This window comes from Malaclemys terrapin, chromosome 14 (assembly GCF_027887155.1).
Source record: "Malaclemys terrapin pileata isolate rMalTer1 chromosome 14, rMalTer1.hap1, whole genome shotgun sequence".
In the NCBI taxonomy this organism is placed as follows: Eukaryota; Metazoa; Chordata; order Testudines; family Emydidae; genus Malaclemys; species Malaclemys terrapin.
The window spans coordinates 17761218-17976020 of NC_071518.1; the positions used below are offsets into that span (position 1 = coordinate 17761218).

At 42.3% G+C, this 214803-nt stretch overlaps 6 protein-coding genes and 1 non-coding gene across 10 annotated transcripts; 3 read left to right on the forward strand and 4 right to left on the reverse strand.

Annotated features, from left to right (window-relative positions):
• The first annotated feature begins 4223 nt into the window (after positions 1-4223).
• On the forward strand, positions 4224-13379 carry LOC128848891 (uncharacterized). Its single transcript, XM_054049149.1, has 2 exons — positions 4224-4648; positions 9580-13379. Exons 1-2 carry the CDS (start codon positions 4316-4318, stop codon positions 11089-11091), a joined length of 1845 nt encoding a protein of 614 aa, XP_053905124.1. The 5' UTR covers positions 4224-4315; the 3' UTR covers positions 11092-13379.
• A 7505-nt stretch (positions 13380-20884) lies between these two features.
• On the reverse strand, positions 20885-49364 carry TK2 (thymidine kinase 2). Its single transcript, XM_054049152.1, has 10 exons — positions 49092-49364; positions 47298-47335; positions 46038-46112; positions 43896-43949; positions 41790-41879; positions 38778-38851; positions 26803-26891; positions 26286-26365; positions 24241-24321; positions 20885-23784 (listed from the first exon to the last, which is right to left on the reverse strand). Exons 1-10 carry the CDS (start codon positions 49261-49263, stop codon positions 23686-23688), a joined length of 852 nt encoding a protein of 283 aa, XP_053905127.1. The 5' UTR covers positions 49264-49364; the 3' UTR covers positions 20885-23685.
• A 1694-nt stretch (positions 49365-51058) lies between these two features.
• On the forward strand, positions 51059-56454 carry CKLF (chemokine like factor). Its single transcript, XM_054049156.1, has 4 exons — positions 51059-51317; positions 51636-51794; positions 52444-52539; positions 56006-56454. The coding sequence occupies exons 1-4, from the start codon at positions 51255-51257 to the stop codon at positions 56108-56110; spliced, it is 423 nt and encodes a 140-aa protein (XP_053905131.1). The 5' UTR covers positions 51059-51254; the 3' UTR covers positions 56111-56454.
• Positions 56455-58198: 1744 nt separating this feature from the next.
• On the forward strand, positions 58199-78549 carry CMTM3 (CKLF like MARVEL transmembrane domain containing 3). The gene is made up of 5 exons (XM_054049155.1): positions 58199-58579; positions 71641-71796; positions 74174-74269; positions 75582-75702; positions 76604-78549. The coding sequence occupies exons 1-5, from the start codon at positions 58460-58462 to the stop codon at positions 76630-76632; spliced, it is 522 nt and encodes a 173-aa protein (XP_053905130.1). The 5' UTR covers positions 58199-58459; the 3' UTR covers positions 76633-78549.
• On the reverse strand, positions 73022-149256 carry CMTM4 (CKLF like MARVEL transmembrane domain containing 4). 4 transcript variants are annotated; one of them, XR_008447123.1, is made up of 6 exons: positions 148588-149256; positions 107769-107945; positions 93845-93943; positions 91650-92597; positions 76303-76462; positions 73022-74539 (listed from the first exon to the last, which is right to left on the reverse strand). XR_008447123.1 is itself a non-coding variant. In XM_054049153.1 (4 exons), the coding sequence occupies exons 1-4, from the start codon at positions 148771-148773 to the stop codon at positions 92424-92426; spliced, it is 636 nt and encodes a 211-aa protein (XP_053905128.1). In that variant the 5' UTR covers positions 148774-149256; the 3' UTR covers positions 80905-92423. The 4 variants fall into 4 exon arrangements, 1 of the variants encoding a protein (XP_053905128.1); XR_008447125.1 differs by having other exon boundaries at positions 73026-73416; XR_008447124.1 differs by lacking the exons at positions 73022-74539; positions 76303-76462 and adding an exon at positions 80905-90991.
• Positions 149257-165363: 16107 nt separating this feature from the next.
• DYNC1LI2 (dynein cytoplasmic 1 light intermediate chain 2) lies at positions 165364-202704 on the reverse strand. Its single transcript, XM_054049150.1, has 13 exons — positions 202514-202704; positions 201484-201557; positions 200547-200663; positions 194158-194388; positions 183635-183804; positions 181244-181337; positions 180497-180632; positions 179460-179571; positions 177217-177276; positions 176016-176057; positions 175129-175246; positions 172446-172562; positions 165364-168382 (listed from the first exon to the last, which is right to left on the reverse strand). The coding sequence occupies exons 1-13, from the start codon at positions 202600-202602 to the stop codon at positions 168279-168281; spliced, it is 1464 nt and encodes a 487-aa protein (XP_053905125.1). The 5' UTR covers positions 202603-202704; the 3' UTR covers positions 165364-168278.
• Positions 183361-183524, reverse strand: LOC128849094 (U1 spliceosomal RNA). The gene has a single exon (XR_008447172.1). It is a non-coding gene; the product is annotated as a U1 spliceosomal RNA (small nuclear RNA).
• Positions 202705-214803: the final 12099 nt, after the last annotated feature.

The window sequence follows — 214803 nt, forward strand, 5'->3', positions numbered from 1 at the left end:
ATCCTGGAGGTGTTCTCGGAGCACACAGACAGGATCAGGTCCCATACAAAAGATAGCCTATGCAAGCAGGTTGAGAATTGTGTGCCTAGCTGTCCCTGGAATAGCCAATAGCCCAGCATTCAGAGCACTCACCAGGGATGTAGGAAACCCAATTTCAAATCCCTAAGTACCTTTGTGAATCTAAACCTTAGTCACCAGGTTCAGTTCAGCTCTGGTATAGGTGGGCACAATACCGCTTGGATTCCATGGGAATTGTGCTTGCTTATGCAAGAGCTGAATTTGGTCCTCAGTTTCCTCAGAATCATCATTCTTTCTCTCTTGGAACTGCTAACCAGGTTTTTGCTTAGTTGCAGTCTTTGGAACATAAATATTACACTAATCATCCCAGCAGTGACAAGCACTTGTTTACCGCTATATATCTGGTGAGCTCTCTCTACTCTTTTGCTCTGAATGAATCCAATAAATTCAAGGTGGAGAGGCACTTTTTGCCAAGTTAGATGCCAACAAAGATGAAGCAATGAAAGATCCCTGTAAAAACAAGATCATTGTGTCACAGCTTTGCTCCCAACAAGATATTTTATGTTGGTGTGAGGTTAAAGCCAGATTTATTTCTGTGTCACAAACGGTAAAAGAAATGGAGGAAAGAGCAAAGCACGGACTGAGCAACAAACTCTTTCATGTGCTTTTGATTAAAAAAAAAAAAAAAAGGATGCATCTAATGGGAGTCTGTTTGGCTTAAGGAATTGTAAATGGACTATTGCACCTTGCACAGCTAAGTCACCGGCACAAACCCAGGCCATGTTGGGAGTGAGAGCTGGCATCAACCAAGTACCATCTTGTGTTTTGCGGTGGTGATCTCAGAAATGTTTTTGGAGGCCAGATTTCTAAGCCTTTGGAACAATCTGTGGAGACCTTTAAAGAGACAACAGTAGAAAATATAGTTCAGGGAACAGCTCTCAACCAATGCAAGACTGGACTAGGTGACTGTCAGCATGTTGTGTACATGCAAACACCCACACCCACACCCAGCATTACTGCAAAGTAAATCTGGCCGCTTGGCGCAACAACAAAGCAAGAGTCTACCTCCTGCCCTGCTAGAGTACTTCAATCCTGACCAAAAAGCACCACCTCTGTCTAGGAGAATGTAATACAGGAGTTAGAATAAGGGACCTGCTTTTTATCTTCCAGCTCTAGCTCTGATCCCCATAACTGGACGTCAGCCTCTCTCTCTGCCACACTCATTCATACTCCATCACATCAACTCTCAGTCCTGGCTGCTTCCCCTCTCCTCCCTCCCACCAGCCTTTAACGCTCTGTCACAATCCAGAGCGCACCTCAGCATAATGGTGGGGGAATGAGCAGCAACATGGACACTGGACCCCAGTTTGGGTCAATAGCTGTCTGCATATGGCGATGGTGCAGCAGAGCTATCTGTAGGCTCCAGCGGTGCCATGTCTCTGACTCCAGGGGTTGGGAAAAGGGGTATTGAAACAGTGCAGCAGATGGCCAGCTGGCCTCATTCTGACATGTCTTTATTCCTAGCTACATCAGCAATTTCTATATAGCAATTATCCATGCATGATTTCAACATAAGAAATTCTCAATGACATTTCACTTGGAATGATTATCAAGGCACATGTTTCTAGGAAGCCTGAGAAGTCAGATTCAAAACTGGTTCGATTGCAATAGAGCACAGCTGTCTTGTGCATGAGAAGATAGAGCAGAAAATGACTGTGGTCATGTGAATCTGGGATTTGGCACAAAATTAATCAAGGGGAACCATTTATTCAAAGGGATTAACAAGAAAATGGTGTTTAAAAATGAATAGCTATCTTGTAACTGGGATAATCGATTATGAGTGACGTCATTAAGAATTTATGGCGCCAAATTCAGACCTGGAATCAGCAGGTGCAGTTCCAAGGCCATCAGTGCAGTAAGGCTGAATTATACTCTCTCTGATTTGTTCTTAATATAAATGGCAGTCCTAGAAGACCACTAAAAGAATAAGGAGCGCAGACATTAGCATTTGGGAGAAGACTGGCACAAACACTGTGCTGGCCAAAGAGAAGGCAGCCCAAATCCAGATTCCAAATGCAAACACCACTGACTTTGGGAAGTGTTTGGATCCAGATCTGAATCAGTCTTCTAGGTCAGGGATCTCAAAGTCCCGGCCCGCAGGCCATCTGTGGCCCAAGAACCTCCCCACTGCGGCAGGCCCGGCTCCAGCTTTTTGCCACCCCAAGCGGCAAAGCAAAAAAAAAAAAAAAAGCTGTGATCGGCAGCACTTCGGCGGCAGCTCAAGGAGGAAGAGAGGGACTGAGGGACCTGCCGCTGAATTGCCGCCGAAGACCTGGACATGCCGCCCCTTTCTACTGGCCGCCCCATGCACCTGCTTCCTTCGCTGGTGCCTGGAGCCAGCTCTGCACTGCAGCCCGCGGAGGAGAGACGCATGCAGCCACACTGCTGGCAATGTCTGCTGCAGGCACCGCCCCCCACAGCTCCCATTGGCTGGGGGAAAGGGACAGAGATACCATCACTAGTCGCCAGGCAGAGTCAGCCATGGAGGCAGCATCATTAGTTGCCGGGCAGAGTCAGCCATGGAAGCAGCATCACTTTTTTCCACATTGAATATAAATAAGTCAAAATACCAAACACAACTACCTGACGCACACCTGGCTGCAATCCTGAAGGTTTCAACTGCTCAGTCACTGAGCCAAACATCAGCAGCCTGACAGAACGGAAGCGCTGCCAGGTGTCTGGCAAACACTAAAAACTCTCTGGCAGGCGAAGAACTGTATAAAGTCATATGATAGTTTTATTATTTCTAAGAAATTCGAAATAAAAAATACAACATAAACGTTTTCTTTTCTGAACACCTTCTTCGATGACATTATTGGCCTGAGGGGAGGATTTGAGGACTGGCACTGGCCCTAAGGTAAATTGAGTTTGAGACCCCTGTTGTAGGAGTTGCATCCACAATCCAGATTACAAAACTACCCCACCAAAGAAGGTGAGAGGGAGAAGGGACTCCTAAATCGAGACACTGCTCACATTTGAATCCTGGCAATGTAGAGGCAGAGTAAAATAAACTGAATGTAATGTCAAAGTAAATAGCACAAGGAATAGGCTGCATTATTCACTATTTCATTCAGACCCTCCAGTCTTTAACGTACCTAAAGCTGCTGGAGAGTTTCTGGTCTGCTGCTGAAACCCAGGGCATCCTGTAGAATGAAGGTCTAGCTTGGCATGGAACTCATGTGACCTTGCTCAGACATATCCACTGAGCTGGGGACAGGCCCAGTAGCTTCTTGCTATGGAATTTTGGACCTGGATATTTAGTTTGACCTATCAGGAGTGATGACACCGCTTCCCAATTGGTGTGATTAAAACAGCAACAGGTTCCTCTTCCAGTTGGGAATAAAAGTAAACAGTGAAGGCAGGTTTCTAATGCAACAGCTGCTTTTGTGATATAAAGGATGAAAAATAAAATGAATAAATAAAGGCAACAGAGAACTTTACCCTTCCTGCTGCAAACTACTCAATATTTTGTGAGCTGCGCTAATGACATTGTCCAGTCCACTTGCATCCCGCCCCAGCCATCCCATCCTGCACCAAATAAAGTCAACAGGAGTTTTGCCTGCGGCACTGGCTCAAAATGCTGCAGTCGCTGCTGCAAACTGTATTCCTCTGGACTATCTGCGCTATTGTAGAATACTGCAGTGTTCAGAAGGGGAAAAGTGCAACAACTTTAGTGTTGCCAATTTTGGTTAGACATATTCCTGGAGGTTTCGTCACGTGTCAATCAGTCTTTAATAAAAAGAGTAATCTTTAATTCCTGGAGACTCCAGGACAATCCTGGAGGGTTGGCAACTGTAGCTTCAGGTATGTTATTGATTGGAGGTCTGAATGAACTATTATGAATAACGCAGCCTATTCCTTGCGCTGTTTATTGTATCATTACATTCGGTTTGTTTTACCGGGCCCCTACATTTCCAGGAGTATCCCATTATTGTGAGTAATCACAGTGAGGAAGCTGTAGGCACAAATGGTGAACAGCCGGAAAGCAAGTTTCACTTTTGCTTTGGACTTGTGTTTTTACTTCCTGATTCCCCAAGAGCTGTCCTTGTAATTTGAGCCTTGACTGACACACAATGTGACCACTTAATTGTTAGCAGTGCCATCGAGAAGCCAATACCGGATTAGACAGAAGAGACTCAGCAAAGGTAAAGCAGGATAGCAACTTCCTCATTTACAATTCCATAACGTGCTTGAAATTTAAAGAGCAACATTTGCTAGTGTGGGACTCCTGCAAACTATGAAGGAGCTTAAAGCAGCAGCACCAGCCAAACAAGACATTTTAAGAGACTATGTTGCATTCTATGGCACGAAGTGGTCGGAAGGAAAACTTCTGATCTGCAACGAGACAACGATAAAAGCAAAAGCTAAACACTTCCTGGAGTCTGGTGCCTGCCCGGCTGAGAGATTTAGCAGGTTTAGCTTCTACAGCATTGCAGAGAATTGTTTAAAGATGAAAAAGCAACAAGGAGGCAATGTTTTCAAAAACCTCATCCAAGCTTTCGAGTTCCTGGAGCTGCTCTGCATCAACCTGTTCCTCTCTCCTTGGAGAAAAGAAATAAAGTCGCTGAAGGTAGGATATGAGATGAAAACAGTGGCATAGCAACAGGATCAGAAAGCTATAAATCAAATCCTCAGGGTAGTGCTTTATTCCCAGTGTGCTGCACCTTTAATGAAATTAATGATTTACAGCTTGATCCCAAGTCCCCTGAAGTCAAGGGGAAAATTTCTATTGATTTCAGTGGGCTTTCAATCAGGTCCATTATGTGCAAGTGATAAAATTTTAAAAAGTGCCTAAGGATATGTCTACATTGCAATAAAACATCAGTGGCTGGCCGATGTCAGCTGACTTGGACATGTGGGCTTGGGCTGTGCGGGGCCATAAAATTACAATTAGACCTTCAGGCTTGGGCTGGAGCCCAAGATCTGGGACCCTCCCTCCTTGGGGATGTCCCAGAGCCCGGATGTCTATGCTATAATTTTATAGCCCCATAGCCTGAGCCCCATGTGCCCAAGTCAGATGACATGGGCCAGCTGCTGGTGTTTTATTGCATGTAGACCTAGGTGACTTAGGGCCAGATTTTCAAAGGTAGTTAGTTGCCTAAAGATGCAGCTAGGTGCCTAGTCAGATTTTAAAAAGGACCTGAGCAGGTTAGCCTTTTGGGAACCAGGTGCCTAACCGACACAGGTCCTTTTTAAAATTCACGTGGGTGCATAGTTGCATCTTTAGGTGACTAAATATCTTTGAAAATATGGTCCTTAGGAGCCCAAGACTTTCAATGAGACTTCAACAAAGTGCCTAAGTCACTTTTGAAAACAAGTTTTAGGTGCGTTTGAAAAACGTTGCTTACGTAGCCTGCCTTGCTGAGGGGAGCAGCATGCTTTGCACTATACTGGTGAGCAAAAGCGATGTGCAGTCTGTTTATTCTCTTTTTTGTGAATGGACTGTGTGACGGGTTGGATCACAGAAACCCCCTTGGGAGCTGCCACCAGATGTGCAAAGACTACCCCTGCTCCTGTTTTCCCTGCCCGCTCAGGACTCCAGCACCCTGTCTTGCTGAGCCAGACACTCCCGTCTGGCTCCAACACAGATCCATGGTCTGAATCACTTGTCCCAAAGCTGCAAGTTTCCTGAAAACAGCTTACAGAAGTGCGCTTGTCTTTAGCACTCAGATGCTCAATTCCCAATAGGGTCTAAACCCAAATAAATCCGTTTTACCCTGCATAAAGCTTATGCAGGGCAAACTCATAAATTGTTCGCCCTCTATAACACTGATAGAGAGATATGCACAGTTGTTTGCTCCCCCAGGTATTAATACGTACTCTGAGTGAATTACTAAATAGAAAGTGATTTTATTAAATACAGTAGGATTTAAGTGGTTCAAAGTAGTAACAGACAGAACAAAGTAAGTCACCAAGCAAAATAAAATAAAATGCGCAAACCTATGCCTAATCAAACTGAATACAGATAATTTCCTCACCAGTTCCAGAGTGCTCCCTTTTACAGGCTAATCTCCTTTTAGCCTGGGTCCAGCAATCACTCACACCCCCTGTAGTTACTGTCCTTTGTTTCAGTCTCCTTCAAGTATCCTGGGGGGCGTGGAGAGGCTCCTTCTTTAGCCAGCTGAAGACAAACTTGAGGGGTCTCCCACAGGTTTAAATAGACTCTCTCTTGTGGGTGGAGACCCCCCTCCTCCCTCCTATGCAAAGTCCATCTCCAAGATGGAGTTTTGGAGTCACCTGGGCAAGTCACATGCCCCTGCATGACTCAGTCTTTGCAGGCCGACGCCATTGTCCACATGGCATCTTGCATGTCTCCAGGAAGACTTCTCATGTGGATTGGAGCATTCCAAGATGCATTGTTCCCCAAGTGTCTCCTGATCAGGTACTTAACCTGGCACATTCCTTCCTAAAGAAGCTGACCAAATGCCTCACAAAGCTTACTTAGAAATCAGGCAAGCATACAGCCCATATTCTTAACCTCGAGTAGAAGATGATATATATGTACAAATAGGATGAATAGATATAGTAGACCATAACCTTTACGGAGATATGTTACATGGCACAGGCAGCACAAAACATATTCCAGTTATGTCATCCATACATTTATAAGCACACACCCCCATAAAGCCTTATGGGGTACACTGTCACAGACTGTTTGTCCTTTGTACGTCAGCCACATTGCAGTAATGTTCTAACGTAGAAAGCATAAACATTAAAACAAGCTACATGAACATTACAGCTCTTCCTTGGCTACTTTTAATGCAAATTGGGTTCTCTACAGATCAGACAGAATGAAGCAATTTTACATAATGTCATCATTCTAAAAGTGTGGGTCCCAGAGCATGAGCTGTGAAATGCCATTTAAACCCTGCATGGCTGCCAGTTTGGATTCATTCTAATGCTCAAATAAATATCACACAAGACAAATCAGTGCACAGACTCAGAGGGACGTGGCATGGTGGGTGAGCCAGCCCCACTCCAGAGCTAGGAGGGGGCTGGAGGAAGGATGTGGAGGGGCATCAGCTCTGTGCAGGGCTTGAGCCACAGTTTTCAGCAGTTCTGTGCCCTATACAGATCTTGCTTACTCTGTTCCCTGCTCATTCCACCATACGGTGCAGACACTGGCCTGATCCATGGAAGGTGATGATATGGGCAGAGTCAAACAGTTCCCGAAGAAGTGGGAACTATCAACCACGGAATCCACAGAGATGGGTTGGCCTGACTTTGTTAAGCACGAAGCCTTTTAGCACATGTTGTTTTCGACTGTCACACCCTTGATTGTGGATTAACCCAGCCTATGGACTATGCCCCTCCCCCACAACCTGTTGCTCATCTGTCCATATTGTTCTCCAGGCAAATATAGAACATAAACTATCAAAAGGCAGGGGATAAGGAAAAGCTAAACAAACGAAGAGGAAAATAAATGCCACCCTGAGGGAATGGAAACTTTTGATGAGGGAAAGAGAGTCTGAGGAATATGGAGCCTGGAACAGACTGACATAAAATGAATACAGAGAGTATCCTCTGCAAGACAGTTGCACAGGAGTTTGCTTGACCAGAGCGACTACTCCAGCTACATAATGCTATGATCTTTGAACAACCTTTCTAAATATTTGTCACAATTTTGAGTCACCACCTCAGCTCATTGGAGCTCTTTGTTATATCTTTAGACTAGGTTCAGGGGAAATGAGGGAAATGTAGTGTTCTAACACCAAGGAACCTCCAGAAACAGACGCACATATATTTATACGACTCATTTAAATGAACCCAACAATGGCATTATGATTTGTATCAACATAGCCCCTCACAGCCCCAGTCATGGACCAGGAGTCCATTGTGCCAGGCAGCATGCAAAGGCAGAACAAAAAAAACCAGCCCCTTCCCCAAGCAGTTTACAATGGGAGTATAAGGCAGGAGACAGGCAGATACAGGTAATGGAAGGGATTATCAATAATGTTTACATGTAAGGCTTTAAACCGAGATTTTCAAAAGTAACTACTGATTTTGGGCCCCACTTGGCACACTTAAAAGAGGCCTGATTTCCAGAAAGGGTTGAGCACCCGGTGATGCTTTCTCAGGGGACCCAGAACTGTAAGCCACTGGGATATCCCTCTGCCTCAGCAAGGGAGTTTTGCTGGAGTTTAACTGTGTCTCAGCTCCCTGCCACACCCGCCTGTCCACCTCACCAGTAAACACCTCAAGACTATGCCAGTCTTAACCTTGCCTTGCAGGTAACATTCAGTAACCCCCCTACAAGCTCCTCTGCAGTACCCTGTCCCTATCACTGCAGAGTCTCCAAAATTACCAAAGTTTGCTGCCTCCAAAGAGACAGTGCACACACCAGCTTGTTTGTTTTGCTGAGGACTCATGCTTTACTGTAACACACAGCACTGAGATGACTTTATGGTAAAACCAAAAATAAGTTTATTACTAAAGAACAGATTTAAGTGATAGTAAGCAGAGACAATAGAAACTGAAAATGGGTACAGATAAACCATAAATAAAATAAATTTTAGACACCAGAAAGTGTAACAGATTACAAGCCTGGTATGGGGCAATTTCTCACTCACAGTCAGTTCTCAGTGTCCTTAATCCACATGGCTGTAAAATACACCTTTCACAGATTCCAGAAGTGCTGGCCCTTTTGTCCCTTAAGTGATGTCTTTTTCCTCTTCCTTATAACTCAGAAAATCTTTGAAACGTATTTTTTTTTTAAAGTAACCCCATACAAAGTTCTTCCCTACTGCTTGTTCCGCAGGGTGCAGAGCATGTCCCTTTTTTGTCCTCTTGTTAATTAACTCTTTCTGGTGGGTTGATTACTTTGTTTACCTTAGATGCAAATATACTCATTGTCTCTAGCTTACAAAGTTAGACTCAGGCAGATGGGCAAATCCATATTCCTTTGTATAAGACAAGCCTGTTTTTCCACTCTACTCAGATGGTTTGGTCTGAACATATTTTAGGCCAGATCTACACTACAGACCTAAATCGGTATAAATGCGTCACTCAAGGTTGTGAAAAATCCACACCCCTGAGCAACACAGTTATATTAATCAACCACCCACACACCCCCATGTAGACAGCACTGTGTCGATGGGAGAGTTTCAGTGTTCAAGGGGTTTCTATTTTTTAAGTTGAAAAAGACTTTGCTCTTGAATGGAACATAAGAAAAGGTGTTTGATAGTTTTATACTATCCTAGTCTGGCCACGAAGATCTTCTGCTGCTGTCACTGTCCTTTTCAATTAGTGAGGTAACAGGCCATATCCTCAGCTGGAGAAATTGGCGTAGCTCCACTGAAGTTATTGCACTTGAGCAAAGCAATCATTTTCAGGAGGCTGCCAATAATGCTGGTATAAAACCTCAAAATTCAAAACTCAGTGACACCAGTTTGGGGAAATAGTTGTTAAAAATTAAATAGTTATGAACTTGTTTAAAAAGCCCCTTCCCCTGCATGATTTCCCTCAATGCCCATCTTAATGTTTCTTTTTTTTTTTTCACAGACGTTTACAGGTAATTTTGTCTACTGTGTTCAATCAGTGCTCCCAGAAAACATAGTAAAAACAATACTGGAGAAAATAGGTTACATTGCAACAACAGCAACAGAGTATTCACTTGTCAGAAAGATAAATGAGGAGGAAACAAAAGAGACTGCATTTGAAATATTTCTTGCAAGAATTGAGTGTGAAACCATCCTTGAAATGATAAACGAAGTACACCACAGTGATTTGGGAGATATCCTACAGAAGAGAGCACAAAAGCATTGGTATCATGAAGAAAACAAGGAGAGAGAGAGTCAACCCTTCCAGAGAGAGGGCCCTGAAAATCTGGAAAACAAAGAAAATAATGAGATTTCTTCATGCCTTGGTGCTCAACAGAAGTCCTCAACAAAGAGTGAGAAATCCTTTGAAACTGCTGGAAATAGTAAGATCAAAGATGAATCCCATTTTAAACCTCCTGCTGATGTGCCTCAGATAGCATCTACTCAATCCACTAGCAGGCTTCAAGTACACCAGAGGCAAGTGAGTGAGTCAGCACACTCTCCTGGCAAATGCTCAGATAGCGAAGACTTCTTGAACAAATACAGTGACATCGTCATAGGACAAAAGCCTATCTTCAGTGAGAATTCTTCTCAGAAAGTGTTTGAAGGGAAGCTAAGAGGCGATCAGAGTGAAGAATGTGTTTTGGTGATCTCAACACCGTTGACAGCAAACGAAGCTGGCCCCAAACCACTCTCACCAGGTGCAAGCGGCCCACAAGCCTTTGCAATATTTACTGACGCTATTCCTGAAAGCAGAAATGCCCTTGATAAATACAGAGCCCAAGAGGTCCCTGAAGAAACCATCGAAGCAAAAATCAGTGATGCCATGAATTGCATAGGCACCTCCACAAATCCTGCAGATCAACCCCAGGAGCTGAAGCCCCTGTCTCATGGCAATACAGTTGTTACAGAATGTAATTTAACCAGAGAAGACAAAGTTTGTGAAATGTCTTTATCTTTTAGCAAACTAAAAATCCAGGAAGCCAGTGATGAAGAGCTTATGTATCCAGTAGAGGAAACTGTACAACCTGAGTGTATAACGAATGTAAATACAAGTGATAAAGACATCAGAGAATGGAATCACTCCAAGATGAAATATATATATCCAGCTAGGATTCAGACAACAAATAAAGCACCTTTCAGTGTTGGTCAGTCTTCCTCAAACCTACTTGGTAATGCCACTGGGGGCCCCGAGTGTCCTACCACTGGCTCGGATAACAAGAGACTATTAACAGATACTCCTGGTACACATGCAACTTCAGAGGGTTTCAGACACATCAGAGAGCCACCTAATCTCACTTACATCCCTCCCAGAAGTATTTATGTTCCACCTTCAGGCCATAGCGCCACCACCGTGAATTGTAGGAAGAGCCACTTACAGCCTGAAGGAGGCTCGCTTGAGTCCTCTTCATCTACAGAAGTGAATGAAATTAACCAAGAGGACTATGTAATTATCAGCAAGGATGGTGAATAAGGAATGCCAGGCCCATATGAGTCTGAAAATGCCCTTCAGCATTGGTCTACAACATACATGTATTTCCAGGCTGGTCTTGGTCCTCTCTTGAGCAAAGATTCGTCATACCAAAGCACGTGCTGCTTTTGGGTAGTGAAGAAAGGGTCCATTAGTCTGCTCTATTTGTCTTCAGTGATCACACTGATACTCAGGTGCTCAGACCTGAATGGTCACCTGTCTTTAATTTGTATGTATTAAAAATGAGGATAAATTCACAAATGTATTTGATGTATAAGTTAGACACCAGGGCCTGCTGTATTTGGCTTCTGACAGGTTTTTCAAATACATACACTGCCACTTTTTCTCTCTCTCTCTCTCTCTCTCTCTAACCAGTTATTCTTGCAGCAAGGCAGCAAATTTACCTCAAAGAATGAAATAAAGTCTAAAATGTTATGCAATGGGAAAAATAGATAAATGATTCCAAATGAAGGCTCACTGTTTATAGCCTCTCCCATGCCTCATTAAAGTTAAATTTGAAGCTCATCTCCAGTTGCGCATAACATTTCAGTGAAGTTAACTTTTGAGCTAATATTCCTTTTGCTTGTACTCAATCCTAAGATTGATTTAGAAAGTTTGGTAAAATTCTGTTTGGACGTTCGGAAAAAAAAAAACGGAGGTAAAACACACTCTGCCAAGACATTTTCAGATGTATTTTTGCGTTAGAATAATCCTGTGGGTCTTCTAAATATACTTGATTCTGTACAATTATAGGTTTTGATACTTCCCTCTGTTTGCTACCACCAAATAATACCAAAAGAAAAAAATGTTTTGTCTTAAGCCCCAGTTCTGAAATTTGACTCTCTCAAACAAACCCTTATGTCTGTACAAAATCCTGTTGAACTCAATGGTGCTTAGTGCAGGAAAAGGGATGGCTGGCTTGGGGCCTTAATGAGGACTAGTGCCTTTAACCAATATGACAAAAATTGTTTATTAAATGAAGTTATAACCTTTTGAAAACGACATGCTTTTCTTGCACTATATATTGTTTTCTACTAACTTTTTAGCAATATAATGAAGTTCCATACTCCAGATATACTCTCATGTACATATACACCAAGATTTTCAAAAATGCTAAAGTTAAAACCAAAGGTAAGCTCCTAAATAAGTAGCCTGAGTGCTGACCAGCAACTGACTTCAATGGGAGTTGGTTTTGGTCACTTATTCGGGAGCCCTCTGTTGTCAAACTTAAGCATTTAAAAATCATGATTCAGGCCCAAACGAATAATGGAATTTTTGTGTGTATATATTTCAGTTTCTTGCCTTGTCTTCTGGGTTTTGATTCTTTAGGGTTCACATTTTCATTTTTTTCTCCATGAGGGCTAGAAACACACTTTAACCCCCCACCCCCAAAGGACAAGACAGAAAGTTGAGATTCTTACTTAACCACATGACTTCAGGGGCTGCGGATTTAAGAAAAACACCAACTATTGGGAATATTGCAACAAAATAACAAGAATTGGCAACTCTGTGAGACTAACTTTAAGTTCCTTATATGGAAAATCTTGGCTATTAAGTGTAAATACAAACATGTGCCTGAAGCAGTATGCAAATATTACATTTATTTGTATTGTTGTTCATTTAGATAACATGCAATATCAGATAAGAGCATGTGTAACAGTACATTTGACTGCTGAAAGTATCTTTTTTCCAAAATAGTGCTTAGTATAAAGCAGAATAAAAAAAGTGTATTCTAATGCTAATCTCAATATATTTTTCAGAAATCTTAAGCAATCTCCTTAGTAAAAGGTATTATAACTTAGATATTTCCAATACCAATTCTTTCCTAGAGTTGCTTATTTGTATATAGAGAAATATTTGCTGATCATTTCTTCAAGTTCTTTATAATGTCACCATCTGGATTGTAAAATGGTGGTTCTGTGCCAAAAGAAAAACAGGATTCTTACGGGGTGAAAGAAAGAGTGGGGCTATCAGGAAAGCTGAAGAACTCACACAGGGAAAGCTCTGTACTTTGAAAAAGTCACTGGAGAATCCCTGCAATGAAGCTCTTAGAAGTCTTAACAGTAGCGGGTGTAAAACCCTGACTCCATTGAAGTCAATGGCAGGATTGCACCTAAGGTTTGAGGGAAGTTTACGTTACACACACGAGCAGATATTCCTGTGTGCATATATGTCTTCCAAGTCCACATTCATGTTCTTGCTAAACTTTGTTTCGTTTATTGTGTTTTTATAAGATGCAATTCCCCCCGCACCCCCCATTGGGGATTATTAAAGTTCCTCTTCTGTTTTAAGCTTTGTGTCTAGCAAAAGTTATTAGGGGAGCTCTGACTGGGAAGTTGCAAAAGCCGTCCCCACCACACATGAGAATATGTACTGTAGACACATATGGTACATCTCTACGGCAGCTGGGAGTAGGCTTCAGCCTGGATAGACAGACTCATGCTAGCAGGGCTTGAGTGGCCATGTGGACATTGTGGCATGGCCTGGAGCTTGGGCTCTTAAACCTTCGGGGGTTGCAACATCCACAAAGATTTTTTTAAGCATGCTACTTTGGGCCCTGCTAGCAGAAGTCTGTCTACCTGAGTTGGGAGGCTGGGTCTTGGCTGCGGTGTAGAGATACCTAGAGAGGTGTAGAGATAATGCTGCTGGGAGAGAGTGGGCCAGGTTGGCTGAGGGAGATGACTGTGATAAAGACAATAGAAAAAGTTACCTGTTCCGTAACTGGCGTTCTTCGAGATGTGTTGCTCAGGTGTATTCCACTATAGGTGTGCATGCTCGCCACATGCACTGGTGCTGGAAGTTTTTCCCTTAGCAGTATCCGTAGAGGGGGAGCACCGCTGCGACCCCTGGAGTGGTGCCGACATATCGTGCCATAAAGGGGGCTGCCTGCTCCCCCCACCCTCAGTTCCTTCTTGCCAGACAACTCCGACGGAGGGGAAGGAGGGCGGGACGTGGAATACACCTGAACAACACATCTCAAAGAACACCAGTTACGGAACAGGTAACTGTCCTTTCTTCTTCGAGTGATTGCTCATGTGTATTTCACTATAGGTGACTCCAAGCTATCCCTGATGGAGGCGGGTAGGAGTTTAAAGAAAAAGATTTATGGGTTACCCGGGCGGAGCACCGCCCTACCAAACCCGGCGTCATCCCTTGTTTGGGAGATGATCGCATAGTGTGATGAAAAAGTGTGGACAGAGGACCACGTAGCAGCCCTACAGATGTACTGGATAGGGGCATGAGCCACATAGGCCGCAGACGAGGCCTGGGCTCTTGTCGAATGCGCCTTCACTATAAGAGGCGGGGGAACCCCTGCCAGGTTGTAACAGGTGCTAATGCACGAGGTGATCCATCAGGAGATCTGTTGGGTGGACACCGGGCGTCCCCTCATGCACTCGGCCGAGCAATAAAAAGCTGGGGGGACTTCCTAAATGACCTGATTCTGTCCAGGTAAAAGGCCAGCGCTCTGCGCATGTCTAACATTGGAGGAATGGGGCTTAGGACAGAGGACCGGAAGGAAAATATCCTGATCCATGTGGAAAGCCAAGACTACCTTCGGCAAAAAGGAGGGGTGAGGGCGGAGCTGAACCTTGTCCTTATGAAAGACCATATACGGCGGTTCAGAGGTCAGGGCCCTGAGCTCGAAGACCCGGTGGGCTGAGGTGATTGCCACTAAGAATGCCACCTTCCACGACAGGTGGGACTACAAACAAGTGGCTAAGGGCTCGAAAGGTGGCCCTGTGAGGCGGGAAAGTACTAGGTTCAGGTCCCAGAGCGGGACCGGGGGTCTGGCGTAAGAAGATGCCTGATCTAACCCTTTCAGAAACCGAGCCGTCATGTGATGCGAGAATATAGACAGGCCCTGCACCGGGGGATGGAAAGCCGAAATGGCCGCCAGGTGCACTCTGATGGAGGCAGGCGCCAGCCCTTGGGTCCGAAGGGACAGGAGGTAATCAAGGACAAGCTGGATAGACGCGGAGGAGGGAGAGAAACCTCTATCCCTCGCCCACATAGAGAACCTATACCACTTAGCCAGGTAGGTTTGACGAGTGGAGGGTTTCCTACTCTCCAGCAGGACCCTTCTCACATCCTCAGAACACCTCCCCTCCTCCTCATTTAACCACGAAGCAGCCACGCTGTCAGGTGGAGTGCGGCTAGGTTGGGATGGAGGAGATGACCTTCCTCCTGGGAGAGGAGGTCTGGGCGTAGTGACATTAGATGTAGTGAGGGAGGGGGCTCTCGGAAAGGAATACCCTGAAGCATATTGCTCGGGAGGGACCACCATTGGAGGTCTGCCACCACCTTGGGCGGCACCATGACCACCTTGTCCAGGCCATCCCTGGCCTGGGAATACCGGGAGGCCAGCCAGAGCTGAAGGGGCCTCATCCGAAGCCTGGCGTGTCGCACCACATAGGTGCACGCTGCCATGTGGCCTAGAATTTGAAGGCACACCCGTGCCGTGGTTAACGGAAAGGCCGTGACCGAGGCGATGAGAGCTTTGAGCGTCTCGAATCTGTCCCATGGGAGGGAGGCCATGGCCACCCGGGAATCTAACAGCGCCCCTATAAAGCTTATGCACTGAACCAGAATTAACGTAGATTTCTCCTCGTTTACCAGTAGGCCTAGAGCCGCGCAGGTGTCTAGCAGGAAGCTCGTCTGCTGCTGCACCAGAGAGCGATACTGGCCCTTGAGCAGCCAGTCATCGAGGTAGGAGAAGATCTGCAGTCCATTCCTCCTGAGGTGGGCTGCCACCACCGCCATACACTTTGTAAATACCCTGGGGGCAGTAGAAAGGCCAAAGGGGAGGACTGTAAACTGGAAGTGGTCCTGACCCACTAGGAAACAGAGGAGGCGCCTGTGACCCTCGAAAATATGGATGTGAATGTACGCATCCTGGAAACCAATCCCCTTGGTCTAGGAATGGAATAATAGAGGCCAGGGACACCATGCGGAATTTGCAACGCACCAGGAACTGGTTGATATTCCGCAGGTCGAGGATGGGCTGAAGCCTGCCCTTCGCCTTGGGGATGAGGAAATACCTGGAGTAAAAATCCCTGCCCTGGTATTCCCAAGGTACCCTTCCCACCGCTCCCAAAGAGAAGAGGTGCTCTACCTCCTGGCAAAGGAGGGCATGCTCCAGGACCCCGGACGGCTGCCCGGATGGGGGACAGTTGGGAGGGGTTGAAACAAACTGCAGCCTGTACCCTTGGGAGATGGTGCTGAGGACCCATTGGTCTGACGTTATGCGGGATCACTGCAGTTGGAAGTCCTTTAAACGGTTTATAAAAGGCAACTTTATTAACTGGGTGGGGGGTACACTGGCAACAGGCCCGGTGACCCCCCCTCAATGAGTCAAAAACGCCGTTTTCCCAGCTGTTTGGCCTTTGAGGCCCCAGGCCGTGGGGCCGAGCGGGATTGGCATTGGAACCGACGCCTTTGTTCCCTCTGCCACTTACGTGGGGGTTCATATCTGCCCCTAGCTTGCGGAGCAGAGGGTTGAGGCCTGGGCTTGTCCTTGGTAGGCGGGACGTACAGGCCTAGCATCTGCAGGGTGGTGTGGGAGTCCTTCATCCCATGCAGACAGGTGTCTATCTGGTCCGCAAAAAGGGCCTTGCCATCAAACAGCAGGTCCTGCATTATGGACTGGGGTTCTGAAGACAGTCCCAAAAGCGAGAGCCACGACGCCCGTCGCATGGAAACCGCGGAAGCCATCGAACGAGCCACTGTGTCCGCCGCATCCGAAGCCGCCTGGAGAGCAGCTTTGGTGGCAGCCGCACCCTCCTCAATCAGCACCCAGAACTCCTTCGCATCCTTGTCAGGAATGAGGGGCTCAAACTTGGGGAGGGATCCCCAGAGATTAAACTCATAACGGCTCAGAAGCGCCTGATGGTTGGCCACTCTGAGCTGGAAACTCACTGACAAATAAACCTTTTTTCCAAAGGTATCAAGTCTACGAGCGTCCTTGTCCTTTGGCGTGGGCTGGCCATTCCGCTCACGGTGGTGAACCGACTCTACCACCAGGGAGTTTGGAGCTGGGTGGGTGTAAAGTTACTCGAGACCCCTCACGGGGATGAAGTACTTCCTCTCGGCCTTCTTGGAAATAGGCACAAGAGAGGCCGGGGTCTGCCAAAGGCCAGTGGTGATATTGGCGACTCCCTGATGGAAAGGGAGCACCACACGCCCCGGTACCGAGGAGGCGAGGACATTGAAGAGAGTATCGGAGGGCTCCTCCATCTCCTCGGCCCGGAGCTCGAGGTTGGCTGCCACCCTCCGAAGCAGCTCTTGATGTGCTTTAAAGTCCTCTTGGGAAGAGGGAGGTGGTACCGCAACCGAATCGCCCTGTGCCGAAGAGGTGGAAGGTGCGGTGCCTTCGGTGGCCAACAGCATTGTGGGCTCCGGGTTCGGTGTCGGTGCCGGGGGTTCGGCGCCCACGGCCTGATCCCGGTGCTGGGGAGGTGACGCAGGGTGGCCCCAAGAGGCTCCCGCCACGGAGCGAGGTCCTGGCTGCGCAGATGCCTGAGGCCACGATGCCCACTGGCACCATTGTCCCTGCCAGGGCACAGTCTGGAACGGAGGCGCATCAGGTGGCAGGACTGGTTGCTCTTGCGGCACGGTGCTGCCCAGGGACAGACGGCTGCATATCAAAGCCCAAGTCCTGGAAGAGTGCACAGTGCCATAGGAACGACTGGAGCGGTCTCTATTGTGATGGCTCCTGCCCCGAGACTTCGACCGGGACGATGTTGACAGGTAGATGTCCAAGGAACTGTCTCTGGATTCCCTGCGGTGCCTGTGGCCACGGGGCCGCAGTGCCGGGGACTCTCAGGACACGCGATGGACATGGCCTCTGCGATGGCGGACGCTTGAGTACGAGCGCCGGTGCTGACGGCGTCGAGACCTGTTCCTCTCGGAGCAGCTGGAAGAGGAACAGCACTGTCTCTTGTCACCTCCGCGACAGTGTCTGAGAGCAGAGGAGTGGGATTGGCTCATCGAAGAGTCCGGACGCGGAGTCGACGTACGTCTCGACCTCTGACACCTATGGGGAGGGCTGATGGGCGTCCAAAGGCGGCTTCCCACGAGACCGGGGGCCCGACTGAGGCAGCACTCCCGGCACAGGAAGCGCTAAGATGTCACGCGCTGCCTGAGCTGCCTCTGGCGTCGAAGGCATGCGTACCTCCGGAGAGGCTTGTGCAGACGGGACTGGACTACTCCGCTCAGCCCGAGTCGGAGGTCTCTGTTCCGATGGGGATCGCGAGCTGCCCAACTCAGGTCTGGCCTCACCCGTCCTTCTCTCGGCACCGCTGAGAATTCCCTGGCTTCTTAGCTGGGGAGCGGTGCCAGGACGTCGACAGCGCCTCGCTGCGCACCGAGGACGCGGTACCGGGTGCTGCTTCGGAACGGCGCATCGGACGCGCTTTGCCACACACCGAAGACGCGGAGCCCGGCGCGGTGTCGGCTCGACGCGCCGGTGCCGGGGCCAACGACGACTCCATTAACAGAGCTCGGAGTCGGATCTCACGCTCCTTCTTTATCCGTGGCTTGAAGGAGCGGCAGATCTTGCACTTGTCACTAATGTGAGACTCGCCCAGACAGCAAAGACACTGATTGTGTGGATCGCTTCTGGGCATGGAGTTGCGACAGGAGTTGCAAAACTTGAAGCCTGGGCCACGGGGCATGCCCTGAGCCAGGCACTCTCGAAAGAAAGTTCAGCAAGGAAGAGATCAGTGAAACTGGATACCACTAAGGCTAGAAATGCTGCAGCTAAGCTAAGCTGGAGCAAGTTCCGACTACCTTCACTGGCGGCAAGAAGGAACTGAGGGTGGGGGAAGCACGCAGGCCCCTTTATGGCGTGGTATGTCGGCGCCACTCCAGGGGTTGCAGCGGTGCTCCCCCTCTACGGATACTGCTAAGGGAAAAACTTCCGGCACCGGTGCACGTGGTAAGCATGCACACTTATAGTGGAATACACCTGAGCAATCACTCGAAGAACTTAAATTATTATTTGGAAAAAGAGGCAAGGCTTAAAGGAGTCCAAACAGAAAGCATAAAAAAAGGGTTGTCTCAGCTCAGCGACAGCAGCCACAGAACACTACATCGGGTCCCCAAATCGTATCACTGAATTTGCTTCAATAATAAAACTAAAGTTAAACTCATTTTGAACACATACCTCAATTACACATAACCCAGCAGATCTAAAGTGGCCATATTTTGAGATTTGAACATTTGATGACATTTGTGCGATTTGGGGCACAGCTTTAAACCACATAAGCCACATTTTTATATGGGCCTTGAACTGTGTTCCATTTGTGTGCGTGCAACTTCATGTGTATTCTCACTGCACCTGTGGAATTGCTGAGATGGCCAAGTAGCAGCTACACAGACCGGACAGAGGCCGTCTGTAATTCTATTTTATAAATGGACAGAAAGAGAGGCAATGCCTGGGGCAGGGGGAGCATGGGGTCGTGTGCCCCCAACCCCCTGATTTCTACCAGGGTTTATATGCCCTGCCCTGAACCCCGCTGCATACCACCAGAACGTTTAAATCAAAGATTTTCCAACTGTGGGGCATGCTCCCTATGGGGGCACAGAAGAACATTCAGGGGGCAAGCAGTGGCTCCGGCTTCAGCCCCACATGGCAGGGCTCAGGGAGCACCAGCTCTACCCCCTGTTTCACCTATTTTTGTCTGGGTTGGGGTGGGTGGGACACAACCAAAAATTGTTACTTGGTGGGGAAGGGGAGGGCTCAGCTCAAAAAGTTTGAAAACCTCTGCTTTAAATTGTGCCGCCTACTATCAACAGTTATGCATCATCTCTGGACAGAAACTGAGGACAGACTGCAAGGGAGGTTTCTAAAGGGCCAAGCAATTTATGATCCCATCGGCCAATGTGCTCCTGCATACAAGTTCTAATGAATGCTGCACCTCTCTTTGCTTAGTTAAATTACATCACAGTCAGCACCTGAACTTAGCTGACAATACCAGGGCTGCATATGTCTCTTGCTAAAGGGGGGTCTATTTGTTTTGGTAAAATGTGTGCATATCTTCTTGCGAGCGGCTGACTTTAATTGTGCTACAGCTGGTACTGATTGTCTGTGGATTAAATGGGGATTTACTTACTGACTGGATATCTTTCTGTCACAAATTTGAGTCCCAGCCTATTCCCAAAGCGACATGCTACACAGAGCTAGCCCCTTTGAATGGCTCCACTCCCTTGCCCTGGATTACCAACATTCTCTTTTGATTCCTACAGAAGCGGCTCTTAGGCTGTGGAATCTGGTAGTTGGCGATACTACTCACTCACTCACTCACGCTCTCCCTCTGGGTGTCTTGAGCTAGTCATTTTTCCCCACTTAACATTCATATCACACCCATGACCCTGCGCTGTTTAGAATTAAGGGTGCTGAAGAAGCATAGGTTAACTTTAGAACAAATGTTCTTGAAAAGGTAAGAATCAAGAAAATTAAATTTCAGTGCAAGGAAGATTAAAACACATTAACCAAAGACAATAGGGGAACACGAAATTAGAATTTGTTTAGGGATATTAAGCATAGGTTTAGAAAGCAGGAGATTATGAAACAAAATGTTTGAGGGAGAAACAAAAAAGAATTGACAGGGATTTAGGAGAGCTTGTGATCCTGTCTGATAGAGAGATTTAGGCTTCCAGTGCCCAACCAAGTCAGTTTTTAATAACACTCCAAAAAGTAGTTCCTAAAACACACTACTCTGATTGCCAATGTTCAGAGAAAAAAATATGACAGAGTAACCACCAATAATTTGAGCAAATAACCGAAACAATGCCATTCTGCTGCAATATTTTAATTTACACAGTGAATTTGGAATCAAGACTGAAAGGAGTAAAAACTTCCCTGCTCACGAAAGGGTTTCTATTAAGGAAATATATATATATATATATATATATAATTGAACATTTCAAACATATGGGACAATCTCCAAGGAGTTGGCTGTTTTTGGTCTCTCTTAGGGTATGCCCAGCTTGTGTGTTTTCAAGAAACATTCAAATACTTTTCCTTTACATTTAAAATCTTTAATTAATATACTTAAGCAGTTAGAAATGTTGGATCTTATTGTTCAGCTAGAGTACTAAAGCTTTAGAACAGAACCACTGAACCTAGGCACTGCATTCACATAATTTAGAAAATGAATTTAGTGTTGCACTCAGAAACTCTTTCTGCATGACTACCAGCATTGGTTCTCTGTATAAACAGAGAACAAAAATCTTGTTTGATGTTAAAAAAAAAAACTAGAAGAAATTACTAGGGTGTGATGGGTGTTCTCCTCACCCTTAACTGACAGGGTTAAGGTAGTTGGGAAGGAGTTAATTAACCCTGACAGCTACACCTGGGAGAGAATTAGGCTGGAGAGGCAAGCCCTAATTAAAGCATGGCGCCCAGCTGGAAAGGAACAGAGGGGGCTAATGTAAAGCCAGGAAATTGGCAACAGAAAAAGACTGTAGTGAGGGAGCCTCTAGTCACTTTCTGGATGTTAGAGAGGGAGGGAAGGAAGGAAATTCAGGGAGAAAGTAGAAACCCCAGGGGATCAAGGCCCAGAAGGAAGGAAGGGTTTATCCAGAAGGGTGGTGGCTCAGAGAAACAGCAGCAAGATTTAAGATGGTACAGACCTTAGCATCTAAGTAGAGGCGCTCTGAGCTAGAACCTGGAGTAGAGGGTGGGCCCGGGTTCCTCTACCAGCCACTGGAAAGTGGCACAATCTGGGTAGTGATGGAGAAGGCTGCTGGAGAGTTTGCTATGGAATGACTTTGATACCCCAGAAATGGGAAAACACAGTGACCTGACTGGAGGAACAAGCCATAAAGGGAGAGTATCTGGAGTCAGAGGGAGAGAGACACAGCAGGGGATGCAAACAAGCATATGTTGGACCTGGAAAGAGCTAATCCCCATAGCAGCCAGGAGGAGGCGCCCTAGTAGTGAGTTGACCCCATGACACAGGGCCTCCTCTCTTAGCAGCAGTCCAATTCAAGTAGAAACTGAATAAATAAAAGACTACAATGAAACTATAAATTAACTACACATAATTACAATGAAAATTAAAGATACACCTTTGTGTAGTATCTGATTGTTGTTATTCTTAACCAAAATGACGTACACAACAGAATTCTGTATTTGAAAGTTACTATCCTCTGTGTTTCTAACACGTTATAGACATTGATCACTGCATATTTAAATTTATGAAAACATCTTAGCTGAGCTAAACACTGAGCTAGTTTTAAGACTATACAGTTATGACACATGCCAGTGAAGTAAATGCTTTTTTTGCTATGTTGTTTTAAGCAGAGGTGTTCCTGGAAGAATTTTTAATTTTGCTGGCACCAGTTCAAACAACCCAAACTTTTATAGAATAAACAAAGAATCAGCCCTTCCAATTTAAAGAGAAAATAAAGTGCAAGTTGTCCTAAGACTGCGCTGTTAAAAGTGCCAACATGAGGACAGCACTCGAGAGGGTAAATAATAAGTGATCTATAAAAACACCACAGAGAAGTTTAAGAATTAAAGTGAGAATTTAACTTTCACTAGATGGTCTCTGCTCTCTTCTTGATGTCTGCAGCCAGGAGAAGCTGTGATCAAGATGACCCTATGTACCGCCCCCTCACATGTTCTTAAAAAACTTACACATGAGGCAAACATCTATTAGAACATAATAAAAAGTTCAAGATATCAAATAATCAGTATCAGAATTATTACCCAATTTCAATGCATACTAAGAAAAATTCTGGCACATGATAGAAAAAGTTTTAGGGACAGATTTTCAAAAGAGATTTTAATTTGGAGTCAGAATTTCATTGAGAGCGGCTAGATGCTGAACTCTTCTGAAAATCTGGGCCAGAGAGCCTTAGACCCCAAATTCTTATAAAGCCTGGGTAACTTTATGTACCTGAGTTGTTCCATTTAATTCAATAGGACTATTCAGATGCATAAGTATTTGCAGAATTGGGGTTTGATTCTGATCTCATTTAAATCAGAAATGACTTCAGTAAAGCCAATGAAGTTACATTGGTGCAAGTGAGATTAGAATCAGGTCCATAATTAAGAAATGAACTGTTTAGTTTTCCTATTTTAAGTGCAATTAAAGATATTTTGTGAAAATGGTGGTTGAGAACAGTAGCATAATTAGTTATTTCATTGCTTTTCCATTGAAAATTGTTACAAAATTGGATTGAATTTGCTCACTTACTGACTACATAAGCTTGACTTATTCACAGCCTTCGAATTACATGAGAGGACATATATGGGGCTATTTGGAGTGAATGAAAGCACATTATCATGAGAAAATGCAATATCAGAAAGGTATTTATACAATGCAGAAGTGAAGTAGGGAAATGAGATACAGCAGCTTCCTGTCAGAGGTAGTCTGAGATCAGTAAAGCTGCACTGAAATTTAAAAATGCAAGAAGCTGAAGGTAAACAGGATATGGCCTGTTTGTGGCCTTTTCCTAGCTAAAGTCATTGATACTTTACAAGACAAAATCTCAACCAAGAGACCACATCATAAAAAGAGTTGGGAATGTTGACCAGAATTCCCCTGATGGACATGTTTTTTAAAGCATGACCATAAAACTGGATTTCTACAGATAGTGTTGTATATTGTACGGGGTTAATATTCGGTCCCGATTTTCTTCATACTTTTCTATCATTTTCTCCATGTCTTTGTCAGCTGGAATCACCTAGAAAACAAGAAAATGAAAATTAGAACAAGAGACCCTATAAAAATCTGTATATTCTTTCCAAAAATCATTAATTTTGCTAGCATTTGAAAAGCAAGAAATACTACCACTAATCCCAAAATGAACTACTCCTAGGCACTTGGTCAATTTGTTTTCAGTGCAGGGTTTGGGATGGGTTTTTACAAGCAATGGGTCAGATTCTGCAAACACTTACAGACAAGCATAATGCTTACTACTGTAAATAGCCCCTTGGGTGATGAAGTAAGAGTTATTTGCAAGATCAAACTCTAAAGCTGTATCCTATTGAGAGTCATGAACACTTCTTGAAATTTTTCTTCTCCAAATCATATTAGAAAAATAGATTTTGCCTTTACAACTAAAGTGACATTTGAGAATTGAAATTTTCTCTGTGTGCGCGCGCACTTACCTAGTTACAATTGATAAATATATACTTACAAGCACTGGAGAAGGAACTTTAAACAGTGTTTGTTTAATAAGCCACTCCTCATAGAGCTGATGGATAGCTTCTAAATATTCCTATAAAAAGCCATTCAAAACAAATGTTTACGGAGGTGAAACACATACTGCGGTTTCTGTACTTATATTTTTTAAAGTAAACCAAATCAGCTAAGAGGTCAATGACTTCAACCAACTGTGTATAAATAAGAAAGCTACCATCAAACACTTGATACTAAAATCCAGGTTTCAGCCATGGTTTGACAAATAAGGCAGGTCCTTATTATGCATTGCATTGTGACTACAGAATACAGTACATCAGAAACTTTCACCCAACATTTCATTTGACTGAAGTCAGATACTTTAAGGCCAAAAGGGATCATTGTGATCATCTAGTCTGACATCCTGTATAGCACAGGCCAGAGAGCTTCCCTAAAATAATTCCTGTGAAGCATTTCTTTTATTCCCCTAGCTCCAGTCTACCATCCAAGCTCCACTAGCACCATCATTCCCATGGGATGCCATCAGGGCCGGCGCAACCCATTAGGCGACCTAGGCAGTCGCCTAGGGCGCTGTGATTTGGGGGGCGGTGACCGCGGCGGTATTTCGGCAGCGGGACCTTCCGCTGCCTCTGTGGGGAGCAGCATTTTGGGACAGGACCTTCTGCCGCCTAGGGAAAAGCTGGCGGCGCTCCTGGATGCCATTGCCGCTTCATGGCGAATCCACACAGACTGGGCAAGTGGAATCTTTGAATTTCTTCCTACTGACAATGGCCACAATTTATCACTGGTGTTAGGATTTAACCTATGCTGGATCTAATCCACTGAGTCAATGGGACTAGAGAGCTCTCAGCACCTTGCAGGATCAAGATCTTTGTTTTAATTCCCATGGGAGGAGTCTGACTTAAGCCTTACACAGAGATGAATAGACAGAAGAGGAAAGAACAAACGGGAAAACTGAAATGAACACTGACTTCAGAGATGCTTTTTATGTGGATACGTTTTTTCTACATTCCCAGTTGATTTTCTTCAACTTCCACTCACGTCCTTTAAAAGCATTTTTGCTTGTCAGCAGCTATTAGATTTTCATGAAGAGGACTTAACCTTTTTCATTCACTATAGGTTTTTTCCTCAGTAACAGAGAAAGACACTGCAAAGTGCAACACATGATGTCTCTTCAAAGCCAGTGTAGTAAAATAATAGCTAGGGCTTATTCACCTAGGGGACATTTCACATGGCTCAGGATTTAGCTCTTGGCTTTTATCTCACCATATATGTTCAACCTACCCAACTGCTCTTACTAAATCACCTTACAATAGAGGCACTTTAATAATAGGCAGCACATTCCTTCTATTACCCCATTTATTTCTGGCTTAGGGATTTATTTAAAAAGACCTGTTTGAGGCAGGGCCTTCACATAAACTATTGTTTAGGAGATGTAGTAATCTAATTGTACAACTTATTTTTATTAGGTTCCTGTATCACTGCGTGCTTGATTTTTCAAACAGTGCCTTCTTTTGGGGCACAGGCAAACACCTGCAAGGGCATTTTTCAAGCCCAAACACCTCTGCATACAGCTGATGAAGTTTGCACATGTAAATTCTATTGCCCGCATGCATAGGGGCTCATACTCAAGAAGTGCATGCGGAAAAGGAGAGCAGGCAGACACCCTTTGAAAATTTTGGTGGTGAATTTCTTTTTCTTCCCGATGTTCACTGAATTGTATTGTACTGACCTACCAGAACTGCAAACATGTAGAACTTGGGGTAGTCACTGTCCAAAATTATTTTGATTTTTAAATAAATAAGGATTAACTTGTCTCTACTAGACTATAAAGCTACAATGAACCTTACACACTCTTCCTAATACTAAGTTGAACCCATCAGTGGAAACAGGTGGATTACATTGTGGCAAGACCCTGACTTTTATTAACTGACTACAGTACAAAATTTTTATTTAGAGGGAGAGGAGCTACAGATTAAAAGCTATGAAGATACAAGCACGTGATGCCCTGAAAGGCTCTACTATGGTGAAAGATTTCCTTACCATAGCAATGATCTTTTCCTCTTCTCTGCATCTGTTCTTTAATCTCTCATAACAAGTTTCAGGAGAAGTCTGTAGATAAACTGCCATTAACAAAACATTGGAATAGTTATTTTCAGGGGTCAGGTTAGAAAGCAATGTAGAGCAGAAATCTCCTCCACAACCAACAGAAAAGCAATCTGTGGTAGACAGATGGATGGATGTCATGGATCTGACATGGATATCAGCCACAAACATCCACAGTGGCTCCACTGCTGGTCAATCTATCGGAGGAAGGTAGCCACCTCCAAACGTCACGGATATATATAGATGAAGTATGGCAATGTAACAACAGCACCAAATGTTCCAAAGGCATGACTACTGTTTAACGTGTACACTAGAAGGTATTTCTTATGTCACAGAAATTTAGGACACAGGAAATAGAAATAAGAAAACATTTTTTTTCTCCTTTTTCATAATACAATACATAAAAAATACTCAATTTAAAAAGGGACCAGTGTCAAAGAAGAACATGTTTTACCTATCAAATCAACTGAAACATCAGTGTTCTTCGTGATCCATTCAAACCATTCAGTTAGCACTACGTAATCCACTTCTGGCATTCTCCCACTGCAACGATCAATAAGAAAATGATTTTTTATTACCTCTGTTACTAAAAAATCATACAGTGTACAAGAGGGCCTGATTCTGATCTCTCAAATGATTTGCACCAGTATACCTTTGACCTCACTAGAATTACTCCCGATTTACACCAGCATAAGTGAACTCTCAAGACCCATAATGCCTCTAATCATACAGAAATATTGTTCAAGGGTCAGACATATGAAAAACGTTTTAAAATGAAATACTGGCTAATATAACCCTCAGTTTTAACAGTTTTTGTAACACAAATTAGTATTTTATGCTATTTCACAAAAACACAGTTACTTGGTGAACTAAGTAGGAAAATGTTACAACATCAATATCTATACTGTAGATACAGTAAATTAGCATCAATTATATTTCTAACATTTTTCACAGTGGGACTGTTACGAATGTCTTTAAACTGTTGCACGCCATGCTGCCATGAACATTTGATTGACTAAGCAACATCGACAATTTGTTACGGTTGCCAAAAGAAAGAGCAAGAATAATAATGGCATAATGTAAATTACACTTTACTTTCCATGTGAGAAGTATTTATTAGGATAGAGGATTGTTGAAATATTCAGGAAGGTTAATTTGAGCTCTGCATTCCATCATATAGAATAAGCAATATTATAGACAACTATCCCAAAATGATCCCCTGTGGGTCCGGGGACAGAATAGGCCCACTGCTCCTCCTGCATGCCATAAGAGGCAACTAAAAGGGGGCTGCCTGGAGGGATGGGCTCTGCCAGGTTAGAAATTTGCCCAAGACACACCATATGATGAGCAATTCAACCATGTTCATACCGCATTGGTCGCAACCCGGGTTAATAATGACCGCGCCATCCATCTCCCACCAGGGCGGACGTGACAAATATACTACTGGTGTAACCCCAACAAAGAGGATCCATGGAAGAGATGATATCACTATAGCCACATGGAATGTAAGGACACTGAGACAAACAGGGAGGTTGAAAAAACTCAGTACGAAATGGAACAATACACCTGGCACCTCCTAGAAATCTCTGATGTCAGATGGAAGAACTTTGGAGAGGCACTAACGGAAGAAAGCCATGTACTTTATTACAGTGGACAGGACAAACATGTCAACGATGTAGGATTTCTAGTGCATAAAGATATCAAGAATTCAGTATTAGAATGCTGCCCAATATCCAGCAGGCTTATTTCCATCCATCTAAAGGCAGTCCTGTTTAATGTCACAGTGGTACAAGCCTACGCCTCTACAACAGACTATGAGCAATGAGCAAATTGAAGATTTTTACAATCAGCTCCAAGACATCGTTGATAAGGTACACAAGAAAGATATCCTGGTTGAACAGGGAGATTGGAATGCTAAAGTGAGTACTGACGCACAGGCAGATTGGCAAATTTATTGTGGCCCTTTCTGTAATGCGGTAGCCAATGAGAGAGGATTGAGACTTTTGGAGTTTTCCAGCTATAAACTATCTGGTTCTTGCAAACACATTAGGAGCACATAAAGCATCCAGACAATCAATGTGACATGCACCTGATGGTCTACATCACAGCCAGATTTACTACATCGTGGTGCAAAACTGATTTTGTTCTGGGATTAACAGAGCTAAAACAAGGAGCTTCACCGGTACTGATGTTGAAAGTGATCACGACCTTTAATGCTAAACTTTTGACTGCGGCTAAGGAAAATCGTCAGGCCAAAGTTCACCAGAACCAAGTTTGACTTAGAAAGACTCAGAGACTCAAACATTGCAGTCATTTCAAGCAATGATTGACGGAAAATTTGCCCCACTGTTTGCGCTAGAGAAAGACGTAGAAACAATGACGAACAATTTCATGAGGCAGCAATAGACACCCTTGGGAAACACTGTAAGAAGACAAAACTCTGGGTCGCAAATGAAATACTACAAATGTGTGGCATTAGAAGAAAACTCAAGAGAGACAAGAACAGCACTAAGGGAGCTGATAAATACAGAGCGATTGGCAGAAAGACCAAGAAAGGAATGAAGGTGGCCAAGGAGATATGGATTGAAAAACAATCCTCTAAAATTGAAGAGTGTATCAATAATAAAACTAGCAAACAAGCCTTCCAGGTTGTAAAAGATCTGATGAAGGAAAGATGGACCAAAGCTAATGCAATTCAAGACAAAGAAGGGAATAGTCTTACAGAAGAAAGGGACATCATCAATAGGTGGACAAACTACTGCTCTGATCTATACAACCACCAGACAAATGGAGATCTTAGTGTTATAGACAGACCAGATTCAACAGAGGAGGATGACTTTCCAATAATGCATGAAGAAGTGGAGACAGCTGTGAAATCACTCAAGAACGGAAAGGCTACAGGTATTGACAACATCCCAGTCGAACTGATGAAATTTGGAGGAGAAATAGTAATAGATGCACTCAACAAGATCTGCAACAAGATCTGGCAAACCAGTGAGTGGCCCTTCACATGGACACAGTCACTAATCATCACTCTGCCAAAGAAAGGCAACCTGCAATTGTGTCAAAATTACCAGACCATAAGCTTAATTAGCCATCCCAGCAAAGTGATGTTGAAAGTCATATTGAACACATTGAAGCCACAAGCGGAGAATATCATCGCTGAAGAACAGGTTGGCTTTCGTGCTGGAAGAAGTACCACAGAACAGATTTTCAACCTTCGTGTTCTATGTGAGACGTACTTACAACACCAGCAGGACATCTACCACGTCTTCGTTGACTTCAAGAAGGTGTTTGACAGAGTGTGGCACAAAGCTCTCTGTGCAACCATAACGAAGTAAAATGTTGGTCGTAAGCTTATTCTTACCATTAAACAACTGTATGCCAAGGCCAGCAGTGCAGTTCTCATCAATGGCACAATAGGAGAGTGGTTTTGCACCACTGTTGGGAGTCCGGCAAGGCTGCCTTCTTTCGCTCACACTGTTCAACATCTACTTGGAGCGCATAATGACTGATGCCCTAGAAGATCACATATGCACAGTCAGCACTGGGGAGTGAACAATCTCAAATTTTCAGTTCACTGATGATACTGACGGCCTGGCAGGCAGCGAAGATGAACCTGCCAACCTTGTGAAATGATTGGATGAAACCTTCATAAAATACGGCATGGAAATCAGTGCAGAGAAAACCAAGCAGATGACAAATAAACATGACGGAATTAGCTCACATATCACTGTCAGTGGACAAGAACTGGAGACAGTGAAACAGCACAAGTATTTGGGGGCAATCATTACTGATGAAGGATCAAAGGCAGAAATTCTGGCAAGAACTGCGCAAACAACTGCAGCAGTGGAAAAGCTATAGCCAATCTGGAGGAATAAGAACATCTTCCTGGAATCCAAACTGAAACTGCTGCACACATTGGTCATCTCCATTTTTCTGTATGTGTGAGAGACATGGACCATTACGGCAAAACTTGAACGGAAAATACAGGTAGTAGAGATGAGATACTTCCGTAAAATCCTGGGCATCTCCTACTTTGACCACGTCACTAATGAAGAGATCCGCAACATCATCACCCAATGCGCTGGGTCATATGAAGACCGTGAAGAAGTGCAAGCTGAAGTGGTACGGCTATATAACATGATCATCTGACCTATCCAAGATCATCCTCCAAGGGACAGTACAGGGGAAGAGAAGAAGAGGTAGGGAGAAGAAGAGATGGACTGAAAACATAAAAGAGTGGACAGGAATGGACTTCGCAGAGACTCAAGCACTGACACACAATCGTCAGGGGTGGAGACAATTGGCTGATTGCTCATCAATGATAGTGCCCCAACAACCAGTGGGGTTATGGGAGTGATGATGGTGATGATCCCAAAATGATCATCTTGATAAGAACAAACAGTAAAATATTAAACATGTAAATGAGTACAAGAAGTACTGATGTGTAGAACTCCTAGTAGACCTATGACCATTTGCAGCTTTCAGATGAGTTTAAAAGAGACAGACTTCTCTGCCATTCTTTTGGCAACATGTTTGGGTCATCACCAGGGTGGAGACAGCAGCATATAAAGATATTTGCAATATCTATATTGGAGTTAAGAAAGAAAAAGAGCAAAAGCTTGCAGAAATTATACTACCCCCATTCCTTGTCTGCCATCCAAATTAACAGCTTGCCTCCACAATTTGGAGAAAGACAAAGGGAAGGGTAACAATTCATTGTGAACAAACAACTGTTGTTTTTCAAATACCCGTAATTAGCAAATGTTTTTCCGTGTCACCATCCATAATGATTTTATATTTTAACTGCACAAGCCAAGGGAAAAACAAACAAACCAAGGTTGATTCTGCCACTTTTCCCCCAAGACATATGAGAAAAGGAGGAGTGGCAAGGTTGGATAGAAATGGAAGTACAAAACAAAAACAACAACAAAACCCAGAATTAAATATATACTGCAATTGAGAGCCAATCCTGAAAACCTCTCATGTGCAGGCAGTCTGTGCTTATGTGAGCAGGGCCATTGAAATCAATGGGAATACTTTACATGAGCATCTGGAACAGGCTCATGGAAAATAAAGGTCATGTGTAAGAATCAAAGCAGAAGTCCCTCTATCTCAGCTGAAATCTTGCTGACGAGGACATGACTCTTCCGAAGTAAAAGTTCTCATTGCCAAGGTTATATAGGAATGGGAGCAACTTCCTAACCCAACTACTAATCTGATTTCAAAAGGAAAAATTAACTTAATTATGGTTTAGTCATAAAAATCATACACATTCAAATGCATATGTCTAAAATTGCTAAAAACCAAACACATGCTTCTATTTCAATGCTAAATATAGAGTTGTAATAATGATAAGAATGCAGAATCATTTGCATTTCTGTGGCGACTTTCATCATAGAATCTCATGGCAAATGCAAATGAATGGAGCCTTGCAACATCCCTGTAAATATTCTTCAGTTTTTTGCTGACAGGAGTGCTGAAGCACCGAGAGTTAAAGTGACTTTGAAAGCCCACACCTGGAGTCAATGGCACCACTGGGAACAGCACCCAGAATTTTTTATCTCCCAGTCCCTTGCTCTAACAAAGAGAAAAGGAAGAAAGTATGTTTAGATTAGAGATATGGACCTCCGCTTGCTCCATGGCTTTGAGTCAGGAACTCATACTATACCCTGTTTCTATAAGCAAAGTCTAACCTCTGTTCTTATACAGAATGCCTATCCACCTCTGAGCAGCCTGGGTCTTTATTTCAAAACATTCAAGGTCCCCTTTTTTAAACACAGTTTTTAACAAAAATGCCCGTTTCTTGTAATTGATAGCAAACCCCTTAAATAAATATCCCCTTGCACTGATATTAAACTAAGACTCCTCTTCTGCCATCCAGTTTTTATACTAGGTAAACAATCTTTGCTGGAAAGGTTAGTTGAATAGCTTGGATCTGGACCTCTCAGTAAAATTCCAGCAGCCTGAACCTGAAGATGTCACTCCAGTTGGTCTGGTTTTTTGGAAGCTCATCATTCTGTTGATATACCCTTGGCAACTACTGTTGGATTCCCTTTATGGCCCTTGGTCGGTTTACTTACGACAGCTGATTTATGATTTGCCTAGGGATAAGGATCTTTAAGCCTATCTGACCTGAATATGAGAATCCCCCAGGGAGTAGCTAAAGGCAGAAGAAATTGTTCCTTTGGCTCCCACTTGGAAAATGAGGTATACTTCTTTATGAAGACTATTAGTTAAGTAAATGGTTACACTCCAGACCAGTTAAGATGGAGCTTTACAAATTCCAAAAGTTCAATGATTTTCTTTAATCTCACTAACTCTCATACAGAGGTTGAAAGGACCCCCATAAACTGAAACTACAGCATAACTCATCAATGCAGCTAAAGAACAAGGGCCGACTTCCAATCACGTACCCCACACTGCATTATTGAAAAGCAATTTGTTTTATACCTTCAGGCAACCAATGAAAGTAGCCATACTGCTAACAACACACAGCTCAAGCTCTCCATTAAACGATCTAGAATTGTGCTAAAAGCTTCCACAGCAAGGACTTCATTCTAGCTAATACAATAATGTATATATCTCAGTGCAACACGCAGGTCATGACTCTCAGAGCTAATCAATACAGAACAACCCTCAGAACTCTCTCTTCCAGGATATCTAGTGCAGGGGTCGACAACCTTTCAGAAGTGGTGTGCCGAGTCTTCATTTATTCACTCTAATTTAAGGTTTTGCGTGCCAGTAATACATTTTAATGTTTTTAGAAGGTCTCTTTCTATGTCTATAATATATAACTAAACTATTGTTGTATGTAAAGTAAATAAGGTTTTTAAAATGTTTAAGAAGCTTCATTTAAAATTAAATTAAAATGCAGAGCCGCCTGGACCAGTGGCCAGGACCCGGGCAGTGTGAGTGCCACTGAAAATCAGCTCACGTGCCGCCTTTGGCACACGTGCCATAGGTTGCCTACCCCTGGTCTAGTGTATCGCTTATCGTTTATCTACTGAACATGAGTCGGAATTCTTCACATCTCTGGCTAATGCCACTGCACCAAAAAATGAGTTCACGTGTCACACAAAATGGGGCAAGGAGAATGGACAAACCACTGGTCTTAAAAGCATTAAAATAAACGAAAGTCTTAGAACAAAACAAACAAAAATCTTCTCTGCATTGTTGTGCAGTGTGCTATGCAGCAGTTAGCTACCACCCTCCACTAGAAGTGGCTGCATTTCCAGATTGCGGTGAGCTATACAGTAACAGAGGATCTTTCTGGATGAAAAGGTGCTATCTAATAAACGTAAGATATTGTCATTATATCTTTGTAGAATGGGTCTTCAAGAAGTAATTTAGTTACTCCCTGGGAAGGAATTAACAGAGAACAAGGTTCCACGAAGAAATAAAGACAGAATATACAGTACAGACCCATTTACGCACAAATCCACTTAACACGCGGTAGCGCCATGCCTCCCAGTGCTACCTATTTAACATGCAAGACTCGTTAGCATGCAGTACAGGAACTTGCTATGTAGGGCTACAGATTTGCTCACTAACTCACTGACATAGAAATCGACAGGAAGTGCAGAGCGGAAACGTGTTGTACATCTTTACCGCTGACAGGGGTGGGAGGGTGGGGCAGCAATGTAAAGCGCTGCCGCGGCAAAAGACCCTGTAGCGTATTAAGGTCCCTGCCCCTTTTGCCCCCCCTCAGCCGCCAACAGGCGGGGGGGGCGGAGCAGCAAAGGGAGCAGCTGCCCCAGGGCCAGCGATTTAAAAGGGCCCGGGGCTCCGGACACCGCTACCGCAGCAGCGGTATCCAGAGCCCCGGGCCCTTTAAATTGCCACAGGAACCCCGGGCAGCACAGACCAAGCAGTCCGGAAGGGGAATGCTGACCCCCTAGCCCCACCCATTCCGCCTGAGCCCCCGCCCCTTCCAGAGACCAGAGCGGCCCCCATCCCGTACTGGTAAGTGTCCTGAGTTACTTTCACCCCTGTGTAGTAATAATAATGGTTTTATTAGATTATACATTTGAATTCCTATTCTTGTAAAGCACAGTTAACAGATAGGCCTGCAGTATTTGGGACGCTGTGAATAGGTATGTAATCCTAGATGATTAAACATGTATATATAGATATTTTAAGGTATTTCAGCATGGCCCTCTTAACCCGCGGTCCTTTAACACGCGGTTGTGATGGCTTGACTCCCGACATCCGCGCATGAACGGGTCTGTACTGTACTTCAATATCACACCAGTACACCAGGTTCACCAGTGCAAGAACAGTCTCTCTTCACACGCATGCTCACATGCCACTAAACTCTCAGCATTATGAAGTGACAGTCCTCGGGCTACCCAAGCCTGCGAGCCACCTTGTTACCCCTGCCTCCAGTGAGAGGGAGTCTTCCTTGTGGTAGCTGGGTGGCAGCTCACAGACACCATCAGCCCTTCAGCCACTCAAGCACTGCTCTCTGGGCTTATGCCAGCCCTAACTTCCCCTTGCAAGTTAACAACAGCTCCACCGCAATCCCGAGTCCCTTTGAATTGTTCTCCCGTGACATCCAGTCCCCGACACTGGCTATTCGCACAATTTCCAGATCCTCTGCACACAAAGGTGCAGTCGACCCTATTTTACTGGTTCTTCCTTAAACCACCACCCCTATTACCCACACAGCACTTATAATAAAACAAAAGGATGTTTACTTAAGGAAGAATAAAGATTTAACTAGAACCACGAGTATGGAAACAGGTGATTACAATACAAAATAAAATCATGGACCGTGAACCTGGGCCTATACTTATCAATAGTTACTTTTCCTATCTAATAAAGTAGATTTCCCACCCCCCAAGTTCAGTCTATTGCAGAGCTGGCTGGTTTCTCAATAATCAGGATCCAAATCGTTCATGAAAGCACCCACCTCCGCCGGGGTTCTCCTCGTTCAATGCATCCAGAATGTCTTTTCTACACTCCGTGATTCTGAAAACAGTGTTTTGTTTCATACACAGCCAGGGTGAAACTCTGGTGTAAAGTTCCTTTTTCACCTCTGAGAGGTTTGGAGTGTTTGACTGCCTAGGGAGGATGTGGAATCGCCATCATTGGAGAATTTTAAGAGCAGGTTAGACAAACACCTGACAGGAATGGCCTAGATCGGGAGGGCAAACTTTTTGGCCCAAGGGCCACATCTGGGTGGGGATATTGTATGCAGGGCCATGAATGTAAGGCTGGGGCAAGGGGTTGGGGTGCAGGAGGGGGCTCAGGGCAGGGGGTTGGGGTGCAGAGTACAGGAGGGGGCTCAGAGCAGGGGGTTGGGGTGCAGGAGGGGTGCGGCAGGGGGGTGGGGTGTGGGCTCCAGCCCAGCGCCACTTACCTCAAGCAACTCCAAGGTGGCAGCAGCGCGCAGTGGGGCTAAGGCAGGCTCCCTGCCTGCCCTGGCACCGCACTGCTCCCGGAAGTGGCCAGCATGTCCGGCAGTGGCTCCTGGGGGTGGGGTGGAGTGGGGCAGGCTAGACTGCTCCGCCACGCACTGCCCTCACCTGCAGGTACCACCCCCAAAGCTCCCATTGGCCACAGTTCCCCATTCCCGGCCAATGGGAGTTGCGGGGGCGGTGCCTGCAGGCAAGGGCAGTGCACAGAGCCCTCTGGCCCGCTCCCTTCTCCCAGGGGCTGCAAGGACATGGTACCAGCCGCTTCCAGGAGTGGCGTGGGGCCAGGGCAGGCAGGGAGCCTGCCTTAGCCCCACTGCGCCATGGGGTTGGCAATCCTGCGGGCCGGATTGAAGCCCTGATGGGCCAGATCCAGCCCGTAGTTTGCCCTCCCCTGGTCTAGATAACACTTAGTCCTGCCATAAGTGCAGGGGACTGGACTAGATGACCTCTCGAGGTCCCTTCCAGTCCTATGATTCTATGGTGCCGCTGATGGTTTTGCATGGACAGTTTTGGGAGGGAGCAAGGCTGATCAATTGAGATTTTCATCACCTTGCCAGCTGATTAGGGATTGCTTGAACGAGCCATTCCTGAGGCCCATCATCTCTTGGTGTTTAATTTCTACTCCAGGTCCATAAAGCATACTTTTGGTATAAACACACTGGTTTTTAAATATTACCTGTGCATACATCTCGCAATGATAATGAGTCTTGACAAGTTATGAGCTTTTTGCAGACACCTCACATGATATCCCTTTTAGATAAATACCTTGCAAAATATGTGTTCGGTGTAAGGAGTTTGTCAGGTCTGAGGTGAGAGCAGTTTATTAAGACAGAGACCTCTTGGCAAAGAGTCCCCTGTTGTCACACATGTAAATAGAGAATGCCTATAGAATTAATATTCCCCATGTCTCAGAACCATAACAGTAGCAATACCTATTTAGTGTGGGGAAGATTTTCAAGGTAATGATGGCAGTTATGTGTCTAACTCCCACTGATGCCTCTGAAAATCTCCTCTTATCAAGACCCAGAATAAGCAATATGATTGCCATGCAAACTTGGTAAGTAACATACCTATGTCAGGTCAAAGCATAGCTTTATTTTCTTGATATTTGTAGGGAAGAAACCATTTTGTGGTAGCAATTTCAGTGCAACTACTGCACATCTCAGATGGTTTAAAATCATCAGGGCTTTGGTTTCATGCCTCAGGCTTATCCCCCTCTGAAGTGTTTTATAATCTTGCCTCAGTGAGGGGGGAGGGACTAAATGACCTCTTAAGGCCAGCCCTATAATTCTAGGATTCTACAAGAAAACAGAAATACACATCTTGGTGCATCTTAGAGTTGCAGACTAGTTACACGGGCTATGTAATACAAAAATTTCCTTAGTCATAATCACATAAGCACTAAGTAATAAGATTGCCTGTGGTTACAACATGTCCCATTTTAGGGAGATCCAAAGTAGGTCCTAAACTACATATAACGTCATCTATTAACTGTCAAACCACATCTATTGATTATAAAAGACCAACCACTTTTTGTCCCTCTACCTCACTTGTCATGTCTCCTTTTCCATATTCTGAGTTCATTTCCCAAACACCTAAATATCCATTCAAAGACTCTGACTCGTTTGTTTAATTTGCAACCAATTTTGCAGTTTGTTGTAATGAGGCACAAAGTAAATACCTGATCCCCAACACTAAAAAAGATACAAAAACAGAAATGCCAAGAGCCATAGCTGCCTGTAGAAAATATGTTACAAAGTCAAGAAATAAAAGTCATTGCACGTTATACTTAGCCTTTTAGCAGTAGGCAAGATTTTCAATCCTTATGACACAAGCCTTTGGTCCAATAAGAAAAGAACTAAGTATAGTCTTCCGAATACAGACTATGATAAACAGTGACTCTTACTATTTTCCACTGTTTTTACATGCCTTACGTCTTAGCTTATCACTTATGTAAACATTCAAAGTAACTCAGTAACAAACACAATTGAAGAGTTTGTGTAGCATGGATGCCATCTTGTGGATCTACTGGCAAGCAGCTGTTTTCCCCACAGATTTGGGCAAGAAACATTTTTCCTATAACCAGTCTGAGGTTTCACAAATTATAACCCATTACAGATTGTTTCAAATATATTAAAAAGCCAGCATAGAATCATAGAATTGGAAGGGACCTCAAGAGGTCATAGTCCCCTGCACTCAAGGAAGGACTAAGTATTATCTAGACCGGGGTGGGCAAACTTATTGGCCTGAGGGCCACATCGGCGTTGCAAAACTGTATGGAGGGCCGGGTAGGGAAGGCTGTGCCTCCCCAAACAGCCTGGCCCCTGCCCCCATCTGCCCCCTCCCACTTCCCGCCCCCAACTGCCCCTCTCAGAATCCCCAACCCATCCAACCCCCCCCCGCTCCTTGTCCCCTAACCACCACCCTGGGACCCCATCCTCTCTTTAACCTCCCCTGCTCTCTGTCCCCTGACTGCCCCGACCCCTATCCACACCCTCGCCCCGACAGGCCCCCCCCGGGACTCCCACGCCTATCCAACCCCCTCATTCCCCGTCCCCTGACTGCCCCCCACCCCCAGAACCTCCGCCCCATCCAATTGCCCCCTGCTCCCTGTCCCCTAACTCTCCCCCTCTCCAGACCCTGGCCAAATCTAGTTTGTGTAATTAACGTACATTGTATCAACTTAATTTCCCTGTTCCAATTGCCTATAGTTTTATTCTGTGTGTCCTGTCCTAAATTGTAGTGTATCTTTCTGAATACTACTAAACAGCTATTTTGTTTCAGCCAAGAGAAGATTGGATTGAATGTGTTTGTGTGTGTGTGTGTGTGTGTGTGTGTATACGGCAGCATTGACTGAGTAAGGAACCACTAGCTCTCTAATACACTTCGACAGGTTTCATGGATTACTGAAATGCAAATTATCATAGAAAACTAAGATGATCAGTTTATTTAAAAAACTCTACAGTTAAAACAAGACGCTAAAGTAGTAAACCATGTACTGTACCTTCGATACAAGTTTTCTACAAAAATGTGTTTTGCACTGTGAATTGACCTCTCCATCATTCTTAGCGGGGAAACCTACAAGATAAAAACAACAGCCATTCACTAGTTTTACATTTTCCAATGTTCTTAGTTTCTTTCACCCCCTAACGCTGCATAGCATGTCCTTTTACCTCCATTTTTTATTAATCTTCTTCATGGTCACTACATTATTAAATTCCTACTAAACTATGCTGATTGTAACACAGACTAATTGTTTGGGCAGAGAGAAAAAATTACTCTTACTCAGGAAACATTTCTGACAGGTTTCAGAATGGTAGCAGCGTTAGTCTGCATCAGCAAAAAGAACAAGGAATACTTGTGGCACCTGAGAGACTAACAAATTTATTTGGGCATAAGCTTTCATGGGCTAAAACCCACATTATGTATAGAAACCTGGGATTCCAGAACCAGGAGTTTCCTGACACACTAGACTTATGGAAGATGTCTGAAAGCTAACTGCAGGAGCACCAAACCCACCAATACCAAGAAGTTAATCACTAGATACTTGACTAGAAATAAACTGCAGTCCATTAGAATGTGCAGAGCAATGGGAACTGTCACTGCCTGAAGTGGTGCCTCCTCAGATATGTTACTGAGCTTATTACATAGAGCACTGATCAGAGACACTATAGAAAGAAAACAGGATTATAGAATTGTCTCAAGTGTGCTACCCCTCCTTCACGGGGGCCAAAGCAGTCACTGTAATTGGCAAAGTATCTCAGCTTCATCTGATCTACCACCCAAATGGGCTTCAATTTTGGTGAGTGAGGATTTCCTGCCATTGTTTAAGCTTTTCTTCCTGGTCTCTAAAGAATCAGGTGGTGCTTGAGGAGTTCTTTTCAATCAGCTATTCTGCACAGAGTTAATGGTCACACAGTCACAATTGCTACTGCAAGGTTGACACAGGAACTGGCAGCAGAGTACAGATTAGAATGCAGGGGAATTCTTGGGAGCTTTTAATGAGCTCTTAAGAGACACTGGGACTTTTAACATTTTGCAAATCAAACAAAAGAACTCTCTGCACTTTCAAACACATCCAAACCTTTTGGGTATTTTCCACAGCTGTGCTAGGAAATACAAAGAAACGGAAAAGGCCTTCTGGGTACTGAGCACCCCCAGTTGTCTGCTACTCAATGTGCTCCTTTGCATGGCAGCTCTTTCATCTCACAACTTTCACAGAAGTGATGGTGCATGGAGCACTTTTCAAGGTGCTTTGCAAGACAGAGCTCTGGAAGGCTTCCTGCCTCTTTAGCCTCCTCTATATCTACAGGGAAGATTGAGAGAGAGAGAAAAGTTCCATCCACCCTGCAGCTGGACAACACATGGGACTCTTCTGTGGCTGTGAGAGCCAGAGCAGTGCTACAGGGCATGGGGCACAGAGGGGTAGAAGTGAAAGGCATTTTGCCCATGGAACACAGAAACAGACTGAAGAAACACCTGAGGATGGGGAGGGAACATGCTCAGAAGTGGAAATGATGACACTCTCTAAATGGGTGAAGCATGCACTCTCCCAGTGCTCACTGTTAACAGGTGCAGAGGAGAATGGGATGTGGATTTCACCCCACTCAGCCATGCTCCCTGTGGAGTGCCTCTGGCCACACTAACCCACCTCCCTCATACTCACTTAGCACAAGACCAATGTGCTAGCTGCCTCCTTCATTAATGCACAAGATGGAGAAAGGTCTCCCTGTGACCTCTCTTCCCTGTGTATCTGTGCAAAAGCAGCCACAATCTGGTATGTTCTGTTACTGCTTTAATCCAGACTAGGGACATGGCCATTATAAAAGGCTACTGTCTGCTCATTTTAAGAGACTAGTGTCTCAGCATCTTTTTATTGAAGCTATCAATCATATCCTGTTTCCCTCTTTACATGCCAGCCAGGATACAGGTATAATTTTTATGTGTGTTTTCATCCAAGAAGAACCCAGCATTATGGTGCAATAGTCTCATAACACACACTGAATAGAAAGTTAACAGGATCTGTCCAAATCTTCAAGAGTGCAGAGAAACGAGAACTGGGCATACTTCAAAACTGAAACTTGTAAAATGTCACTTTTCTGAGAAGGGAAGGAAAAACTATTTCCAGAAAGCCCCAAGCCACAGCCTTATATAACTATTTTGTCAAATTACTATTAATCATTTTCATTGGACCATAACCTTACATGGGACTTTACAAAGAAAGACCCCTACCCCAAAGCAAAGGCAGACAATATGATACAATAACAAACAGTTCAGGTATAGGAGTAACTGGAGATGCTATCAAGTGGGAAGGAAACAATAAATGAAAGACTCCGAGGCAACAACAAAGGAGTTTCAAGGGGAGATGAGAAAGGGAAAAGGGAGGATCCAGCCCAAAGAGTGCACATAGGAGAGGACTGGGAAGAATGTGAAAAGGGAGCAGAAGGAAAACGGATGAGGAGAAAGAAGTGTAGACAATCCTAAAGGAAGAGGTAGATAATCTTTGCAGAAGTATTTTTGATGGGTTAGAGTGGGAAGAGGTGAGAAGCAGGAAGCTGCATTTGTGTTTAGATCACATGAATCAGCAGGAGGTATTCTGAGTGACACCGGCCAATGTGTGATTTTGAATAGTCACCTTTAAGATTACCATATGTGAACCCAGAGTTTGAGGTTCCAACAATTCACATACCCCAAAAAATAAATAAAAAGGCAAAGATAACAATCAAGCTGAGAGATGACCAATGCCTGGGCCAACATTTAACAGTAAGCAATACTTGATATGGGAATGAAACACATGTAAATATAGGAGGTAAATGCCCCAGCCCCCACTGAGCATTGACTTGAATATATCAGTATTGTCTTTTCACATGGAAATTCCTACTAGCTTAGGAACACAGAATGAAAGTCAACCTAGGGTCTTATCTTCTGGATGCAGGGTTAGCAAATTATTTTGATCGATAAATGCACCTTAATATCTCTGCTTCAGATTAAAAGAAAAAAAATATCTTTAAATTACCATTGGCCTGGTATGCTGATCCAACATGGTAAGCTGTATGTATGTCTGCAACGTTATCCCCCACCGTGATGAATCTTGATACATTAAGCCCTGGTGATGGGGATGGGGGCAGAAGAGTGAGAGAGAAATAAAACCACTTTGACTATACCAATTAGTAACAAATAAAGCTAAGCTATATATTTTATACCTGCTCAGAGTTACCGAAATAATGGCATTAAGGTAGCAGACACCAGCATTATTACTCCTGGGGGCATTCTGCGTCAAAACATTGAAAATTCTGCACCAAAACATTAAAATTTCTGTGCACAATATTTTAAAATTCTGCAAATTTTATTTGTCAAAATAACACTACATAATCACACTAGTTTCAATTATTTTGGAAATTTATTTCAAAACACCTGTCAGCAAGTATGTCTGTCAGCAAGTATGTATGCCAGGGGACCAGATACCAACCCCCCTCCCCCGCAGAGCATAGGCGCCAACTTCTCCTGGTGCCGGTGGGTGCTTACCCCCCCCACGGCCCTGCCCCTGCCCCGACTCCACTCCTGCCCCACTCCCCCCTGCCCCGTCCTATCCCCATTCCAATCCCTTCCCCAAAGTCCCCACCCCAACTCCGCCCCCTCCCTGCCCCTATTGGACTCCTTTCCCAAATCCCTTACCCGTCTCCCTCCCACAGCTTGTTACGCCGCAAAACAGCTGTTTTGCAGCAGCAAGCACTGGGAGGAGAAGCGGGGATGCGGCGCACTCAGGGGAGGAGGCGAATGGAAGGGGAGGGGAGTGGAGGGGCGGGAAGCTTGGCTGTCGGTGGGTGCAGAGCACCACCAATTTTTCCCTGTGGAAAAATGGAGTCGGCGCCTATGCCGCAGAGCCCAGCTGTGGCCCGCCCTGCAAAGCATTTCTCTAATCTCCAGGACTCTCACCCCGCTTCAATTCTTTACACCAGTAAATATCAGCCTGTACCATAAAGCCAAAGAATAACACTTTATAGTAAAAAGAGAGTTTTTAGGATCAAGTGTTGGTTTGCAAAACGGCTTAATAGCAAACATCACGGTTTAAAGTGATCTGAATTGCCTGCGGACACAGACTTGGCCTCTCCCCCCACCTCAAAGAGAGCTGTGAGGCAGATGGTCTACTGCTGAAGATGTTGGTGACACAACAAGGCTTGAAGCGGGGCATCCCCCTGCTACACTGCCAATGGAAAAACAGAAAGCGGAGCATCAGTAACCTCCACCCAAGGGAATTTGCTTTCCTCAGGACACACTGCTACTAGTAATGGAGCCAAAATGCATATTGTGAGTACAAAAGTGCAGGTACTTTGAACAGGTTGTTTGTGCAATTTAGGCTGGAAGTGAAATTTATTCATTTACTTTTATTTCTGACACACACACACCCCGCTCTGGGTAATAATGCTATTTATCAGAGGGGGGAGTCTCTGACATGCTGCATCACTGCATTAAAAGTGTCTGATTCTGTGAGGTGAGGATGACCCTCAACTCTCCCCATAGTCAATGAAGGCACTCAACATCTTGGAGGACATTGTCTCAGCAGTCACATAGCACTCCCTGACTGCCAAATCCAACTCCTTTCACCTTACTACACACTCTACCTGTATTGTATTGCTTAGTATTAAAAAACACTTTCCTGCCTGCTTTGAGCATTTAAAAGAGCTGTCCTAGCTTTAGTTTGTTTATGAACTAAAGAACTCACTGCCAGGTAGTAACAGACCCATTGTGCCTCTGAGATCACTTTAAGATTCCAATCCTGCAACCTGCTCCATCCAGACAGACCTTTATGCCTGCACAGAGCTCACGGATTTCAAAATGTGGCTCACTGTGGGTGCAGTGGCCATCAGCATGGAGCTGCTTGCAAGATCGGAGCCCAAGTCCTTCTCAGGACTACATTTTGCACACAATAGGTTTAATGCTCATTCCTCAATAAGAGAAAAAAAAAATCACCATCATGATATTCAGGTTCAGTTACATAAGATTGTGACCATATCCTTGCTAGGGACTTCAATGCATCTAAACCTTCACACAGGACTTTGAGAACATCAGGGTCCATATTTTTAACAGAACATAAATCACAGGATTAGTTCCTGCCACTTACCAGAAGATTGTGACCACGTACATTCCTCCACTTAGGCACAGGTTCCGTCAAAACCTTAATTAAAAAATGACATTCATTCCATGTGACACAAGCAATTTCAATTTTTTTATTTTATTTACCTGAATCTATCAACATATTCATTTATTAAAATGGTCTTGAATAATAAAGTGTCTGTACTGGAGGATCTCTCCCTTTTTTTTTTTTTTTTTAAAAAGGACTGATTTAATGAAATACACAATTTAATATTTAAGAGCTATTATAAAAATGAAAAAGATGCATTTAATTACAAAATGTGATGGTTGGTAGTTTTATTATTATCATTATTATTATTTTTATCAGCCCACCAAAACAAAGCAATGGCTGACTAATCCCACGTAGAAGGCTGTCATTTATCAGTAACAGTGTAAAGAGAGAAGAACTGACAGCTGAATGTAGAGGGTATTTCATGCGAAAGATCTGCTCACAAATTAAATTCCCATAGGACAAAACAGAATGGCAAAGGAATAAAAGCTGAAGATCAATATGCCATTATACATAACTCTCATTTTATTTCTGTGGATCAAAAATAAATGCAGTTAGAACTTTAATAATAATCAAAATTAGACAGAAAAAGAAGTTCTATTCTACCCTACGTAGCTAAAACCACAAGAGTCTCTGGGGGGGTCTCCATGTGGGCCTGAGGATCCACCAAACTACATGATCAGGGCATAAAGGACTTTTAAGATCTTAGTGTGAGTTTGAGATTAGCTAGCTAAACTACATGCATTTACTTTTTAAATTTTTGCACTGTATACATATTTAAAAAAACATTTTGGGCTACTGGCCAGTTATTCAACTCCATTCATTCCTTTTAAATTACCAAGGACCCTCTTAATACTAAGTATCCCTATGAAGAATCCTAGATTTTTGTATTAATATTCTTCTTAGCAGATCTATCAACACCTTTAAGATTTTATGTACACATAAATAAATGCTTCCTGAAGTTTATTCTGAATTTGTTTTGGTTAAAGCAATTACAGTATTAACAATAGGTTTGTGTTTTCCTCATCCAAAAGCATTTTGCCTATGGAATATGGGATCAAATCTCATGTTTGTTTGACAAACTTCCAAAAAGGAATTATACAAATGTATTTTTCCCAACTAAACAGCATGTCTTTACCTGAATTATTTTAGTTATATGGGACTAATACCTTTTAGCTTCATTACATGAATTGTCTCTGACTTTGCTTATTATGAGATCCATTTAAGATTTTTTAAAACGCAGTGAATAAAAATGGTAGTTCTATTGATTATTGTTAGTTTATTGAGGGACAACATTTGATCTACAGAATATACTATCAGAGGGGTAGCCGTGTTATAGTCTGAATGTGTAAAAAGCAACAGAGGGTCCTGTGGCACCTTTAAGACTAACAGAAGCATTGGAGCATAAGCTTTCGTGGGTAAATGCTCACTTCTTCAGCGTCTGATGAAGCGGGCATTTACCCACGAAAGCTTATGCTCCAATGCTTCTGTTAGTCTTAAAGGTGCCACAGGACCCTCTGTTGCTTTTTACAGAATATACTATGTTCCACTGTTGAATATTTTTGAATTGTATATATTTTATATCTGCCACTCAACAACTAAGAATTTTCCTAAAATATATACTGCTTCTTCCACTGATTGTAGCAGCAGTTTACAATATTCCAAGAAACTAATACTAACTTAGACCTCGATTATGGAAACACTCACAAATATATATTTAATCAAGTAGGCAGACCCAGTGCAGTCAATAGCCTATTTTACATGAGCAAAGCTATGCATGTGTGTGATTGTAGGATTGAGGCAACAATTAACCTGAGCACAAATGTAGTAAAAAATACAATACATCATACTGGCTTCCATTCCATTAACTAAAAAGCATGGAAAATTATTGGTTGCCAAATGAAAAAGGGCAACATCAAGAAAGAAAAGTATTGTTTTTAAACTTCTGACACTATTGCTAAGAATTTAAAAACTAGAAAATGTTTGACAGTGTGCCTTTAAATGTATCTTACTCACATTTAATCTTGGGAAATACTGCAGTAGACTCAAATACTGTCAATGTTATAAATAGAAAAACTCTTGCTGACTTGATTGAACATTAAGACGTTTCAAGCCCCATACCTCAATGCTGGTAGTTTTGGCAAAATAATCCAGGCATGTTGTTTTTCCACTTGCAATATTCCCCTCAATGCAGATCTGGGGAAAGAGGACACCAACCTTTCAATACTAAATGAATGCTACTGCAAAGAAATAACTGACAGCAAATGTAGAAACACATACTTATAGTCTAAAAATAATCCATTAGCATTATAAATACATTAGAGCAAATTCTAGTGTCAATATAGTTAAGGCATTTCCAAGAAAACTTCAAGAGTTAGGGTCTTGATTCACTATTGCATTGTACAAGCTTTACAATGGAGTGACATGTTGAAAGGAATGGAGTTTTGTGCTGGAATAAATATGGAACACCACAGTTGGGAATCAGACCTTTAATATCTAAAGATATAAGTTGCCAGTACAGTTTTGGGCCTTTCTTGTGCAAACTGATACATGTTGGCTTCAACTGGCCAGATTTTCAAAACCATGTTTGCAAATGCACATCTGCACTCAGTCCCATATGCCCTGTTACAGTTAGTGTGGCTATTAAAATAATAAGAGTTTGATTCAATGCCTGCAGGCTTTGGGCTACTGGATCTGCATCATCCAATCCTAACTCCCCATCACAACATCCTTTTCAGAAGTGCAGAACCCCTTTCCATGGCACGCAGGGTTGCAGAGGTTTCCCTGCAGTGCTGCTGCACCTTTTACAGCACCCATTACACAGCCAGCCACACTGTGTTAAATTTCACCCCAAAAGGCTTTAAGCTTACTTTGAATACAATTTACTGTACATTAAATGTTATCACGTCTACACCCATAAATAGATTTTTCTCAGGCAAATTACAATTTCTTTTAGCCATCTAGGTTTCTAAAATGAGTGAAAAGTATTTTGTCCAACCATCTACTAATAGTTCGTAAAATAATTAGATTTAAAACACCATGAATTGAGTACAGTACGTAGAATTTACAGCCAAAATACATGTTATGTAAATGAAGGAGGCTACATTCAGAATGCTGACTATTACTTCTGTGGCCCTGATCAAGCGACATGTGTTCCACACGAGCAGCCCCTGCATGAAACCCTCCTGATTTTCATTTAAGTTACCTCAATGATTTCAGCAAGGGTCTGCCTGCCTGGAACAAAATGCAGGATAAGACGCTAGATTTGTGCACCAGCTCACACCAAGACCCAGTCATTAGCCTGTGGACATTTCCATAATATAATTATATTGCAATAATAATATACTAAATACATTTTTCTGAGCAAAATATTATACTTACAACTGTCTTTTTCTCTCCTTCATTAATGAGGTGTTTATCTAGAACAGGAAGAAACACTGTTAGAAGAACTAGGAAACTGCTCTTAGATTGTATATCCAAGCCACTATCAGGATGCTTATAAGAATGAATATATTAATGAGTTTTAGATTTAGGAGTTATAGGGTACCGTAAACATGTTACATTAAACTCCCATGGCTATAATTCATATGCTTTACTTTATATTATTATACACTACAAGTAGTCAAATGGCTGGTTCCTACCTTCATTGAGTAGGATTATTTATTATGTATGGTTGTTTCTTTGTTAGCTCTTATTTTCACGGTAAGAAAATAGGCCCCAAATCTGCAATGAATTATTGGCAGATCCCTGTGCCTGAACAAAGCACCATTGACTTCACAGTCAGCAGAGCTCTCTGTAGGATCAGGAACTTGGATACTAAGGAGTCAGTTTCAATTTAAAAGTCACTCGTCCATCTAAAAATTTGTACCTACTATTGTTACAAATAACATCTAAGATAAACTATCACTGAAAAGAGTAGAGAAAAACAGATACTATGCACTTTTGACAGAACTTTGTGTGCAGAATGACAAATCACAGTTCCACAATTCAAACTGGTAGTGCAGACTCCAGAGCCTGTGCAAAGTCCGGTTCTCTCTGTTTGTTTGGCCTCTCTCACAGTGGAGGGAAACCATATTAAAAACAGGGAATTTTGTGATTGTAAAAAAAAAAAAAATTAAACTGACAGGAGACTCAGAACAGGTATAATTAAAACTACACCTCTACCCCGATACAACACTGTCCTCGGGAGCCAAAAAAAATCTTACCGTGTTATAGATGAAACCGTGTTATATTGAACTTGCTTTGATCTGCCGGAGCACGCCGCCCCCCCTCACCCTCCACACTCCCCCGGAGCGCTGCTTTACCGCGTTATATCCGAATTTGTGTTATATCGCGTCGCGTTATATCGGGGTAGAGGTGTACTTTTAAGTCATTTTCTGAAATTGACTGGATTGCAATTTGATAATGTCCCTTTACAATGTTCACTGCACCTTTGTTCACTGTGTATAGCTGAGCAAGGACTCAGGGCATTTAATTACAGTATATTGTTCATGTGTGCATTTTAATAAAGAAGTAGAGATGGGTACTTGTTTTACAAGTACTGACTAGTGCCATAAAAGGGTTTTGAAAGTTCCTGATTGCTCAACCTTTCAAAAACTGCCTCTTCCTTTCTACTAGGGGGAAAAAAAAAAAACACATAGTTCATCCTGTTTTCTAAAACTGAAGAGTGGGGGATATATTTGCAAGGCGTGACACTTTTTCAATATATTGCATTTCATTTTTTTTAAACTTCCCCATTTGGCAGATGGGTTCCTTCTTCGTAATAACATGAGTAATTTGCGGGAGGGCAAACACTGAATAGAGGCTGCCTATTGCGATCAGCAGATTTAATGTACATACAGCTACATACTTCAGAAAAGATAAATCAAGGACCACAGCAACAATGTTTAATAAACTACCACCACCATAGCCACTAGATCAAATGCATTTTCTCAAATACCTTCAAATAAGCATCAGCTACTTCTTTGTGAAAAGCAATAACAATCAACCTATTTCGGGGAATGAAGTGGTGTTTGCTTTTTCTCTCTCTCCACAGTACTTTCATCTCGAATAACAAACCTATTGAGAGACAGCGCGAGAGATTCCTGATGCTACAAATACCAGGGCGCAAGGGTGGCATCAATAATCTTTTTAAACACAACTGAACGGTTCATGCTGCAGAAGTACCAGACGTACATGAGGCGTCCTGGGAGCAGCCTGCCATGCAGAGGCTGCGATTAGCCATTAGTGGATGTAGCAATTGCTTCCGCTGGCGCTTCCAGGTACAAAACCCGAGGCCAGATTGAGCGCCCCTGGTACACTGAAGGCCTAGGAGAGGCAGGATCCATAACGATTTCAATAACCACATGGCCCATCTCCGGTAGCTCCGAGCTCTAAGATTTAGGTATAAGACTCGAGCCGCATTGAGCTTCCTGGATCCCAACACGTCGCATTTCCGCTGCTGTAATGTTTTGCTTCCTGTATGATCCCACTTCCGCTACTGTATTAAGCACTGAGCAATGCATTGAGCAACCGAGCTTGGCAAAGTACTGCCCCAGAAGCCTTCCAGCGTGGCCCTTAAAGACACAGTGCACTCTAATAATGCTCCTGTTTTACAAGTTTATTTCTTATGTTTTGGCAGCTGCTCATTCATTCAAGAAGGTGGTTGCATAAAAAATTCTGCTTACGTTAAAACACCAACAGAGGCTATTCAAACTAAGAGCTGACATGCTGTTCACCCTGCCTGGAGCGTCTTTACTTTTTTGCAACTTAGGCTGGACAATGAAAATAAATTAATCAGTTTCATTTTTGTTGCTAGTCAATTACACGTTCTAGTTTTCTTACAGGCGCAACAGTGCGATTGCAGGGCCTGCAGGGGAACCTTTCTGCGTTTGTTTCCAAGTCACTTGTTAAGTTGTTCCCCATCTGCTAATGGAACCTATATACAGTACCTGATAAATGGTGAACGCAGTGCAGTTGCAGGAAGTTGGCGCTAGGCGGGAGGGGGTTGTTTATACAGGAGGTGGAGTTGGATCTATGGGAGGGGCTGAAGGGGGGTAGCTATACAGAGGTGGGGGTCTGGAGAGTTGGGGGTTAGCTATACAGGAGGTGGAGGGTTGTGGGAAGCTGGCTCTGTGGGACAGGAAGGCTAGAGAGTGGAAGGGGTTAGCTATACAGGGGTGGGGGTCTGGAGGCGAGGTGGTATGAAGTTGGCTCTATGGGGATGGAGAGTGGGGGTTTATACAGAAGGTGGAGGGTTGTGGGAAGCTGGCTGTGCCGGGGGAGAGCTGGAGAGGGGGTGAGCTATACAGGGATTGAGGTCTGGATAGGGTGACCAGACAGCTAGTGTGAAAAATCAGGACAGGGTGTGGTAATAGGCACCTCGAAATCCCATGAAGCCTTTATAGCACTTGCAATCATGGAATTTGTCATCACTTTGTTATTCTTTGTGCTATTCTTGCTAAAACTAGATAAAAAGATGAAATTCTTATTTTGGCCTTTAGTTGTAAGTATTGATTTGTATCTTTTACAATAGGTAATAGGCACCTATATAAGAAAAAGACCCAAAAATCAGTACTGTCCCTATAAAATCGGGACATCTGGTCACCCTAGGTCTGGAGGCGGGGTTGTATGAAGTTGGCTCTATGGGGATGGGGGGGCTGGAGAGTGGGAGGGGGTTAGCTATACAGGGGTGGGGGTCTGGAGGCGGGGTTGCATGAAGTTGGCTCTATGGGGATGGGGGGGCTGGAGAGTGGGAGGGGGTTAGCTGTACAGGAGGTGGAGGGTTGTGGGAAGCTGGCTCTGCGGGGGGGGCTGGAGAGTGGGAGGGGATTAGCTATACAGGAGGTGGAGGGTTGTGGGAAGCTGGCTCTGCAGGGGGGGGCTGGAGAGTGGGAGGGGATTAGCGATACAGGGGTGGGGCTGGAGGCGGGGTTGTATGAAGTTGGCTCTATGGGAATGGGAGGGATTAGCGATACAGGGGTGGGGCTGGAGAGTGGGAGGGGGTAGCTATACAGGGGTGGGGCTGGAGGCGGGGTTGTATGAAGACTAGTTGGCTCTATGGGGATGGAGAGTGGGAGGGGTTAGCTATACAGGGGTGGGGCTGGAGAGTGGGGGGGCTCTATGAAGTTGGCATACAGAGGTGGGGGCTGGCTGTGCCTCAGGGCTGGGTTTAGGGGGCACTGGATGCACAAGGAGTGGGGCGGGCACAGGACGCGCTCCACGAGCGACCCTGGCCTCCCCTGCCCAGCCCCTTCTGTGCGCGCGGGCCGCTAGACGCGCGCGTGCCCAACGGCCGCTTCAGTTAGTTCCGGCACCGCCCCGCCGCGGAGGCTGCACAGCGGTACTGTCCCGCGCGCCATGGTGGAGGTGAACACCGGCTACCCCCGCTCCCTGCCGGGAGCGCTGAAAATCGCCCGCCTGGTACGAGGACAGGCTGGCTGGGCCGAGGCCCCGGGCGAGCCCCTGGGGCGCGGGCGGGGCGGGCTGAGGGACCGCAGCGCCCCACTGGTCGGAGCGCCGTCCGCTAAAACCCATCGAAGTAAATCAAGTGCCCTAGTGGCTTTAATGGGCTTTGGGTCAGTCCTTGAATGAGCAGAGACGGGGCCGATGCGTGGGGGCAGGGAGCGGGGAGTTTTGCAGAAGTACATTTCGGCACGGAGCACAATACAGAGCAACATGTTGACCACCTGCTAACATGACAATGGAGGACATTAGTAAATACTGTCGTTATTCTTTCAGGTTGTTGCATTTGTAACATTCATCTGTTTTGCTGCCTCGAAATCCCATGAAGCCTTTATAGCACTTGCAATCATGGAATTTGTCATCACTTTGTTGTTCTTTGTGCTATACTTGCTAAAACTAGATAAAAAGATGAAATTCTTATTTTGGCCTTTAGCTGTAAGTATTGATTTGTATCTTTTAAAATGCAAGTGTATGTATGTATTCTGTGATTTATGCATAAAAACAAGTGTTGTGCTAGTGCCTACTTAATTAACAGTTGTGGACAGGCTCCATGTTATTTCAAAACAATGTAAGCACAGGTTCTGCAAAGGTAAGATGCAGCTACAATTCTGCCTATGGAAAAAAGATCATAATTGCTCTTGTATTAATTCTTTTGTTTTAAATTGAGCTAGTCTTTTAAATAATGAATACATTTGAATTACAAAAACTCTCACTACTAACAATATCAAATGAATAAAACACCTAGACGTAAATTCATAGTGTAGACCAGGGCTCAGACAAAGGGGATTATTTCAAGGAATGCAATTTTTAGCATCATGCCACTTGGTGTCACTCTAGATCAGATTTGGACATTACCTTAATCCCATTTCAGTGGCAAAAAGATTTTGTTTCTTGGCAGGTAATAATAATGTTGGGAATATTTGCAATCATTTAATGTTTTTCAACTTGACAAATATATTTTGTTTTCACTGACTTCCTTCAAGGAGTAAAATAAGACTGCTATATGCTACAAGTATTCACATTTCAGTATTTGTTAGCCATGTACTTTAACGAAAGTTAATTATGTTTTATAATACATTTTCAGGATATTTTCAACTCATTGATTGCAGTTTTGTTCTTTATCATTGTGTGCCTGTGTGCAATAATAATCAAGACCACGACTGGGACTCTGGTTGGAGGAGTAAGTAGGGGAATTTATAGTATTAATAATAAATTAGACCATTAAAATTGAGATGGCTTAAATGTTTAAATATTTAGTTATCATTCTCATGTAACAAATATTACTGTTCTTTTTTCCTCAAAATAAATCTGTCCTAATTTTTGACACTTTAAAATATGTCAAACAATAAAAACCGGAACTCACACTATGACTTCTTCATACATACAGCTATGAGCCATAGTGTGCAAAGCTGTCATTTTGTTCCAGTGCTGACAACTGAAGCAAATTAAAAGAGCTTTTACAAATATTCCAAAATAAGTGACTGACTGTGCTGGATTAAACATTGTCTCCTGTGTGAGCAATTTCTAGAATTTAAAGTTGAGTTAAAAGCTATAGCAGGAGAAAACACTGCACATATTCAGGATAAAAAGATTGAGGACTTATTATTGGCTGCCACAATGCAGGCGATTTAAAGCCAAGCCTAATAAAACTGATATTTGGGCAAAATGAATAAGGATATTAAGATTGCCAGGAGGAAGAGAAGCAGATTCTCTCTCCCCACCCCTTACACACTTGAGAAATTGGTTTTACAAATCTGGATTTAGTCATGGCTGAAGACCCAGTTCATCCTATAATGAGCAGGTCATTTACTAAAACAACTAACTCCCATTCGAAAATAAATGAAATCTTCACTACTACACTAAAGACAAGTAATGCGTTTTAGCAGCAACCGTGTCACAGAAAGGTGGTGCACTTAAGAAAACACACCAGATTCTTTTCAGAACTGAGTCCAGGCACTCAAGCCAAGTGATATACACTGGAAATAGTAAAGGATAGTTTCCTCCTGGGTGACAGGTAAGACGCAGTCATTCTTTTTCTATCTAACAGAGAATGACCATGTCAAAGAAATCTTGGGGGAGTGAACATTCTGAAGAAAAACTGAAAAAGGCCCAAATTGCATAATATAAATAATGGTTGTGCACGACTTGCTAAGAGTGAACTATTAGAGCAATTGAAAAAGGTTCTTGGATTGTTTTGTCTTTGAGAACATGAGAACCTATAATTTTTAGTCAGAAGTGTTTAACTTGTTTCTCTGGCATTTGCTTTCCAAATGTCTCTCATGATTAAATATAAAGGGCCAGATTCTTAGCTGATGTTAATTAGCATAGCTAGTTACCAATTTTAACCATCTGAAGTTCTTGTCTACATTCAAGAAAGAGGAATGAGGTAAATTATTGTCTCCTTCAGATAATGTTCACCAATGATTTATTATTACTAAATTACTATTATTTTGAAACTGTTCATATTGTGTAGCAAATAGCATTGAGTTGAAAAGTTAGAATTCTAGATGACAAATATGTTTTAGAATGCATCTCGTTTAAACTGCATTTGCTAAATTACCTTCACTAACATAAATATTAGACATCCCGTGTGTTATCATTTGATAAAGGAACATATGAGTAAAGAGTCAGTACTTCTCCCCTCCTTCCAAGTACAAATGGAGGACTGTCCCAAAGAAATGAGTAATAAGCAAATAAAGTGTAAAAGCAGAGCAAATCTTAATATATAGCTTTACAGATTATCACATTTAGCTAATTTATTTGCAAAAGAATACTTATCTTTAGCAAAAACAAAAAAACTGATGACAAAACAGTTTTTAAAGCATGCTTGTGATCATGGTCCATTCCAGTGTTTATAACTAAAATTAGAGAAAATACTGCCACTCAAAGAACAGATTATCTAGAAATGATTTATGTAACTTTGTAGTTTAGCACACAAAGCATCTAACAGGACTTCAAGTGATACTGAGAATACATGTGCCCCTAGCTGGAGAAGTAATTTCCAGCTCGAGTAGATGTACGTGCATTAGCTGTGAGACCACTGTTGTAGCCACAGTGGTACAAGCTGTGGCATAGGCTAGCTGCCCAAGTACCTAGGATCTGGCGGGATCGTTCTTGGGATGGCTAGCCCATCACACTGTCCACACCGGTGCAGCTACACTATTGTTAGCATGCTAGCACACGTATGCTACACCTCTAGCTCAAGTATAGACGTGGTCTTAAATTGCTAATATACAGTAACAAACAGGTGCTAAGTGCTGCTAGTTGGGTTGGTGATTGAAGGGTACCTGTTCACTGCAGTTAACTTGAGTGATTGCTGCCTAGATATGAGCAGCCATACTGCAAACCCCGACTCAAGTTACTGCATATTTCTACCCAGCAGCTGGGAGGTGTGATTCTCAGCATGGGTAAATGCACGCATTCTAACTCAGCTCCAATTAACACCTAAAATTAGCAGAGTGGTTGCGGTGGCACAGGCAGTGCCTCAGGCTAGCCACCCGAGTATGTACCCATGGAGATTGTACTTGCTTAGTTAGCCTGAGCTGCTACCTGTGCTGCTGTGGGTACACTACTAGTTGTAGTGCACTAGTTCAGAGCTAATATGTATATCTACCCTCACTGGTACCCCACTCATCCACATGTGTTGCTAGACCTCTGTGGAGTATATCCCAAGGTTGCTGTGATAAGCAGAGCTGCTCCATGATTCTTCCCCAGTGAATTGTGGGAGAACTTGTCTTGCCTTCTGGGCACATGGAAATTGTGGGAAGGCACTGAAAGAGCTATCATCACTTGAGGGATTTGGCTTGCTTCTTCACTGAAACTTGGGTGGGTTACCAGCCCAAGTTAAAGTGGCACCCGAGGTCTAGCCTGTATGCCCAGCCAGACCACCTAGCACAGGTTTAAAGCATCACCAAACTTTGGTGCTTTATGTATGGACAGGCAGGGGCTTAGGGCAACACCCACATAAGAACCCAAGTTAACTCTGCAGCAAAGACATTGCTAAACAGGACTCTTAGGTGACACTTATTTTGCTTCCTTGTGACTGAAATTTTATAATGAGTTAGCCCCACATTTTAATAACAAGTATTCACATTTTAAACATTAAATAAGGTAACTTCCTGTCAATTCAGTGTTTTTCATTTCAAAACTTCTGAAAGAGAAAAAAATCTTTTTCTTCTAGCCTTGCATCTGCAAACACTGAGTTTACTGCAGTCCAAAACCATTAAGTAGATCATCCCTTACACAGACATAAGAGATTTGGTTCTGGAGGAAAGCATAATCTCACATAAAGAAGCATGTCTGTAGTCTGGTTTCCATGGAGACTGAGTCACTTCCTATTCTGAGATGACAGATGAAGGGCAAGCAAGGTCAGGGTGAAGATGATTGCCAGAGCATAAGGGGAAAGTTATTTTATGAGAGATTGCAGCATATCTGACCTAAAGTATGGAGAACACTGAATTTCTCAATCATCACAAATCAAATATTCATCCATAAACATTTAGAAGGGCAGGACCAATTTAGTGATCTGTAGCAACTGCATCTGCTCAGAATTGGTAATGAATGAGTTATTACAATGAAAGGTAAAGACGATAAACAACTAACTGTGATGTGCATAGGAGGAAACAGAGTTTTCTTTTTATTTGCAGGTCTTTGGTCTTCTGTTGGTTGTTCTTTGTATTGCAGATTCTGTCCTTCTTTTCAAGAAGATTACATTTAATAAGCCAAGAGGAAGGAATGTTATTACCAGATAAGAATGACCAATTTACCAAAAGACTGATTTATTCTCCACTTTAAATGCCTATTGATTAATAGGATACTTGTTTCATTCTTAGCCTATGTATTTTTCTTAAAGGGTTTAACATGTTCATCTTAGAATTACAATATTTTCCTGTGTGTTTTTTTTTAAATTAGTTTACTTTTTCCACACATTAACATTCTTTAAATTCCTATGTATTTTTCTAGACCACACATTTTTACCAGTGTTGACTTTAAATATTGTCCTATGTGTTTTAATAAACTTGATACATTTTCACTTGTTAAAAAATCTAATTTTCTACAGAAGTGCTTATATAATAAAATTGAAAATACAAATGGATCTAAATGTATTATTTCAGTAGGTAAGTAGTAACTGTACTTCAAGCAAGAATTATTTGAATTAACACGAGTCTTTTCCTGCCAAATATATTTAGGGACTGATTTTGACAACCATAGTCATGCTGAATAGCATCTTACTCTACAGGTGGGCCAGTTAATGGGATCACTGTGAAGTAAAGTATTATTTGTTGTGAGTAAAGGTATCAGAATCTGACCCTTAGAATTTGTCTTATTTCTCATTGGACGAGTACAGCTCCAGTTTGATGCTATGTAACCCAAAACAGACTTTGAAATACCATTCCTTTTCTTAAGTAAAGATTTAATGATTGTGTTCTTTACAATTTCTGTAAACTCAGGAGTTTTGTTCACTGAGACTGGATGTTTTTCCATCTGGATAAGTGCAACAAGTATGTTCATTTCTTGCCTCTGTGCATGGTTGCAATATAGTTTAATTTTTTTTCAGCATTCTCAATAGTTTTGCCTTCCTTCTCTAGCAATGATGAGCTATGCTTTCAGAAGTACTTGTATGTTCGAGCCACTGTTTCCACAACCTACATTAATATCTTGTTCCATTCTCTTATTCTTACAAATATAAAGTTATCTTCTGGTATTCCCATACTTGACTCCTAGTCAATCGGCACTTAGTCGGCCAGTTTTTACTACTTCTAGTGAGGGTTCTGTTGCTATTCCATCCACTAAAATAATAATACCCTGATTATTATTTTTGACCAAAATAACAAATAAATACATAAAGACTGAAATGTGAATTTCACAACTTAAATGGTGGTCAGTAATGGAACATCTCAGGTAAGAGCAGGGGTCGGCAACCTACGGCACACATGCCAAAGGCAGCACATGGGCTGATTTTTAGTGGCATGCTGCTGCCAGCCAGGGACCCAGCTGCCAGCCCCGCTCAGCCCACTGCCGGCCTGGATGGACAGAAGCAGCGGGCTGAGCGAGGCTGGCAGCCGGGACGCCGGCTGGCAGGGGCCAGTGGACGGAACCCCAGACTGGCAGCGGGATGATTGGCTCAGCCCGCTGCCGGTCTGGGGTTCCGGCTGCTGCCCCCGCTGCCGGTCTGGCACGCGAAACCTTAAATTAATGAAGACTTGGCACACCACGTCTCAAAGGTTGCTGACCCCTGGGTAGAGAATAGTTTCCAGCACTTTAGCTGTATGTACTTTGAACTAATTAAGTTTACTGCTGTGTCAATGGTATGGTTAGTGTTGCATGTAATGGAAGGAACTTGAAATATGCATTGCCATCTTGTTGATGGTGTTTTGCAGCAATGTTGTACCATGATGTACTGGAATTGGGATTATTCTGGGGGCACAAGAGAAGTTGCATAGGTACTAAATTTAGATGGTAAAGACTGGGAGGCTATGCAGCCAAAATTAGCGAGTTTGAGGAACTAGCTCTGGGGTTTTGTAATGCTGTGGCACCAGGATACATTGGCGTCCAACTCTGTGCGGAGGAACAACTACATTTGTTTTCTATTTATTTTAGACATTGGGATTTGTGGAGTTGGGCCAAAAATTAGCTGGGTCCAGATGTTTCCAGCACTGTCATGCCACGGAGCATCAAAGTCTGGGTTTAATGTCATAGGAGCCGCTACACTTTTCTATTTGGCGTTACCTGCTTGGGAGGAGGGGGAGAATAGCCGGATCCAGGTGTTGGCGCGAGGTTTTTGCAGCGGGATGTATCAGGAAGTGGAAGTTTGGGGGCGCAGAGACAGGACAGAGGGGTGGAGCTGGGGTACAAACCTTGGCTGCCTGCCAGCCCAGCGCCCAGAAGGCGGCTCCGTGCAGCAGGCCGGGCAGGGGCAGGGGGCGGAGGCGCCCGGGCCGGGCACTCCCTAGATTTGCAGATGTTACAAGTTTTTTTTTCACATTTCCGCAGTGTCACGATTTCCGTTTCCCTCCTTAAAAAAAAAAAAAAAAATCCAAGTCCCCGGGCGCTCAGCAGCAGCCCGAGCCGCCCAGGCGAGCCCCGCTCCGCTCCCGGCCATGGACCTGCCCGCTTCGGAAGATCCCGATGCCCAAGCGCCTCCGCCTGGCCTCCGCACGCTCCTGCCCTCCAGGGAGTTCCTCTGCTCCCGCAAAGGGCAGCTCCTGCTGGCCGAGTCGGTAAGGGCTCCTCCGCAGCGTGGTAGGCACGGCCCGGGGGGAGGGACCACAGCGGTTCTGCGGTGGCTCCGCGCGGGCCTGGAACGGCTTCCCCCCGCTGCTCATTTAAACAATGGGAACTCACCCATCCATCCACCGGCGGCTCCGGGCTCTGCCCCAACTCTCCCCCGCCCCGCCAGCTTCCATACTCCGGCCAGGGGGGCCGCAAGCTGCGCTCCCTCCCGCCGCAACCCTGCAAAGTAGCTTAGTGCCTTGGCTCCAGCCCCCTAGCTCGCCCGAAAGAGCTCAGCAGATCGCGAGCCCCGAGGCTGGCAACACACTCACTCAAGGAAATGGGAACCAGCTGACAGGCCCATTTGGATGGGTATAGTGGGGGGAGGAAGAGGCTCTGCTTGCAAACAGAGGACATGCCCGCTTCCATTCTCAGCTCAGTGCAGCTCCCCCTCACTCCAGTGAGTGACTCCAATGGATTTACTCCAGTGTAAACGAGAGCAGGATTTGACTCTGTATTTGGCTGTTTGTAAGTTAAGTAGGAGAAATTTCTCCCAGTAAAATGCACGTCCTTTTGCTAGCAAAATGCACACTAGGGATGACGGGCAGACGCGCACACACTGAAGTGAAAACATAGCACACAATGCCAAAGCTAGGTACAATGGGGAACCTCAGGATTAGAAGTCTGAGGCACTGTGCCTGGGCACGATGGTGTTTCCACCTTCCCAATGTATTTCCTTTTGTAATTTTTCATTAACGTCTTGTGACTGTTTCATAAGCTTCCACTGTTTACATGTTTTTGTGTGTGCACATTTATTTGGGAGTGATCCCTTTTTCAGTTTAAAAATCATCATTGATTTCTAGCTCATAGCATAACTTGTGGTGAAGTTCCATTTATTGCTAATAAATAAAGAAGTTTGCAGAGACAAGGCCAGATACCCATTTTATGCTAAGGGAAGGATGTATTTGATCTCCTTTACAGAGACACTATTTAGTCTGCTGCCAAATCAGCATGGGCATGTAGTGACTAAGAATGAGGTTATGGTATCCATTGAAAATACAAAGGTGTTTGTTCATTTTCCCAAAATTATACTGTAGTCTTTCTCTAGCTCAAGATTTGAGAGCTGTGTTGGGTCTGAATCTAGAAATTGAGGTTTTGGTACTGTCTATCTGACACTATAGTTACTTATTTTTAAGTTTGACAGATGGAACAGCACCACATTGGTTAAGCAGGAAAAAAGCATTAAGATTGTTAATCATATACTCTCTTGCAATGAAAGAAATTAACATATTTGAATCTCTATTTTCAATCAGTTACTCTGGAAATAGCCAGAAATTTAAGCACCAAGCTCTTTCTGACTTTTTTCCTATTGAGTTTAGGTAAAAGCATCACACTTGAAAAATAATTTTTTCTTCTTGCAGGGAAAAATACTGCTTTTTAATTTTTAGATAGAATAGGCCAAGAATGGGAACCTGTCTACCATCTTTCATGTCATCAGGAAAAAGGTGTTTATAAAAGAAACCCTCATTCTATACTGACAGAGCACATCAGAAATGTGATGCTGGAATGAGTTATAATCCCCTTTTTTCCCCACACACTCACAACTCACAAAAAATTCACCTTTGGACCTGAAATATTCCATGCTTGGATCCCAATCCTGCACCCAGATGTGCAAGCAAAGAGCCCTGTGCTCACATGGAGTTCCATTGGCTTTAGGGAGACCCTTTGCATATGCAGGGGTCCACGTTAGCAGATCTCAAGGCAGGATGAGTTCCGTAGTTTTTGCCCAAAAGTAAATTGTTTTGAAAAGTGAGGAAAATTCTTTCAGCAGTTTTTGCATTGCAAGAGGATTAAACACTACACTTCTCCAGTTGTAAAAATGTTCTTCATTTTTTCTTCAAAACAGATGATCCTTTATATTTAAAATATTAATGTTAACTGGAGTTGTGAGAACTCAGCAGCAGGTGCTCAACCACTGAGGCACCCAAAATCAGTCGGCATTAAATATATAGATCATCGATGCATGTGAACTCACCCACTAGATCAGCTTAGGGGAAGGAAACTCATACAAGGAAAAGGAAGTTGGTTTGTAGAGCAGCAACATGCAGCAGGACACCACACTCTGGCTGTATTGTTTCCAGAAATCTCACACTGTGAATGAAAAGGGTCTCTCTTTCCTGTGGGTTTATGGTCTCTGCCGCTGGGGTTAGCGTGCTGTCTGGTATAGGGAAAACAGAGGCAGAGAGAGGCAAGAGATTTGGTTGGATAGGTGGAAAATGTCATTAGGAAATAGGGTTTGGTTTTGTAGCGTGTACCAGCTCCATTGATAATTCTCATCCCTTTACCTTCTTTAAAAATTCCAGGCAAAAACCTAACCTTAAGGCAACATTTCAGGATGAGCGATCTCAAGCATTTAAATTTGCTCCCTTGAGCATATGACTTAAAATATTCTCTCTCTATCATTATAAATTGTTACATAACACAATGTAAACTGGACTTTTCTATACCTCCCTACATGTAATGAATTGCAGTCTTGAGACAACATGGCTTTTATGTCTGCAAAAGACATGTGTAAGGCATATTGTTTCAGTCATGGGGCCAGATTCACTCTTCTTTGGGGGTTAGTTGGGTGAAGACAGCTTTAAATCAGTGAAGGCTGCAGCCTGAATTTACTAGCCACGCTCCTTCCCTAGCCAACCCACATTTTGGGCTGCATTGGCCCATGGGAGAGGGCAGGTTGCAGTAGCTATCCCTCCATTCCGGTTGGTCTTTGCCACCAAGGCTCTGTTCTTTGATCTATTCTGGCAGAAGCCAACAGAAGCCCCAAATGAATCTGTTCTGTGAATGATTATAGTTTTTATATGGCCAAGTTTAAGATGGTCCCATGCTTTCACATTTCAGATGAGGCCAGTGTGAAAATAGTTGAGAGATTGAGACCATCTGTCATGCAAGCCAGCACAGAAACTATGTTGCTACATTTAAAACAATCCTAACTTTGAGGTACCTGACACTATGTTGCTCCAGTTGTAAAATGATCTAAAAAAAAGGATGAAAATGTTTCAGCTTGCTAGCTTTGGGTGTTCCAAGCTTCAAAATAATTGAATTGAATTCAGACATCTCAGACTTAAAAATCAAGCTGTCTCCAGAGAGTATGTGCTGCAATTTACTGGATACAAGGAGATAATAAAATCCCATCCCACATTACATTCTATATAGTATTAATTCACAAGTAATGTCAAATAGCACAAGGCCATAATTTATGGTGTACACACAAATGGGCAAAGTTAAGACTGAGCTTTCAGCCATAACTGCATTTCCTGTCCAGAGTGCTTGATCTCTCCGCCTCAGTATTCCATTCATATTAAGAGGGATTTCTGCATGGAATATGTAAATAAATTAACAAAGGTGGGATGTTTCAGAATAGGAGTTTGAATAAAATGAGACTCTCAGTGCTATAACTGAATAGTAGTGTCACGTTATTCAGTGGCTTGGTAAATTGCAGAAATCTATTCAGTTTGTGAGGATTCAAAGCCATGTAGTTACTAGCATGTCTCAGCGTAGACTAGAATTTCTCTGTTTAGTTATAGTGAGTGTATCTCACGGCTCTTTCAAACACTCAAAACCTAAACTGAAAAGTTGAAAGTGATCAGCACCATAGAAAACGAATGTTAACAACAGACCTTGAAGAAGTTGGATGTGCCTGAGTTACACAAAGGGGGCCAAAGCTGGCCACAATTGTCAGTTTGCAATTCCATCCAGTGCAGCTCCTATCTCAACCATTGCCCACATCTCAGTATAGGAGGGCTGGAACACAGCCTCATTGCACCAATCTGCAGCTGGCATATGGTCAATAAGTTAGAATAGCCCCTCAGTAACTCTTAACTTATATCAGGGCTGGGGCCATATGAAAATCATAGAATCTCAGGGTTGGAAGGGACCTCAGGAGGTTCTAGTCCAACCCCCCGCTCAATGCAGGACCAATCCCAAGACAGATTTTTGCCCCATCCCTAAATGGCCCCCTCAAGGATTGAACTCACAACCCTGGGTTTAGCAGGCCAATGCTCAAACCACTGAGCTATCCCTCCCCCCTGGGGAGCCATAACTGCTTCCCCACCCTCCTTTGCTAGCATTGCTCAGGTCTCAGCACAGGAGAGAATCTGGCCTTTAAGGTGACTAAAAGGCACTCAGTCTTTAGTCTAGTACAGCATAATGGGCACACAAGTCTGCAGTTGCCATACATCCTGCTGTGTGTTACAAAGTGAATCACATCACTAGCAGTTTAGAGAGGACCATTGTGAGCTCTGCTCTGCTAGCGAGCTGCATGCTATTCATATTGAATGAAACAAATGCTCATCATGGCTATTTACATTCATTTTTTAATAAACAGGTTTCATTTCCACTCTTTGGCTGTAATTTCTCTGTCAGAGGCAGCAAAGTGGAACATACTTTGAGAGTTCCCAGCTTTGGGGAAATCCATTACTCCATTTAGCAGAAGTTAGGCTAGTGCTGAAGCTAATTACTGCCAGAAGATAATTACTATCCTAAATTTTATTCACATAATGAGTTTCCCCCCCCCCCCCCTTCGGTCTTATCTTCTTATTTTGATTCCACCTGGAATAACTGCATAGCCACTAAGAAGCAATAATGAGGTACATGAATTCAGATACATGAGTTTTGCCTTCTCCCCCGATCCTGCTCACTCTTACTGCCTCTCCTCTCACCCTTCAATCAATCCCTTATTCTCTGTTTAATTATTTTAATAATCCTCCCCTTTTAATTGCTCCTTTTCCCCTGTTCCTGTTTGCTTTCCTTTTTCTCTATCCGTTATATTTTCCAGTATTTTAAAATCTTTCCCTTCTTTATCCGTTCAGTTTTTCTGCAAACCATTGTCCCTTCCCTATCGAAGATTTTGGAATCTTTTCTAAGCTCTGTTTTGCCCGCCTCTATCCCCCATACACACACCCAAAAAAGACATGCCAGGAAATCATGTAACAGACAGCGCTGCTGCTGACTTCCCTACCATTGACCCAGGCAAGATTCCTTTTCATCCATTCTGCTCCCCACTCCAAATATTTACGTCAAACCTTCATGGCTGTCTTGGTCACTGCTTCTCTATTAAAATTAAGTGGTACATCCCAACTCCTGTATGCCTGATGCCCCCCTCAGGGAGGCACTATAGATTTTTGTAGGAACACCGGACAAATACTGTGAATTGCCCCTTCACAAGTATGGTGGATGTTGCAACACAAAGGATGCAGAAAAGGTGATGTTTGTTTTTCTTGTCTGCTGTCTTTCTTCTCTCTTTTCAGTCTTCTTCTCTGAAGTGAGCCCTATAACTGAAACTTCCAGCTGAAAAGGTTGTGTAATCAGTGCCTCTTCTGGAGAAGACCCGTTCGACTTTCTGTGACTCAGTAAATAGAAGATGACCTCTGCAGCTAAATCTCTGGGGACAGAACTTCATTTGTGTGTCAAATGTGGTGGAGAATTAGTAACTGAGTACCATCAAGTCCACTCTGTGTATTTGTTTCTCCTTTGCATGAAGTGTGTAAACAAGATGAAATAGGGAAAATTAGAGCCACCGGTGTTTACCCGCTGACTAAAGGAGATCTTCCTTGACCATACTCAACAAGCAATGTGAATATGCAAGGCAGCTCTTTCCCATGAAAAGGGAAGATAACATGTGTTTGAACATTCAGGCTGGTGGATGGTGGCCAGTGAGCCTCTGTATCACTGTGCAAAGCTCTAAACTATTGCCTGGCCCTCAGTATGATCCCTGATTAACTGCAGTGGAGGGTGTACTCAGTACAGAGAGGCTAGAAATGTCCTCACTCTGCTCGAGACCTTCATTAATAGCAGCATAATCCACTAACCTTTTAAATTACATTTTATACCTGTAACTGAATGACATAACTCTAAGAGGTAGGAATTATTACTAATAACAATTTAGGAGCCTCAGGCACATAAGATTAAGAAAGTTTCACATAGAAGAAAAATACCTTTCGGAATGCAATAATAAAAAATAAAATTAGGCTCCTTAATGAAGAGACTGCTATTTAATATTAGCTGTTTAGCCTGTTCCCTGATGGTGGGACTCTTTTTACAACAGGATATTGTTGTTGTTGCGGTCCTGTCTATGGACTGTTATGCTAGAATTGTCAGCACACAAGTACTCCCACACAGTGGAAGGGGCAGCAACCTGGCTAAACTCTCAACAGCAATTTTAGGCGCAATAAGCGTTCTAAGTGATCTCAGTGCTAATAAGGAGTGATCCCAGAAGTCAATCTTGTATTTTGGGGGTTATCATGACTCCCGCTATGCAGAATAAGTCTTCTCTATGAAAATGTTCTACCTTTGCTTGCTCTGATTAAGGACAATTTGAATAACTTTCAGGAGCAGTTGAGCTTTCAACGGTTGAATGTCTTAGAACAGGGACTTGTGAACTCTTCTCTGGTTAGAACAAACACCCTCTCTATTTTTAGCATAGAAATAGAAAACAGAAATTTTTAGAAAAATTGACCAGTTACGACTCCTTGGCCCCACTCCCAAAGCAATGGTTAAAGATGGGACTTCAGAGAAGGGATGAGTATTACATAAGGTGTCTAACTATGAAACATTCAGGTTGTGGCCAGGATAAAAGTCAGTCCCTGAATTTTATTGTCCTTTTGGATAGGTAAGACAAGCCAAGTAAGAGTGAAGCAGATAGAAAACCCCCATTTGCATTTGAAACTGTGTCAGCAAATAAAAAAATGGTTAGATTACAATGGTTTCCATTTCCTTTCTGCTTTCTTCTGAACTTCTCTCTGTCTCTTTCTCATTAAAGTCCCCAGCTATGTGCATTGGAAGTTAATGAGTCTTTCCATTGACTTCAATGGCCGTTGAATCAGGCCCATATCCATTATCAGGCCCATATCCACTTCCTTAATATGACAGTAGAGCACAGCACAGTGGGAGCCTGTTTACCATGAAAGAACTAGCATCTCTCCCCAGTTGGGGGAGGCATTAGCGTTGCTCAAAGAACTATTACATAATCCTATAATTTGTGCCAAATTTTGCTTCTTACAGCTAATTAAATGGGTCACTTTAACCCAGATGAATACATTTTCTATAGTCATAAACTATTAGAGAATTACCCTCAGGCATGTTAGCACAAATATAGGACCATTTTTTCTGCCAAAGCACACACACTGCTCTCTTTTCCCCTCCGTGAGTTTGGATTATGGATCATTGTAAGGCGTCTACTATGACGTTATTTGTTAGGACTGTCCTGGTTGGAATCTAAAGAACAAAGCTTTCTGTTAAAAGTTGGAAGCCAAGAGTTTGTTCCTATATTATAAGCAATTGTACTGGCTGATGTTAAAACTAAAACCATCACCTACCTTAGTGGAAAAAATTATTTATAGTATCTACTGGGAGTGTGCTGGTGATGGTGCTAATATTACCAAATGTAATAACTTGACAGGGCTGCAGAGTTCATAGAATTCAAATCTCTGTCAGACCCAACATTTACATCACTAAAAACAAGAGACAAGTAGCATTTCACATTCCATTAGTAATACCGACAAAATTCTTCAAGTTATAAAACACTGAATAACTCAGAGTCCACCCAGCAGTTACTTTTTTTAAAAGCCCGTTCTTTCCTGCTTTGCTTGACACTTTTGCTGGAGTCCCGAGATGCTGGGAAAACCCCATCTGATGATCTTTTTCTGTTTTGAAGTTCTCACATCAAAAGAATATAATTAGCATCAACAGAAATCTGAAGATAGAATGAGGCCAACATAGGAAAAATCCATCTATATGGTTATTGCAAAACAAAATTCCTAGTGGATTTTGCCAGCATAAGGCAGACAATGTTGGTGATTTCATATATGCCTCTACCCCGATATAACACGAATTTGGATATAACATGGTAAAGCAGCGCATGGGGGTGGGGAGCTGCGCACTCTGGCGGATCAAAGCAAGTTCGATATAATGTGGTTTCACCTATAATGCGGTAAGATTTTTTGGCTCCCGAGGACAGCGTTATATCGGGGTAGAGGTGTATTAATAGAATTTAAAGCTAGGAGGGATCATTAGATAATCTAATCCAACTTCCTGTATATCACGGGCCATTACATTTCACCCAGTTACCCTTGTATTGAGCCCAATAACTTATGTTTGACTTGGATTTCAATCCAAGCACATACTGTCACTGTGTCACACACACACACTAGTTTTGTGCCTGAAGGTTCAGAATCTCTGCCGATATTTGCAAAGGTCTCACTGAAAACAAGCTCTCTCTCCGTATATTCCTCATTTTATTCCTATGACTTCGTATCCTTGACTTTGTGGATTTTAAAGTACACTCCACTTCATCTGCCTCAAAGTGGGTTGCTATTTGCCTTAACTGTTGCCAAAAGGTTGATCTTAAGAGAATGCAAAGGCTACTCTATATGTCGAATCCACCTGAATTAGCTCATGCCTTTGACGGAGAAACTCTGCTCTGCTGGCGGGAATGACAAATGTGCACAATAAAATCTGGTGTCAATATGCTAAATGAATAGAGTCTGGTATAGAAGCTCTCTGTTATTTTCCTCCATTTTTATGGACCACTCACCTCTGAATTAGGACTTTTTGCTTTTTCTTCTACGTTCGTTATAGTGTAATTCAGTTCTTAAATTGTGCTTAATACTTTTTGATAAGCCTAAACTATGAAGTACAGTTTGGGTCTAACTCTTCCATTATTTGGATTCGGAGGGCCCATCTTTTCTGCACCTATTTATTCTTGATTTGTTTGTCCTCATGCCCATACCTGCACCTTTCCCCATCCCCTCTGCCCTGCCTTCAGCCAGAAAAAGGACAGGAGATTTTAAAGAAGAGCAGTGAGAAATAATACTTCTCAGATTCTCAATATTATGGACCTTCCAACCAACTCCAAGCGAAACAGTGGGTCCAGCAAATGCAAGTGCAGCAGATATGCTTATAACACAAAGTTATGGGATTTTCTATTTCCTAGCCAGAGATCAGTGGCCAGACTTATCTTGGAGGAGAAGGGGGATAGGGGAACGAAATCAGCACTTTTCAATTTGTACTTTTACGGGGTATGTCATTTCTCATATTCCTCTGCACCCTCCCATAATCCGCAACACAAAGACTTTGTCCTTCACTATCAAATGTGCACCCCTAACTTGAGTCACAGGAATCATCCACCACCTACGAACAGTATCAGTTTCTTATAACAGGTTCCTAAGATGAAACAAGAACAAAGTCATATACATATTTACCTACATCTTCCTGGGAATTTCATACCACCCCTCCAAGTCTACCACCACAATTCTAACACACCAAGACAAGATATGTTCCATCAGAAACTGCCATCTTCCAGGCCCCAGAAACTATTATTCCTTCCATAAAAATCTCAGCACTCACTTGTCTATACTCATTAGGATCAGAGTAAGGTTGCACATTTGTGACAAAAGAAGCCTACAAGTAGAGAGGGTGGTGGATGGGAGTAGGAGAGTATCAGAAATGACATATTCCGGGAGAGAAGGAACATAACTGGGGATATCCCAGGGATTATTTTAGGGATTGCATAGTTAGTCATTGAATTTAGCAACCTTAATTCTAAATTAACCTTTGTGTAAAGCCTCCAAATCTTCCTCTATGACAACCTCAGTGCTAGTTGGAGTTAGAATCTCTACTTGTGTCCCCCGCCCAACTTGGTTCTGTGTTCCTCATTAATCTTTACTATAGCACCCACCTCAATCTTTCATATTCACTGCTTAAAGTGGGCATGTGGAGGGAAGGGGCAGTTACAAGTGGTCACACACCTGGCCAAAAAAAAAAAAAAAAAAAAAAAATCAAGCTAGGTCATTGAGGGGTGTACCTTAAGCACTGTGTTACGTGAGGTATTGTGCCCAGATGATGACAGATCCCTCACTTTTTTCAGACCACTTTAAGCACCGATTGTATCTCATTATAAATAACAAACATGCCAAAAAAGCCAGCAGCTGAAACAGGGAATGAGATTACTAACAGTGTCTTCCATGGTATTCTGGAGGATGAGCTGAGTCCGTTAGATACATGAGAATCAAATGGAATATTATACACAGAGCATGAGGTTGAGCCATCACACAGCAGAACTGGATACAGGAGTAAGCCATAAGTATTACACACCAAATCATCCTTTCCTTTATAAATCTGAACAAACCCATCTGATATTAAATGCATGGGATGATTTATTGCTCTCAATTATTACGTTCCCTCTACATCTGCTCACAGATGGAACAATCTAATAAGGCACTTAGCGATCAGTATGAAGGTTTGTTAGTTTAATAAATTAGTAAATAATCTCAACAAGATTAAGCTGCTGAGCACTCTCTCAACCTAATGTGCTTTTCAGGTATATGTATTTGAGGGCACTGAATGACTTCTCACAGGAGCAATTAGTGACTTATATGGCAAATGTAACACTTCTTAATTGATGTACAACTGGGTGCAGGGAATATGTTGTAGCTGCAGACAGCCAAACCAATAGATCTGAAATTCAATGAGGCAAATGCATTGACCCAGGGCCGGCTTCAGGTTTTTTGCTGCCCCAAGCAAAAAAAAAAAAAAAAGGGTGCCGGAGTGCCGCCGCTCAAATTAAAAAAAAAAGGCCCTTTGAAAAGTGCTGCCCACAAAGGGCCGGAATGCTGCCCCCTTGAAAAGGGCCACCCCAAGCACATGCTTGGAACGCAGGTGCCTAGAGCTGCCCCTGCATTGACCCCTCCAATCTAAACACTTTGTTTTCAAGAAGCAGTGTCTCCTTTTCAGAAAGGGCCATCTTAAACAAACATGTACGCTCCTCACTTCTCTGACACTAGAGATGGGCTTGAAAACCTCCACATTTAGGAGGGGGAATTTGAACTCATATTCTGATTTGACTTTTGTGGCTTGCCTATCGCTGTAATGATCTAGAAACATCACTGACGTATGCTGGGTTCAATATTTGGCTCTGTAAAGAAAGTCTGGACCCATCTGTATCAGACACCTGCAAATGCAGAAATTCTAAGCATAATTGGATAGAATCATGTTCCAAGGCTGTTCCATAGCATAATCACACTTCTGAGATTAAATGAACATTTCAAGAGTGCATTCCAATTAGATTTCCATTCAAAAAGCAGCCCCCTGTGCCCATACATTTTTATGTTTGACTAATAAATAATAAACTGCCATTTAATTAAAACAAGACAGCTGTGGAGTAGTTTCTTCAGGCAGAGACCACACTCAAACACAGCACAGACCTGTAACCCAGGACCAGAACCTAGCACACAGCATTTGTGAACTTTACTGATATCCTATTTTCCAGCTAGTGAATAAAATAATAATGAAGAAGGAGCACATTTGCTTCATTCTGTTTGAAAAGGAAGCTAGTGAAATACCAGTGATAATACCACCTATGACTATCTGAGAAGCAAATCTAAAATTTTGCATTTGGGAATGGTTCACAAGAGGTGTGGCTTGCTGGGCAACTCAGTATGTAAATGTTGTGGCTTGGCATGCAAATAATATATTTTTTTAATGACTATGCTAGAGATTTTTGTTATTAGATTTTGAAACCCACAAGTTAATTTGACCCAGAGAGAAGCCAGCAGTGCCACTCACCGCTAAATGGTGCCATCTTGGAATTCTGGGAGTGGAGTCTGGGTGTGCTGCTGCTTTATTGGCTTCCCATCAGTGCAGAAATGTTGTATTGCAGCTTCCCATTGAGTTGCATTCAACAATTGCCAAATATTGCTTTATACTTGGTTTGATTGTTATGGCAGGTATGTCCTCTTCTCGTGGTTGGCCAGAACAGGCTGAGAGAGAGAGAGAGAGAGAGAGAGAATGAATGTTGGTTTGGGGGTGAGGGGGGATTGTTTTAATGGTTTTAATTAACACACATCCTATGGGGGAAAATTAAAGGCGGAGAGGCTGACTGGCTACAGCTAAAGACAGACAGCCAGAGGCCCATAAAGTTGGTCTCCAACCCTTAGACAAGTATGTCAGGCTAGAACTTCTCAAAACAAACTAGGGGGTTGGGCTGGGAGTTATTTCTCAAAATGGGTGATTTAATTCATTTTTCACATGTAAAGGTAAATAAAATTTAAGTTTTAAAAGTATATACTAGACTCCATCTGTCCTTCCTCCCCTCACTGAAGTAAGAGTGTACAACCCATCTGTAAAACTAAAATGACAGACACTTTACTTACCCTCACAGGTGTGTCGTATTCGCGGCAGTCCAGTCCAACATTCTTTATATCTATTTTGGGGCTGCGATTCAGGTTGTGCTGTATTTTTTTTTTAGTCACATCTCCATTGTAGAGTTTTCCTTTTTGAGCCATACTATAGCAATGCCTTTCCTTGCAGCTAGAGCATTGCTGAGAAAGTATCCATTTCTGTTGTTTTGGGGGTTTAAGGCAGAGTGGGATAAATACCCTTATACAACACACATAGTAGGGTCATTTTAGGTGAACCACCACCATCTCCTTCCTGAGAAAAATCTTATTCAAGTCTGTTTTTACCAAAGCAAAGCAGTCAGTACTGGAAGAAAAACAAGAACCTTTGACTCACGGGAACCTTTGAACATTAGCAACTGTCAAAGGTTGTGGGTGGTGTTGTTTTTTTATCATCATCAACAGAAGAAATTATATATTTTTTTCTTTTAATTTTACTGACAAGACTAGTACCTCTGGGCTATATGAGCAATGACTTGGATTTCAAATGGGAACTGCTTTGCCATGATTGAAATCTTAGAATTTATAAATTCATTTTCCAACTTGATCACTTAATTATGTTCCCAGAATCGTTTACAAATCAGGGCCAAATGATAGGTGTAAATCTGGAGTGGCTCCCCAGAAGCCAACTTCAGATCCATTGGAATGGATGGAGTTATTTTAAGTTTACACAATTCTAAGCAAGAGGAGCATGTAGAAAGTAGCATTTGCCATCAGTCACTGGATTGACTGAAATATGCACAAGAAATCTCTCTTCAAAGCCTCTCAGAACTGCCCTGGACTCTGTCTCTGCTGTACCATGTGAATAATAAGCTATGTTTTCCCTTGTACTCTAGGTGCTGTCATTTATCACCTTTATCTGTTACATTGCATCTTCAGCTGCATCTTTCATGATGGCACCACTCATAGAATTTCTGCTGGCACTGTTTCTTTTCTTTGCATACTCCTCTAAGCTTAATGAGAAGTTTAAAGGAATCTACTGGCCTTTGTCGGTAAGTGGGATGTGAAATTCACACACAACTTCAATTGTACAGTATGAAAGTAGATGATAAAAGGGATAGAGCTGCATTTTACACTAACTGCTAACAACTTGACCTTTATTATTAATAAATTCTTTCTAGTGCCTTTCATCCCACAGGACCCAAAGTCACGTTACAAACGTGATAAGAGATTATACACTATAACTTTGTAGCTACCATTTTTTATGGGAGGTAACATTGTAGTTGGAGCCCAGGCCTAGGGCCTATTGACGCTGCAGTTGACTTGCTGTGTAATTTTAAGGTTGTATTCTCAAAAGCACCCAGCCTCAGCCTAACTGAGCTTTGGGCCAGCACGAGGCACTTTTGAAAAATTCAACCCTTAATCTCTGTGCCTTAGTTTCCCCATTTTGTGATGTGAGGGTAAAAATATCACCTTGCTAATGTACTCTGAGATTCTCAGTTGGAATGTGCTATATAAGTGCAGTCAGAGTAGCAGTTGCCCCGACAACACAGGACTAATGTATTTGTTGTGTGATGGCGGGAGGAGCTCTCTGACCCTTCTGGCAGTTGATACCCAATTTGTATGAAGAAAATCACCTTTAAACTGAAAAGCAGTGTATGTGATCTATAGGAAGTCTGCAGAAAGAGTTGCAGGTTATTACTCACACTGACCACTGGATGGCTCTGTTGCTCCAAACACTCTTACTACAGGGAACATTTATCTAGCAGGACAATTTATTTTTGCTTAGGAAAAAATCCCAACCTAGTTCAGTTTGGATTCCTTATTAGTGCAACGTAGGGATAGTTGGTCTTAATGAGTTTTGAGTTAAATATCGGTAGAGTCTTTGGTGGATAAAACTGTAGCAGTAACTTCATCCTCTCAGGGACAGTGTACATGCTTTTAGAGCTTGTGCTCTCAGTTCCAATCTCAAGAGCCCTCTCTCCCCGCCCCCCCCACCCCTTTTCAAATAAATGCTTGTCTTTTACTGTTTTATAGCACCCTTTACAAAACCATCTAAAAAAAATCAATTGCATATTTATTGTGTCCATTACGGTAATGTGTACCAACCTCAGAATTCAGATTGCTGACCACTATTTGACCTCAAAGGAATTCAATTTCCTTGAGGATTTGTGTCTTATGACAACATCTGAGTTGTCCATCTGTTTAGAAAAGACAAAAGATGTGAATAGAGGTCAAGATATCAGTCCCGGCATCTCAGAACATTTACAAGTGTATTAGCAAATCATTGTTTTTATTTGATGTACTATTTAGAGATGCCATTTCCACTGCACATTACAAACACGGATATGACATGTTCCCTGCCCCCAAAGAGCCTACAATGTCAACCATATACACAGCACATTTTACCTAGAAGAATGAAAGATTTTATCTCCCTCCATCAATTCCTTGGTAGCTTGGATACTCTACATTTCATAGACTGAACAATTCTCTCGCAACCTTTCATCCTTTACTTGTCAGTACACATTTAGTATAAACTATAGCTTAAGCGCTAGGCAGACATTTCTGATCAGGTATTGAAGATAATGTTTTCATTTAACAGTGGGAAATATTTAAGTACATTGTTGTGCGCTTGCTGTGCCACTCAGTCTCCTGGCTGGTACAACTGTTGCCTGGGGAGAAAATAATCACATTGATTTGGACACAGTTTCTTGTAATGTAATTAGATTCTCAGCTGTATAATTTATTCTTATTACCATCTAAGGAAATCACTGCATACAAGATAGAACCAGCGGAATGGAGGCACTAGAAATATTTACAAGTAGAATAGGTAATCCAGTGCATGGCCCAGCCTATACGCTATGTGCTCTTGTCCTTTGGCCATCTAGTTGGTGTCTCAAGTGGCAGGGCTTTCATAATTTCCATTATTAGGCTATCGGCAGTCTAAATTGATTCCAGTTGGAAAGCTTCTGTTAATCATTTCTAGCTGTCAAACAATCATGTTCCATGCACAATCATTGACGACAAAGCACCAACTTCTGATCTCAGGAACAGTAGCATAAATCCAAAGTAATGCCTCTGTTCCTAAGTGAACTCAGTGGAAAGATATCCTTCTCTATCCAATGTAAGGTTTGCATTGATTTCCGTGGGCTAGCTTTGGATTTGTAACTGAGATCAGATTCTAGCTACTGGAGTCAGGATCCCAGGCACATTAAAAAAAAAATAATTTTTTTTTTATTTTGAATTCTCAGATATATCAAGAAAATAGCAGGTCTACATGCAGATACTAAAATAGTTATAACTATACAATCTTGAAATTCTGATGACAAAAATATTTTTAAAGTCCTCATTTTAAAAGCAATGGTAATAGGACTTTAATGTGTTACAATAATTTGACTATTTAAATCAGCACTGCATTGTGTTATACAGGATTTCTTGCGCTGTGTCACTGCCGCCATTATATATTTTGCCATCTCAATCGCTGCAGTCTCAAAATATTCTGATGGAGCATCCAAAGCAGCTGGAGTAAGTACTAAAAGGAGAAAAGCGATTTCCACTTCTGCATCTTGGTGAACTGTACTTCAATATATTTGAGAAATAGCCTCATCTTGATCTCATTGAAATCCATGGGCGTTTTGCCATTGAATTAATTTAGGCCAGGATTCGGCCCAAAGAGAGGAAAAGCGATTTATTGTTTAGAACAAGGAACTGGGAATCAGGGGATCTGGGATCTGTTCTTGATGTTGCCACTCACTCATTGGGTGACCTCGCTTACTCTTGCCTCTGTTTCCCCATCTGTAAAATGAAGATAGTAATACCCATTTCTGTAAAAAGCACTGAGATCCTTGGATGAAAAGCCCTATATAGTGACCAAGGGTTGTAATTCTATTTAATAAAATATGATCCATGATGCAAATAGTTTCAGACTTGTGTCTTTGCTGCCTGTTTTTGCACCGAGCAGCTAAGACAAAAGCAATGGCATTTTCCCCTTTAAACACCATGTCACCAGCACATGGACTGTGAAGTGCTTTTCCCAGGGAGATCAGTGTCAGCATTTTGTGCTCAGAACCAAGACACACCCTCTTTCCATTTGTAACTTGAAGCCAAAAAGATATAAATATTTTATGCAACATAAATAATATAAATCAAAATTGCATAATATTTTAAAAGCTATCTTGGATTCTTTCTTCCCTGTCAGCCAGACACCTTAACCAAATAATTGGAAAGTAAATACAATTTCATAATAAGGATTTGATTTTCAATCTACCTTTGTCACTATTTTTATGCATGGGAGGTATCATATATGCTAGATTCTTAGCTTGCTTAGCTACAAAGGCCTCCTTATCCTGTTAATCTAAACAGGCAGCTCCAGAGACACTGCACCCAGCACAGCTCATTCAACAGCAGATGAGTAGCCTGGCAGAAGGCCTTGCAAAATGGCAAAAACTATGGAGACTGGAAAGGATCATGATCTCCCAGATGGGAATTCCTTCAATACAAAGGGGTTTCCAGAGTCATGCTGGGTCCCGTGGGACACCTTTTGTATCTCCAGACATAGGGGCATGCCAGGTGCTCAATGGTGCATGTGGCTAGCGCATTCTGGCTGTTCTGAACTATGGAATGACCCAGAAGTGACTGGGGGAAGCTTCCTTTTAGATCTTCCTCACAAGTTGTTAGGCCCTCAAATATGCTCCTAAGCCACCTTTGCCTCACCACCACCCTCCAGTTGCCCCATGTTTCCGCAACAATTTGCCTATTGTTAGTTAAGATTAGCCCATTTTTGTCCTTGATGGTTGACATGAACTGCTGATGAAGAGACTATCCTTCTGTTGTATAGGTATTTGGCTTTATAGCCACAATAGTGTTTGCTGTTGATTTCTACATTACCTTTAATGACCTGGTCACGTTTCTCAAACAAGGCGGTTCCGAAAATGCCACTGAAGCACAAAAGTCAGAAGGTAGGTAAATGCCTCCCTTATGTTTTACAAGTGATCATGCAAAACCTCTAGCTCTTATTTGACAGATATGTGAGAGTTCCCAGCATTAACTAGTCTACACAGACTCTGCTCATGATGACCCAGAACTCGTGTGTGTTAACTATTCTATGGTACGAAGCCATTGCAGTCAATAACATAGTAACTAAGGCTTATTGATTAGAGAAAGTTAAGTCTCCACCCTGTTTTAAGAAAAAATGCATTCCCCTGTGTTTTGTCTAGTCAAATTTTCAATGTGTCTACTGATGATGCTTTCTCTGGGAGACTATTCCATAGACTAATAGATCTGACTGCCACGGAGTTTCTTCCTTGCACCCAAAGGACTGTTTTAATAGCTAATACCCGTTAGCCTTAAAGATTTTCATGCCATGCATTCCCATGGGCTTTCTAATTCTTTGCCTTCAAATAAACTCATGTACTGTATTGACAATATGAATAGGAGCCGAGCCATCTAGGAAGACAAGGGACTACCATAAAAGCAAGAAATGGGTACTCTCGTTGGCAAAATACAAGGCCTATAAAAGACAGCGCAAAATTTTATAGAAGGTCTTTAATCAAACTCACGTCTTTTGTGAAGGCTTCCTTTTCGCAGTGACCTTGCCAATGATATCTCCACAACTTCTTTCGCTTGAACTGTTGTCCTTTGTATTGTATTTGTCTGAGACTAACTCCTGGGCAGGACTTTGAAGCACCACAGTCATTTGCAATGGTATGGAAATAAAAGCTGTAATGAAAGAAATCCTCATAAGACCCTATTTTCTTTGAAGCAGCCCCCTAAAATAGAGCAACAAGTCTATTTGAACAGGAGTGAAAGGTGACACTGCAGCTTCAATTTACTCACTGCCCCCCCCCCCTTTTTTTTTAGATGAGGCCTCTGATTCGGATTCGGACTGAAGAACAGCGCACCTACGGATTGTGAAGTCAAAGGGAAGAGATGACCTAGTTCTTTCCTATTTGCTAAATGCACTGCCAGTTGAAATGTTTCCCTTTCTTGTTTTGGTCTCAGTCACCAGTACGTTCTCTCTCTTTTTCCATCACTGTTTACAGAGTTACAAAACCAGTGACACAGTGATGTGGGGGAAAGAATATTTCAGTGTCACCGAACATTTCTTTGGAAACTGGCCATTTTGTAGGTGTGCAATCTTGTACCTAGATATTATCTTTTAATACGCGTTATTTCAAACTTTACACTAGATTTCTGAGTCTGAGCTTTCTTACTACTTTTTCCCTCCCCAGATTAAGACTCCAATAGTATTCCTTTAGATAAAGTCTCACTACCTCTATCTCAAGCATTTGAAGGCACAAGTTATATTGGACGTGTAGGTTTCAGAAGGCATTTAACTATATGTCTGCTGTCTGTGTGTGACCATGAAAATGGCAGCCGGACATCTGCAACATGAGCAAATCTGAAAATGCCTCAGGTTAGCTGGTTTAGTGGACATTCAATTTTCTGTCATTTTGTAAGATTTTCTGAGGAGAAATCACCCTCTTTCTAATCTGCTTCTGTGGGGGCACATCACGCCCTTCAAATTTTATGGCGAAAACAAGTCTGAGCACGAGACATTGTTTTAACCTTCCCTTCCTACCACCAGGGCAGAAGCCTCTACGTGCAGTCTGCACATTTAGCTCCAGTTTCAGGGGGCATGGCCAGATGGGCCTGGCTCAGAGCCATCCACATGACATCTCCTACCACATCAAGCCTGTAAGGATTTCTGCACGAGAGACCACTGCACCATTTCTTGCTCTATGCTTTTAACATCAGTCCTCCAGTCAATAGTGTTTACCCCAGGTAGGAAACCACAGGGCTTACAGCTCCTGATAAAGCCAGGCTGCCACAGAGAATGGAGGAAACAACCTTATCTATGCTTTTGTGGTACAGAAGGGCCATACCACTGTGGAGATGCAAACCCAGCCTCCTGACAGAAATCTCAGTGCAGCAAGTTGCACTTTCCCAGCCCTCTCTGGTTTTTCTGAGAAGGCAGATTTGTCCCTTCGTGTGGAGTTTCTAGGAAAAACTCCTGCATTTCAAAGGGTTCTCTTTAGAGAGAGGGTAACATAACCTGTCTGCAGTAGTCGCACCTTCTGACAATGTCTATATACATCCCAAACAATAACTTAGTTAAAAGAATGGCAAACTCCATGTATGGCATTTGATATGCTTGTTTCAAAGAAACTCATATGTTAACAAGTATTTCATATAGTCACAGGACTGGTGGCTTTTCTTCTTTTCTCTCTCTCTCTTTTTTTTTTTTTTTTTTTTTTTTTAAAAGACCTCATGACATAGCAGATGGTACCAATAGAGTAAATGAAAACAGAGCTAAAACAATAAAAGCAGTTTTCGCTGGGAATAAACATATCCCACTGGTATTTCAATGACCTGCTAGCAGCTGGCTGTTAGCCGTCCAGAAGCAAGGTACCGATTAGCAGCGTAGAGGTGTTTCAGACAGAATGGTCTGGCTTAATAAGAGGATATCTGAAAGACAACCTTCCCATTCTCCACAATCCCCATTTCCAGACCACTGAAGGAGTAACAACAATGAATGTGAGAAGTAATCAGCACTTATCTCAGGAAAGAGCCCTTTGGACTTTTTCCAGTGTGGAATTCTGCATTTCCGTCATGCTTCTCTTTTACTGTAATACGTTTACTGGCGTTTACTGTGATGTTAGGTGACCTGTGGTAATTTTTACACTTTTTGTAATTTTAAATTCTTTGTTACAATTTTTTTAAAAATGTACTGCATGTGAAACCCTGGAAACTAGCCCAAGATTAACATTTATAAATGACCCTGGATTATACCCTCTTTAACAGAAGCTGAGTTTTGTGTTTTCCTTTACATGTTTTTTATTTTACAATCTCATTTTATAACCTTTCACTCTTTAAACCAGATACAATAATACGGTTTGGATTAATCATGCACAGAGCATTGTAAGAGGCAGTGAGAAACGTGCTGCCTCAGCACTCGGAGATTGCAGGCTCACTGCTATATCTTTAAAAGCAGCAAGTTAGGCACCTTATAGACTAACAGACGTATTGGAGCATGAGCTTTCGTGGGTGAATACCCACTTCATCGGGTGCTGTATCTTTGTAGAGTATAGCACACTCCTCTAACCCATGCATAAAAGGGATGTCACCATAAATATTATGATCTCTTCAGCAGTTTTTGGAAGTAAATAAGCTGCTGTGTGTTTTGGGATCTGATACTGTCATTCTTGTACACAAATCTGCCCTTTAGATTTGCAATTTATTCACACACTATTTCTGGAATTCAGGAATTATTCCTCAAATAAAATGAAAATAGTGGTTTTTATGCTGATGTTCTCAAAATCAAGAGATGCATACAAAAATACTAAGAGATTTCAGTATCACTTCAATAATATATTGTGTTGCTTGCTGTCACGATTTTATATTTATTGTTGAGATATTTGGTGTTTTTCTTTAGCCTCAGCTCATGGAGTCACATGATTATGTGAGACTGTCAGCTGTCATTTACAAAATTTCTAGCTCCTATAGTGGCTGGAAAAAAACAACCACCACCAACTGAAAAAAATCTAACTCTGAAAACCCAGGAGTCAGATAAAGGGAACCCAAATTTTATTATTTTTGAAGTCAAGTGATTTTAAAGCCAATCATGATTTTTTGGGGCCTGCCCTCAAGAATTTTGAATGCTTGGGACTAGCCATGCTGCACTAAAGTCCTGAGTTTTTGACACGTTCAAGTCAATGAGACCTCTGGTTGCTCAGGACCCCTGAAAAAAAAAAATCAGACCTTGAGGGAATCAGCTGTTATTCTGAGTGCAGTTTTCTTCTACTGAAATTGTCAGTGCAACAGCTTGTTATGATCAGGGTCGGCTCCAGCTTTTCTGCCATCCCAAGCGGAAAAGAAAAGGGGAAAAAAAGAAAAAAAAAGCGGCAGCACTTCGGCGGCAGCTCAATCGCGCTGCTTCTTCTGCGACAGTTTGGCAGTGGGTCCTCCCTCTCTTCAGCAGCAATTCGGCGGCAGCTCAAAGAGGAAGAGAGGGAATGAGGGACCCGCCACCGAATTCCCGCCGAAACCCCGGACGTGCCACCTCGATACCGGACGGACTGCCACCCCTTTGAATTGGCTGCCCCAAGCACCTGCTTCCTACGCTGGTGCTTGGAACCAGCCCTGGTTATGATCATACTGCTGTTTTCTGCATTTTTAACCCCCATACATTTTAGTTCGATAACAATAATTAAGGTCAAAGCATTTACAAGCTGATATAGGTATCACTTCACCTACAACTGAAATGTAGCTATCTAGTGTGAATTTCCAGAATTCTGGAGCAGCACTTAGCAATAATACACAACAAATGAGGCTAGGAAGAGAAGCAAGCTTCCAATAGCAAGTGCAGAGTGAACTTATATGTAAATTTAAAACACCACTCACAGGATTATCAAAGTTATAGGTAAGGAGAAAAAGAAAGTCTCCTTTTATACCACATTTGGATGAATTCACAAGGCACTCTCACTGTTTTATCTCTGCACCTTATTCCTGTCAGTGGACACTTTGTTCCAGTCTCCTGAGTCATTGTTGTACAAGTGATAGCATAAGAATATTACCTGGCATGGAACTCAAACCCTTTGTAGAGAGCCTTTTTAGACTGTCAATTAACTTACAGGCTTGCCAGCTGTGTGACACTAAATAAGTGTTTAAGGAAACATTTAGAAGACTCTTGTCAGTTACACCCAGGAATTTCACGTTTCATGGCAAGAAAATTGAACTATGATGATCACAACTCTAGAAGTCCATCTGTGATTTGTATCTCAACTCTCCACCCAAGGGGGCATGTCCAATACATTAAGTGAGAAACAATGTTTCTTCAGACTGCTGTATTTGAGAACCACAACCCCACTAATCTGGGACCTTTGAAAGCAGCAGGCAATTTAGAGTTCCGGATAAAGAGCAGACAAACTGGTTTTACTATGCCCTTGATCACGTTCATTGGTTAGTCACAGATTTCAAAGCCTGTATTTATGTCCTGTGCTTTGCTGGATACAACAGTGGGCAGTGCCATTGAACCCTGGTGCTAGGATGGGATCCTTGTAAGAACTTGCAATGTTAATAGTAATAGTGGATGGTTCTGGTAGCCCCAGCCTCAACACTCCCTGGAAACGTAGGGTTATACACTGTACAGGGAATTCAAACAAGTTTAATAAGGGTTTTTATTTTTCAAGGTGTTCCTTTACACCAATGCAAACATATTTTTAAAAACATGACAAATGAAAAGATGTTTCCTTTGAGCAGGGGACTGATTGTGCAGTTTGACAGCATCCAAAAATGAAAATCAAATGAGTCAGGTATTCTGTTAATCTGTTTTACTAAACCAGAAGTCAACTTTTCCCCGGGGCGAAGGGGGATGGTTAGAAGAATTTAAATTAAGAATATAAATGGCACTTTTTCTACACAACAGCCAGGCAAGACCTCTTGTGGTTATCACCACACCCTGCAGGTTACAATACCAGCAGCAACCTGCCCATTGCCCAGCATTAAATCTCTTTGTTCTTTTTGTACCGCATCTAGCACGATGGATCGTGATCTGTGCCTGAGGCTCCTACATGCTACAGCAATACAAACAAAAACCCATTGCTGACCTCATCCTTGCCCAGCTATCACATCTCTAGCTCCCGTTACCTGTGAAGCCCAGACAGAAATTGCAACTGGTCTATCTTATAGCAGGCCATATTTTAAGTGGTATATTTTGGAAAAAAGCACATCACACCAGTGCTTAACACTCTTCAGTGAGTCCCTCCCCAAGAGATTCATCCAGCTTAGCAGGTTGTGGTGGATAAAGGGCTTAAAAAAGAGCTCCCAACCACCTGTCACTCTATAAGGTACCTGTGAGGGATTGCTTTAAGGTGCCCCCTAAGCGTCTCAGAGTTTTTCACAACATTCATTCAATGAGCAGATCCCCCAAGAGGTGTCCTACCACTAGCTTCTTGCTTTCAGAGATTCAATGCCTTCATATCATGCCTGAAGTATCTAAGCAATAAAGAAATTCATCTTCCCACTTCCCAGGATAATATCTCATGCCACTTACACTCTGAGGTGGCAGAAAGTTATCCATTTCCTTTAAGATTTCAGTCTCAGGCTTATTTACAATTCAGAGTACAACACTGCAAACCACAGTAAGTAATAGCATTTCATTGTAGAGGACAAAAAAATCCCTCAAAAGAGATCCTGCCACAAACATACACCGTGGCAACGAGGCTGTTTGAGCTTTCTGCTACATGGAATTTATCAGGGACTACTTACGTGTTTTTTTTTTTTAACAACTCTCTTATCCACAAAGAATCTCTTTCCTGGTGCTTATCATCCTCACCAATTCAATCACAACAATTTTCTTTACGCATCAAATTAATAAACCAGTTTACACCTGCTGTAGTAGTGGATGGCAATTTCAGATAATCATCAGCAAAGATGATAAATAACCAGCCATGATACCGAGTACTGAATTTATACATTACATTTACAGATAACGACAAAATGTTTTAAACACTTTAACATGTCCATTTATTAAACAAGAAATCCTTCACAAATGATTCCGTACTATACTGATCAGAAATTAGTGTTCAGAAAACTATTTTCCCTACATACAAAAATACAGATTTTACCACTATGAAGACATAATCAGAAGAGTACCATGAAAATTTTTAGAACATTATCTTGATATATCAAAAGAACAAAGGAAAAAAGCTAGCAAAGAGACAACAGCAAACTCAAAAGGCAGCACAAATACTACATTTTAAATTGGAAAATTAAAAAAAAAATTATTGTGCCCATATACAAAACACTGAATAAGCAAAATGACATTTAAAACTGATAAAATACACCATTTAAGTTGTGTTATAAAGGCATGTGTTTTAAAAACATATAGACAAGATCAAACAGCAAGTTAGAGATTGCCTTCTATATCACATTAGTAAATTTATTACAATCCTTCAACTTTTGTTTATACTAGAACATTAATTAAAAAAGAAAAGAAGTGCATAACATATAAAAGAATATCAGTTGTCTCTATAAAACAAGTTTAGGAAGCGTTTGTTCTTGTAGGATTTTCTTGCCTTTAAAGTTGTCCAGAGCATCAATAGAATTTCTTTGCATAAAAAGCCTGACAGCTACTAAACTTACTGTATCAAGTTAAATTAGTTACTGATACTGTGAAGAAGGTGACACCAGTTTGGATTAGAGGGTAAGTACCTGTGCTAGAAACTTTCAATATTATTTGTTGACCATCTTACTTGTGTTTTTTTGCTGATCTAAAATAGATCTAAGAACATCAACCAAAAATACAGTTAAATTGTATCAGATTGTAAATGATCTTTATACATAACATTTTGCTTGAATTCAATTTTCTTAAAACTAAAAATTCATTTGTCAGAACATGCTTTTATACCTGAAGGCGAGATAATCACATGGGGCCCGAGCCTATGGTCCTGAAGTCAATGGGGAGTTTTGCCTGAGTAAGGGCTGCAGAATCAGGCCCTGAATCTGCAGTGGCACATACGAAAATGCTTAAAGTATTTTCCTTGGCAGAAAATTACAATTTCCTTATCCCAAAGGGGAAACACACAAGGGTATCACACAGGGGAGTTGTGCTAATATTAAAAGGAAAAGTGGACCAACTTTGCCCAGCCCAGCAGTCTGAAAGTTCAAAGACACATAATTCTAACTCTGATTTAACTTACACACAGATTTGAAAATTAAAAAAAATAAAGATTTTATTCTAGATGGCATTTCTGAACCTCTTGCTGTTCACATTTACAACTATGGTAGCATAGGAATAGATTCCCTGTCATTTAAAGTCTTTCAGACAAGACAAGAGATTTCTTTTTAAAATTTATATTCTGTCTTAAGTAGTGGTCTAGATGCAGGAATGTTGGATCAGCCCCAGTTGCATATGCATCCCACAAATAGGGATCTCTTCAGGCGTGTATTAAGGGGGGGGGGGGGGGGGGGAGTATTTTCAAGTATGTTTCTCCATTAGTCTGAGTTGTTTTTCACCGTTCAGGTTACAGTTTTGAGCAGAGCAAAATAGGTACAACTTTCCTGTTCCACCTTGAACTCAGAACTTTACTATTAGTGTACAAAGGGAAAAAATGGCTGCTGTTACCATTAAGGCTAGTGTTAGTGAAAATAAAACACAAAGCTGGAAATGTGTTAGTAAGCCATGTTACAAAAATAGTGTTTACTGGTTTAATACATTACATTTCTGTCTTTATGACTGACAAAGTACTTATACCAAACATGGAAGGCACCCTAGGTGAAGTAGTTTGTCCAATATTTGTTTACAACCATGTGAAAAAGCATAACAAATGTCAACTTTTCAAATCAAAACTGAGCAATAAAGTGAGTAATAAATACATACTTTACTATTTTATTCTGGGTTCCTGAACCCTTACAAACTTCAACATATACAAACAGTTTCAATGGACACTAATGTAGAAGAGGAGAAACCTGGCCAACAGAACACCTTTCAAGTAGCTAAATCATTCATTCCAGGATGTCCTAAGTGTTGTATTTTAAATATAGGAATTATTTTAAAATGCATTAAATTGATCACAATACAAATAAAAAGTACTATTCTCACTATAGGTCTGCAATGTGATTTAAAGCTGCATGAATGGTAGTGATAAGATGCACTATCCCTCCACAATATCCAATTGCTAGGAACCAGTAAAACATTCAAGATCTAAAGTATAAAAAGTAGAAAATTGAAGGTAGCAAATCTTCAAAATACAAGGCTGCTAGCCTGAACCACTTTAAACCTATAGACTTCAGGAACACCATAGCACTGCTAGACTATTTTACTTTTGGGATTAAAAGATTACTAAAAGTACTAAGTCAAACTAGTTATAGATATTTCCTTTCAAATGTGAAGCTTTCAACTAAATATGTCTATTAAGACATTTGTCTAAAAAACAACACCCTGAAATTTACTATGTTCTGGATACTCATCAGGTCCTTGCAAGTCAAAAGAAGCAGATGTTTATATTTCATCCTGTTCCCTCAGTATTTCACATCCAGAGGTTATTAATATAGTTGTAGGGACCAGCCCCAACAAAACCCCAAAAACCTGTTTACAAGAACTGGACACTGCTTTTTCAAATGTTTTTAAGTCTTCATTATGAATTTATGACAATTTCCATATCCTTCACTATATGTTAATTAGCTTTTACTTAGCTCATGAAATCCATGGGACTGAAAACCTTCATAGTAAGTTCAAAGCTCTATGTTATAAATATGTCAATCAAGGTAACTAGGTATATTGTATATAAAAAACAAAATTAAATATTTTCTTTGCCAAGTATAATTTAAAGAGGAACACCTGTGACTAGTTATACAACAAATATTTATTAGCTCATAGCTACTAAGAAACAAAATTTTCACTAGGTCATTCATCCAGCAGAGCTGAATGAGTGCGGTGGGATTGTGAATCGGTAACTATAGTGGATGCCAGCGCAAGATGTACTTCATCACATTTTTGGAAAGAAATGGGTGACTTTCACTTAGAGGCATAAGTAAGAACACTTTTGAAGCCTGCATGTCCCTAAACAAAACTGACCTGTGTCATCTACTCTAAATCAAAGAATATTATAAATCACAGCCTGAGTAGATTCTCTTTTAAAAGTGTATTTCACCAACATCAATGGGTACATGAGGGTCAGAGATCTTTTTCTTTTAACTTTCACAAAAAATAAACTTTAGGGCCAGACTATATCCTCCTACTCTCCCAGCCAATTTGAAACCTCTCTGCTCCTGTGAATGGATGATGGACACTATGGCGATAGTAAAGACAGTGCTAACAAGAAAAATTCTAATGAAGTATCCAGCGAATTCTTGAATAAGGAGAAATAGTTTGTAAAGAGCGATTTAACTTAATCCTGCTTCTGAGTCTTGGTAACTTGCCCTACTAAAAGGAAGAACTCTCTACCACTTTTATTAGCAGTTTTCAAATATAATTTCTTTCCAGATCCTTACTTGACAAACATTACAGCATTCTGCTATTTTTGTACATATTTCAGTTTCCTTTCAAAATGGTATTTTTATGACCATGAGGCCTAAAATAAGTTTAAACACAATTGTTAAAAAACAACCTTCTATCTCTGCATAATTTGTCTGATCCTTAGTTGACTCCAAGGCCATCCCAACAGTCCACCACATTATGAATGGGGCTCATAGCTAGGGACTAAGTATCCTGATCTTGCAGAGACCTACACACTTGCTCAATTTTACACAATGTAAATAGCTTTGATTTCAGCGGGACTACTCAGTGTGTACAACTTTGCAGGATCGGTGCCTCAGACTGGGCACATTTACCCTTCTGGTGAAAGTAGGACTTGCATTCTGTAGTGACTCCTTTGACCAACTACTGACTTTTAATTGGGTTGTTCGATAACCACACTGGCTGATATAACAGCATAGCTCTGACACAGATTTTAAAGTATACTGTTCACAAGCACAGAATCTCTCTGATTTAGTATCTTATTTCTTGATTAGGGATGGGATGTGACCTAGAGGCTGGGAACAACAACAACAAAAAAAAAATCCAGATTTCCAAACCTGTTTCTACCATTGATTCACTGTCTCTCTGTCTCCTCTTCTGTGAAAAGCAAAAAACACCTCCCTTCTCCTTCCCAAGGGCATTGAGGATTATTAATGTTTACACATCACTTGGAAAATAAAGAGTTATGTAAAAGCATTAACAGATTTTTCTTAGGTTCATGGTCAGATTCTACCAGACTATTTATTTGTCCTAAATAACAATCAAAAACCTTTGGCTCCAGAGGTTTCAGCGTTAAGAGCTTATCATGTTTATGCTATTTAGACTTGGAAAGCTATTCAGTCTTTATATCACATCTGAAGAGGACGGTTGATGCTATTTTTAATAGTGTTTGAAATGCAGAGTGCCTCCGGCTTTTTGTGACGGGTGCTCTGCAGAACCACTGTAAGGAAAAGGGTGAAAGAATGTTTATTAAAAAGAGAGTCAGAAAAGACGACACTAGGCACAGAGGTGGGGAGATTTAAGACCAGGAAACGATTCCCTGTTGAAAAAGAAAACTGGTATTGCCAAAATGATGTGATGTGGGTAAGTTAAGCACCACTTACTCTGCCTGTATGCCTCAAACCAATGTAACAGATGGGGTAAGTAGCATAAGGGAAGATCTTCACTTGTTTAAGGAGGCCAAACTGGACATTTAATTGAAAACTTTAGTGATTAATTCTACAATCCAGTTGCACAGGACTACCTGGGTCCATTGTCTAGAACAGCAACTCTCAAACTGTAGTCCAGATCACAGAGCTCTATCTAGTAGTATGAATGAGAGTATTGTAAGACCCAGTGGATCTTGCAGTAACAGGGCAGGACCATGCCAGGCTCTCTATCTTATGAAGCAGTCCACAGAAAGAAGAGTTGAGACAGTCACTGATTTAGAAGAGACTGGAGATAGCCAGCTGTCCATCTCTCCCCACTTCCCACCAAAATTAACTATCAGGTACAAGCGGAGAGAACAAAAAAGGTCCAGACTATTCTAAGTGATAGGCTACGGAACTAAGCGATATGATACGAAACCTAAAAGGAAGAGTAGTTTCCTTGTTAATGGAAAGTTAATTTCAAGCAGAGCTTTATCTGCCAATCCTGATGGTACACTAAGGCTCTTTAAAGCTCTTTTCTGATGTCATTCACGTCTTTGCCTAACAGACGATCTACCACCAAGAAAGGAAAAAGTAATAAACTTTGCTACCACAGCCAACCAAGCTATAACTTGTATTCAAAAGGTTACAAGGACTGGATGGACAGCACAGACACTGTGGGACCAGGGCCACTGTTTCAGAACCATCAAGTGCTAGAGAGCTTGGGGTCCTCTGAAGCACTGTCATGAGATCTCACAGCTCTCTCTCTCTCTCTCTCTGGAAAAGGGAAAGTCTTCCATTCTTTTCACCTCTTCACCCAGTTCCTACTAGGTTTCGTGTGAAATTATTTCTATGGCAGAAAGTGGTTTCCATGTTGCTATAGTTACAGAGAATGTGACAAGTTGAACAAGTAGCCAGGCTGACAAAATTGAATATGGGATTGACAGAAAGCCGTGTACAGAACTATTTAAAAGAAACAAACAAAACCAGAAGTCTGCACGTGTAGCTGCTACCATTAGTTGTCTATTTCATTCATGTTCTCTTATGGGTAGAGTCCTACCAGATTCACAGCCGTCACGGACCGTGACATCAGACCTTTCCAGTGAAATGTAGCTATTGGAGGGGAGAGAAAGGAGCAGGACTTGGGGTGCCCCAGCAGGGAGGGCTCTTACCATTCACCGGGCGCCTGCGGAGGGACAGAACTTCCTCTTCCCCTGCACAGCTGCTCTTGGGAGGAGAGACACCCACCTCCGGGTACCTCCCCTGGCTGCAGAAAGATCCGTAGCTGCGCTGCCTTCAGAGCCCAAACAGCAGCCACCAAGCTTCCTGCAGCCAGAGAAGGTTCCTGGAGGTGGAGGTGGGTCTGATCTCCCCTTGCTGCTGGGACCACCCCAGCCAGGCGCTCCTAGCTGCTAATTCCAGCTGGTCTGGGGAGGGACAGGACATGCTCTTCCCTTGCATGGCAGCTCTGGAGAGGGAGGAGGGAGAGATCAGACCCACCTCTGGGTACCTCCCCTGGCTGCAGGAAGCTCCAGGGAGCCTAGCTCTGACGGCAGCGTGGAAATGAGGGCAGCAATCCCACTACAACAGCTTTGCGACCCCCCAAGTCTCATTTTGGGTCAGAACCTCAATGGTTACCACACCGTGAAATTTCAGACATAAAATCTGAAAAGGTGAAACTGACCTATTTTAAAACCCTCCGGCTATGAAATTTACCAGAACAGACCGTAAATTTGTTAGGGCCCTACTTATGCACAAATGTGGCAAATTTTCCCCTCAGCTACTCATACACACTGAAATACATTGGAATTGCATATCCGAGGACAGGATTTGCCTTGGAAAGAATGCCCAGATGCCTAAGACAATTTCAAGCACCACATTTCCACATCGTTGAGAAATGGTTTAATGGTCTGGTTTTAATTTGAGCTCTATTTACAATGTTGTGGATCCCTTTGTGGAGCAAAGTAGCTCTCTTGTGGACTAAGGAAGTGGTCCCTTTATGTTTAACACACGGTTCAAAGTGAGACTAACCGGTAGTAAAGCAGAACCATAATTTGATAGGGGGAAGCACTTTAACATGAGTTTCCTGTGTAAGTTTCACAAAAGTTAAACTTTCTGCCCCATTTTTTACATAGAGGCCAAGATCAGTATCTGCATTTTGGTTATTAGTTTTTTTAATTTGTTGGCCAGATGCTGATATTTCATTAATATATGCCACAGTACACAATCCAGTCTGGAAAAAACAAATCACTGTGTACATACTGTAGGATATCAGTATATGAATTTTAATTTTCTATCATAAGCCAAATGAATTCATCCCCTTCAACTTACATGACAGTCATAAATAACGTTTTCCTAGACTAACAAATCTCTAACTTAGTTTTTAAAAGAAGTGTATCTATCAACACTAAAATAATCTTTGGTTCCAAAAGTTATACGGAAGTTACATCTATTTTTCGGTTTGTTTACAGTTATTTAAGATTTGTGTTCAGAAATGGGTTTTTAAAATTTTTATTCTGTCCTAGCTCATCTCAAAAACTTTATATCTTCTTCTATAATTGTGCTGACCATGTAATCATGGTGTAAATAATAAATAATGATATTTTGTACTCAGCACATCAAAGCCATTGTATCTCATGTGTAATCATATCATACATTTGCTATATGATTGTACAATATACTATATTAGAGACCATTGTATCAGATTACTGAAAAAAAAAAAAAAGTAATTCACATTAACTAGCCAGACCAAGCACGCACTTTAACAAAAACCTTCTGTGATCTAACTCTGACAAAGCATTATGCAGTTTTCCCTCCTTTCCCATGCAGTAAAATGCACATAACGTTAAAAGATACCAAGAAAGTACATAAAATTGTAAATGGATCTCTGTCTAGATCTTGAAGTAACCAGAACATTGCTTAGGGTCAGAAATTAACTAGAAAAGCACAAGGGGATTGTATAATATACCATTTCATTCCTTCTACTGATCAGCTAACAGGATACACTTTTGCTATGCTGAAAAGTCTTCGTTACACTGGATTCCTCTATTACTTGACTTCAGCGGAAGACCTCACCCATGAAATATTAATATAGTGCTGGATAATGCATCCTCTGAATCCCTTTTTAGAGGGTTTCGATAACATTTCAGTATATTCCTTTAAACTAAGCTGCAAGTTTACCCTAAAGATCACTGCGTTTAGTTTTTAAGGTTTATTTATGGATTTTTTTTTTTTTAACTGCAGCATCTATGAACTACCCCAATTATATCACCCCTCCAATACTTGGCACAGCATGCTGAAAAAACAGCTTATCCAATGGGCACAGTGCACACCTCCATTCAGCACTGCTAACCATACTGAGTTATAGGTCAGTTTTCATGCGACACCCCATTAAAGCTAGCTTTCACTGGAATTAATTAATAAAATGGCTCTGTTCTTAACCACTCTAGAGGATCATTAGAACTTCAACTATTAAACTCTAAATTCAGCACTCCCTTCAGTTACAACTTTCAGTGAAATGTAAAATATAACATTTAATATGATAATATGATAAAAAGACCTCTATCAGGTTAAAACTAAACTATTAGTTTAATTTAATTATTAAAACAGAATTTTAAAAAGATCTAGTTTATGTGGAATGATTGCAAATAGCAAACAAGTTGGAGAATGACAAGAGAGAAACAATTTCACTTTCTGGTTTTCATGCATCAGCACAAGGCTTGCATTGCCTGAGAAGTGAACAGTGCAGAATGTTCAAATCTAGAGCTTTCCCTGTTTCTTTTGGAATTACAAAAAAAAAGTTTCATGTAAACATTTCTATTAACTTTAGGACTGGTAAAACTCTGTTTGGGAAAAAAAATCTACATTTTGCATTTAAAATTGACTTGACAGTGTCTTTACGTAGGATTCCAACTATGTATTGGTGTAAACATCAACCCATACTGGGAATAGTTACACATGAATACAATGCTAAAAGTCTGTGGAACAAACTCAGATCTGGTGTGAGTGTATACAACTTCACTGACTTCCATGAAGATCTTACTCATGTACATCAGGTTTATATTTGACTCCACTGGGGGTGCCGCGGTGTTTTGTTCCCATCTACAATAAATGAGAAAGCTGTTGTAAACACTTATCCATATGCCAACCCATTATTACATGGGACACACACATTAATCACAGACCATACAAGATATTGGTGAAGTCTCCCTAATAAAATTATGACTAAGGTTCTAGACATATTTTTGCAGAATTCAATAACCAGAGAATACAGTCTTCTCTTCACTGAAAGTTCAATGGAAGTGAGAAAATTTGAGCTAGGAAAATGGTCTGTAAACATGAGAAGCAAACAGAGAAAAACAATAGGTTCAACCACTCATATGTCCTCGTTACCTAAAATTAGCTTCAAAAGGAACATTATAAAAATGTTTTATAGCTATGCCCAATTTATGCATTAAACCAAATTATTTTACCTACTACCAACCAATTTTAATTTAACAGAACCACCAATCTAAAACCAGAATATGCCATAAAATGTATTTATACTACACAAAACACGTCATAGTCTTGGAATATCCTACAATATATACATCATGCATTTTTGGTGGCTCCTGATTTCCTTAAAATTCCCAGATGACTGAACCTCGAAATAAAAAATGAACCTTGATTGGGATGTAGAGTCTATTACTTGACAAACCCCCAAAAATATTTCATGAATTAAAATCATGTAATACATATTCAAACACGAGCAGATACCTACATACTAGTGTTGGATGGGTTGTGTTGACTGTGCAGCAGGTGAAAAAGTGTTAGTCTTTCACATGTAGGAGCCCCGATTCAAAATCTGGTTGAGGTCATACATTAAATGAGTTTGGTGGTTTTAGGATAGTCCATAGAGTATCTGTCCATAGAGTATCTGTCCATATCACCAATCCACCAGCCCAAATATCTGACGTGATTGCCGGTGTCAGCTACAAGATGGAACTGTGGGAGGTCTTGCAGGTGCGAAGTGAATTGCATTGGCAAAGCTGCATGAGGAAGTGTATAAAGTGTTGGCGTACGCTCAAGCTGGCTTATGTTATTGCTATTTGTCCCTCACTTTCTTTTCATATGCAATAAAATGTACTTAAGTTTTGGAATATTTCTTTCTTTTAACAGAACGATATAGCGTTGATCATAACATTCCTACTGGGTGATGAAATAGTGGCAGAGTGCGCAAGTTTCTCTAGAGCTGGTACCTGGAAAGAAGTACTATACAGGTGTTTAATCTAAAATATTAACATACATCAGATATATATGTAATCATTGTATAGATCGTACTTTTGAATGGCCAATAATTATAGCCTCCAAGCCAATAGCTTCTGAATAAATGTAGATCAACATCTCTCTCTGTACATATAAATGGTCAGCTTATCTCTGCCAAGACTCTTCCTAAAAAATGAAAACTTCAAACTATATAAACTTCACTTGATGAAACAAAATAAAAAGTTGCTGTTTTCTATCCCCTCTTTCCAGTCCCACACAGCTGTAGTTTTCACGCATCCAAACGCTGAATCTCAGGGTGGTGATCTACTTCTCTTGATTCTGTCCGAGCACGAATGTAATCACTTGTCTGCCGGCTGTTCTGCTGTCTGCTGTTCATTCGCCATTTTTTAACAGCTAAATACATATTCACAGCATACACGATCATCGCCAAGAAACCAAATATCTAAAAGAAACAGCATCAAAACTTTGTCAAAGGCAATCTTCCAAATCAAAAACGGTAACAGATTCACAACCAAACTGTTAGAGCTTGATGTTGTACTTAGCATTGACACATTGTTGTGGCCTATAAAAATCAGCTACAATGCCTTTTATTTTAAATGAATTTTTGCATTTGTGAAAGGTACTAGATTAATGATCTTAAAGACTGAAGGTCTCTAGACACAGAACACCCTTGACATTGGCAATACAAGACGATGTTCATGTCAAAGGGACCTCTAAAGAGAGAGAGGATAGTTCTTTCCCCATTAAATCCTCGGCTTTTCTGCTGGATTTAACAAGGATGCCAAACACAGATTGTGGGTTTTGTGAAACAGAGAGAGAAGCTACCAGCTTATTGCTTATACAAACACTCAGCAAATGGTAGTAATTTTGCTCACTATGGAGCTAATCTGGCCTCAAGCCAGTGATGCAAACGTAAATGACCTAGTGCCACAATGAGAATTCCACTCTTACTTATCTATTATGCTGTGAAGCAATGCAAATTAAATACTGCTACTCTACCATAAGGCACTGAATGGCAAGGAGGGAAGAGATCATTGTCCCAAGATCAGGCCCCTCAAAGCATAGGAAATAAGGAGTTAATTTTTACTTCTCCTCAACTTCATCCCTGCAAAATTCTGTGGAGTAGTTATGTGACTTTAACCATTATTATACCCAGCCTTGCAAAACTCATTAAAATTTGCCAGTTCAGGCACAAATCGATTCACTTGCCCTTATGATGGTTGTGGTAATAAAAAATGAATACTCTTTTACGAACCCATAAAAGAAAAACTTACTAAAGAGTATGCAAGTAGAAAGTTGTCTGTAGCAACTTTAAAATGAGTCTGATTTCATGCATAGCTGTAACCTTTTATTAAAAGTAGTAAATAATAAAGTATTTGCAAATGACCATTCAAAGTTACAGAATATCTGATCAACTAAGCCTAAAACTTAGTTTCTTTGGCTCTCACCATTAAAACTTTTTGGGGAAGGGCTCATCCAATATCACCTCATGTCATAGAGGGAGAGCTGATTTCCTTGAAATCAAAACATCGCCACTAGCCAAAAATGTGTAGATGATAACCATTAAAAGTATATAGAGATGTGTGAGCAAGGGTGAGGGAAATATCCAATGGGGTACGGAAAAAGTCACCCTTTACTTCTGATGAAAAATAATTGTCAAGAATAAAGAAATTTGAATTGTTTTCTTACCACAGCAGCAATTTCTGCTCCAGTTTTATGGTTCAAAGCAGCAAGTACTACAGATGCAATGAAAAAGAAGAAAGTGCTGAGTCCAGTGTTGACAAGATCCTATAAAAACAAAGTTATTAGAATTACACACAATCATCCTTTTTTGTTTTATACTGAATGGATGAAACAGAGAGGAAGATCAGAACAGAATCTGCATTAACACTCTCCCAACTTTTATGTAGTTTATCCTTTTGCAAAAAAAGGCAATGATACTTATCCAGGAAGTACATTACACTCAAAACATACACGTACACACAAATATATATACATGCTATGTGAGCAAAATTTGCAAATCGCTGCAGATTCAGAATATGTTACACCAGTTTCTATTCAGAGTTAGTATTTAGAAGCAAAAAAGCACTGCTAGTACAAACTGTGAATACAACTATTTTACTACAGCTGACATTAAAGAAATCTGCAGCATTCCAACTGCTTAACCTTAATGCAGCTCTCATGTGTGACTCAAACTACTGCTCTTTCAAGCCACTGGAGCCAGACAGTGTCTTGTTTGTAAAAGTACTCCACACTTTATGGCATTATGTGAATAATACAGAATGTCTATTATTCTCTCTCTCTCTCATACACACACTTTTATTAATATATGTATTGGATAGGCAAGTATGTAATATTCACACACTATTTATATATGTCCATGAAAAAACCCACATACTCTCTCCAAGAGGTTACCAGGATTAGAAAGAAATCTGATTTTTTTTTTAAATGTAGACACACTTGCAGCAGCAACATATGCAATTCAACTAGCTAGACTTTGTGTTGCTTAGCAATGAAGTAATCATGCTGCTAAGCTTCCAGCATTCCAAATCAGGTCACTAACATACTGCTGTCGACACAACTACAAATTCTAAACTAGCAGCTATTGACAAGAGGGCTATTTTCTTCAATGCTCCACTCAACTGCCAACAGTTAAAAATCACAAAAGCAAGAGATAAAGTACCAGAAGAACAGAGTGGTAGAATCATTTAGTTTATAAAAGATCCCTAGCGTGTTATTTAGGGCACCCTCCTGCATCATTTTAAGGGAAAGAAGCCATTAGTGTTGCCTTGGATTCTAGCTGCTCAGATAGCTACGTTACCACCAGTTCTTCAAGACAAGCAGAGTGCAATTCTGAAGGTGAGGGAGATAGGGGCAAGGAAGAGCATGCAATGCAGCAGTTGAGGACAGGGCAGGGTAGGTAAACGTAAGGAACATGAAGTAATTGGGAGAAGGGAATAACACTAACTGAAGGGACAGAAGGATCAGCTTTGTACAACCAAGGCTGCAATGCAAACCATAGTTTCAAATTCAAATGCGGCAACTGATAACTACAATACAAAATGTTTTGGAGGTATTTCAAATGTGCCCATCACTGTATTATCTGTAATTAAAGTGCACACAGTTGTCCAGAGTGGCCTCTGCTGTTAGTCTTTCCTACATTCAGCACTTTGCTTACTGCCAATTCCCACTCTCCATCATTTACTGCAGCAACATTTTTGTAAAAAACAAGTCTTGTTAAGTGCTGTAAAAATGGTTATGCTTGGACTCAGACATATTTCTTCAAGTGGGGCATTCCATGGACAAGGGTCCTTGACTAAGCTCCAGGAATCTCAAACTTTGACCTGGCCACAGCTAGCTTCACTATGAAAGCAGCTGTCACTTTGGGTTGTGAAAAGACATGGCAAGGCCCCAAACTATTTTCTGCCTTAAAGGCCAGGGATTTCAAAAACACTGGAAGGACAGATTATAGAGGGTGCAAATCACTGGCATGATTTATGTGCTCAGCTGAAAAAAATTTCTGAGAAGAAGGGCTACTACATTCTGTACAAATTGGGGTTGTGTTGTCTTTGATCTCAGCCCAGGTACAGTAAATTACAATGAGGTGAATACAAGGATCACTGTGGCCAGATCCTCATCTAAAAGGAAGAGACAGTTTCCTGACACGTTGGAGAAAAATCCATTGTTCACTACTGTTGCAACCTGTATCCAGAATCAGTAATGAATGCAGTAAGACTGCCAGGCTACCTTGAAAAATGGAGGGAAAGGTCAGTGACCAAAGATATCAAAATGTTTGCACGTGATCAGCACCTGTCTAAAGAGCAGCTACTTCAAATTATACCCAGGCAAGTCTGAGGTGATGGTGGTTATATTTGCCAAGGAGTATTACAACCAAGATCAGGAGCCTAGGCGTAGATGTTGAACAAGTATATATGAAGGCACAGTTCCTATCTTGAAGGCCTTACCATCCAAAAAATAAAGAGGTCCATTTACTGCTTTCTGGGAGCAAGTAGCATTTCACCACCTCTCGAAGTGGAGGAGAAATATACAGTACTGATCCCTGTGACTGCATGAGAGCTGCTCAGTACTAGTCTTTAGGTCCTGTTGGAGGGGAATGACTCAAGTCATCATAGCGTTGCACTGTCCACTTCAGCTAAGTCTTGTGAAGAGGTTGGTAATGCCTAGGCTTGATGCTATTCAATATTTTCATCAATGATTTGGAGGTAAATATAGAATCACTGCTGATAAAGTTTGCAGATGACACAAAGATCAATGGGAGTGGTAAATAATGATACAGGTAGGGCAATCGTTCAGAACAATCTGGATCACTCGGTGAGCTGGGCCCAGTCAAACAAACTTCATTTTAATATTACCAAATGCAGAGTTTAGCTCAAAAAAAAAAAAAAAAAATTTTTTTTGAGGGGTGACTTGATTACAGCAGATAAGTAACTTCACAGAGAGAAGGTACTAAAAGTCTCTTTAATTTAGTACAGTATTTCCCAAACAGTAGGTTGTGATTGGGATGGCTGTAGATAGGTTGTGGGCCCAGTGCAGAGGTCCAGCTAGTTGGGTGCAGTGGGGGTGGTTTGGAGTTTGAGAGCAAGTCCACCCTGCAATGGTGGCTCCTCTCCTTTCCAGGTGTTGTGACCTGGTTCAGAGATTCTAAGGTCAGAAGGGACCACTGTGATCATCTAAGTCTGACCACCTGCAAAATGCAGGCCACAGAACTACCTCAAAATAATTCCTAGATCAGGGGTAGGCAACCTATGGCACGTGTGCCAAAGGCGGCACGTGAGCTGATTTTCAGTGGCACTCACACTGCCCGGGTCCTGGCCACCGGTCCAGGGGGCTCTGCATTTTAATTTAATTTTAAATGAAGCTTCTTAAACATTTTAAAAACCTTATTTACTTTACATACAACAATAGTTTAGTTATATATTATACACTTATCGAAAGAGACCTTCTAAAATTGTTAAAATATATTACTGGCACGTGAAATCTTAAATTAGAGTGAATAAATGAAGGCTCGGCACACCACTTCTGAAAGGTTGCCGACCCCTGTCCTAGATCATATTTGTTAGAAAAACATCCAGTCTTGATATGAAAATTGCCAGTGATGGAATATCCACTATGATCCTTTGTTAATTGTTCCAGTGATAAATTATTCTCAGCATTCAAAATGTACACCTTATTTCCAGTCTGAATTTGTCTAGCTTCAACTTCCAGCCATTGGATCGTTGTTCTACCTTTCTCTGCTAGATTGAAGAACCCATCAGACCTTTCTCTGCTGGAGTGAAGAGCCTGGCTCTCTGCTCCAGAGACCTAGCATATGAGGCCTCAGCACCGCGAACCCAAATTTGGTGCAGCCACCCCTCCATCATGACGTGTAGAGCAGGGATAGGCCAAAATACCCAGAGCACATAGCTGGGCCCAGCCTTGAGGGATGAGCTTGCTCTTTTCCCAGGCTCTCCTCCACTCTGGGCCACTAAGATTGTAGTGCCGGGGCAGAGGTGGTTGGTGTCAGTATGGGAATAGTGGTCGGGCATCACAGAAGGACGACGACACTGGTTTATGATTTTGTGCCCCTCCTGCAATTCCTCATGAAGTTGGATCTCGGTGGGTCACAAAAAAAAAAAAAAAAAAAAAAACCAAAATGCATTTGGTGGGTCGCCTTAGTAAAGAGTTTGGGAATCACTGACTAGTGTACAAAGGCATAACCAGAACCAAGGGCTGAAAGCTGAAACCAGACAAATTCAAAGTACAATTAAAGCACATATTTTTAAACAGTGAGGGTGATTAATCACTGGATCACACTGCCAAGGGAAATGGTGAAATCTCCATCTCTTGATGTCTTTAAATCAAAACTGGATGTCTTTCTGGAAGGTATGCTTTAGCCAAACAAGTTATTAGGCTCATCGCAGGGGTAACTGGGTGAAATTTAATGGCCTGTGGTATACAGGAGATGAGACTAGATGATCTAATGATCTTGTGACCTTCAACTCTGTACCTGAACATCCAAGTAAAAGGATACCGAGTAGTACAGGCAAGGAGTTCTACCCTATCCATAAACAGAAAGACCAATCAATGCCTCAAGACCAATTGCCATGTCATAGGCTGGTCTGAAATCTGACTGTGAGAGGTCTAAGACAGAATGTGAAATACTGCTGAAGTTAGACTGTCCCGACATTTCTCCATGATTTTTCTTAGGAAGGAGGCTTCGAGGCAGGGTGGTAGTTGGAGAGACTGTCTAAACTAAAGCAAGTATTTGTTATCATATTCTATTGAATTTTTCAAGAAAGTTGTCAAGTTTCTCCCTCTGAAAAAAGCAGTGCTTCTCATTTCAAATGAAAAACATGACAGCCTCAAACTTTAAATGCTAAAATCTGGTTTGAAGAAGCTAAAGCCCAAAGGAAGAGAGAAAGCTATGGTGAGGATTCTAGAAGCAAAAGATGTTTCGTAAAAAAAAAATAAAACATTATACATTAAGATGACAAAATGAGTAACCATAACAATAAAAAAGAATAAGCTAATTGAAAAAAGATGTAGTTTCAAATCTGGCCATGATGTAGCTGAAGTTTTTACTATTGTATTTATAGACAAAGTAAAACCACATCACACAGATAGAAGAATTTCAGCTGAAATTACAGCAACCTCATGAGACAGCCTGTTGCGCCATAAAACGGTGTTCAAAGCTGCTGTCCATAACAGAATAAAGTCTAGGATCTGAGTCAAATCCACTCTAGACTGCTACTGATCCTTTACTCTCTCAGGAATAATTTAATGTCAGATTGATTTGCTGTTGCTTGCTAGTGATTTGTTATCCAATGGTCATATTAACTGTTCTAATCAAAATGAAAGAAGTATCTAAAATTTGTTAGATAGTGTCACTTTCAATGTCTTATCCATGGGGCAGATATCTGACTGACAACAGTAGGTCCACAGGGCTATATTTTCAAAAGCCGGATTCCCATTTTATGCTACACATTTAGCACCGTGTCACATTTTTTGTTCCCGCAATTGACAGAAGGTGCACATATTAGTAACTACGTGCAGGGCCGGCGCTTCCACTAGGCAACCCTAGGCGGTTGTCTAGGGCGGCAGGATTTGGGGGGCGGCATTTTGGGGGGCCTAACTGTAGTGGAGAGACTGAATAGAGTCTGTGAATTTGAAGAAGTCTGTTGCTGCTTATAGGCAGGAAGTAACTTCTGAAGAGCTGCAAAGGAACAGATAGGGAAAGGTTCTTTCCCTTAAGCATTACCGATTGGGTCCGTTGCCAGGCGCTGGCTCTCTTGCCCAGTGGTGGCAGTGGCAGCCACGTGCCCTCACCCACTCATCTCCAAACCTCAACATATGTAATTTTCCAGGAGAAATTCTGGATTAAAACAGTTAGCTTCTGATGGCTTGTGCAGTCTATGTAAAGGCAAATTATGTATTTTTTAAATTCATTTACAAGGATACTTATTTTATCAGGGCATTTTTACAGAATCCTTCTCTTTGCCATTCAATTCTTGAAATCCAAAAAGCTTACATTTAACTATTTTAACTTCCATCTAAATGTATATAATCTGGAAAAGAAACCTGCATTTCAGTGGGATGAGTTTGTCAAAAACCTGTTATAGAAGTTTGAGGTCTACCACTCTCCAAGTTAGTTTCTGCAAAATAGAGAGCTGAAACTAACATTTCCTTTTAGCTTCATTTTCATTGTCCAATGTCTCTAATTCTTTCCCCAAACCATCACTTTACTCTACAAGGTTTGGGCTGTTTTCTCCTTGTTCCTGTGTGTAGCTATCAATTTGAAGTTTATACACATACCAGTCAGTCTGCTGAACCCAATCTCCCTGATCACCCCATAATTTTACTGTGTAGTCATGTTATTAAACATCATATGATCACTCCCAGTGCAGTTAACTAATGGAAATATGGTTTGCAAAGTAAAAATGTCATATAAAGAAATAACCAAATTAAATGTGTTAGAATCCAATTCCCACCCCTCTCACCTCCATATTAATTTATTTTTACCCATGCAACAAAGAATGTATTCAAATACTGGATACTGCAACTAAAAATTCAGGATTCATGTTAGAAATTTGTCCAAAGGGGACAGGCTCCCACCCATGGCAAGACAGTCAACAGCCAACATTTTCAGAAATGACTAATGATTTTGGGAGTTCAGCACTTTCTGAAAATCAGGCCACTTTAAAGACATCTCAAATTGGGCACATAGAAAAATTAGGTATCCAAAAATCACTAGTTGCGCCTGAAAATCTTGGCTAATATTTTAAGGGACAAGACACGATTTTGTGGCATTGGAAGAGGCGGTCAGGGTCAGATGATTTCATCCTTAGATGGCTCTCACCATTTCTGGGTGTTTGCATAGGCTTTGCTGGAAGCAGTGTTCTTGTACAAGAGTGACAAATGTGCCATTTCTATTCACTGTTTTCACGTTTCCACCTCTTTATTTTCTAACTTCTCTTCGTGTATGTGTGTGGTTGTTTTTTAAATTCCATGGTGTTCAGTCTCCTGTTCCCTCTCAACCCCTTGCACCTTACTACTTACCAATTCTTCTGCCAAGTGTTTCTAGTCCTAGACATTAACAGACATTACTATCTACTGTTATACATATCACTAGCAATAGAGGCCAAGCGCCAGAAGTACTCCTTGTATTTAAGCTAGTTTTACTAGGGCATCCTTAGCAGAAGGATGCACCACCCATGATGATAAATTGTGAAAAATCAAATAGGGATGGTGCACCTAGAACACAAGCCTGCAGCATATAATAAACCCTGCCAATGGTTCATAAATTAAGAACATGAAAATGATGCATCTTTTTAAAGGACATCTTTGTGACAGATATGGCAATTTCCTGCAGTATCCTGGATAAACTTTATTGAATTAAGTTAAATCTTACTCAATTAAGTTTATATATCATTTTGGGCCAGGGATTGTATGTAATTCCATAGGGGAGGAGGACCACAGCTCTCCAAGAACTAAAAACAGTGAGCGGCAATTAGTCAAATTCACTCAGATTGTAACACCTCACAAGAGGTACCACCTCCTGGCGAGACTTGTATATCCTGATTCAAACTGGATTCTCCAGCGAACCAACAAAAAAAAGGACTTTTGGATAAACAGCCTGAGTTTAAACTGATTCAGGGCCTGATCGAGCAAATGGACAGGACCTTCTATCCAAAGCAGGTATCAATCCACCCTGGAAAGGGTTGGAAGAACTTGACCTATTGATGGATGCTCTTGTTCTGAGCCAAGGTGGTTATGAACTTGTAACTGCAGAAAAAACCCTTGGTGGGTTTGAAGAATTTATCACCTGTGAGAACAATTTTTGGAGCTGGGGTGATCTCTGGTAAGTTTACTAGCATGTGTGTAGGTTCTTTTATTGTTTTTAATGTTTTCTCCGTAATGCTTTCACCTTAAGAATAAGTGAGCTTGCTTAGGAAAAGCTGTGTGGTATCTTATACCTATGGGCAATTATGCGGTTTATAGCCTTTGAAGAGAAGGCAAAGCAGGCCTGCTGAAGCACTCTGACTTTCTTGGGAATTCCCAATGTAGGCATGGAACTGTGCAGTCTGGAAATACCCCACTCAGGAAGGAAAGAGACCCATGTCTCTGCCCAAGAGAGGTATGAATGGGGAACCGGAATCCTAAGAACAGGTGCCTCTCTGGACCACGGAGGCAGAATACAGGTATAGTTGCCCTGAACTGTGACCACCTCTTTATTGGCAGAAGTAAAAAATAAAAGACAACTTTTTCCGGGTTCCCATGCAATATCTACAAGTCGAAAAAGTCTGGTGTTCTTTAACCGTCTCCTCTGTGATGCTCTTTAATCTACAACTTTGAAATGGAGATATTTAAAGCCAAGACCGATACAATAAAACAGTTTCTTCAGAGCAACATCAATTATTTTACTGTCACCTACTTGGACATTTGTACCCATTGTTTTTCTAAAAAACTCTGAAGCATGTTTTCAAGCAACATGAACATCCAGTGCTCAATCTTCATGTTCAATGAACCTGTGTTTGTTAACTAGTATCTGACACAGAACTGAGGGAGACATGAGCCAACATTGCAATCCAGACACATTTGATTTTAAAAACCTATTACATGCTGATCTTCTAACATTCTTGACAATTGTTGACCTTGTGTTTGTTTTAGATATAAACAAATCACTAACATGAATAGATATAACCAAAGTCAGATCATCAACAGACAGTATAACGAACATTCTAGTTGGAGCAATTGGTTATGTAAGTAGAAATTAAATGCAAATACTAAGTCACAAAAAAGTCCATTTTACTGATGGAATAACTAAAGATCTGTATCTGCAACAACTCTGCTCATACTCCCTCATCCAAGAGATTGTTGAACTTCAGCATGCTGGACTGCCTGCCACAACAATTAATGATGACCTGTAAGTTCACCATCCCCATCTTCATTGGGGAGGTTTTGATTTCTCTTAGTTCTGACACAGACACATTGTGGCTTTGGGAAATTATTGTAAATTATTGTAAAACTACTGCAGATCTCTGCAGTAACAATCATCCTCTATAGCAACATAGGACAAGATTCTAATACTGAGACTATATACCTGGTAACCCAGGTGCAGGGCTTTCAAAACTTCTAGATTTTTATGTTCTTCTGTTACATTTTCCACTCTTGGTCTTAACTAGTCATACAATCCTTGTTTATGTTCCATGCCACTGTGTGCTTCAACATAGTTCTGCCAAACCATGACCCTTTGTATGCAAACCCACAACAAATTCCACTTGTACCTCACTTATGTATTTCACCCTGTCCAAGCAGCTTATGCTTCAAATAATAAACAGATAATGAACACATTTTGCCAAATGTAGTTATACTAACCCACTTTGTTATAAGTAATTTGTTTGAAATATTTCTATGCAGTTACGATGCCTATGGATCATCTGGAACATGTGTAGAAATGTACATTCCTTGCTGCTACATTCAAGTATCCTTGCAAAATAGCATGCACAGCTCAGCTGTGTATCACAGAGGGAAATGGAAATTTCCACTGTCATTTCCCCCAAGTCCTCACATCTCATGGTAATGTTGATAATCCTACGCAGCACAGAGGAATGACTGATCCATTCTTTTATCTCACTGTCACAGATACACAATTTTTAGCTCTCTTTCCAGAGAAGTTTCTTTCCTAGCTTCAGAAATCCCATGTTTCTTTCAGATACTGTATCTCAATAATATTTAGGTGGCAGTTGCATTTCTAATTAGGATGAAAACAAAACACTGTTGCTGAAATGGCTGAAAATGTAAGAGCCACAAAACGATGGATTTTGTAATATTTGTGTATCTGTGCTAGATGTCGGCAGACTAATGCATTTTTACGATAGACAGAGGAGTCAGGCAGAACCCAAGGAGCATTTTTTCTTATTTTGGCAAACATTGGTGTTGCTAGTAAGGATTACTGTCACTAACAGGCTGGCCTAGTTAGGGATAAGACTGATGTAAGGGCACAGAAGGAAATTCGCTCCCCAAAGAAAACACAATATTTGTATGCTGTGCTCTTATGCTGTAGGCTATGGATTTCAAGTACTATTTCAATGAACAGATAGAACGGGGGTTAAAACAAAGACATAGCCTCAATGTTTCCTGATATTAAATGAAAAAAAGGTTATTTACTGAAAATCTGCATAATCTCAGTTTGCTATACGCAACCAGCAGCAGCTGATGCATCTTTGCTGGCACAGATGCCCAGGTTGCTACCATCTATGACCCATGGTAAAATGCTGGGGCATTGATCAACTGATCTATAAAGAAATACCAATTTTTACAACATACTACAGAGGGCCCATGGGAGTGGACTAGATGACCTAATTATTTTCCTCTTTAATTTCTAGGCTTATTGAGGATAAACTGTTTGCACAGGAAGTTTGTTATACAGATGGGTGCATCTCAGATAAGGTTAGGAAAGAGTCATAACACTACAAACTACTCAAAAGGCTAAAAAGAATGTGGCATGTTTGAACCTCTGTACTGCCAGAACAGCCTCTGTAATTATGTTACATTAAACTTCAAAAACCTGCAGTTAGTCTTTAGATAAGGAAATACCATCCTGAAATTGATGATTAACTGAACAGGTACTGAAACTAATGAAACTGTAAATAGATAGGAATACGCATGTCTCCTGAACACTACTGAGAAATTATGATGGTTGTCATTATTGAAAATGCTTTTAATAGATTGTGTCAAACATGAAAGGCTGCATAATTCCTAAATAACTGTCGAACGATAGAAAAAGCACCACAATATTTTCTCTGAGAAAAAGTGTGAAGCACACAATCTGCCACATGAACAAAATAAGGTTAATGTGTGTGTACAGCCTGTATTAGAAACAACAAAGATATTGCATCGCTGAATTGCACAAGACAAAAAATCACTGTAGCCAGAAAGCACAGATAAAATTCTTCTTGTACTACAGGGGCATCCTAACTTTGCCCAAGCTTGCCAGGAGCTTGAAGGCCTCAATTTGCATGCATACCAGATCAGCCTTGAGCTATCCTAATTAAGATTGCAGCATAGAATTCTCCAGACCACAGGTCCCAACAAACTATCCTGCAGGCACTTACCTCAATTTGGAGAGCTGGGAAACAAAGATGGTCTTGGATTACTGGGAGTCAGTAATTTCCAGGTCTATTTTCTGCTCTGCCACAGATTTCCTGTGTAACCTTGGAAAAGTCATTTAACCCTTCTGAGGGCTTGTCTACACTTGCGGCACTGTGCTGTAGCGCTTAGTGAAGATGCTACCTACGCCAACGGGAGAGCTTCACCCCTCTACATAGGTATTCCACCTCTCCAAGAGTGATGTAGTTATCCTGACATAAGTTGGTAGTGCAGACCAAGCCACAGTCTCAGTTTCCTCATTTTCATAATGTGGGTAATAAAAAGTACTTCTCTCACAAGAGTAGTAGTGCAGAGTTTACTTGGTGTTTATAAAACACACTGAAATACTTGAATGGAAAGTAGAAATGCTACTGAAGTATCACTGTATGTCTCTGTTGACCACACCTATGTAGTGATGCAAGGGCATCTGCAACCCACTCCATTTGTGACCTTCAGGCTGCGCTCTGGCCACTCAATACAGTACTGTATACCTTATACTGCACTAAAATAGTACTTATGGGCACATAGACTTCAGCACAGAGTATTAAGACAAGAACTATAAATTTAGTCAAAATACCCTAGTCAAATCTGTTGAATCACAATTTCATACAAGGTAGATCCATGCACTACACAGTTAGGTATTACTACAAGCTCTCCCATGTCAAACATTACTGTGTACGTATGAAAATCTGAGGGAAAATATCTTCAGTAAGGATTCTTACTAATCCAGTACTACATATCATAACTACTATATAATTGAGATTATACCTTTAAATTTGGGCAGATGGAATAAAGCCTTAAAATAAACCTTCTGTTCACTATTAGAATAGCAATAAAACAAACTTCAAAATAAATAAATAAAGATGAGTCCAAGTTACTTTCCCAGATCAAGTGAAAACCCAAACAACAAAATGCTCTATTTTTAGTTAAAAGATTTTAAATCCCTTCTTTTCAAAGACCTCTATCAGAGTCTTATGCTAGAGATGGATTTCTCATTCTGAGTACAACTATTTGTCATCGCTTGAACAGGGCTATTCAAACCAATAAGTACCAAGAGTGGTTGAAAGGACCTTGAAGTTAAACAGTTCAAATTTATTGCATTATTTGGGGAGGGGAAGAAGGGGAAGGGAAGCCTCAGTCAACCTTCTCTACCCATGTGCATTCATGATACAGTTAAAATCCTCTTGCAAGCAGTAAAAGCACTAACATGCAGGGCCAAATCCCACCATTATTTACGCTTATCTATACAAAACCACTGAAGTCAATGGAGTTACATGGCTGTATACAAGGGCAGATCTGATCCACACATGCTGATTTCTTTCTATTAGAAAATTAAAAAAAATAATAATAATAGATGTTTGGGCTTCTTCAAGAAGCAGTCTTTAGCAGAGTCATGAAGACTATCTGAACAACCCAGCAGTCGTTGTCAGGCTTGCTTCACTGTAATATGCATGAAATCTTGTATTTACCCTACATCCTAGGCAATAATGAGGTCATCATAAGCAGAGCTGCCAAGTCTTATTTATTACGTGACGTTCTTGTGCACTTGACAGCGCTGCCCGACATTCCCACCTCACAGTGGAGACATCATGCATCCAGTTGGGCTACAAGAATGGCCTGCCATTGTTACTATTGACTGCCAATGGCCACTGTGGTACAAGCAGCCAGCCATCTCCCCTCTCCTTGCTGAATCCAAACAGGGTAGGAGCAGTCAGGAGGAGCAGGCAGAGCAGAATGGAGACAGAAGATGAGGGGCCCAGGCACAAGCCCCATGTTTCCTCAACTTCCCTTCCCCCAAACACCTCATTCAGCTTCCTCCCCATACATGCTTTCTCCATGCATTTATGCATCCCCAATTGCCAGTTTTTGGGCATCTCCATTTCCTACTACCAGCATGGTTCAGGACTGGGTGTGTTGACGTTTATGGATATATGAAAGTTGTTTGCAAATATGTACATTTGTCTGTTAAGTAATTTGCACAAAATGTCACACACGGAGCAGCAAAAATCTGGCAGCTTTGCTAAGGTTAGGGATGGCTGATCCACTGGGACTGCACGCCTAATGTACAACTACAACAGCAATTTATACTAGATTACAACAGTGGTGGTGGTAAGGCAGAACAGAGGCCAGAACAAAGGAGCATAGACTCATTTCCTCAGGTGAACTGCATACAGATATGTCCAAAAGTTAATACGGATGTAGGTGCTCAATGGGTCTACATGCTGATCTACCTGCTCATTTCAGGCAACCAAGTCTGAAAGTTAGGCTCATAGCAAGCAAGAAAATGAAGATACATCCAAAATGAATGAGAGTTTCTGGCAATTCTTTCCCCACACCCACATTTCTTGTATTTGTGAACATGAGGACTGCTAGTCTAGGTTTTTTATAGTCTCTAGGCATGTACCAAGTCAACGGAGCTGACTTCTCCTTGCCGACAGTGCAATTTCCCCCCAAAATAACATAATGCTTGTGTTCATGTTTACAAGAGATTTAGCATATACCCTCACTCGGAGTGTCAAAAAACAGCAGCAGGTTATTACAAACATATTTGCCATACATTCCAACAACTTTTTGTATTGATTTACAGATCTAATAAAATGGATTCCTAATTCTTTTTTTGGACAGCATTTCTCAAAGTTATACAATAAGAGTATTTTTGCCCACCTCAGCCATAAATAATAAATGTTGGCACTGCTAGAAAGGCTCTCTTTCAGAGGAGGAGAAATTGCTAGAAGACAATTCCAGATTTATTTAATTTAACATCCTATAATCTCATTACATTTCTAAAGACACACTACGCCGTGGGTGTTCAAATTGGACATAAGTAAGATATATATTTTACTCAGTATACATAGCATTTATTCAGGATCTTAAATTTCAGTAAAAGACAGGCAGAGTTTAAAGAACAAACTTAAAATGTTTATTCAGCTATTTTTACAATATGAAAATTTGGATGAGAACTTACTGTAAGATTCCAGTTGATCTGTGGTATTCTTGTGTGAAGATTTAGACTGAACATAAGCAATAAAGCTCCAGTAACTACAAATGCACTACAGCTCACAAACTCAAAGAAATAAAGGCCTTCGCAAGGGGAGCATTCCATGATGGTCTCTATGCAGATGAATGCAATCAGTGCCAAAACCTAGGGAAAAAAAACAAATGGAAAAAATATAAATAGATTTCCACATTTTGAAAATAGCCACAAGTATTCCTGAAATTTCCATTGGGAACATGATCAGTTTACTCTCAAGAATGTGCAATTTTAGTTTAGAATAGGGCACTATTTGAAAGCAAGAATAAAAGGAATTAGTGCAAGACTTTTGGGGTACTTCATGTATTACAAAACTTATAGTAACAAAATTATACTGATCTAAAGTCAACGTAGCCACTGGTCATGGGCTACCGAAAAAAGAACCCCCTTTTCTAAGTCCAACAGTATAAAGTGCAAACGATAAAGCAAACATTTTATTTCCTTTTTAAATTATTCATATGTCTTTTCAGAACTTGGAGAAAATATCCAACTGATTTTGCTTATTAGTGCCAACATCCAGATCAATACCATTTTAAAATGCCTTTTCCCATTACATTTATTTCAAGGGTCGGTCAACTTAGAAATGTAGTCAGTTTAAATAAAAATTTTAGAATAGCTTCAAATGTTCTCCACGGGCCTCACCCCATTGTTATGATTTGAAAATTCCCTACTTCTGCAAATACTTAATTCCCCTCTCCCCTCCCCCATCCTTTGTTGTTGAGTTACAGCCTCACATAAAAGAAAAAGTCTAAAGTCCTGATCCTGCAAATGTTTACACACTTTAAACTTTGCACAGGGAGCAGTCCCATTGAATTCAATGAAGGTGTAAAGTTAAGCACATGCGTAAGTCCTAAGTGTTTGCAAGACTGCAGGGGATAGAGTGAAATATACTCTGTAAAATGAACAAAACTAAAATATGAGAAAAAAGGAATCTCTCAGATAGCAGTCTTAACCATAATAGGTATAATTCAAATATAAATGCAATTTTCATGTTGACAATTCCCCTTTAAAAATAACTTGTGGGAAAAAAATTGGGCAGGTGCCTTCTTGGTTCTTTGTATGCTGTGAAAATTTGGGAACTTTATCTGTACAAAGTAAGAATCTTGGTTTTACTATGAAGTTATTAGAAAATTGCTGTATCAGGGAAAGCCTCTATGTGAATGTGGAATCTACCCCTTGCTGACAAGGACTGAGTCCCAACAAGGCACAATGGAGAGTTGTTAACCTTAACAACTGCACTCTGACTGAACCACTGGTATGCTAAGGAGGCTGTCTGGAACAGGGAGAAGCTATTTCTTTCAGCTTGTCTGCAGGGGGCTGAAGAAGTGAAGATGGAGAACACCAGCAGCAGAACAAAGGAACCAGGTGTTGGTAGGGGGCCACAAACTTGAGAGACTCTCTGGGGCAGGGACAGGAACTTTGGGGAGGAGAGGGGAAAGAGACCGGCAGGTTTTCATAGCAGGGAGTACTGTTTGACTGCAACTGGCCACAGTCAGAGAAAGCTGACCTAGAGGGAGGCTCCATGTCTCTGAAGGGAAGTCATAAGCTGGAGAGGAAGGATCCTGGTCACCCCAGAGGGCTCTTCCCAAGCCCAAAGAACACTTCAGAGCTGTGAAAAATCAGAGGCAGGGAAATGCCTAGAGATGTGTTTATTATTTTACATGGATCTGTGTTTCTCATGCTATAAAGTAAAGAACAATGGTATTTTAGAATCCTGTGCCAAGTCTATCTGTGTCTGTTCACTTCACTATCACATGCCCCTGAAGAGGTAAACTGTAAACCCAGGGTTCCCACATGGCTGGAGTTCTGGGAGAGAATATGTCTAAACTGCGAGGGAGTCTAAGGGGCCAGCACGGTCCCAGGAGCTAGGCAGTTGGTTCATATGGTCTCAGTTCTCAGAATGGCGTGCTAGACAGAATCTGTACCTCAACAGTATGCCTAGAGACCCCACGCCAGGAACAGTGTCTGGACTCCATTCTGACTCTGGAGGCTTAAAGCACAGGGGGCCCAGTGAGGTGGATCCCCTCACAGCAGCCTCGTGAGTGTCCAACAGGAGTTCAGCCAGATCTGTGACATCTATAAAGGCAGCCTGAAGGATGTTTGATGTTGATTACCCACCTCACCCCCAAAAAAGGCATTTCCCCCCCTGCTTCTCAGAAATTCTGTTTAGCCTGGAAGACTCTACAGTGACTGGAGAACTAGCAAGACAGCATCACTAGAGTCCTAAGAGATGAAATTGAGCAACTATGGGGAGGTGGGAGTTTTTAGTCAGACTGTTTAAACTCTATTTATCTGTTAGTTTCTAAATGTAAAACACAAGGAGAAATATAACTTTTAAGCCTTCTTTATATATCAAACAGCAAAGAGTATCAAAAGACTAGCGCACCCATAACAGAAGGGAAAATTCTATCCCCACTGAACTTAATTGCAAAACTTCCAGAGACTTCAATGGGGCAATGCTGTGCATACAGTTCTCTTCTCATATTCTTACCCTAGACTCTAAACACTGAGTCAGTAATTACAACTTTGGCAAACCCTATACAACTCTATTACAAGCACACACTTTTCTCCTCTGGCCTGCCTCAAGGCTAGTATCACCAGTTTCATCAGTTCAGTCAGGCATGAGCAGGACTTAATCAGGCTAGCACTTTTTGAAGTGCTCTCCCATTTCAGCTCTCACAACAGTTTCTGTGAGGTCCTCACATCTGTTGTAGTTAGAAATGTTAAGTTAACCAGGGCAAGTCAGCTATGGGATCGTAGGACTTCTGCCAAAAGGAATGAACTGGTGAAAACAGAATTGTTCATGTCCAATATCCCTTCCTATACCGGTTTTAGATCTCCTAGATGATTTTCTGTAATTACGGCCTAATGCCTTTAGAGATTTAAAAAAAAGAAAAACATGAATATTTTATGTTCTGTTGTTTGTTCTTTCTCTATAGCTCCTCTAAAACACGATCCTTGATTAAGGTAGAGACTCACCTCTCCTCATCTGAGAAACCGTATTGTGAGAGGAAAGATGGTCCAGTGCTTAGGGCACTAGCCAGGGACTCAGGAGACGGACTCAATTTTCTGCTTTGCCACAGACTTCCTGTGTGAAATTGGGCAAGTCACTTAGTCTTTCTGGTTCCCAGTTCCCCATCTAAAACAGAAATAATAGGACTTCCCTCCCTCAAATGGATGTCCAGGGTAAACACACTAAAAATTGTATGATACTAATGTAATTAGGGGCACATAAGCACTTGTAGAATACATATATAAAACTAAAGAATTAAAGTTAGCCTAAGTTTAATTAAGAAAATAACATTTTCTCTTTATAGTATGTGGCCAAGAGGGAAAAGGTCCCAGTCAGCAGGTAAATGAAGGCTATGAGAATAGTAAGTATTACCTGTAGTATGGGAAGGATGTATGGTTCCAAAAGTAAAAGTAAAAGAACTGCAGTAACAAGACAAAGAAAAACGATCTTAAATAAACAAGCTCAAACCTTACTACTGCTGGTAAGCAAGGGGGAGGGGGGGCCGTGGAGAGAGAAGATAAGAAAGGAAAGGCCCTGGGAAGAAAGGAGGCTGTGAGTCTAGATTAAGACTGGAAAAAAGGGTAAATTGTCTCAAATTGTTTTTTTGCGGAAGTCAGTAGAGTAATTGGCAATGACATCACTTGTTTGTTAAAGGGTATAAAAGGTAAACTCTTAAAGGGGTTCATTGCTAATACCTGCCTGACCACGTTGGAGCCGACCAACATGGGTCTAAGCACCCCAGATTTAGCCCGTTTGTAAGTATCTTGATCAAATGCTTATAAATGTTTGGTTACTGTTTTGATGTAGTAAATTGCTTATTAGTTAGGCTTTTTAGGCATATTTACAGCAATTGTATAAATACAGTTTGGCTTTTGGATTTAATGAAGGAATTTATGGTTACATTAGTGTTTGATGGTTTCCCGTATCAATATTAATAATTTCAAGGAAACTCAAACTATGTCTTGTTTCTGTCTACTTCTTCATTGTGGTGTGACTATACATTTAGATTTAAAGAACAACATAGGCACTTATTAAGACACAACTCAATCCAACCCTTCTGAACACAATCTCTCCATCACTACTACAAAAAGCACCAGTCACAAAAAGTCACGATCAATTTCTGCTAGCTCAGGTATATCTACACATGTTGCAATCACAGGTATGTCTAAACAATACTTTTTAACTGAGCACAGTGTAAACAAACAGGTTAAAACACTGAATAGAACTGCAAGGTTTGGGTCCAACCTTGACATTAAATAGCAAAAAGAAAACCTGTCAAGCACAGTGGCTGTATACAAAAGTCAAACGTCGAGGTGAAGAGAGTCTGCTAAACTAAAAGCAGGATAGTCTGCCGGGAGGTGGCCTGATCTTGCATTAACAACACATAATAAAGTCTAACATTACTGTAAATAGCTGCCTCACAATTGACAGTAATTTGACTGACTAACTTCAAAGGAAGAGAGCACTTTTATGAACCTTCAATTTATTAATGAGCATTAAGATCAAGCTTTTGCAACTAAACTTGAGCTGTTAATTGGCTAACTTCTACACTCTCTTAGAAGTTACATTGAACAGCCCCTGTCAGGACTGAGATCCCCACTTTGAACTTTAGGGTACAAATGTAGGGGCCTGCATGAAAAACTTCTAAGCTTAACTACCAGCTTAGCTCTGGTTCGGCTGCCACCATTTCAATGGATTCCCTCCCTGGGAAGCCTTGAAAAACCTTCACCAAATCCCTGGTGAAAACAAATCCAAAACCCCTTGGATCTTAAAACAAGGGGAAATTAACCATTCCCCTCCTTCCTCCCACCAACTCCTGGTGAATCAGTTCCAACCCCCCCCGGGATCTACAACAGGGAGAAATTAACCATCCCCCCTCCTTCCTCCCACCAACTCCTGGTGAATCAAGATCCAAAACCCCTTTGGATCTAAAACAAGGAAAAATCAATCAGGTTCTTAAAAAGAAGGTTTTTAATTAAAGAAAAAGGTAAAAATCATCTCTGTAAAATCAGTATGGAAATTAACCTTACAGGGTAATCAAACTTAAAGAGCTCAGAGGACTCCCCTCTAGTCTCAGGTTCAAAGTACAGCAAACAAAGAGAAACACTCTAGTAAAAGGTACATTTACAAGTTGAGAAAAACAAAGGAAAACTAACACGCCTTGCCTGGCTATTTACTTACAAGTTTGAAATAGGAGAGACTTGCTTAGAAAGATGTGGAGAACCTGGATTGATGTCTGGTCCCTCTCAGTCCCGAGAAAGAACACCGTCCCAAAACAAAGAACACAAAACAAAAGCCTTCCCCCCCCCAAGATTTGAAAGTATCTTGTCCCCTTATTGGTCCTTTAGGTCAGATGCCAGCCAGGTTACCTGAGCTTCTTAACCCTTTACAGGGAAAAGGATTTTGGAGTCTCTGGCCAGGAGGGATTTATAGTACTGTACACAGGACAGCTATTACCCTTCCCTTTATAGTTATGACACGCCCCCCAAATCACAGATAGTGTTGGATGTTCGGTTCCACACTGGCTGTGATTTCTTCCTGGAGTTCTGTGTCAATGGAGTGGTATGCCCGTTCGGTCCATCCTGGAGTGGCTGAGAAAATTGGTGCAAAGCTTGTGCACAGCTCCTTGATCTGCTGCTGCAGCAGACGTCCAAGGGTCATGGAGAGGTTCACCTCTTCCACGCCACCATCCTTTTTTCCTTCGTAGTAGACACCTTCAGGCCACTCCGCGTCATCTGTTTCCTGGGCTGTAAACTGGCAAACGTTTAATTCTCTGGAATAAAAGGGCTTAAGAGAATTAACATGGTATACCTTAGGCTTTATGTTGGAGGTGGGGGAGGCTATGAGATAGTTAACAGCTCCTAGGCGCTCCTGGACCGTGAATGGTCCTTCCCACGACGCTTCCATTTTATGGGCCTGGATTGCCTTTAAGACCATGACTTGGTCTCCTACTTTGAAGGACCGTTCTCTGGAATGTTTATCATACCAGGCCTTTTGCTCTTCCTGAGCATCCTTTAGGTTTTCTTTAGCAAGGGCCAAAGAATGTCGGAGGGTGTTTTGTAGGTTGCTTACAAAGTCTAGAATGTTTGTTCCTGGAGAAGGCGTAAACCCCTCCCATTGCTGCTTCACCAACTGTAATGGCCCCTTAACCTCACGGCCATAACAAGTTCAAATGGTGAAAACCCTAAACTGGGATGTGGTACAGCCCTGTAGGCAAAAAGCAACTGCTGCAACACGAGGTCCCAATCATTGGAGTGTTCATTTACAAATTTACGTATCATGGCCCCCAAAGTTCCATTAAACCTCTCCACCAGGCCATTGGTTTCATGGTGGTAAGGGGTGGCAACCAAGTGATTCACCCCATGAGCTTCCCACAGGTTTTCCATGGTTCCTGCCAGGAAGTTAGTTCCCGAATCTGTAAGGATGTCGGAGGGCCAACCTACCCTGGCAAAAATGTCTGTTAATGCCTGGCACACACTTTTAGCCCTGGTGTTGCTTAAGGGTACTGCTTCCGGCCATCGGGTAGCAAAATCCATGAAAGTCAGTACGTACTGCTTTCCTCTGGGTGTCTTCTTTGGGAAAGGACCCAGAATATCCACAGCTACGCGCTGAAATGGGACCTCAATTATGGGTAGTGGCTGGAGAGGGGCTTTAACCTGGTCTTGGGGCTTTCCCACTCGTTGGCACACCTCACAAGACCGGACATAATTAGCAACGTCCTTGCCCATTCCCTCCCAGTGGAAGGACTTCCCCAACCGGTCCTTGGTTCTGTTCACCCCAGAATGGCCACTGGGATGATCATGGGCTAAGCTCAAGAGCTTTACCCGATACTTAGTGGGAACTACCAACTGTCTTTGAGGATGCCAGTCTTCCTGGTGCCCACCAGAAAGAGTCTCCTTGTATAAAAGTCCTTGTTCTACAACAAACCGGGATCGGTTAGAAGAGCTGAGAGGCGGTGGGGTACTCCGCGCCGCCGCCCAAGCTTTCTGAAGGCTGTCATCTGCTTCCTGCTCGACCTGGAACTGTTCCCTTGATGCTGGAGACATCAGTTCCTCCTTGGACTGTGGACTGGGGCTTGGTCCCTCTGGAAGCGATGCAGGTGCTGGGGCTGTTTCCATTGACTGTGAACCGCTGTCCGCTGGTGCACTATGTGGTATTTCAGGCTCTGGCTGAGCCTCTTGGGTAGGGTTATCTGCTGCTTCTGCCAGTTCAGGCTCGCTGGTGCCCTCTGGCGTTGGAGTTGTAGACGGGTTTGCAAGTGCTGGACTCAGGGCTGGCAATGGTTCTGGTGCTGGTTGCGTTGCCAGTTCCGGTTCTGGGACTGGCTTTGGCTGGGTCTCTGGGATTGGATCCACTACGGCTGTTGCAGTCGTTGCCAGAGGATCCAGTTCCACCACCTTTGTCTGGGTCTCCGGTAACACAGACGGGGCCCTGGTGGACGGCTCAGGAACAGGGATGGGGGTGAAAGCTTGCTTAGCCTGGCTGCGGGTGACTATTCCCACCCTCTTGGCTACCTTCACATGGTTGGCCAAATCTTCCCCCAGCAGCATGGGAATGGGATAATTGTCAGACTGCAAAAGTCCACATTCCTGACCAGCCCTTGTACTGGACATGCAACGTGGCTGTAGGCAAGGTTACAGATTGTGACACGAAGGGTTGAATTGTCACTGTAGCCTCTGGGTTGATGAGTTTGGGGTCCACTAGGGATTGGTGGATAGTTGACACTTGAGCCCCAGTGTCCCTCCAAGCGGTAACCTTCTTTCCGCCCACTCTCAAGGTTTCCCTTCGCTCCGAGGGTATGAGAGAGGCATTTGGGTTTGGGGATCTTTGGTGTGATTGGGGTGTAATGAACTGTAATCGGTTGGGGTTCTTGGGGCAGTGAGCCTTTATATGTCCCAGTTCATTACATTTAAAACATCGCCCTGCTAAGGTATCACCGGGACGAGGTTGGTTGGTGGAGACCGGTGTGGTGGGGTGAGAAGGCGTCTGGGGTTTCCCTTGGGAGGTGGGTGGGGCCTTGGGTTGTCCCCGGTGGTAAGGTTTTGTTTCGGTTTGCCCCTTCTGATATTCGCTCCAACTGCTACTAGTTTTTTTCTTTTCTGCCACCTCCACCCATTGGGCTCCAATCTCCCCCGCCTCAGTTACAGTTTTGGGCTTCCTATCTAGGATGTACCTTTCTATTTCCTCAGGAACACCCTCTAAAAACTGCTCCATTTTTACTAGGGAAAGTAGATCTTCCAGAGATTGAACATTTGCTCCTGATACCCAGGCATCACAATTTTTGTCAATGTGGTAGGCATGACGGGTAAATGACACATCGGGTTTCCACTTTAGGGCTCTGAACCGCCGACGGGCATGCTCGGGTGTTAGCCCCATTCTGAGTCTGGCCTTGTTTTTAAAAAGTTCATAACTGTTCATGTGTTCCTTAGGCATTTCAGCCGTCACCCCTGCTAAGGGTCCACTGAGCTGCGGCCTCAGCTCTACCATGTACTGGTCTGCAGTGATGCTGTATCCAAGGCAGGCCCTTTCAAAATTTTCTAAGAAGGCCTCAGTATCATTGCCTGCCTTGTAGATGGGGAATTTTCTGGGATGGGAAGTGGTACCTGGAGGGGGGTTGTTAGCATTGGCTGGTGCATCCTGCTTAGCCTTTGCTACTTCCAGTTCATGCTTCCTTTCTTTTTCTCTCTCCTCCATCTCTTTCTCTTTCATCTTCACCTCTTTTTCTTTCAGCTCCATAGTTCTCTTGTGAGCCTCCTCTTTGGCTTTTTCCAGCTCCATCTCTCTTTCATGGGCCTCCTTTTTGGCTTTTTCTTCTCTTTCTTTTAGCTCCATCTCTCTCTTGTGGGCCTCCTCTTTGGCTTTTTCTTCTTTGGTAGTCATTTTCCTGTTTTCTTGTGCTGGGTCACCCCCTTTGCAGTTGACAAACTGGGAAGCTCTCAGCTCTGGCTGCTGCAGAGTTAACAGTAACTTTCTAACTAGCTACTCCCGAGGATGTAAAAAGAAAAAAAAAACAATTCAGCTTGTAAGTACCTTTTACCAGTCATTTGCTAATTGAACCCTTCTCTTAACAAAGGACCTGTAAAAAAAACTTAACACCTCTGCCTTCAGGCAAGGAGAGATAAGATATGCATCTATCTACTTCCAGCTCGGCTTTCCAAGCAGCTAGAAGGAAAAAAAAATCTCACTGGCTTTTGGGTTTAAAATGATCCCACCGCTATTCACCATGTCAGGACTGAGATCCCCACTTTGAACTTTAGGGTACAAATGTAGGGGCCTGCATGAAAAACTTCTAAGCTTAACTACCAGCTTAGCTCTGGTTCGGCTGCCACCATTTCAATGGATTCCCTCCCTGGGAAGCCTTGAAAAACCTTCACCAAATCCCTGGTGAAAACAAATCCAAAACCCCTTGGATCTTAAAACAAGGGGAAATTAACCATTCCCCTCCTTCCTCCCACCAACTCCTGGTGAATCAGTTCCAACCCCCCCCTGGGATCTACAACAGGGAGAAATTAACCATCCCCCCTCCTTCCTCCCACCAACTCCTGGTGAATCAAGATCCAAAACCCCTTTGGATCTAAAACAAGGAAAAATCAATCAGGTTCTTAAAAAGAAGGTTTTTAATTAAAGAAAAAGGTAAAAATCATCTCTGTAAAATCAGTATGGAAATTAACCTTACAGGGTAATCAAACTTAAAGAGCTCAGAGGACTCCCCTCTAGTCTCAGGTTCAAAGTACAGCAAACAAAGAAACACTCTAGTAAAAGGTACATTTACAAGTTGAGAAAAACAAAGGAAAACTAACACGCCTTGCCTGGCTATTTACTTACAAGTTTGAAATAGGAGAGACTTGCTTAGAAAGATGTGAAGAATCTGGATTGATGTCTGGTCCCTCTCAGTCCCGAGAAAGAACACCATCCCAAAACAAAGAACACAAAACAAAAGCCTTCCCCCCCCAAGATTTGAAAGTATCTTGTCCCCTTATTGGTCCTTTAGGTCAGATGCCAGCCAGGTTACCTGAGCTTCTTAACCCTTTACAGGGAAAAGGATTTTGGAGTCTCTGGCCAGGAGGGATTTATAGTACTGTACACAGGACAGCTATTACCCTTCCCTTTATAGTTATGACAGCCCCACACATCGTGATTTATATAACTGTAGTCCAAAAACAGCTCCAACAGCCTTTTTAAAATGCTCTCAAGTGTTTTATATTATAATAAATGTATTTTACAACATTCTCTAGATAGATTTATAGTACATGATTCTGTGCAATTCTAACCCCATTCCTAAAGTATATACAATACAGAATTGTGCCAGAGTAACCAAAAAAATTCGATAGGAGGAGCTAAAAACTGGGTCAGATTGATCATTACAACTGGCAACTACTGTGCAGCATATGGGGTCTTTTTGTTCTTCTGATGAACTGCTTTTCCCCTACGTATTCATCTCAACAGTAAGCTTAAAAGGGAACCATCACCTTATACAAAATTAGAGACAAACATAGGGTAAAAGAGACACCTAGCATGATGAATTTTGCACAAAATGTGTTAATTTCCTAGTCCTGAGTTATGATGGATAAGAAAGTACTAAAACTTTTGAGCAATTATTACGTGTAGACTGCACTTTTATTCAATATAGGAGAAAGAGCATTAACCTATGACACACACTACTGTAAGTAAAGTGCTATTCCTATATTAATGGACTGAAAGCAAAATCATGTGGTGTTAGCATAGTCATTTAAGCAAACTTTTGTTGCATTAACTTGGAATTATGCATGTTTTCTTGGAGTGGGCCAACATTGATCTTTCTTGGAGGAAAAACATGATTAAAAATTGATGAATAATTGCAACTGCTTCAGCTTAAGGTACAAACATTGAACATAAAGTTAAAGGTGAGATTTTCAAAAGCATTCAAATGTTGGCATAACTCTGCACCCACTTAATGGAATTTTACCACTGCCTTTAATGGAGGAAGCATTAGGCCAGTGGTCGGCAACGTTTGGCACGCGTCTCACCAGGGTAAGCACCCTGGTGGGCCAGGCCAGTTTATTTACCTGCTGACGCGGCAGGTTCGGCTGATCGTGGCCCCGGGCCAATGGGGGCGGCGGGAAGCCGTGGCCAGCACATCCCTTGCCCGCGCCGCTTCTCGGCGCCCCTATTGGCCCAGGACGGTGAACCATGGCGAGTGGGGGCCGCGATCGTCCGAACCTGCCACATCAGCAGGTAAATAAACTGGCCTGGTCCGCCACGGTGCTTACCCTGGTGAGCCGCATGCCAAATGTTGCCGACCCCTGCATTAGGCCAACACCTAACCTGTGAAAAATCGGAGTATCCCTACTCTCAGATCCACTGCATGTCAGCCATTACAGAGAAAGTCCTTCTGAGCCCCTGTACCCTTGGGCTGGACCATGCTCAATCACTTTGGAGATGATGCACGTGCACTTTGGTCAGCACAAGAAGCTGCAAGAGGCTTGCACATGTTCAGTGACAATGGAATCTTTCAAGATTTTAGCTGCTGAAAGTCAAAGAAGTCTCTAATGAGCATATGGAAACCGCAATTTTTCAAAAGCTTAAAACTTGGCCAGATTGGGCAGATTTTCATAGGGACGGCAAAAGGCACCCCCCCCAAAAAAAAAAAAAAAAAAAAAAACACATTCCCCGCCAAATTTAAAGTTTCTGCTCCAAAGCATGGGGTATTAGAGCTGTTCAAAGAAAAAGGTCACCAGATTTTTTTTTTTTTTTTTAAAAACATGGGCAAATCACTATTTCCCCCAGCCTGGTTTTAAAAAACAGCTGAACCATTTTGCCTAACATTTAAATAAATAAATAAATTCTGCCAGACATGAAAAATTTCAAACTGTTAAAGATTAGCAAAATTAAACGCAACTGAAAAACAGTGTTGTATAATGGGAAATGTCAGGCAACATTAATAGGTAGTGTTACCAGCCCAGCCTGCAATAATGATAACAGGAATATAAAATGTCTTCATACACTTAGTTTTATAGAGAAGTTATTGGAGAATAAAAAAATGTAAGGATTAAGCTACAAAGAAAGTGGAGAGGAAAATTTTAAAGGAAAGTACATTATTGGGCAGAGGGTTCTTTCAAGCTTCTTTTACCCCCTTCAGGCAGAAATCTTGTGTTTTTCAGTAGAGAGCCAGATGATTTGGAAGCTATGTTAGGGTATGTCTACACTATGAAATTAGGTTGAATTTATAGAAGCCGGTTTTATAGAAATCAGTTTTATACAGTCGATTGTGTGTGTCCCCACATAAAATGCTCTAAGTGCATTAAGTCGGCGACCGCATCCACAGTACCGAGGCTAGCTTCGACTTCCGGAGCGTTGCACTGTGGGTATCTATCCCACAGTTCCCGCAGTCTCCGCCGCCCATTGGAATTCTGGGTTGAGATCCCAATGCCTGATGATGCAAAAACAGTGTCGCCGGGTGTTCTGGGTACATGTCATCAGGCCCCTCCCCCTCCGTCAGAGCAACGGCAGACAGTCGATTCGCGCCTTTTTACCTGGGTTACCTGTGCAGACAACATACCACGGCAAACATGGAGCCCGCTCAGCTCACCGTCACCATATGTCATCTGGGTGCCAGCAGACGTGGTACTGCATTGCTACACAGCAGCAGCTCCTTGCCTTTTGGCAGTAGATGGTGTATTACGACTGGTATCCATCGTCGTCGTATTCCTCAGTGAGTTCGGTCAGAGGCACCCGGGCAGAAATGTTTTGTCTCCTGGAGACTCAGTCCTGCCAGCAGTCCTATTGAACCGTCTTGACGATGATGGCTAGCAGTCATGGTACAGCATCTTCTGCCAAGCACCCAGAAGATGCCGATGGCTATCAGTCATGCTGCACCATCTGCTGCCAGCTTAAGATGTAAAAAAATAGATGGACCAGATTTGTTCTGTATTCATTTGCTTCCTCCTCCCTCCGTGAAATCAACGGCCTGCTAAATCCAGGGGTTCGAGTTCAATCTTTGGGGGGGGCCATTCTGTGTGAGACAGTTGTTTGTGTTTCTCCCTGATGCACAGCCACCTTTGTTGATTTTAATTCCCTGTACCTGTAAGCCATGTCGTCACTCGCCCCGCCCTCCGTCAGACAATAGTTTCGCGCCTTTTTTCAGACCAAACGCCATAGCACGGGGATCATGGAGCCCACTCACATCACTGCGGCAATTATGAGCACTATGAACACCACGCGCATTGTCCTGGAGTATATGCAGAGCCAGAACATGCCAAAACAAAACTAGGCGAGGAGGCAATTGCAGCGCGGCGACAAGAGTGATGAGGAAATTGACATGGACATAGACCTCTCACAAAGTACAGGTCCCAGCAACGTGCAAATCATGGTGTTACTGGGGCAGGTTCATGGCGTGGAACTCCGATTCTGGGCCCGGGAAACAAGCACAGACTGGTGGGACCGCATCGTGTTGCAGGTGTGGGATGATTCCCAGTGGCTGCAAAACTTTCGCACGCGTAAGGGCACTTTAATGGAACTTTGTGACTTGCTTTCCCCTGCCCTGAAGGCCCAGAATACCAGGATGAGAGCAGCCCTCACAGTTGAGAAGCGCGTGGTGATAGCCCTGTGGAAGCTTGCAACGCCAGACAGCTACCAGTCAGTCGGGAATCAATTTGGAGTGGGCAAATCTACTGTGGGGGCTGCTGTGATCCAAGTAGCCAACGCAATCAAAGACCTGCTGGTATCAAGGGTAGTGACTCTGGGAAACTTGCAGGTCATAGTGGATGGCTTTGCTGCAATGGGATTCCCTAACTGTGGTGGGGCGACAGACGGAACCCATATCCCTATCTTGTCACCGAAGCAACAAGTCAGCGAGTACATAAACCGAAAAGGGTACTTTTCAATGCTGCTGCTAGCCCTGGTGGATCATAAGGAACATTTCACTAATATCAACGTGGGATGGCCGGGAAAGGTACAAGATGCTCCCGTCTTCAGGAACTCTGGTCTGTTTCAAAAGCTGGAGGAAGGGACTTTCTTCCCGGACCAGAAAATAACCGTTGGGGATGTTGAAATGCCTATCGTTATCCTTGGGGACCCAGCCTACCCATTAATGCCATGGCTCATGAAGCTGGAGATGTCCCTGTACTGGCCGCGATTGCCAGGGCAAATTCATCATTAAACACGCTTGAAATATAAACACATTAAACACCAGTGAAATATTTACAAAGTTACACTCACCAGAGCTCCCTTGTGTGCCCTCAGGGTCTGGGAGCACGTCTTGGGTGAGTTCGGGGGTTACTGGTTCCAGGTCCAGGGTGATAAACATATCCTGGCTGTTGGGGAAACCAGTTTCTCCACTTCCTTGCTGTGAGCTATCTTCATTGTCTTCATCATCATCTTCCTCGTACCCCGAATCCGCTTCCCTGTTGTGTGATTCTCCATTGATGGAGTCAAAACACACGGTTGGGATAGTGGTGGCTGCACCCCCTAGCATGGCATGCAGCTCTGCGTAGAAGCGGCATGTTTGTGGCTCTGCCCCGGACCTTCCGTTTGCCTCTCCGGCTTTGTGGTAGACTTGTCTTAGCTCCTTAATTTTCACACAGCACTGCTGTGCATCCCTGTTATGGCCCCTGTCCTTCATGGCCTTTGAGACTTTTTCTAGTATTTTGCCATTTCGTTTACTGCTACGGAGTTCAGCTAGCACTGATTCGTCTCCCCATATGGCGAGCAGATCCCATACCTCCCGTTCTGTCCATGCTGGAGCTGTTTTGCGATCCTGGGACTCCATCATGGTTACCTGTGCTGATAAGCTCTGCGTGGTCACCTGTGCTCTCCACGCTGGGCAAACAGGAAATGAAATTCAAAAGTTCGCGGGGCTTTTCCTGTCTACCTGGTCAGTGCATCTGAGTTGAGAGTGCTGTCCAGAGCGGTCACAATGAAGCACTGTGGGATAGCTCCCAGAGGTCAATAACCTAGAATAAACTAGAATTCCATCCACGCTACCCCAAATCCGACCCGCAAAGGTCGATTTTAGCGCTAATCCCCTCATCGGAGGTGGAGTAAAGAAACCGGTTTAAAGGGCCCTTTAAGTAAAAAAAAAAAAAGGGCTTCGTCGTGTGGACGTGTCCAGGCTTAATTCGATTTAACGCTGCTAAATTTGACCTAAACTCGTAGTGTAGACCAGGCCTGAGTCTATGGGCAGGTCTACACTACAGCCGGAATAGACGCTCTGAGATCGATCCACCAGCGGTCAATTTAGCAGGTCTACTAATGACCCGCAAATCAAAGCAGATGGCTTTTCAGTTGACCCCTGTACTCTACCCCCGATGAGAAGAGTAAGGTAAGTCGACGGGAGATTTTCTTCCGTCAACCCCCCGCGGTGTAGACCCTGTGGTAACTCGACCTAAAGTACGTCGACTCCAGCTACATTATTCACATAGCTGGAGTTGCGTAGCGTAGGTTGACTTTCCGCAGTAGTGTAGACATAGTCTATGACTGCCAGACTGTACAGTGCTCAGCTCTGCCCAACACGAAGACTGGTTGCTGCAGTAAAACTGCAGCTTTCATTCTATTTTGCAGTGGGTTTCATTATGTAGGGTTTTTAAAATGCTGGACTCTCAGCATAGAAGAAAATTACTCTTAGCAAAGGAGTCAAATGCCCTATGACCAAGTAAATGGATTACAATTGCGTCAGTTACGCATACACATACATTTTAAATACAATAATTGATTTCGTCTTAAGTGAAATAATAAAACCTGTAGCAACAGACACCAAACTTGAACAGGAGCTTTTTGAAGATTATTGATGGCACATTTTCCTATCAATGATAAAATTTACTGTGTGCTTTATTTTTGCGTATCAAACAATTTAAGTACTAAAAATAAAGGCTGGTTCTGTAATGAAAACAGACAAAGTAAAAAGCGAGTTTTCCTGTTTATCTAAAAGCACCACAGAAAGCCTTATTGTCTGGTTAAATGACATAATTGCACACGATTTCAGAAAAACCACAAAATGGTCAGCATTTTTTCTGCCTGAAAAATACCCACAAAATTTTAGTAATACTGTCACACTACCAAGACATTTTTTATTTCCAGACTGTTTAGATTAGTGGTACAGTACAATACATACATACAGTATACAAGGAATAAATTGCTTTTACAAAACTTTAAAAACATGAAAAAAAATATAAACTTTTTCTTGCATTCAAATATAGATATACTGTTTTCATTTTACTTGACCCAGTGGTCCTAACTCAATGTATGAAATCAAGTCTCACTCCTTGTAAAGCACATGCATTCCCCACATCTAAAACAGCAGGCACAAATATGACTTTAACACAATACTACTTCTCCAGCAAAAAACCACCTTTTACCCTAAGCAAAAGGATGATTGATTTCCTGCCCACTCCTACTCTGCATCACTAAGGCTATGGCTACACTACGCAGCTTTTAGTGACACAGCTGTGCCGCTAAAGCCGTGCTGCTAAAAGGCACTCACTGTACCTACTGTTTGTAGGCAAGAGGGAGCTCTCCTGCCGACAAAAAACTTTCACCCCCAACAAGCGGCAGTGGCTTTGTTGGCAGGAGTCGCTGTTCACACCAGTGCTTTTTGTCAGTACAACTTTTGTCATTCGGGGGGAAGGGGGGGTGTTTTTTTAACACCCCTGAATGACAAAAGTTTTGCCAACAAAGTGCCAGTGTAGACAAAGCTTAAGATTCAAAAACTCAGTTACAATGATTGCAAAGAGCTTGAACTCTGCAAATAAAGTTGGGATTCTATTCTTAAACCTGGAAACTTTAGGTGAAAGGTGTTAAATAAAAAGGAAAGGTTCCGCAAGCACTAGTAAGTCAGCATCTTAAATAAACTAAATTGTGTTCAAGGTACACAAAATGAAATAGTGAGCAAGGCCCAAGAGACCAAAACCAGAATCTTGAATTCAACCTCCTCTGAATTGTTTTGGTTTTTTGTTTTGTTTTGTTTTTGTGGTGGAAGGAACGTAGTTAAGTTTGAATCTCCAGAGCCTAACCACACTCTGACACAGTTTTGGTGCCAAGTTTGATCTAGATCTGAAAAGTGTTTCATTTTCTAGTTCCAGTTTGAATGTGATAACAGTTGTAAAGTTTCCACCATTCAAGGTTATGGAAGTCTTGTGAGTTCAGCAGATCTAGTAATATTTCCACCATGTTAGATCAAATTTACTCAACGACAGTTTCCAAGATTTGGGCACTACAGGGAAGGGACATATGTGGGAAGCTGTAAGTTTTATCAGGTGTTTTTTTTAAACAATTTGTAGAAGGAAGAATTTTTTGTCAATATCAGAAAGTTTACATGCAGCTTATTTCCAAATATACCATTACAAAGGAGGATAGCTAGTCTGGTAGCAATGTCACATAATCTTAGGCCTGGTGTACTGGGCCTGGGGGATGAGGGGATTGGGGTGCAGGAGGGGGCTCCAGGTTTGGGGGGAGGCTCAGGGCTGGGGCAGGGGGGTTGGGGCACGAGCTTACCTCGGGCAGCTCCCGGCGCAGTGGGGCTAAGGCAGGCTCCCTGCCTGTCCTGGCTCCACGCTGCACCCCGAAAGTGGCCAACAAGTCCGGTTCCTAGGCAGGGGGGCCAGGAGGCTCCGCATAATGCTCTCGCCTGCAGGCACTGCCCCCCCAGCTCCCATTGGCCGAGATTCCTGGCCAATGGGAGTGCGGAGCCAGTGCTCGGGGTAGGGACATCGCATGGAGCCCCGTTGCCCTCCCCCACCTTCCCGCCTAGGAACCAGACCTGCTGGCCGCTTCTGGGGCGCAGCGCGATGCCAGGACAGTAGGGACAAGCCCTGCCTTAGACCCACAGCATCGCTGACTGGACTTTTAACGGCCTGGTCTGCGGTGCTGACCGGAGCCGCCAGAGCCTCTTTTCGACCGGGCATTCTGGTTGAAAACTAGACACCTGGCAACCCTAGATGGGATTTGAAGAAATGGACATTTTCCAGAAGCAGGACAAACAAACCCAGAGGGACTCAGGGACAGAGGAACAAAGACATGGTTTCATAGTAGGGGTGTCCTTTTCTAACTGTGGCACCAGCTGAGAAAGAAGGAAGCTGGCTGGAGAGAGGCAGAGATTCCATAATTCAAAGGAGAAGCCGTATGTAAGGAGAGGGGATCCTGGACACCCTCAAGGACTCTTACCAAATGCAAAGAATGCTCAAGAGCAGGGGTCGGCAATGTTTGGCACGCGGCTCACCAGGGTAAGCACCCTAGCGGGCCGGGCCAGTTTATTTACCTGCTGATGCAGCAGGTTCGGCCGATCGCGTCCCCCACTGGCCGCAGTTTGCCGTCCCGGGCCAATGGGGGCGGCGGGAAGCCGCAGCCAGCACATCCCTCGCCCGCACCGCTTCCTGCCGCCCCCATTGGCCCGGGATGGCAAACCGCGGCCAGTGGGGGCCGCGATCGGCCGAACCTGCCGCGTCAGCAGGTAAATAAACTAGCCCGGTCCTCTAGGGTGCTTACCCTGGCGAGCCATGTGACAAATATTGCCGACCCCTGCTCAAGAGTGGTGAGGAACCTGAGGCAGGGACGGCATATAGGTGTTTTATCTATGTTTGTACATCTTTTGTGCTATCTAAAGTAAAGAGAGATTGATTTGAGAATCTTTTGCACAGTTTGTGTGTTACATGCTTCATCTACATTTCACAGGTCCCTGAAGGGGTAAACTGTAACCAAAATGCTCACAAAGATTGGAGCTATGGTAAAGGATGTTGGTAAGCACCTGGGGCGTTTACGGCGGTCAACACTGATCCTGGGGGCAGGTCCATTAAGATAAATTTGGGGTGATCATGTTCACTGGGCCCCCATCTCCTCCCATTTCTTTATTTACAGACATTACAAATGTTTGGCGGGACTCTGAGCCTCACAGCCCTAGAAAAGCTGCCCCCCCCATCCCACCTTTTCGTCAGCCCTGGCTGGGGGTATAACTAGTTGGACTCTGAGGTCCCATTTCCATAAAGGGGTAGCAGACAGAGAGCACATGCCCAGGATGTGTACCAGAGAGGTCATGGAAAGACAGTGCTGGACAGTGCTGCTACTCAGACTCAGGAAGTTTAAAGCACACAGGTCTAGCATGATGGGACCCAAACACAGCAGCCTGGTGAAAGTCTGGCTGAGGGAGCTTTGCCAGGGCTGTGACACTGACATTAATCCAAGTGTCTTATTTAGCAGGACTGATTTGAGATGAATTAAAAAAAGATTCTTGACTGAGGTGGAAATAGATTACTTTTAAAAATGTAAATTACCAATACAACCGGAAAGAAAAAAGTGCCCCGGTGCAGTAATGAGTTAGTTTCTGTTAAACAGTGTTCTGTATACTGTTTGGAAACATCTCAATTCTGAATGTCCTTGTTCTTCCTTCATCGGCAGACTTGTTCCATTTTAAATACTATTCTATGAATAGTATTTTGCTATAAGGGAATATTTAACTTCCCTAGTGGCCTAATGTAAGGGAAATTTTTAATGTACAGACACAGCTGTTTCCTTCATCATGAACCCAAATAACTTCCCTAAACTTTTGGCATGTTACGTTTGTACATTATTCTAAGTAAATCCTCTAACACTGTATATAATAAGTTCACATTTTTTACATGACAACTGTCTGCATGTATAAGGCTACAGGTTTATATTATTGCTGCATGCCTTAGGCTCTTTTGGAGCCGTCACAATTTAATGCCTAAGACCAGAACTTTGAACCAACAGCCTCTGTGGCTAATGCTACCTATTGGAATTCACCTCCATCACTATATTTGGACCTTCGGGTCATCCATCTCTGCAATCATGATGATCTGTATTAGGATCTTGAATCCATAGTTACCTGCCATCACCCATACTGCTGCCTACAACGACAAAGATGTTGATAGTTCTCCTTTGAAATTTCAGGAGGTGCTAAATTTCATTCACAACTGTTCTTACACAGCTCATATCATTTTGCTCAGAAGACCAAGGTTTTGTCTTGTCTTGCTTAGTTAAGCCCCATCTAAAATCAACCATTTGTCCTAGTAAAGTTAAAGTCACTCTCCCATTAACTCAAACTTTACTTTTTACCGGTTCTGCCTGCAGTGTAATCATTGAAAACTATTCAAATTTTTTGCCACAATTTGAATAGCATTGGTCTACACGTCCCTCAAACACACACAAATGCTAGATACAAATTTGTCACAAGGATGTTTGTACATTGCTTCAGTGTTGCATTAAATATTGTGACAGGTATGCAGATTCATTCCCTTGTGTCTTCTTCACTCATGTCCAGCTGTAAGAGCTATGACATCTGAAGAATAAAATGTTTTATCGGAAGTCCTATTTGCACTAGGCATTATTGAAAAATAAGAGAGATATACAGGATGGAGAGTATTTTTATTAACAATCACATACATTCCCTGCTAAATAATAAGTTTTGAAAATTTGAACTGTAGTTCTGAGATAGTATGAAATAATCAACTACCATAAAATTTAAGTCTAAATAATTGGCTTCTTCCAGGATTCTTTTGAAACAAATGATAGTATCTCTTCATGGTGATCAAATCAGTACAGCTTCACTTTGCCATTTAAACCTGAGTTACTACTTGGAATTAAAACTCGAGACCAGGGGTAGGCAACGTATGGCACGCGTGCCAAAGGCGGCACGCAAGCTGATTTTCAGTGGCACTCACACTGACCAGGTCCTGGCCACCGGTCCAGGGGCTCTGCATTTTAATTTAATTTTAAATGAAGCTACTTAAATATTTTTAAAACCTTATTTATTTTACATACAACAATAGTTTAGTTATATATTATAGACTTCTAGAAAGAGAGCGTCTAAAAAAGTTAAAATGTATCACTGGCAAGCAAAACCTTAAATCAGAGTGAATAAATGAAGACTCGGCACACCACTTCTGAAAGGTTGCCGACCCCTGGGCTAGACCTAGGCTGATGAAGAATGTGTACATAATGGTGCAGACTCAGTCTTTCATTAAGAAGAGATTGCCAGCTGCTCTATTCCTCGATGTCAACTGCCATCCAGCCTGAAAAAGGTAACAGTACTGGTTTCCAAAGGAGCTACCTACCTGCATGCCAGCTTTATTGAAGTAATAGGCCCTGGGTATGATAACAATTGACCACAAGACTGAGAGTGGAAAAATGCTGACTACAAGACTGAATTAAAAACAAGTTATCATTAACATTCTTTTTTACAGTATTAGGAGATACAAGGAAGGGTCCTACATAAAGCTTCAGACTAACTGTGATTTTATTAACTGCCTGTCTTTACAGCTTCTATATTAACCAGGAAAGACGGGCAGCTTCCAGGAATAAACTGTCAATATGACCCTTGCTTAGGGGCGGCTCTATGTTTTTTGCCGCCCCAAGCACAGCAGTCAGGCGGCCTTCGGCGGCATGCCTGCGGGCGGTCCACAGCTCACACGGATTCGGCAGCGTTTCTGCGGGTGATCTGCCCGTCCCGCGCCTTTGCCGTACCCGCCACTGAATTGCCACTGAAGCCGTGGGACTGGCAGACCTCTCGCAGGCATGCCGCCGAAGGGGGCCTCACTGCTGCCCTCACGATGACCGGCACACTGCCCCCAGCGGCTTGCCACCCCAGGCACACGCTTGCTGCACTGGTGCCTGGAGCCTCCCCTGCCCTTGCTGATGATTAATAGAATCTATAAACTTAAGAAATAATATAGGTGTGTGAACTAAAGCCCTGTGATGTCCATGGCAGTCTTTAATCAGATCTAAAATGAACAAAACATTTTAAAATCTAAATGTTCTTCTGAACAGGCAAATTAGATCATAGCAATATAACTCCATTTATATTATGAATTATTGCCAGCACTCTGTTGTATCATTTAATTTGGAACCCTTTTATAACATAATATTGTTTTCTCCATATATTAAAAAAACAGAGGCATAGGAACAGTACAATTTTCCACTGGATGCTGCTAAAGGCAAACACTTTAAAACAGATATTATTCTCATCCTCAATACTTCCGCTGACTGTTTACTCAATTTCATGATGCAAAGAAATTCTACATTCAATTTAGTATAGAACATACAAAAAGCAACATAGGCCAATTCTTCCGCAGGAAACATCTCTATAATAGCAGTTAATGCACTCTACAACCACCTCAATCCAAAACTTCTCTTCACAGCATCACAATATTAACTCTGAAGAATTCATTTTTTCCTTCTCAAAATTATTAGACCAGCTGTTTAACATCCAGATTTGATTTGTAGATTAAGAAAAGGAATTTAAAGAGGGCTGTGGGGATCAGAAGATTGTTAAATGGATATTACAGCCACCCACCTCTAGGTCACCAGTCTGCAGCAACCAAAAGTTGCAACTATCTGAAGGTCATTTTAGTAGGCAAGGGACTGATCCAGAGCCCAGTCAGGAAGTCTTTCCATTTACTTTAATGTGCTTTGGAAATGGTTAAGTGCCTGCATCACAAAAATGACTAACCCCACCGATATTTAATACATAAAAATTAACTACATTTTGTTTGGGAATTATACTGAAAATTTTAAATGCTTTTTCTTGGAAAAATATACAGAAATAAAAATCCACTTTGGGCCACAATCTGGAAGGACTGAGTGAGCATAATTCCCACTGCTTTCAATGGAAATTGTGTGAGGAGGACCCACAGGACGAGGCCCTATGCGAAATTCAGCAAGTTGCAAAAATAAGCATTCAATGATCACGCTTTGCTAAAATAACTACAGTATAACCATTTCCTTCTAATGGTACTACAATTAACGAGAATTTCTTGACATTTCTTTCCCTGTTTTTGATTAAGCAGCTATGAGAAATAATTACGGAAAGATGTCTATTAAGTATTTTCCCCCCAAAATTGACATTTTTGATGATTAAGAAAAATATATATATAACTTTTATAATTCCAACTATTCTAGTTAATTTCTAGAATCAAAGATAGACACACAGAGATTCTAAGAAATATTTTCTATGGTCAGACCATAAAAAAGTGTATAAAACATGAATATTACAACTATTTGACCTAGTTGTGTTTTCTTACTACAGGTTCAAATAAAGGCAAAACATGAACTTTGTAAAATAAAAATTGGTAATGAGGAACAAAGACAGATTTTGGCAACTAATATACCTATTACATCAGTTAACCTCATACAAAGTACTTTTTTTGTTTTAGAGTTTTTACCCGTTTGTTAAGAATCACCCTGCAATGACTTACAATACCACAAAAGTTTGGAGGGAGAATTAATGAGAAAGATGATCTGAAAACAAAATTAATGCCATCTGGAGTGCACCCTTCAAATTATAAGCTATCAGGCACACAAACTTTGTTACGCTGACCCACGAGCTGTCCCAGAACCAAGCCAATGGAAGACGAAGACACACACACACACACACAGTCAACTGGCCTTCTGTAAACTGAAGGAAGAATGAAGTACAAACCCAATTCTAGTAAGCCCAGACTACGACAAACCATCTAGTAAACCCAGACTATAACAAACCTTTTATGGTTTCACAGACACCTCTGACACGAAGTCAGGGCTGTGCTGATGCAAAGCAATGGAAAGAGGGAGACACATCCCACCACATATCTGAACAAAGCATTGCTCCCCTGAGAGAAAAACTATGTAACTACCAAAAAAAGAATGTCTCACGACAATGTGGACCCTTAGCAAATTATACTCCTATATGTTTGGGCATTTCTTCATTGTATATACTGACCATTCACCACTCACCTGGTTGCATCAAATGAAAGGGACTATTGTCAAACTGCTAAGATGGAGCCAGGTGCTCCAAATGTTGATATGGAGGTGGTCCATTTTGAAAGGAACTGCAAATCTGGCAGTTGATGCTTTGTCCAGGTGAGCCTCTGGGTTCCCCAGGATGCCAATTAAGCATCCTAAATAAACCCAGTTCTTTATGGGGGAGATATTGCAGCCACACGCAGTATCTTTGGGGACTACTGTATTAATTTAACAATGTGATATTTAGGCTTGGTAAGATTTTATTTAAATCAACAGATGTTGGTAAACAGATTTCAGCGGACACACTGAAATCGATGAAAAAAATATCCATTAATTACAGTCAGTGTGAGTGCAGCTTCCCTCTAAGTACCTTGCACCTGGAGGGATCAAGTACCACCAATCCTGCAGCCATGCAGAAAGCCCTATGCCGGGGTGGGCAAACTATGGCCCGGGGCCCGCATCCGGCCCTTCAGACATTTCAATCAGGCCCTCGAGCTCCCGCCAGGGAGCAGGGTCCAGGGCTTGCCCTGCTCTGGCACTCCCGCCAGGGAGCAGGGTCAGGAGCTTGCCCGGCTCCGCGCGGCTCCTGGAAGCAGCGGCACGTCCCCCCTCTGGCTCCTACACATAGGGGCAGCGAGGGGGCTCCGAACGCTGCCCCATCCCAAGTACTGCCTCTGCAGCTCCCATTGGCTGGGAACTGTGGCCAATGGGAGTTACAGGGGCAGCGCCTGCGGATGAGGCAGTGCGCAGAGCTGCCTGGCCACGCCTCTGTGTAGGAGCTGTAGCAGGGACATGCCGCTGCTTTCGGGAGCTGCTTGAGGTAAGTGCCACCCAGATCCTGCACCCCTGACCCCCTCCCATGCCCCAACCCCCTGCCCCAGCCCTGATCCCCCTCCCGCCCTCCGAACCCCTCAGTCCCAGCCCAGAGCACCCTCCAGCACTCCCAACCCTTCATCCCCAGCCCCACCCCAGAGCCCGTACCCCCTCCAACCAACCCGGAGCTCCTTCCAGCATCCTGAACTCCTCATTTCTGGCCCCACCCCAGAGCCCTCACCCCCTCCCACTCCCCAACTCAGGAGCGGCGCCAGGGTTTTTGGAGCCCTAGTCGGGGGTCCTTCCACGCTCCCGGTTGGCGGTGGCAATTCTGCGGCAGGGGGGTCCTTCCGCGCTCCTGGTCTTCGGGGCACTTCGTCGGCGGGTCCCAGAGCGAGAGAAGGACCCGCCACAGAATTGTCGCCGAAGACCTGGAGCGTGGAAGGACCTCCCCGCCACCAAATTGCTGCCGAGGGCGGCAAAATGCCGCCCCCTCCCCAAATCCTGGTGCCCTAGGCGACCGCCTAGGTCGCCTAAATGGAAGCACTGGCCCTGCCCCAACCCCCAATTTCATGAGCATTCATGGCCCACCATACAATTTCCTTACTCCTTCCCAAAATTTGCACCTGCTAGGATCAGACATCACCAGCCAATGGCAGCAAAGTTAGGTTGATCACTGTGGGGTAGGGAGTGTATTCTATGCCATGAAGGAGGGTTCACGGCAGCTCCTCCAGGAACTAAAAACAGCAGGGGTAAACAGCTCCAGAAAAGTACCATGCCTGGAGTAGTTTGCATATACTGGCTCAAACATGTCCCAGATGCCCAAGGAGACAAAGAAAGGGCTGTTGGTATAAAAGCCTGAGGGCTTGTTCACACTACAAAATTAGGTCAACTTAAGTTAGGTTGAACTACAGACACCGCAGCAATTAAAGCAGTTGTTGGTGTCCACACTGTCCTCCCCAGGAGCACCTTTATCGACTGAAGTGGGGCATTGTGGGGCACTGACAACCAGAATGTGGGGCTCATAGCTGGAGCCTCATCACCCCAGGACTGTCAGCCTGAGCTCTGAGCCTGGTACCTTGCTCAATTTCACAGCAGGGAGCGGACTTGTGGTGAAATTGACAGTCTCGTAAGTTTCATGGCTGCTATTATTTCACATTTTCACCAGCTCTGGCTGTCATCCCCATGGCAGGTGGAGGTTCCAGCTGTGAGCCCCAGGCAGAGCCCAAGAGCAAAGGTGAAATAGCAGCAGCTGTGAAACTGACAAGAATGTCAATTTCACTGCTGGTTGGCTCCCTGTTGTGAAATTGAGCCCTGCACCAGGCTCATAGCTGAGACTGTCAGCCCCCTGGGAGGGATGGGGGAGGAGGGGGGAAAGAGGGCTACTGATGAGAGCCCCATGCTGGGCTGGCAGCTCCAGGGCGGGAGGGGGGTCCAGCTGTGAGCCCCACACAGCGTTGACACCCAACAGGTGATGTAAGTAACACAGTGTCTACAAAGACACTGCATCACCCTAACTACATCGATCTAAGTGCTATGCCTCTCACAGAGGTTGAGTTATTAAGTTGATGTTGTGGGTGACTTACATAGGCAGGAGCACTGCTCTAGTGTAGACACTTTCAGAGTTAGGTCAACATAGGCTCCCTTACATTGACCTAACCCTGTAGTGTAGACCTGGCCTGAGTTTAATCTGACAGAGAGGCCTTCTTTTTGATTCAGAGACACATGATCTTTTGCCAAAGCAGGGACTCAGCTCTGCTGAAGGCCTGGAGGGATGGGATCCTGCTGGGGTTTCCACTGGACTGATGGGGAGCTACTGTTAAAGCATTTAAACGCTTTTAATGTTTCATTTTTTTAATTATTTTTTAGGTTTTTGTCCTTAAATAAATGTATTCTGCTCTGATAGAGCTGCATGCTGGCATACATGATTCACAGCGCTGAGAGAGAAAGCTAAGTGCAAGGGCTGGTCTTTTGGTCAGACCGGCTAGGAGAGTCACATTGAATTACAGGAGAGCTGTAGCCTAATCCCCCAGTCAGAAGGAAGAGGGATGAGGGGCCCTGCCCAGGGAGTGGTGACAGCTAGAGGCCTGAAACCTTAATGGACATTCCTTGAGCAGACCATGAGGGAGAGGTGTGAGAGAGAAAGGGGCAGTTACCCCAAAACTCTGACAACACACATACACTGCTGGAACATAGTAAATAAATTTGTGCTTGTGTGATTGTTAACAGAGTATATGATGTCAATCACTCCTTCACTCATGGAATCCTGAAATCGGTGCCTGGAGGGAGCAGTATATATGTCTTCTCAATTAATTTAAACCAAAAAGAATTCTCTATTTTGGTCTTTAACTCTGAAGCCCACACCAGGTGATACTGACTTTCAATTATTTTGTTTTAAAATGTAGATTTTTAATGTTTAAATCAATATAGTTCTGTTTAATCAGGAATAACAAGGTTTATTTAAAAACAAAACGTAAAAGCTTTGAAATTCACTTCTCAACAAACCAAAGAACTCTTTTAAAGCACCATTTAAAACTAACAAAATCACTTCATTCCCTTTAGAAGTCTTGTTTAAGATTAGTCATGAGTAAATATCAAACATCCATCCTACCAATGCTATACTAAGAAAAGAATTTTAATGGATAAACAATCAAGAACATAAAGTCGTCCAAAAATGGATCCATTAGAGCAAGAATTTTAACAATAAAAAGGAAATGGTGCAAAACGTACTTGTAATCCCAAACATCCGAAAACTGCAATCTGATGGCCCCCTCAGATGCCATGCCTTAAAAGGCTAAACAAGTCTAGACATACTGGTAAAACAGAACATTAAAAAATAGATGTAGGCCACAACATTAAAGAGCACTGCCAGCTGTGATGGGAATGCGTAAAGCTTCAAGCTTGCCCTGCCACTTACACAGCTGTACGACAGAGTTAGTTTGGATGAGAAAGCACTATATGACAGGAAAGAATCTTATAGCCAGTAAATCACAGTGCTGCCAATTCTTCATTTTATCACAAGTCTCACGATAGTTGGGGTTTCTCTTAAAGCCTCAGCTACAGAAGGCACTTGTTAGGGAAGAATCTCAGATTTCATTACAAAAACTATAAGTAAGTTTCTACTCACAGCGTTGCAGAGAAAAGCTTGAAAATGTGACCCAAATCCACCCTTAAAGACTTAAAAACCAGAAGACAAATACAAAATCCAAAGTGGTGTTTGTTTTTTAAAAAAGTCTCTGATTTTTAAATGCTTGGAATTGGCAATATTGAAATTGAAATGACAAGTAAATGTCCATGAACATTCACCTACCTACTCTCAAATCACAACTGGAAATAACTACATAATGAGAAGAAAAATGGGGGTATCCTGTTCAGATTGGAGTACTGAAGCTCTTGGATAGTAACAGTTTTGGAAAGAACTGTGGTTACTTTCCAGCATTTAATCAGAAGGTAGATTGTGCCAGACCAACCTGATCTCCTTCTTTGACAAGAGAACTGATTTTTTTTAGACCTAAGAAAATGCAGTAGACCTAATCTGGATTTCAGTAAGGCATCTGATACAGTTCCTCATGGAAAATTATTAGTTAAATTGGAGAAGATGGGGATTAATACGAGAATTGAAAGGTGGATAAGGAACTGGTTAAAGGGGAGCCTACAACAGTCATACTGAAAGTGTCCATCTGGAGGAAGGTTACTAGTGGAGTTCCTCAGGGATTGGTCATGGGACCAATCTTTTTTAACATTTTTATTAATGAATCTTGGCACAAAAAGTGGGAGTGTGCTAATTACAGGGCCGGCTCCAGGCACCAGCCGACCAAGCACGTGCTTGGAGCAGCACCTTGGGGCAGGGCGACGCTCGATTGTTTATTTATTTATTTGATTCGGCAGCGCGGCGCTCAGAGGGGAGGCGGGGGCTTCGGGCGGCGTGGTATTCGGGGGGGCGGGGACTTCGGGCAGCGCTCGGATGGGGGTGGGGGCTGGCGTGGTGCGGCGCTCAGAGGGGGGGCGGGGATTTTGACAGCGCTCGTGGGGGGGGGGGGGGAGTACGGCGGGGTGGTGCTCTTCTTTTTTGCCTGGGGCGGCAAAAAACTTAGAGCCAACCCTGGCTAATTAAATGTGTGGATGACACGAAGTTGGGAGGCATTGACAATACAGAGGAGACCGGAATATCATACAAGAAAATCTGGATGACCTTGAAAACTGGAGTAATAGAAATATGCAAATAGTGCAAAGTGCAAGGTCATGCACTTAGGGACTAAGAACAAGAATTTTTGCTATAAGCTGAGTACTTATCAGTTGGAAGCAACAGAGGAGGAGAAAGACTTGCGTGTATTGGTTGATCACAGGATGACTACGAGCCACCAATGTGATGCGGCCATGAAAAAGGCTAATGCATCCCTAGGATGCATCAGGCAAAGTATTTCCAATAGAGACAGGGAAGTGTTAGTACCACAGCACTGGTGAGACCTCATCTGGAAAACTGTGAACAATTCTGGTCTCCCATGTTTAAGAAAGATTAATTTAAACTGGAACAGGTGCAGAGAAAGGTTACTGAGAAAAGAATCAAAGAGCTTGGACTGGTTGGCCTCACCAAATAAAGTCTGAGTGGAGATATGTTGACGTATTTATAGAAAGCAGAGGGATAAATACCAGGAAAGGGAAGGAATTATTTAATTTAAGCACCAGTGCTGACACAAAAACAAATGAATATATAGGCTTGAAATTAGATGAAGGTTTCTAACTACAGTAGAACCTCAAAGATACAAACAGCAGAGTTATGGACTGACTGGTCAACCGGATACCATATGAAACCGGAAGTAACCAATCAGGCAACAGCAGAGACAAAATATAAAAGAAGCAAATACTGTACTGTGCCTATATTGCATCTTAAAAGGTAGGCACATCTGGGCTGCCTGTCCCGACTCCTACCCCTATCACCCCCCCTTACGCACGGGGTATCCACTTACTGCTAGGAGTTGAAGACGCTGAGATTCACAAGCAGAGCTCTGAGCCCCCACTGCCAGCCCAAGGCATCCGGGGCCCCAGGCACATGGGCTGGTAGCGGGGCCCTGTGTAAAATGTTGGGGAGCTGCAGCACCCTCCCCACACCCGTAGTTCCCCGCCTATGTTGTGAAGTCCTTAACCGTTAAACATTCAACCAATACAATTTTAATAGTTTAACCGGTTACTTTTTTTAAACGCTATTTAAAGTAAATAAATGTACTGTTCTGTGTGGAGGCTGACAGGTCACTAAAGTCATAGACCTTGGGAGACAGCAGAGCAACAAGGACTGAAGTAACATCAGACTTGTGGGATTAAGTACAGTAAACAGAAGGGGGACTACAAGCCTAGAACACGGACTGGTCTGATGTAAGATCATACGTATCTGGTTTGCTTTTTCCTCATGCAAGTGACCATATCAATTATTGGTATCACAATATTTGTTTTTACATGTTGGTAGAACTGACATTACACTTCCTTGCAGGATTTTAGTCTGAGTTTTGATATGCAGTTTTTTAAAGTATTTGAAAATCAACACAACTTTTATGTTGTTAGTTATCGTCTCATCTGATTATTGCAGCTTAAAAATGTGCAAGAATAACGAAAATTTCTAGTATGAAAAAGCTTGTAGCTGGTTCATAAAATAATATGCCACTAGAGAAATTGCCAGAACATCATGAGAGAATAGTTTACACTAAACAATCTAATTTTCTAGCACTATAAATTTGAGAGAATATAGCAATATCAGTACTAAGTCACAGTGGAGGCATTACTTCATGCAATTCCAGATGTAAGTACGGGATGTATTTTCATATATTGGATAAATTGTCACTATACTTTTAAGCTGTTCCTTAATGAAGGATACTAAACAAAATAAAGTTAATCTTCAATTTAGACTATATAAAGTTTAGCTCACTTGTAAACTGAACAAATGCATGAAAATATATACTTTATATTTCAATTAAGCTGTAAAACCTCACATACAAGCTTTGGCATCTGAATATCAATTCACAAATAAAAAAGTTCTTTTTGAGTATATATCAAAACCTATGGGTAAAACCTTACAGGAATGTTGTAATGGTCAAACAAATATTTTTTAAAAACTCCAAGCATTAGACACACGGGACACTCTGAGGATTAAACCTAGCAGAAATGTTTAACTACAATGGACTTAAGACACCAAAACAACCTCAACTCTGCCCCTGTCGCGGTGCCCTGAAGAAAAAGAATCTTCTGAGACAATTTTATCCATCCATAAACTGTTTAATCAGTTATTCTTCATCCTGTTACAGCTTCATTCTTAGTCCTACTATGGTTGGATATACTCCAGCTTTTGTTCATCTGTATTTTACAAATGTGCCTGATTCGACAAATAGCATACTGAAGGCCATCATTCTACAGTCTTTATTAAGACCTCTATGCTAGTTATACAGGTATCTGTAAACAGAGCTAGGTTATCTACATATGCAAATATTGTAGGCACCATATGAAAAGAGCAAATGTTAGTGTGGTGTCAATGCATACGCTTAACTGGCATCATAAATACAAGTCTGTACAAGCTGTACAGAATAATCTCCAAATTTAAGATTCACCCTCCAGAGATAAAAGACTTTTAAAAGCAGTTATTTAAAAAGATGTTAAAGGGAAATGGACCAATGGCAAATCATTAGAAAAGAAGAATGAGGGGGGATTTGATAGCAGCCTTTAACTACCTAAAGGGGGTTCCAAAGAGAATGGAGCTAGGCTGTTCTCAGTGGTGGCAAATGACACAAGAAGCAATGGTCTCAAGTTGCAGTGGGGGTGGTCTAGGTTGGATATTATGAAAAACTATTTCACAAGGAGGGTGGTGAAGCACTGGAATGGGTTACCTAGGGTGGTGGTGGAATCTCCATCCATAGAAGTTTTTAAGGCCCGGCTTGACAAAACCCTGGCTGGGATGATTTAGTTGAGGTTTATCCTACTTTGAGCAGGTGGTTGGACTAGATGACCTCCTGAGGTCTCTTCCAACCCTCATCTTCTAGGATTCTCTGACTATGAGTTATAGATGCTTATAGATGCCAAACTTAAGATGCTCACAAGTCTTTCATTTTAAAGACTTTTGGATGAAGGATTTTTTCTAAAACATCTTACAATGCCGGGTTCTAATCCAGCAAACACTAATTGTGTGAGTAAGGGTTCTTAAAATGAGACCCTAGCTAAGAAAGAAACAAAGAAGGAAAGACAAGAGGCTGATGTAACCACAGGAACAAAGTTATGGTTGTGTATGCATAGTTACTGTGCTTTTCCATACTGTCAAGTCTCTGCACTTCATAAATACCATCCCCACTCAAATTTTCTTCATTTTTACCCCCCCCGCTTTAAAAAAAAAGGTAAGTTACTGATATGTACTCTCAGACTTATTTCAACTTGATGATATTCTTGCTTGAGAGTTTACTTAGTTTTCCAGAAATGATGGCTTTCATTGGAAAAAGTCAACTAGATAATATAAATATTTATATCTAGTTTAACAGGGCCACACACTTCTATTTTCAATATTCTTGCAAGTCAAAAGGACAAAAGTTGAGTGACTTAGCACTCAATAAACCTGGATATAATACTTTAAGCTTCTCTAATTTACACCCCAAGGGAACCAGCTTCACTTATATAAATTAACACAGAAATTCTGGGGCCAAAATCTACCGAACATCTGAGTGGAACTTCTACAGATGTCAAGGAGTTCCATTTGTACTAAAAGGCAAAATTTGGTCTTTTATTTTGAGCACTTTATCAGACATGTGGATACTAACTGGTAAAGGCAAAGTAGGATTAAAAATGTTCTCACTTTCAGACTATATTCCAAAATCATCTTTAAAGCCAAAAATTTTCCCTTCTTATCTGGAATCAACCTATTGCCACCATAAATTCTTACCTATATCCTGCCTCTGATTAAATCCTTGTCTTAATCACACTCCATCTGCAAATCTTGCTCCTACAGTCTTTCTAGATCACTACTCTAGGTCCCTTAGCTAGACAAACTCCTGCTCCAAGAAGTGGAACCATATACATTCCACACCCTCAACCCTGCTGCTCCATAGTTAATTCAGAGATTCTGAATCCAATTCAAAGGTTCATTCCTGATAACTAGTGGTCTCCAAGGTCTTGGCTTCATCCGACCTCACCAAGTCCATAGCTTATTACTTCCCCTGGAGTCATGTGCTCGCTCAACCAGTCTCAGTATTTTATCACAGTTTGCCACATATCCAAGGCCTTGTTTTTGCAGAATTGTCACTATGCATCCTGTTTTCTTACAGGCAGTTACATTCAAAAGTAAGTGACATTAACATCCATAAATTAGGTGCTTGGTACTCTAGTTTATACTTCTAAGTTTAAGTTGCATATGCTTATGGATTTTTTTTTTAAAACTCCCTATTTTGAGGGTTGCTCTCTGTACCTGAAACCATATTTCAGCCTTAGTACCATTCCATTACAAATACTACAATGCAACTTTGGATCTCACATTATGGGTATTTGCTGTTTCTAAATAGAGAATGCTTAACATAAGATGATAAACAGAAATAAGGGAAACCTACAAATTTGCAATTGGAACTGGAAGGCTTTTCAAACACATGGTTTCTACGTTTTTCTTCAGAATCTTTTAGCATTACACTTGTATGTAAAATGGAATAAAGCAGCTGCCAGAGAGACTACTGCTCTTCCAGTAAAGCAATCATCACTTCAGAGTAACAATAATTTATCCTTTTTAAGTACATCACCAGGTACAAGAAAACAAACAGTTTGTCCATTTAGATCAGGGGTCGGCAAATTTGGCATGCAGCTCGCCAGGGTAAGCACCCTAGCGGGCCGGGCCAGTTTATTTACCTGCTGATGCGGCAGGTTCGGCCGATCGCGGCCCCCACTCGCCACGGTTCGCCGTCCCGGGCCAATGAGGCGGGGGGAAGCGGCGCGGGCCGAGTGATGTGCTGGCCGCGGCTTCCCACCGCCCCCATTGGCCCAGGACAGCGAACCGCGGCGAGTGGGGGCCGCGATCGGCCGAACCTGCCGCATCAGCAGGTAAATAAACTGGCCCGGCCCGCTAGGGTGCTTACCCTGGCGAGCCGCGTGCCAAATGTTGCCGACCCCTGACCTAGATGCTTCGTTATTACTAACCCACCTCCTTCACTAAGGAACAAGAGAAAACATTAAACCCTATGCACTGCATTAGTACCAGAAATAACCTAACCTCCACCCATTGGTGGAGACTGCGGCATTAGAAGCAACTGCCTGCACTTGCCATATGAAAATAATTCAAAAGTGAGTCATTTTATTATCAGAATATCAAATGAGAAAGTACCATTCTCTGTCCAGTTATAATTTAATAGCAACGGCTGCTATTATGGCGTGACAGCGACTCCATAGTTCAGTTTATAGCTAAGTTTCCATTGTATGCCTCATTTTATCTCCACGAATAAAAGCTACACACAGTTTTATTGACCCAAAATTATTAGTTAAGATCCAAGACTAAGCTAGATTTTTTTTCAAAGAAAACTTGAAGTGAATTGGACATAACTATGACATTAAGAGTAGACTTGTGCCATTCAACTTACTGTTATGAAAAAAGAAAAGAAAAGAAAAAAGAAACCTACTATAAATCTCTAGTCTTTTTCCTTATAGAGATAGATCTCAAAAATATAACTAAGACACTAAGAAGGCTCATCAACAAAAAAGGAATTTTTCCACCAGAAGACTTACAAAGGGAACCAAGAGAGTAACTTTTCAGAATACAGTCACACTTTAACCACACTCTTCACTATGCTAATATCCATTAATCCTAGTAGTAAATCTACGTATAGGACAAAAACAGAATATAATAGCAACCTCAGCCAAAAAGAAAGAATTTTTTCAGAGACGTAGGATTTAAAACTATCAGTTAACTTAGACAGACATTTAATATACAGTAGGTTGGAGCGTATCTATCACCATATTCCAAAAACAGACAGAATATTTTACAGCCAAAGGCTGGCATTATTTATTCTGTATTGTTGCTAAGTGGCAAGAATGTCTGTCAAAGCAGAAGAGAGAGTAATTCACTCTTCTGCATGCAGAGATCACCCCTCTCCAAAAGCTTCTCTTTTCTAGCTGTGATCAGGAGCTTTTAAAAAACTAAAAATAAAAAATTGTAAAGAGTGTTATTTTGTCTTTCCTTCTCCTTGACTAAGTTCTATGCTAAATATGAACATAAAAATCTTACTGTATGTTAAAGTGGGCTCAAAACCTTAAAAAGATTTTTTCCCCAAAGGGAAATTGTCAAAAGAATTTCAAAGAAGTGAAAGAGATGTGATTTATCCCACTAGGATTACTGAATGTGTTTACAACAGAGATATTTTATCTGTTAGGAAAAGACTACAGAAATCTCACCTCAAAGAGACCATTTATAAAACTGATGTCACAAATGCAATCAATATTTAGGATAGGTGATGAGCATATCCTATACTAAACAATAAAGTATCAGCTCTAGGGACCCATTACTATTTTTATAGTGCCAAAAACTAGACTAGGCACCTTACAGGTAAGGTGACACTGTCCCTGCCCAAAGAGCTTACACTCTAAATAGAGCAAAAAGCTATACTTATGAAAATTGAAAGTAATATCTAATAACAGTACTTAAAATTAGAAGCAAAAACAAAGTAGGAATACAAGAATTGTCAAATCCAAGGTCCAACTAATCCAGTATCGCATCTATGATAGGAGAATCAGATATTCCAGAGAAAGGTGTAAAGAACCCCATAGTAGACAAATGTGGAATGATCTTCCCCCACATTAGACCACATAATGATCTTTAATAATTAAAGACTGATTTAAGCCCTGATGCATGAAGTTTAATATCCATTCTGACATTTTTATCATTCAATATGACAACTCTAGACACTCTTGATCTCCATATAGTGTCCAATCTCTTTTTGAATATTGCTAGTTTCTTGTTCTCAATGATTTTCTGTGGCAATGAGTTCCATAATCTAATTACCTGTTGGTGTGAAAAAGTATTTCCTTTTATGAGTTTTGAATTTTCCACTGTCTAATTTAATTGAATGTTCCCTTGTTCTTGTGTTATGAGCCAGGGAGAACAGAAAATACTAGTTTACCTTTTCTATATCATTATTTCATTTACCTTTATCATGTCCCCTCTTATTACTTTCCTTTCTAAATAACCTTGGACTGCATGGGTAATGATGGTAACCCATGGAACAAATCTCTCCTATGTTGAATAGCCAGCACAATGGTTAAAATAAAGTAGATAAAATAAAGGAGCAAAGATGGAACGTTGTAAAAAATTTAAATCCACCTGAAGAGACAGGAGCTCTCACTGCATCAAGGTCTGAATTACTGACTCGCCTGTCTTTCATTTAGAAATTAAAGTAATTTTTCTCCAGAGTGTAATTACTGATTTCTCGGATAGCAATTAGCTCTAGTAAATGGTAAAGAGGTTCAGGGGATGCCACAAGATTATATCATGGTGTAGGAGGATTCAGGTTCTCAATACTTAGATAAAAAACAGGCATCAAGTCATAAGAAACAAACACCATAATCCTGCTCTGGTGGCCGCATTCAGTTCCAGCACTGCAGTAAAACTACACCCACTGACATAGCTTTGATGTTGACAGAAGAATGCTTCAGTTGACGTAGCTTCCATCATTCAGGGAGATGGTGTTCCTACACCAATGGAAAAAACTCTTCTGTTGGTGTAGGCAGCATTTACACTACGGAGTTATGCTGACATAACTACCCCCGTGTAGCTAAACTGATGTAGTCCCCATAGTGCAAACATACCAACTACAGTATTTGGGTGATGGAAAGAGAAATTTAGGTTGCACATAAAGAAAAATGTCTTCATTGGGAGATCTGTTCAATGGTGAAATAGTCTCAAGGGAAAGTGGAGATCCCCAACTGCTTGAGAAATGTACAAGCAGACCAGAGAAAGCACTGAAAATAACCACTAAGAAACACTTCTGCAAAAATCCCCAAGGATGACTGCATGAAGTTTCAAGTCTGATAAGGAAGTATTCCACTGAAAAGTCACCAGGGAGATTTTTTCTTCTGAATTTTAATTTCACAGAAGGGAAAAGGTGTTATAATCACATAGAATTAGACTGGCTTCTCTTTGCCTTTCACTTCAAGTTTAAACTCTTTGTCCTCCCCCAACTTTGAGACTCTCTAGATCTCAGCACCTGCCTTCTTCTTCATTCCCTCTCTATACGGGAGGGGGAAACAGGAGGAGAAGGGACGGTCAAGGTAAGGAAAAAGAGTTATAAACATGGATCACATCACCAAATCCACCACTAATACAGCACACACTTTCAAAGGACAGTTTGTGGTTTATCCATTGATGTATTACATTGAAGATTTTAAGATGTTATAAGACACATTTGACCTTAAAAATATTCCCTGGTTTATTAACAAAAATTTAAAATATTCTTCATGTCTAAAGTGTCATGCTCCTGTTTCATCAATGACATTCAATTATGTAACAATATTTTGAATCGATATAGACGACTTCTTTTGAGGAAGAAACAATAAAGTTTTAGAACTATTTGTACTATTTTCTTCAGTCACATTTCCTTTCCTGTCCCGCTTTTCTTTTGACAAACAAAAATTTACATTTGGATGAGCAATCATTTCAGCAGTAATGACAAAGAGTTAAAATTCATGTTTGCTCTGGGACTCTGAGTTATTAATATTAATTAAATAAATTCTTTTATTTGCAAATATCCAGAAGCCAAATATGCCAAGCCATGGTAAATCTCTATGTGTCTTGGTAAATTCTGGCCCACCTTACGTGACAAATAGACTATGTTTATCAAAAACACACAAAGCATTTTTTTGGTTCCACTAAGGTTAGTTCACACACACCTTTTCCTCAACAATGGTCTAAATGCAGCAAAATATTTGCTAAGCAGATAAGAAACCGCTTACCTTTGTAACTTAAGTACAATGTGTTCTTCCTATTTCTTTCCTAGTAGGATTTTTTTTTTAAAGTTCTTTTATGAAACATGCTGATTATGCCTCTGGGGCTTGCTCTTTCAAACAAAAATAGAATTTAGAAACCTATTTATAGTCTTCAAATCTTCATTTAAATTTAAAATAATTAATATGACTTACCAAAAAATAAAAATAAAAAAGTCTACTGCAGTAACTGCAGGAAGAGCAAATAGTAGACCAGAGAAACAACAAGATTATTTCAGCATGTTAGAAAACACCCCCCCCCCAGCACTTCTACCCCCAGAAAACACCCCCCTCCCTTCTGTAGCTAACACTTCAAAACAGGTGGATGTTGCAAACAGATGACAGTTTCTTAGGCCCAACCCCCCCCCTACACACAGACATCACTAGTCCCATTAATTCTAATGGGGCTACTCTCACTGGTAAAGCTAAGCATACCTTTCAGTGTTTACAGGGTATGGGACTTCAGATGCTCATGGCCACCTCCTACAGAACATGATGTATTTGAGGGGGAGGTGAGAAGTGAAAAGGGAGACTGACAATAAAGTAAGTGTTCTTCTTTATTCAGATATTTGATCTTGTAACCTATTTGTAGAAGTATTCTAGAATCAACATATTTTACAATCATTTAATTCAAACCTCTGATTTGAAAAATTAACATCTGCCTGATATTGAAGCAAAAATACCCTGAATATTTTAAATTAAGGCTGAAAATATAAGCTTTCTGCTGTATTTAGTATGCATATGAAATATAAAAACTTTAATTTCTGAACCTCCTGCCAATAATGTGCCAGTATGGACTCCAAATTACATAAACAGTAACTAAAGTGCTTCTTCTCTCAGAGATGAGAGAAAGGAAGAAGGACAAAATACTTCAAACATATCTCTTTCCTGATGCACTGCTCAGACAGTGACAAGAAATTGTAAAAGCAATTTCTAATTCATTGAGCGGCATCTCCAGGAAGATAGAAAAAAATCTCTAAATTTAAATTTGCAATTATCAGAAACAGAACTGGCAAAATAAATCCCACTAATGAAGACAAGCAGATGGAAAAGACAAACACTAGCATCCCAGGCACACACGCGCGCGCACACACAAAAATTGGAAATCACCTCGAAAATCACAAAAGAGACACTATCATCTTAATCACACTTCTGTTCAAAAATGTTTAACACACAATTGTTAATACACGAAATTCATTATCTAAGGGAAATTAGAAAATTATTTCTCTATTTCTTCAATTTGTTTTCTTTGTGCATTTGACATCACTTCAGCCAGTTTGGGCCTGAACTTGCAAGCACAGAAGTGAGTAACATGTATTCAGGCAAGCAGTGCCCATTGGAACTACTCCTGTGAATGAAGTTATTCACCTTTATGTTTGCAAGATTCAACCTTTCTTTAGTGTCCTCTGCTTGTGTGTGTCTTCCACAAACAAACAAGGACAGAAAAACAGTTAAAAACTAACCTACAAGAATGAGGACTTCTTACTGGTAAAATTTATTTGATTTACAGTTACTTTATCCTCCCCGCCTTTCGTCTTCCCCTGTTTGTTTCCTCTACCCGTTGAATCTTGCCAGAACTAAGGTCCCAATCCTGCAAAGATGTAAGCACATGCTTTACTTTATATGCTGCAAGTAGTCCCACTAAAGTCAAGGGAACTACTCACGCATGTGCTAACTTTACACACACAGTCTGTGTAGGATTGGGGCCCTAGATTGTCAAGTCTGAGCAGAGCCTGTCCTTTTACTGCATGTCTATACAATGCGTAGCACAATGGGTGACTGATCCTTGATTAGTCCCCATCTGGTCCTCCAAATCAAATAAAACACAGTTTAGCAGTGGGATTAAAGTGCAGGTGTCGGATTTAAAGCTTTTGAAATTCATTTCGTGAGCTGACTAGAGTTCAAGTTGTAGTGCTGCCTTAAGTCAAATAGGAGTACAACCCATATAACAGAGCAAAATTTGGGCCTTACACAGTCAGCTGCACAACTAGTTACTCCTTCAATAATCAAGAAATAAGATACCAGGATAGTACAGATATCCAGGTGTACAAATCCTACTTCTCTTCAGTCATATTTAAATAAAAAATAATATTCTTCTTAAATTAAAAAAATTCAGGTTAACTGGTCCTGGTTCAGGTTAACCTTCATATATTGGACAAACATTTGCAATAATATAAAATGCTATGTATTGGCTGGTGACAAATCTGTACACATACAGTTTGTGCTGAATCCACCCTCAAGCAATTTAGGAAAGTGAAAAAATGGGATCTGAATGGCATTTAGGAAAACAGACGGTTTTAAAAATGGAGTTTGTGGCCTAAACACATTTTTAGTAAAGACTTTCAAATATACAAAAGATGACAGCATTAATGTGATCACTTCCACTTGACCCGAACCACTGTTCTTGGGGTCCCACATCTACACTATAGAGCTCTAACATGCAAAGTGGTATGTTGTGAGTTTATATATCTTTACAACCAAAAGTACACTAACAACTGAGCAGCACATGTACACATAGGCGAATCCAAGCTAGTCTGGAGTTGGTGAATACACCTAAAAAACATCAAAAACACCCTCTCACGCACACCTTTGATTCAGCTACCCAGAAACAATGGGCCAATTGTTACCAGATGATGAATCTAGGGGAGGCAGAAAAGGGACTCACAAACTTGCCCCTCACCTGCAGCCTCATATATCAAAAAGATCAAAAATCCCAGGTCTGTCTCAAAAATAGGACCATCAAGTAACCATTAGCAAGAGTGAAACTAATCCACACCAAGAAAGGAGGTGGAGGGGAGGTAGAATTTATTACCGACCCCGATGGGATTTAGAACACCCAACAATAACACAACTTATTACAGGTTTCTTTTAACTTCCCACACTAACGTGACCTAAAGGAGGTGGCAGCGCTAGTACTTATGAGCAGGACCATGCCAGCAGAACCCTTGCGTGGAAGTAGGGCGGGATGAAGGACTGGGGGGGTTAAACTCTCACCTGAGGAATGAAGTGCAGCAGAGCTCGTCCTCCCCCTCCACCTGTGAGCCTCCTAGACTGGAGGAAGCGCGGGGCCGCGAAGGGGACAAGAAACTGCCTCCTCTGGTTGTACCCCCGACACATGCACCCTCCTCCCCGCACAGCGAATAAAGGCGCCTAGGCAGGGCGGGGAGGAACAATGCCCCCGCTGGGTAAGGGGCCGGATACCAATGCCCTCCTGACGGCTGGGCCTGCCCGGGGCGCTGTACCTACCACTTCGGTGATCTTGATCTTGCCGAGAGCGCCCCGCAGATAGTCCAGGTCGCAGCGGAGGCCGCCCAGCCCGTGGCGCTGGCCGACGGGCTCGGTGGTGGGCTGGTAGGGGCTGCTGGCCCCGGAGATCATGGAGGTGCTGGACGCTTCGCCATCGAAGCCTTCCAGCTCCTCGCCGTTCCTCATGGTGCCGCCGCCCGGGCTGAGGCGCAACGATCCCCGCCCGTCAGGTCCCGAGCCGCTGCGGGAGCCGGGCTCGCCTAGCGGAGCGCCGGCAGCATGGCAGCACGGGGAGCTGGCGCGGGCTCCCTGCCCTTAGGCGGACGGGCGCGGGGAGAGCGGGGGCAGCATGGTGCGGCGCCCGGCCAGGGGACGCCCCGAACCCCGCCTCTGGCCCCGCGATCCCCGGGGACGGCGCTCAGCTCCCGGGGCGCCGCTGTTGTGGAGAGCGGAGCCGCCTCCCCGCGAGTGCCGAGGGGGAGGGGTGTGCCCGGCGCTGGTAGCGGCTGGGGGCGCCCCAGGCCCTCGCCGGATGGAGCCGCCGGGCGCTCCCTAGGCCGGCCGGGCGCGAGCTGCCCTGCGGGGCTCCCCTTGTTGTCCTACGCAGGGGCAGCTCCGGCCGGAGAAGCGGCGGCTGCTGCTGCTGCTACCGCCGCCTGCTCCTCCCCCTGCCGCTGAGCGGAAAGGGCGGAGAGAGCCCGCCCTGAGGCGCGCCGGGGCCAGGAGGCGCCTGCCCCGAGCGGGAGCAGTTACCTGCGCGGCGGGGAACATCCCCCGCCCCAGAGAAAGGGCTGGGTACAGGCACCCGGCCTGGGGATGGCACTTAAGGGCAGCGCGTAGAAAGAAGCAAAATAAATGTGGTTTGGAGCAGTCCACGTCCATATCTTCGGGGGAGAACGATTCGTGCCACAGGTGGGCTGAGAAGGAGAGAAACCTGGGAGGCAGAAGATGATCCTGGGGTGAAGACAATCCCTTGCCCTTCGTTAGTGCTGCTGCCCACCAAATACCCCCAAACACTTCACAGACATAAGGGCCTCAATGTCTCTACGAGTATAGCTGGTGGGATGATCCCACTTCTACAAATGGGGCAACCAAGACATGGGACGTGCAAGTGATTTTGTGGCTTAGCCAAGGTCACACAGGAATCACCTGGCAGAGCTGGGCAAAGAACTCAGCTCACTCACTGAGTCCCACTTTGTCTTGCACCACAGCAAGCCAGCTTTCCTCTGTATAGGAGAGCAGACTGCAAATCACACACTATTTTATAAAGTGAGGTGATGTTAATATTTAAAATAAAACCCCAAAGCAATAATGGGTCACAGACTGTATGAGCGGGGGTCACATGAAGGAAGGAAGCTTTTTATACAGCTCTGGGGTGACCACAGCTGAAATATTGTGTGGTCAGTTCTAGATACTTTCTTACTGAATAAATGGGCGTATGGAGAAGAGTAACAGGAATTAAGAAGCTGGAAGGACTCATTTATAGAGAATTAAGACCCCAATCCTAAAATGAGAGCTGTGCGAAGAGAATGGGACTCACCCAGTGTTCATTGCAGGATCGGGGCCTAAAATAATTGTCATGTCGTATTTTACTAAGAGGTGTTGTTCTTATTTGGCTTATGCAATTTGGTCAAGCCAAGCCACAGTGTTCTTATCAACGATGTTCAAGGCACGAAGGCCTCCAGGAAGCTGTCATTTTGCAGTCCTCAGCAATATGTCATGGTTTGTGGCTGCACACGCAGACATAGTAGACTATCTCTAAAATACCACTGAAATTCTGCTGCAGCACAAATTCCATGTCCGGTATGAAACTGGTTCAGAAGGCTTCATTGCCTTTGCGTAAATCAAACCCTGCTTGACGTTGAGTGGGATCCGAGACAAGATAATAATTTGTCACTTACTTTGCAAACCATGAAATCCATTTTGTGTCCTCTACCAAATATCCCTCACTCAGTAAATTTATCCACAGCAGGCGATGTGAGGGCAGATGACCATGTGATGGATTAAACAAGTCTTTAACAGAAGATATGGCATATCACCCAATTTCGTCATGAGCTTTGCAACACTTTCTGAGAACACTGGGCAGACCAATATTGCAGAGAACTGGTAACCAAGGTAGAGGAGATTTAAGTGAGCCTGAAAGGATATACGCATGGTGGAATTAAGCTGTATGTTGATCATCTTTGTATGAGATGAGTGAGCCCATACTTGTGCGTAGTACTCCACCACTGAATAACAGAGTACCAAGGCTGAAGCGCATAACGTTTGGGTGTTGACGCCACATGTCATTCTGGCCAGTTTTCCGAGCAGATTGTTGTGAATTGACCTTAGTTGTTGTCTTATCTAAGAAGTGAAGGGGGAGGATTATGAGATCAGTTTGCAAATATTTACGAAGGGTAAACAAGAAGGAAAAAGAGGAACTATTTATGGTAGTAGATGGCAGTATAACCAAGGCGCCATCTACTCTGTGGTATGGCAGTCAGAAAACAAATCAGAATAAAATGTAGATAAAAAATGGGAAAATAGCTTACAATGTTTTTTCTTTTTTCCAGCCTCCCCTACTCTGCGACAAGCTAAACTTCAATTCTGCAATAGTCTGGCACAGCAAACTGGTAGTTTTACAATAACACCATTTAAGTTAAAAAGATTAAAGATTTAGGGTGGGATTGTCCCACAAAAAGTGAAAAACTGAAAATCAGAGGGAACTGAGGTCCAGATCCTCTGAAAGATCTGGGCCCAAGTACTTAACTTCCTTGGGCAGTTTTGAAAAATCTCACCCTTAATCTTCAATAAAGATGTAAAACTTCAATTTAAGTATACATGTATTAAATCCAAAAATGAATACAAATATATTAAGTCAGTATAGTGGCCTAATGTGTTATTTTGCTACTAAATTCAACTTATTTTGTGCTGTCCCCTCCACACTTTCAATTTTCATTTTGCCATAATCTTTTGTTTGGTAACACATAACAGTGCAAATAAATCTCAGTTGGCTATTACAACCATTTGGGAGGAGACTTTTGGCACCCCGGGAGGGATCAGAGGCAATTAAGTTGTGTGGGATAAACAGATTTGTTGGATATTTTACTGCTGATCAGCAGTGATATTTAACAAGGTTGAAAATTTTCAAAATTTTCTTTAGGTTTCAAAGTTGATCCATTGAGATATATAGGGCAGTTTAAGCCTCTTAGAACTACAGTTACAGAATGTTCGTAAACTCAAGAAGACACCACTACATTAGTTTGTACTCTGAATACTTTCAGCAACATCTTTTATGAGGGCTAGAAATATTTTTAAGCCAGTGCAAAGGCAAGGGGTAGATTCCACAGCCACAAAAATCACTGTGTATGTACGGACCAAGGAGAGAGAGAACACTCGGAGACACGTTCAATTTTTTCTATAATTTTCACAACAATGCTTGACCCCCTTGGATTTCCACATTTAGGATTTCCTTCTTTGCCACCTTTGTTCCTCTCCCTGTCTCCCAGGATTTTCCCTCCACTCTCCACCCTGGGATTCTCCCCTCCCCTCTTTTGGATTCCCCTTCATCCTCTCTTTCCCTCACTACCATGGGATTCTCTCCACGATTCCCTCCACTACTTTCCTGGAATTTTCTTCTCCCTTTTTGTCACTCCTTACAAGGCCCCCAAGAGACAGGACTACAGAAGAAGAGAGACGGAAAGAGGCTGGGGACCCTCCAAGGCAAGGGGTATTTCTCTGTCTTACTCCTCACACCTTACTCTCCTTTACTGCAGGGTTAGCAATGTGAGGAAAAAGAGACTAATGCCGACAGGCCAGTAGGGGTTGCCATAATGCTCCTCTGCACTTTGCTGTGGTGCTGGAAGTAGCTTGAAAAACAGCTTTTTTACCTCCTCCCAGATGCTGGATAAATGGGGGAGAGGGGGAGCAACAGGACCACAGAGATAAATGCAGAGCTGTCCTACAAGACTGTTAGATCATAGAATTGTCCCACAAGGGAAATAACATAAGAATGGCCCTACTGGGTCAGACCAAAGGTCCATCTAGCCCAGTATCCTGTCTTCTGACAGTGGCCAGTGCCAGGTTCCCCAGAGGGAATGAACAGAACAGGTAATCATCAAGTGATCCATTCCCTGTTGCTCATTCCCAGCTTCTGACAAACAGAGGCTAGGGACACCATTCCTGCCCGTCCTGACTAATACCCATGGATGGACCTATCAATAGTGGGATCCCCATTGCCTGGGACATACATGCCAAGCATGGCAATGTGCTAATTCAAATCCTGCACTGGCAGGGGCTGGACACGGTAGACTAATAGGTCTTTTCCAGCTCTAATTTCAATCCAGGGAAATCCAAGTATATCTCACAAAGCTCCTTGGCTTGCGGTAAACATCAGAGCTAAGTGGTTGCTGCTGCATGGTAGCTTCGTTCTGGATTCTGTTTAACATAAATAGGTTCCACAGCTGGCTCCTGAAGCACTGGGGCTTTCACAGCTCAAAGGGACATTGTCAAGGCCACATTTCTAATTTGTTAAGGAGTGGGTGGAGTGGACTTCTTACAAAATTGCCATGAACAGAATGGTTTAAAGCAAAACATTTACAAAATCAGTTAACATTATTTTGAATTATCCCTTGTCATTTCAGTCAGAGCATAATAGCATGCTGCAGGAGAACCCACCACCTGCTGCTGTGGGGGAATGTGAGTGAAATACAAGTGGGAGGCCACAGCCTTCCTGTGTGGCCTTGGACCAGTCACTTAACTCATCCATACTATCGCTCTGTGAAATGGGGATGAGGAAAACTTCATATTTATAGAGCATTTTGAGAACTGTGCATGAAAGCACTGAAGTGCCCAGTATTATTTATTAACAAAAGTGAGCAAACATGGGGAGAAGAAAGCATGGTTAATATTCTTTCCATTCTGGTAATCTCTGGTGATTTCTAACAATGGTAAGGAATGTTTCCCAACAAGCTATGTTGACAGTGTCCTTCTAACCGTGGTTTAACAGACGGGGCACCAGCATGCATAGCACCATGATCAGTACAGTACAGTGTGCTTCCTGGATTGCCATAGGGGTCGGCCACCTTTCAGAAGTGGTGTGCCGAGTCTTCATTTATTCACTCTGATTTAAGGTTTTGCGTGCCAGTAATACATTTTAACGTTTTTAGAAGGTCTGTTTCTATAAGTCTATAATATATAACTAAACTATTGTTGTATGGAAAGTAAATAAGGTTTTTAAAATGTTTAAGAAGCTTCATTTAAAATTAAATTAAAATGCAGAGCCCCCCCGGACCGGTGGCCAGGACCCGGGCAGTGTGAGTGCCACTGAAAATGAGCTCATGTGCCGCTTTCGGCATGCGTGCCACAGGTTGCCTACCCCATAAAGGGCATGGAGTCAATACTGAGCCGTACTGGGGGATCCCTTGGCATTCTTATGGAAAGGCGGCTGGGCCAGCTTCCCTGGACCAACTTGGCAAAGGCTTTTGTGGTTTTTGCCGACATTTAATAAAGGAATCCTTGCCTGACACAGAAGCAGCGCCTTTATAGATTTTGCTATATAGCGTTTGAAGAAAAATACATACATATTAAATGTATAAAATACATTTCATATATTGATCCAGGGTAAAGTTTATTACATTCATCCAAAGCAGATTATGTTACTTTAAGATAACTTTTTAAAATAAGATTGTGAGCTCTTTGGGGCAGAGTCTGATTTCAGTGTGTGTGTTACGTACATAAAGGAGCTAGCACAATAAGACTCTGATCTATGACTGGAGCGTCCAAGCACTACCACAATACAAATACTAAATAAATAATAAGACCACTGCATCTTTCCAGGATAATTTCACATCCAGCTGGAATTTAGCAATACCTTAGTAGGAAACAAATAATGCAGGAGAGGGGAAAGAGGGACGGAATTTGATGAACGGATCTACAACCAATGGATAAGGCTGAAAAACTGAAGGGCAGTTATCATTCTAGGAGAATAAAAGTTATAAAAGAGAGAATGCTGAGATCAGGCACCGAGCCTGGTCAAAGATTCGCATTAGCACAGAATAGATAATCCAGCCTTGGACAGAATTAACTGTTACCTATCAGAAAGTATCTCCAGTACTATGGCTATAGCATAAAGCCAATCAATAATCCAGGCACAAAGAGCAGAGGGAAGAGAATCCATAACCATATGTCACTTGTAAGGCTAAGTGATCAAAATGTACCAGCTGTTCATATATAAGATTTACAGCCTTTGGTAAATGTGGACAACTTCAGATTAATAGAAACCTATATAAAAATGAAGCAAATATTAAATATATTGAACATCACAATAATTATATTGATTACATTTTTAAACATTCTCAAAGTTAAAATATTTGATTCAATTGTAATTAAATACAAATGTCAGCCTAAGAACTAATTTTAAAAGTTGTATTTTTGGGGGTTAATGCTTTGGAAATGTTTTAATAATTACATATAAAATGCTGTAGATGTGAATAGTGCTTATTTCATGGAAAATGCAATTTGATTTCTGAAGCAGTTAGAACCCAATTCAAACAGGAAAGTAGCATCCGTGTAAGTACTTGAAAAGAGCTGAGAGTTTCTTTAAGAAAACATGCTAGTATTTCCACATGACCTACTGAAGGGAAGGAGCACTGGTATGCTGCCAAATTCCAAGAGAGCTGAGCAGTGATTAGAGTTTAACTCCAGCATAGGAGAGAAATGTTTTCCTTTGATATCCCAACTCTAAAAAATTCCACAGCCCTCTCACTTCTCAAGTTCAAAACATCCAATAAATACCAGTAGAGGAATTTCACTTGGGAGAAACTTTCAGTGTATTTCAATTTCTTAATTCAGCAAAACATCCAATAATTTTTCACACCATGCAGACACATAGTATGCCAATTTATATGTGTGTGTGTGTAATTCTGTAGCCCTGAGCAGCATGGGAGCCAGGCTAATTTTTTTTGCTAAATCAGATTTAGAGATTACTACAGTATGTGGCAAGGACAAAGGCCCCCATCCTGCTCCCACTGAAAATTCTGGCACTGACCTTCAGTAGAAGCAGAACTGAACCATGGATGGGGACCGGTGCAGCAATCCAGTATTAACTTGTGGGGGAAGAGCGCAGCTCACGGCTCTAGCTCAGTCTCAATTTGGCTGCAGAAGCAGCAGACAGAACCCCCAGGATGGGGGCAATGCTGTGTGTCACTTAGTGCTGATCCCTCTGGCCAACTCAGGAGCAGTTTTGATGGACCTTGTAGAGAACTGAGTTTAGTCCTCAGCTAAAGGGCTAGTCAGGCTGACAAGGGTAGGGGAAAGAAAGTACTGTGCGGGACAGCATGTGGAAAAGAAGGATCCTGTGAGGATCCCTGAAAGGCTCAGACATTGTTGAAAAATAAGTATTCTTTTCTCAGACTTTCTGCCTAGCTTACCTTGGAAATGTACTGAACAGCTTTCCAAGGATGTAGAACAACAGACAGCGTTCACCAGTGTCTGACAGGCTCTTTGGCCAGATAGCCTCATCAGAGCTTGCACATGTGACTTGTGCCTGAAAGTTCTGCCAAATATAGGCCTTAAAGGAAAACTGCATCTCATTTGTTCATCCCACCTTTTACAAGTTCACATGGTAAGCAGACCTGATCTCAGTGCATAAATAAGTGAGGGCCTCAGCTGCAAAACACGAATCTGGATTTAGATTTAGAGTCCTTACCCAAACAAATGAAAAGGTCTGAGAGGTTTGGTTCTCTCTATGAAAATGCTATTGGTCAGTTAGAATAATCATTGTTTTACACATTTGTATTTATTTCAATATTTTACAACGCACTCATGTTAGAGTATAAAGAGAGGCTACCGATTAGGAAAGACAATGGCAAACATCCCCAATGGAGTTGCCATAAAGTCACATACAAAAACTATTCTCAATGGGTCAAAAAGTTCAATAAATGTTCTACTCACAAGACAAAAACATTTCATTTTAGGAATAAATCCCAGGATCTTCAAACAAGTTCATGAATACTACATAGTGCAAGCGCAGATCCCCTAATAGGGCTAGTCAATCCTATTCATCGCCATACTCTATACGCTGTGTCAGCTACAACACCTCTACCTGTATAATTTGTATGGTTGAGCTCCTCACCTCTGCTTCAGCCTCTCTGAGCTGAGTAAAGGGCCAAAGCAGCCTAAAGGGGCCCTAAAATCCCTATATGCAGCTGGGGACAGAGTTCCCCAATGCAGACACTGTGGGAGAAAAGCTGCCCTCCCAGGACTCCCTCACAAGCCCTGGTGTGTGTGGAATATGCTGGGGAGGGGGTTACAGTACCAGTACAGCAGAGATTTCAGGCAGTGCTTTAGCTCAAAGGGCACGCAGGGGATGCTGCTGTAACATAGCCAGTCCCCTAGAGCTGTCTAAATTATGCCAGAGGCCTCTGCAACTCCCAGAACTGCCCAGGGGCAGGAAGGCCCAAGAGTGGCTTTAAGCCACCATAAGCCCTTCACCCTCTGGGCTGCAAGTTCTGTGCTACACCTGTTAAAGCAGGGATGGCCAAACCTTTTGGCCCGAGGGCCACATCTGGGTATGGAAATTGTATGGCGGGCCATGAATGCTCATGAAATTGGGGGTTGGGGTGCAGAAGGGGGCGGGGGCACCAGAAATTATGGGTTCAGGGTGTGGCAGGGGGCTCCGGGCTGGGGATGAGGAGTTTGGGGTGCACCAGGCTGGGACCGAGGGGTTCAGAGGGCAGGAGGGGGATCAGGGCTGGGGCAGGGGGTTGGGGCACAGGAGGAGGTCAGGGGTGCAGGCTCCGGGCAGCGCTGGCCAGGTGGCTCTGCGCACTGTCCCGTCCACAGGCGCTACCCCTGCAGCTCCCATTGGCCGCGGTTCCCGGAAGGACATGCTGCTGCTTCCAGGAGCCGTACAGAGCCATGCCACATGTGGAACGGGGAAAACCTCCAACCCCGCTCCCCAGTGGGAGTTTGAGGGCCGGATTAAAACATCTGACAGGCCTGACGGCCGTGGTTTACCCACTCCTGTGTTAAAGGAACAGCAAAGAATCTCACCTATGTGTTTAAGTAATGGCAGAAGATCCAGAGCTTTTGGGGATGCCTTTTTATCCTTTACCAATAACTGTCAAGAAGTTCCAATATCTTTTGAGCATATCTAGCTGCCCCCCCCTTCAAAAAAAAAAAAAAAAAGAAGCACCACAATTAGTTAATTAGATTAGTTTGGGCCTGATTCTGCAAAGATTTATAGATATGCCTCATTTTATACACTGTTAGCAATGGGACTAGTCACAGTGTGTAAATCTTTGCAGGATCAGGGCTTTCTTTTGTATAGAGCTTGGCAAAGGGAAAGAAATCTACTACAAAAGAGTTACATTTGAAAGTGTTTCAATAGAGTCCAATGGGTCTGACATTTCCCCACTGACATTGTCATTCATTATCACCCTGAAAAGGTATAATAAATATTTGAAACAGATAAAGCTCCTTTCATCTCCAAGGTCTGCAAAGCACTTGCAAACTATACACACTGTTTCATAATGCCTCCACCTCTGGGTGTAGGAGCTGCATTTTATAATGTACTATGAGAATTAATGTATGATTTGATTCCATCCTGTCAGCCATGCTTTTTGAATAGCAGAAAGGAATGACAGACCAGAACCATCCTTATGACTGATTATGGTCACCCTTTTGTTTTAGGATAAGTTATAATGTCTACTATGGTTTCCTATATGTATAACAAATTAGGAACTCTAGTTAAATATACATTTCTTTGTTTTAATGTTTTAGTAAGTAAGAGACAGGATCTTGTATTGTATCTATGTTAAGGAGATTAGAGGAACATTGAGGGCCTGAAGCCCCAATGTAAATTGTAGGCTTGATTCACAATGTATTCTGCTGAATATAAAATGCTGTATGTATTCCTTTGAAGGATTCTATAAGAGATTTTTTGTATGAATGAGGAATGCATGCATCAGGAAAAGATAAGGTGTGAAAGCCATCACAAATGTCCAGATGGTCAAGAAGAAGTGAGAGACTTGGAAAGACCAGGAGACAATCAGAAAACATCCATTGTATACATGTTAGCAGCACTGAGGACCTCAGAGGTGAGTCAGGCACCCCTGAAGGCGAGACAACAAATAGGAGATAACGATGGGAAGCCCGACAATAACCATCAAATGATAACACCACTCAAGGACTAATGATTACAGGATGACATTGCAAAATGCATTGACTCAAATGGGAATTTACAACTATAAAGCTGGGGTGTTTTGCCATGGAACTCTGGGTTTAGCCCTGCAGAGCCTCAGAGCATCGGATCGCGACCGACAAGAGCCCAGCTCCACACTGGCCATTAGATTGACTCGAGCTACAACAGATTGGGAACTATAAACATCACTGGCAGGAGAGAGAGAGAGAGAGAGAGTGTGTGTGTGTGTGTGTCTGAAAAGCATATGCTAGCTGGTCTATTTTCAATAAATGCTGTCTATTTGCCTTCCTCTATAAAGATCCCGTGTGTTTTGTATGAGCATAACATGGGTTGAAGGCAGCAGACCAGTTAACAGCTACACAACTGCGAAGGGAAAAGAAAGAAATTGAGGCAAAAATTCCTACTCTTATGAAAAGTGCCATGGACCCTTTGATGGTGCTGGAGAGCAGACAAGACCTTGGGTTAGAATGTTTCCTCTGAGAGAGTCCAACACAAAGTGTGTTGAAAAAATAAGCATATTCGATAGCTTTCTAAAAGCGGGTTGGGACAGGCTGCTATGCTTAGTTTATTTATGACAAACTAAGCCTCATATCAGGGCCTCTTACTTTGAGAAAATACGTACCATTGGGCAGAGAAAAAGGGTACAGTTTTCCTTGAACAGTCACATGAAAACACAGGCACAAAGGGCAAGGTCAGAAAGCAATGTGGGTGCAGTCATGCTCTCCATGGGATGTGTAGTATTTTTATAGCGAGAGAATGAACAAAGTGTATAGGATACAGCCAAGCTTTTGGAATAAAAGTGCTTTTGGGGATGGGGGTGGGAGGGGGAGTCAAAGGGAGGAAGCAAAATTATGTAAACTGTTTTATAAACTGTCAAGAGTTTTAAAGGCCCCATAGCAGATTTGAAGAAGGAGGAGGTTCATTTACTACATTCTTTATTTCCATAGACAAAAGGGGCCAGTGAAAATGATTGACTGCAACTGTTTTATAAGAGTTTGGTGTTATGTAACGAATCCAGTTCACTCACTGCTCAGATGGAGAAATGCAAATATTTATTTTTAATGCGGTTGCTGTTAACTTCAACATCATTTTTCTGTCTCAATGTATTTTAGCTACTATTGTTACAAATGACACCTATGATTACTGTAACTGAAACAGACTAGAGAAAAAATATTTCCTTGGTTTTTCTGTGTTTAATTTCTACATTTAACAGCAATTTTTGTACAGTTTGACTGTTTCCCCTGTATAGTAATTTCTTCTGTTTAGGTGCATCTTTCACACAGCAATAGGGGAAAGGGGAACATTTAAACAAATAGGAAAATAATAGCAAAACTGGCTGAGACACTCTGAGCCAGGTGTAGGACGTGAAATCTAGTCAAATTAAAAATGAAAATAAAAGTAGCTTAAAGTTGGCAGCAACTCTTTAAATATGGGTGTGCTGTATTTGTTTGCCATTCAAATTCAGAAGTGGTTTGAGGAGGGTTAGTAGCCTTTTGCTTCCACCCCCAACAAGCGGCATTTGTGTTGTCACCAAGTGAGCACTCCTGCTGACAATGCGCTGTTCACACTGGCACTTGTCACGGCAAAACTTTTCGGGGTGGGAGTGGGGTTAACACCTCTGAAAGACAAAAGTTTTGTCGTTCAATTGGCAGTGTAGACCCCCTTCCTATCTACTGCCTTCCGGGGTGTGTGGATTACTTACATGGCCAGGAAAATCCCTCCTGTCTGCTTGGCTCTGTTTCTGCATGTGGGCGTAGACAGAGCCTGCTCTCTCACTCCAGCCAACCATCAGAAAGTGGAGTGTTTCCCATGTGTTGTGAGTACATAGCCATCATTTGAAGAAAGTGAATCAGTAATTAGGAACCAGGGCAAATCCTATGTTCCTCAAATGTGTAAATAGCTGGTTGCTTGCTTTGTGTGCCTCCCTCCCTCAGTCACTGTGGTGCTTGCCTCACTCTCTCTGCCTCCATGACCATCTCCATCCTCTCCTTCAGGGATTCCTAGTTTTCCTCTTTTCCTTCTCCATCGTCCTATTAACTCACCCCCTTCTATCACTTCCCCTCACTCCACACAAAAAAGCCTCTGGTTTTGGGGGTGCTATGGATCTAACAAACAGAGTGCCCGTCACCCTGAACCCTTTGCTTGTATGTTTTATCTCTTTCCCAAAGAGTTTACAATCTCATACCACACTCCTGTGAACATTTATGCAACTACATATCTTTATACTGACATAAAGGCAGTGCAGGCAGGTGGGGAGAAGAACTCCTTCCTCAGCCCAGCCCAGGTGCACCAGAGCTGCCGGGGACAAGAGCCTCCTCTGGCCCGTCCCAGGCCTGCCGGAGCTGCCTGGGACAGGAGCCCCTCCCTTGGCCCAGCCAGAAGGCGCCTCTCACCCGGCCCTGAGCTGCTGCAGCGAGAGAGGGCTGGGGGAGTCCTCTCTCCCCACTACAGCCTGCATCCCACACCCACGGCCCCATCCCAGAGCCTGCACCTTAATCCTGTGCCCCAGCCCAAAGCCCCCTTTGCACTCCATACCCTCATCCGTGGTAACACCTCAGAGCCCTCACCCCTAGCCGGAGCCCTTACCCCCAACTCTCTGCCCCAGCCCTGAGCCCCTTCCTGCACCCCAAACCTCTCATTGCCAGCCCCACCCCAGAGCCCTCACCCCCAGCCAGAGCCCTCACCCTCCTTGCAACCCAACCCTCTGCCTCAGCCCTGAGCCCCCTCCCACACTCCGAATCCCTCGACCCCACCCCCCCATAATTTTGTTATGTGCACCAATATGAAGGTGATGTGTCACTCATCACCTCCATATTGGTGAACATAATTAAATTCATTCTACACATGGACATAAAAAATTAGAGGGAACACTAGTTACCTCCCTGACCATCTTGACTAATTGCCATTGATAAGTTCATGATGGATAGTCTATCTAAGGGAATGTCTACGTTACACAGCTTTTATAGAACCCGAACCACCAAAAAAGAAAATCAATCTTCTTCTGGTGGCATCTGATGCAGATAATGAAAATGAACATGCGTCGGTCCGCACTGCTTTGGATTGTTATCGAGCAGAACCTATCGCCAGCATGGACCTGGAATGGTGGTTGAAGCATGAAGGGACATACGAATCTTTAGCACATCTGGCACGTAAATATCTTGCGTTGCCAACTACAACACTGCCATGAGAACGCCTGTTCTCACTTTCAGCTAACATTGTAAACAAGAAGTGGGCAGCATTGTCTCCTGCAAATGTAAACAAACTTGTATGTCTGAGTGATTGGCTGAATAAGAAGTAGGACAGAGTAGACTTGTAGGCTCTAAAGTTTGATATTGTTTTATTTTTGAATGCAGGTTTTTTTGTACATAATTCTAGTGTTGTAAGTTCAACTTTCATGATAAAGAGACTGCACTACAGTACTTGTATTAGGTGAATTGAAAAATACTATTTATTTTGTTTTGTACAGTGCAAATACTTGTAATCAAAAATAAATATAAAGTGAGCACCGTACACTTTGTATTCTGTGTTGTAATTGAAATCAGTATATCTGAAAATGTAGAAAACAACCAAAAATATTTAAATGAATGCTATTCTATTATTAACAGTATGATTAATCATGCAATTAATTTTTTTAATCACTTGACAGCCCTAAAATATAGGAACTGAATTATAGCTGTGTGTTAAGCTGCGTGTTTGTTCACACCATGTTCTGAGTGCCTCCCCTCTAGATTTCCTTGGGACCCTTCTTCCCTGCTCTCTTTTAGATTGTAAGCAATTTAGGTCAATGGCTATCTGCATTATATTCTTGCATCATATTCAATGCCAGACATATTTCTATGCTTCAAGGTTCTTTAGAATGTCTATTTTTCTACCAAAGTAAATAAAATTACATAAAGATTAATGTAAATCTGATGTTTGCCCCTCACTGTACAATCTGTCAGTTTTTAAGAGTGCATATGCAAGGGTGGATAATAAATCTGGGAAGCTTCACACTTTAGAGATCATTGCTATTTCCCTTCAACACATACTCATTTCTCATATTAAACAGGTTATATTCAAGAATCAGGAGTTACAGCTGCAAAAATAATTAAAACTAAAAGCAAAAGTCAGAGCCAGCCTTATGCACGCAAAGCTAGCAGCTGCTGGGGGTTTCAAGTCCCCTGTATGATCTGCAGAGATCTCCTTCTGCAGTGGGAGGAGGCAGCTCCTCACTGCTTGGATGCTCTTGGCTGTGTAGTACCCCAAGTTCAATGATGGACTTGAGCAACACTGTCCGATAGCCAGCTCACAGAGCAGCTTCTACTCCTGTACGGCTAATACTGACTGCAGTAACGTTTTACTTGACTGCCAAACCCCACATTGGCTGATGAATACCTTATTTGTTCTAAAAACCTTCATGAAACCTTAATCTGAATGTTATTTTTCAGTTGTCTTTTGGGGTCTGGCAAATTGTTTCTTCATCAATTTGATGGTTATTGAAAATTTTGCCTATTTCCAGCTACATTCTCTAGCAGACAACGTTCTTCCCTGGAGACATTTTTCCTATGATCAGCAAGAAAAAAAAAAATCAGTAAGTGAACATGAATAATTAGAGTAAAAGTTGATTAAGATTTTTAATGTATTAGATGGAGGAAGTAAAAACACTGAAGTCTGGATGAGAATACAGGAGTTAAAACAGACAGTAGTCTGGAACAGCGTTCAGTAGAAGCCACTGCTCCTGTGTATGAACTGAATAGACACACTGGATGTATGGCTTATTACAACAATCTGTAACCTACTTAACCCCTCCCTCCCAGCTTTTTTTTCTTTTCTTTTCCCCCTCTGACTGGAGGGGTGTTAACGGACCACTCCCCTTTGAAATGTGTTAACTACTTATGCTAAGCAATCTGCTCCACCTTCTATTAGCTGTGACACTGAGTTCACTTCCCAGACCTAAAGAGCTGTCAAAGCTCTAAAGCTTGTTTCTCTCACCAACAGAAGTTGGTCCAATAAAAGATATTACCTCAACCACCTTGTCTCTTCAGTGAAGACACTTCTGCCATTTGCCAGGCTGAGCCATTTCTCTTTCAAACTGTGATTAGCATGGAAAAAACGGCTTCTTTATGCTCAGAGTAGGATCCTGATCAACAGCAGCAAGGTAACAGGCACGATATGGGCATTCTTCCTTTTTCGCGTGTTTTCATGCTCCTTTTGAAAACTGGAACTTCAGTGATGCTGCAGCTGGAAATGGAAAACTCTTCTAGTTGCCTATAGTACAAAGTTCTGTGCACAAGAATGCACATATTGGGTAATTCTCTTACTGCTAATAAACAGTTCATGTTCTTTCTAAATTTCACCTTATTGGTTTTGTCCATTTCTTTTCACGGTTTGCTGTGCTACATTCTTTACTGTACATTAATGAACTAAAATTTAAAAAGTGAGACATGCTTAAGTTTATCCTCTATAATCAATATCTCTCATTATTGCTGCACAGGGCTTCAGAAGGACTGAATTCAGCAAAAACTCTATGGTAGAAATCTGTCAATCTTGGCGTGGAAGGCAGTTATTTTAATGGGAAAATGACCAAAGAAATCTTGGATTAATGTTGGACTAACCAGAATTTTGGTGAGTGACAAATAATGGAACAGGTGTCTAAGGTATAAAAGGTATAAAAGCCAACTTTCTTAGGCTAGGTCTACACTACCCGCCTGAATCGGCGGGTAGAAATCGACCTCTCGTGGATCGATTTGTCGCGTCCCAACGATCCCCGAATCGGCGCTCTTACTCCACCAGCGGAGGTGGGAGTAAGCGCCGTCGACAGAAAGCCGCAGAAGTCAATTTTGCCGCCGTCCTCACAGCGGGGTAAGTCGGCTGCGATACGTCGAATTCAGCTACGCTATTCACGTAGCTGAATTTGCGTATCTTAAATCGACTCCCCCCTGTAGTGTAGATGTACCGTTAGAGAATACTGAATTCCTGAAGCCTAGGAAATCAAGTAAGAAAGGGTGTGCACTGAAGCCAAAACGAAAAACTTTTAGCAGATTGAAGGAGGGGCAGCTCTCACCAGATCAGCCCAGGAGAGGGAGTTGTGGTGGAGCACTGCTTGCTCAAGACAATGAAAGGAAGGGGAGTTACTGCTTTTAGCGGAGAATGGTGAACTACACTGCCCCTGCAGCTCCTTATTTTAACCCCTAGTAACTTGGGTTCTAGTCCTGCAAACCTAAGGCCAAATCTACACTTGGAACGCTTTGCTAGTATGGCTATAATGGTATACTATACTGGCAAAGCACTCTTAGTGCGGATGCAGCAGGTTATACTGACAAACTGCTTTTGCTTATTCCAGCCCCTCTCCCGCACCCCCCGACCAAAATAAGCTATACTGGCAAAACCTGCCCAGCTATGTTGGTCAGAGATCACAACATAGCAAAAATGCGTAGTATAGCCATGGCCGTACCCACTAAATTCAGTGCAGTTTTTGCACGAGTAAGATCTACAATGGGACAGTGACGTTTCTCAGCTATGAGTCAATCATGCCTGTTACCTACATGCCTTAAGATTCTGCCCCCTCCAAAAAAGTACTAGAATTTGTCTTGTTTCATAAAAAAGGCACAACATTTTAAGCAGTCTGGATTCGTGTTTATTGAAGCCAGTAACTAAAGACATGTCTTCATTTTTGCCAGCACTAGAAAGCAAGATTCCACATGACTGCATACTGCACCTGGTTAAAGCCATACAACTGGACTAAGGTTTGTGTCTGATACATCTGCAGTCCTAACTGTAAGTTAAAAAACATCAATCAACTTAGTATACAGGACAGTTAACTTTCATTTACAGCATGTATATTGTTAAGTTCATGATGTACAGAGCAGTCACCTTCAACGTAGTTAAATTAAATAAAATATGACAAATTCTGTTCAGTTTAAACAGTTTCTAAAACGCCAATAAAAAAAGTGCAAACTTAAAATCAAGCAGCATAACCATAGCATTTTTATGGAGGGCCAATCCTTAACCTCTATACTTGCCTTATCTTCAAGTTGATAAGTTATTTTATTTTCTTAAGTTTAAACAGAACAGTAGATGCAATCACTATAATGCATATAAATAGTCATATAATAGTTTTAACAGTCTACCATACAAGTGTATCCTGCAAATAAAATTAATTTTATTTTAAAATGTAAAGGCTGTTTGCAGTTTGGCCTTTGGTTCCAATGCTTGAAAACACCTGTGCAGCTCTCCAAAGTTTCTAGACTTTGGCAAACAGTGGACACTACATTACTTACAACTTTCTTCCAATAAACTAGGAGCATTGACTTGCAATGAAGAACTGGAAATCAAACTTCTGTTTTGTCAGAAGCATCTCTTTACACAAGTGACAAATTGTATAATACGTTACTGGCTTTTGCTCAGTTTTAGGAGATCTAACAAATTATACTTAAATTGTAACTTTTAGCCATATTGATACAGAAAGTGCTTATCAGTTCAAATGACAAAACATTAATACAAATATGCAGTTTTGCACAGGTTTCATTACAACTGTATACCATTCGAAATGCATGCTTTTTCAATGTACGGGTCTTGCTTTTGAGGTTTTATTCCCTAATCTCAGTATCACAGAATTACATACTGTCCTTTTCTTCTGGTGTGGTAACAGGATTTTTTTTTAACTTCATCTTGTCACTGGCACCTGTTACACCAGGCAGAACAACCACACAACCTATCTGCTGTCCACAGCCTCTCAGTTTTCAACCATTTAGACAAATATGTAACTCAAGGTCGTAACATTAAAAAAAAGTAAAAAAATGGAAAAAATATAATATATTTTCAAGAATAAAACTGGCACAAGTAACATGCTTTTATGTTAATGTTTGTCAAAGAGGCAAGTAAATACTCTTAGCTTTCTAGATAATGTTTAGACAGACATACAAAACAGGAAAAAGCCAGCCTCTTGATTTAACATAGGATTTGAAGTTATGTCCAGGACTGTGTTAATGGTCAATCTAATTCTGTATATTTAAGTAATGATATATATTAGGGAAGCTATATCCAGACATCAGATTTAGTACAACAAACAAGTTCATATCAATAAAAAGTAAACTCTGTATAATTCAAATTGTGGTTTTTCCCCCCTTCAAAGCACAGAATATGCTTGATACAGTTCATTTATGGTAGTGTTTATGTGTAAAACAAATATACCGTGATAAAATCAAAGTGCCATTTCAGTAACTGAAGAAGTGTTTTACGGAACATTGGTTTGACGTGACCAAGGACACTACTCCATATAGCAACAGGGGACAACTACAACTTTCCATATGAAAATGCTACATTTAGGGAAAAATACAAACTGAACAGTCACTGGTTCTATATTCTTCAGTGTACATATTCATACTCTTCAATTTGTTAGAATTGGAGAGTCTGCTGCAGATTGCAGCCTACATGGCTGGAACAAGAACCTTGAAAGTCTATAAAACTTCCATAGGTATAAGGCAGGAATCAGTCTGAGCTTGGTAGCCATTGTTTAATTACAAACAAGAAGTATTTGAGTATTCTGTAGCACATTTCATTATGGGAAAATGATATGTCACCCATCACTCTTAGGTTAGCCTCTTGGCATTTAAAAAAACAAGGCAGGAGCAATCAGAAAACAGGATTTGAAATTAAATACAATTGTTAAAACTACTGATTTTAAAATAAAACCAAACAGTGACTGTTTGTACTACAGTGCACAATAAGTTCAAGCACCTTCTAAAGACATCACACTTTGTGCCAGGCACTTGGATCTAAGCAAGTTGTAGTTTCTCCCTGTGTTAGCTATACCAAAAAGGTCATCCCCCATTTTATACACCTTTTGTTAAAGTAAAGACGCAATTTATAACAAGCATAATTCCCATGATGCTTAGTGTTTGGCTTGGAAATTCTCTAATTTTAAGAAGTCTTTTTAAACAGTGATTTGCCCTATGTTGACCACAGGAGTTAGTAACTGTGTTCCCTCTCCAGTCCAGTCAGCATTCTTTATTCCTACTGAGCCAAATCTCGCGTCCCCCTACTAGTGCTGCATTTCCTACCTGGATTTCTCTCTCCTCCATCTAATTACTGCTGTGCTGTATCACCACCTTTCCAAGTACACCAATGTGTTTGCTAACATACAAATGGCCAATTCCAGTAACTCTGAAAAGGGATTTCATGTCTTTCTTGCTTTGTGTGCAGTCAGTAGTAGTATTGCAAAAGGTATTCTGCATTTTGCTTCTCTGTGCTCTTCATAACAAGAAATTCAGCTGCTGATGTACCTGCTTATCTCCAAAATCAAGAGAATTGCCCTATATAAACTCTAAATGGTTATCTTATACAGAGGGATTTTATACGCAAACTTCCTGAATGTGCACTTTATACTGGGACAAGCCAATGAAGTTTTAAGTTCATTTCCCCTGCCCCAAGAAAACTTATAGCATCTGCCATAGCAGAAAAATCCTGGTCTTATCAGATCAATATACATAGTTATTTGGTCATTTACATATACATTTTTTAAGCGCTATCAAGCTTCATTCTCTGTTGGAGAGTTTGCTGTTACCATGGAATCGGGCTTGCGAGTCATTCTATCCAGTTCTTCTTGAACATTTGTCAAAACAGTCTTTTGCCCTAAAGAGAAAGGACAAATAGTAAGTAATACAGTTGAAATGCATTGTTTGAAATATCAACAGCACAAATATTTATAATTATTGTTTCTGTTGGTATTTTATTTAACTTCTCATTATTTCATCCATCTTCATAGGGCCTGATCCAATTATCAATTGATGAGTATAGAAAGACTCCTAATAACTTCACTGAGAAATAGATTAGGCCTTAAAATAAAAGTGAGATTGCTGTATAATTCAGTTTTTAAATATGCATGATGATGTACATTGTTATGACAACTGAAATTTTAACAGCAATCATGTTAAGATGTTTCCTTCAAAAAACTAATAAGTAAACAATTCTTCCATCATTAGAATGATCATAGTATGTCTGTCATATCGAAGAGTATTTTATATGGAAATCTTTAAGTATTTAATAAGTTGCACAAGAAAAAAACATGATATATGTGGCACTTGCTACAAAGTGTTGTTACTTTGGTTTTAATCACACTCATTGTTTCCTTCATTATTAACTGTATTGATCTCTCTCAGGAATCAAAAGTTTAATTCATATTGTGAAATTTGTGCCCTTCAAAGAAAAATGGGAAAAATGCAGATTCTTTAATACCACATGAAGTGTTAGAATTTAAATGTGTTGCATTCATTAATTAAAATCAACAGATACTTCAGAGTAGGTGTGCAAATGGGAGATTTTACCCTTCTGATTTTTATACATTAGGATTAGTATTCAGTTCAGTTATAGACAGATAACTAGCAATTTGTAGTTAGTTTTGTTTTCTTCTCTTTATGCTTAATATATGAATTTATATTCATTTGTTAGCCTGTTTGTATCCTGGTTTATCACTGTCTGAAAATGGACTTGTATATGATATATAATATTTTTTCAAGTTAAACTACGCAAATGCTAAGGTATAAATGCAAGGTTTTGAGACAGGCACTCAAAATAAAAAATAGATTAATTATATAAATAACTGTACAGCTTCCTCCAATAGTCTTTTTCATAGCCAAAGAATTTAACAAGCATCTGTTTCCCAGCTCAGAGATGTGTGTGAAATATTCGGTGATTTTTTTCCCAGGGTACATGCTGAAAACATTAAGTGGCAAGGTATGACTGCTCAGAGATTTAAGCGCTTATTCCAAAGGCATGACCAAGTTAAAAACAGCTATCTTTAATTTTTGCAAAGGGCTAAAATACAAACTCAAGTTGCAGAGTAGCACCGTGTTAGTCTGTATCCACAAAAAGAACAGGAGTACTTGTGGCACCTTAGAGACTAACAAATTTGAGCATAAGCTTTCGTGGGCTACAGCCCACTTCTTCGAAGATGGATTTCCACTCCATACGGCTAAATGCAGTGCCTTGCATAATGACAGGTTTCAGAGTAGCATCCGAAGAAGTGGGCTGTAGCCCACGAAAACTTATGCTCAAATAAATTTGTTAAACTCAAGTTGAAATCCCTTAGCAATATTCATATCAGCAGTACGAGTACTGAAGCATCTGTTCGAACAGTACCTATTTTCAAATACACACAAATATTAATACAAAGCCCATTTTTCTTGCATCTTATTAACACCTTTGAGTTAAAAAGCCACAAAGAAACCCTGCTCACAAAACAGAACTAGGCCTACGTTTGAAGACATCAAAAAGTAAATAAGATGTGCCAGGAGCTGGCTGCACGGAATGGAGGCAAAGACTGTATGAGCAGCATCTGCCGAAGTGAGGAATTTCTTTCAAACATGAGCTGAAAAAAGTTTTGGAAAATAATACAACTCAAAACCATCCTGACGGACTGACATCTGTGGCATTTTTCTCAACCCAAGACATAACCCTATAATTCCTCCCACTAAAGGTAACACTGACGGATCTCTTCAAACAATACATTGAGAATAAGTTTACTACTGAAACAGATGTACTGAAGAAAGTGAGAGTTCCGACATTTTACACTGTTTGCTACTTTGATTAAAATAAGTGAAATACTCTAAACAAATCTGACTGCTGTGATGTAAAGTAGTTCAACAACACTGTCTGGAGAAAACCTTTGTCTATATTTTAGCAACTAGTGATTTTGGGTACCCAACTTGAGGCACTATAAAGTGTCTTGACTTTCAGAAAGTACTGAGAATCCCTCTTCTGAAAATTAGGCCCTTCTAAATAAAATAAATAAAATAAATAAATAATGGAGATATCCCATCTCCTAGAACTGGAAGGGACCTTGAAAGGTCATCGAGTCCAGCCCCCTGCCTTCACTAGCAGGACCAAGTACTGATTTTGCCCCAGATTCCCAAGTGGCCCCCTCAAGGATTGAACTCACAACCCTGGGTTTAGCAGGCCAATGCTCAAACCACTGAGCTATCCCTCCCCCCCGGGCACCTGAAAATCACTACACCAAGACTACTTTAGCATGTTTATTAGTGTAGAATAGGGTGCCATAGAACACCACACTTTCTAATCCAACCAACAGTCATTGTCATTTCAAGATATGCTCCTCAAGGACCATTTATTGAGCTTTCCTTGAATTTTTTTCTCTGTATCCTGAACTTCACTGCCTCACAAACCAATGTTAATCTCTTACCTTAGCTGAAAGTTTAATTTTGTGCTGCTTGAATAGAATCAAGAGCACATACTGTCAGACAGGAGGTAAGATTTTTCTTGTGATGGAAAGTCCATTGTGTCATTTTCAAAAAGCTATTTATTTTAGGTTTAACACCCACTTCTGCTACATAATGTACTAACATACATTTTACTTTTACACTATCCACCCATATCTCATATATAACTGTTGACAATGTTTATTTTATAGCTAGTGCCTAATAATGCCCTCTGGATCGAGTTTTCAAGAAGTTTCCATTTTACTGTTTTGTTTTTTTCCATATAAACCTTTACAAAGTATACAGCATTTGAATTGAATTTTTTTATGCTCAATCTCTGCCTGAAGGTTTTTTGTTTTAATTTTTGAGCAAAATCCTCAACTATTTGAGCTATGAGAAGATGGAAAATAATATGCTAGGGGGGGAGGGGGCGGGAAGAGACGACTTTTGAATTTTTAAGTTATACCTGCAAAAAAAATTACATGCCCCTACTCCATGATAAATATTCTATTCTAGTTCCTTTATTACAGCTATCATATTGGTATCTGAGTGACAAAAAATAAAAAAAGAAAGTTTAAAGTTTGGGCTTAGTCAGCCCTCTTAGGATTTAAACCTGTGGTAAAACTAAGTGACTTGAGAAATTTGAAAAAAATAAACAGGAGCCATATATTTATCCACTGCATTATGAATAGGTTTTCAAAGTACATAGAAGCATGAATTCAATGGAAAAAGAAGAGAGGAAGCCAGTATCAAAGTTGAAAGGAGACATGGTTACAGCAGCAGTAAAGGAAGGTAATCTTGGGGGCTGCCTTTTGGGTGGAATTATTATGCAACTATGTATATTAGAAAACTGAATTCACTCATTTTTATGATGTAGGTGCCAAAAATCCTGAAGGTTTAACTTTTGTGTTCCTTCAACCTACTGTAACTGTTCATTAGAGCCACAACTACATATATATGATTGAGTCTTTGATCAAAGCTGACAATTGCTTTTGATGATACTTTAAACAAACACTTATTACTGCAGTTTTAAGACATTCCTTCATATTAGTTGCTACGTACTAATTTAAACTTGAATGCCAGAGAGATTTTAGGGATTTGATTGGAAACAGCAGGCTAAAACAAATAAGCTAAATTTCTTCCTCTCAGGTAAGTAGTAGCGAAGTGCCACATAGATAGAATTCAGAAATAAAGTTTAAATTACAAGGTAGATTAATACTTTCCGAATACAATCAAGGCTCAGTGCAGTTTATTTCCCAGCAGTGCAACTTCATTAAAAGAGTCAAGCTATAGAAAGTTTAATAGCAACCCCAAAGTCTGCAAAACTGTAAGAAGAGACTTTTTATCCTGGCTCCATATCATATTCCTCAAGATCTGTTATTTGACTGCTCAGCTTAAATGATAAGCACGTTGATTTAAATGTGGTCCAAGTAAAACATTAAAAATATGCAAAACATCCTGCAACAACAAATTTTCAATACCTGATTTTTTGGCTGTGGTCTGCACTCCTCCAGCTCCAGGACTCCCAGGAGGGCCAGTCTTTTTACTCAACAGACTGTTAAAGAAGCTAGCCAACACACCTTCACTTGCAGCATTGTCTAATTAAAAAACAAATAATCAATAATAACATTACTTTTTGGAAATCATAAATTCTAAAACGTATGTATACCTAAATTTCTCTAAGTGTTAGGAAAAAAAATAGGTTACACACACACTAGCCAAAAGAGAAAAATCTCAAGTATGGGACAGACTGTCTCACTTATCCAGCCCCTATTTGCTGCTAGTTCCTCCTTTACCGCCCTCCACACATATTTCCACTCTGGCACAGGAGGCATGTAGGGACAGCGCTGTAGCATAGATTGCCAAGGAGGATTCTGGGATGCACGAGCTCCTGAAGTAGCCCAGAATCCCAAGATGTAAGGGTGCCTTAAGGCACCTTGTTTCTCCCTGACTGTGCCCTCTGTGCTGAGCAAAGGTGCAGCAAAGAATTTCAACCTGAATCTATGCGCTTCAGCTTTTTCTTGTCTAGATGGGAAATGGAAGTCTCATGGACTAGATGGTGTCTATACACCAGGTTTATCTAAAGATTTTTTAGCAAATTAATTGTCCTAGTATTTCAGCTGCTGTTTTTCAGCCTCATTCTAAAACAGGAGTGGAATTTCTGTGGAGAGTTTTCAGTAAGTTTTGAATGCAAAGCTGTATATATTGCAGATGTGCCTTGAAATCTTCAGCTAGCTAGTGTCAAATTAATATTAATGCTATAAATGGAGTGTTGAAAATTAAGACTGAACGGCTCAGTTTTCATTCACCCCCTCCCCCCCATATATTTGGATTTAAATAGGCAAACAAACAAGCTCACCAATGTTACTAGGCTCTTGAGTATTCAAAGTAGCAAAAAGCACTACTGTTACAACAGTAAGTAAAAATTGCAAGTCAGATATCTAGACCAAAAATATAACTAATAAAGGCTAATATAGCCAGAGTTATATGAAATCAACTTCCCCCATGTAGTATGCAGGACAAAAAATATGAAGATATAGTGTGAACATGTAAGCCTAATAATGTGTGTTAAGCATGTTAAAGCTACACTATCACCAGGGTTTCACTCAATCAGCCTAACACATCTTGACGGCTCCACAGCCTTGTCTTCACTAGGCTTTTAGAATGCATTAGCCAATATGTGCCAACACCGCTCCTTTATATCCTAGTCTAGACAAAGCCTAAACCAGCTTTAATTCATACCTTTTATTTCAGTGCAAGTGAGTGTATGGACACTTGTTTTGTAATAAACGTGTCCTATTTTAATTATGCTTAAGTTGGTAAAAATTGACAAATTAAATCAAAATAGGACATATCCCAAAATAAGAGTGTCTACACACAGATCTGCACTGAAACTACAACATGTTTGAATTAAAACCAATTTAATTGTAATGGTGAACATTTGTGTTTAGACAAAGCTTTAGTTTGTTATGAATTCACCTTCTGCATTTGAAAGCTTCTCCGTGTACTTTGGCCAAATCCTACAAATCTTGCATGCAAACTTTTATCCTGGCTACTCTTTTCATTTTTTAGTTATAACATTTAATTGAGAGTCCTTAAAGCTCAAACAAATTTAAATAAGTAGTAGCTTCAATGTTTCTCTGATCTGTTTTATTTATTAAATGTTTAGGAAGCGTTTCCCTTATCTCTTCAGTATGCTCTGCCCTACATAACCTGGGCTTTGCTTCTCTGAGTTAACTGCTATTCTCAGTTTGGCTACATGCTTTCAGGACTTGGATGCAACAAGATATTGTGTGGGGACAACTCTGCTTCCTCCTTCACCTGTTGTGGTTCCTGGCAGAAAAGTTTCCTGAGTACATTTAAGACCTAAAGGGGTTGAATACACATGGCTCAACATATAGCTACTCTGAATGAGAATCCAGGAGCCAGACATATAGCAGTGGGTGTGACATGGCAGTAGATCAATACGCTATTCTGACAAGAGCAGTTTACATGGTCAAGTGTATGAGAATGGCACTGAGGAATGCCCCCTTCCCTACCCCCCTCAATGCACGTGTGGGAGAGAGAGGGAGAGGAGTCAGCCCTGGGGACCCAGTGGGGAAGGAAAAATGGAGCTCCGTCTTCCTAGGAATATTTTTAAGTACTAAACTCTGCAGCTCTATGGAAACTAGGGTCTAGTACAGGAGTGGGTGGGTGAAGTTCTGTGGCATGAGACGTCCAAGAGGTCAGACTAAATGATCATGATGGTCCCTTTTGACTTTAATATCTATGAGCTGGGTCCCAGAAGGAACAGCTTAGACAGAAAACATGAAACTAGATGTAGGATCAAATGGCGGGGGGGGAGGACACCACGACGACGACACGGGACCAACTAATTGGCTGAAACAGGCATGTTACACTGTTTTAGGTAACTGTTAAACACTAATGTATTTGAACTTTGACCAGCTAGACAACAGTGCAGTGCTACTTGAAGCAATGAGCGTCTCAGAAGACAATTTGGAATTCAAAGGATTTGACATCTTTGTGTGAGTTGCACGAAGCATAAAGTATCAGTGAGTCAATCTCAAAACCAATGCACACAGGTTTATCAGGAAATAACACATTTTTCCCTTTTTAAAGGGAAACAAAAAATGCCTGGTAAAATACCAAAGTTGTAATGCATACTTTTAATATTTGGATCTGGTTTCTTAACTGATGTTATTGGTGAGGCACTGGGTACGTTGACAGGACCAGCTCTGCCTTGGGTTCTTGGGGATCCTGAAGGTCCTCTTGCAGGAGATTCCTTAGATAAAAACAGTCCAAATCCAAGTAAGTGAATTAACAGATTAATTTATAACCATCTATAAATACTGCACTACATACAAAGCTCCTACTTTTACCTTTTTTGATATTGTGATGTATATACACTTTTACCCTGAAAAATTATCAACTATAAGAGCCAATCTTGGGAGAGTGCCTCTGCATGAATATACACGATAATTACCACAGCACATTCTAAATTCAACTCATCCCCAATTTCCAGATTATTTAATGCCATGTTTCCACAATTATTTGTTAAAACCATTCTGTCACATAACATCTGAATACCTACAGACACTTTACAATTTCCGGTTTCAGAGTAGCAGCCGTGTTAGTCTGTATCCGCAAAAAGAAGAACAGGAGTACTTGTGGCACCTTAGAGACTAACAAATTTATTAGAGCATAAGCTTTCGTGGACTACAGCCCACTTCTGTATCCGAAGAAGTGGGCTGTAGTCCACGAAAGCTTATGCTCTAATAAATTTGTTAGTCTCTAAGGTGCCACAAGTACTCCTGTTCTTCTTTTTACAATTTCCGTGGCACTGGAAGATTTTTTTTATTAGGTCATGATTGCATTTATGAACTGCACGCTATGCCCCACACAGATTAGAACCATGCACTATGAAGGAGGGCTCATTTTTGGTTGTTCAGAGAAGGCGCTCTAGTCTGTACCTTGTTTATAGACCAATGAATAGCTTCCTAGTCTAGGAAAAGCCACCCCCATTTCTTGAGAGGCTACTAGTGTATACTTACTGATGCTCTTGTAGGCGTGGCTGGCTGCTTGGCAAGTAAAGACTGCAAAGACAGAACAGTGATTTGTAAATATACCTCAGCAAAACTACACACTTTTCAAAATAAACGCAGAGAAGCAGACTTTGGTTAAATTAACATATGGTCATTCTGTAACATTTAGATACATTTCCAAATTTTACCAATAGAGGGCACTACAATTAAAAGAACTAAGTACTGTGTGTTCAATACACAAGAGCTTCCGTATACACTTTCACTAAAGCATCTCAATCCTAACCTATAACATTCCTTAGAGCTCAATTTAGAGCTTCCCAAGCACGTCCACTCAAATGCATACAACTGTAAGGCACTGGTATGTTCTCATTTCTTTACTGTATATATTTATTACTTAATACACAGCATGTCTGGAGGCTGGCTTTATTCACGCCTAACACCTTGAAAGCTCATGCCAAAGTGTTTGCTTGTATATTAAAGCCTCTGATGAATGAGACATTTTAATTGGGAGGTTGGCTACTGCATTATTATTGATGTACAAAACAATTTCACTTCATTTTTAGGGTTTACATATCTGTGTAGCAAATTTCAAACATTCTGCTATTACTTCTGCTACTATGTTAATACCATTTATTTTTCTTCTCCGCTGTATAAATTAGTATTCATTTGTACCTGTCTGGTATTTTCCCATCAAATGGGAAAATATGCTAATGTAATCCCAGCATGCCACACCTCTTAAGGTACACCTAATATTTTCAGTTATGGCAAACATCCAAAAAGGCCATAGGATTCCATTTTAGAAGACACAGGCACACATTTTCCAACTTGATTGCCCAAAATTAGGCCACCATATCATACTTCAGCACCAAAAAGTGGCCTTATTTTTCAAGCGTGCGGAGTATCCCCAGCTCCTCCTGGCTTCTCAAAGGCACTCACCCTCAACTAACAGGTATTCCACGTTTGAAAACGGTGGCCAGACTTTCTATTCATATGCAGGGAAGTAAAATAAAAATGGACATTTCTTAAGCACTCAAAGTTTTATGATTTCGTTTTAATCTGCAAAATAGAATAATGGATACCCATTCAAAAATGAAATACTAAATACAATGTACCTTCCCCTAAACTTCATACAACGCTGAAAAGTTCAAAGTGAAGCATTGTTTATTTAAGTAATCTTTCCATTCAAACAGTTTCATTTTCACATTCTTACCTGCTGCTTCATAAGAAACACTTGCTCATCTTCTGCTGCCAACTCTTTCTCATGGACTAACTGTTGAACAATGCATTTCTCTTTAGAAACAAAGTGGTCACCCAAACTATTACAATTACAGCAGCATATAAAAACTAAAGCCTAACTTCAACTTCTTACATCCATTCTATGACTTGTGGCTTATTTCAGGTGCAGAATTACTACTAACTGGGCAGTAAGTTTGCTATGTCCTTCTGTCTGGCTTTCAAAAGGAGGGACACTTTTGCAGCAGTTACCCTTAAGGAAATGCAGGACCAAGATTATAGCATTTTTTTAATAGTTAACAAGTGTAAAATAACAGTGACAGGATTTAATATTGATCCCATGTAAACTTCAAGAACAAACATGTATATGCATCCCTAATCCATGCTTTTGCTGGTTAAATAGGCACAGCTGTAAAAATATTTTAAGTGGTTTTGTCCTTTCAAGAAAGGAGAGTATAGAACTAGCTCAGTGCTGTATTTACATGCAAATATTTGATCTTCCATCAAATACCATCAGCTTTTTAATATCTGAAGCAAACTATTTCATGTATATACCTAAACAGTGTAGCCAATTAGCGGCTTCACTGCTGAGCATCCACACCAGCACCTATGGTGCAGATGCATTTCACTAGAGTCCTGATGGGCAGTTGAACCCATCAGAACTGAACAGTCACTTGCCAAGTACATTAGACCACAATAAAGACATGCTGCTTTTATGTTTTTAATAGATATCTCTACCACTTTAAGCAGCAATGAAACTACTTCCAGTAAAAGCTTTGGGTTCAGAATGACTGGCCTGGCATAGTTGCAAAACAATATTTTCTGAGGACAATTCCCTGGATAATATGAGGAACTGGCAGTGGGCTGTATACATATTTGATAAATAATATTCATATTAAAATTTACTAAAACCAGCAAAGGTTTGATGTTCAAAGAGGATGGTTGCCTGAACTCTGGAGGGCTGCCTCTCCCATCACTCCAACAACAGAGCAATAGATGCCCCCACCTAAAAAAAGAGAGTTGCCAGTGGTGTGCTATACCTTTAAGGGAGAACAGGCCCATTCCCCTCTCCTCCTTCCTTCCCGCAAGTGTCTTCAAATGTCCCCACTCTTCTTTTCTTTCATTTAAGGGTTTTACATGTTACTTACCCTACTCCAGCCCCATTAGAAAAAAATGCATTCTTCCTCTATCTGTAATAAGTTACCTGACCATGGTCCAGACAATTAGTAGTCTACAGAATATTTATTTGTACTCCTAGATTGTGCTCCACATCTACTCTACAAATAAAATTTTGTAGTACAGAATATATTTTGGTGATAATTTAAAACAAGTACGAGAATAAATAGGGGCCCTTCTGTAGGACTCAAATTACGGACTCAATGTGATTTTTGCATGCGCATATCATCTGAAGTTAGAATTTTAGGTAAAATTAATATTTTGGGGGCTGCGATTAATGTTAGTGTTAAAAAGTAACATTCTGACACTAATGAAAAATACCTAGACCATCTCCCACATGACCCCACTTCTAACCCGTTATCTCCTCACATGATCCCTCTCCGTGTAACCCCTACCTGCTCCTAGCCCGGGAGCCACCCCACTCCCCATCCCATCCCTTCCCACCTTACCTGGGGCGGGCCAGGGGAGGATGTCTCTGGCCTGGCCGCAGCCTGCTCTGGCAGGCTGGGCTGGGCGGCTGCAGCCTGCCAGCCCCAAAGCTGCAGCTGCTTCGGAGGCTGGGGGGAGAGCAGCGTGGCCAGAAGAGGAGAGACTCTGGCCCTGCCTCTTCCCTTCTGGCTCTGCTGCCTCTCCTTGCCCGCTCTGTTGGTGGTGGGGGGGGGGGGGGGGGGGGGGGGAGGAGGGAGGGAGGGGACTATATCCCACCTCTCCCTCTCTATACCCGTTCATAAGCCAACCCCCTACTCTGATGCTTCCCTTTTATACTAAAAAAATTTGCCTTATGAAAAAGTATATACGGTAATTTTTTTTGAGTTAATCGCGTGAGTTAACTGCGATTAATCGACAGCTCTATTAAGAGCCTCTGCCCTATACCACTGGAGAATGTATGCACCTACTTCAAAAGTGGTTTAACATTTAAAAGAAAAGCATATTACTTTACAAGCTGAAGTTCTATATTATTAATAGTCAATATCAACTATTCAATTATAGTGAAGTGATTTGTAGTTTCTTTACACTGAACTTCAAAAATTAACTCTTTTGTACCTTTCTTACTGGAGGTTTTACAATGAAGTCTTCATATGCATCTTCTGGTTTCACCGTTGTGAAGTTTTCATGTAAAATAGCAATTTTCTTTTCATTGTCCCAACCAGCAGGTCTATAGGGAAAAAAAGTTTTAGGGCAAGGTTTGATTTTTTTGACTCAAAAGATTGTTGGCACAGCACATGCACATTTAAGTAAGTAATCGTATTACCAAACTACTGTACTTCCTCTGTAACAGTTTTATCATGTCATTAAGAGGTCATTGCACAGTCCTCACTCTGAAAACAGGCTATGCTTACCAAGATGTTGAGATGGCATTATCATTTTGGGTAAACAGACCTATAGCCACTATGCGTTTTTAAGCTAATGTGGAACACAAGAATGTCAGATTATAATAAACCTAGGCACTGAACACTAAAACAATGCAAGTACAATTTTTTTTTTTTTTTCTTAAAACCCAGAAAGTGCCTGCTGGAGAACCAGTCTAAATGATGTTTCCAACTTCCTTCCAGCATGCTGAATGTGACTATTAGATATCAGATTCTTTACAAATTTACTTCATTCCAATAAGTTATAGTATGAAATGCCCCTACAATTAAACAACCCTTTCAATTAATTATCTTTAGCCCTGTTTACGTATGGAAAGTACATTTAAGTAAATGATGCAAATTATTCCTTTTTTGTGAAATATGATTTTGGAAGGCAGACTTCTACCCAGATATGGAAGTATTTCACAGAATGAGACAATTATATGGGGGGGGTGTGTGAGAGAAAGAGCGTAAGCGCTATTATGGAGCTAATGATGAATTGTTTATGTGGAAAGAATTTTTCATTCTACTTTAACTAATTTAAATTCCACACATTAGAACAGAATATTTCACATCCAAGTGGCGATTTTATTTTCTGTTGAAGAAATAAATGCACTAAAGCTTGGGGTGTACAAGTTTCACTTGTGTTCATAAGGAAATACAACATTTCAGTGATAAGGGCATCAGACAGAAACAAAAAGTTTGAAAAATATATTTCTTACATCAACTTACATAAAGACTGCATCCTTTTCTACCACTAAGGCAGGTGTGGTAAAGTGAAAACCATATGTTTTATGTACAATGTACTTATACAGCAAGTCAAGGTTCTTTTCTTCCTTAACTGATGTATAAATCAAGGCAGCTCCATCTAATTACTTCATTTAAGGAAAACTATAAATTACAGTACTTAAACATTAAATTAAACTGAAATAATATTTGAAGTTTTCTATTGAATAATAGCCAAAATTTTCAGAGCAGGATGCTTAAAGTTAGGCACCTACTGGCTCAATTTTTAGAGGTCAATGGAAATTATAGGTGTTCAGCACCTTTAGGAGGGAGGGAAAAAGAGGATGAGAATCATGTCACTTAGGAAACAGATTCAGCTTTTAAAATGTTGACCAATATAGACACCAGAAAACTGTTTTAAAAAAGTCACAGGGTGCAAGTTTAGTATGGAAATCCACGTTCTGGGAGAAAGAGTAATGTGGTGCATCTCAAAACTGAAGTCCCTTGCCAAGGAATGTAACAGACCCTAGATCAAATGTATGGCTTCAGATAAAAAAAAAAAACTTGACAAACCTCTTTATATTTTCATAACTACACTCCAAATACTATACATTAAGTTAGTAAATACCAGATGTTATTTTGATATGCAGTTTCTCCTTAGGTTATTTTATTTCCCCTCACACACTATAATAAAATACATTTCCTATCTTCCAGATTTTATTCTGCCACTATCCTCAGATTAGGAAAGGATACACTGTAAGCAGAATCTACGAATGTGTGACTGAATGAAGTCAAAGTGTTCTTCTCTGTAGTCATGTTCCTTCTCTAGTACACTGACTGCATCACACTGGAAAAAAAAAAAAAGCAAAGCCACTTAACACTTCCTTGCATATAACCTGCATTTTCTTCAAGCTTTTAGATATACAGTAGAATCTCAGGAGTTACGAACACCTTGGGAATGGAGGCTGTTCGTAACTCTTATCTTCAGCTTATCTGAACAAAACGTTATGGTTGTTCTTTCAAAAGTTTACAACTGAACATTAACTTAACATAGGGTTACCATATTTAAAAAATAAAAGGACACTCCATGGGGCCCTGGCCCCGCCCCTTTCCCACCCCCGGCCCCGCCCCAACTCTGCCCATTCCCCACCCCTTCCCCAAAGTCCCGCCCTAACTCCGCCCCCTCCCCTGAGCGCCCCGCATTTCCCCTCCTCCCTCCCGGCCACACGAAAAGGGCTGCCCAAGCGCTACCGGCTTCACGGTTTGCCGGGCAGCCCCCAGACCCTGCGCCCCCGGCCGGCGCTTCCCCAGCACAACTAGAGCCCGGGAGGGGAAGCACCCAGCCGGGGGCGCAGGGTCCGGAGGCTGCCCGGCAAACCGTGAAGCCGGTAGCGCTCGGGCTTCGGGCAGCCCCCATGCCTCCGGACCCTGCGCCCCCAGCTGGGCACTTGCCCTCCCGGGCTCCGGCTGCTGTGCTCCTCCCCTGACTCTTCGGCTCTGTTTAAGAGCCGAGCTGCCCGAGCGCTACAGGCTTTGGGCAGCCCCCATGCCCCCAGAGCCTGGGAGGGGAAGTGCCCGGCCGGTGGCACAGGGTCCGGAGGCATGGGAGCTGCCCAAAGCTGGTAGCGCTCGGGCAGCTCGGCTCTTAAACAGAGCCGAAGAGTCAGGGGAGGAGCACAGCAGCCGGAGCCCAGGAAGGGAAGTGCCCGGCCGGCGGTATTTTTCCCGGACGTGTTCGACTTTTTGGCAATTCCCCCCGGACGGGGGGTTGATTACCAAAAAGCCGGACATGTCTGGGAAAAACCGGACATATGGTAACCCTACTTAACACAGCTTTGAAATTTTAGTATGCAGAAGAAAAATGTTTGTAACTCTGAACAAAATGTTATCGTTGTTCTTTCAAAAGTTTACAACTGAACATTGACTTAATACAGCTTTGAAACTTTACTATGCAGAAGAAAAATGCTGCTTTTAGCCCTCTTAATTTAAATGAAACAAGCACAGAAACAGTTTCCTTACCTTGTCTAATTTTTTTTTTTTTTTTTTTAAACTTTCCCTTTATATTTAGTAGTTTATGTTTAGCCCAGAATTGTACTGTATTTGTGTATGGGGATTTTATTTATTTAATTTATTTATTCTCAGCGCTGCCTGATTGCGTACTTCCGGTTCCAAATGAGGTGTGTGGTTGACTGGTCAGTTTGTAACTCTGGTGTTCGTAAGTCTGAGGTTCTACTATACACATCTTCCCTTGTATTCATCAGCATTCAATTCACGCTTTTTGTTGGGGAGACTGCACTAATTAACCAATGGGTAAAATGCTCACAACGTACCAAAGACAAAAAGTGTCTAGTTAAAAGTTAAAGCCACTTCAAATATCCATTCTTTATGCCAGAAATTGAGTTGATGCCATAAATGTATATTTTTGAAATGCTATTTTCATTAAGTCACTAGTTGCTAAACACCTTCTCATGTGGTAACCCAGGTAACTGTATGATGTACAAAGATAACTTGAAAGTACCCTTCTCAACTGACTTTTTTACATTAGAAATTCAGATCTCATCTACACTACCACCCATATACTATTTAAGGAAAGACTGAGATACTATGCAAGTGAAATCTGATGGGAAAAGGAAGCATTTATTTCAAATGCCTCAAAACACTGGGAGAAAAGTTTTTTTGATCAACATCTTCTCTTTTTCAATTAAGAATGGAGAAAGTCCACGTTTTAGACCTCTAATATGTCTTTCATCCAAACTGAAAAGACAAGACTAGTCTTTCTCAATCCTTCTATGGTAAAGAAAAAATTAAAAATCTAACACACTTTTAAGTCTTGTTTATACAACAAAAAGGTTTTTTTTTTTTTTCTTCCCCAGGGGAAAGCACGAACGCAGTCCACCACTAGCACCAATTATGCAGTCGAGTTTCCCACATTTGGGGAAATCGCAGGGATCAGCACACCTGCAGTGCAAGGGATGAGCCTCACCCTGGGAAAGCCACCTTTGTGATCATGGTATCTCCCCTGCCAGGTAAGTTTATCTACTCTAAATCCAGAACTTTCACTTCCAGCTTGCAAACATCTGCATCAAAGTATCTTCCAAAAGGAAAAGTAACTAACCTTTCTAGTAAACTCAAGTTCAAGCTCACCTTTGTACAAACCACCAGCACAGGGATCCCAAGATTGTGAGTCAGCACATTCTCTCCAAGTGGCAAAGTAATATTTTCATCTTCTTGGCCAGATGATGAAGGACCCCTTCTCTGTGGTGATCCTTGGTAGCCTTCTTCAGGTTCCACATACTCCTGGAATTCCTTTATAACTATGAAAAAAGATCTTTGTAAGGTAAGAGACGGGAATACATTTTTAAAATTTGTATTAAAGTGAAATAGTTTCAGACAATTATATGTTTATGAGCAGCTGGGACATCTTCTCAACAACCTTTTTAAGGTAACACATGAATTGAGAACAGAATTTGAGCGTCAAAAAATTGTACAATTTCTATTGAGCCAAATAAAAAAAATAAGATTTTGGAATTTGGCTATTACTAGCTTTCAGCTTTTGAATCCAAAGCACATCTCTAATTTAAATAGAAGGGCCAACATTTTCAGGAGAGTTTAGTGATTCTCGGTGCTTCAATTTTTGCGTACTCAACTAGACAGACTGTGGAAGTTTGATTTTCAGAAAGTGCTTAGCACTTATCCTCTGAAAATTAGGATCCTTTAGGGTGTCTCAACTTAAATCTCAACTTTTCTAAGCATCAAACCTCTTAGTAATGAATATGAAAGTTTGCAAACCCAGATTTACTTAATTTTATTTCTGTATCAAGCTATCAAATAGAAGCACTTAATGACAACCCTGCTAATGTAGCACTTCGCAAAAACAAGTTAGAGTATAAGGTTTTGTGGCTGTTCACTTAAAAAAGTTGGCATATGTAACAAGGTCTCACCACTGACTGAAGTCAATGATAATAATCCATCCATTACATCAGTGGTCCCCAAACTTTTTATGTTGGCCTTCCCCAACCCATAATGGAATCTGTCCAGGCCCCCTCAGGAGTCATGGTCATGAGCAGGGCTGGGAGCCCCAGCTGGGGTTGCAGCCAGGAGTGGAGTCATGGCCAGGGGCAGGGCCAGAGCGGAGCGGGGCTGTGTGGTGCTCCCTCCCCATGCCCTGTCGGGGTTGGCCCGGGCCCTGACGTACCCCCCTGAACCTCCGTGCCCTCCTAGGGGGATGTGCCCCACAGTTGGGGACCACTGCATTATATCATCATGGTACTCCTCTGAGCATGTACGGAAGCATGGTAATATAAAGAATGTAAGGAAAAGTATTACATGAAATTCTGTACATTGGCTAATGTTTTATTAAAGGAAAGTGATATTGTTCCCCAGATTTTTAAAGCAGTGGTGCTTCCCATCTCTAGAGCAAGTAGTGCTATCACCACCAAACAGTGCACTATGCTGTTTTGGGGAGGATTAAAATCATGCAATATCAAATAAGCTTCCACGCCACGAAACAATCCAACAACTTGAAGTGAACTCTTCAATTATATTTATGGATAACTTGGACAATGTGAAGATACTGAGCTCTATGTTTTGTATTTGCAGGGGGAGCCAATGGAAACATAAAAATAATCATAATCTTAGTGGTTAAAAAAGAAGAATTAATGTGACTGCTGATATTCAAATCTAGAAACAGTTAAAAAACAGAGATCACAAATCTAAAGTACAAGTGCCAAAAATTCAAGAAAATAAGATGAATAACTACTCAAACAAGTGATTTCTAATTTGATATTTTAGGAGCCTTGCTGAACAAAAATTTTGTTTCTGAAAAGTGGTTTCAGGCTCAGAAAAGCTACACATTCAATTCAGGGTACTGAAGGTTTAAATCACAACACACACAAAAATAAATAAGAAATCTAGAAGTTAAGAGCTGAACATAGAAGAAGTAGCACTCAAAGCAAACAAACTTTTTAGTATTTTTAAGTGTGCACTGACAAAAGCATCAAGAATAAAAGGGTTCTTCTGGTAGTTCAGGCCAAAAAGCCCCACACGATAGCTTTCTGTGCCTTTACATCAGACAGTTCACTGTAACTTACAGCAAAGCAGGGCTGTAACTTGTATTCACTACAAGCCTACTAAAAGAGTTGCCATCTATAACTGCAAGCAAATACTATTTAGCCACACCCTTTGGAGATAAGCTTTTTTGCAAAATGTAAACAAGTACAGAAAACACCAAATTAAACAGCCACTCCTAGTTTACAAAGCAATTCTTTTTTTGCTGTTATTGTCTCTTACAGGAAGTCAACCACTATCTGCACACTGAATGCATGATTATATTCAAAGCTATTTTTAGTATGTGAGACATGAAATCTAAATCATCTGGAAAGGCCTCCATTTATGTAGCAGAGCTGCAATGAATTATGTAGACAAAATGAGATTTGGCAAAGATCGTGGTTCTAAAGAGACTTTTTTGAAACTGAGTATTAAAATAATTCAAAAATGCAAAATGAAAATACTTGACTCATACAATATAGCAATACCAACTGGTATTCTGAGCTTTGTGAAGTGGAAAACCTTTGAAGAGGTAATAAACCAATGCTCTCAAAATAAAAACACCATAAGCTTCTAAAGAAGAAGGGTGCCCCCCCATGACTGAAGAAGTTGTGGTAGGAAGACCAAGGAAAGAGGAACCCAACACTACACAGTTTGCTACCACCATACATCCAAAACAGCAGGGGAAGAGGGAAGGGAAACAGTCCACTACTTACTTTCAAGGTGACATATTGAGTTTTTCAGCCGCCAATTCCAATTATCACCATTAACTGAACTGGCAGCCAAGAGAAATTCAGAAATACAATTTTCTTCGAAGGCTATTTATTAACTCCACCCCTCCATTTAAATAGTAGAGATTGGAGACAGATCTCACAGCAGGAAAAAACACATCTCCAAGTGCATTTTCCTATATAGACGATCTCTCCATACCGCATTGCTACTTGAAGAACAGTTATTTTTGTTCCAAACTAAAGTGAAGCCCTCTCACGTGCACATGGAGGCCACAGCAATACCGGTATCAAGGAAAGACTTTACTCTTTTGCACCTTTGTGATCAAACCACATGGAAGTTTAAATTCCAATACAAGTATGGAAAGCACCAAAAACACTACATATAGAATATACAGGAGTATTATGTATATTTACACGCACAAGTTTAAAGGAAGTAATTTATTCCAAAGCATTTAACAGGGATAAAGACCAAAAAATATGCATCTCATTATACCACCGAATAATCAGTTCACGGTTTCTCTCATGAGGGAAATGTGAAGTGATGTAATCCTTCATGAACACAAACATTTTTGTGACCAAAAGAAGTCCTTTCTTCCACACACAATCTTATACTACTGGTAGGTTTAAACCATGATGGGGTAACTTGACAATCACCATAAATATATTTTAATACTATTTTGTGCTCAGTTTAAATTATTGGTAACAAAGCAAAGCTATAAGTGGTAATCTGCTAGATCAAGGGTTCTCAAACTTCATTGCACTGAGACCCCCTTCTGACAACAAAAATTACTACATGACCCCAGGAGGAGGGACCAAGGCTTAAGCCCGCCCGAGCCCCACCGTCCCGGGTGAGGGGGCCAAAATCCAAGGGCTTCAGCCCCAGGCAGGGGGCCTGTAATCTGAGCCCCACCACACAGGACTGAAGCCCTTTGGCTTTGGCTTCAGCCCCAGCAAGTCTAATGCCAGCCCTGGCAACCCCATTAAAACAGGATTGGGACCCACTTTGTAGTCCCGACCCACAGTTTGAGAACCACTGTGCTAGGTTGTGTTCACATGATGGAAGAAAGTTTTCTTTACAAAAGAGTGGCTTTATCAAAAATCTTCAAATATGAAAAAGTCAAAGCCTTTCAAGATACCAAACGACTGCTATTATACTAATAAAAGCCACTGAATTTTCAGTAAAAGCAACATGGAGCCTCAGGGCTCAGTTAGTAATTGTAACAAAAAAGTCTACACTAACAGGCCCAAGCCTGCAGAGGGTGTCCAGCACTCAATTCCCAAATGCCTTTGCAGGATTAGGCAGTGTGCAGATATAAGTGGAGATGAACTGGTGTAAAAACTGTTAAGAAGCTCAAACTATTGGCTGTTAAACTTAGATATACTTTGTTTCTGAAATACCAATCTCCTAAATGAAACACTGTCAGTTGCTTGTACAGCTCAGATTTGTGCCATTTTTTTCCAACACCTGTTTGCTAAATTCTGGAGTCTTTGTTCTTCCTTAAACTAAATGTTGGGTTTTGTTTAAAATGCCAGAGATCAGCCCTTAATAGCAAGCTGCATTCATCAGCATTCATATGAAACAGAAAAAACAAATTTGTTTAAGAACATTTATTTCAGTTTCAATATATAAAGGAGCCCTTTAAGACAACTTTAGATACACTTAGTCTTTGATGGATCAAACAGCAGTAGCAGAATAGAGTTTTTTCCAGTGGGGTATAAATTATTTTGCAGACTCTGATAGGAGCGCATATATACATCCAAATGACAGAAATAAACTTTGCAGGTCATCCAAAGATGAACAAAATGTTTCCACAAAAAGAAGAACAGGAGTACTTGTGGCACCTTAGAGACTAACAAATTTATTAGAGCATAAGCTTTCGTGGACTACAGCCCACTAAGCTTATGCTCTAATAAATTTGTTAGTCACTAAGGTGCCACAAGTACTCCTGTTCTTCTTTTTGCGGATACAGACTAACACGGCTGCTACTCTGAAAAATGTTTCCAGAGTCCCTCATGATTTACAGAATCAAAAGGTTTAGCTAAATTGACTTATCATATAAAGAGCACGGTTTTACTGCTGGCACTTTTTCTGAAGCTGATGGAGTGGAGTGATGCTTGTTCATCATAGACTAGAGAAGATGTCATGTTTGTATCTTTCCTGGATGTCAGAGCAGCCCTATCTAGAGAGTGCTGTTTCTTCAAATGGAGAAGAGGATGGAAAAAGATCCCTAAAAAATACTTGCTCCTCCCAAATCTTTTGTGCTAGCTGATTCAGGCTCATGGGGCGTAGGCTAAGGGGCTATTTCATTGCAGTGCAGACATTAAGGTTCAGGCTGGAGTCCGGGCTCTACGACACTGCAAGGTCTGAGCCTGAACATCTACACCGCCCCCTAGCCCAAGCCCCACAAGCCTGAGGCTGGGTCTTCACTACTCGCCTGAATCGGCGGGTAGAAATCGACCTCTCGGGGATGGGACGCGACAATCGATCCCTGAACCGACGCTCTTACTCCACCAGCGGAGGTGGGAGTAAGTGCCATCGACGGGAAGCCGCAGAGGTTGATTTTGCCACCGTCCCTACGGTGGGGTAAGTCGGCTGTGATACGTCAAATTCAGCTACGCAATTCACGTAGCTGAATTTGCGTATCTTAAATCGACCCCCCTCTGTAGTGTACATGTAGCCTGAGTCAGCTGGCATGGGCCAGGCACAGGTTTTTAATTGCGGCATAGACATACCCTCAGAATGCCATACTTGACTGGTCATCCAGCTTTTCTGAAATCTAAATATAACGAAGACCCAAATAAATTTTGCAACTTGGAATGTTTGCATGCTCTGACAGAGATGACAGAACTGAATGTAGAACTGCAACGCTCAGAGTATTGGCACGGTACAATATGGATATTGAAGCACTCAGTGAGACAAGACTTGCTGGTGAGTTGCAGCCAGAAGAAGGTGCATCTTTTATTGGACTCGCATATCTGAGGATAAATGCAGATGCTTTGGTGTGGGGTTTGCCACTTGCTTTTTGATTGCTTGCAAACTTGATGCCCTGCCAAATTGTGTCAACGACAGACCTATGCTTCTCCACACTGGCCTTTGTGAAAACTCATTATGCTTTGATCATCAACACATGCACTGAAAATGATTAATCCAGATGAGGATAAGGACTTCTATCAAACCCCGGATAGCATCATTACATCAGTCCCATGTAATAAGCTGACCACTTTAGGTGATTTCCATGCCAGGGTTGGTTGTGACCGCATCCTGGGGCGACGTGATAGGTTGTCATGTCTTGGTAACAAGAACTCTAATGGCTTGTTACTACTTTCCAAATGTACCAAGTACAACCTAGTCATCACTAGTGTTTCAACAGGCCAACAAGTATAAGATGACCTGGACGCGCCGTCATTCAAAATAGTTAAATTATTCTATGGCAAAGAGAGCTCCATGATGTCCCCATATCAATATTTCAAGCCTTGAAAACTAGGACACTTAATTCCAACAAAAACTCATGGAAGCATTTCCCTCAGTGACAGAAGCCTCAGTGGCTAGCCTGGAAACATTTTTGGGACTTGACATATAATATGGCTGCTGAAGTTCTTCGCTTTGTTTAAAGGGAAACATCAGGACTACTTTGATGAGAATGACCTTGAAATATGCCAATTCTTGATCTGACCGCATGCTACCCAACAAGCCTACGTAGTGGACAAGTTTCAGTAGCTATGAAGGCTGCATATCACGGAGCAAAACAGATGGTTCAGACCGACTTCAGCAAATGGAAATCCGGTGGTGGAGTGTGGCAGGGTACTGGCTGAGAAGCCTTTAATCAGCTCCTGCCACTCCAGCCCCAATCAAGGATGGGTGAGTAGCCCCATGCCTGCCTGGTAACTGGCCGCACCTGCCAGTCTTATTAGCCCAGAACTATAAAGGCTGTGAGAAAGCCAGAGAAGGGGGGAAGAGGGAAAGAGAAAGGTCAGGCACAGAAGGAAGTGGGAGCCTCCTAGTCTGTTGCTGGCCAGGCCTGTGGTAGGCAAAGTAGCTGTGACGCCTGTATAGAGCTGGGAACTGGTGGTGGGAAACTTTCTGAGAATGAAGAGCTCGGGCGTTGCACCAGACTGAAGTGTCCCTGACTCACTGTAGAGGGAGGCCCAGGGGACGAATACCCAGGGGTGCAGTGTGAACCCCGTTACATGGCATTACAACTGGCAGCAGACTTCAAAGACAGCAAAAAGCCTTTTTGCTGTATATCAGTGGTTGTCAACCGGGGATCCGCGAGCCCTTTCAAGGGGTCCCTGGGGCCCCACAGCTGAAGTCCTGATCCCCAGCGCCTCCAATGGGGCTGAAGCCGGGAGACGCAGGGCTGAAGTCTTGATCCCTAGTGCCCCACACAGGGCTGAAGCCAGGAGGAAAAGGCCTGAAGCTCTGATCCTCAGCACCCCCTCGCAGAGCTGAAGCTGGGAGGCGTGGGGCTGAAGGTCGGATCCCCAGCACCCCCACGTGGAGCTGAAGCCCCATCCCTGACACTCACCACGGTGCTGAAGCTGGGAAGCATGGGGCTGAAGCCCTGATTCCTGGCGCACCCCGTGGGGCTGAAGCCTGGAACCCACAGCCCTTGTGTTCCCTGTGAGCCAAAAACCCTGAGCCCATGGGCAGAGTTGGGGACATGGAGGGCATTTCCCCCCCGCCCCCCAAAACCTGCAGCGCAAGATCACGGCAGTCCCAGGGGCATCACCACACCTTCCCCCTTTCTCTCCCAAATCTCCACTCCCTGCCCCTTGTCCAAGTCAGAGGTGGGAAGCTGGAGCCTGTGGGACAGCTGCTGCTCTGGCTGGTGCCGAGGAGCAGACAGCAGCAGCGTTCCTTCCACTCCTGCTGGTGCCCCAGGTTGAAGCTGCTCCTCAGCTCCCAGCCCCCATTGCTACCGCAGATGCAACCGGTAAGGTGGGGAGACCCGGCTCCGTGGCTGGCAGACCCCTCTGGGAACAGGGACCACAGGGGAGTCCTCCCAGCACACAGCCCCTAATACCCATCTCCCTACATCCTGAGCTATGCTCTCCCTGCACCCTAAGCTACCCGCTGCCTGAACACAGCCTCTAGTACCCCTCTCCATACACCCATAGCCACTCCTGGGCACACAGCCCCAGCTACCCCCTCCCAGCAAGTTGAGCTACCCCCTGTCCACACACAGCCCCTAGCTACCTCCTCCCAGCACCCTAAGCTGTTTTCAAACTTTTTAAGCTAAGCCCCCTACCTTTGAGTTATAACTTTTGGTTGCAACCCACCACCCAACCCAGATAGGCTGGGTGGCCTACTGAGGTTAGTCATGGGGTGGAGGTGTGGACAGTACTTTGTCAGTGGGAGATGCTCTCCTGCTGACTAAGCGACCGCCCCTCGTTGGGAGTGGTTTTATTTTGTTGGCAGGAAAGTTCTCTTCTGCTGACAAAAAGCAGCTACACTGCATCTCTTACAGCGGCACTACTGTAGTGGCACAGGTGTATTGCTGTAAGGTGTGCAATATAGACATAGCCTCAGTGTGGATTCAGGTCTGCACAGGGCATTCTAAACATGATCTTCACAGCCTGTCAGCTTCAGAAAAAGTGCGTCCAAATAGCGCTTGATACAAATTGCAAGTAAAAACAATCACTTAGTAAAAAGTTAAGCTACATAATTGCTTAAATAAATATGCATGAATATAAATATCTTCCTGGTGAGCAAAAAGCAGCAGCAAATTTAGTGTAAAGTCTATATTTAGTAGCAAATCAAATGTTTTAATGATTGCCAACCAATGAGAATGAACTTTTCTTTAGCGGAATAAGTACAAATGCAAACATTATTAAAATTGATTATTTAAATTAAAGTTTCCTGCTTGCTGACTTAAATTATTATTAAAATCAGGGATTTAAATTGCTTTGATTTATCCACCCTCCTACCAAGACCATGAAGGTCACTAACATTTCCCCTTAACAATCACCTTCTCAGAATCTGTTATAGTAAGGAGCAATACAAGATTCTCATTCCAAAAGGTTTGATATACAGATCCCAAAACAAGGCCACTATGATCTTTCAAGATCCTCACACTGTACACGAACAACTTTGCTTCAGCGGTATCTAGACTCAAACTGACTTACCCTTCAGTTTACAGCTCAAAGGACAGAGAATGCATCCTCAGGCTACCTCAGCAAGTCTCTTAACCTTTGTGCTCTGCTATCTCAAAGTTCTGATATGTTTCAGGGCTGCTTTAAATAAAAATCTTGTTCTGGCACTAATTTATTTAGATGTTGGCAGGGGAGGATGACCTATGCAAGGGGTCCAGTTCTCCTGACACCTAGTTTTATAAACAGAATTATACAGCAGAACCCAGTTTATTCTGATCTAATTGGGACCAGGACCAGACCAGATAATTAAAAATCCAGATAAACCAGAGAATGTGACAATGCCATTCTGCAGAACTTTCTAGCAGTCACAGGGGAGATCACCTGCTTCTGACCCTGGAGTCCTGGTTGTCCAGTTAATGGAGGGTCAGATAAACAGGTTCTACTGTACATCCAACAGTATTTTAAAAAGCACAGATTCAAACAGAAAAAATGTTTGGGAAAAAAATTTCAGTTAAACTAAAGAATCAGTTACAAAAAAGATCCTTTTCACCTTCCCTCCTCATTTCCAGGAATGTATCCTTAGCCTTCTCCAAAAACACTGCCAAGTGGCATTTAATGGAAAAGACAAGTTGTGGGTTTGAAGTGGTACAAATGAATCTATAACTTTTCTTTCGCTTTGAATGGGAAAGGTAGAACAAAATAGGCTCCACACAATAGAGGGTACCACTATGATGGGCACATTAAAAATGCCTTTTATAGGTTTAACATTATCTCCTTAACATGGCCAGATCCATCCCCCACCTCACCACTGGCGTGCAACCTTCAGCTGGACAGCTCTGTGCTTGCAGAAATGGGGGGGGGGCATGTAACCCCATGTATTCCCCCATGCCTCGCCTCTGTGTGTGTGTGTGTGTGTGTGGGCAATCCCCTGCAAAACCGCACACATCGTCGCCCCGCCTCCCCCCGTCCTCCCTTTGCTTCCCTGCTGTTTTCTGCTCTTTTTGTGCTCTTTCATGTAGCAAACAACCCTGACTAATTACAAAATGACATTCTAGAGTGACAAATACATTTAAAGAGTTCCTCTGAGAATATTAGCCATATGAATATACCCAGGAATGTAGTTCTTTAGAAAGTACATTACAGGGAAACCACTAGCCTCAAAACGACAGTGTGTTTTAGTGTACCCTTCCTCTCAACACCACACTTAAGATAGTGGTTGTTTATAGCCTGCAAAATCCTATTAAAGCATTCTTTCACCTAGATCATAATCCAGAGTTTGACACTGGACTATACAACCATGGATATTCAACCTTAAAGGACAGGCAAGTAGACGAGAATTAGAGAAAGTATATATTTGTGAGTATTGTATTTATGTACACACAGCTACATACAGAACAGTGAGGAGAGAGAAAAGCGTAAGTTTGTTCTGGTAGATTTTTTTTTAAAAAAGCTTGATAATATTTAAAGTTGGCTGATTAAATCCTGATCTATTTCAATGAAAGCACGAAGGCTCAAATACAAGGCAACTTGAAATATTATATCCTTTACTCAAAGAGTGATTAACTCAACTAGTATTCTGATAGTGAATACAAGCAAAAGCTGGAGGAGTTCTTTAAAAGCTTAATAAAAAGTCCATTCACTTAAAATCAGTGTTGCAGTCAAAACTTCAACGTTTACATTTAGCCATCTCCTGCTTTTAAGTACTATGCATTAGGAAAGTAGTACAGCAAGACACGGTTTAAACAAACTATCATTAAGATGCAAAAAGCCATGTAAGAAAAATCATACCAGACTTACATTTTTGTTCCAGGTCTCTCATCTCTTCCGGGGGAATTTTCAGCTTATCAATGTGCTCACGTAAGACACTGGCCCATTTTTGTAGAGATTCCATAACAGTCCACGGTCTAGACATATCTGCCACAAAGACTACTAAGGTCTCTTGCAGGTTTTCTGCAGAAACAGCAAACTTCAAGAGCCCTTTATGATACAGGTCTCCATCTAGAATCCAAACATTACAGCGAGTCTGATCTGAAAAGGAAAAGGGGCAATTATACCTCAAACTAACGTGCCTTTTGCTGCAGCCACATTAGCCCATCAGTAAGTAGCAAACCAACATGGTATTACAGTGCCAAATTGAAGATGAGTAGAAGCTAGCTACCAGCAAGTCTAGCCTGTTCGCATTTAACATAATGAGTATGTGTACCACCCATCCCTTAGGGAAAAAGAGCACCAACAAAGCAATTTGGCAGCGTCCCTGTAAAATGAGTTGTTGCTTTCTGTAAGAATCTTGGTTTTAACTTAGCGGAAAAGAGGTATGAACATCTGTATTCTCTTGCTTTTCCTAAGTACCCATTTCATTTTTATAAAAGGATACTTTCTGCTTAGTGTGTTACAATCATTCACTTAATATATTATACAGGACAGCTGAATTTGGCATATGTATTCATACTTGGACTCCAAGTATGTCATGAGATCATTACAGTTGTGCCTATAATTAAGGCTTCGCTGTGTTAGGTGCTAGTATATTTAGCTAGAATCCTGCGAAGTACTGCAAGTCTAGCATGAGAAGTTAAAATACACATTTATAATAATTTTGAAAATGCAGATATCCAAGTAATCAGTTTATAAACAAGTCCAACTGGAATTGCAATATAATTTAACCCCTACTCCACCTGTACATTTAATCTTTTATGCAAACTAATATTCTGCCAAGAACACTGAAGTATCTAATATTAGCAATCATTGGTCTCCACTCTTGTAGCAAGATGTGTTCTCACATGTTGCATATAAGTATTGTCATGAAAATTTGAACTTTCTACTGAAGATGTGTATGTATTGTAAATTCAGTAGATATTTTAAGTCACGTGCCCCCTTTTGCCCCTAATATAATCTGCCTGCACCTCCCCAGCAGTCGCAGACAGGAGCTGAGGCTGTGGGAAGGGCCAGAGCTGGGAGTAGAGTGGCACTCCCTCACCATCCGCTATGAGGGCTGGCTCAGGCCCTTCCGCATTCTCCCAAAACATTCCTCCACAACCCCTTAGGGGGGCATGCCCCACAGTTTGGTACCACTGTTCTAAGATGACTTCACATTTTGTTTTTTAAAACTCAGCTGGTGCAAGCGGCACTTTAAATAATCTAAAGTGTAGCAAATGTGGCCATCCTCACATGGTTAAGCCAATGAGTCACACTCCTGAGACTTCATCAGGACACTTTAGAAAGATGAAGAGGATAAAAGACTGAGCACACGGAGAACATATACAGTTAAAAATATTACTGCTTTTTTAAACTGACTTTAAAAATTAAGAACTCAGGAAACAGTTAAAAGTTGATTTACTGCTTGACTTTGGTTCAGTTACGTTATCCAAGTACCATCAACCCAGAAAATAGGTCAACGGTTATGCTTTTAATTAGATTAAAGATGTCTCGTCTCCCATCTGTGCTTCCTAGTAGTATCCACTTACTTTAAACAGTTACTCATCACAGTAACTGTGGCTCTTAGGGAGATTTGTTGCTGCATATTCCCACTTGAGATATATGCCTCTCCCAGAACGGATCACACTTCTGAAACTTCTAGAAAGCAGTGCCCCTTGGGGCCACAGAAGTACTCTCACAGCACTGAATGTTTGGATCTGAAATTATAGAAAGGCCAAGCAGTCCTACTGCCTCAGTCCCTTCTGTTAAACCCAAAAGTCCTATGAGAATACAGAGGGGAAGTCAGGCTGAGAAATGTTAAACAACCAGTTTCTATTTTTTAGAAGTGTCATCTGCATTTCCAGTTGTGGAAGTATAGCAAATAGTACAAGCTCCAGGAAGGTGGGCTGAGAATTTTTAATAAAAACATGAATTGCAAAATTACCTTTTGAAAATTAATATGACCAACTTGTTCTAGATACCAGTTGAGTGGTTTTGTATACATTCAGGTACACGCTTCCAGTTAGCAACCCCTCAGAAACGTTTAAATCGATGTTGACTTAACTATGGTACCATGAGCTCTAAGACTCTAAATAATAAATCATGTCTCATTGCACAGCCTAATCCACTGAGCACATACCTAAGAAAAAATGGCTTTATACTGATTCCAAATGGCTACACAGTCTTATTTATCTCCTAAATGCCTTAGTCCCATCCAAACAGCAGCTCAAAGCCATCTTAGCATCCAGTATATGGAGACTAGTTTACTTAAGTAAAATCAAGCTGCTGGGAAAAACACAAAGTCTAATTTGTGTCAAACTTGGACACCTTTTCAGTTTAATGAAGATGAAGGACAAAATTTGTTCTGTGTTCAGTGGGATGATCAGTAGTAACGCTTGCAACTCATATTTCTTTCAGGTGTAACTACTTTATAAACAAGTAGTATAAAGAGCATTCTTGCCAGGGTTTGAATAGTGTGCCTATCAACTTTATCAGCGTCATGGCAACATCCCACTAGTCAGAACCTATTCCATGATAGGAAGATGTTAACTAGATTTTTCAGGAAAGTTGTGACAATGAGATGACTGAATAAAGAATCAAACATTTAGCACATCTTACACTGAGATGCAGACAGGTGCAACTTGTTAAGATAAAAGGAGGGCAAATGGGTACAATAAATAAAAATAAAACGATGCATTGAGGCAGAATATGGAAATAGATTACAGGTAGTAGGATAACTAAGAAACCATCTATGGTGAATTGTTACTCCAAAGGGGAAAAGGCTCTCTCATTGCAGCTGAATCTCCTGTATTTACATGTGGTGTATCAGGTCAAAAGGTAGTCAATCACCTATAAAGTGAAGCAGCTCCAAATGGGATGCAAGACAAGACCGTTGTCCTGAGATGGCTGCTCCAATGATATCAACAGGAGCCTCCATTTCTGCTGTGATGAGAGGTATGTGTACTAACAGCATGTTTCATGCTGGAGCAACTAGCCCAACCAGCACACATCTGTGATACAATCTTGCCCAGAATTGCTCTGCAGTTAAGACTACTAATCTCTGTTACAAACAGCAATGCAACCACAGAAGAATGGTTCTATTTTAACCAAGTCTACCATGGTCAGAACCTGCTTATATTGCCCCTGCAGTGTGAAGCAGTCTGATAGCATGCTCTTTCTACATGTTATCTGTAGTGTAATACACTGTGCATCAATCCCACAAAGCCTTTGTCTCCTGCCACTTCACTGCTTGCTGATGTAATATTCTGCTGTCTTGTCCATTATCACTTAACAACGCTGCCCTTGATCGGTGTCAGAAAAGATTTTAAAAGCCACTTTATAAATAAATGCGCTGTAACAGAGCTATATGGAGCTCATCTTCCACACGTTCCATTGATTACATCAGCTTTTGACAATGTGCTCCTCTACCTAGATGAGATGTATTAGTGGTGATTACACAGCCAGGGAAAAGAAACTGAAATGAACTCCATCACAATCCCTAGGAACTCTCACCATTAGAGGGTCTAAAGCTGGTAGACAACTCCCACCTGTTCATGCTCTCTGTATGTGTATGTATATATATATATATATATCTTCAATATATGTTTCACTCTATATGCATCCGAAGAAGTGGGCTGTAGTCCACGAAAGCTTATGCTCTAATAAATTTGTTAGTCTCTAAGGTGCCACAAGTACTCCTGTTCTTTTTATTAGAGGGTCTGGTAAACTTTCAAAGGAATACAAGGCTTTCAGGTCATTCACACTGAGTGAATTTTTTTGACAACCAATGTTCAGATGAGCTGAAGTGTCACGTATGTGGAAGAAGCGACATTAGCTTCAGGTACAGGCTCACTGACCTTGGAGGATCCTCTTGCTTGCCAAGTGTCCCTGAACCTCTTTTACGGAATAAATCCCTTGGCCTTGGTAGAGCAGGGGATAACACACTATGAAGGAGATTCTTCAGGTAGAAATAAAGTAGTGGATTTGTTCTAATATGTCTGGAGACCTACAGATCAAAATAGTGTGCACGTAATGTTGAACGACTAATACCTGGCAATAACTGGCGTGAACTGGCCAGTTATCCAAGAAAAGGACTACATGAATAACTTGGCACCCAAGAGAGATGTCAGTCACTCCCAAGAATTGGGCAGAAATCTCTGATGTGGTAGAAAGGACAAAGGTAAGAACAACAACTTCAAGGTAAGTCTCTAGGGCCTAACAATCTATAGCTATTCTACTTGAAGTTGCAAGAAAATGAACTAAATGCTCAAATGGGATTTTGGAGGGAGGGAAGAGGAAAGCAAAGGGTGAAAGAAGGAAAGTAAGAGTTTATCTGACTCATGAGCAATCAAGTTTATCATCTTGCTTCTAAAGGCTAAATTAGGTAGGGAGGGAAGACAAGCCAGTTCTCTGCCCAACATATTTTGCTTTTTCCTCCCAAGATTAAAACTCTTCTGGACCCAAGAGTCTGGAAACATGAAGATACCAGATAATGGTCTCTAGAACCAAAGAAAGATGCAAAGGCCATTCTCTTCTTGCTTCAAAATGAAAGAGTTGCAGGGACCTAATGTTGACTTGGTGCCCTTCATTTTCCTCCAGAATCTTGTTGGTCTTGAGGAATCCTCTTTTTTGACACAGGCCCAAGTCCCTGATAAAAGGCAGATGACCTGACTCAGACATACCATCTTAGAAAAGCCATTGATGCTACTGTATAAGTCAAAGTCTGAAACACCGTAAGCTGTTCATTGGATGTTACTCAATACTGCATTTTTCTCACTCCCCAGTTCCTTTGCTCTCTTTCTGCTCTCAGAAAGGTGGACGACTAAAAAGGATGGATTTCCAAAGAGGAAAGTGGTACTTTGCCAGTTACCTAGGTCTATAAGAGAGACTGAGGAGGGAGCAATCCCTTCCTGCTGGTTGAAAGTACTGTTGCAGATCGCAAATTCCTTCCCTCTGCCTCTGAAGGAGGCAAGCAGTCAGGAATAATGGCCAATAGAAGAGGCACTACTGCAGATGTGAGTATCCATTTGGGTGGCAGAGGAGATAGCAGATGGGTAAGTTGGGAGAGGCAGATGGGTAAGTTGCAGCAGGTTTTATGTCTGATTCATTATCTCCAGAGCCCCAGGCGTAAGGAGGACCACCTCTGCCAGCAAGACCACATAGCCTATGGGTCAAATATAGTACGACAGCCTGAAGACGACTTTAGCTGTCTCTGGATTCAAGGAGTATGACTCATAAGGAAGTACCGAGCCACTGCTGACTATCAATATGAGCATGAGGTGTGTCAGTCCTACACACAAGCAGCAATGTGGCCAATGCACTTCTCCTAAGGTCTTCTATTTTCAGGGGCACAGAAGAGCAACACCATTATCACTTTCGTCTAGAGAGCTCAAAGCATTTACAAACAATGGTTGATATCAATATTCTCACTTTATAGAAAAGGACACTGAGGCACAGAGAGGTAAAGTGACTTGTGCAAGATCAAACAGCAGGTCTGTGGCACACCATCAAGCTCTCCTGACTTTCAGACCAGTGCTCTACTTCCTGGACCATGCTGACTCTTTTAGTTAACCTGTCTTTTGCCTCCAGTGTGCTGGAGAACAGTTGCAATGAAACCAGCAACAAGTTTTGGGAAGTGGAAGAGGAGGAAAAGAGGAAAGACAAGCCCCAGTTTGGAGAAAAGGAAATATTGGTTCTGTCAGTGGCTTAAGATCTCCTTTTCACTCACCTAACCATGCTTACTGGAATTTCTCCATTATGTAGACGATGGTAACAACCTAACCAAAGACACAAGATACAGAAGACTGTAACCTACGTATAACTTATTTTAAAAAGTTTTGGCTACAATAAGAAGTTATGAAATCCATATTTAAGATCCTGGTTGCTCTTGGATGTGTTAAGAATCCTTCCTGTAGCTCAAGACTTGGTATGCACCTTTATTTGAGTGTAGGCAGGATGAATAATGTACTAGTAAGTCAACATCAGCAAAATGTCATCCTGCACGTAAATGGATCCTCTGAGAACAAGTTGTTCTAATGTATTTTTCCTTAAAGAGCCCAGACTCTGAGAAGGGCAAAGAAAGACACAATACTCTACGTGTGAAATGCATTTTTTTGTGAGCCATATCAATTTCTTACAACGTATACAACAAGGGAATGCTGAAACAGCTACTTCACTGTAATCCAAAGATACACTAGGGACACCCATAATGATTATGAAAATGTGTCAACTACTCAATTTCAGCAAAAGACTACATTTGAAAGCATGTAGCTTACCATCTCTGTCTTCATCATGAATATTTAGGTACAAATATTCCAATCCTCTTCCTTTCTTGCTGTGCTCTGCTCCTTGTACTTTAGTCATAAGCGTTGTTTTACCTGAACCGTCATCACCTGCCAATAAGTTTGTACAGCAAAAAGATACATTTAGGAGTGTATTCGTTACTGGAAAGATTTTCTAAGCAAACTTAAGAGGTTACAATTTTTTGTAAAGGGGGTCTTGTGTTTCCCCATTCCTCAAGTTTTGGGTCTAAATTTGTCAATTTGTAGGTTGACAAGTGAGAAGAGCAGCTGCACTGTTCAGAAACATATTCCATTAGTTTGAATATAGAGTCTAACAGCATGAGGCTAGACAGTTCACTAGTCTGGGGACAGGGACATCACATAGCACCTCATGCATTTAAAGTAAATTTATCTATATCTTAACATCAATTGATATATCTGATATTCCACCTCTTAATTCCCAGTATAAGCAAAGCCAGTTCCAGAGCAACTTTTCAAGTTCCACCCAACCTGGGGATCCCATACTTACTACATCTCTGCTGCCTGAAAGAAAAGATAAAATTTATGATCACCCATGATGGGCGAATTCTAACTCCAACAAAATGGCCTTGTCTACCCATTTAAAGTTATTTTAAAAACACATTAAGTGAAACCAGTGCAAATGCAAATCTATATTTGCCCTGCTATATTGGGTTAGTTTGCAAGTATACATTTACCAATGCAAGCTAAACTGATATAAGCCAGGTTTAAAGTCAAATTAAGTGCATCAATTCATGGTTTTGTCCATACAAAGTTTTGAACCAATTTTGTTAAATCATTTAACTCCGCCTCTCTCCCCCTCCCCACCAAAAAAACCCCTGTTGTGTGTGAGAATCATACTTCATTATTTCTAAGAAATCAACCCCCTCCACTGCTTGAAGATACTACTCACCAAAAACAAGAATGTTTTTGCCTGATGGTAATTTAGACCTGGACCGGGTGGAAACTTCACTCAGTATTGAGGACCTATGGGGACAGCACCATTTGTTAGTTTGCCAGTGGGGCACCCAAAAAGAAAGATCAGGTAAATGTCAGCTCCAAAGCCCTTATTAGCAGATATTTAAACAGAGCTGTCAAATGTCATCCATTCAGAAAAGATATCTACCAGCTATGAAATTGCTAAATAAAAATATTCAAGACAGATACCTCGCCCAGATAATCTGAAAGGCAGCTATCAGAGCTGCTCACTCTTATGACAAAAAATGTTGCAGTGCCTCAATGACACATTTAACAGCAAATCGTTTTTTACAAACTTGAACCTCTAATGAAGAGGCCTGCTAATTGTAAGGAGACCTAAAGCTATGACTGCTGACTGCCACTAACCTATGGTGAAGGCCTCACTCTGTTGCCTTTAACACCAGGCGATGAAATCAGACACATCACTTAGTGGTGAAAGCGTAAGGGCTGGGAGACCACAGAGCATCCCCAGCTCTGCCATGATTTCCTACGTGACTACACGCAAGTCATTCTCTACACCCCATGTCCCCACCCAGGAAGTGCAGAAGCGCTGTGGCCAGGGCTGCCGAGGGGCTTCAGTCCCTGAAATCCCTAGGGCGCAGGGAGAGTGTCCCGAGGGGGCCAGGCCAGGCCAAAGCGGGTACGAGCCCACGCGCGGCGCCCACATATCCAATCCCTCCTCCCACCCACCCGGGCAGCGCAGGCCCCGCCACTGCGCCCCAGCTCCGCGGGTCAGCTCCGGCTGGGAGCCGTGGGAGATATTCGCCTGTCCGCGGCAGGGGTGCTGGGGGCCCGACAGCCGCGCCCGGCCCCCTCCTGACACGGCGGGGCCGCGGCCGGGCTGCCACCCCGCTCCCCCGGGCGCCCGGGAGGGGACCCAGCCCCAGCCCGCCCCGCCCCACTGCGGGAACCGCAGCCCCGCCCGACCCTCGGGAGCAGCCCAGGCCAGCCCCGGCCCAGCTCACCACAGGTTCTGCCCTTCCTCCTCCTCGCTGGGGATCTCGGCGGCGCCGGCCGCCTCCGGCCCCAGCAACTTCTTCTCCACCGGCGCCATCTTGCCAACAGCAGCCACGGCCACCACAAAGAGTGACCTCACCCGGGCCCGCCGAGGACCCGCCTGACGGGGCTGTCCCGCCGCCGCCGCCTCCCACCCGGGAGACACCGCGCCCGCTCCCCGCACAAACCCTCAGCACTGCAGCCCGACAGAGGCCTCAAGGCGGGGCCTGTGGGGGGCCCGCCCCCGGACCGCGCGCCGCTTCGGTCAGGCAGCCACGCGGGCAGCTATGAGTTCCGCGGCTGGGAGGGGCCGCCGCCTAGTGTCCCAGGGAGCAGCGCCCCCTAGCGCCCGCAGGGCTCTCAGACAGCTGGATGCCAGTCCGGAAACAAAGCAGTGGAATTCTGAGACATCCATCTTTATCTCTTTTACTGTGCTCCTTACCACGGATTCTGTGATGTTGCTAAGGACGTGGGAAATTAGTGGTTCTTAGGCTTTTCCTTGCCCCAGTTGTTGCTGGTGAATGAGTGCTGGAAGAGGCCATTTACTTCTGCTCTAATAAATTTGTTAGTCTCTAAGGTGCCACAAGTACTCCTGTTCTTCTTTTTGCGGATACAGACTAACACGGCTGCTACTCTGAAACCTGTCATTTACTTCTGCTCACCCTAACTTCCAGTTGCTGAAGAGGTTGAGAAGAAGAGTTTTGCTTTTTCTCTCCCCAATCCTTGCTTTCAGCTGCTAGGTGAGAAAGAAGAAGTTACTCACCTTGTGCAGTAACTATGGTTCTTCAAGATGTGTCCCAATGGGTGCTCCACTGTAGGTGTGTCTACATCCCCGCACTGTTGATTGGAGAACTTTGGTAGCAGTGTCCATTGGGCCTGCACATGCACCGTCTTTCCTCATGCTGCACCAGGAGGCTAGCCAGCACGCGGGGGCTAACAGTCCTCAGTTCCTTTTCTACAGTAGAGTCGTAAATGAGAATTCCGAAGTTGAGGGACAAGGGAGGTTGTGTAGCACCGATAGGAACATACATCTTGAAGAACCACTGTTACTGCACACGGTGAAAGAGGAGGTTACCTTAGGAATGAACTTTGGATGTGGCCTGAGTGTAACCTCATCTGGGAAGAATATTATGTAAGGGGGACGCGCCATCAGAGCTGCTATTTCCCCTATTCTTCTAGCCGAGGTAATTGCTATCAGAAAGGCCATTTTCCTTGATAGGTATGTCAGCAAACTGGTGACATATAGATTTGAACATAGATTCGAATGGGGGCCTGGTCAGCCTTTTCAGTACCAGGTTTAGGTCCCCCAAGGGATAGGAAGTCAAGTTTGAGGGATGTGGTTTGTTATACCCTTAAGGAAGCCTTTGACAGTTGGGTGTGATAGTACTGAGTACCCCTCTATGGGCTGGTGAAATGCTGTGATAGGTGCTAGGTGTACCCTGAGAGAGCGCAGGGATAACCCAGATTTTTTAAGGGTCAGAGCATATTCCAGAATATGTGGGAGATTTGCTGACACGGGAGAGATTGGTTGGGATGTGCACCAAATCTGAAACCTGGACCACTGCTGCAGATAAGTGCATCACATGGAGGGCTTTCTACTGTGTAACAGAACTTCTTGTACTTCCCTTGAGCATGAGCTTTCTACGTGCTGGAGCCACCTCAGAGCCATGCTTTGAGGCGGAGAATCCCCAAGTTGGGATGTATGGTACGCCCTTTGTCCTGTGAGAGGAGGTGCAGAGTGGTCAAAAGGAAGATTGTCGGGCACATCACAAGCTGCATCAGGTAAGGGTATCAGGTCTGTCTTGGCCAAATAGGAGCAATCAGGATTGCGTGAGCTTCATCCCTTTTTATCTTTAGCAGGACCTGCAGCAGAAGAAGAAATGGAGGGAAGGTGTAAAGGTCTTTGTCCCAAGGGGAAAAGAGAGCATCGCCCAGAAAGTGCTGTCCCATCCCTGCTTTGGAGCAGTATTGTGGACACTTCTGGTTCTAGTAAGCGGCAAACAGATCTGTGGAAGGTGTTCCCCATTATGAGAACAAGTTGTGAAGTACTGTCAGGTGCATCTCCCACTCATGGCTGTGTGGGAATTTGAAACTGAGCTTGTCCACTATCGAATTCTGTGTGCCCGGGAGGTAAGCCGCAGACAAGGTGACATTTTGAGAGATGCACCAGTCCATAGCTTCATCGCGTCTGCATATAAGGAAGGCGACCTGGCCCCTCCTTGGAGGTTGATGTAGTACATGGAGGCTAGGCTATGTTGCCTGTTATTATCTTTATCTGTGATCTTTATCTATCAGTGGAAGGAAATGAGTGCAGGCATTCCTGACCATTCAATTTGAGGAGATTGATGTGTAGTGATATCTCCACAGGTGACTATTTGCCTTGTGTTGTGAGTCCGTTTAAATGCGTGCCCCATCCTATGAGCGATGCATGGGTGGTAAGGAGCGATGATGGTGACGCCTGCAAGAAGGGAATCCCTTTGCATGCTATGGCTGGGTTCTTCCACCAATCCAGGGAGTTTTTGACCTGTATCAGCAGTACGGGGAGGTGTGGGTGCCAGATTGTGGTCTCGGTGCCGGCAGTGCCGAGGCTATCAAGAGAGATGGTGATCGCTTTCAGCTATCTCTGGGCTCACTGAGGGGACTTCCCACTCTCATTTTTGACCTGTGAGAGGAGTCCCCATACCATTTCTTTGACCCACTATCCTACAAAGTTGAAGGTTGAGGGGGGAGACTCACACCTGCTGAAGGACTGGGGTAGGAGAGCTACCTCTATAAAGATAATTTTTTGTCGAAGCTCTCTGTCCTTGCAGGGTCTTTGGCAGAGATGCTGGTAGAGGGAGCATTTCTGCTGGATGTGGTCCTCACCAAGGCAGCAGATGCAGTGGTAGTGCTTGTCCGTGACCAGGATCACCTCATTGCAAGTGCAACACTTCCTGAAGCCCGAAGAGCTGAGCATACTCTTGTCTGGGGATTCCCCTCCCACTGGGAGTTGACAAAAGTCGTTTCTTCTTTTTTTTTTTTTCCTGGCAATGGCCAAATAAACAGTAAAATGAGGAAAAGAAACAAAAGAGGCTTCAAAGGAAGCTAAAAATTAGCAATTGTAAAAGAGTTAACAATCCGCAAATGGACAGCTAAATCTCTGTCTCTAGCCAGGGGTGGTTGAGGAGGAACTGAAGTCTATTAGCCCGCACGCGCGGGCTAGCCTCCTGGTATAGCAGAAGGAGAGACTGCGGATGTGCGGGCCCAATGGACACTGCTACCGAAGTTCTCCGATCAGCAGCGTAGGGACTCCGACACATCTACAGTGGAGCACCCACAAGGACACTACTTGAAGAAGAACATTGGTGTGGCCAGCAATAATACTATTAATGTGAATGTGGGAGGAGAAAGGAGGTTTATATATAAATTCCTGGGCTATAGTTACCAAGAGAGAGGTGCAAGCCGGAATATTGTCCACACCTTTGCTTACTGGTCATGGCCACAGCCATGGTTCTTCTTCTGGAGGGGTAAAGGTGGGGTGCCAGGAACTAAAAGACCAATATGTAGGTATATGAGGCTTCAAACAGTCTCCTGGAGGAAGCGTACAAAACAGGAACTTGATGGTAACAGTTTCTGTGTTATCCTATTGGCAGTTGGTGAGATATTGATTTCAGGGTGGGATAGAGGCTAGAAGGAGGCCATAGTGTGTGATATCCCATACACTGCAGGAGTTTTGTGAGAAATGTCTAGGAACCTTTTTCAATCCAGTCACTTGAAGTCTTGATGAGAGCATCATCACTGCAGTACTATATAAATGTATCCTTTCTCCTCTCTGAGAGATTAAGCAGTTTGACTTAATAGAGACAAGAAAATAGAATAACTTTCTCATAGAAATTTAAAAAAGTAAACAAGGAAACTAAATCATGCCAAGCCAATCAAATTTCCTTCTTTGATGGGGTTACGGGCCTAGTAGATGGGGGGGGGGGGGGAAGGAGTAGACATGATATATCTTTATTTTAGTAAGGCTTTTGACACAAACCTACATGACATTCTCATAAGCAAACAAGATAAATGTCGTCTAGATTAATTTCTATAAGATGGATGCACAATCTGTTGAATGACTATAAGAGCAATTATCAATGGTTCAGTATGAAACTGGAGTCCCACAGGGGTGAGTCCTGCATCCAGTACTATTCAATATTTTCATTAATGGCTTGGATAATAGAGTGGAGAGTATGATTATAAAATTTACAGATGGGAGAGATTGTATGCACTTTGGAGAACGGGAGTAGAATTCAAAATGGCCTTGACAAATTGGAGAATTGGTCTGAGTTCAACAAGATGACATTCAATAAAGACAAATGCAAAGTATTTCACTTAGGAAGGAAAAATCAAATGCACAATTGTAAATGGGCAATAACTGGCTAGACAGTAGTACTTGCTGAAAAGAATCTGGAGGTCATAGTGGATCACAAATTGAATGAGTTATCAATGTAATGCAGTTGCAAAAAGGATAATATTCTGGTGTATATGAACAGGAGTGTTGTACGTAAGACACAGGAGGTAATTGTCTACTCAGCACTGGTGAGGCCTCAGTTGGCATACTGTGTCCAATTCTGGATGCCAAGCATATCATTATAACAAGTGGAAGAATGGGGTTTTCCTTCTATTACAGGAAAACACTTTCAGTTTATTTGCATGTTAGGTACAAGTTGTGTGATCATGGTTATAAATTATTTCATACTGTAATTTTAAACCTATGAAATGTCCATGATGTTTTGAAACACTGGGGTAGGGAGAAGAGGAACTATTGTCTTGGTGCTTAATGAAAAAATTAAAAACAATTTACTTGATTTAAACTAGATGTACAACTCATTTACTCATCTTCCCAAATAGCCCCACTGAAGAGGACACCATTGTCCTTGGATCAAATTAGTGGCAAAGTTTATAATTTAATATTATGTTAGTGAAGTAATGTTAGTCTCTAGTCACTTCAAGACTTTAAATCCCACTAATGTAATTCCCATTTCTATGTGTGAGAAGAAGAGAGGGATGTTTAAATATTTGTCTTCTTCAGCCATTAGTCTGAAGCATGTTATTATTATGATCCCCTGACAGTGTAATTCTTTCCCCTCTTCATATATACCAATTGTAGCCTAATCAATTCTCATATAACAGATTAGGTTTCTCCACTTGCAGTTTATTTGGGTAGGGTTCAATCTTTAATAGAAAGAAGCCTGAGAAGAGTCTCCTTAAAAAGGGCCAAATTCTGTCCTCACGTGTATGCCCCTCCCAGTGACTAACTTTGCCTCTGCTCGGCCCTGATCTAAGGCCTGGTCTACACTAGGCGTTTATGTCGAAGTTAGCGCCGTTACATCGAATTAACCCTGCACCCGTCCACACCGCAAAGGTATTTAGTTCGACATAGAGGTCTCTTTAATTCGACTTCTGTACTCCTCCCCGACGAGGGGAGTAGCGCTAAATTCGACATGGCCATGTCGAATTACGCTAGGTGTGGATGGAAATCGACGCTAATAGCTCCGGGAGCTATCCCACAGTGCACCACTCTGTTGACGCTCTGGACAGCAGTACGAGCTCGGATGCTCTGAACTGCCACACAGGAAAAGCCCCGGGAAAATTTGAATTTGAATTCCTTTTCCTGTCTGGCCAGTTTGAATCTCATTTCCTGTCTGGACATCGTGGCGAGCTCAGCAGCACTGGCAACGATGCAGAGCTCTCCAGCAGTGATGGCCGTGCAATCTCAGAATAGAAAGAGGGCCCCAGCATGGACTGATCGGGAAGTCTTGGATCTCATCGCTGTGTGGGGCGATGAGTCCGTGCTTTCCGAGCTGCGATCCAAAAGACGGAATGCAAAGATCTACGAGAAGATCTCTAAAGACATGGCAGAGAGAGGATACAGCCGGGATGTAACGCAGTGCCGCGTGAAAATCAAGGAGCTGAGACAAGGCTACCAGAAGACCAAAGAGGCAAACGGACGCTCCGGATCCCATCCCCAGACATCCCGTTTCTACGAGGCACTGCATTCCATCCTCGGTGCGGCCGCCACCACTACCCCACCAGTGACCGTGGACTCTGAGGATGGGATAGTGTCCACGGCTGGATCCTCGGACATGTTAGCGGACGGGGAAGATGAGGAAGGAGATGAGGAGGACGAGGCAGTCGACAGCGCTCACAACGCTGATTTCCCCGACAGCCAGGATCTCTTCATCACCCTTACAGAGATCCCCTACCAACCCTCCCCAGCCGTTACCCCGGACACAGAATCTGGGGAAGGATCAGCCAGTAAGTGTTGTAAAAATCTAAACATTTATTTGTAACAGAACAGGAATATTAACAATTTAAAAAATGGGTTTCTCATGATTAGTTTGATTAGCTTAACGGTTCAGTCATGGGCAGTGCAACTATTGAAAAAAAATCTAGCAATGTCCGGTTTTGCATGATTGTCCTGCCCAAGCCGCTCTACTGGTTAGTCACTGCTACAGCAGCTACAGTAAAATGCGGTCTATATGTCCGGGGATGGAGCAGAAATCCTCCTGTGACATCTCGAGGAAGCTCTCCTGGAGGTAATTGGAAATCCGCTGCATTAGGTTCTTGGGGAGAGCGGCCTTATTGGGTCCTCCGTAGTAGGACACGTTGCCACGCCACGAGACTATCAAGTACTCTGGAATCATTGCTCTGCACAGCATGGCGGCATACGGCCCTGGTCTTTGCAGGCTTTCCCGGAGCATTCTCTCTTTCTCGCTGTCAGAGATCCTCATGAGGGTGATGTCGCTCATGATGACCTGCTTTGAATGAGGTAGGGGAATGTTAGTGTTGGGACTGCTTTGCCGTTCCTTTACAGAACTGTAACCGCTGGTTTGCAGCCACGCGGTGGAGGCGGGAGAGGGGCAGCCGAAAGGGATCGTTCCCGGGGACAGCCGCGAGGGTGTGGGACAGGAGCAGACTTCCTGCTTGCCGAATTGCTGGCAGCAGGGACTGACATTGATTTCAATGTGAAATGAGGCCATTGCTAATATTAAAGTTTTAAGCTGCCACAAGTCTACGGCTTACCATGTCTGCCTGCAACAGAAATTCCGTTCTCCTGAGAGGCTTCTCAAATGTGCTGTAGAAGACCCCAGGCACTGAATGCGAAGGCCGAGAATTCGACCTTGTGCTGAGTGCGCATGTGAGAGGTGCTGTGCATGGTCTTGTTAACAGAGAAAGACTATGTTCTTTGTTCACAACTACATTTATCTTTCTGAGGAATTCACTCCCTTTTTCCCATTCCCACAGCCCCATCTGCGACTGTCTCACAACCTAGCCTGTCATCACACTCCCAGAGGCTAGCGCGGATTAGGCATAAGAAGAAGAGGACACGGGAGGACATGTTCTCGGAGCTTATAGCCTGCTCCAGAGCCCAGGCAGCACAGCAGACCCAGTGGCGGGAGAACTTGACCCGAATGCACCAAGCCAACATGGATCGGGAGGAGAGGTGGCGTCAGGAAGACCAGCAGGCGACTCAAACCCTGCTTGGACTAATGAGGGAGCAAACGGACACGCTCCGGCGCCTTGTGGATGTTCTGCAGGAACGGAGGCAGGAGGACAGAGCCCCGCTGCAGTCCATCTCTAACCGCCCTCCCCCGCCACCAAGTCCCATACTCCCCTCACCCAAAGTGCACAGAAGGAGAGGCGGCAGAGTCCCTGCTAACTCTCACTCCACCCCTGCAGAGAGCTCGAGCAGCAGAAGGCTCTCATTCCCCAAAATTTGACAAGTTCTTTCCTTCCCGCCTGACACAAGCCCCCGTCCAAGTTTCACTTTCCCAGTTCCATGTTTGGTTGATAATAAAAAATACGTTTCTGTTAACTACTGTTTCCATCATGTTCTTTTGCAGGAGGGGGGGATAGGGGGTTGGTAATTCGACAGGACAGTCACCTTTGGCAGGGTATATAGTCGGGGGCAGGCACAGCAGCAGGGCACATACATAGTGCAGTGATGCAGTGACTAGTTACCCTGGTTAGTCTGGGAGGTTGTTTTCATGTTATGTGGTGGGGGGTGGGTTGCTCTGTGACTTTGTGGCAGGGGAGGGCAGTTACAGATCTTAAGCGGCGGTCCTTAGGCAGGATCACAGAGCCACACAGCAGGGGATCTGTAACCGTCCTTCCCCTGCCACAAAGTCACATAGACCCCCCCATACACACAGTCCCTATCAGGAGGGGTGACAGGCTCCGTTGAAACAACCATCCCACCGCAGCGGAGCCTGTCAATCCTTGAGTTTAGAAGCTGCATTCGCGCCACTACAGTACACCCGCTCCGCACCACAGTCTGCGTCCCAGTTTTAAAAAATTCCCGCGAATACAGTATTAAAGAAAACGGTGTGCTTTAACAAAGTAGAACTATTTTTATTTTGAAATGTGTGTTGGAAGTGGGGTGAAGGGGGTATGTAACTGGATAGGATAGTGCTTAAGCTTACTAGCATGAGCAAGGATGCTGGAACAATTTGTGTAGTGGGGATGCTGAGAGCCATTGAACCAAACTGTGAACCCTGTGTATGACGGAAGTCACTTCAAGCCAGGGGGTGCAGCAGTACCCCAGCACCTCTGAGCATGAGTAGCATCACTGAGCAGAGTATTAATAGTAGTAAAGTTAAGCATCTTCATAAGTGTATGCAAGACCTGGGTCTTTGAGGGTATGTCTCTCAAAGAACACCTTTTGTAAGCTTTTGAAGAAAGATGCTTCTGATGCATCGATTCAGCTGATACAAAGTAGTTACTGTATATTATACAGAGTTAAAAACACAACAGCTACAAATGTTAAAATACCTATTGAGGATTTTTGAAAGACTTTTTGCAGCAGAAAACCAAATGTAATTTTCAGTTACAGAATTACTTTTTTCCCCCTGTAATGATGTGTTAAGAAAAGTATTAAGAAAACTGCACACCAAATAAAGACAAACCTGTGTTAACTAACTATAGAATATTAACATTATTTGCATGTTAAAATTAATGATATCAGAGCATCTACATAATTTGAACCAGAAAATAAAAATGAAATATTAAACTTATCAATGAAAAATGAGGTTACTAATATTTTCAAAGCATTCTATAAATATGACATAATCAGAGCAAATAGTGGGTCTACTCAGATTTCTGAATGTCATATGGTAATCTGTTCAATTGTAAGCAGAAGTCAAATTTGATAGTAGTTGCATTCTAATAATTTAGTGTAACATTTAACTAATTTGACATGGTACTCTGGACAGCTCCCCAGCCAATGCTAACAAACAAGGACTATTATAGCTGAACTCACCAGGGATACACCTAATCTTCTATACAAAAAGTTCTGACCTTCTCTTAGGCTCTCTATGTAGAACAATCTAAACAATATATTAATTTTACTAATTGACTTCAATTTTGCTAATTATGAGTATAAAACTTTCTCAGCAGTCACTGTAAATGCTTATACACTTAGTAGTGCCCATTTATATGGTTAGTCTTTTGTGGCATAAATTTAAACAGCTCTGAAATAGGACTCTTGTATGTAACAAAAGATACATTACAAAGCTTGTCTAACCCACAACCCTATTTCTTTCTCTAAACCTCCCATCTGTTGTTTCTAGACTCTGTAGGATGTGGAACTCTGCTACATTTGTTGCTCTGACTTCCCGGCAGCTTATTTTTGTTTTTCATGCAATGGTTTTATTAGCTTCTGTAATTTTCAAAAAAGTTTTTCCTTGAGTATTTAGACTAGTTTTTCACACTGCTAAAAGTTTCCATTGACTTCATCAATTCCTTCAATACACAGAACCTTATACACATTAAAGTTTACATACATCATTTGGAATTAAAGCATAAATTAGTTGGGGACCTGGTGTCACTATTCATAATTTTGCAGCAAAAATGCATCTACAGTAGAACCTCAGAGTTATGGAGATCTTGGGAATGGAGGTTGACTGTAACTCTGAAATGTTCTGTAACTCTGAAGAAGAGCCACATGGGGACTTGGGGCTGCAGTCGCAGGGTAGGTGGGGGGTCAGGGCTCTGGGTGGGGGGCAACGCGGAGTTGGGGCTTCTAACCCTTCGGGTGCCAGGGCTCCAGGCAAGGGACACAGGGGCTCAGCGCTTTAGACCTGGGGGAGTGCTGGGGCTTGGGGCTTCAATCTCACAGCTCTGCTCCGAGTTTCAGTACCGTGAGGGGCACCAGAGCTCAGGGCTCCCCAAGGCTCCACTCCTGGCTTCAGGGGGGAGGACGTGCTAGGGCTCAGGGCTTTAGCTATGGGGGAAGCGCTGGGGCTGAAACTAGTGCTCCCCTCGCAGCTAAAACCCCAAGCCCTGGCATCCCCCACGGGGCTGAAGCTAGGAACAGAGCCGCATGGCTGAAGCCCAGAGCCACAGAACTCCCCCCCCCCCGAGTCTAAAGCCCTGAGCCCCGGTGCTCCCGAGGGTCAGAAGCTCTGCAGGCCTTCCCCCCCGCCTGGAGTCCTGATCCCCCCCATCCTGTGGTTGCAGCTCCCAACCCCCCGTGGCTGAAGCCTTGGGCTTCGGGGCTAAAGTCCCGAAGCAGTACAGTATTTGCTTTTTTTTTTGGTCTGCGTTGCTGCCTGATTGAGGACTTCTGATTTCACATGGCGTCCGGTTGACCGGTAAGTCCATAACTCTAGTGTTTATATCTTTGAGGTTCTACCAGGGGCGTAGCCACGGGTGGGCCGTGGCCCATCCACTTAGCATCCAGGCCCACCCAAATCTGAGCGTCACTTGGGCACGTGAAATCCAGGACTGAGCTATGTGCATGCCCTTCCGAAAGCTATGCTCCGGCAGCTCTGCCTTGCCATTTTCTGAGCCGCCCCATATGCATGCCCAACTCAGCAGGTGAAGCTCTGTGTCTGAGGGCACCAGGGCCAGGAAGAGGGTCTGGTGTTGGGGGAGAAGCTGAGCTAGCACAGTCTGTTTTTGCCCACCCACCCGAAAGTTGTATTAACAAATCCATGAACAAAAAGAAGGGGGAATTAATGCAAATAAACAGAGCTCATAGGAAATGGAGGGGAATTATTCCCTCTCAAGGTGCATCAGAATCTGTCTCTCCCTTCTCTCAGGAAAGGGCCATTGCGGAGCACTCATCTGAGGAGCTCCTACCTTCAGTCTGCCCTTTCCTCAGGAGTTGAGGGTCTGTTGTCTTACTGGTTGTGCCAACAGGTACGCTTCTTTGCTTCTCTTTTAAGCTCCTCCTCTATGCATGTGCATGTATTGCAGGTGTGGTATGAAGCTGCCTGAGCCCAGAGCAGCTCTTGAGTCCCTTGCTGTCCAGAGTGGTGTTTGTATACCCCATCACAATAGCCTGCTGTTCTTGGCCTGCCTGAAGTCTTGTAGTGCATTATATAAGATCACAACAAGCATGGCTGCTTAAGTCTAACACTAAATTATTTACTCTTATTGATTTGTGACATCTTACATGTGACTCAGAACAATATTACAGAAAAGGACAGATTCTCCTGTTACATGAGTAACTTAATTGACGTCAGTGGAGTTACTGTTCCAGAACCTCTGCTGCTGTAAATGAGCGTAGCATAATGGATCATTGTATTTACAAAGTTAAAGGATTTAGACTCAACACACACAATTAGGTTAGTGATAACAGTCATGTTAGTGGGCATATAGAAAGTAGATTAAACTGGGACAGGCATACACGTAGCAAGAGTTTCTTTAGAGTCAATTTAAAATATTGGCCTAAAAGTTCTCCAGGGAAGAGGACTACTCACAGTGCACCAAGTGTATGTAATTCTTTTCAGGATTGTGGGCAGAAATTGAAGTTGCTAAATGGGACATTAGGTAACTGTCACACTCTCTTTGGGGTTCTCAACATTGAGGATGGAATTTGAAAATAAACTGTCATACATTGTAGGTACTGTTTTATATCTAACTACTTGATTTTATGTATATTATGACAAGTTCTATCAAAATACTACTACAGAGAAGGTAAATTTATTTTCCTATGGAAACACAATGTATTGTTAGATGTATTATCTGCTGTTCAGCTGTGGTATACAATGGCTTTATTCATGTGCAGTTCTAGCTCTATCATCAGATTTTATGAGAATGAAATACAAGATACACTTCAACCCACATGTCACATCTTGGTATTAAAAACCTCATCCTTTTTTAAACAGCTAGATAAATGTGGATCCTATTCATTCTTCTTTCTTGTTCAGATGATCAAAGAATTAGTATTAGTTACTGAGGGTATTTCTACACTGAATTAGACACCCACAAATGGCCTATACCAGTT

Excerpts from the sequence above, each read along its gene's own strand:
- CMTM3 (XM_054049155.1), top strand. The coding sequence starts at position 58,460 with ATGGACCTGCCCGCTTCGGAAGATCCCGATGCCCAAGCGCCTCCGCCT. Across the intron at positions 74,270-75,581 it reads GAGCATCCAAAGCAGCTGGA|GTATTTGGCTTTATAGCCAC; the intron begins GTAAGTACTAAA and ends TCTGTTGTATAG. Across the intron at positions 75,703-76,603 it reads TGAAGCACAAAAGTCAGAAG|ATGAGGCCTCTGATTCGGAT; the intron begins GTAGGTAAATGC and ends CTTTTTTTTTAG.
- CMTM4 (XM_054049153.1), bottom strand. The coding sequence starts at position 148,773 with ATGAGGAACGGCGAGGAGCTGGAAGGCTTCGATGGCGAAGCGTCCAGC. Across the intron at positions 93,944-107,768 it reads AGATCAACTGGAATCTTACA|GATCTTGTCAACACTGGACT; the intron begins GTAAGTTCTCAT and ends TTGTTTTTATAG. Across the intron at positions 92,598-93,844 it reads GAGCAGAAATTGCTGCTGTG|ATATTTGGTTTCTTGGCGAT; the intron begins GTAAGAAAACAA and ends TGTTTCTTTTAG.
- CKLF (XM_054049156.1), top strand. The coding sequence starts at position 51,255 with ATGGTGGAGGTGAACACCGGCTACCCCCGCTCCCTGCCGGGAGCGCTG. Across the intron at positions 51,318-51,635 it reads CGCTGAAAATCGCCCGCCTG|GTTGTTGCATTTGTAACATT; the intron begins GTACGAGGACAG and ends TTATTCTTTCAG. Across the intron at positions 52,540-56,005 it reads CTGGGACTCTGGTTGGAGGA|GTCTTTGGTCTTCTGTTGGT; the intron begins GTAAGTAGGGGA and ends TTTTATTTGCAG.
- LOC128848891 (XM_054049149.1), top strand. The coding sequence starts at position 4,316 with ATGAAGGAGCTTAAAGCAGCAGCACCAGCCAAACAAGACATTTTAAGA. Across the intron at positions 4,649-9,579 it reads AAGAAATAAAGTCGCTGAAG|ACGTTTACAGGTAATTTTGT; the intron begins GTAGGATATGAG and ends TTTTTTTCACAG.
- DYNC1LI2 (XM_054049150.1), bottom strand. The coding sequence starts at position 202,602 with ATGGCGCCGGTGGAGAAGAAGTTGCTGGGGCCGGAGGCGGCCGGCGCC. Across the intron at positions 200,664-201,483 it reads CAAAAACATTCTTGTTTTTG|GTGATGACGGTTCAGGTAAA; the intron begins GTGAGTAGTATC and ends ACTTATTGGCAG. Across the intron at positions 176,058-177,216 it reads TGTTTCTTATGAAGCAGCAG|TCTTTACTTGCCAAGCAGCC; the intron begins GTAAGAATGTGA and ends CTGTCTTTGCAG.
- TK2 (XM_054049152.1), bottom strand. The coding sequence starts at position 49,263 with ATGTGGTTATTGAAATCGTTATGGATCCTGCCTCTCCTAGGCCTTCAG. Across the intron at positions 46,113-47,297 it reads AAGGAGAGAAAAAGACAGTT|ATCTGCATTGAGGGGAATAT; the intron begins GTAAGTATAATA and ends CTCTTTCCCCAG. Across the intron at positions 43,950-46,037 it reads CCAAAACTACCAGCATTGAG|GTTTTGACGGAACCTGTGCC; the intron begins GTATGGGGCTTG and ends TTTTTAATTAAG.